General features: G+C 37.3%; 1 protein-coding gene and 1 pseudogene across 3 annotated transcripts; one reads left to right on the top strand and one right to left on the bottom strand.

Moving 5' to 3' along the window:
* Positions 1-30,819: 30,819 nt before the first annotated feature.
* LOC149827844 (GDP-fucose transporter 1 pseudogene) lies at positions 30,820-31,794 on the bottom strand (annotated as a pseudogene).
* A 24,198-nt stretch (positions 31,795-55,992) lies between these two features.
* LOC149827843 (inositol hexakisphosphate and diphosphoinositol-pentakisphosphate kinase VIP2-like) lies at positions 55,993-270,233 on the top strand. Of its 3 annotated transcripts, none has more exons than XM_090019685.1 (30): positions 55,993-56,879; positions 57,160-57,219; positions 77,552-77,598; positions 81,115-81,198; positions 102,039-102,102; positions 103,886-104,039; positions 129,241-129,311; positions 130,218-130,322; positions 151,211-151,303; positions 158,350-158,424; positions 163,480-163,565; positions 163,702-163,908; positions 164,003-164,102; positions 164,186-164,256; positions 177,692-177,773; positions 208,276-208,434; positions 208,524-208,566; positions 237,410-237,492; positions 248,910-248,972; positions 249,047-249,121; positions 249,901-250,026; positions 261,967-262,157; positions 262,373-262,417; positions 262,906-262,972; positions 264,887-264,958; positions 266,043-266,296; positions 266,369-266,426; positions 269,177-269,344; positions 269,702-269,776; positions 269,856-270,233. In XM_090019685.1, exons 1-30 carry the CDS (start codon positions 56,814-56,816, stop codon positions 270,117-270,119), a joined length of 3,108 nt encoding a protein of 1,035 aa, XP_089875811.1. In that variant the 5' UTR covers positions 55,993-56,813; the 3' UTR covers positions 270,120-270,233. The 3 variants fall into 3 exon arrangements, with proteins under 3 accessions (XP_089875811.1, XP_089875810.1, XP_089875812.1); XM_090019684.1 differs by having other exon boundaries at positions 261,967-262,208; XM_090019686.1 differs by lacking the exon at positions 158,350-158,424 and having other exon boundaries at positions 261,967-262,208.
* The last annotated feature ends 13,595 nt before the right edge of the window (positions 270,234-283,828 follow it).

The raw sequence follows: 283,828 nt of genomic DNA, 5'->3' as shown, positions 1-283,828 counted from the left end.
TGACTCCACTCAGCATCCATCTTTTGATCATGCAGCATGGGTGACTGCAACAGGTGAACCCAAAAAAGGGTCGTGTGTTCGGGTTTGGGAGTAATATGAACACCTCACCAGTCATTGCTTCCTCCAGTCACAGCTCACAGAGTTCTCCCGTCAGCATCAACTCCAAGCATCTGACTGACCCGCCTAATTCTTGGGATGGTGTACGTCAGCTCGTTAAGGACACAATGCGTGACTATTTATATGAAGTAATTTCCGACATTATTCGTAATGAGTTGTGTAGTTTTTTTCGGGATAGGAGAACTTTGTCTGCAGGTGTCTCTTAGGTATGAAAGTTTCATGTGATTTGTTGCATGTCGTTAGATTTCATGTTACTTTGATTGCCTTAACTTAGGTGCATTGCATATAATTTATTTCATTATATTTTGTTTATCAATACTAACCTTTATTTTCTCTTGTAGGTTATTGGAGATAATTAGCGTAGAGGAGCTGAAGGGGCAGATCAAGACAATGAAAAAGATGACGCACAGAATCTTGGCGATGATTAGATTCATGTGTTGAATTTGTTGTACCTTCTTGTTGTTTCAAAAATGTAAATGTTCACTTGTAAATAATTAGAACTTGGCAAAAATTATAATGGATCGATAAATTGTTTTAGTTGCTTTTTATATGTATTTTTTATGTGTACTTTGTTTTTTATACACAAGAAATATAAATTGTATCACGAGAATTTTTTCTCGATATTGATGTTTTAAACAAATTTTTTTAATTTTTTTTCTTGTTTGTGATGGATTAGCGACAAATATTTTCCGTTGCTATTTACTACCACCGTCCAATTTAGCGACGGATTAAGAACAAATATTAATCTGTCGCAAATGTGAATCGGCCAATGTTTTTGTGATGGATTTTAATTCGTCGCTAAGTCCGTCTTTATAATAGCGATGAAATTTAATCTGTCGCAAAACCAAAATCTTCGTATATTAACGACGACCTTGCAATGAATCATAGCATTCGCTAATTCATCATAAATTAGCAACAGAATTTGCGATAGATATTTTTCGTCGCTAATTAGCAATTATAATTTTGTGATGGAAGTTATCTGTCGCTAAGTCGATGCTAATCTGTCACTTAACTATTTAGCGACGGATTGGTGGTGGATTAGCGATGGATTGAGGTCATCGCTAATTCATAGAAATAGATCAAAATTGAATAGGATATATTTGGATTGGTGTTTTGGATCAAAATATTATATTTGGATCTCGCTGTCACTCCTCACATTTGGGGCATGAACACTGATTTTTCTTCATCAAAGAGAGAGAGAGATCACTAATAGATCAAGGGATAAGTAATTTGACTCATTAACATATCGCTCATGAATGTTTGGAATCCATATTACATAAGCTGAGAGAGAGAGAGAGGTGCGTATTGGCGCTACTGTGCAATTCTCCCTTTCTTAACCATGTTGTCGAGGCATGTATTATGAAGCCCTAAATAATCTTCTTTATAGAAGAAATATGAATCTAGTATTCCCTTTATGTTTGAGTTAATGGGGTTTTCACGGCTTGTGGAGTTGTTATCCATATCTCAACATCTTCTTAAGTATATTTGCATTTTAACTTTGGGGGTGATAGTGGCGATGTTCATTATTGATACAAATAGAAAATATTTGTTTTTTTATCTTGCATATGGATGTCATTCTAATGATTGGAGCTAGCATACCATGCAAAATTGCAACCAAGTAGGAGCAGTTATCAAAACAAGCTACTTAAGCTGGACTTGAACTTGACTTGACCAGACTTTATTTGCTCAGAATCCAAGTTCAATATAAAATTAAGCTTATTCAAGCAACACCAAGCTTGGCTTGGTTTGGCAGATAATGCTATACACACACACACACCAAAAAACTATTGTTAGAATTGATTTTTTTTTTTTGGAAACCTAGGGTTAGGTAGACCCCTACCAGTTACATAACATACCATTGGGTTTTGAACTTGCAACGTTGCAACAAATGGTGATGTGCACTAATAGCTTCTACCAAACAAGCGGAGCCCCCATTGATTGTTAGAATGGATGTTATGTAGTGTATACTAATAGAGCTCTCGTCGCAACACCATGTCATAATTTATGCTACACATGCTCTCATGCATTATCCATTTCTAACATGCTTTCATGTATGATATCAATTACAACATGTCTTATGCATGATTCTTCCACATGTGTTTCTATGCATGAACATGTCATAGATGATTTAATTTTTCAAGCTTAATATATGTCACATTATAATTCAACCCACAAACATGATACATGTTAGAACATATTCATGTTCTCACATATGATTCATTTATTTTAAGGCATACATTCAGAATTCATACTTTATATACATGATATGTTTTACCAAATTATCATTTCATACAAGTATTCACAGTAGATATGTCAATCATAATCAATCATGCAACATTCATTTCACACAATGTATTCTCAAACATGTACCTGCAGCAATGTTCTTTCATTGTCAAGCTTGTAGCGCACCTTATCTTCAATATTCTTCCATCCCCAAACAAGCCCCTTCCAAACCCAGGACCCTCTTGAAACTCGGTCTTGTTACACAAGCATCTGTTGGTATTTTAGTCAAATGCCCTCAAGGTGTTGAACCCCAAATGCACAGCAGAAAAGGGAAAGAGAAGGACAAGGCTACGTGAGGTAGAGTCTTATGTGCACTTGTAACACTCACTTGAACTCACTCACACTCACATGTGAAAAAGAGAAACACTTTATCAAAAAGGATAAGAAGAATTGAAATGCTCAACCCATGATACAAAATGGTTTATATAGACCTCATGAGACTAAGAAGATAGGGACGTCTCACTCCATTTTTAGAGCGAGGCACAACACCCCAAGAGACTTTCTTAAAAAACAAACGGCCAAGGCTATTTTTGGCTTAAAGGATAACCAGGATAGAGGCCCCATACTGATTTTACAAAGGTTGCTAACTTATCCAAAAATAGTAATGACACATGGAACTTATAAATTATTGTTTTAACAACTTTCCTTAATTTATAATTTTCAAAATGGATCTGAAATTTTCAAACTTATATATGCGAAATAGCATGGTAAACATGTCAACAACTTGGATATTGCTTGGGAAAAATTCAGGCAAAATTTCTTCTTTCTCAACCAATTCTATGATGAAATGGTGGCTAATCTCAATGTGCTTCGATCAGCTGTGAAAGACTGGATTTTTTGTCATTGCGATGGCAGACTTGCTATCACAATTGATGATGGTATGTCCGAGCTTTTGCTGCAAGTTCAAAAGAACTCTCCTTAGTCATACTACTTCACGTGATATACTCTGCAGAAGACAATGTAATAGTATTCTGATTCTTTTACGACCAAGAGATCACCTTCATTCTCAGGCAAAAAATATAACTTGAAGTGTTTTTCCTCTCAGCGGTCGATCCTAACCAATCACTATCAGTATAGCTAAGCAACTTAAAATTGTTCTCAACAACATACTTGATTCCAAAACTTTTTGTGCCTTGCAAATACTTTCAAATTCTTTTTACTGCTACAAGGTGGAGTTTGCTTGGTTCACTCATGTACCTGGATACATGGTTTACAGTATTTACGATGTCAGGTCTTGTATTGGTGAGAAAAATTAAAGACCCAACCAAGCTTCAATACATCGAGGCATCCACCTTTTTGGTACCATCATTTCTTGATAACTTCTCGTTTACCACCATTGGTGTGCTTATTAGTTTGCAATTCATCATATTGAATCTTTTCAACATATCTTTAAGATATTTTTCTTGAAAAATAAAAATCTCTCCTTTTTGTTTTACTTGGATTTTAAGAAAATATTTCATAATCCTCAGATCTGTCATCTCATATTCTTTTATCATGGCTTCTTTGAACTTAACAATCATTTTCACATTTGATTCAACATAAATCAAATCAACGTATAAGCACACAATAAAAAAACCATCCCCATCTCTTTTCACATAGACATGGTTCACTTAGACTTCTTTGAAACCCATTTTTTTGAAAATATTGATCTATTTTCATATTTCAAGCTCGTGGTGCTTGTTTTAAGTCATACAAAGCCTTTTTTAGCTTGTAATTTTTTTTCACTTTATTTCTTCTCAAATCCAAGAGGTTTTTCAACATAAACCTCTTCTTGAAGCTCTTCATTCAATAAAGTATATTTCACATCTAGTTGGTACACTAGAATTTTAAATTCAGCAGTAATATTTAGCACAACTCGAATTGTCTCCATTCTTATGACTGAGGCGAAGGTTTCATTGAAGTCTACTCCAAATTTTTGAGAGTAGCCATTTGCTACAAGCCAAGATTTGTGCTTTTAAATTGAGCCATCTCCATTATATTTTGTTTTGAAAAATCATTTTAGGCCAATAACATCTTTTCTTTTTTGCCTATCCACCAACTCCCATATATGATTATTCTCTATTGCAGAGATTTTCTCATTCATGGCACTTTTTTTAATTTTATAGTGGACCAGTTCTTCATAATTTTGTGGCTCACAGAAAAATAATGCAAAATCACGTGAATCATAGATGTATGCAAGAGATTTGACCTTTCGTGAATATGACTAAAATTTTGAATCACTTCTTTTGTTGCAGTTGGATCTTTCTTTCTTAGTTCCATTTACTTTCTTCATCAAAGATCATATATCTAGAGATCACAAACTTTTTTGTATTTGAGTTAAAGAGATGATAGGCTTTAAAAGTATCACTATAGCTAATAAATATGAACCTTTCACTTTTTTCGTCAAATTTTTCTGTATTTTAAGAAAGAATTTTGCTATAAGCAATGCAATAAAAAACTTTGAGATAGCTCACCTTTGGTTTGTGTTTATACCAAGTTTTATATGGAGTCTTTTTGTGAATGAATTTTGAGGGAGCTCTATTCAAGATATGCATCGCAGTGTTTACAGCTTCGGCCCAAAAACTATTGGGGAGAATCTTTCCTTTGAGCGTGTTTGTCATTTCAACAATAGTTTTATTTCAGTGCTCGACCACACCATTTTGCTTGGTGTTTTTGCCACAATTACATTTCTCTTGATGCCATGTTTTTTGCAAAAGTCCCAAAACTCATTGGATGTAAACTCTCCTCCACGATCCATCCTTAATCTCTTCATGTCGTAACTGTTTTCTTTTTCCACATAAGATTTTTTTCTTTGAAGACAAAAAATGCTTCCAACTTTTGTTGGAGGGAATAGACCCACATCATCCTACTGTAATCATCTATAAGTACAAAAAATATCTCTTTTCACTAGAAGACTCATTTTGCATTGCCCCACATATGTCTGCATGGACCAATTCGAGTGGACACTTTGCCTTCCAGGATGAGTCTGAGAATGAAAATCTATGGAATTTGCCATAAATGCATCATTTACATATTTTTTTTTCTTTATTGATATAGGGGAGCCCAACCACCATATTTTTCTTCTTTAACAATTTTAGGCTTTGTTAATTTAAATGGCCAAATCGTAAATACCAAAGATTTGATTCATTTAAAGTTTCAACTTTCATGACATATCCTTTACATGGAGACATAGTCAAAGGAAAGATTGTTTGTGTGCATTTTCACTTTGGCTATTATCCGTTGAATCTTTTTGTCAATTATAGTGCATTGGTCATTATTAAAATGAACTGAATATCCTTTTTGCATGAGTTGATCAACACTTAATAAATTTTGAGTTAAACTAGGGATATAAGAGACATTATGGATAACTTTATTCTGACATGATTTAATTTTGACAATTATGACTCCCTTTTCTTCAACATTTTGAAACTTGTCATCTCTCATTCTTACTTTAGAGGTGGCAATTTCATCAAGGTTGATGAAACACTTTCGATTTTCGATCATGTGGTTACTACACCCGCTATCCACATATATACCATACATCATGAGACTCTTGCTCAACATTCATGCAAGAGAACATTTGGCCTTTGTCTTCTTCATTTTTCATAAAGTTAGCGTCATTCTTTTCATGAAACCAACCATTTTTCTGGGAGTAGTTTGACACTCTGCATCTTGTGCATTTTAATCGACAATCCCTTAATTCATGACCAGGCTTTTTACACACATAGCAATTCTTTTCGAATCGTTGGTGGTTTTTAGGCCGATTAGAATAGCCTTTTTCTCGACAACGACCTTTAAATCTTGAAATTTTCTTCCTCTTGCAAAATGAGAATTTTTATTGGAGCATTCTTTTTCTTTATCGATATTGAGCTTTGATTGGAGTGCATGCTCAATATTTTGAGATTAAGACAAGAGAAGTTTTTGACTCTTTTATGGTCGTTGCAACATAGTCATATTTCATCGACAAGCTTCTTAGAATTTTTTCAATGATTTTTTTCTCCTCAATTTTGTCATCATAGCTTCTAATTTGATTCTAGCAACTCTTGAATTTTTTTTTGAAGGGATTCAATGTATTTCATTGATAGTTTATCAAAATCTCTCTATAATGCTTGAAGCTTGATGGAGATGATTTTTTCATAGCCTTGGAATTCAACCTTTAGAATATTTCAGGCTTCTTTTGATGTAGATGTATTCATAATACGGGAAAAGATTGAATTGCTTACCCTAAGTTGGATGTATAAAAGCGCCTTTGCGTTCTTCTTCTTGTTCTCCTTAAACTCTTTTTATTTTATTGGAGTCCATGATGCAAGAGATATCATCAGCTTTTTTGTTACCAATTTGTACGAGTTTCCAAAGCTCTTGTGAGGTGAATAGAGTCTTCATTTTAGGACTCCAAAAATCATAGCCTTCACCATCAAATACGGGAACTTGGAGTTGAGAGAGGTTGACAATGGGGTTGTTTGAGCTAGCTGTCATAGTTTTAGTGTGAGTGTTGTCTCCTTCGATAGTGGCTTAGATACCACTTGTTGGGTATTTTAGTTAAATGCAAGCAAGGTGCCGAACCCGAAATGCATAATGGAAAAGGGAAAGAGAAGGAGAAGGCTAGGTCAGGTAGAGTGTTAGGTGCACTCGTAACACTCCCTTGAACTCACTCACATATGCAAAAGAGAAATACTTTATTGAGAAGAATTGGAATGCGCAACCCAGTACAAAGGGGTTTATATAGACCTCATGAGATAGGGATGTCTCAGTCCATTTTTGGAGTGAGGCATAACACCTAGGAGACTTCCTTGAAAAACAAACAGCCAAGGCTAATTTTTGGCTTAAAAGATAGCCACAATAGAGGGGGCCCATGCTGATTTTACAAATATTGTCTTACCCAAAACGATAATGACGCATGGGACTTCCAAATTATTATTTTAATAGTATATGCCTTGAATGAACTCAGCCCATTGGGATCTTGAAGCGAAGCAGGTTATATGTTCCCCCCCGAAGACGATTATTAGCTACATTTTGTGTTCGGGAGTCCCAATGAGCACCACGTATGTAAGCATGTGCGGCTTGTATCCCTATGTTTGTCAGCATCACTTAGCGTCGGAGTCCGATGCAGTTGCAAAGACTGAAGTACCCTTTCTTCCATTAGTGCAAAAAAAATGACGATTCTAGAAAATGAGTGGTTGCAAAGACTTAAGTACCCCGAAGATGGTTATTTAAGACCCAGTCCCTACACTGCAGGATTATCCAAGAAAGGAATCCCCCTGGAGAAGGCCATGAACATCAACTCTCTCTCTCTCTCCCTTCTCTTTCTGCTTTTGTTCACATCCAGCAGACGATCCTACACTGCTTCATCAAGCACCGACTGACTTGCACACTGACTATAGCATGATTCAACATGATGAGTTGTGGAGCTTGATTCAGAGTTTTTGCGCTTATAGGAGGGTGGGCCGGGGGCTCCTCCAGACACAAGTGCCGCTGCGAGGTTAGCGGGCGGGGGTTTGGGGAGGCCTCCCCTGGCGGGGGGCTCGAGGGGCAGTGCCTCTCGGACCAAATTTTGTTTTGGGTCTTGTATAAATTTTTTATTTTCTTTCCCTCTTGTAACTATCCAAAAAGAGCAATAAAGTGTTTTGTTTAATCGTGGTGCTCATGTTTCCTTCGGTTGTTTCTTGCTTGAGGTTTTCGTAACACCCTTTCCCATGATTTTTCTGTTTTTTTTTTGCTATGCGATTTTCGTAAATCGCTACTCGATTTAGCGGTTTGTCATTTTTTTTTGTGCAATTTTCATAAATCGCTACTCTATTTAGCGATTTGCCATGTTTTTTGCTACATGATTTTCGTAAATCGCTACTCGATATAGCGATTTACAAAAATTGCATAGCGATTTACGAAAATTGCATAGCGATTTGCCATTTATTTATTTTTTTGCTACGCAATTTTCATAAATCGCTACTCGATTTTGCGATTTTCCATTTTTTTTGCGTGATGCGATTTTCATAAATCGTGATGCCGAACCCGCCCCCTTGAGCATGATCTTCGCCGTGATCAGGCTGTAGTTGTCAGCCAGCCCGATGGCAGTCTTGAGGTTCATGATGGGGAAGCTGGAGGTTGTACTCCGTTGTAGGTGTATTGGAGGAAGATTCCGTTGTAAGTTTCCCTCGAAGGCGGAGGAGGAGCCGCCGTAATTGGTTGCCCGCTGGACGAGAGCAGCATTCCGGCCACTACTAGCAGAAAGAGGATAACGATCACCATCGGATCGCTGGCCCTTTGCCTCCCTTGATTTTTTCTCTAGAGAGAGAGAGAGAGAGGGTTTTACAGTGTTTTACGGAGAAGGAAGAAGAAGAAGAAAATGACGACGAAAAGTTCAAACAGACATTTTTTGATGGCTCAGGTTCGTTTTGCCGGATCACCATCAAATCGCTGGCTCAGATTCGTTTCGTTGTTTAGATTTTAAAGAGTCAACATCATCCTCGACTTTCTGGATGGAGGACATGTTTGTCCTTTTTTTGAACCATTTGTTTCCCTTTTTTTGAATGGAGGACATTTTTGTCATTTTCTCAAACCGTCATTTTATGGCAAGAATAGCAAGAAAGGGTACTTAAGTCTTTGCAACCACACCAGACTCCGATGCTAAGTGATGCCGACATACACGGGAATACGAGCCCCATGTGCTTACATACGTGGCGCTCATTCGGACCCCGAACACGAGATGTGGGATTTAGTGCATCATCGGGAGAGAACTTACACCACCCTCTCATCTTGAAGAGATGAGTCGAAGGACTAAGTATGCCAACTCAACACATTGAGATCCACTCTCCCAAGCCCAACACCACCTTCATCTTTTATCTTACACATCTTACTCCACTTTACCCAATGAATACGATGTTGGACACCCATCCACACTATGCCATAGAAAGTTGCAATACAGATGCTCAATAATAGTTATGGCAGAAGATGAGAGTTTAAAAGCCAACAACGAATGCTGTGGTTGGCTAGAAATAATGTGTTTAAAGAAGCAAACCTTCTCAGCAAATGAGAGGGAACGAGCTTTCCAGCCATCAATGCAGTTTCACATCTTAAAAAGCAGGCTTTCACAGAGCTCGGAAGTGAGTTTCTCACTGAAAAGTGATAAGCCAAGATACTTGATCGGCAAATGCCCTTGGCTCCACCCTAAGCAGTCTCGCATGACTCAGAAAGCACATTAATGGAGATGAATGTAGACTTAGAAACATTAATTTTCATACATGTGATGCTTTCGTACTAAACCAAAGTGTCTTTAAAATGCATCAAAGATTCCTTATGCGTAGCTAAGAAAAAAAACTGCATCATCAACAAACACAAGGGATGTGGCTGGCGTCACATGTATATGAATCTTTGGAGCTCTAACACGTCCCGAATCAATGTCATGCTGAATCTTGTGACTGAAACCCTCCATGACAAGATGGAACAAGTATGGAGAAAGAGGATCCCTTAAGGAATACCAGGCTACTAAAGAATGTAGGATCAGGAGAACCACTAATAAGTATCGAGAATGAAGTTGATCTTATGCAAGTCATGATATGATCTATCCATATAGAGTGGAATCCCATAACATGCAAAGCTTTCTCAAGAAAATGTTAATCAATACAGTCATATGCTTTCTCCAAAGCCATCTTTAAGCAAACCTTAGGAACACTATGTCAAGACTGAATCTAACATCTCATGAACAAGCGTAATACTCTCATGGATACTTCTTTCATGTAGAAATGTCCCTTGGTTATTTGTAGTAATGCGAGCTAAAAAATTTCGACAAAAAAAGTTGGGGTTAGGCAGACCCCTACCAGTTATACAACCATATCATTTGGAGTTAGAACTTGTAACGTCCCAACACAATGAAGGAAACTAACTGCTCATATGATTAACCATGATATGGGTGATAAACTTGTAAAGAACATTGCAAAAGAGCAATGGTCCGAAAGTCTTTAAATCAAGTAGCACCACTCTTCTTAGGAATAAGAACTAGATTGGTAGCATTAATCTTCTCAAGGATCTTTCCTTTCCCAAAAAACTCTTGAATTGCTTTAGTGGTCTCCGGCCCCACGATATCTCAGTATGTATGACAAAAACAGGCTGGGAACCCAAACAGATCGGGCGCATTGTCACCATTAATTTGAAACACAACTACCTTTATCTTGTCAATTGAAACTGGACTTAGAAGGTATGCATTCTCTTCAATAGAAACAATTTGACCCTTTCGTTATCAAACATACACCCACTAGCCAATTCCTTTGAAATGAGATCATGATAAATTTATGAAAAAAATCAAGCCCTTAATTATACAGGCTTTAAAAAAAACCTGCTCATGTATTGAAAATGGTAAGTTCCAATAACCAGTTATTATAAAATCAAGCATGTAAAACACATTCATGCAGTTAGGTTTCAAAAGAAAATGAAAAAAAAATACTCCAAAATTTGCCAGTGGTGCAAACTATTTGTATTAATTTTTTTACAAATCCAACCCTACATACGTATTCAACGTGGTACATTTGCTATGAATCAACACTTGGGCTATGTTTTTTCCATGAAAAATATGATTTTTAAGGCTTTAATATTTAAGAACATTTTAAACTATTAATTTTTAATTCCTAAAAGAACTACTCACGTATAATAATCAAACAAACCAATAATCGATTCTTAATAAATCAAGCATATAAATCACATCTATACAATGAAATTTAAAAAAAAAAACTAAAAATCTCATTTGGTACCATAATTCTTGTGTATAGACTGTTTAGAAGAGGCTCTCACCCGAGGAAATGAAACTTTCAAGAACCTTTCTATACACACATCTTTGGCTCAAACCCAACAAATCTACACCCTTGTCTAGGCGTTTGGGTTTTGAACTCATAAAATAGGCTCAGCTGATCATGATGTACTCTATTTGTGGCTCGGCTGGTGATCAACTCACAGTGAGTTCATTCAAACTCATAAAATAGGCTTAATGAGCCGAACACGAACAGGCATTTGGCTTGGCTCAGCTCAGCTGGTATAGAATCAATAAGTAGCAATAAAGTATATTTGACATTACATATTTTAATATAGACTATATAATAAGTAGTTGAAGTGTTTGGTTGCAACCAACAGGTTCATTAATATTGCTAGCTCCTAACCTTGAAAGAATGATTGTTTATTTTCGTAAAAGCCCAGTTTGAGCGTGGCTCAACATAGTGTAGATTTCAAATTTTTATGGCTTTCAACGTTGAAACAATACTGTATCCTTTTTCTTAAAATGGGTTAGCTTGAACTCAGCTCATTTAGCTCAAGCTTGACTCTACCTGTCAAATGAGCCAATCTTGAGCACTCCAAGTTTTGTTGGTTCGTCTCATTTACCACCCCTAGCTAGCCCTACCCGTCCTACGTACATTGCATTAACTAGGCAATATTTGGATCAAAGTTCCTGTCCTTGGACAAGAACATCCGTCCATGCCAATGTCACTGTATTCAGATCCAATTACTGAATACAAATGTTTGGGTGAAAAAAACAATATGCCACCAAATTTGGAACCGTTTTTTTTCACTTGAGAAAATCATACTAGGCCTTGTTTGTCCTTTCGAACTTTGATCTCTATGAATGGAGTTTGACTCCAACATCTGTCCGACCCGTTGCCGTTTATTTAACTGGATTCTGTAGGCCCTTCCAGGTCCAATTAGCTAAATGGTTCAGATTTGGATTTGGTTTTCCAGATCTCAATCATGAAAATTCCAAATTCAATTGCCATGGAAAATCAACTCCATGCTAAACTGCATCCGGGAGCAAATAATTTGGCCCTGTGAAAGCTTTTACTGTTGAAACCGTGGTCTGGCCCTAAGAGAGTTAAATTAGTATAGATCCGAAAATGCAAGACCCCTAAACAAGTCAGATTGAATCGGAGCCTGATTCAATCCAAATTCACTTCAAATACGGCAAAAAACCGGCCTTTGTTTTAATATATAAAGTAAAAAAAAGTCGGCTTCCTACTGTTGTGCCTATCTCATGCCTAATAGCTAATTTATTTACACATTGTTATATGATATGCACCAGATATGATAAAAAACTTCCATGAAATGATTTTTCCATGTGGATAAAAGTTATCCACAAAAGCACGCGTAGCTTAGCTTTCTCAGTGATGAAATAAGTTATGAACGGGCGAGTTTGGCCAACGATTCAGGTGAATGGGCCGATACCGATTCTCAAGTGAATCCTTCTGAATCGGCCAAAAAAATAATTAAAAATATTACGTATCAATCAGAACATGACATGTGTTAAAACTATTAAAATAATATTAAAAATATAATTTAAGATATTTTTCACATTTATTAAAAATAGCCTATTCAGGTCAGTATCCTATCGATTTTCTGGCGATACAATATGTATCGGCCCATACACACCGATACTGATAACACTGGGTAAAACCCTAGGGAGGCTGTAGCAAACAAACCTAGTTGTGACTCAAAAAGGGGTTATCCATGCTTTCAACCTTTGAAAGGATGCCTAAAGATTTCGACAATCTTGCTTTTCGTATGAGTGCGGATCAGGTGACATGATGGCACAATTTTTTATGCCTTACGCACCTGATGGCCCTCCATCTTGGGGATAGGATTTTCGTATAGAACTGGTGGCCCCAACATCCGTTACAGTTAAATAAGATACCATACTGTTCAAACTATCAAATCTGTATCTCACCAAGTTGCTCCGGAAGGCATGCAGCATAGTAAGAAAACGGAAACAAGTTCTTTTCAAAAACATATACGATCTAGGTAGACGATAAAACCTGCCAGTGACCAGAAAATTAATGGGTTTTTTTTTCCTTATCCAACGAAAAGTTAAAAGGATTCTTTCTAGAATAGTACCCCATATAAGTTGCTCTCAAAGAATGAAATATAAAGGGCATGTTTGCAATGCCATGTGATTCTTGGATTTTCTTAAGATCTTGTGATTGTAAATCACAATCACAATATTTTCTCAAGGTTAGTGAAACATAAGAAAAATACAAGTCATTGTGACTGTTGATTTTGTGAAAGCTAGTCGCATAAAAAATCACAGCTTTTACTTTATCTGTTGTGATTGTTCATCCTCACATGTGACTCTGAAATGAGAACATAGCTGGTAAAACAGTGGATTACAATGTGATGTAATGTAGAACACTAACAAATGTGTCATGTTTGGTACTCAAAGTAGCTGTGCGTCCCATACCACAGGACAAGTGCCACTTCTTTTTTTGGGGGGATTTATAACCCGAAGAAATTGCACCCGGCACAAAGACCTGGCTCAGCTTGCCATATACCCAAAGTGACAAGCGTTTTTTTTCGGCAAAATCTCGTTTGTCAAAAACTCGTGCGAAATTGAAAATTTTTCATAAATCTCGTTTTTTTGGCAAAATCTTGGGAATAAAAAATAAATTAAAAAAAATAAAAATATTTTTTTAAGAAAATATTAATAAAAATGATTTAAAAATAAAAACACAGTTTTTTCATGATAAATAGCCGTTTAAAACGTAAATATAGTGTTTAATCATGGTATTTATGTTTTTTTCATAAATCTCACAATATTTTGAAAATCTCATGAGAAATTGCCGTTTTAAAGTTTCAGGCAGTTTCTCACGCATAAATCTCACGATAATTTGTTACAGAGGCCATACCTACGGTCGTTGGCTCAGCTTGCCATACCCACGGTTGTTGTGCCGGTAGCATAAAACTCCGAGGCTATGACCCCTGCCCCTAGGGCCTATGCTAAGCGTTGGCTTGCACAGAGAGGCAATGCTCATGGGAATCGAACATTGACATACTCCACTACGCCAACCCCCTTGAGGCAGCCTGGTGAAAAATGTCTTCACCCAAAGGCAATGCATTATGCCTGAGCCAAGCAAATGCAGTAAAGAAAATGAGATTTTTCTAATTGCTTGATTTGTGATCGTGTTAAGAATGTGTTACTGCATGTTTAAACATCAAGACTTGTTGGCAAGTTTTTGTTTTTTGTTTTGTTTTGTTTTTTAACAAGCCAAGACATCAGTAACAACAAAATACTCTTGGATAAAAAAAACTTACGAACATCATATTTGAAGAATTTCAATCACATGTTGCTAACCAATTAATTTAGCCAGTTCGCAAATCTTTTTTTGATGGATGGCACTTGTCACAATAAGAAGAATATATATATATATATATATATATATATATATATATATATATATATATATTATGAAAAGTTCCAAGAAACCTAAGTGATCAAGATTGTGATTTCAAAAATTAAATATATTAATTTGAAGTTGCAAACTAGCCATATTACTGCAAATACCAATAAATGCCCATGGGGGGTGATGGGATCAGCTAATCCCATTCCCATATAGTTATACGTGTTAAAAGGGGATTTTACGGATATGCGCTAAAAAGTAAGAAAATTTATAATCATTTCAAACATAGTGGTATGGGATGAGCAAGAGATTGTTGTAGTAGTCTAGATGCTTCCTCGTAGTGGTTATGTAGATCTGATCTATGCATCAATAAATGATCACCTTTTTAATATTTTTCTTCTTTTCAACCAAACATGGGCACTTCAAAGTTTTAGAGTTAGTCATTAAAAGTTTCACCTTATAGTTACATCGTCATAAATTGAATGATTAGTTTGAAAACAATTTAGTAGCATCAATAAAGAGGAAGTACACGTAGGTGTCAATATCAATAGTATGGCCCCAATGGAGTTAGGGTAGTTGGAGCGGGCCTCGGCTGTCATACAGGCAGAGGCAGTCGAGTTCCATTCCCGCAGGTGCTACCCCTTGCATAAGCCGAAGCCCAGCATAGGCCCTGGGGGCGAGGGTCCTGTCCACAGAGTTACTCCCTGGAGGGTCGATCTAAGATCTACATGCTACTGGAGTCCAGGTTCCTTCATGTAATAAATAAAAAAAATACCAATAATATGATCCTCCGTTATTCCTCAAAGACAAATACCAGTAAAATACATACACATATAGATCGAGTTTTTATTTTATTTAGATCCTCATGTCGTATTTTAGAATATACAATTCTAAATATGATAGCCCACGAGATTTACCTTGTCGGCTAGAGGGAACTGTGGTTTGTCACCTGGCATGGGATGACCATGGTTCGAAACTCATGGGGGGCATCCCTTGCCACAATGTTGAAGATGGGTGTACGCCCTGATGGGTAGGGGAAGCCTCAAGGTTTACCAACTGGAGGCCTGCTAATGCATGACCAGTGATTGGGAAGGGGGTTGGTTCCCTTTGCCTAGCCAAAATACATCTTTGCACTAATGCTAAGGCATCCCTTTGTACCAGGACCAAAACTACTACATTTTCTCTTAGTTTTTTAAGCATAATCCTAGAATTTATTGCTATTGTGAAGAAAGTTTCTTTCTAGAATTTTTATCAAGCATGTTTTTGGTATAGAAAATGAACAAAAATTACTCAGTAGTCAGTATCTTCCTAATTTAACAGCATTCATGTCCAGTGCTGCAGGTCACTCTATAAACTTTAATTTTTTAAGGTCAATTTGAATAGCAGAAATCAATAAAGTGACACTATCACAATTGTTAAAGTTTTTAGGACCCTAATCTTAAAACTTAAAACAATAAAAATAAAAATAAAAATAAAATAAGGTCTAAATGTTAGTAAATTAGTAAAAAATTGGGTGCCTGGATTGGGGTACTCATTTGGCCGGTTATCCTTGAGCCTTTGAGTATTTATTGTGCAAAACATTTACATATAAATTAGTCAGAATATTATGTGTGTTTAGTGTTCATTGTTATCGTATCATATTACAAATAGGAACACAAGGCTGAACAATTTTTTCATCACTTGTTCTCTGGTGAAATTACAGACGTAATTACTAATTTTAGAAAATAAGAAATTAGTACCCACCACATGCATAAAAAACATGTATAACTTCTCATATTATGTAAAGAATTTTATAGCCCATATGACATACATTTTTGGAAGGAAAAGCAATTCCCTGTTATCCCATATGACAACAGCCGGCAAGGGCTCCTCGCATCTGGTAGGGCCTACTTGTGAAATCACCACGTTGACGCTTTCAAACACATGGGCGGCGCCCCTTCTGCAAGGTCGAAGCTGGGTGTACTCCCGGGTGGGCAGATGGGACCTCAAGGGTTTTACCAACGGGAGGCCAGCCAATCTGAAGTCGGTGATTGGGGTTCTCTTGGATTATCCAAAAAAAAAAAAACTTGTCTCAATCAAGAAATCTTTAAATAAAAATTATGTCGACAATTAAATATGGTTAAATCCGTGATACCTTGATTATCCGAGTTTGGTAGATTGAATGCTCCCTAACTACCACCAACTAATTGATGGCTCTCAAGGTGATTGCATTTTTTTATGGGACGCCTGGAGATCACAAAGGAAGAGAAAAATTAAAGGATATTTATTAAAATAATCTCTCTCTCTCTCTCTCTCTCTCTCTCTCTCTCTCTCTCTCTCTCTCTATATATATATATATATATATATATATATATATATATATATATATATATATATATATATATATAGAGAGAGAGAGAGAGAGAGAGAGAGTATAGTTGGATGCAAAAAAATGTACATTTTTTCTGTTTTTAGCTGCTGTCAGAAACCATCGCTAAAGGTCAAATATTTAAAAAAAAATGTGACATGCTCGATTACAGGTATGTGTGTGAAAGGGAGACAGTTCAACCAAAGGAAGGCAAAAAAATCTACAACTGATGATAATGATGGAGTTCCTTCTTAACAACAGAGTTTTTCATCGACTTTACATATTGGATTTTTATCATTCATTTAATGAGCAACATATTTTGGATTATGATTTTTTGATGTTTAGATGTGTTTTTGAAAGTGCTAAAAATAAATGTCTCACATTAATTTGTATTGTAAAGTTTTAAATGAATTGTGAGCTGTCGATTTTTCATATTTCTAAAAACATGTCTATATATTGTAAAATCTTTGTGTAAAGCATATTTCTTACTAAATAAATCATAAAGAACAAATATATAAGGTCTGATCAATGATACGCTCAATCATTGGAGAATGGAAGCCGTTAGATTTTCGACCTTGCTTTGGTTGGATGGTTTTCCTCCCATAGATGTGTATGTGTGTGTGCGCGTGTCTGGTGTGAATGTGCATACAATATCAAACAACTGAATCGAGCAATTTCTTATTCTTCGTGTTATTTTAGTGAATCTAACCTTATAGTTGTGATTTACATGCACTACAAGAAAACTGTGGATCAGTGACGGTCGCAATCTTTCGCCAATCCCTCGATGTAGAGTTTAGCGACGGATAACTTTTATCGTAAATCTTTATTTGCTAATTAGCGATGAAACATATTTGTCGCTACTTTTGTTTGCTAACTTGCGATGAAGTAGTGAATGCTATGATTCATCGCAAGGTCGTCGTTAATATGCAGAGATTTGGTTTTGCGACAGATATGAATCTGTCGCTAATTCTATCGCTATTGTAGCGGCGAAATTGCGACAGATTAAAATCCATTGTACAACATCAGTCGAGTCAGTTTGTGATGGTTAAATATTCGTCCCTGATCCGTTGCTAAATTAGAGGTTGATACCAATTAGCGACGGATAAAATCTGTCGCTAATTCATCGCAAAAAATTTAAAAAATTGTTTAAAATATAAATAGCGAGAAAAAAAATTTCGTGATACAATTTATATATTCTGTGAATAAAAAACAAAGTACACATAAAAATACATATACAAAGCAACTACAAACAATTTATCGATCCACTATAATCTTCACCAATTCTAATTATTTATAAGTGAACATTTACAAAGAGTTTCTTTTGAAACAACAAGAAGGTACAACAAATTCAACACATGAATCTAATTATCGCCAAGATTTTGTACAACATATTCTTCATTGTCTCAATCTGCCCCTTCAGCTCCTCTACGCTGATTATCTTCAGCATCCTACAAGAGAAAAGAAAGGTTAGTATTGATAAATAAAATATAATAAAATAAATTATATGCAATGCACCTAAGCTAAGGTAATCAAAGTAACATGAGTGAATTACACATAGTCTAGCTAGCAATAAAGTGAAGGATATTAACAGAATTCAGATGTGTTTTAAGGCTGACAGAAAAATTTTTATAATGATTCAATCATGCAAATATATGTTCTAAGGTTGTCAAAAAACTCTTATAGTAATTCAATCATGCATATATGTGTTCTAAGGTAGTGAAAAAACTTTAATAGTGATGGAATCATGCTTATATGTGTTCTAATGTAGTACAAAAACTTTAATAGTGATGAAATCATACATATATGTGTTATAAGGCAGGCAAAAACTTTCATAGTGATGAAATCATGCTCATATGTGATAAAATCATGCATATACTAGCTTGAAATCTAACGACATGAAACAAATGACATGAAACTTTCATACCTGATAGGCACCTGCAGACAAAGTTCTCCTGTCATGAAAAAGGCAGAACAACTCATTATAGACAATGTCGAAAATTGTTTTATGTAAATAGTCATGCATTATGTCCTTAACAAGCTGGCGGACACCATCCCAAGAATTAGGTTGGTTAGTCAGATGCTTGGAGCTGATGCTGGCGGGAGAACTCTGAGAGTCGTGACTGGAGGAGGCAATGACTGGTGAGGTGTTCATATTACTTTCAAACCCAAACACATGATCATTTTTGGGTTCACCTGTTGTAGTCACCCATGTTGCAGGATCAAAAGTCGGATGCTGAGTGGAGTCATCGCTATATCGCTCTACCATCTGTTGCTTGTATGACTCCCACAAAGTAATGATTACAGTGTAGATTAATAATTGAGAATTATAATGTTTATGATAACTTGTATATTACAATATTTATTAATACAATAAATACATATTGTTGTCATTCTCGCCTTCTCTGGTACGAACTCTCTCATGGTCTTACGTTTATGTGTTTCAACAAACATATCCGTGTATGGCACAATGCCTTCTTTTTCTGCTTCCTGCGAAGTTAAATGATAAAAAAATTATTTAACAGGTATGCAACAATACTTATAAATTTGAGAATATATATTGATGAGTTACCATTTTCTTCAGATAGCTCCCAAAAGTCCTAGAACCACTTGTGTGTAGATGGGCATCAGGCATCTTCGCTCAGTTTTGTGCAACCTTAGCTGAGTGGTTTTGAAATTCATGCTCCGCCCACTTGTAGCACATTGCATCCCAAACATCTGACCTGATAGTAGGAGGGTTATGGCCCTTCCACTGCAGTGGATCATCTATCTCGCCAGATGCTTTTCTTGTTGCAGTCTTCATATTATGCAGCATGTCTGCAAATCAACTGACAGTCACCTTCTGCCACACCTTCCTCACATCCTATTCCTCCATCGTAGTCGCGAAGTGATTCGAAGCCTATAAATAATTTCAGAAAGTTAGTAGACACGACTATAACAAAAAAATAAATATGAAACACATTAACTATGAGAAACAATTATATACCATGAATGAGGACCACAATCTGTCCAACACCTCATTCGAGTACTCTTTCCATTAAGTGATCGGTCCTAGTAGATGTTGAACTAGTGAATACCTAATCTCTTGTATTACTTCTTGTGGCTTGAACCTTGCATTGCACATGAATTTGTACACATTAACTATCAATATACAATATTTATAAGATAAGTATAGGATAAGTGAAAATGAAATACTTACGGTCGATTATTGATATACACTATTTGAATGAGTCATCGTGTGTCAGACTGAGAAGACCTTGCATACGGTGTTGTCTCGAGACGTGTATGAATATCTGGTGTAGGTGGGTCATGTGCAGACGAAACATCATCTATAGAAAAATGAGTTAGAAATTCACACAATACGCATTTAAACTAATCAAGTATACAATTAGTTAAATGATATACCTATCAAAGCAGCCCATGAAGATGAAGGCTGAGACTGGATACCACTGGGTGCTCGATCACTGTGACATCCATGAACCATATTCTAACAAATAAAAAATATCATGGAATACATTCAAACATTGTAATACCTTCAAATCATTCAAATTATTGAAATACATTTCAATACATTCAAATCATTTACATCAAATATTGCAATACATTAAAACATAAGATACGACATCACTTGCTAATCATGGATAACTTATCCTTAACTTGCAATACAATTGGATCAGTTACACAACTCTATATCTTCATGGATACATAATCAAATCAAAAATAACTTCAAACAAGACATTCAAATATTACAATACATTCAAATCATTGCAATACATTCAAATCATAACTCTATACCTATCGAAGATACATAGTCAAATCGAAAATAACTTCATGCAATACATTCAAACATTGCAATACCTTCAAATCATTCAAATCATTGCAATATATTTCAATACATTCAAATCATTCACATCAAATATTGCAATACATTAAAACATAAGATATGACATCACTTGCTAATCATAGATAACTTATCCTTAATTTGCAATACAATTGGATCAGTTACATAACTCTATATCTTTATGAATATATAATCAAATCGAAAATAACTGCATGCAAGACATTCAAATATTGTAATACATTTAAATCATTACAATACATTCAAATCATAACTCTATACTTATCGAAGATACATAATCAAATCGAAAATAACTTCATGCAATACATTCAAACATTGCAATACATTTAAATCATTCAAGTCATTGCAATACATTTCAATATATTCAAATCATTCACATCAAATATTGCAATACATTAAAACTTAAGATATGACATCACTTGCTAATCATGGATAACTTATCCTTAACTTGCAATACAAGATATATTTCACTAGATGTATACATTCAAATCATTCGCATCAAATAAAGGTATGTATTACAAGATGTATTTCACTAGCTTGAGAATGTTTTCTCATCACCTATTTGACTTTCATATTCTTCTTCTTCCTCCTCTTCCTCTTTGTCATCTTCTTCTTCTTCTTCATTGGTCGCCCATTCACTTGGTATATCATTTGAATCACATTCTTTCATGAATGTGCCATCGAACAATGGAGATATGACATGCATACTATATGTGACATCGTGACCATAAGAGAAGTCATGCATATCATCTGATTGATAGTAATCACTCTTTCAGTTAACTTGTCTTTCTGTAACTGATCATACTCGGGGTATAGTTTAGACTTCACATTGCAAACTGTCCATCATTCATTTCTATCTGACTTTATTGTACTCGGATATGAAGTATAATAAACTTGTTGAGCTTGCAAGGCTAATATGAATGGTTCATATATTTCAAACATTGATTTATGATTCACCTCCACAATGCCTGAGGCTTTGTCGACTCTTGTTGTTGTGGGATCAAACCAATAACACTTGAATAAAGTTACCCTATTATTTATGCCTAAGTAAGTCAACTTTATTATTTCTTCTATAACACCATAGTAGTCATATTCATTTTCATCGTAGCTGCTACCCTTGACGCACATGTCACTATTCATTGTTGACTTGTTTATACCATAGTCTTTTATATAGAATTGATAAACATTTACGATGTACCCGTTTTAACATTACACAACTTTGGTCGGACCATTTTGTAAATCACATATTCCTTGATCTTTAACATCACCATCGCAGACCTACAAGCATAAACAATGACTGTAATCACGACCAATTAAGTAACTTATTGTTGTTTACACAGAAAGAATGTATGTCATTGTCCTTACCAACTCTTTTAATCATGCCACAAACTTATTTTCATATTTTTTTTTTGTACTTCTACATCAATGAGATGTGAAAGTTCTCTTTGTAACTCCAGATCAAATTGTCTACACTTAACAAATACTTATATTACCAAACCATGTACGCACGTATAGAACTTAGTGTTACATATTAAGTATACTTACTCGATGTATAGGTCGATCGCTAAGCAATTAAAAAGTTACCTCGATTTTTACTTTATCTAGTCTAAACATTGTCTCGATTTGTTTATTATTTTCCTTTTCCGCCTTTTATGAATCAGTCATTATGTAAATTGTGATAGGACGTATCGTTCACTTAGACAAAGCTCGTAAAGGCAAATCACAATAGGATATTCAAACAGATTTAGTGGGATGGGATGTATTCGATTGTTTGATGGGTTTTGGTGGGGGGGTGATTGGATTGGGATGGTTGTGAGACCCATTTAGCTCTCATTAAATCCAAACCCAATCTAAACTATTATATATAGAGAGAGAGAAATCTACATATATAACTTTTAATTAAATTTATTTTGTTATCAAATGAACCCAAATTGTATTTATTTAAGAGAATCCATTTGGAATTTAGATAGATCCAAAACTTTAAACCTAAACCCTAAACCCTAAATTCTAAAACTCTAAACCCGTAAAACCCAAAAACCTATAACCTAAACCCTAAAACATTAAGCCCTAAACCCTAAAATTCTAAAACCCTAAATCATACACCCTAAAACCTTAAACCCTAAACCATAAATTCTAAAACCGTAAACCCTAAACCCTACACCCTACACCCTAAAACCCTAAAACCCTAAACCATACACCCTAAACCCTAAACCCTAAAACCCTAAAACCCTAAACCCTAAATTCTAAAACCCTAAACCCTAAACCCTTAAATCCAAAAAACCTAAAACTCAATTTATATCATTAAAGTTACCTTGATTTATACTTTACTAAGTTTGTGGTTATACAAATATACCTCGATGGGTCAAACGGATTTACAATAAAGAATTATAACTGGTTGCAAGCCAATCGGTATCAAGCAAATCGCGATAGCACGTAGCCTTTATATGTACAACTCGTTTCAGCCTTTTATCAATGTTTATGTAAATCGTTTCAGCCTTTTATCAATCATTGTCTAAATCGTGATAGGAAGATAGCTTGTAAAAGCAAATCATAATTTTTACAGTACACAATGTTAAACGCTTGTTTAATTTTTATTTACGAAGGTCGATCATTACAATGATTTGTTCAGTGGCAATTGTGTGCTACACTTATTAAAATATATTTATACACTTATAGATTGTCACCTTAAAAAAAAAATTATAGAATTACAACAAAGAATTATAGAATCCCAACAAATAATTATCAGGACATCGATTTGTATTTATGAAGTTATCGCGACAACAATATAACTTTGTTTGTCTTTGTGTACGATATCGATATGTTTGTAAAACCCTAATATAGATCTGTGTAAAACCCTATTCTATGTAAAACCCTACCCGACCCGACCCAACCCGTTATCCAGGTATAAAACCCTAATCTATTTAACCTCTTTTCTACGACAATGCAACTTCTTCTTCTTCTTCTTCTTCTTCTTCTTCTTCTTCTTCTTCTTCTTCTTCTTTTTTCTCCCCCGCCTTCATCTTCTTCTTCTTCTCCTTCTTCTTCCTTGTATTTTTCTTTCTTCTTTGTTCTTCTGTGTTCCTTCTACCTATGCTTGATAGATGGGGTTTAACGCTGATAATGAAGTTGTTTTATGCCGTGAGGAAAGATTTGTATAATCTTCGATGATGATTATGTTGGTTATCTTCTGTGTATACATCAATATATTCATGACACATACGACTGAAGCGTATTTGTCGTGAAGTATATTGAAGCTTATGCATAATACAACAATGACAAATATGCTACAGTCGTGCAGTTCTATCTTTTTTGCCTCTAGAAACATATCAATGATGATGGGATCCCATACATTCTGCAGCTTCGTCAGCTCTGCCTCGAAGCTCTCTGCACTTTTCTCTAAAGTAGTGCACAATAGTTTTTTATATACTCCATCGTTCGCAAACCATACTTTGCAGCTGGAAAAATATATGCCTAATCTTCGATATACTTCATGACAAATATGCTACAGTTGTGCAAGCTTCATCTTCTCCACGTGTTGGTATCTCATACATTATGTAGCTTCGTCAGCTATGCATCGAATCTTTCTGCACTAGCAAGCTGGATTTCATGTACACCTAGATTGCATTCAAAGCACATCACTATTTGGAAGTGGGGGTGATGTAGATGATGATGTTTATTTTCTTTGATGATGATGGTCATGTATTGTATCTAAACCAAACCATTGGTCATGATGTATTATAACTAAATACTCATATTTTTTGTAATTGAATATGGTTGTGAATCACGTTGATTTGTAGTTGTAAAGTTATTGCGACAACAATATGACTATGTTTGTCTTTATGAACGAAATTGATTTGTATTTATGAAGTTACCTCGATTTGTATCGTTGAAGTTGCATTAATTAGTACTTAACTAAGTCTAAACATCATATTGATTTGTTTAGTGTTTTTCTTTTTTGCCTTTTATGAATTACTCATTGTATAAATCGTGATAGGACATATCGTTCACATAGATAGAGTTCGTAAAAGCAAATTACGCTAGGACAAATACTGTTATTCTATGAAACTTAAAAGATTTTGGTTGTAATTCAATTTGTATTTATCAAGTTACCTAGATTTATAGTTCACCAATAAACATCGTGTCGATTTGTTATACCAGATAGTGTCCCATAACAATTTACACAATGACATCTTAATCATTGAAGTTAACTCGATTTGTACTTTACTAAGTCTAAACATCATCTTGATTTGTGTATTGTTTTTCTTTTCTGCCTTTTATGTATCAGTCATTGTGTAAATCGCGATGGTACGTATCGTTCACTTAGACAAAGCTCATAAAGGAAAATCACAATAGGATATTCAAACGGTTTTGGTTTGATTGTTGGATGGGTTTAGGTGGGATGGCTATACAGATTGTGATATAACACCTTCTATAAAAACCAAATTACGAACTCTTATAGAACTGGTTGCAAGTCAATCGGTATCAAGCAAATCACGATAGCACATAGTCTTTATACGTATAATTCATTTCAGCCTTTTAGCAATTTTTATGTAAATCGCGATAGGAAGACAGCTTGTAAAAGCAAATCATAATTTGTGTAGTACACAATGCTAAACGCTTATTCGATTTTTTTTTATGAAAGCCGAACATTACAATGATTTGTTTAGTGGCACTTGTGTGTTACACTTATTAAAAAAAGATATATACATTTATAGAATGTCATGTTACAAAAAAGAATTATAAAATTACAATAAATAATTAATGGGATAAAAATATCAGATAATGTTTATTCAATGGCACTTGACGACTCAAATAGAATATGACATACAAATCGTCTATTTCTTTTCCTCGGTGGCCTCTTGGTTCCCTCAATCTTATTAAAACCATTGGTAATCATCTCTGCCAGTGTACCATAATGTGACCGCATTTGTCTCCCTAAATTCCTCAACTGCTTCTCTAACTCCTTATTCTTCCTCTCCAACATCTCTGACCTTGTAGCGGAGCTTACCTTCTTTTTTGTGAGTTGTGTTCACTCTTCATCGTCTACTGCAACTAAGAGAATAGTTGTTGTAGCCAAAGGTACACGATGAACATTTTTTTATGCTGGAAGACGACATGATGGGGGATAGGAGGGATGCATGGGTTTTCAACATTTCCACGTTGCTTCTTCTCAATCTCTAAATTTTGATGCATGGGTTCCTAATATTTTTTGAAATAGTTGGGGTCATATTGTCGTTCTTAATAATCATATGCTATGGCACAAACACTTCCTTTTTACCAGCTATCCAATTGTTCCCTGAAGCGTTTGTGCCAATTCACGTTCCTGGCCCCACCACCAGTCATCTTCTTTCTCACTTCCACAGACTGCTTTGGGGTAGACTGTCTCAAGCCAGCTTGTAGGAGAACTCGACTACCATGTTGCAACTCGGCTTCAGATTTGCTAAACATCCAAATATCGCAGCCAGACAGTCTCACAGCCTCAGCAACAACCTCTTGGTCCTTGTCCTCCCCATCTCCATATGGTCTCTACACAACATGTACATTGATGATTATGGTTTAGGTATAGACATAATTATGCATGTTAATGAATGTTAAATATTAAAATGATTTATAATAACGAATGTTAAATATATTACAATGATTGTTACTAATGAGAGCTTTATATTATAATGATTTACACTAATGAATGCTATATATTACAATGTTTCACAATAACGAATGCTAAAACGATAATACTTTGTACTAACGAAGATAAAATTCTGCAACGATCATTACTTAAGAATGCTAATGATTACAATGATTTATACTAATGAAAGTTAAATATTAAAGCGATAACGATTTGTACTAAGGAATGCAAAATCCTGGAACGATCATTACTTAAAAATGTTAAATATTAGAACGATTTGTACTAACGAAGACAAAATCCTGCAGCGATGATTACTTAAGAATGCTAAACATTTCAATGATTTATACTAATGAATGATAAATGCTTAAATGATTATAAACGATTTTAAACCATTTACCGCATTTAATTGCAGACCATCTAAAATGAACTTAGCATTATTCTCCTTGACATTTATTCTAGCCCATCGACTGATCTTTGGAAAATCACAAATCGTAGGGCCACACTGAGGATTGTGATCATCGCAAAATTTTTCCTCTCTTGTGGTTTCTCTCTCTTCCTTCTCTTTTCCTTTCCAGCCTCTATTTCCTCCTTTTTGAAGGGAGAAAATAAAAGACAGAAAAGAAGAGAGAAGAGAAAAGAAAAGAAGAGAAAGAGAAACTCTTTTGCAAAGTCTCACTTGACCTTAATTTTGAAAATGTTTAGAAAATTGCTCGCCTCCATTTTAAAATATTTGCGGGAAAATTGGGAGACGAGATTCGCTCGTCGGTACGAGGTTCGACCGTTCCTGGCGCCTTTACCAAAGGTAATCGAACCAAAGATCGAATTTATGCCTTTTTGCTTTGCTAAAAGATTATCTAAGAATTTATTCTAAGTCTAAATGCACAAAGAATCATGCTTGTGCAAAAGATGCATGCTCTTTTGAGAAGAATGATTTGAAAAAATTTCCAAATATTTCTGAGATAAACTTGATAATGGGGTGAAGAAATGATTCAATCTAACTTAGAACTTGAGATTTAAAGTTCTAAGTCTTTGAAATAATCAGACTTTTGGGAATATAAATCTGGATTTTAAAAAGAAGGTTTTGAAGTTGAGATAAAAAGCAAAGGAAATGAAGTTTCAAAGTCAGAATTTAGACTTTTGAATCTGGATTTAGAAGAGGAGATGAATTTTGGAATGGAATTGAATTCTATATTTGAAATTTGAGATTAAAATGAGATTTGAGATATCCAAATTTTGAAGATAGAATTGGTTTCAAGAAGGCCAGATGTGTTTTGAAAGTGGATTTTGGTTTCTGATTTGAAATCTGGCACCCTAAATGGATTTGGAACTGAAGTCTGAGATCCAAGATGAAGTTGAATTCTAGGATCCTAAATAGAATTGGATCTGAAGTCTGAGATCCAAAATGAAGTTGAATTTTAGAATCCTCAATGGGAATTGGATCTAAAATCCGAGATCCGAGATGAAGTTGGATTCTGGATCTTAAATGGAGTTGGATTCAAGATCTAAAATTCAAGATGAAATTGAGTTCCGACTTTGGATTTGGATTTTGAAAGTCCAAATGGGTCTTTTTGAAGATGAGTCTGGGTTTTGAAAACCCAGATTGAATTTGATTTTTAGGAAGGATCGAGTTTTTGAGATTTCAGAATCAATCTCAAGCTTTGATTTTGAATTTAGAAATAAGGAAACAAACTTGATTTGGTATTTGAAATCAGAAGATGAATCAGAAACTTCAAAGTTAAATTGAACTTTGAAGTTTGAATTTTGATTTGGAAATTGAAGTTTATTTGGTTTTGAATTGGAAGTTGAATTTTGAATATATAAAAGAATTTGAAATTTCAAAGTCAAATTGGACTTTGAAATTTGAATTTTGAATCTTGAAATGAGATAGAGTTTGAATTTGAATCTATAAATAAGGATTGATTTGAGAAGTGAAGAAGATATTTGAAAGAAATCACTTGGGTTTTGAAACAATTTTGAAAATATGATGCAATTCTATCCTAAATGATGAATGAATTTAAAGAATTTGAAATTGGATTTGAAAATCATATTTCATTCTTTAAATGAATGCAAATAGGATTGAATATATAATATATCCCTGACTATGGTCATTGAATATATTATATAATAATCATGTTTGAATTCAGGTGAAGAATAAAATATATTTTTGTGCTTTTATAGAGTTTGAAATGAAATTAACTCTCAATATATCCTGACTATGACCATTGATATATATTTTGAGTTAATTTTAAACTAAACTCTGATAAAAGTGAAAAATATTTAAAAAATATGATGATTTTTTAAAGGGAGATCCAATGTGGATCCAGTGTTATTCCATAAAAGAGAAAAATCCTAAGTTTTGTTCACATCCTGACTATGGCCATTGATGTAAATCATCAACTTAGGATTAATCACCTTGTATAAAATGGTGCACGTGCCATTCGTGTTCCCATTTGTGCATTTTTAGAAATAAAGGAAAATAATGAAACAAATGTTATTTACATGCTCATCCATTCTAATCTAAGATTGGAAATGTAGATTTCTCATTAATATCAAGTTATTACATCGATTAAAATGATAGAATCCTAATCTAAGAGATAAAATCGGCATTTCATACATCCCTGCAAAATAAGGTTTATATGGCAAAACACCAAGTATGGAGAGAAATTCAGATGTTATGATAGAACTAGAATGTATCTGATATTACCTGAGTGTCAATGAGAAAACATCAAAAGAAATGTATATATGATGCTTTATGATGATGAGAAGACATATATATATATATAGGTATTGGAGCACATGTGCAATGTACCATACTACCAAGAAAGTGGCTGCTATCACAATGAATAGTGTGTTGTGATAAAGGAAGTGCAAGTGAAGGCAGTGAGGTGCAGCAAGGTGAATGTGAATGTTGCAGGGAAGCTGGAGGGATGCTGACAGCAAGAAATATGATAATATGAAGGTAGTAAGTGAGTAAGGGTAGTGATACAGGGGAAAAGAGTGTATAGAGAACAACAAGTGGAGAAAGTGAAGGGGTTGAAGTGTTGTTGTAATGGGTGCTGAGATAAGTGCAATATGACTTATAACAAGTATACAAGTAATTGACTGGTCAATTCAGCATGTTGTGTTGAAATGGTGGTGAAAGATGATTGGTATAAGTGTGAAGATATGGTTTGGCTGTAAAAAAAAAAAAAAGGAGATGAGGGTGCTGAAGGTATACAAGGTACCTAGGTGCGTGGGGTGGAGCTTGTGCTGTTGTAGGTGGTGGCAGGTTAGTGAAGATGGAATGAATCGGGGTGATGGTTGAAATGGCAAGGTAGGGTGTGATGTTGGGAGGCAATCAAGGTTGTATAAATTACAGAATTTGCAAATGGTGTCACAGCTGTGTGTGGATAGTGTAGAGTAGTGTGGTGTTAGGCATAACTAAAGAGGGGAAATTTAGCAGATGGACTGGGGAAGTGTAGGGGCTATAGTAGGAAGGTATTGTGAAAACACAATTGGCACGAGGGATGGGTGTAGCAGTGAAATGAGTGACGTTACAGTGTATTGACAAAGTATATTCATACCGCTGCAAACGACACTGTAGCAATGGTTAGTGAGAGGTGTTATGGGAGTTGCCTGTGAGAGTGCAGCAATATGCATATGCATAGTGGTGTACAAGTGTTGAATAGCAAGTGTTATGACAGCTTTACATATGATGTTGTGCAGCAAAGTGTTGGATAGCAAGTGCTATGAAAGCTTTAAATGATGATACTATGCAACAAAGTGTATGATAGGTATAAGGTGCTAGTCATTGGTGGTGCACAGGGAGTGAAGCAGGAAGATGAATGGAGAGTGAATAGTCCTTTTTGCAGCAATAAAATATGACAAACAATGTGTGCTGGTAGGTGTTAATGATGAAAAAGCATGCTGCAGAGAATGACTGTAATATGTTGTGGCCAAGTGGCAGTGAAATGAAGATAGTTGAATGCCGAGGTGCACAGTTAATGCACATATGAGAGGTTAATACAGATATGAGAGGTGTTGGACTGATGGTTGCGATAGATTTTTATGTGTCAACACAAGACGACCATCAGGTTTGAGGGAGGGTATAATACCACCAGTTGGGAAAACAATGGCAGCACTCTTGCTGACTGAATCTGATACAGACTCAACTTCTTCAAAGCCTATTCTCTGAGATTGTGAATTATTACATAACTCTTCAGCCTTCATGGTCTGGAAAAGCTTAGAGATATAGCTACAAATTAAAAATCAAAATTGATTCAAACCTGCAGGAGAACTTACAATTTCACATTAGTAGATACATTATCAACTGCCCATTAAAGCAAATTTTTATCACTTAGGAAAATAAATAAATAAAGGAAGGGGGGAAAAGCACACTCAACTTTTTCCCAAGGTTGCAACCCAGAGTACCTATCCTTCTGACCTATCTTCTTCATCATTTGTTTCATCTTCACCGTGGTGGTCAGTCTCATCCTCTTTGTTTTGTGGTCGTGGCCGTTGTGTCCCGCTGCTGCGGAGGGACTCCAGTTATAGTCTGCTGGTAGAGAACTCCCCCTAGAAGAGTAAAGAGCAAGCATACCAATCCCAATGGGCTAGCGTACTCATCCCAGATCATAACATTAATAGCCACTGTAAAAAACTCATTGACGACACCAGTGACAGTAAATGCAGTGGCAGAGATTGCCTTCCTTGCTACAAGCCTGAAGAAACTGATCGCCAAGCCAAATATGCAGGATAATGAGACTAAAAAAAAATGCACCAGGCTTGCCCTAATGGCCAATCTTAATACCATAAATGGCAAAGAACACATCGGTATACTCTCCAGTTACGATCCCAAAACAGTGGTGCCATCATTAGCAACAACAAATTGTTATAGAAAACAAAGCCCCAAGTGTTCAACCCCAGATTTGTGACCATGTACTTGATGTACACCATCTCTGTGGTGATTGTAACCAGATAAGCAAATACCCATGAATATGCAGCGAGGGTGAAGGCCGAATTTATGGCAACATATCCAATTGCACCCACCAAGATGATCACCAAAGATGCAAAGGTAAATTTAGATGGTAAAGGCTGCCTCCTAAAGACAGTATCAGCAATGGTAACCAAGAGGGGCGTCAATGATCATAAGACAATGAACGTATCCACAGAGAAAGTTCGTGTTTGTGAAGGTTGCCAGGTAGAAAACGAGTGCAGCAGAGAGGAATTTCTTGGCAGTTTCAATTGAGACTGGGTCATGGTAAAGAAGCCCCAATTTCCCCAGAATCCAAACACCTAATACACATGTAAAATACTGAAGGATATTCATTAGTCCAGGGAATTTGAATTTTGTGATGGCATACTTGTTGATCACAGCAAGGAGGCTAGAGCGCAGAGCATAACCAACAACAAGACTACTTGTGGCACAATATTGCTTGGAAACCTCAAATTTTGATGGCACCATCGTCCAACTTTCTACCTTCAAAGTTATAATCACCAAACCCCAACTTCCAAGCCCTCAACCATTTCTGGGGTTGAATGCTTTCTCTCTCAATTTGGATGGGAAGAAACGATATATTATTCAAAGTTGGTTACTATCACCATTCTACAGATGAGAGCAGAACGAGGAAGAAGGCAGAATTGCGTTGAATTAAAAAGGACCAGAGGAGATACATAGGCCAACACTAGTTGATATGCAAGGTATATGACGACCCAATGATATATGTGATGCAATAGATTATCAGGATGAAGCAGAAACTCCAAATCCATGAATGATCAAAACAAAGCAGAAATTCAAGAATTAATAGGCGGGCAAAGCATAAATCGATCATCAGAAAGAAACTAAAAAAATAGATATGAAAGAGGAGTATAAATACGAAGGGAAATCAAAACAAGACAGACGAAAATTATAACCTACAGTATGACAACAAGAGGATCACATATATACAACCATTGAAATTACATAATCAAAAGAAGGGAAAACAGTAAAGTAAAAAAAAATGTCAGAATAAATGTATTCCGTTGATTTTGCACGCAGGTGGGTCGGTCCTTCTATATGCAGACCGATCCCACCCCTTTGCTTTATAAATAAAAAAAAGAACAACCAAGGAGAATGGAATTTTAACACAAAGAGATGTTACTAAAGAGAGACAAAGTTTTTATGAAGAATCAGGAAGAAAGGGGCAACCACTTACCTGTAACTGCAGGAGATTTGATCTCCTTAGCTCGATCAGAGAGGCTCTGAGAGAAGGAAGAGAAGATCAGGAGAAAAAGGGGAAGAAGAAAGCAAAGGACGAAGAGAATAGGATGACAGAAGAGGGTGGAGGGGTGAAACGCGGTGAAGGATGAAGAGAACCTGCGTGCCTTTTTAAAGATAAAAAGGAAAATTCTGGAAGGGAGGAGTTCGTGGAAGATGGACGTCTGGAGGAAAAAGGTGGCGATGGAGGGAGAGGAAGAGAGTTTGAGAGCGGAAGGGAGCCGTTACAGCTTTTCCCAATTTCCAAAAAGGGGCTCCATCAAAAGGATTTTTTCATAAAATAGTTTTTCAAATGAGGTTTTTAGCAAAACAAGTTTTAAAAAGGGGTTTAAACGGCATATTTTCTGATTTCTTGGATTTTTTGTTATTTTCTTTCAGCATTTTCCACATTTTTTGGTGTTTTTAAGATGAATCTCTGAAACTTACGAGAAAACAAAAGGATTTTTGAAATATTTTATAAATTTTGAAAATATTTACAAGAGAAGAGTTTTTCGAGAGTTTTAACGTTGTTCTTTGGAAAATCCTTCAAAAAATGGGTTAGAAATGAAAAATTGGGTCTGGCTTCAAACAAATTCGTGAAATGAGTGAAAATTTTTATCAAAATTGACCTGATTATTCAAAAGATAGACCCAGGGGGCAACAAGGGAAATTTTTAGGGTTTTTGGAAAATTTGGGGTGTTCACAAGGACGCAAGGCAACAATATGCTCCCACAACCAGGCCTACAAAATCAATATATTAGTAAGACTATAAACTTCAACGATCTTAGTCTACAACTACCAAATATATAATAAACAATTACCTGAACAAATGGCCAAAAATCTACGATTATTTTTGTACCATTACTCGCACGGTAAAGTTGATTGTACAAGTGTGTGAGCATAGCAGCACCCGATGCATAGTTCTGGACTTCATCTAAGTCTTCCAAGAACTGCAGCCACATGTAACTTATCATCGAACCAAACAAATCTGAAAATAAAGTAAGTTCAAAAAAATAAAGAAGAAAGTTGTGCAACTCTTGGTCACTCTTTCAGATGCAAATGTAGTGGACCGACCCTCCCATTTATTATAGAAAAATGAAACTTTTATCGATGTGAAATTGCTTCCACAAGAAATACATTGACCCCAGTCTTCCATCAACATTCCTAGAAGGGTCGTGCACTTGTTCCTTGCGTTATAGTTTGAATCCCATACTAGGACGGCACTTCCATGGCACTTAAAATTCGTAATCTGTGTCACATCTTCTAGGGTCATGGTGATCTCAAAATGATAAAACTGAAATGTGTTTGTCTTATTATTTCACTTATTGACCAGGTGGGTCATGGTGTTTTAGCATGTTTCAAAATAATGCTGGTACAAAAGGCCATCGAATTGCATATTTCATAATCGGTTTTTCTGATATTCACTCAGTTGTCCATACCACGACAGAACTACATGCCACTAACATCGCCCTCTGAGCTTTTCACCTGGTGCTTTATTTCTCTTCTGACCTTCCTGTAACACAAAATAGCATATTATTCGTATTAAATCAAAATTAGTCTCATATGTACTTCTATACATCATTGTACACAGTAATCGCTATACATAATAATACCTATAACAGTAAATTGTTCACAATAATCGCTATCACAATAATCGTTATACATAATAATACCTATCACAGTAAATCATTCACACTAATCATTATACATAGTAATCGTTATCACATTAATCGCTATACATAGTAAATGCTACCACAGTAATCGTTATACATAATAATACCTATCACAGTAAATCATGACAGACAAGAGCGATTTATATACCTTGGTCACACTTTTCTTCTCTTCATCTCCTCCATCCATCCTCTGCCTTTTTTGTTGCTCCATCATTCGCTCAACCTCCTCCCGCCGATGCCTTTCTTGTTCTCCATTCATTCTCTTCTCCTATGCCTTTTTTGTTGCTCTTTCACTTTGTCGCCTCCTTCCTCTGCTTTTTTACTTCTTCTTTCTTTCGCCTCCCTTCTCTACTTTTCAATTTCTTTCTTCATTTCCTTTTTTTTTTCTTCCTCCTGCTTTTTCCATTCTTATTCCTTCTCTTCCTTCTATTTTTTTCTTTCCTTTAACTTTTCTTCCTCCTCCTGCTTCTTTCTTTTTCTTTCTTTATCTTCCTCGTCCTCCTTCTTCCTTTGCCTTTCCTTCTCTTCCTCGTCCTCCTTCTCCTTCATTTGCCTTTCATTCTCTTCCTCGTCCTCCTCCTTTTTTTGCCTTTCCTTCTCTTCTGCATCCTCTTTCTCCTTATCCTTCATTTTCCTTTCCTTCTCTACCTTATCCTGATGCTTCTTCCTTTGTCTTTCCTCTTCCTTTGTCTTCATCATTTGTCTTTCCTTCTCTTCTTCCCCCTCCTTCTTCTTCTTCAATTGCCTTTCCTTCTCCTTCTCCTCCTTCTTATTCTTTCTTTGTTTTTCCCTCTCCTCCTCCTCCTCCTTCATTTGCCTTTTCTTTCTTTGCTTTTCATTCTCCTCCTTCTTCCTTTGCTTTTCATTCTCTTTGTCATCCTTCTTCATCTTTAGTTCTTCCTCATTCTTCTTTCTTTGCTCTTCAGCCTCAATATCTGATGAATAAAGCTCTGCATTATACAATTCTAATGCTTTGTCTCTGTCTTTATCATTCTCAATATTCATTATATTTTTGCACCTTTCATAACACTCTTATATATGAGATCGGCGGATAATTTCTTCAACAGTCATCCCATCGAACGATGGGGGCTTTCTTGTCTTACGAGCTTTACTCTTTGTTAACCTGCACAACACATAAATTTAACTGCATCATTATATGTTATAACCGCCTCTTCAAGTATATAATATTACAAATTATCCCATTCGTTAAACAATCACCAACATTACAAATCATCGCAATATTTGGCTTCATAAGTAAACATCGTTGTAAGATTTAGCAAACTTAAGTACAAATCGAGGTAACTTCATAAATGCACATCGCTACTGCTTTAAATGTATAAATCATTTTTGCTTCAAACTTATAACTTATTATAGAAATCGCAACCTTCATAAGTACATATTGTTGTAACATTTAAGCTTTATAAGTAAACATTGTTGTACGATTTAACAAACTTAAGTACAAATCATGGTAACTTCATTAAATTGGTACTGCTTGAAACGTATAAATCATTACTGCATCAAACGTATAAATCGCTACTGTATTAAATATATAAATCATTGTTGCATTCCAACGTACAAATCGTGTAAAAATTTAGCCTTCATAAGTGCATATCGTTGTAATGTTTGACCTTCATAAGAACAAATCGTGCTAACTATTTTTTGATGCCCAGAAGGTGGATAGGTACAAATCAATTTATTTTAATATGAAAATATGTGTTATTTAGCATGAATAGTACAACTAGTTGTAAGATTTAGCATTCAGATTTACAAATTGATTTGTTTACATAACTAAATCTTAAAAGAAACTCACGGAAATGCCATGTGTTTTGGTAATCCAACAGTGGAGGAGAAACACCCAGAATATAGATGCAATCGATGGTGGCAACAATGCTCTCACTGTGCAGACGACGACAAAGGGTGCTCTGACGGCAACAGACGATGGTAAATGGTGCATCATCAGATGGAGCTCTTGTTACAACAGATGGTGCAAACGTTTACTGCTTAGGGCAAAAAATGAAAGGTTTGGACTTTAAAGAGTTAACACACTATAAGAAAAATGTTAATTAACGACAAAAATTTGTGATGAAAATAATTCGTCGCAAATTTTCGACGAATTAACTAGAGAAAATTAGTCATCCCTAAAATTGAAATTAGTTGAAGCATTAGCAATAGAAAAAATCTGTCTCAAAATCCGTAGCTAATTAGCGATAGATTAACGACGAAAACATTCTGTCTCAAACTTCATCGCAATTGAGACGGAATATTTTCATCGCTACTTTTGGATATAAAATGGCCAACCAAGCTGCGAAATTCTCTCTCTCTCTAATTAACAAGCTTTCCATTGAGACAAGATGTTTGTCTGGTTGATCATGCTTTTACTTGGTTCGTTTGTGTTTTTTAATCCCATAAACTGTTTGAAACTGTTTAACTAGTACGCATACCATTTTTTTTCGAAAGGCAAGCTGGGGTTAGGCGGACCCCTACCAGAACAACAGCCACCCCATGTGGCAGAGGGATTCGATCCTGGGCCTTCAGCTTGACACATGACCCCGCTTACCACATGGGATACCACCTCCGTGGTAGTACGCATACATAATGTGCCTGGGCATTTCCACCAATTCTAAAAGAAATTCCCATACTTGTTCGGTATGTAGGTTCTTATTAAAAGCCTCCAGTATTTGTCCATCTTTTGAGGCTTTCTTTGGACAAGTATTGGTAGTCTTTTTAATACATTGGGTTGCTTATTTATTGTCAGCTGTCAAAACTTATATACAAGTTTCGTTCTGATAGTTCTTTGTAAGGAGCATTTCCCTTTTCATTGTGATAAAGTAAATTCTCATCAGAGTCAAGTTAGTTGTTCTGTCAATAACTTGAGATCTTTCAACCTTCAAGCCATTTTAGTTGTACATTTGTGAGTTGCTACTGTTTTATGGCTGGATGTCTAGTATCACAGTTGCCCTCAAGAAGAAAATAGATGTTATTGGTATCTTGTGCATTTTCGGAGTTCTGATCGGTTTATACCAATACATCATGCCCAGAGAAAATGTGAAGCATATCCCTTAAATTCAGGATCAAGTTTGAGCGGCATTGGACATTCTTGCTCATTTCTATTTTTTCAAATGCTTCCACCGTTCACACACAGCATGCTTTCGGTTATATGTGCGACACTTTATTTTCTTTTGATATTTCACTTCATGTTTGTGCAGGAATGATGGTTTTAAAAAAATCAAGTAAAAAAGTTAGGGCTTGCAGCAAGGAAATCTAAACTGAAAGTATGGGATTGCATTTACTGAAACTTTCATTTGTGTTATAAGTACAGGAAAAGATAGAATATAATGTCATTGAGACTTTGTAATTAATATCGATCTTTTGTACTAACAGCTCATGGTTAAATGGCCCAACTGAAAAATGAGCACATGCTTTTCCCTTGGTTAATTTGTTTCTGTTTGGAAGACTGAATTTCTATACCAGAAATTTGATTGCCTTATATTATGCCCATCACTTGTTATGTGTCATGTATACTTTCTCAAAAAAAATATCAAGGATTTTAAAAATACATGATCTTTTTTAAAAATTTCAAAACTAATATTGCTAGATTTGGCGACTATGGTTTCGATATATGTGGCATATCACTCTTTAGTAGTAAAATCTAGTTTGGGTTCTATGTAGAAAAAAATTCACACCTACTGCTTCTTTGCTCTTGCCATTGATGGTACGGTGAAGATCCTGTTATTTATGTTATTAATGGTATTTATGTTTTTTTTTGCATAAAAATAAGTCCTCACCCTGCTGGCATTTTCCAAAAAACATTTTGGAATAAAACTATTTGTTGCAATTTACCTATTCAAAATTAAATTTACTTATTTGTTGCTTATATGGTGATATAAAAATTGTTACTTGTTAATCGTCTTTATAGGATCCCTCCTCTAGCCAGGGCTCTCAGAGTTCTTCCGCCAACATCAACTCTCAGCGTCCGACTGATCCTGCTATTTCTTGGGATGGTGTCCGCCAGCTTCTTCAGGACACAATGCGTGACTTTTTATACGAAGTCATTATCAACCTTGTCCATAATGAGTTGTGCAACTTTTTTCGGGACAGGAGAACTTCGTTTGCCTTCAACATGAGCTTTGGTGCCTGTCAGGTATGTATAACGTTTATTTCAATACATATCTAAAGTTTCATGTCGTTAGATTTTAGTACGTATATGTCTATAATATTTCATTATGATTATATTAGTTGAATTTGACTATTCTTTAATATGTGAATTTTACTATACTTTAATATAGTAACTGTGCACATCACATAATTTGTGTTCAGTAATAGAATACTTACATCAAAGTTTAGGTTGGAGATTAAAAGTGTGCATCGGTCATGTTTGTTGGCCTCTGAATTTTATTAGTCATTCACTTTATTGCTAGTCTATGTGTCATTTAGTCATGCTACTTTGATTGCCTTAGATTAGGTGCATTGCATATAATTTATTTCATTATATTTTATTTATCAATACTAACATTTTGGTTCTCTTGTAGGATGCTGGAGATGATGCATAAAGGAGCTGATGGAGGCATGGATGGAGAGGCAGATCGAGACAATGAAGAGAATGATGCTCTGAATCTTGGCGAAGATTAGCTTCATATGTTGAATTTGTTTCATGTACTTGTTGTTTCAAACGAAACTCTTTGTATATATTCACTTATAACTAAATAGAACTTGACGAGGATTATACTGGGTTGTTAAATTTGTTTCACTTATAACTTGTGTTAAATTTGTTTCACCTACTTTGTATCTGTATTTTTATGTGTATTTTATTTTTTATACACAGCTTATATAAATTGTATAACGAAAAAAAAAATCTTGATATTTATATTTCAAACAAAATTGTTTTATTTTTTAAAAATTTTGCGACGGATTAGAGACGGATATTTATCTGTCTCAAAAACTGAATCAGTCGATGTTTTGCGATGAAATGTAATTCATCGTTAATCCGTTGCTAAATTGGCAACGGAATTTAGAGACAGATACACATTTGTCGTTAAATTTTCGTGATGGATTAGCGACGGATATGTATCTGTCGTAAAACCAAATCAGTGCTTATTTAGCGACGAACTCACGATGGATCATGGCATTCACTAATCCATTGCAAATTAGCAACAAAAGTAGCGACAAATCAGTTCTATCATCAATTAGCGACCAAGAAATTACGGCGAACGTTATCCATAGCTAAGTCGTCGTCAATCCGTCGCTAAACAGTTCAGCAACAGATTTGCGATGGATTAGCGTTGGATAGCGTCCGTCGCTAATCTGCAGAATTTTTGTAGTGACATCATCCTTCCTTTTCTGTATGGAGGATATTTTTGTCCTTTTCTAGAACCAGCGTTTTACTTTTCTAGATGAAGGATTTCGAACCGTCGTTTCACTTTTCTAAATGGAGGACATTTTTATTCTTTTCTCAAAGCATCGTTTCATGGCAGAAATGGTGGAAAAGGGTACGTAAGTCTTTACAACCGCACCGAACTCCGACGCTAAGTGATGCCAACACATACGGGGATATGAGCCTCACGTGCTTATATACGTGGCGCTCATTCAGACCCTCAAACACGGAACATTTGCTACAGTGCATCTTTGGGGAGAACATATCACCTGCTTCGGTAGATGTGTTCTACATGGCTAAATTGGTAAGGATCAACTCTTGGATTGTTTTTTTAGATAGAAAAATATATTTTTTGAGTTGAAATACTTACAGCCATCAATTTTTTGTTTGGCTGAAAAAACTTTATAACATATCTGGTGATCCAAGGGTCGCTCCTCACTAAACAAAACATGTAAATCACATTTATGTATCAGTTTTAGTTTGAACTCGTTGACACCATGTGTGCGTGTGGGCAGTGTTAACACCTTAGATTGCAAAAGGAGTGTTTTCACCTTGTGAACCGTGGCAGTTTATGAAGCATGCTGGTGAAATCGGCTAAGCATATTTTCTATGCATGCCCATACTTTCAAGTTTTATTTAAACATTCATGGGCTGACATCTCCATGCAAATTGAGGATCAGGGTGGATTCCGGAAATTGCAGATAGGCCCTTCCAGAATTCGGATGTCGGCAAAATGGATAAAAGGAGATTTTGGCTGATTTTGGCTTGGTGGCGAAAATGCGAGGAAGTGAACAATAGGTTGTTTAGAAATAAAGCTTCTTCCTCACATTCAGTCCTGTTAGCTATTCAAATGGATTAGTGATAGGAGAATTGGGCCTTCTTCTTTGTCATCACATAATCCCTCTACCAGCTGTTGTATTATTGGTTGGCAGATGTCTTGTTATCTGCCTAACTTTTTTCTTATATTAATGAATTTCTTTCTTCTTCCTGGAAAAAAAGTGTGTCCGCGGGCAAGCATGTATATATCCTGAAACTTATTTTTGACTAAAGCTGAAAATGACTTAAATGAGAAAAGCAAAAACATAGCCATCAACTAAAATTTATACAGAATTAGAAAAAAAAAATCACTACCACAAAACCAATTGGAGTCATTAAACTCGAAAACTGTCGAGAGTAGATCAGGTCCTCGGGACCTTGGACAGAAAACTGATGATTACTTACACCCACACACACACAATGTTAGACCAAAATGTCTTGAAAGAACTGGATAATCTCTAAGTGGTACAAAGTGTGTGCACTTTAGGAAGAATGTGATCTCTAATGAATGGAGTCTATGGTGGCAAACACAGCACAAGTGGGTGCATGGCTCAAAACCTTTTCCCCCAAAAAAGCACTGCACGTGGATAGATGTGGATAAGCACTCTACCAAGAGCAGGCAACGTGCCGTATGAGAGGCTGTACGTACTCTTTTCATGCCTTTGGGGCCGTATAGTCCCAAATAATTGTAGGTGCTTAGTGGTGGAGGGGACCTGCTTCGATGTAAAAGCGAAGCAATAAGATTTTTTTTTTAAGGCACCTCACTGAAGCGACGTGGGGCCTACGACCACCCTGCCTTATTTGGCCCACCTCTGATAGCTACACACCGGTGCGTGAGTAGAGTTTGATCCGGTGCTTTCATCTCAGCTATCTCACAATCACCCGTCTGGCCACATGGGCGTAATCAACAGAATTGAAAAACAAAATGTTTGATTGATGTGATTGTGACACCAAACAATGCATCTCCGAGACATGGACAATGACCATAATCACTGCTTGGACTAACTACAATGTTAATCAGCACGCATGCACACAATATCCTTTTAATGAAATTTAGTTGGTTAGCAACTTGCAGTTAGAAAGCTGCTTAGAAATAACAATTTGATAGTAATGCGTTCTTGACAAGACGCACATGCAAAGGAGCCATAAAAAAGCACAATATTTTACAAAAAAAGGAAAAGCAGTCGCTGGTTGTTAGGGTGCCTCCCCCCAAGATGGCCGTTGTAGTGCGTGTTTGGGGGTTCCAATGAGTGCCACGTAGATAAGCACATGGGGCTCGTATCCCCGTGTGTGTCGGCATCACCTAACGTCGGAGTTACAAAGACTTAAGTACACTTTACCGTCATTCTCGTCATGAAATGATGGTTCAAGAAAAGGACAAAAATGCCCTCCATCTAAAAAAGTGTACTGCCATTCTCTTCATGAAACGCCGATTCAAGAAAAAGATAAAAATGCCCTCCATCTAGAAAAGTGAAATGCCGGCTCGAGAAAAGGATAAAATTATCCTCAATTTAGAAAAGGGAAGATGATCTTAACTCTTCAAAAAGTTGAAATATTTCATTTTTGCCCTAAGCAGCAAACTCTACTAGAGCACCCTTTACCTTCATCTGTTGTCGCCAAAGCACCCTTTGTCATCGTCTGTTGCCGCCAGAGCATCCTTTGCCATCATCTGCCGCCGCCAGAGCATCCTTTGTCGTCATCTGCACAGTGGCAACATCGTTGCCGTCATCGGCTGCGTCTACCTTCTGGGTGCTTCTCCACCACTATCGGATTACCAAAACTCTTATTGTTTTGGTGAGTTTTGTGTAAGGTTTCATTATACAAACAATTTGATTTGTAAATCTGAATGCTAAATCTTACAACTGGTTTTACTATTTATGCTAAATAACACCTATTTTCGTACTAAAACAAATTGATTTGTACATATCCACCTTCTGGGCATCAAAAAACAGTTAGCACGATTTGTTCTTATGAAGGCTAAATTTCTACAACAATTTGTATGTTTGAAGCATGAATGATTTATACATTTAAATCAGTAGCGATTTGTACGTTCAATGCAGCAACAATTTATACGTTTGAAGCAGTAACGATTTAATGAAACTACCACGATTTATACTTAAGTTTGATAAATCGTACAACAATATTTATGCATGAAGCCCAAATGTTACTACGATATGTACTTATGAAGGTTGTGATTTATACAACGATTTGTAAGTTTGAAGCATCAACGATTTATATATTTAAAGCAGTAGCGATGTGTATTTATGAAGTTACCTCGATTTGTACTTAAGTTTACTAAATCTTACAACGATGTTCACTTATGAAGCCAAATATTGCGACGATTTGTAATATTGGTGATTTTTTAACGAATGGGATAGTTTGTATTATTATATACATGGAGAGGCGATTGTAACATATAATGATGCGGTTAAATTTATGTGTTGTGCAGGTTAGCAATGTCTAAAGCTCGTCAGACAAGAAATCCCCCGTTGTTCTATAGGATGACTATTAGAGAAATTATCCGTCAGTCTCATCTATATGAGCGTTATGAAAGGTACCAAAATATAATAAAGATTAAGAATGATAAAGATAGGGACAAAGCATTGGAATTGTATTATGCAGAGGATTATCCATTAGATAATGAGGCTGAAGAGCAAAAGAAGAATGAGGAAAAACTAAAGATGATGAAGAAGAAGAAGAAGGATGACAAAGAGAAGGAAAAGCAAAGGAAGAAGAAGGAGGAGAATGAAAAGCAAAGGCAAATGAAGGAGGAGGATGAGGAGGAGAGGAAAAGGCAGAGGAAGAAGGCAGAGGAGAGGGAAAGGCAAAAAAAGAATAAGGAGGAGGAGGGAGAAAGGCTATTGAAGAAAAAGGAGGAGGGAGAGAAGAAAAGGCAAATGATGAAGCAAGAATATTTTAAAAAGCAAAGGAAGATAAGGCAAATGAAGAAGGAGGCGGAAGAGAGGGAAAGGCAAAAAAAGAATAAGGAGGAGGAGAAGAGGAAAAGACAATTGAAGAAGAAGAAGGAGGAAGAGAAGGAAAGGCAAATAATGAAGATAAAAGAGGAAAGGCAAATGAAGAAGCATGAGGATGAGGAAGAGAAGGAAAGGCAAAGGAAGGAGAAGGAGGACGAGCAAGAGAAGAAAATGTAAAGAAAGTTGAAGGAGGATGAGGAAGATAAGGAAATTGAAAGAAAAAATCAGGAGAAGGAAGAGAAGTAGAGGGAAAGGAAGAAGCAGGAGAAGGAAGAGAAGTAAAGGAAAAGGAAGAAGCGGGAGGAGGAAGAGAAGGAAATGAAAAGGAAGGAAGAAATTGAAAAGCAGAAGAGGGAGGAAAATGAGCGAAGGAAGGAAGAAGTAGAAAAGCAGAGGGAGACAGTGGAGCAACAAGAAAGGTAGATGATGGAGGGAAGGGATGAAGAGGAGAAAAGTGTGACCAAGGCACATAAATCGATTATGTCTGTCATGATTTACTGTGATAGGTATTAGTGTGATAGTGATTACTATGTATAACAATTAATGTGATAGTGATTACTGTAAACGATTTACTGTGATAGGTATTATTATGTATAGCAATTACTGTGATAGCGATTACTATGTATAGTGATTACTGTGATAGCGATTACTGTGAATGATTTACTAGTATAAGTATGATTCTGTATAGCGATTACTATGTATAGCGATTATTGTGATAGCGTGTGTGCAATGATTATTATTTATAGCGATTGTTGTGTACAGTGACGTGTAAAAGTATAAATGAGACTAATTTACAATTGATACCAATAATATGTTATTTTGTGTTAGAGGGAGGTCAGAAGAGAAGTAGAGCATCAGCTGAAAAGCTCAGCGGGCGGTGTCAGTGGCATGTAGTTCTGTCATGGTATGGACAGCTGAGTGAATATCAAAAGGATCGATTACGAAATATGCACTTTGGCGGCCTTCTAGACTAGCATTTTTTTGAAATGTGCTGGAACACCATGACCCACCTGCTAAATAAGTGGAATCATTAGACGAACAAATTCCAATTTGATTCTTTTGAGATCACCATGACCCTAGAAGATGTGATGCAGATTACTGGCCTTAAGTGCCATGAAAGTGTTGTCTTATTATGGGATTCAAACTATAACGCAAGGAAAAAGTGCACGACCCTTCTAGGAATGTCGATGGACGACTGAAGTCAATGTATTTCTGGTGGAGGCAATTCTACATCGATGAAAGATTATTCTTTCAATAATAAATAGGAAGGTTGGTCAGCTACATGTGCATCTGAAAGAGCTGACCAAGACTTGCGCGCCTTCCTTCTTTATTTTTTTGGACTTACTTTATTTTCTGATTTGTCTGGTTCGAGGATAAGTTACCTGTACTTGTAGTTCTTGGAAGACTTAGATGAAATTGACAACTATGTATGGGGTGTTGCTATACTCGCATACTTGTACAGTCAACTTTACTGTGCGAGTAAGGGTACACAAACTGTTACAGGGTTTTGGCCATTTGTCCAGATAATTGTTTATTATATATTTTATAGTTGTATACTAAGATCGTTGAAGGTTATAGTCTTACTAATATATTAATTTTGTAGGGCTGGTTGTGGGAGCATATTATCGCCTTGCATCCTCAGTGTGGCCATGTGATTGTGGTTTTCTAAAGATCGGCCTGTGGAATAGAATAAATGTCAAGGAAGATAATGCCAAGTTCATTTTAGATAGTCTGTAATTAAAGGTAAATGGTTTAAAATCGTTTACAATCATTTCAGCGTTTATCATTCATTAGTATAAATCGTTGAAATGTTTAACATTCTTAAGTGATCATCGTTGCAGGATTTTGTATTCCTTAGTACAAATCGTTATCGCTTTAGCATTTAACTTTGAGTATTGTAAATCATTATAATCGTTTGCATTCTTAAGTAATGATCGTTGCAAAATTTTGTATTCCTTAGTACAAGTCGTTATCGCTTTAGCATTTAACTTTCAGTACTATAAATCGTTGTAATCGTTTGCATTCTTAAGTAATGATTATTGCAGAATTTTATATTCTTTAGTATAAATCATTATCGCTTTAGCATTTAACTTTCAGTACTGTAAATCGTAGTAATTGTTTGCATTCTTAAGTAATGATGGTTGCAAGATTTTGTATTCTTTAGTACGAATCGTTATCGCTTTAGCATTTATCTTTCAGTAGTGTAAATCGTTGTAATCGTTTGCATTCTAAAGTAATGATCATTGCACGATTTTGTATTCCTTAGTATAAATCGTTATCGCTTTAGCATTTAACTTTCAGTACTGTAAATTATTATAATCATTTGCATTCTTAAGTAATGATCATTGTAGGATTTTGTATTCTTTAGTACAAATCGTTAACCTTATCAATATCCGTTTAACGCAAAATGATATCTTGCTTATGACAGTGGTAAGCTTATCACCTGGTTGCAGTGAAAATGATATCTCTCAATCATTGGAAAGTTATGGAGAAGTGAACATTTGCACTAATGATGCACATGATAAGAAGGGTGCATACATTGAATTCACTCTTGACTTGAATGTTTCAGCAAAAGAAATGTGTATCGATAATAAGGTAGATGATCATGACGGTACACTTGATAAAAGTGCAAACACTGAGAATGTATATAATAATACACTTGACTCTGTTCCCGTAGAAGGAATGCAATTTACTAATGAGGAAGCTGCATATAAATTTTACAATGATTATGCCTTAAAACTTGGCTTCAGTGTTAGAAAGTATTCTTGGTCAAAAAATGCACAGGGTGTCATGGTGAGAAAGACATATGTTTGTTATAAAGAAGGTTGGAAGAAGTCAAGTGAAAATCCAACAAGGGGCAAGCCAGATTCATGATATGGATGTCCAGCGAGAATGGTGTTAAGAAGACTTCCGAATGAGAAATATGTAGTTCACACTTTAATCAGTGATCATAACCATGATTTAGCAGCTTCATTTATGACTCTTATGTTAGAGTCACATTGCAAAGTAACTGAAGCGCATGTTGCAATTGCTGAAATAACTAATAGTGCTGACATTGCACCAAGGAAGACATATAATTTATGCGCTCACATAGATGGTGGTCGCGAGAATGTGCCATTCACACCTATGGATCTAAGAAACCACTTGAGAAAGAAGAGGACAGATAACATGAAGAATAAAGAAATATGTTCTTTGGTTGATTACTTACAGAAGAAATCAAGCATTGACCCCGGTTTCTTTAGTGCAATGCAACTAGATGAAGATGGATATGATGTGAATATGTTTTGGGCAGATTCAAAGTCAAGAATTGATTATGAATGCTTCAATGATGTAGTTTTTTATACGACAATGAAGATTAATATTGAACAATGGCCTCCCCAAGTATATAATATTACAAATTATCTCATTCGTTAAATAATCACTAACATTATAAATCGTCACAATATTTGGCTTCATAAGTAAACATCATTGTAAGATTTAGCAAACTTAAGTACAAATCGAGGTAACTTAATAAATACACATCGCTACTGCTTTAAATGTATAAATCATTGTTGCTTTAAACTTATAAATCGTTGTAGAAATCGCAACCTTCATAAGTACATATCGTTGTAACGTTTGGGCTTTATACATAAATATTGTTGTACGATTTATCAAACTTAAGTATAATTTGTGATAATTTCATTAAATCGTTACTGCTTCAAACGTATAAATCATTGTTGCTTCAGAAGAACAAATCATGCTAATTGTTTTTCGATGCCTAAAAGGTGGATAGGTACAAATCGATTTGTTTCAGTATGAAAATAAGTGTTATTTAGCATGAATAGTAAAACCAGTTGTAAGATTTAGTATTCAGATTTACAAATCGATTTGTTTGCATAACGAAACCTTACATGAAACTCACTGAAACGATACAAGTTTTGGTAATTTGATACTGAAGGAGAAACACCCTGAAGGTAGATGCAACTGATGGTGGCAACGATGCTGCCACTACGCAGACTATGGAAAAAGTTGCTCAGACGGTAGTAGACGACGGTAAAAGTTGCTCCAACGACAGCAGGCGATGGCAAAGGGTGCTCTGATGACAGCAGACGACGGCAAAGGGTGCTCTGGTGGAAACAGACGACGACAAAGAGAGCTCTTGTTACAACAGATGGTGCAAAAGTTTATTGCTTAGGGTGAAAACATAACGTTTGAACTTTGAAGAGTTAACATTATCTTCAACTTTCTGGATGAAGGACATTTTTGTCCTTTTCCCCAACCATCGTTTCCCTTTTTTGGATGGAGGGCATTTTTGTCCTTTTCTTGAACCATCGTTTCATGGCAAGAATAGCAGGAAAGGGTACTTAAGTCTTTGCAACTGCACCAGACTCCGATGCTAAGTGATGCCAACACACATAGGGATACGAGCCCCACGTGCTTATATATGTGGCGCTCATTCGGACCCCCAAACACGCATTGTAGCAAACAATGTGTCTTCGCGGGGGGGGGGAGCATATAACCTGCTAATTTGCTAATTCATATCTCACTGACGGAGATGTGTATGGGCCCGAGTCTCATAATTCCCAAGCGAGACTTGCAGTTCCTTAGGGCACGTTTGAAAGCAGAAAAATAATATGAAAAGTTTAAGTAGAAAAACAATTGAAACTTTCCCATTTATTCCAAACGAGAGAAAAATTCTGAAAAGAAAAGTTTTTCTAAAAGCTCAAATTTTTGATAAGAAAAATTCCTCCACCCCAAATTTTTTCTTTTTGCATTATGGCAACCCCTCACCAATAAAGTATCCCACTCCATCAGCTGCCACTTCGTTGCCTTTCTCCATCTTCATCTTTTCAACTCTCTCTCTCTCTCTATGTTGCAGTAACAGTAAGTTATTTTGCTGCTGCTTATCTTAGGTTCTGGAGTTACACGTTCCATGTTTGAAAACTGCCCTTTATCTTCTTCTGTTGGCCCCTCTTCTCCTTGAATTGTTCCAAGTCGATCAATAATGATTTGTAGGTTGAGCTTATGGAGACCATCATTGAATCTTTGCTATCATTCATGATGGATTGATAGAACTTCTGAGCATGTTGCTTCCCACCAATTAGGACGATGGAAAAGGAAGGGGTTGCTGCCCACCAATTGTTTGTGGATATGTCTCAAGAAACATTTTGAGTTTTAACAAATGGGTACATAATATTATCACGTTTAACATATTTTTCCAACTTGATTTTCTCATGTGACACAAATGAAAGAAATTTTTTCATATATAGAATTTTCATATGAAACTTGATATGTAATTTTTTTCCCTATAAGATTGTTTCTCACTTCTAAACATGCCCTAAGTGAGATTTGTGGTGGTATAACTGACAGATTATGACCTTATCTACTGCAGGTGCATCCAACGAGTCCAGTTCCAACTTGGTGTCTTTTGTCATGAAACCAACTCTATATTTTCAAGGTACTCTTCAGTGTTGTGCATTAGTCAAAGTTGGCCAACATTGATATCAATAGGTATGGTTAATGCTGATGAGGTTTATGAGCTTATTGAGTCGGCTCCCAAATTTAAGTTGTGTTAATATACCTAGGTCCATGCTTCATATAGATTGTTAGATGGTTAAAACCATAGCCTAGAACGTTAAGACTATTGCCATTCAGCGGCATATTCTAGTGTCACTAAAGACCATAAAACCACAATTGTTGTGTCCCTAAAGATATTATAGCGCAATCTTTACTGTCACTAAAGAGCTCATAGTGGCAACCATTATTGCCACTATTGATCTTCGGTATTGGCAGGGGGGAGGTGGAGATGCATAGAGATCTAGTGGCATATATCAAACGAGGCATCATCTAGTGTTAGGAGCTGAATACTTGCTAGTGTACGGCCCTTTAGGAGGAGGCATGGGCCCATTTAAAAGTGTGTGTGTGGCAGCCAGTGGTTGGGCTGCACACTTAACAAAAGTGTTCAGCCCAAACATTCAATCTGCTCTGATTGGTGGTATATTAAAAAAAAAAATCAGCCAGCGCTGCAAACGGCCACTGCATATGCAGCGGCATTTAGTGGAACAGCTAGGCAATTGCTGTCTTTAGCAGCACTTTCGACTGTGCTAAAGACCTTTTTTCTAACTTTTTTTATGTGTTAATTGTCATGGTCCATGGAATGGCCTAGGAAGATGCCTATATATTTCTTGTTAGTTCCCTATAATGCTGGCTTCCCCCTTTGGATAATATCATAAGACAGACTCAAAACGAACCCTATCTAAAAGAGGTCATCCTTGCCTCTAGCTCATGAGAGAGGGTGTTGTGTGTTCTCCCCCGAAGATGCACGATTTTCTACAGTGCGTGTTTGGGGGTCTGAATGAGCGCCACATATATAAGCACGTGGGGCTCGTATCCCCATGTGTGTCGGCATCACTTAGCATCAGAGTCTCGTGCGGTTGCAAAGACTTAAGTACCCTTTTCCCATCATTCTTGCCATGAAACGACAGTTCGAGAAAAGGACAAAAATGTCCTCCATCTAGAAAAGGGAGTTCTGATCTTAAGTCTTCAAAAAGTCCAAACGTTCCATTTTTGCCCTAAGCAGTAAACTCATATGCTGTCAGTGGATCACCCTTTGACGATGCACCATCTGCTCTAACAGGAGCTCCCTTTGATGATGCACCTTTTACTATCGTCTGTTGTCGTCGAAGCACCCTTTGTTGTCGTTTGCTGCCACCGAAGCACCCTTTGTCATCGTCTTCAGTCCAGGTTCCCGCCTTGGTTTTTAGCTTGTGTTACAACACATTGTCGCATTCTCGTTCGTGTCTTGTGTTACAAAACATCCCCGAGTTCGTTCTTACCTCATGGAGATAACTATAAATAGATCGACTGGTTCGATCATTGGTGCTCGTCATAGGGGCATTTGTCTGCCATCTCTTTTTATAGTGTTCTCTTCTTCATTTTTGTTAGGCAGTATGGAAAGAAGCACCGACACACAAACATTCCAAGAAGTGCCATTAAGGCATCGTGAGTACCTTTCTATGTCAACATGCTATTGTTGAAGAACGTATGTCATCGTGAGTGTCATTAAGGCGTTGTTTTGTTATTGCAGGTGGATGTATTTTTGACTGTTGGAAAATTAAAGATATTTGTAGGGTTGCGGGACCTGTTGACAAGAATGCTTTTTACAGAAGCGAGGAAGGGCCTCTACCCCATCCGGTATCGTCCATTCACTCAATATATGCAATGTAACGCAAATCGCGGTTATAGTAACATAATATCGATTTGTGAGATATTTTATTGTTTGCTAATATCGACTTGTAAGCTATTATGCTGAATTTTTGTATCAATTTGTAATATATTATGCAATATGTATATCATTTGTAAGATATTATGTGTTTTGTAGTGTCGATTTGTAATCCATTATGCTGAATTGTCGTATCGATTTATAATATATTATGTGATATGTATATCGATTTATAAGATATTATGTGTCTTCTAGTATCCATTTGTAAGATATTTGTAGTATGATTTAAAAACGTGTGTGTGCGGAAATACATTGTTGCGCGCTTGCGGTGACAATTTGCATATTCAAATCGCTGCTAATTTTAGCGATTTCTATTGAAATCGCTTCACAACATCGTACATATAATTAAATCACTCTCACATAAATCGCTATCATCAACACATATACGTTAAATTGTTTCTTTTATTGGCATGGTAAATAACAACTCGATGCATAGTAAAAGCAAATACTATGATTCATTCAATCATTTCTTTGACTTGCTTAACTAATTTGTATCCATTGTTATATGCATCTTGAGTAAATCGCAGTAAACGTATGCGCTAGCTAACGCAAATTGATATCTTGCTTATGACAGTGGTGAGCTTATCATGTGGTTGCAGTGAAGATGATGTATCTCAATCAGTGAAAAGTTATGAAGAAGTGAACATTTGTACTAATGACGCACCTGAAGAAGTAAATATGTGCACTAATAATGCACATGATAAGAAGGGTGCAGACATTGGATTCACTCTTGACTTAAATCTTCCAGCACAAGGAATGCAATTCGATAATGAGGTAGACGATCATGACACTACACTTGATAAAGGTGCAGACACTGAGAATGTACATGATAGTACACTTGACTCTGTTCTCATAGAAGGAATGCAGTTTAATAATGAGGAAGCTTGTGAACACCCCAATTTTTTCAAAAGATTCAAAAATTTCCTTTTTGACCCTGGTCCCATCTTCTGAATAAATGGGTCAACTTCTAATCAAATTCCATTTCATTTCTCGGATTCACTGGTTGAAGATCCGAAATCCAAATTCAATCTCTATATTTGACCCAATTTTGGATCCAAATCTGATATCCAAATTCAATTTCGAGCCGGATCTTCTATTTTTCAAAAATTCAAAAAATTCAATTCTTTGTATTTTCTCAGATATTTTATCTGAATCCCGTCTTAATCCAAGATCCAAACTCTATATTTTCTCAAAATATCGGATCCAGACCCATTTCTGAAACCCAATTTCTAAAATTTAACCATGTATTTTCGCAAAACCTTGTTTTGTAAAAACCCCAATTTTCAAAACAAATATTTTATAAAAACTTCTAAAAACCTCGTTTGGATCTTGTCTTTCAAAAATCCTCGTATTTCCTTCATATATTTTCAGTTTTTTCCTTCACAAATATTAAAAAAAAGAGAGAAAAGAAAGCCAGAAACTAGCCTAAACCCCTATTTTGAAAAAAACTTATAAATGACAATCACCATTTTGAAAAATTTAAAAATTTGAGGGACCTATTTTGAAAAGCCTCTAACGGCCTTCTGTTATAAAAATAAGCCGAAGGGTCCTCTCCTCCCCCATTGCCTTCACCCCACCATTGTTTCTTCGTCTGATCGTCTTCACCCCTCCACCCTTCTGGCATCCGGATCCATCGTCTCTTCACCTCCCCACCAAGCTTCACGCATTCCCTTCTTCCTCCTTCTTCTTCTCCCCATTCCTTTTCTTCTTCTTTCTCTTCTCTTATTCCCTGGTCTTTTTCCCAAATTAGTGGAAGAAGGTCTATCCTGAAGCATCAGCCACGGTAAGTGCTCATTTCTTCTTTCCGTTATTTCTGATTTTCTTTGAATTTTCTTGATTCGTCGCCCCATTAAAGCACCCTTGGTAGCATCGTGTTGTTTATAGCAACATCAATCTACCTACGTGCAATATCAATGGAATTCTCAGATTCCAACATTTTTTCTCTATTTTGTTTGTAATTTATTTCAAATTTCTTCAGATTATATAAGTTTAAACATCTATTTATGTTATTTAGATGTAACCCTCCTTTGTAGTTTGTCACCGATCCCTCATCTATTCCATACACACACTGCACATTCGAATTTTGCATCGTAGTGGCATGTCCCTCTGTGCGGTGATCCAAGGCTTTCCTCTGAATTCATGGCTCAGTGAATCAAATCGGCTATGCATTAAGCAGAGGTCGACTTGCCGTGAGTCTGATAGCAGAGATCAACTGGCCTTTAAATATATATTACACCGGCATGTGGTTGTATTAATTTTCCATCACCATATGCATCTACAATTCTTGTGCCATGATGTCTCGCTAGACTCTCACTGATGTGCACTATCTGTGTTCCATGATATCTCTTCAATGTGTCATCACTTTTTATATCATCTGTTCATTTCACAAGAATTTTCCTATTTACGACATGGTGTTTGTGTATTTCCAGAGTTTGCATCATTAGGCAACAAGCATCTGAAGATCCTGGCATTTCTTTACATTCATTCCAACAGTGTATGCATTATTGTTCTTTACATTCCTGTTTTAAATTCATGTGTTTCCCTGGGTCCATATTTAAGTAGTTGTATCTCTTTTATGATCTTGCAGAGTGATTCCTAAACATGTGATTTCTTCCTAAATATGTAACTTCTTCCTAAATATATGCAGAGTTCCTCCTATATATGCGATTTTCTCTTAAATATATAAGGAGTTCCTCTTATATATGCATTTCCCCCCTAAACATGCAATTTTCTCTTCAATACATGTGGTTTTCTAGGTTTAATAGGATGTTCACACTTATAATTATGTAAACTTACGACTATATGCAAACTTAGTCAAATATTTACGAAGTTTCGAGGTTTGAGTTTAACGGGATGTTCACACTTATTTTTTTTGTGGAGTTTCACATTTTATGCAGACTTCCTCATCCTTACCTATAGTTTATGAGGACTTCCTCATTTTATGCGAACTTCCTTATCCTTGCCTATATTGAATAATATATATTTTAGATGATGTTTCTCCCCAATCGCAAATCAGATCAAGCTGATTTTATGAGGACTTCCTAATTTTGCTATTTTTCTAGATTTTCAACGTAGGTGGACAAAAAATATCATAGACTAGAAAGAAAAGGCACAACCACATTTATTATACTCTTGTTTTAGTAAGATTGTTAGGGTTATATCTCAACACCCATTCTTCATTTTCAAGCGAATCAGGTATCGTTGAAAGGTATTTCTGGCTAGTTTTTTTATTTTTATGTTTCTTCAGAATAATTTATTTTATAGGTCGAAACATCCTTTGAAGATAGATTGTTTTGTTATTCTAATCTGCAGAGTATGTTTCTATTCTAGTTTTGAAACGAAAAAATTGTAACACCTATAAATTTTGTTTTAACTTTTAAATTCAAGCAAAATTTAAGTTTGGGTTAAAATTAAGTTAAATTCAAGCCAAATTCAAGAGTTTAAATTGAACTAGAACTCTAGTTAGGTCCGTTATGAGCTGTAGATCTTGTAGGAGATCAGATTTGGTGATTTCGATTATGGGTTGGTTTAAAAAAATATAATTTTCAAAATTGACCGACCTCTATTTTGGGTTTTTCAACTTAGATAACATTCATAATTTGGTTGTTTAAATTGATTGAACTGTATTTTGGATCCAACCCAATTAGGTTGGATATAATCCATAATATTTGGATCAATTTAGGAATGGATTGGATTGGATATAACTCATGATATTTTAGTTAATATCTCATTGGATTGGACCTATAGGGTCAGACACTCTGAACAACGTTATTATTGTTTTGACAATAATTTTGGTCGATCAATGGCTCATCTATTAAATCAAAATCAACCTTGACGTTTCTAATTTTAAGAGCATCAAAATCGACTATCTACATACATAAATTGGTGTTAATTCAAGCATTTTATCATCGATCGAAGTCCATGTCTAATTATATGTCAAAAATTAACATTTTAGGGCATCAACTAAATTTTCTTGCAGATCCGTGTTTGTACCATTAAATTTAAGGCCACCACGATGATCTATGTTTCAAGGGCTATCGAATTGACTATTTAAATGTTAAAATTTTATTGAATCTTTGGGTATGCAAGCTTTTGAAAGGCTAACATGTTACTCGAGCCTAAGCCAAGGTAAAAAGTTTCCACATTTTTTCTCTAGCTTAATTAATTTCAAAATCTAATGAGGTAAGACTCATAATTTATTTTTTTATTTTACTAATAAAGGATATTAATATATATTAACTTCTTATAATAGAAGTGAGACTCTTGCCTAAACTCATTTATAAATAAAGGTTCCCATGAGGTGGATTAACAATGTTAGTTCTCTCTCCGTCTCCCTATTGAAATGCATTTTTTCTTTCTTATTATTACATCTTCTTCTTCCTTCCAACCTTTTGAGGTAGTCTAGACCTCCATTAGAGACTTGCAACTATCTTGGTGAAGGTTTAAACCGGTCCGGAGCGAGGTGCGAGTGGAAGAAAAAATGACAATATCTTTGCAAAAATGCATTTTCGACAGAAAATTTCTACTTTCATGGTATTCAATTTCAGGATGCATTAACATGCCCTCTTTTTTGTCAAGATCTTGGATCTATATATAATCTATGCCTATAACATCTATAACTATTGGATCTACATGAAAAAGATTTTTGAAAACCCAAAACGGTATTTTGGTGAATCAGTTTTTAGAAAAACGTTTTTAAAGAAAACTAATTTAAGAAAAGCTAAATCAATTTTTGTAGAATAATTCTTTTATTTGATTCAGATTGTTGTCAGCATGTAAATGAATTATATCATGTTAGAAAAGCAAATATTGATGTTATCATATCAATAATAATATGGAATATCATATTTTAATTGATTCAATCATGTGATTTACGTTAAAATATGAATTAAAGATTAGATTGATGTCGTTTTATGATTTACTAAGGAGATTTATGAATTTTAATGATGGTCTGCTAAATATTGTTGTGTATTTACTATATTTATGTTAGAACATCATCTGTGATACTGAATCATGTTTTTATGCCACATTTAGCTTATAATTTATGTTTACATCAAAGTTATGATAAGCATGGATTGCCGTTTTCATTTGTGACCCAACCCGTTTTTGAAATAAATCTATTTATCATATAATACAGATCAGAAAAATATAAATAAAAATACCAGATGTGACCCGACCCGACTAGTTGTTTCGGTTAGCTCTATTCATTATATTTTACAAGCGGCACAACTTGTAAAGCAAAAGATAAGAGGGTTATTATTTCAAATCAACCTCAGCCACATTTTTTATCGACGCGTTGAATCGAAATCGACTCTCGCACGCTTGGTCAGCTTTTGCGGCAGGTGAAAAGAAAAGAAAAAACCCAAACAAAGAAAAAGGAGAGAACCGAAGAGAAAAAGAAAAGGTGAGGGTTCTCGGATCAAACAGTATCGCCCGCCGATTCGGAATCCCGCAAAGCCGCGGGAGAGAAGCCCACAACACCTTACCTACAAGGGGTCCCCAAACCCCCAACCCGCGCATCCTCCCTTCTCTTTCCCTTTAAAAAACAGGCGAAAAGCCCAACAACAGAAGGAGAAAAAGAAGAAGAAGGCCAGCAAGCAACAAGTCTTCTCTCTGCAACTGAAAAAAACAATGCGAAAGGAAGAAGAAAAGTCTAAGGAAAAGGAAACAAAGTTGCTTCCTGTTTCGGTTCTCGTTATCTCTTTTGCTTTTTTTTCTTTGTTTTGTGGAGTTTGAAGACCTCAGATTTTCTCTCGGGGGTCGTTTGAACGTCGGTTAGAGGGAGATAGAGAGAGAGAAGTGACGTGGAGGTCGTCGCGTGCTTGAAGCGGTGGTCACGTGGAGAGGGAGCCAAAAGAAAAGGAAGCCGTCTGATTCCGACGGAAAAGAAGCGAAGCGAGATCCTTCCTTTTCTCCTTTTTTTTCATTTCCGTGCGGAAAAGGAGGAAAGCGCCAAAGAAGAAGGAGAAGGAAACAGTTAATTCAGATTCTTATAGCTTAAAAGAGAAGAAGAAAAAGAAGCGATTCAGATTCTTCTACATTAGAGAGAAGGAGAAAGAGATTCGGATTCTTATCGCTTAAAGGACGAGGAGAAGAAGAATAAGAAGGAGAAGAAGCGATTCAGATTCTTCTGCGTTAAGAGAGAAGAAGAGATGGCGTCACAGGGTGGCGTCCTCCCGTCGAAGATAAAGATCGGAGTGTGCGTCATGGAAAAGAAGGTGAAATGCGGTCTCGGATTTCGTTCTCTTTCTAAAAATATTTTCTTTTGTTTTTACCGCTCTTTTTGTTTGTAAGATTTCTTTAACACGTTCTTTTTTACTTATTGTATTTGTTGAATATAGTTATTTAGAATTTTAGATTTGCTATGCATATCCTAATCTTTTTCTGTTTGTCAGTTGTGTTCGGTGAATCTGTTTTTGTTGTGATCTCTGTTCTTCAATCGTCACATGCCTTGTTATGTTAACTTTTTTCCTTCTTTAAATTTTGAATTATCAAAAGGTGCTTTCGGCTCCCATGCATCAAATTTTGGAGAGGTTGGAGGCATTCGGCGAATTTGAGGTATCCAGATGTTTATCTGTTTGCTTTCTTTCTTTTATTTTGAATTTTGGTTTGAGAATTCTCTTAGCAAAAAAGAAAAGGGCACAATTTTGCAGAATAATTTCAGAAATGCGGACATTGTTGAGAATTTGGACACGATTTGGCAACAATATGATGAAGTTTATTATCATCATCATCGTACTCATTGTCATTGATAATGTTGCCACCATTGCTGCTAGTAGTGCTACTAATTAGTCTACATCATCATCATCATCATCATCGTCATCATCATGTATATTAACGTACTATTCGTTGTGGTGTTGCAAGTCATATGAGAATGAAAATGTTAATGAACGAAGTGAGATGGGAAAGAAACTTGTGTAAATTAATTGGAACTAAAATAGTGAGAAAAACATTGGCAATTATATGATATGGACTAAGAACTATTATATTAAACTTGCCATATATTGAAAGTAGGTAGTATATTGAATTTTTCATGGTTTTAAATTTGTGCCAATTTATCACAGAAATTGAAAATATTGTCAATATTTGTGACACAAACAATGATATTTTTTTGAAACTGTTGAAATAAACAGATTTCATTGCAAGGAAATTGCGGAGGAGAGTTGACTAGTGTGAATTTAAGTCGTAAGAACCAAAAACTAATCACTTCAAGTTATTGGCTAAACATGTCATGTTCCATATTGAAGGATGCTTGATGTTCATTCTCTAGACTGGTGTTAAAATGGAAGGATTCTTATCTAGATCTCTCTCTCTCTCTCTATATATATACATATATATATATATATATATATATATATATATATATATATATATATATATATGTGTGTGTGTGTGTGTGTGTGTGGAAAAGCCGTAACACCGGGTGGTCTTAACATCAAACGACATCGGACGCGTTTTGGTGCGCATTAGCGGCAGTCATGACTGCCACTAATGTGTTGGGCAGAAAAATGGGAATTAGTGGCGGTCGCGACCGCCACTAATTCCTGTTTTAACTTGATTTTTTTTCCACTGCTGATCCCCATGCGATCATAGGCAGATAATCGTCCGATAACAGTGGATGATTTGCTGGTCCACTGTTACGGGCTTCACTATATATATCTATGTCACATGGGTGCGGGTGCGGCACTTTCAAAAAACTTGGGTGCGGGATGCGGCAAAAATATAAAAAATCACATATATATATATATATATATATATATATATATATATATATATATAAAGTCCAAAAGTTGGACATAAATGACCCTGGGTGTGTTGAACGCACCCAGGGTCAGGTTGACTACACCGGGTGCCGCACCTGCATCGCGTCGATGCGGGTGCGACACCTAGTTGGCCGAGTCCTTGTGACATATATATATATATATATATATATATATATATATATATATATATATATAGAGAGAGAGAGAGAGAGAGAGAGAGAGAGAGAGAGAGAGAGAGAGAGAGACGCTCCTCTAACAATCGAGTTTTTCATTGATCGGACTTTACATATTGGCTTTTTAACATTTACTTAGTGACATGTTTTAGATTATGAATTTTCAATATTTAGATACGGTTTTGGAAGCGTTAAAAATCAATGGCTCACAATACTTTGTATTGTAAAGTTTTAAATGTATTGTGAGCCATCAAATTTTCACGTTTCAAAAAATATATCTAGATGTCATAAAGCCTGTGTAAAGCATATTTTTACTAAATAAATTATAAAAAATAAATATATAATGTCCGATCAATGAAACACTCAAACATTAGAGAAGGGGAGCCATTTGATCGTTATCGGTTGTAGATTTTGGACCTTCCAATGGTTGGACGGTCCCCTTCCCTAATTGGTTGTAGATTTTGGACCTTCCTTTCAGACTAATCTAATGCCAAAATAGTGCAAGTCAAGGAGTGGTTTGTTTCAAGTCCAATCAGGTCCAAAATTGTTATAGTGAAGTGCATTCTTGAGTCTAAACATTCTATGGCCAGTTACAAGTTGTGATAATACCGAATATGGGTATAGGACATCACACCCTTTGAGATGGTATTGTTTTCGTCCTGGTATCACAATGATCGAAAAAAACAGAGTATATAGGGCTGCCTATACCCTCCTGTGTATAAAATCAACTCCTATATATATAGAGAGAGTCACTACAATATGAGAACTAGAAATATGGGCATTTCCAACACTTTTTTTGTAAATCCAACCATGTGGATGTGCTTGACATGGTGAATTTGCAGAATCAACCATTTGATTGTGTATTTTCGGTGAAAAAAATGCATTTTTTGAATGCTGGAATATTTATGAAAATTATGAGCCATTAATTCTAAAGCCTTAACAAAATCTCGTTTATGCATCAAGATCGGATGATTCAAGAGTAAAAAATCATAATTTTTAATATTTTTTTTTTCAAAAATTTCAAAAAAATATAAAGAATTAATAAAAAATAGAAGAAATCTAAAAAATCATAACACATCAAACAATGGTAAATTGCACAAAATACAACCATAAAATGACATATGAAGCATTTATGTCTCTATGAGCTGCATAAGACATCATCAAACATCAACTAATATAGATAATATTGCATGCATATATCACAAAAACAATGCAAAATATTAAATATCTTGCAATTAAGAATATGCCACAAGACTCATACTTTTATATTACATAAACAAAAACAAAATAACCAAGTTTATGAAGACTCAAGTGTTAAATAACCAATCTTTTTCTTGTCTTTTTTATCTCAGACCATGAGTAATTGCTGACATTACCATTTCACGGTATCCGACAAATCTTTTGACATGCAGGGGGCAACATTGTGATGTGTCCTGGCTAAATGATGCTTCAACCGAGAAATACCACCCGAAACAATATGATGGCAACAGTTGCACTCGATTTTCAATCGGTTTTCACTCACTACTTGAGTGCCCCGATGCCATGCTGGATCATTTGATGCCATCTTCCTCAGAAAAAATTCAATGCGAAGCAAAGATTACGGATTTGTTACCTTAGCCCAATCCCTTGAGTTATAAAAGGATGAAAATGCACTCTTACGTGAGAAATTCAAAAAATTCCTCTCCCTTGTGCATAAATCGGCCCTCAAATCGCCTTCACACCTCTTAGAGTTCATGGGTTCTCCTTTAAAGGCCTCTACACCTAAGTCACATAGACTCGGCTAGGGAGGTGACGCACCCGAGTCGACACGCCCTGACACGGGTGCGGCTTAAGACTCGGCCTGGACTCGGTCAACGCCGAGTCGGACTCAGTCAACGCCGAGTTCGTCCACATTTTGGACTCAGTCAACTTTGACCGAGTCCAAAAATGTCTATTTGTAGGGTGAAAAAACTAAAAATTTGATTTTTTCTATATTTTTTATTTAAAAAAAATATATAAAAAGAGACTGTGCTGTGCACAGTCACAGTGCACAGTGGACAGTGCTGTGTTGCAGTCACAGACTATGACTGTGCACAATTACAGACAAAGTCACAGACTGGGCTGTGCACTTTTTAAAAAATAAATAAAAATAAAATAATATATATATATATATATATAGTTGAGTCCCCGTGTCCAAAAAATTTAAAATTGTGCCGCACCCGTGTCCAAAAAATTTAAAATTTTGCCGCACCCGTGTCGCTCCCACACCCATGTGACATAGCTCTACACAAATGAGAGAATCGACCCTAGGGGTGTCTTTAAAACCCAAAATTAAAAAAGTTGAGTTTTGAGCCTTTTAAAGTGCCCTAGATATGTATCGTACGATACACCCTTTATCATAAGATACGGTATGATACAGGGTTATATCGTACGATACAACCAATACAATACAATACGTTACGATACTTACAATGCTTGACAGTATTTTTCAAGTGCACATGGTAGATCTTTCTGCTCACGCTGGGTATAAGCATGTATGTTATTAGTTGGTCTCTCATTAGAATCATGAACTTTATGAGACGAGTCTAACAAATGTTCAAGTTCCTCATGATGTTCGCTGTTAGTGTCATTGACTAAAGAGTTATCACACACAATATCATGTTCTTCATTAACATGTTCCTTTCCATAATCATTTGTTTCATATGAACCATATTCATCTTTAGGTAAAAGATCAAACAAGAAAGAGTAGTCTACTTCCTCTTTAACACATACACAAATATTTTAGACTCGCTAGAGAGCCATTTGCATTACAACATCACTACTTAATTAGCAATGCATCAACCATTGTTGGTTTTTCCATTGAATCATTTTCTAAACTAAGAAGATAATGCATAGTAAAAATAGGGACAAAAGATTTCGTGATGGCAACAGTTTCACAGACTAACATGTGCAAATGGATACACCAATTATTTGAACTGTCCCTGAGAGAAAATCTAGAGAGCACAAGATTCATGAGAGATAAAAAAATCCTCTGGTTATATTTGTCTACAAATCAATGGGTCCTACACATCTCCACAAAAAAAATAACGAAGAAAGCATAATTTTTGTAAAGCACAATATTCTAAAGCATTTACAAAGCCTATAACAATAAAAAGTAATAGAAGAAAACTACAACAAATAAGAATTGAACATAACAGAAAATCAAACAACTAATCCATTGCCCATAATAGAAAATTGATAGCACATATATTGTCATTGTGTCAAACCAAAAAACTGCACTGTCATCAAGTCAAACCTATATTTTTCTTGAGCTCTTCAACCTAGGGCAACATTATAACATACTTTTTTCAAAAATAATTAAAGGGGAGGCACATCCATAGTGCACAAACTAGAGACATGTTCAAAGAGTTCGATGAACTAGATAAATATTGCCATTAGTTCTTAACATTTCAAATTGCTAACAACCTTTGTGAGAACGAAAATTTTAGCTACAAAAAAAGATCTGTGCAAAAAATAAAATGAAACAAAAGGGAACAAGGAAACTTACCAGCAGGATGCAACAAAGCTATGTAAGAGGACAAGGAACTGCGAAGGCATACAACCAACCCACTATAGGTCAAAACTGCATGTCATTCATTCAATATTAAATAAGAATTAACCATAATCCAATAGCTCGACATACAAAAAGCATAATGCAAGACAATGTTGAAAACAATGAAACTAGACTAAACTAAAATTTTCTACATAACTTTTACTATTTCTGAAAATACCCCTGAAATTTACAAAATTAGAGCATGAAATGATGGAAACTTCACATTTGCATTCTATATGAATTCACGGTAACACCACTCAATTTTCTTTTTGTATCAAGACATCAAGAGATGGAATTAAATACTATGACTCCCCACAGCCCAAGGATCAGCTGCAATGTCATTGCACAAAGTTATCAAACCACTTGAATGAAACATGTTCAATTCAGAATGTGGACCCCACAAAGGTTGACTGGTTCTTGGGTTGAATCAGACAGGTGTCATCCAAGGAGATGGAGTGGCAAATTTTCTTGTGCAATCACGTTACCAGATCTAATGCTCAGGCAGTCGGCTGTTAAATGTGGAAGGAATCAATAACTGCAGTAGTGCCGATGAGCGGCCAACTGAAGTTCATGAAAAGGAGGTTTGGAAGGGGTACCGTTGTGGTTACCTCAAATTGGGAGAATGAAGATGAATCAAGCCAAAAGTCTGAGGAAGATGAACCAACTTCTCAGTGATCTTGAGGACTTTGATCATGATAGTTTAAAGGAGATTTGGCTTGACCTATTTAATTCACATGATCCACGGAGGGAACTAGTCCACCCTATTAACGAAAAATAAGGGCCTAACCTAGGTTGATCAGGTGCACTATGTTGCCCCAATACTGTGCGCTTGCTTGGAAACTGAACCACTTCATCATGTGCTTGCAAACTTGAGAAGTTGCTGCCTGAGAAAGTTTTTAATAGTTGAGAGATTTGATGCTTGCTTACCTGAGAAAGTGGGTAAGAGGTTTGACCCCATGATTGGCTTTCTCAAAGTGTTGAACCTAAAAGGCTAAAAGCCAGACCACCATTTTCTTCCAGCCAATTTACAAAGTCAGATGTACTTGGGAAATTAACAGAAGGCAATAGGAGATATTAGGTGCAAGATACGTGTTGCAGCAATGTTTTGTTGGATCTGGTTTTCCAAACACAAAAAGGCAATCATTCATTTCCATAAATATTACATAATTCTTGCACATGCATGATACTACAAACATGTTTTGAGTGTATACTTAAGATATATCAACTGTCCTTCAATGGCAGACATATATGTTTGTCAAGTCAATCATTAGATCATGGGTTCAATGGCTCGAAAGCCACAACAAAAAAGCTCTACATAAACATTGTGGAAGTCTGAATTCCTTATGTTCCTGCACATTGGTAGCGGCACCCATACAGGTTGCTCTTGATTCTGATTATGGACAGTCATATAAATTTCTTTTTATTTTTTTACAAGTAATGAAATGCAATGAAGTGCCAAATTGTACATCGGTTGAGAAAAGAAAATGTCATGATATACACCTTGCATTACATAATGAAACAGATAAAATTGACTTAAGAAAATACATATTGTTGCTTCACTCTAACTGGAAATAATTGCCAAAGGTATTGTGAACCAAAAACAGCATGAAAGGAAACCACCAAAAAATTGATATCGGTAGAACAAACAACATGAAAAGAAGAACCAAACAAGATCAAAACCATATAATATCTATAAACAACAACGTATCAAGAAAAAATGATGAAGAGGAAGAAAGAATGGCAGATTTTGGTCCAATGAACTGAGTGAATCAAAGCCTTGAACTCCACCCAATCACATGTAACATGAAAAACCCTAACGCCATTGTCTGGAACAATGCTTTTTTGGAAAAATCAGCAATGAATATAGGTACTAAAATGTTAGTTTTGCAACCTCCAGTCCGTCCCACGTTGAAGCTGCAAAACAGAGAGAGGTAAAGGAAGGGAGAGAGAGGTTTGGGAAAAACCGATACCCTGCTGTACATGGGTCGGCTGCAGTGTATTACTTTATATTAACATGAGATTACAAACAAAATTAGGGTACTAGAATACCCTTTTTACAATAATCAATATTACACAATGCCATTAATGAGGAATTGGGTGTCACGGGTCTGGATCTTCAGATCTATGACCCGTAACCAGACTTCTTTTCACCCTCCCTCAAGTTGTGCATGATCTTGAATCATGAACAACTTGCCTTTTAACGTCCAAAATCTGTCTTTAGTCAATCCTTTTGTAAATATATCCGCCACTTGATCTGTAGTTCTAACAAATTCAGGCTCAATCTCTTTCTCTTCTACCTTTTGTCTCACAAAATGCTGGTCTATTTCAATATGCTTGGCACGACTGTGATGAATTGGATTAAAAGACATACTAATGGCACTCTGGTTGTCACATAAAAGAAGTGAACGAGATATCGATTCTCCTACTTCTGTCAGTAGATGTCTAACCCAAGTAGCCTCAGCAGTGGCGGCTGCCATTGACCTGTATTCAGCCTTTGTACTGGATCTGGCAACAACCTTTTGTTTCTTACTACTCCAAGAAACCAAATTCATCCCAATAAATACACAATAGCCGGATACTGATATGCGTTCATCTGGATCTCCCGCCCAGTCCGCATCAGAATAAATAGTGATCTCATGTGCACTTTGCCCATTTGTATTTCGTTTATATATGAGACCATCCCCAACCGTTCCCTTGAGATATCGTAGTATCCGTTTAACTGCTTCCATATGCCCTTCACATGGGGCATGCATAAACTGAGAAACTTGATTCACCGAGTATACTATATCAGGGCGAGTAAAAGTGAGGTATTGTAACATACCCACTATGCTACGGTACTGTGTGGGATTATCAAATGGATCTCCATCTTGAGAGCTAAGCCTTTGATGAAGAACGGTAGGAGTGCTTAAGGGCTTGCAGTCTTTCATACCCGCTTTATTGAGAACATCAATAGTATACTTATGTTGAGTGAGAGTCATTTCTTCAGAGGAACTGTCAACTTTAACTCCAAGAAAGTACCGTAGTTTGCCAAGGTCCTTCATTTTGAACCTCTGATTCAAGAGATGTTTGACTTCTTCAATGTGATCATTGGAACTGCCAGTAATGATGATATCATCCACATATATCAACAACAGAGTAGTTGTGTCTTGGTCCTTAAATATAAATAAGGAGTGGTCAAGAAGAGATTTCTTAAAACCATATTTTTGTATTTCAAGAGAAAAGCTATCAAACCAAGATCGAGATGCCTGCTTCAATCCATATATCGCCCTTTTTAGTCTGCAGACATATTTTGTAGGATTACCTTCTGCGTAACCCGTGGGTTGTTCCATGTAAACTTCCTCTCTCAAATCTCCATGAAGAAAGGCATTCTTCACATCAAGTTGGGTAATAAAATAAAATGGTCCATTGGTGTTCAACGGCTAAAGAAAGTATGACTCGGATTGTCCCCATCCTCACCACTGGACTAAAGGTTTCATCATAGTCCTGTCGTTGCTCCTATGTAAAACCTTTGGCCACAAGTCTCGCCTTGTATCGCTCTATAGTCCCATCTGGTTTGTACTTTATTTTGTACATCCATTTCAAGCCAACAACATTTTTGTCAGGTGGTCTTGATACGACATCCTACGTACCGCATTCATGTAGAGCTTCCATCTCCTCATTCATAGCTTCAATCCATCTTCTGGAATTTGATGCTTGAGAAAACGTTGTGGGTTCATCTTCTTTATTCAAGGCTGTTAGAAAGAGTTGAAAATCTAATGAGAAATTTTCATAACTGACCCACCTTTCAATTGGATGGCGAGGACGTGTGGATCTTCTAGTATCAACAATGTTGGATGTTGAGGATGTGTCCATGTCTGAATCAACTATAGTGGGTGACTCTCTTTCTCGTCGAGTATATACAAAACCTCTATATCTTCCTGGATTCAAGGTTGAGTCTGTATTTTCATGATCAATCATCCCATCAGTAGACACAGGTATCTTATCCTTTTGAGTGCAATTTGAGCAAGCATCACTAGCTCCTGTGAGAAGTTTATAGTTCAACCAAGGATAGTAAGTCTGAACTTCATGTTTTGATTCTGAAGAACTATTACATTGACAATCAAAATTCAATTCATCAAAGATGACATTTCTTGATATTTTGATGCGCTTGCTCACCGGATCGTAGCATCTGTACCCTTTATAGTCATCGGCATAACCCACAAACCTGCACTTCAAAGCCTTGTCCTGAAACTTATGTCTCTTTGAACTGTCAACATGAACATAGCATAAACAGCCAAACACATGCAAATCATAGTAGTTGGGGTGAATACCAAAAAGCGACAAGTAAGGAGACTTGTTTTCCAAAATAGTCATGGGCAATCGATTTATCACATGAACTGCAGAATGAAAAGCCTCTGTCCATAAAGTGATCGGAAGATTACTATCATGCATCATGCTCATCGCACTCTCAACAATATGGCGATGCTTTCTTTCAGCAATCCCATTCTGCTGAGGTGTGTGCGGGCAAGACACCTTTTTCCTTATCCCATTACTTTGAAGAAAGTTAGTAAAGTCAATGGAAGAGAATTCACCTCCTCCGTCACATTGGAAACTTAGGATGTTTTCAGAAAATTGGTTTCTGACAAAGGAATGGAAGTTACGGAACAACTTGAAAGTCTCAGATTTATGTTTCATGAAAAATATCCAGGAATAGCGAGAATAACTGTCAACAAATAAAAGATAGTATCTAGTTCCAGACATAGAAGCAACTGGAGCAGGCCCCCAAACATCAGAACAAATAGTCTCAAAAGGTCTTGAAGCTCTTTTATTGATAGAATGAAATGGTAAAACATGACTCTTACATAATAGACAACTAGAACATTTGTTGTCATTTACATTTATTCCTAAACTTGACTTGGGAATGAGGTTACTTGAAACAAGCTTCTCAATGAAATTATTACTGCAGTGACCTAGACGACCATGCCAAAGGTTTGGCTTATTGATTTCAGAGACACTAAAAACGCAGGTAGGATTTTCAGAAGAAGACAATGATGATTGGAGCTTCAAATTTGGGTCTGCAGAGCGAATATGTGTTGAAGGATCTTCTTGAAAAACATACATATTGCCTTGCCGTTTCCCTCTAGCGAACGTCTCCTTTGTGCAGAGATCCTTAACAAGAACAGAAGAGGGAGTAAATTCAACTGAGGCTTTGATATCATCAACAAGTTTAGAAACTGAAACAATGTTTTTCTTGATATTAGGAGCATAAAGAACATTTGAAAGATTGATGGAAGATTCAGGTAAGGGTATGATGGAGTTTCCAATATGTGAAACAGAGTGGTGTGATCCATCTCCAGTAACTATACTACTTCTACCAATGTAAGGAACAAGTTTTAGGAGCTTACCTGCATCTCCAGTAACATGAGTCGCTGCGCCAGAATCTACGTACCAAGTGCCTTGTTCATTCTGTTTCAGATTCAATTCTGCTAAGGCTGACAATAACAACTCCTTTACTTCTCCGCTGGTCCTTGTATTGTCTGTGCTTCTTTTTGCTTCAGTTTGTGTTGATTTTCCTTTATTTAGGGGATTGAACCAGCAGTTAGCTTTGATATGCCTCCTTTTATTACACAGAAAGCAAGTAGGAATTGACCTTTGTCTTTGTGGGTTGGTATATGAGTTGGGGGTAGGCAATAATCCACGACCTCCATGACCACTTCTACCTTGTGCTCCTTTTCCCTTGATATCATAGTTTCCTCGTCCTCGTGCATAAGTAACCCCTGTAGCAAGAACTTCTTGTGCCCCAGTATGCATAGATGATTCTTCAGAAAATCCCTTTAGATTCATCTCATATTGTAACAATTTTGCACGCAGATCTTTAAAATTGGGCAGCTCAGGTAAACATAACAGAGAAGTGACAATCATATGATAGTCGTGTCCCAATCCACTGAGGGTTTGTTGTACCAAATCTTTGTCAGAAACTGTACTTCCAACAACTGCTAACTGATCTGTGATGACCTTCATTTTGTTCAAATATTCCATGATGGTCATGGACTCCTTTCTTAACATTTGAAATTCTCTTTTAAGAAACATAATCCTGGCCTGAGAAACCTGTGAGTATGTCTGAACAAGTCTGTTCCAAAGTTGCATGGCAGTGCAGTCATCTGGAATGGCTACAAGAACCTCTTGTGAGAGTGTTGATGTAATATAAGCAACAAGCGCTTGGTCTCTTTTCATCCAAGCCACAAATTCAGGATTTCTAACATATACAGTAGTAGATTCCCCTTTGCTGTCCCTTTCTTCTTGTGATATGAACTCAGGAGGAACTGGAATGGATCCATCCAGATGTCCAGAAAGATCCTGACTCCTAATAAAAGGTATGATTTGCCTCTTCCAAGTCAAGAAATTTCCATTATTTAATTTTTCAGACACAAGTTGGCTGAGGAAACTTGAAGAAAGAACTGACTGGTTAGGAAGAGAATTCATGTTTCACAGAATGAAGAATGTATTCAGCACAATCTACTTACACCTGCAGTTCTGTAATTTTTCCTTTTTTTTTTTTTTGTAAGAACTAATTCAGATTGCTGATACGGAACAGAAATTTAAAGACAATCAGATTTCTGATTTGTATATGAAATGGAATGTCGGATATGAAAATCCCAAAAAAAATGTGCATATGTATTCCTAATGTCGGCTTGTTAATGGCTGAATGAGGGAATCTGGGCTGAAGCACTCAAGAGATAAAAACAAACAGTGGCGAAACCAAGGTTCGACCACCACCAACGTAGGAGAAAACGAAACTGTAGAAAGAAAAATTGAGAAAAGAAGCGGATGAATCCAAAGTTGGCTGGATGAGAAAAGAGGGGGAGTCGTGATTCCCAGAAACCGAAAAGGAAATCTCAGTTGTCTGGATCAGTCGTGAACCCAAGAAGAGACGAGAAACAGGCTGAGACTGACTGGGTCAGTCGTGATTCCAGAAAGAAATAGGGAATAGGTGTAGGATCTGCTGAGACTGATTGGGTCAGTCGTGAATCCAAAAAGAAAGGAAAACAGGAACAACCGTACTTTTTTTTTTGATTGATTTTCAGACTTTGGAAGAGGAAATAGAGGAGAAGAGGATCTTCAGACGTGTCTTTTTGAATCGATCCCAGTTTCAGCTGAAGCGTGGCTCTGATACCATGTTAGTTTTGCAACCTCCAGTCCGTCTCACGTTGGAGCTGCAAAACAGAGAGAGGTAAAGGAAGGGAGAGAGAGGTTTGGGAAAAACCGATACCCTGCTGTACATGGGTCGTCTGCAGTGTATTACTTTATATTAACATGAGATTACAAACAAAATTAGGGTACTAGAATACCCTTTTTACAATAATCAATATTACACAATGCCATTAATGAGGAATTGGGTGTCACGGGTCTGGATCTTCAGATCCATGACCCGTAACCAGACTTCTTTTCATAAAAAACTTCAATAAATAAGGAAAATCAAAAGATGAAACAAAATCAAATATGGGGAACATGATGCATTTCACATTCTAGATCTTAGGGTTCAGACAAAATCCAATAACTACGGAAAAACAGAAGATCAAAAAGAGATATATAACTGTGAAACAGGGATAAACAAGTATGGGATAGTGATTTCCATTCCTATACTACTTTTTAGTGTCTTCACTTACCTGAGAATAGGCTTCCTCATAGACTGTAGTTGTTTGCCTGAGAGAGGAAGAGGAGGAGAAGGAAGAGGGAGGAGAGGAGAGGATGAGCAGGAGAAGGAAGAGGAGGAGAGGAAGGGACAATCGAAGCGGGGGGGGGGGGGGGGGGGACGAGAGAGGGAGGGAGGGAGGATGGTATCAGGAGGGAACTCTCAATATCTTGATGGATTGAGAATTAGGATTCCCACATAAGGAGGTGAGAATTCCCTTTCTTACAAGAAATATGGCATCCAAACAAGAAACCTCTATGAAATCTCATTACTGAGAATCACATTAATCCAAACAGAGCCTAAGTGCACTTGGGGAGAAATTTGATATCATGGAAGATAAAAACAAAAAACTATTGCTGGGTCCATTATTCAGGCTGAGTATAGAGCTTTAGCTGGAATAGTGGCTGAAATTTAATTCGTAAAAAGTTTCATGATGGTGATGAATATAAAGGCAAATAAATGTGCTATTTTCTAATAATAAAAGTGCTATACTGCTCGCCACCAATCCTCTACTACATGATTCATGAGAATGGACACTGGAGAAGTAAAGACTAAATTTGTCCCTTCATATCATCAAGTGGAAAATATATTTACTAAAGGATTATCAAGGGAGCAACATATTTTATTGAAAGATAAGTTATACATGTTTGAGTTGGATCATGGATGTACATCTGGAGAGGGAGTTTTACAAGGTTGCTTGGCTACTCATAAGGGTGTTTTTAAGATAGGTTTTGTGTTAGTACTAGCTTGATTCTAATTCTTTCTTTATTGTCTGTGTTTTAGGGTTGTCATTTATGGTGGCGTATGTAATGAAGTATGCAAAATTACAAAAAAAGGTGCATAAGCACATACACAAGTCCAAGAAAGGACAATTCAAGCACAAAAGTGCTTAGAAAGACTTCAAAGAGTCTAGAACAATAACACAAAAATAAAAGAATATAACCTTGTTGAATAGAAATGCTTAAGCAAGGCATTGGATTACTAGAGACGGGCTCAACATCTATTTATACAAAAATGAGAGCATGGGAATCTATTGGGGCACTTCCAATAGAGTCGTTGGGAGCTCCCCAACGACCACATTTGTGATCGTTGGGAGCTCCCAACAACTCTGTGGTCTTTTGACCATAGAGCCCATGCTCTTTGCACAAAAAGACTTAAACAAAAAAAAAATAAAATAAATAAAAAAACTGTTCCTAGTGAACGATAATATTACATGAGAGTAAATAACCAAAATGCCCTTATAGGGCAATACAAACTATATATATATATATATATATATATATATATATATATATATATATATATATATATATATATATATATATATATATATATATATATACAACAACAACAACAACTACGCCTTCATCCCAAAACAATTGGGGTCAGCGATATGAACCAAAAAAGAAATTCATTTTGGGTCTTCCACATGAATCCTTTTCCTCCAATCATTTCTATCCAACGCATGTCCTCGGTGAGGTTCAAAGCATTCATATCCTTTCCTATCATCTCCATCCAAGTCTTCCTAGGCCTACCCCGACCTCTTTTAACTAATATATTTTCCCATTTCTCCAACCTTCTAACTGGAGCATTATTAGGCCTTCGCCGAATATGTCCAAACCACCGTAAACGATTCTCTCGCATCTTATTTTCAATGGGTGCAACACCTACCTTCTTACGTATCTCTTCGTTCCGAATCTTATCTTTTATTGTATTTCCACACATCCATCTAAGCATCCGCATCTCAGCTACACTCATTTTTTGAATATGATGTCTCTTGGCAGCCCAACATTCCGTACCATATAGTAAAGCGGGTCTAATAGTCGTCCTATAAAACTTTCCCTTCAACCGCAATGGCATTCTACGATCGCACAGCACTCCAGTAGCACTTTTCCATTTCAACCACCCAACCTTTATCCTATGATTTACATCTCCATCAATTTCTCCATACTTTTGAATGATGGATCCCAAATATTTGAAATAATCATTCACCGGTATATCTTGCTCACCAAGCTTCACTACACTCCCATCACTACTTCGTTGCTTACTAAACCGACATTCCATATATTCAGTCTTACTCGTACTCAACTTAAAACCTCTAGCTTCCAATGTCTGTCTCCATAATTCTAACTTAGCATTAACCCCAGCTCTAGACTCATCAATCAAAACAATATCATCAGCAAACAACATACACCACGGTACATTTTCTTGAATTGATCTCGTAAGCTCATCCATCACTATCGCAAATAGGAAAGGGCTTAAAGCAGATCCTTGATGTAACCCAACCGTTATCGGGAAATTGGTTGTCACCCTTCCACAAGTGCGGACATTGGTTACTACTCCTTCATATATATCTTTAATTATACTAATGTACTTGAGAGAAACACCTTTCTTCATCATTGTCCACCAGAGAACGTCCCTAGGTACTCTATCGTATGCCTTCTCTAAATCAATAAAAACCATATGCAAATCTTTGTTCCTCTCTCTATATCTTTCAATAAGTTGTCTAAGAAGATGTATAGCTTCCATAGTTGATCTTCCAGGCATAAAACCAAATTGATTCTCCGATATCATGACAACCTTCCTCAACCTAGACTCAATCATCCTCTCCCAAAGTTTCATAGTATGACTCATGAGTTTTATACCACGATAGTTTGTGCAATCTTGTATATCACCCTTATTCTTATATAAAGGCACCAAAGTACTCTTCCTCCACTCATTAGGCATCTTATTTGTTCGCCAAATCAAGTTAAAAAGATTTGTCAACCATTCTAAACCTTTCTCTCCCAAGCATTTCCAAGACTCGATAGGTATACCATCTGGGCCCACTGCCCTTCTTGATTTCATTTTCTTCAAAGCCTCTGCAATTTCTTTCTTTTGAATCTTGCGCATGAAGTCACGATTTATCTCATGAAAAGGAATGGAGAAGTCTCCAAGATCTTGAGCATGACTATCATTAAATAGCTTATCAAAATAATCTTTCCATCTCTCCTTAATCTCCTCATCTTTGACTAAAACCCTTTGCGTTTCATATTTGATACATTTAACCATACCCAAATCCTTCGATTTCCTATCTCTCATCTTTGCAGGCCTATAAATATCCTTCTCGCCTTCTTTGGTATCCAACTTGTCATAAACCTCCTTATATACCTTAGCCCTCGCGTTTCGAACAACTTTTTTAGCTTCCTTCTTTGCTATCATATACTTCTCCAAATTCTCATTATCACGACTCTTAGATTTCTATAACACTCTCTTTTAACCTTAATAGCTAATTTGACATCCTCGTTCCACCATGATGTATCCTTACCTAGTGGTGCACCGCCTTTAGACTCACCCAATACCTCCTTAGCTACTTTTCTCATACCACCCGCTATCTTATTCCACATTGATTCTGAATCCTCCTCGAGACACCAATCAACTTCCTTAACTACCTGCTCTACAAACATTCCTTGTTTAGCTCCTTTCAGTGCCCACCACTTAATTCTAGGATCTATCCTATGTCTATCCCTTTTGCGGCATTGTCTAATTCTAAGATCTAAAATTAAGACTCTATGTTGTGTAGCTACACTTTCTCCTGGTATAACCTTACAATCGATGCAACAACCCCTATCTCTCTTTCTAAGTAGGAAAAAATCTATCTGACTCGTATTAACCCCACTCCGTAAGTTTGCTAAGACGAAACAAGAAACGAGGCACAACCAGAGCTTTGGTGAAAAAATCTTCAAGTTGATATTCTGATGTGACATGCGATAACTCAATAGTTCATTTCAAGAATTCATCACAAACATAGTGGCAGTCCATCTCAATATATTTAGTACCCTCATGGAAGGTGTGGTTGTTGGCAATGTAAAGTGCGCTTTTATTATCGCAATACATCTTTGAAGGTTTGGATATGCCAATTCCCTTATATCTGAGAAGATTTTGTAGGCATACAATATCCATGGTTATTGTAACGCTCCAAAATCCCGAACTTGTAAAGTTTTAGGAAAAATTTGAAGCTTTGCAATCAATCATTTTTCTGATAGCTCAACGCAAAATAGTGTTTTAAAGAACAAGTCAACGGACCTTGGGCGCATTACATGCGAACATTTTTTTACGCAATGGATTTGTATATCCATACAAGCATTGAAACCATATAGATTCAAAACAAGGTTTTTGATAATTAAAGTTTACACAAAAGAGGAATTTCAAAAGAAACTCTTATACAAAATTACAAAACGTACTCAAGAGCGAAACGACAGAGAAAGAGTGAGATCTTTATATCATCACGTCATCACGCCATCGCCTGCCACATCAACCTAATCATCACCCTATCCTGCCATCACTTGCCGTACTGACCTAATCATCACCCCTACCCATGAAACTGAGTCAGATCGATAAAAATCTGGTAGGTGCATAGATATAACAATTTAGAATAAGACTAACACATGTGTAGTTCCATTCACGATATGCAATTTAACATTAGTAAAATGAACATGATAACATTGTTTTAAAATTAACTGTCCTGAGGGTACGCACATGAGAAACGTAGGAACAACTGAGACTGCCCAGGGGTTTGTTATTATATGTATTTTGATACTTCAGACAACTAGCTGAATCCGCTCCTAAGGGGACGACCTATGACCGATAGAGAAGGGATGCATCCATACTTCTGTAGAAGTCATTGAGACCTACCACCTAGGATAATTTTTGGTATCCCGGTCCCCTAATTCCAATGAATGGGAACACCGAGTCTTTTAGTTAAAAGCACACACACACACACACACACACATATATATATATATATATATATATATATATATATATATCTTAGAAGTGTTCTGCCATTGTCCTCGTATGGAACTTTCCCCTACCTCGAAAATGGTCTTGTTGACGATTCCGAGCGTAGGTTTTAAGGGCTCGTGCCTTGGTGCGCGTGCCTCGTCTGTTGTGCCGATGGGGGTGCACAAAAAGGTATTTTATCATGCTGCAAAGTAAACGATGGAATCTTTTTACGTTATTGGAAAAAAAAGAAATGCTTGCGTCATAGGGGTCGAACCTAAACTTGGTTCGAGCCGAGCTCATGCCAAAAGTGAACCGAGTTGGGCTTGGTACAAGCCGAGCTTGCTCGGCTATGTCTGTTCAACCGAAGGCGGGAAAGAGGAGGAGGCAGGAGGGGCGTTAATCAGAGATGAGGAGGAGGCAGGGGGCATCGCCCCTGCTTGCTAATCAAGAAGAGGAGGAAGCAAGGGGTGTCTCCCCTGCCTGCTAACCAAAGAAGAGGAGGAGGCAGGGGGCGTTGCCCTTGCCTGTTGGCCGAGAAGAGGAGGAGACGGTAGGAGGGCCGGTGCCCTCTTGCCGGCGCCACACAGGGAGAATAGAGAGAGGGTGAGGCAGGAGGGTCGGCGCCACACAGGGAGAACAGAGAGAGGGTGAGGCAGGAGGGCTTGCACCCTCTTGCCGGCGCCACACTAGGAGAAGAGAGAGGAGAGGAGAGGAGAGGAGAGGAGAGGAGAGAAGAGAGTACCTGGGGCTGGGAGAGAAGGGGAGACACAAGAGGATCTCGACAGAGGGGGTCGGCCTTCGGCTGAGTGGGAGAGATGCACACGGGAGAGGGAAGCTCGGGGTTGGGGAGAGAGATGCGCAGGGGAGAGGGAGAATCGGGGGGAGAGAAAGAGCAGGGGGGGGGGTCGGGAGTGTCGAAGGGTGGGAACGACGACACAAGTTTTTTTTGCATTTCCTTCTCAAGGAAAACCCCTCTGCGGGGGTGTTTAAATAAGTCACCGGGGGGGGGGGGGGTATTGGACCTAGATCTGGTTGGATCCAACCTGTATCCAAACAATTTTTTTTTTGAAAAACCCGGATCTTACACCATCTGCCACATTTGTGACCGTTGGGAGCTCCCAACGACTCTATGGTCTTTTGACCATAGCACCCATACTCTTTACACAAAAAGACTTAAACAAAAAATAAAATAAAACAAATGGAAAACTGTTCCTAGTGAACAGTACTATTACATGAGAGTAAATTACCAAAATGTCCTTGAAGGGCAATACAAATTACAATATATATATATATATAACCACATATATAACCTATTTTAACAGCATACCCTTGTAAGCAACATATAAATAATAATTATTGGAGATATGTAGTCAAAGCGCTGGTCAGCAGTTCGGTGGTAGGCCCCTAAAAGGCCTAGCCATGCCTAGGTGGGACTAATCGGCCTATTCTGGACCAAAAAAGGGAAGAATAATTACATAAAAATAAAAATATAATAAATTTTTGAAATCATAATGCACTTGTATGTACACAAAAATCATAGAGTAAAACAGTAAATCATGTATATACAGTGACACAAAATCATAAAGCACATTGACACACACATGTGTGTGTGAATAAAGCATATATACACATAATATATTTGTAAAAAACATATATACATATATGTAAAAAAAGGAGAAAAAGAAATGAGGCAGCAGGAAAAATAGAAGAACAAAGGAAAAGGAAAAAAAAGAAAAGAAAAACAAAAAATAGGACCCTACTGCCTGGGAGCTTGGGCTGAGGCGGTAGAGCCTCAACTATTTTGACTAGGTGCCTAGTCAGTACCTTCGACTATATAAGTTGGAGATGCATCCTGTCATCTCAAAAACTGGTTATAAGCTAACTGTGATAATTTCCCTCTCTGCTTCTCCCCTCTAATGTCATTTTTGGTCATGTGGATTGTTTTACATGAATTATTTGGATATTTAAGTGCTCTCGTTTGTTGAATTTTTTGCCCTTATTCTATAAAAAAAATCTCCTCTGGTTAGTGGCTGTCTAAGTGGACAGTGGACATGAATGTTTGAATTTTTTTCTTTAATGCTGCTCTTTATCTATATCTGCAATGTGTTGAGAAATCACTGAGAAAGCTAATTGATCTGTAATGCTGCATTTCAGTTGAGTTAGTGCTGGGTATTAGATATCATTTATTCATGTGATATTTGGTCCATTCCCTGATAAAGTGCTATGTAAGATTGATATATGGGACAAGGGAGTTACCTGTGTGAAACTGAACTGCAAACGTTGTAATTTCTCTTCTGTTCCTAGAGAGAATCTAGTTGTCTACAGATGTGTGTGATTCGATAAATATCAGTGGTAACCTTGAAAGGAAGACAATAAGCAAATAAAGGGGAAAAACCTAGTAACAGTATAACAATGGGTGCTAGGATTGAAAGGAGCAATCTTGTAAAAGTGTTAAAGACTATTATTCTATGTTCTTTTGCTCTATCAATTGAGTATATTTTACTTGAAGCTAATTGGAGATGCTAAAAAGGGATCTAAGCATCTATCTGGACTCCAGTATATGAATTTCTGTTCCATTTTGCATTTTGAGCTCTTCGGCATCAGTCCAGCATTCCTTCTTTGTGAAGCCTTAATACAGGAATGTTGGAGACATTTATCTATAGACCATGTCAGTTAGTTTTGTGTGTGTGTGTGTGTTTGTGAGATGGAGTTTTAGTCACAACTGGTGTGTCAGTTAAATCAGCTGTTTGGGCTCCTTGTAGTTAGGGAAAAAGTTGGGATTGGGGAAAAGGCTCCAGGCCTAAATTTTTTTAAAGTGATGCATTTTTCCACATATCTTTAGAATACAGACCCAGATCCTGTTGCCTTTGTTTTTCAAGATGAGAATGCCATTTTTCTGCATTACGATATGCTTTAACAGTAACTTTTTGTTTTTCTTGCGATGCAGATAATGATCTTTGGTGACAGAATTATTCTTGAACAACCGGTGGAAAGGTTCATGTTTCTGTTCTTCTTTCTAGTAAATCACAATGTTTTTAATCCCTTATTTTATCACCTGAAAAGGCTAAAAATGGTGTGTTATAAGAAAGATTATGCACATACGTATAGAAAATTTTCTAACATATTAATTTTAGTAAAGAAAACATCTCCTAAATCTCTTATTTTTTAACTCTGCAATGTTGTGAAATAAGGTGTCTAGGTACACATGCATATAAATGCAAATATGATCATATGCACATATATATATATATATATATACATATACCTATGTAAGTATGCATATGCTTGTGCTTGTGCTTGTGCTTGTGTGCGGGTGTGTGTTCACACACACAAATGCCACTTTGCAATAAAAAGATACCTCTATATATCAAGATATTACATTTATGAGAAATTCACATGCACTTCATCCCACTTCTTGGATCATTAGCAGTAGTCATTTTCATTTCCAATATTGTGAAGATGAAACTTGAAAATATAGTCCTTTTTAAGAAAACAAGAAGTTTGCAGTAAAATAGAAGGATAAATATCTTTTTGAAGCCTAAAAATAGCCAAGGATGAACCATAAGGGGCATAGACTTGGTATGTGCATTTTGGATTCATTAAGAAAATGAGTAAACTAGGATTAATTCTTATTTGCAATAATGATCATTATAATAAATGCGATGTGTGCATTCAAGCAAAGTTTAAAAAAAACCTTTTCATGGAGTGAAAAGAAGTTCTAAAATTCTTGAACTCATACATAGTGATGTTTGTGATTTGAAAAACACTTCCAATTCATGGGGGTAATAAAAGATGTATCTGTGTTGCCAGCAGAAGCCGCCTGGGGCTACACTTCAATTGATCAAAAAAATTGTATTTCATAAATTTTGTTGACGATTTCTCCAAATTTGCTTATGTTTATGAAAAGCAAAGATGAGTCCTTTGAAAAATTCAAGATTTTTAAAGTTGAATTTGAGAATTTTCGCAACAAAATTACTTCAGAAAAAAAAGTAAAGTAATGACAACATAAACTATCACCATACTATCTAAAAAACAAAAACAATTTCATCATGAAATGTATAAAGGATGTGAAAGTGCAGCTGGTCTACGCGAAGATGGTATTGATATGATCTACAGATAAACAATGCCTATAATTTGCTGCCACAACATTGGAAAATGAGATCCACTAATCATTGATAATGATCTCTGCTGGTTACTTTTGGGCGTCTGTTTTTTCTGATTTCTACCTAACATCATTAATGCATTAAATAAAAAAAAAGGAAATTTCACTTTTATACCATGATGACAACATAGAAACTGCAAATGCACCTATTTGAAGCTGACTGTCCATATATTAGTAATTTTTATTTGTGCCAATCTCTAATTGTTTTCATTGACACTTATTTTCCCCCATTCTTTCATGCACTTTGCTTTTGCCTTAGCTTACTGCCAGTTTCGCCTGCTGCATCCATATCGAGCAATTTAGGATTGACGGTGGTTCTATTGATCATGACTTTTGTGATCTTTTGCCTCCTCATAATACTGTTTCAAGGTTCATTGTAATGATTAGGCATGAAATTTGGGCAACTTCTTAATTCAGTAATTAACCGGCACTACTTTCTGAAGTGGCTTGTTATGGCTCTATAAAAGTCTACACAATATCTGATGGATATTGATGCAAGGTGTTTTCCATCTGGAAATAGGGTTTCAAATTCGGTTTGAATGGGATCCATTTTATAATGAGTTTGGATCAGATATAGGATCCATTTTGTAATTAAGTCTGGCTCATGGATCTAATTTTGTAATTTGTTGGGTATGTATATGATAGTTAGGGACGGAATGGAATCCAGATTTCTACTTCGACCTAGGAGGACATGTCATGGGAGAGCTTACCCTGGTCATTCTAGCCGACTTGTCCCCTTATACTCTCTCTCTCTCTCTCACACACACACACATACACATGGCTAGTCAAGTAGCTGGCTAAGGCCTCCGACCACTGAAATGGCACTAGCCAAGCGTCACCCTTCATTTCCTTGTCATCTTAAGCAGCATGCATCATGCTCAGGCCTGCTGAAATGCTACATGCCATGTCTGGCCGTTTGTGTTACCCTTTGGGAGCATAAACAATAGCATGCACACTCGAGTGGGCTGAAACGATTGTCACCAATCTTTGTTGCAACCAATTTGGGCTATAACCCAACCTTATCTGTTGTGAGCCTTGTAGTGTACAACTGACTTGATACTCCCCGAGTGCTATCATAGGGTCGTGTGGACTGGGTTTTAATCAAAAACGAAAAATTACACATATAATCAGGTGTGACCCTCTATTGTGGCTCGTTCGACGTTCCAGCCTTGAAACCTATTCTATTCAAGTAGCTGGCGTACCTATGAAGAGGGGCTCCTAACATACGTGAGGATATAGATCTGGTCTTTGTACTGCAATCTTGTGCAATTTGAGTAGCTGTTGTGAGCCTTGTAGCATACAACTGACTTGATACTCCACGAGTGCTATCATAGGGTCATGTGGACCAGGTTGTAATAAAAAAATGAGTAATTACACCTATAATCTGCTGTGGCTTGTCCCAGCCACCCATGCTATCGAGTAGCTGGCATACCTAGGAAGAGGGGCTGCTAAGACGTGAGGATATAGATCTGATCTTTGTACTGCAATCTTGTGTAATGTTCTTTCTTGTTCTTTGGCTTATTCACGGTTATTGAGTCTACCTGCTGGTTTTTCTTGAGGACCGCTTGAAGTTCTTAGAGTTACACTTGTTCAGTTACTACTTTGGGTACTATCAAAGTGTTCTGCAAGAGTCCGTATTGAAGAACTGGATTTATTGTTTATTGTGTTTTCATCTTTTTATTTGGATATTCCACCTGATTTGATGTCTAGTATGCTGCTTGTTGCAATTAAGGTATGCAATTTTTTCTTCAAAGAAATTGGTACGGTTATGGCCTTTTAAATTCATGGCAGAAGCATAGATGTTTACTAAAAAAACATTTATTTCATGCATTACATGTGGTAACCATCCAGGAAACATTTGAAATGCTTGAATTTGTGTCAGTTGACTGTAAGATCTTTGATTGAATGTGCAGTTTTGCCAATTTTTTTATTGAAAAATTATTAGAGCATGAGAAAGTTTAACTTGTGTAATGATGTTGAAATACTATACCATTGTTTAATGGAATAAGTGTAATCCACGTGAGACTGCATTAAGAAAGCATGCAATTTCCATCAGAACATCATTCATTTTGACATGTGTGTAATTTCAACTAGCAACCAACCATTCTTTAACTCATTTATGCATGCCCTTCTGGCTAAATCATTTATGGTGCCTGCTGAAGCATTGGTCAAGTAAAACTTTTTTTGATGGCAAGAGAATACATTTTCAATGTTAGAGATGTTACTTCTTTTGTTTGTTATTTAGGTTAATTACCACTCCTGGGTATCTTCTTAAGTAGCTTTATGGTTACCATTTTACAAGAACTTTTGGGCTGACTATTTTCATTACTTCCTATTTCATTTCCTAGGTGGCCGATTTGTGATTGTTTGATTGCTTTCTACTCTTCTGGATATCCTCTAAAGAAGGCTGAAGCATATGCTGCATTACGAAAGTGAGTTTGTTAACCAATACTTGGCATTTCTATTGTCATGGTATTTGTGCATTTTCATATTCCATGTCTCTTTAATTATAATATGTATAATTTACCTATTTGTATGCACAAATGTCATATGGGTTTTGAGTGATTCAAGTTTGATAAACATGACCTTATGATGGAATATGTAGGTCATGTGTGTTTTGAGTGATTCATGTTTTATAGACATCGCACTATGATGTATATGTGATTTTAGTCTTATGGGTACCTATGCCTATGTAATGAACTATGTCACCGGGATTCGGCCAGCAGGGTGCCGCACCTGCATCGACGCGACTCGACGCGGGTATGGTCAACCCGATTCGACGCGGGTACGGTCAACCCGACCTTGGGTGTGTTGACCACACCCAGGGTCATTTGTGTCCAATTTTTTTATTAAAAAAAATGTGTGCAATTTTTTTGTGCGGGACCCGCACGGGGGGGAGCCCTCGGACCCCACTTTCTGCAAGGGCAAAAACTCTGAATCAGACTCCACAACTCATCAACTCGACCCCTCCCCTGCACAAATTATATATATATATATATATATATATATATATATATATATATATATATATATATATATATATATATATATATATATATATATATATATATGTTTTTTTTTTATTGCCGCACCCCCGCACCCAAGTTTTTTGAAAGTGCTGTACCCCCGCACCCACACCCATGTGACATAGGTAATGAAGTAGTCTACAATAGGAAAGAAAACAAATGCCACTTATGAGCAAGAATACAAGAGCAACAAAGCACTCACAACCTAAGTCACGCAGACTCGGCTAAAAGGTCGACGCACCCGCGTCAACCGTACCCGACACGGGTGCAGCTTCGGACACGGGGCAGACACGGTCAACAAAGTGTCGGACGCGGTCAACGCACCGGGGTCAAGTCCGTCCACATTTTGGACTTGGTCAACTTTGATCGAGTCTATTTTTGTCTATTTTTAGGGCAAAAGACGTATAAAAACAAAAAAAAAATCGATTTTCGATCGTCTTCCTCCTTCTTTATGTGTTATATTTTGGTAAGTTTGTGTTGTTACTTCAATAAAATTACTTTTTTATTTTTGCTTTAAAATTTATAATCTTATTATTGTTATATATATATATCTGTGTCCCCGTGTCCAAAATTTTTGAAATTGCTCCACACCCGTGTCGCACCCGTACCCGCACCCATGTGACATAGCTCACAAGTGCACACACTCTAATATCATGTATTTTCAAACTTAGTTAAATTCATGATTTTCGAAAATTTGGCTAAGTATAGAAGAAAAATTGGTAAAACCTCGATTTTAAACCGATGCTTTGGAATCTGGGCTTGGCCCAAGTCTCGTTGGCGAGGCCTAAATGAATCACTTAAAACGTAAGAAAAAGTTTTATTTTTTGACTTTGAAATTCAAGCGAAATTCGGGTTATTTTTGGGCAAAATCTGGAATTCATATTCAGGTTATATATCGTTGAATGCGTCTCAGAATTTTGAGCGTAACGTTATTTTATTTTTCTTGATCCGGGCTACGGTTGGCCCGAAAATCGCATTTTTTTGAAAAAGGAGCAGTTTGTCGGTTCAGATTCAGATCGGAGCGGATCTAATGGATTTGTTCCAAATTAATATGGATTTGGACCCCATCCAAGACTCATATTAATATGGATTTGATCCAGCCTAACACCCATTTGAATTTTTGAGATGGATTTGGATCTTGGATCCGGATCCAGGTCCAAATCCAAATCCACACCCAACGATTTTTTCCAACTTTAAAATTCATTGGAGACCTTTAAATTGGAGCTAATTAATGTTAAGTAGCCTACCAAGTTAATTTAGTAATTTTTGGAAGCTTTTGAAAATTTATTAAATAAATAAATAAATAAATAATTAATCGATTTTGAAAATTTAATTTGACAATTGTTTAGGACTCTAAGTAAATCCCTTAAACCCATAAAAAATCACTTTAGAAGTGTTCTGATTTAATAATATAATTTTTGGAAGCTTTTAGGCATTTATTTATTTATAAATAATAATTAAGTAATTAATTAATTCCAAGATTTATTTTTTTAGAGTGTTTAGGACTCTTAGTAGAGCCCTTAAACACACGTAGAAGGATCTAAGAAGGTTTAAGAATTATAGAGTTCCAAATGAAGTAAAAATTTGAAAAGTCAACTTAAGAGTCCAAAATTTTCGGAAAATCCAAGAGAGAAGAGAGTTCCAGCTGGGGCTGCACTCTATTCTCCAGCCCATCTAGAGCTCTATAAATAGAAAAAAAAAGAGAAGAAAGAGAAAAAGAGAAAAATAAAATAAAAATAAGAAAAGAGGAAGAAAAGAAAAAAGAGAGAAAGAAAGAAAGAGAGAGAAAGAGGGAAAGGGAGAGGAAGAAGGAGGAAGAAGAGGAGGAGTTTGGGCCATCTCCAACCATCTACCCACGTTTTTCAACTTTCACCATCGTTTTTTTCAATTTTTTATTCATGGTATGGGTTTTTTCTCTTGAATCAAGTGAGAAATTGATATAGATTGGATGTCCATGCAATATTTTGATGGAAATTTATGAAAAAGTGTTTTTATAATGTTTTTTCAAAGATACATGGAGGATGATCCATGGATCTTCCTCCATGTGTGTATTCTTGATTATTTTCACCTTTTCAATGAAACAAAATTCTGTCCATGCCAAAACAAAGTTTTTATTTAAGGTAGAAGTGTTTATTTAGAGTGCTCTTTGATGTGTATCGATTTCCATAGATGGATCATGTTATGGACTGATTAGATGCATATAAATATATGTTGAAACAATGTTGTGTGCATGTAATTTTCAGTAAAAGTATGTATAATGGTGTTGTTATTAAGAAATCTGAATATGCATGCATTCTTGAATGAGCATTGACATGCGAGCCTGATGTTCATGATATATTTCTGAACATGTATATGTTTTGAATTGTTTTGTGAGTATACGTGAATACGATCATGTGTAAACATGTATATTTGAGTTATGAATCTTGTATATGCATGTATGTACAAATCTGCATATGGTTACACTATGTTTTCATTCGTCAAAACATGCATGGTTTTAAAAAATAAAAAAAATGGGAGTTTCTAATAAATTGTTTTTTTTGAAAAAAAATATAAAAAGGGGTGAATGCATGTTCACTGCTGGCCTGTTTTTACAAAAGAACAAGATTATATATATGCATATAAAGATGGAACACTTCGTGTTTCCGTAAATTTGGAATTTGAGATTTCATATGCATATAAATTTCCAGATTTTGTTTTGATACATGCTATGAATGAGGGATTACCTTGTGTTTGAATTTATGTGACATGCTTAAGAATTATGTGATTTGAATGTTGTTTCAAGTACATATATGTACATGATCTCATATGTATTTCGCATGTATATAGATACATAAATGGTTCACTTGTTCCAAATTGAGAGGATTCATGTATGAAAGCATGTATGTGAATGGTTGTATTAAAACACATGCACCTGAATAATGCACGCATGCATATGAATGCTTTATTTATTACATGCACATTGTTATTCGACATATATGAGTGTGCATTTTAAAAGCATGTTGACATCATTGTATTTATAGCATGATTGTTTCGTTTTTTGCATATGATACATCGATGATCAATGGATCATCGCAGGCCCGGCGAGCCCTGAGCTTGGATTGCTCATTTACTTGTTTTTATGCATCGCAAAAATCACACCTAACATTTTTTCTCTATATTGCACTGATCTGCATTTTTTCAGGGGCTGGAGTTTGGTGACGAGCCTAGCATTTGGAAATACGAAATTGTGATATTAATTTGGCATGCATTGAAAAAACATATGATATGTAATGAATGCATTGGCATGTTCTTAATGATTTTTGCATATGAATACATGGATGATCAAAGTGGATCATCATGGGCTGTGAAATGCCTTGAGACGGTGTGCTCCTTACTTTGCTTGTTTATGCATTGCAAAGATCATATTTGATGTTGTGGTTTTAATTACACTGTTCTATTGTTGCCCCACGGGTGGTAGACCGTGATTTGCGAGCTTATGTTTGTATATTGATTTGCAAATTTATGGAATTGATTTTAATAACAAGATAAGAAAAATAACATTGTAATTAACGATCCCTTGATGTTCCTTTTACAAAAAGGTAGTCTTGGACTTAGCTGTTTGGGGACCGTGAGGATACAAAAACTCCGTGTGCGTTGTTGTTGCCCCTGAACTCGATATTGAGGTTTTTCTCCTGACCACGGTTTAGGGAGAATCCGCTACTTTGCTTGTGAGTGATGTGTAGACACAACTGTTGTTTTGGTATACCAAGAAAGTGACACTTATGGATGGGTGGTCCTTGGTGTTCCCGACATTAGATGGGTAGTCTAATGTTGCGAAGACTGTTTTGCTCGAGGGCTAAGTTTGAAACCCAGTAATAAAATACAAATTGTGTGCTAAGCTACCTTAGGAACCTAACTTATGTGCATTTAATAGGGGCATGCATATGGAAAAGAAAACTTGACTAAAGATAATAATGTGTTTGTACATGTGCATTGAAATCATGCATATTCCTGCTATGCACTAGATCATGCATATTTACTTGTTCTCTTAATTATGATATATTGATGAATGCATGATGTTTCTTCCCTACTGCATGTTAAATGTTTATATTGCTTAACTTATGGTCCCTGTTGTTTATTAAATTGTCTCTCTTGCTTAACAATTGTTTCTTATTGTATAAATGATTAATTGAATTATGAAATTATCATAATTGCACCACTCTAAATTATTGTATGAATTTTATCCGTATTCTTTATGCTTATTTGTTTCATTAGAGGAATTCATACGCAGAATTCCTTGGATTATGATACCCTATTTTTGATATTTTTCGCAGCCTCAGATGACCAGTTTGCCGACTTGCTCATGAGAGGAGCTACGAAGGGACCACACGACTGCTTGACAGACTTCTATGGACAACGTGACTCTTTCTTTTTATTTCCTTTTATGCACTCTGATGTTCTTAATTGATTTTCTAATGACTATTATTTCTTAATTAATAAAGTGGATTCAGTTTGGGTTTGGATGGGAAGATGGGGTGTAAGATCTCTTGTGGTGTGTTGAGTTATCCAGTTGTGAGTTAAACTATAAAGGCCTCATGTTTCTGGGAAGTCTTCCGCAATTGATTTTAAGAAAAAAAATCCGCACTTTTTCTTGGGTATGAGTTGGGATCATTATACACTCACAATGTAAACATAATATTTTTATTAGCTTGAAAATGCATCAAGAAAAATGCATAACTAGTTTAGGGAGATCCCATTGTATGCGTAAGAGAGACCAAAGACTAGACTACTCTAACAGCTAGTATGACTAGCCGTTATATATATATGTGTAGGTATATCTACGTGTATATACACATATTTCCATAGTAGAATGTACTTAGGGTATGGATGTGTTTTTTTTATGTATTTGAATTAGCTAGTATGACTAGCCGTTAGACTAGTCAACCCTAGCTAATTGAAATACATAAAAAAATACATCCATACCTTAGGTACATTCTACTATGGAAATATGTGTGTATATATATATATATATATATATATATATATATATATATCTTTTCTCGTCCTACCCCATTAGGCCCCATAGTTTGAAATGTTTTATGATAGATTTGAACCGTTAGATGTATTTAGCATGCTCGATTTAGTGGGAATCGACTCTTGGATCATATTTTTTCAACAAAAAAAAGTATTTTTATGATCCGGGAAAAATTGATGCCTTCATAGCCATTTATTTTGGATCATCGGAAAATCCTGTATACAGGTAAGATTTGTAAAAGTGTCTTCAACAAAACACTATTATCAAGACACTAAGTCTTTGATGAATGAAGTGTGCACAAAGGCACAATAAGAACTCTTAGAACACTTGTGCACAAAGGCACCACCCACAATGACTCACAAATGAACAAAGGCATAAAAGAATATAGAAAACTTTATTAATCAAATAATGGCTTTGACTCAAAGCCTTGGACAATACAAGAGAGAGTGCTCTTATTTATAGGGCATTGAATAGCATTTAGGGGGCCTTGGAGGGGCTCCACATGCAGTCGTTGGAGCCCCTCCAACGGTCATAAATGTGACCGTTTGAGGGGCCCAACGACTATATGTGGGCCTAAACATATTAAAAAAAATTAACATGCGTAAAATAAAGCAAAAGACTAAAAAGCCCCTATGGCTGATATATATATAAGTAGATAGATACATGTACATTTATATGAAATATATATGTATATGTATATCTTTTTATATATATAAAATATATATGAAGAATTACAATGATTATGAATTATATTTTAACAAGATTCTGGTGATCCAAAAGCCGGTTTCCACTAAACAAAACCTATAGATCACATCTATGGTTATAGATGTGAGAAAAAATACCAAAAACAACTATTTTTGAATGGGCCTAACAGGGAAAAGCGAGAAAACGGGGTAGAACGAGCACATTACTCTCTCTCTCTCTATATATATTTAACACTTCCTCTCAAACTTACGATGTCACCATTGAAAATTTAACAAGGAGATAATGCAATCTAGGTGAAGGAAGAGCCTTGGTAAAGAAATCTGCCAATTAATGTTTTAAATTCACATAAGGTAGAGAAATAGTCTTCTTCAAGAACTCTTCACGAACAGAATGACAATCCATCTCTCTATATTTTGTTCTCTTATGAAATATATGAGTGCCTGCTAAATAGAAAGCACTCATGTTGTCATAACACAATTTAGATGACTCCATTAAATGAACTCCCATGTCTTCTAATAGTTATCCAAACTACACAAGCTCTGAAGTGGTAGTTCCCATAGCTCGATATTTTGCTTCAGTTAACGACAATAACACCTTTTGCTGCTTTTGGCATTTCTACGAAACCAAGAGGTGACACACAAAAAACAATGGTTAAGTGACAATTATTTGGGTCCCCTCCCCAATCAAGATCAATATTTGCTATTAAATTCATATATGATATTAAATTCAAAGGAGAGGTGAATGATAATAAAAGTCCTTTGTTGATAGAATTCTTGATGTATCTCACTATACACAACACTCCACCCATATAAACAAATGTAGGTGAATGTTGGAAGTGACTTAGTGTATCCAATGGTTTTCCATCATAACTCCTTATCTTAGAATTTATCATTTCTGGAGTTTCCACAACTTTGTCATATGTGATTCTAGACCTTAGAGTGATATTTGCAGCAAACTTAGTTTGAGACAACATATAACCACGTTCAGAATAAGCTACCCTAATACCCAAAAAATAAATCAAATAACCCATCAATCATATCAAAATTCTATCTACTGCCTTCTTGTCTTCTCCTGTGATTATCATACGTCCTCATACAAAAGGATAATAACATTTCCTGCACTAAAATTCTTAACAAACAAAGAAGTGCCAATAAAGCAGGGTTTAAATCTAAGTTTAATCATTGAACTACTAAGTCTATCATACCAAACTTTTGGAATCTGTTTTAAATCATATAATGATTTATGAAAATGAAAAATCTTACCTTTGGGAATATCTAAACCTGGTGGGGCATCCATGTAAATCTCTTCATTTAGATTTCCATTTGGAAACACATTTTTTGACATCCATTTGATAAATTGGTAAGTTTTTAATTGAAGCTATGGCTATTAAGGTTCGAACAATAGTCATACAAGTTACAAGTACAAAGGTTTTCTTATATTCTATTTCATATTCTTAAGAGTATCCCTTAGCTAGTAGTCTAGCTTTATATCTCTTTAAAGTTTCATCCTATTGGTAAGCCTTGCATTTCCTATGTCTTAGTCTTTTCTAAAACTTCTAATTCAGTTTTCATGGCTTCTATCCGTTCTGAATATTCCTTAGCTTGAAGGTAAGTGCTAGACTCTATGTAAGAGTGTATCAAGGCAAAACAAACTCTTTATGTTGATGAGAAGGATTCATAGGAGACAAATTTCTCAGGTAGCTTGGTAATCCTTGTTAAAAATGTATATATATATATACATTGTATATATGTATATGCATTATGTATATATGTATGTATTCTTTATATATATAGATATATTACAATATAACTAGAGTATAACTAGGTTTTTTATTTTTTTAGCATCTTTTGGACTAGTCAACAAAAAGTTGACTGGTCAAAAGAGACGTTGGGATAGGCCCAACGACTCGAAATAGAGCCATTGGACATGCTTTAACGTCTCTCCGAAGGCTCCCCTTTGTGTATATAAATAGGAGATGGCTCCCTTTCTAATGTATGCTTCTTGCATTGTTCTATAATCAATAAAATATTATTTTTATTTTGTTGTGTTTAACCACCTTGGGTGAATTTGGTGTGTGAGCCTATTTTTGTGGCTTGTGTAGGGTGGTGCTTTGGTGGAACTGTTTTAGTGTCCACTTTGTTGATTTGGTGAACATTTTTGGGAAACCTTGTTTCCTTTCATGACACTAGAGCTTAGAGATCAAGTTTTTTTGGTGCATTGGGAAGCGTGTCACTTAAGATTTGAAAGAGTTAAAGCCTCTTTTGCAAAATTCATTTAAGTGCTTGTGAGATTGTCATGCTCACTTTGTGGAAGGAGTGTTCGTGCTGTTCATTGGAGGTGCTCTCTTGGTGGTATAGTGCTTCCGTGTTGATGCTCTTTATTGAAGGTGATTTCTTGGTGGTGGAGTGCTCGTGCTATTCTTTGTTTTTCTCTCTCTCCTCTCTGTCTTTTATTCTCTTTTAGCCCTTATAAACATAGATGACAATGATAATGTCATTATAAGACCCATCAAGCTCAATGACATAAACTATGTAACATGGGCTTCAATCATGAAGCACCCCATATTTGGGAAAGGGTTGTCGGGATTAGTGGATAGGTCCAATTCCGAACCCAAACTAATTTTTACTAAGATTGAAGGAGAAAAAGAAGTACCTCTTACGGAGGTGGAAAAAATCAATGCTATGGTCACTTATGAGAAAAAATGGAAAGAATAGAGAATGGGGCATACCAAGATTATGTCTTGGCTCATTAGTAGTGTTGACATAAAAAAGTGCTCGAGTTTAGCTAAATTTGAACATGCAAATAAAGCATGAGACTAGTTTATTCTCTTAAAAATATTGCACACGAGCCATTTGCATGACAAAGTACATACTATGACCATAGAAAATAAAAGTATTAGGGAATACTTCAGTGAGTTGTCTGACCTTTGGAATGAGTTGGCTCTTCTTGAGCCTAGATGACATTGTCCCTAATATATAGAACTCTGCCAAAGACAAAATGATGCAGAAAACTTCTATCAATTCATCAATGGTCTAAATCGGAGTTTGAGTCTACTAAATCGCCTCTTCTTCATAGAGGGAAAGTCTCCTCTATTGAAGAGCTAAGTATGAAGAAAAAATAAACTAAACAAGAAGACATCTAAAGATGATAATGACTCGGTCCTTGTCGTTTCTAGGTCGAGAAACTATGTTCATGCTTACAAATCACCACATTATGGGAGACCAAACAACAATCACTATGGAAAACATGGCAATAAGTTTGAGAAAAAAAATTATTTGCTATTATTGCCGTGAGTCAGGACATGTCAAGACGTATTGTCCTAAATTAAAGAAACCCTATGAGAAGAAGGTAGCCTCAATTACACAAGAGTCAACTAAGCTCAAAACTACATAAGAATTATCTGTTGGAAGCATGTCCTTAACTCAACTTGTAGAAGCTCTTCAACCTCTACTCAAAGGAGCTTGAGCTAAGGTTCCTTCTGTTGGCTTTTCTAACCCTTGTAAATGTCTTTGGCCTCTTTGACTTATGTGCCTCATTTCATATGACACCAAATGATGATATTTTATCCGAATGTCATAACTCAAGCGAGTCAAATGTTTTTGTTGCTGATGGGACATCTCTTGTGTAACGACTCCAAACTAACTTTTGAAAAAATGCAGATTTTTTTTTTAAAACATTTGCATAAAACCTCCCAAGGACCAGGGGCGCATTATAGATTTAATATATCCATTCCATCAACCATTCCAAACATAGAGTCAATTTAAAAACAATAAATTGAACTTCATTTATTTAATCAATAAGTCAAGAAATTCAAAATAAAAAAATGGACTCCATCCAATCTTGCACACGTCAGAACCCAAGCCACCAAGCCATAAAGCCTCGAGTCTTCCAGTCAGTCAGTCTTACTCATCACTGAGCCTCTGTGCCTGAAAAATATTTTCAGAAAACAGGTAAGAACCGAAGTCCTATTACGAGTTCCTCTAAAAATCCAACAATAAGAAAATAGCATAAATTAATAACTTAACATTCAACCATTCAACAATATCATGCTAAATCAAATATTTAGGAATGGATGAAACTAATGCTGAACAGTAAAATATGCATGAATCAATGCGTATGCATGAATAACTTCTGAAGTTATTTATTAGATTTGCTTTTGCATGCATGTTCCTATTAAATGCACACAAATTTAATTTTCACTTTTCCTTACAACCCGTGGATACTAAAAAACGGGTAAAATTCTCGAGGTTCAAGGTAGTTCACAGTTATAGCTTAACACACAATTTCTATTTTAATTACTAGATTTCACACTTGTTTTCTGATCGATATCAAGAATCCTCATCATCTATCAGAACATTAGGAATCCTCACCTAATTCTGGGACATCAATGAAAATCCACAAACATTGGCGCAACTTTCTTGATATACCAATAACTACAGCTGAGTCAACAACACTACCCCTAGGCAAAGTAGTTGAAAGCTTTCTAAAAACGTGGCTGAGAACATGAACATCACATCAAGTTCTTGGGGACAACAAGTGCACATGGAGTTTTAATATCCTTACGGTTTCCATGACCATCATCCAAAATTCTCACACTATAAAAGGGACATCAAGGAAGGGCATTATTGCATTGTTTGGTCTCTTTCATTGTCTTAATCAATTAAAAGTTCTTTACATAAGAACAATTATGCAAATTCACATGCAATAACAAATTCGGGCCCTTGCCCAAAAATTCAACAATGTAATTAATTTTGAAAAACAAATAATTTTCAGAAATCATTTTGCAATGTATAAACAATTTCAGTAACACATGAGCAACACATGCTCCTACCCCACATAGGCCCAACAATGGTTCACATGCAACCACTAATCAATCTCACACTTAATTCATGTCATTGTGAACATAAATCACAAACAGGCATACAAACATATGTTCACAATGCACAATCATCAGTGCATATTTATGGCAAATGAATGAATGCAATCCTTTCAAATTTATCACATTAGCCAAAAAACTTGACTTTTAGAATTGATCAGTTTCAACAATTATTCATCTCAGATTTAGATGAATATACAAAACCAAATCAAACTTTACAATATCAATAGAAATCTGATTTCGCATTATGGAAATTCACATGACCGAATTTATACATGACTCGACTAAAATAGGAAAGTTAAACATAACATGCATAATTGCTTCATTGGATAAAGAATCATGCATCAAAAAGATTTTTTTACATGTATTATTTGCAACATTATATATGCATATATAAGTATATATATATACTGGCTGACGTATAACAAGTTGTATTTTATTACTGGGTTCCAAATTTATCCCTTGATCGAAATAGCCTTCGGAACATTAGACCTCAACATCTAATATCGGAGACACCAGGGACCCTTCATATCCACAAGTGCCACTTTCTTGGTATACCAAAACAATAACTTTGTCTATACACTACCCCCCGGTCAAGTGACGAACTCTCTCTAAAACCGTGACCTCGAGAAAGAACCTCATTTTAGGTTAAGGGAAAATCAATAATACACATGGAGTTTTTGTATTTTCGCGGTCCCCTCAACACCGAATCTATAAGAATCACATTCTAACGATGGGATATCTCAGAACATATATTACATTGTTCTTTTATTTTTATTTGATTATTATTAGCCAATTCTTTAAGTTGCAAGTCAACATGCAAACAAAGGCACCAACTCGCATATTCTCTTGCGAAAACCATCACGGGACCACCGCCCACGGAAAAACATAGAACAATGCAATACAGTGCAACCATATTAATGTGATTTTTGCGATGCATGAAAAATAAATAAAAGAAGGAGCAACCAAAGCTCGAGGCCCACCAGGCCTACGATGATTCATTTTGACCATCGATGCATCATATAAAAAAATTTTAAGGAACATGCCAATGCATTTTTTTCATAACACGTCTTTCAATACACAATCATAAATGCCAATTTAGAGATGTGCATGAAATAATATTATTTATATGCATAAGCATGAACTCACACTCACATTAAATGCATGCTTCCACCCAATGCACATAATACACATCAAATGCATGTTTGCTTCAACTCTCCGGATTGAAAACACACCTTGTAATTGCAACATTATATATGCATATATGCATAACAACGCTTGTACATGATCAACAACATGCTGGCTGCATGTTGTTGTCATGACACGTGCGAACAGCCACATGCGTGTGTTGTTACAACATAAACAACACTTATACATGACTTGCAACATCTTGCCAGCATGTTGCTGTCAGGACACATGTGCGAACAACCTCATGTGTGTGCTTTTACAAGCGTAAACAACACTTGCGTGGATTGTTACATGTATAAGCAACACTAGTATGGTCAGCCCAAAACACAGCCATGGCTAAAGATGCAGAAACATATGTTTTTATACATCAAGACATCATAAACATAAACAACATATATGCTTGAAATTTACGGACATAATTAGAGATGCAAAAACATCTATTTAAGCATCAAAAAATCAAAATACATGAAATATGCATGCAAAAAATTTCAGACAAGTTCATGGATGCAAAAATATAGATTTAAACATCAAGGCCATAAAAAATACATGGAATATGCATGCAGAAAATTTCAGACATGTTCATGGATGCAAAAAATGGATTTAAGCATCAAGAACTATGTCACATGGGTGCGGGTGCGGCACTTTCAAAAAACTTGGGTGCGAGGCTGCGACAAAATATATATATATATATATATATATATATATATATATATATATATATATATATATATATATATATATATATATATATATATATATATATATATATATATATATATATATTTATTTATGCAGGGGAGGGGTCGAGCTGATGAGTTGTGGAGCTTGATTCAGAGTTTTTGCCCTTGCAGAAAGGAGGGTCCGGGGGCTCCCCCGATGCGGGTCCCGCTGTTTTAATTATCTTTTTATTTTTATTTTTTTGTTTAAATCCTATCATGTGGAATATTCCACACTAGGGGGGACACCTCCTTCTAGAAAATCAAGTGGGGTAGAGTTCTATCCCAGGTACAACTCTACCTCATCATTTCTCTTTAAATTCATGTTTTTAAAGTTTTAAATTCATATTGGTTTTGAAAAAAACAATATGGATGGATCTAAATCTATATCCAATTCCAATTGGATCTTAACCCAGATTGGGTACTAGTTAATATGGATCCTAGACTGGGTCCAGATCTATATTAACATCAGTCCAATGGAGTGGGTCGAGTCCGATCCAAACCGAAAAAGACCAAAAAAAGAGGTTGATCAATTTAGAAAAATGCATTTTTTGAACCAACCAATATTTGATTTTGATAAAATAGATCTCCTACGAGATCTACATTCCAAAACGGATCTAACTATGGTCTTAGATATGTTTGGCTCATGAATTTTGCTTGAATTTAACCTGATTTTAATTATCTTTTTATTTTTATTTTTTTGTTTAAATCCTATCATGTGGAATATTCCACACTAGGGGGGACACCTCCTTCTAGAAAATCAAGTGGGGTAGAGTTCTATCCCAGGTACAACTCTACCTCATCATTTCTCTTTAAATTCATGTTTTTAAAGTTTTAAATTCATATTGGTTTTGAAAAAAACAATATGGATGGATCTAAATCTATATCCAATTCCAATTGGATCTTAACCCAGATTGGGTACTAGTTAATATGGATCCTAGACTGGGTCCAGATCTATATTAACATCAGTCCAATGGAGTGGGTCGAGTCCGATCCAAACCGAAAAAGACCAAAAAAAGAGGTCGATCAATTTAGAAAAATGCATTTTTTGAACCAACTGATATCTGATTTTGATAAAATAGATCTCCTACGAGATCTACATTCCAAAACGGATCTAACTATGGTCTTAGATATGTTTGGCTCATGAATTTTGCTTGAATTTATCCTGATTTTAATCCGAATTTCGCTTGAATTTAAAGGTTAAAAACAAATAAATTTGCAGATTTTTCTTAACATATATAGATCTTGTCGGTGGGCTCTGGGCCATGTCCAGACCTAGGTTGACGTTAGCCCATATTTAAATATTTTTCATAAAATTTGTCATACTAAATATAAATATTTAATTAAATTTTATTTTTGGGCTTAAAAATTATGGAAAATTAGTGTGTTTTTAGGTGAATCGTTAATATCATGGAAAAGCAAGAAGCAACAAATGATTGCTTTATCTACTACTAAGACAAAATATCGTGCAATGGCTCAAGTGACTGCAAAAATCATTTGATTGAGATGGTTATTGCAGGACATGGGAGTGAACATGGGCATGTCTACTACTTTGCTTTGTGACAATTAGAGTGCTATCCATATCGCTAAAAATCCAGGATTTCATGAGAGGACTAAGCACATTGAGATAGATTGTCACTTTACTCGTTAGTATATCTACTTTGCTTTGTGACAATCGCCAATTTTTTTTTTGAGATAAAATAAAAAATGACTGCAATTATTAATAAAAATCTATTTCATATGGACAAATCAAACTATTTGCTGCAGTCAGGGCTGGGCTAGGACTGGGCTACAAAAATAGATAAAAATCTATTTCATATGGAATCAGGGCTGGGCTAGGACTGGGCTTTTAAAGAAAAAACAGCCCCCCCCCCCCCAGCTACGCCTCTTACTGTAGGATGAATCAACTTTGCATTCATTTATGGTTTTCGTCAAACTCAACACCATGCATGACTATAAATATACTTTGTAATGGACTAATTAATTGTTTTTTCTTTAGCATTATCTAATTTCTTTAAGTATAAGCTCTATTTAGGCATCACATGGAGTCTAAATGAAAGTTCATGTCTATCTATAAGTTCCTTCCCTGCTGCACTGTGGTTTGCTGCATTATCAGTGATAGAGTGAACCACATCAGAAGATGTAACTTCTTGAACAATTTCATCAAAAACTGCAAAAAGGATTTTTAAAGACTTGGACAAAAAAATCTACTGGTTTTGAAAATACAATTCTCTTTGAATGACATATAAGAAAATTTATTAAGGTGCATTGTTATTTGTCCAACCATTTACCATTATGCAGCACCTTGTATCCTTTTGAGAATGCCTAATTTGTTCATAATAATTTCTTGTTTCCTTCACATTTGCATGAATAAGTTTCCTTATCAAGTTATGATGACTGCATTTTGTTGCTAGATCCAAGATTAGTTATAACACCCATTATTCCTTCTAAATAAATGAATCAGTAGCATCTACCAACCACCATATTCACTTATTCAACTGTGCGTCTAGCAGTTGTAACAGAATGAACTTTTAGTTGTGCCCTAAGGTTGTTCTTGGAGGAAATATGTTCTTAGTATTTACTTTCGATGCTCTTATTCTTGTTCATTATATCACAACTTCTGATCTATATTCCTTTTCCTTTATCTTTAGAACTAGCAACTTTTTGATCCCATGGCATGGAGTGTGGCATTAGACTATGCTTTCATCATCGATGTCCATGTTATCACTTTGCCATGGTTGTTGATAACCAATTTTGGAATCTGTTATTGTTTTTTCTTGGTTAAATCACTAATTGTTTTTACGACTTTCAGGAGGAATCTTAAAGTGCAAAGGACAAACATGGTTCCTTAATAATTCTTTATCTGAGATACCTCTTCGTAATAATCTTTTTGAAAACTCACTTTCTGTTTGCAACTCTTCTTCTTACTTAACCTGTCTTTCATTGTCATGTTAGACCAAATGGAACTCATAAAATGACAGCTAGGATAAAAATGACATTACTTGGTCATCTTAAGAAATGTGAACAGAAGTCTCGTTTTTTTTATGTCAGTGATCAGCTTCTATATTGAAACCACCAGCATTTAACTAAAACCGTCAACTAGGAAAGGACAGTGAACAAGAATGGATGGCCACATGCGCTTCCTGAGTGGACCAAACATATTCTTGTGAATGTGCGGCTATGTCACAGGGATTTGGCCAACTAGGTGCTGCACCCGCATCGATGCGACGCGGGTGCGACACCCGGTGCGATCAACCCGACCCTGTGTGTGGTCAACACACCCAAGGTCAATTTTGTCCAACTTTCCTACAACAACAACAACAACAACAACAACTACGCCTTCATCCCAAAACAAATGGGGTCGGCGATATGAACCAAAAAAGAAAATCATTCTGGGTCTTCCACATGAATCCTTCTCCTCCAATCATTTCTATCCAATGCCATGTCCTCGGTGAGGTTCAAAGCATTCATATCCTTTCCTATCATCTCCATCCAAGTCTTCTTAGGCCTACCCCGACCTCTTTTAACTAATATATTTTCTCATTTCTCCATCCTTCTAACTGGAGCATCATTAGGTCTTCGCCGAATATGTCCAAACCACCGTAAACGATTCTCTCATCTTATTTTCAATGGATGCAACGCCTACCTTCTTACGTATCTTCTCGTTCTGAATCTTATCTTTTATTGTATTTCCACACATCCATCTAAGCATACACATCTCAGCTACACTCATTTTTTGAATATGATGTCTCTTGGCAACCCAACATTCCGTACCATATAGTAAAGCGGGCCTAATTGTCGTCCTATAAAACTTTCCCTTCAACCGCAATGACATTCTACGATCGCACAACACTCCAGTTGTACTTTTCCATTTCATCCACCCAACCTTTATCCTATGATTTACATCTCCAGCAATTTCTCCATACTTTTGAATGATAGATCCCAAATATTTGAATCAATCATCCACCGGTATTTCTTGCTCACCAAGCTTCACTACACTCCCATCACTACTTCGTTGCTTACTAAACCGACATTTCATATATTATGTCTTACTCTTACTCAACTTAAAACCTCTTGCTTCCAATGTCTGTCTCCATAATTCTAACTTAGCATTAACCCCAGCTCTAGACTCATCAATCAAAACAATATCATCAGCAAACAACATACACCATGGCACATTTTCTTGAATTGATCTCGTAAGCTCATCCATCGCCATAACAAATAGGAAAGGGCTTAATGTAGATCTTTGACGTAACCCAACCGTTATAGGAAAATTGGTTGTCACCCCTCCACACGTGCGGACATTGGTTACTACTCCTTCGTACATATCTTTAATTATACTAATGTACTTGAGAGAAACACCTTTCTTCATCATTGTCCACCAGATAACGTCCCTAGGTACTCTATCGTATGCCTTCTCCAAATCAATAAAAACCATATGCAAATCTTTGTTCCTCTCTCTATTTCTCTCAATAAGTTGTCTAAGAAAATGTATAGCTTCCATAGTTGATCTTCCAGGCATAAAACCAAATTGATTCTCCGATATCATGACAACCTTCCTCAACCTAGACTCAATCACCCTCTCCCAAAGTTTCATAGTATGACTCATGAGTTTTATACCACGATAGTTTGTGCAATCTTGTATATCACCCTTATTCTTATATAGAGGCACCAAAGTACTCTTCCTCCACTCATTAGGCATCTTATTTGTCCGCCAAATCTTATTAAAAAGATTTGTCAACCATTCTAAATCTTTCTCTCGCAAGCATTTCCAAGCCTCGATAGGTATACCATCTAGGCCAACTACCCTTCTTGATTTCATTTTCTTCAAAGCCTCTGCAATTTCTTTCTTTTGAATCTTGCATATGAAGTCACAATTCATCTCATGAAAAGGAATGGACATGTCTCCAAGATCCTGACCATGACTTCCATTAAATAGCTTATCAAAATAATTTTTTCATCTCTCCTTAATCTCCTCATCTTTGACTAAAACCCTTTGCGTTTCATCTTTGATACATCTAATCATACGCTTATCCCTCAATTTCCTATCTCTCATCTTTGCAAGCCTATAAATATCCTTCTCGCTCTCTTTGATATCCAACTTGTCATAAACCTCCTTATATACTTTATCCCTTGCGCTTCGAAATACTTTTTTAGCTCCCTTCTTTGCTATCATATACTTTTCCAAATTCTCATTATCACGTCTCTTACTTAGATTTCTATAACACTCTATTTTAACCTTAATAGCTAATTTGACATCCTCGTTCCACCATGATGTATCCTTACCTAGTGGTGCACCGCCTTTATACTCACTCAATATCTCCTTAACCACCTTTCTGATGCCACCCGCTATCTTATTCCATATTGATTCTGAATCCTCCTTGAGACACCAATCAGCTTCCTTAACTACATGCTCTACAAACATTCCTTGTTTAGCTCCTTTCAGTGCCCACCACTTAATTCTAGGATCTATCCTATGTCTACCCCTTTTGCGGCATTTTGTAATTCTAAGATCTAAAATTAAGACTCTATGTTGTGTAGCTATACTTTCTCCCGGTATAACCTTATAGTCGATGCAACAACCCCTATCTCTCTTTCTAAGTAGAAAAAAATCTATCTGACTCGTATTAACCCCACTTTTAAATGTTACTAGGTTAGACTCCCTTTTCCTAAACCAAGTGTTTGCTAAGATCATATCATAGGACAAACCAAAATCTAAAATCCTTTCTCCACTTTCGTTTCTTTCTCCTATACCATAGCATCCATGGATACTCTCAAATCCATCCCTGCTAATGCTTACATGTCCATTAAGGTCACCGCCGATGAAAAGCTTTTCTCCATAAGATATCCCTTGTACTACTCCATCTAAATCTTTCCAAAATTGACGCTTAATGGAATCATCTAAACCTACTTGAGGTGCATAAACATTAATAATATTAATAATATCCGTACCTAATACTAATTTAATAAGTAAAATCCTATCACCCTTCCTACGAACCTCAACTATATTATCTATAAAATCATGACTAATAACAATCCCTACTCCATTCCTATTCCTATTTATTCCTTTATACCAAATCTTATATCCCCAAGGTTCTATCACTTTTGCTTTCTCACCTACCCATTTGGTCTCTTGTAGACATAAAATGTCAATCTTTCTCATACACATAACATCTACTAACTCTACAAACTTACCAGTTAAAGACCCTATGTTCCAAGTGGCTAACCTAATTTTATGGTCTTGAACTATCTTCTTTACCCCCACCCGTCCAACAAAGTGAGGGAACCCTTGCCTATTTGACACCACACCCGGGCGCCGGTGTGACGCGTTGCTTCTGGGCGACGACCTAGCAACCCTTGCCCATTTATCGCTGCCTCCGGGCCTATAGAGTACAACACGTCGCTCAGTAGGGAACGCCCCAACGAAATTCTCATATTGGTTCATATTCATAGGGTATGACTAAGTTTTTATGCTGGCTGTCACTGGCCTACCACAACCCTCCTCCTTTATCCGGGTTTGGGACTGGCAGTGTATAACTAAACAGTTATACACAGGCGGAGTTTTTGTCTAACTTTCCTACTTAAAAAAAAAACATTTCGGATGAAATGGACTGAGGAGTGGAGGATTAGGACAAATTTTTTTGCCCTAATCCTCCCGACCTCTCCTCCTGAAGCCGCCACCGCCGCCGACCTCTCCTCCTGAAGCCGGCGAAGGGTATCCTCAGGTACGTACATCTCTCTCTCGTTCCATCTCTCTGTTTCTATCTCTCTCTGACTCTCCTTGTTCCTCTCTCTCACTGCTCTGTCTCTTTTCTCTCTGTCTCTCACTCTCACTCTCTCACCGACCCCTTCGTCCTATGTTCAACTCCCACCGAGTATGCAGGTGCTTTTCATTGGTGGGCTTCGTAAGGACTTGGGTGTCGATGACCTCACCCGGAGATTACCTGCTTTGGTTCGTCATAAAAAAATATTTCTCAACCCTGATAAAACCATCCTTCACGCAATTAGACATCGATCACGAGATGGAATGATGCATTGATGTTTTGCTTGACACTTTGATGATTTCTCGAATTTGTTCTTTCAAAGAAAGAAAAGATTTCTCGAATTTGTGGGTTTGGGAGATAACTGTTAAAACTTATATATATATATATATATATATATATATATATATATATATATATATATATATATATTTTCCCTCCCACACCCCCGCATCCCCACACCCAAGTTTTTTTAAAGTGCCGCATCCCCGCATCCGCACCCGCACCTGTACCCATGTGACATAGATGTGCGGGCATGGGCTTGGTTGTGGGTTTGCTTGCTTGTGTGTGTTGTGGATGTGTTTTGTGTGAGAATCATGTGCATGTGTGTTTGGTGTCATGTCTGTGAGCATGTGACCCTTAGGTGGAAGGATGCCTATCCATTGGTTGTGTAGATATTGTTGTAAATGGGCCATTGTTACCTATAATAATCTACGCATTGTTTTAATAAAACTGTAATTAATATAGATATTCATTTGTTATCTATTTGTGGAGGTCATACATATGAGATAATTTGTATGGTTCTGATTTTGCTCATTCATGTTTTGGTCAAGTTAAAGAATCTTGCTTATTTTTGGTGTGCAAAAGATATATCTTGTAAATAGGCACTTTTCATGTGAATATATTGGACAGATACAACTGGTTTATGATACGAAGTTTACAAGATTTACATGATTTATCTCATTTATTTGTTCTTTTTTATATAGGCCATTTCTTGTGAATGAACTGGGGCAGCAACACCTGCTTCATGATAGAAGGAAAGTTTATGAGGTATGTACTTTATCCAACCAGAATTCCTTTTTGGGTTGTTATATTTTTATTACGTCTTGAATTCTATTTTGTTTGGAGGCCCTTTATATGCCAAGGGTCTTCATGAAGGTCTTTCTACCTATTAAGAGTAGGATCAACGCAATCCTCTCTCTTTCTTTTTTAGTTTTTTGAAAAGATAATGTGAAATTATTTAATGCAGAAAGAAAAACAAAAAAGTTGTGAAACATGACTTGAAATACACATGTTGCCTTAGGGAAGATTTCCTTTGACAAAAATGTCGTTTTGAACTATCACTCATCTCCTCCACTATTTCCACATTTCCCTTCCCCACTTTTTATATATCCCAAGCAACATAAACTAATGTAAGAACCTAATGTGTAACATTCTCATTGCTTTTACCCTGATTCTTGGAACAGTGGATCTGAATTTTAGGTTGCATAAGCTTGCATTGTTATAGAACATTGAGCTCAAAACCAGCCTTGAGCTTATCCCGTCTAGCTTACATGCTTGGCTTGTTTTTAATTTTGGGCCTCATCTGGAGCTCGAGCTGTGATTCAGGCTCAAGTTTATAGTGGTGCATAATGGATTGGAGCATCACTATGTGAGAGCATTTTTGGACCTTTGGGTCACTCTAGCTCGGTTTCTTGGCTTCTATATTTCCCAAATTGAGAATCATGTTCTCAGTGACATGAAATACTTTTATGGGTTTTCTATATATCTCAATAAATGTGAACATATGGCCATGCTAAAAATATCCTTGTAATTGTTAGTAAAACATTAAATAACTATAAAGACTATGTATATGTATGTGTGTATTGCTATGGTCAATTGTGTTGCTATCGACCTAACATTTCACATAATTTTTAGTATTTAGTTTTCTTTGGCAAATCTGACACTGTAGATGTGATGTACTTTGTCCGTTTAGTGGGATTGATTTTTAATCACCGGTTTCATCACACAAGCAGATTTTTTCAGTGATTCAAAAATCAATGACGTTATACTTCAAAATTTCTCAATTTAGTAAAGCATAGTGACAAATGCAAAAGAACTCACTAAAGAAAATTTTGATGTGGCTTTGAGAGTACTAGTCGGTCAGTTTTACCATTTCAGGGTTTGTGGTTGAACTAGAAATCTCCTACTTGTTAATGACGACCTGCTAGTTTGTGTAGATTGTATTAGTACAGGTTTGCTGGTCCAGTCAACTAGGCACAAATTAATTGAACCAGTTTACCACCTCAGGTATTGTGGTTGAGCTAAAAATGTCCTACTTGTTAAACAAGATGGGATCTATGCAGGTGAATGTGGGTGAATGTGATGTGCTTGTTTTGGTTCTATGGGCCTCTACTGCTTTTCATTTTCTGCCTGTGTAAAGTTCTGCATTGACTTTTATTTTGTAATAGTTTGTGTTTGAGGGTTCTCTTGAATAGAAAATTCTTTGCTTTTAAAAGTTTTGTAGACAACATTCATTCAGTTCTGTTGTTTATCATTTTAGCAAACAACATGCACTAACTAGTGAAAGCTGATTCACAAAGTTCAATGTCCTCTAGAAGTTATTCTTCTACTACTGGATCAAGTATCAATTCTAGCTATTTTATCCTTTCTATCCCAAGTATATATGACATCTTGTTTCAGAACTCTTTTTTCAATTCAAAATGAGTTTGAGATCTATTATGATTGAGTAGTCTACACTTTGTTATGTTATTCTATAATTTATCTCAGATCATATTGATGCTTTCTTTATATAGTAAATGTTGTGAGCTAATTATTTGTATTTCATTGTTAGCGGCTCGAAGTATTTGGAATTCCTGTTCCAAATTATGCTCTTGTAAATAGGGAATTTCCTTATCAAGAGCTTGATTGCTTTGTTGAGCAAGACGACTTTGTCGAGGTTCATGGGAAACGCTTTTGGAAGCCATTTGTGGAGAAACCTATAGATGGTGAGGATAATCCTTATGAACTAGTCAGATGATCTATTGCAAACATCTATCAAATGCTTTTCACATTTAATCTTGGTATTAATATAAAAGTTACTTTCTATGATTTTTAACAATCAACAAATTAAAGTATGCTTCTTCAATGACAATGGATCTTGCCTTTTGTCTTTTGCATTCCTTGAAATGTACTTTTGCTATATGAAATGATATTCTGGGCTTTTTTTTTTTAATAACGGAAAATTTATTCATAGGACTTAGAAAAGGTGACGGGATATCACTCTAGTGCAGATAAAGAATATGTAACAGCTTGAATCATAACTATTAATTATGAAGGATCCATACTAGGCCATTTCAGTGTTACTGGAAGCTTCTTAGGTAGGTAGGAAACGTGCTTCACGGAAACTCACTTCGGAAGCGCAATACTCGTTGCTTTCGAAACTTGATGGGATCTCGATTCTCTCACGTTTCTCCTATGCTTCCCATAAGCTTCATTCATGTTTCTTACGTGCTTATATTTCCTCTCAACACTTTTCATGTTTTTATTTTGCTTCATCTCATGCTTCTTACTCACTTCCCATGTGTTTTCTCTAGATATGTAACCATCATTTTTAGATTTTTGACAAAAGTATAATTCTTACACGAAAAAGTCATGAAATTTAAGAATAGTTATTTTTATTCGGTTCCCATTCAATTTCCGTTTTACTGAAAACTTTAATTTAGTTTGGCCTAGATGTTGGCCTGTTTTACAAGATGTACCTTGTAAAGTGAAGATGGAGTTGGTTGGCTCTTGCCAAGCTTTCTAATTTGGTTGGGACTTGTTAGATTTACTTGTGATTAATTCCTGTCTCAAATTTAATCCTATGGGATCATCATTTTGTCTCTTGCAGTTTAGAAACCATAATTCTGGTGCAATCATCAATGACTTTTTTGACTTTTTGAAATGGACTAATTTTATTTAAATTTGATAATAAGTTAATAACAATGTTGACAACCATGAGGAATCTGCTTTAAGCATACTTCATTAACTTGATAACTGTGCAATTTTTTGGATTTAAAACTTAAAAGTGATTTTAATGGGTGATCATGTGCAAGAATCAACTTACTTGTGGCTTGCTTGCCTTTATGATTCTTTCAAATTTTGATTTGGATTGTAATTGCTGGAACTCATTATATGTTTTTGTTTTGGTCAGCCTCCGTAGCACTACCCAAGGGCCCTTACTCTAGGGTCTGTTGGGATTTGACCGTTAGATCAATGGTTAGTGTATTTTCTTGAAGGAAAGGAATATAGCTAAGAAAAGGAATAGTGAGAAAAATTAAAAATATATGTAATAGTGGTAGTGTTGGGATTTATGTAACACAAACACGTCACTTAGTATTGTAAGAATACAAGCGAAAAGTGAAAAATACAAATGCACAAGTACAAATACAAGTCCACTAAGGGACAACACAAGACACCAAGGCACTACACAAGCACAAAGTGCAAATACAAGCTTTAAAGAGCCAAGAGAGAGCACAACAAGATTAAAAAAAAACTATTATTGAAGGCCAAATGTTAGAACATGCATTGGAAAATGCAAGAGGAGTGACTTTAAATAAGCACTCCAAGATAAAGGGGCTGGTCCAACTAACCGTTGGACCAACAACTATAATTATAGCCGTTGGGATTGGCAGTCCAATGACTATATTACAAAAAAAATATAAAAAAAAGGAAAACAAAAAAACATGTCAGTCCCTAGAGGGTTAACACCTATTACATGAAAAATGATTGAAATACCCCTAATGAGTATTTCAGATTACACAACACAGAAAATAGAAATATATATACAAAAATGCATATAATTTAGCACTTCCCCTCAAACTTACGGTGTGATCACCAAAAGTTTGCTAAGAAGAGAAAAACTGAGGTGAGGGCAAAGCCTTAGTGAAGAAATCCACCCATTGACATTCCGAACTCACATAAAGTAATTCAATAGTTCACAAAAATTTCTCTCAGATATAGTGGCAGTCCATCTCTATATGTTTGGTTCGTTCATGGATGGTGTGATTGCTTGCAATATAGATAACACTCATATTGTCACAACATATCTTCAAACAACTAGAGATGACTAAGCCCCTATTTTTGAGAAGACTCCTCAACGGGTTGATCTCCATAGTTGTTATTGCGAAGACTCAATATTCAACTTCAATGGATGATAGAGAAACCTTCTACTGCTTCTTACACCTCCAAGAAATAAGAAAGTTCCCTTAAAACACAAAACCAGTAGTTAAGACTATCATTAGGATTGCTTCCCAAATCTGTATCAATATATGCAATTAAATCTAAGAAAGAAGAGGAGGATTAAAATAACCCTTTGTTTATAGAATTATTGATATATTTTGACAATTCACATAACAACATTCATATGCACAATAGTATAACAAAATGAGAGCCTTCAAAATCATAAATGTCCACCGATACAAATCTCAAATGGACATACACTAAAGTGGGCTTCAAAAAGCACACTCACAATACCCACAATAGCGATACACAAAAGAACAATCTCAAATAATAAATAATATTTTATTCAACTCAAATATGCTTGTAAAAGCATTACAAGAATGAGGGGATTCATCCCCTTTATACACACAACAAAGAGGGCCAAAATGGGCTCAAAAGAGAGCCCATTGTAGCTGTTGGAGCTAGTCCAATGACTAGATTTCTAGCCGTTGGACTAGCCCCAACTACTAGTGCACTCATGGTTGATTAAGTCCCAAATAAGGGAAAAAGAAGAAAAAAATAAGTAAAGAAAATATAAAATGTATACAATAATATAATATATACACACATGTATATATATATATATGTATATATGTATACAAATACATACACATGTTGAGACATGTGTATGTATATAAATATATAATACATATACATTATATTTACATTTTAACATTCTCCCTCAAACTTACGGTATAACAACTGAAAGTTTGCCTAGAAGGAAGTGAAATCTAGGAACAAGGAGAGGTTTGGTGAAGAAGTTAGCCAATTGATATTCTGATAAAACAAACAACAGATCAATGTTTCCTTGTAGGTATTCTTTTCGTACATAGTGACATTCCATCTCGATATGTTTGGTGTGCTCATAAAACGTATGGTTGCTGACAATGTAAATTGCACTTTTGTTGTCACAACACATTTTTGAAGCTCCTGCTATTTGAATGCCCATATCTGCTAATTATTGTCTTAGTCAGACTGCTTTCATAGTGGTAATAGCCATGACTTGGTACTTAGCTTTTGTAGATGACAAAGGGACTTTTTGTTATTTCTTATATCTCCATGAGATTAGAGGTTCACCTAAAAACATTAAAAAACCCTTGGTTGAGTGCTGGTTGTTAGGATCACTTCCATGAGAATGAAGATGATAAGAAGATGCATCTAGAAATGAAAGTTTTGATATATCTAATAATTCTTAAAATAGTTCTCATATTGTAACAACCCCAACTCATCTCCGTTGAAAATTGAATTTCTGTTTTTTAAAACAATTGCAAAAACAACCCTAGAGACCCTGGACTTTTATAGTCATAACACATCCACAACCACAAGGGAGCTTACGCTACCATTTTCCAAACCAAAATGACTTTACTCATTAATTTATAGTCTAAGAGCAATAACAATGAATATCAAATAAAACTAAATGGAGCCACTCTGTCTCAAAGTGAAATGTCCAGTAGTCCTGTGGTCCCCGTAGCTTGCACTAGAGTATGTCTCATCACTCATTAGAGGCTGTGAAAAATATGAGAAATACGGTGTCAGAATCATAAATCCTGCGTATAAATTTCTCTAATGAATCAAATAAGCAAGAAGGGCCTAAATCAAATTCATGCAACATTTATAGAAGAAATATAACAACTATCTCGTACTTCAAATAACCATTCATGCATTTTAAGAATAGGAATCATGCAACATAATATATCACAAGTAAGAAAGCAGTAAAGATTCATGATCTAATGAAGAATAGTAATGATGCATAGATTCAATGCACATGCATGAATAACTTATTAAGTTATTAACAAAGTTTTTTTCTTTTGTATGCATGTTCCTATTAAATGCACACAATTTTAGTTTCACTTTCATTAAAACTCGCGGATACTAAAAAACGGGCACAACAAATTGTCGAATTCAAGTTAGGTTCCTAATTGTAGCTTAGTACACAATTTATATTTTATTACTGGGTTCCACACTTGGCCCTTGACTGATATTAGGAATCAATACCATCCATTTGAACATTAAAAATTAACATATAATGTCGGGATACTAGGAAAATCAACATTCTCTAATGCTACTTTCTTGATATACCAATAACAACAGCTGTGTCTACACACCACTACCAGACAAAGTAGCAGAATCTCCGTAAAACCGTGGTCGGGAGGTGAACCACCTAGTTGAGTTCAGTAGCATAAATGCACACAGAGTTTTGGTATCCTCACGGTTTCCCAAAACCGCAGTCCATGATTTTCACACTAAAGAAGCGATATCTAGAAACCACAGTCCATGATTTTCACACTAAAGAAGCGATATCTAGAGAAAACATTAATTATATTGTTTTTTTTATCTTTTTATCAAAAGAATGATTTATTTCACAATACTCGTTTTGCAAATCAACATGCAAAACACAACATTCGTTTCGCAATTCAGCATGGGACCTCAGTCCGTTACAACATGAAACAGTGCAATTAATTTAAAATTTAATAAACATTAAATTGATTTTTGTGATACATAAAAACTAAACATGGAGCAACACTTGTTCGTGGCCCACATGATATACAGTAGTCCACTTTTGACCACCGATGCATCTAATGCAAAATTCACAATGAACATGCCACTTATGCAATCACTAAACATGCTCTCAAATACACATTGTTACACACCAAATAAGAATTTACAAAAATAACAAATTTCACATGCATATGATCACATGATTGTAGAGGTGCATCTTTCTTTTCATTATTCATCTCATGCTCAATATGCAAAAATGCGTGTGATCATGCTAGTAAAACAACTATGTAACTTTCAAGATTCTCATTTTTCTTGCATGCATATGTATGTAAATATTTTATATGTCATAATCATGGATAATCGCAATTCGTTTTGCCATTTTAGCAAGCTCGGGGTACAACACATACCCATCGAGTCCCAAACCATCCTGCCCGTACTCAGGACAACATTGGTAGTCACATACCACCATTCCAACGCTCATATAAAGTCATGCATAATAGTCCATTCATAAACATGCGTAATCTAGTCGTTTAACATGCATGAAGCCCGAACATTTATCATATGTAAATCTAAAACTAAACATGAGCAATTTACATACCTAATCTGAACTTAGCTATGAGCATTTAACAAATATGAATCTGGATACAAACATGTCTACATCATGAGCATTAATTCTATACATACATATAAACATGTAAATTCGGAATATGTATATGAACATATAGATCTAATTATTCATCTAAATCTGATCATATTTGTAAATCTGCAATTGCAATTATAATTATGTATAATTCTGCACACGTGTGAATCTGGTCTTGTACAAAAGCATGCAAATCTAGACATTAGCATGCAAATATATTTCTTTTTGAAACTGCCCCGAGTTGTACCAGTTTTACTCTTTTTAAATAATCCTGAATCTGGCCAGAAAATCGCTGCCCAGATTGCTTTTTATTTTCTGTTTAGTCTGCCCAGAAATTTTGTTTATCAGTTTACCATACTGTTTATTATATATACATATATATTTATGGTTTTGGTGAATCTGCCCTTTAACAGGTTGTAAGCCTGCCCAGAAATTTTTAAGATCTGCCCAGATGCTACTCTTTATTTTTTTTTGACAGGCATGGGTTTTGATCTTGCAACATCCCAACACCTGGTGACGTGCACTACTAGCTCCCAGCCAACAAGCAGAGCCCCCACCAGTTTATATATATATATATATATATATATATATACACTATGTCACATGGGTGCGGGTGCGGGGGTGCGGCACTTTCAAAAACCTTGGGTGCGGGGGTGCGGCAGGGGCAAAAATGTAAAAAAAATAAAATAAATATATATATATATATATATATATATATATACATACATATATATAAAAGGGGTGCGGGGTTCCCCAGCACGGGTCCCATTGCGCGGTTGGCGGGGGTCCAGTTTTTTTTACTGGTGTTTGTTTGAAGACTGTTGTTGTTACCCACGTTCTGCTTGTTGTGTACTTTGGCGCAACTGGACAAAATTGATGAACCTAAGGGATTGGCAATCTGATCGACGCAGCCTGCTGCGTTCTGCTGACTGTCATGATTCAATCATGTCTAAAACTCCCTAGTCTTTATAGAAAAAAATATAAGCAAAAGGTTTGATGTGGTTTTTTTGGAGTGAGAGTTTTCACAAGGCCTACGACTCCACTGCCACGTCACTGCTTGGGGTTCTTCAAATTTCATTGCATATACAGTTTCACACAGATCTCTGTCTGGATGACAGCTAAAAGAAATTTATTGGATTTGACATGCAGAAAAAGAGAGGTAGGCCTCGTCCCATTACCTCCCATATTCCCCATCCCATCTTCAAAATTAATTAAAATAGAACCAAGGTGTGATAAATTAGTAGAGGAGAAAAGTGAATACTAATAGCCACCAAGGCTACCACCATCATTATCATTTATTATGGAGAGAGAAAATCCTTGACAAAGAAAGATCCGGATGGATGAAGGATAAATCCAAAAAATGGGTTTGGGTACAAAATCCCAAAGCTCTCTCATCAGAGAAAAGATAAGAGAGGGTGAGACAGTGGGTGATGGGGTCGTGGCGCTGTGAGGTGCCTCCCATGGAGGAGACGGTGCAGGCGTTGATCGACACACTGGTGTCCCCTCTTCTCCCTAGGCGTTCCTCTTCCAAAACTCCTTCCAAATCCCTCCAGCAGTCCGTCGGGAAGCAGGTTCCATCTCTATCTCTCTCTGCTTCCTGATTTTTCCCTCTTTCTTGCTTTTTGTTTGAAACCAAAAGTTGGTGCCCGTGAAACGTTCATTTTTTTTGTGATTTTTCCTGGGGACAAATGCATCTTTTTTGGTGAACTTGTTTTTTTTTCTGGGTTCGCATTACGCCCCCCTCAGAACATGTTTTTTTTAAAATGGACACAAATGACCCTGGGTGCGGGCAACACACCCAGGGTCGGGTTGACCGCACCAGGTGCCGCACTCGCACGTGCACTCGCTTCGCGTCGCGTCGCGTCGACGCGGGTGCGGCACCCGGTTTGCCGAGTCCCTGTGGCATATATATATATATATATATATATATATATATATATATATATATATATATATATATATATATATATATATATATTGACAGGGACCCAGCCCCAGCCGAACCAGTCGGTTGGGACTGGACAGTTGCTGTTCCGTCCCAGCAGACTGTGTCAGCTGGGACCGGACAGCAATTGTCCTGTCCCCTAATTTTTTTTTATAATGTAAAAATTTTCCTTTCTTTTAGATCTGCCCAGATTTTTTTTAAGGACAATCCAATGGAAGTTAAAACCAACCAGTAGATCTGGACCGGATCTGCACCCAAAAGGATATCGGCAGATCTGTCCATGTTCATATCCCAACAGATCTGTCCATGTTCATATCCCAACAGATCTGTCCAGATCTGTTCGTCGGTACTGCTGGACAGATCTGTCCCTATGTACTGTTGGACAGGTCTGTCCAGACTTGTCCATCTGTACATATAGCAGATCCGATCTGTAAAGACATGTATATAGTATTCTTCGTCCTTTTTCGATGCATGTACAGAAAAAAAAATACTGTCACACCTATCACCTTGGTAAATGAAATCCCAAACTCCTACATATTCGGTGCATAGGAAGAATCGACCACCAGGTGTGCTCATCGGCATCTCTTTATATATATATATATCTATATATATATATATACATTAAGCCATATACGCATATATAAATTCGAAGCCATGAAGTTCTACAAGTATATAAACATATATACTCATAAAAATCAGGTTTCCCTCTTCTTTTCTACCAAAACATAACATGAGTTTGACTTAAGCCGTTCCTCCCATTCAAACCATTAGAAGAATCTGTACCTTAGTTGGAATTTGCAAAGGGTTGGAGGAATCATCGGAGGGCCGGAGAAGAAGGTAGACTCTTCTTCTTTTCCTCGTTTCTCTCTCTTTTTTCCTCTTTTTCTTTCTTTCTTCCTTTTATTTTGAACCATTTATGATAGATGCCCTAGGGGGTGATCCCCCCCCCTCCCCGCTTCTAGGGCCTTCTAAAGGGGGCTGGAGAGAAGACTTCCCATATGGGAGTCCTTCTCTACCCTTCTTTCCATTTTTTTTGACTTTTCTACTTCTTTTCTTTTCTCTTTTTTTTAACAACTCAACTCTTTTTAAGGTTACTAATGGGCTCTTCTAGAGAACCTAAATAGTTAGCTACTTCTGAAATTCATAATTTATTTATCTTCATAGTAAAATAATTAATTAATAATTACCCAGAAATTTTCAGAGGGTACCTTATCTCTCTGAGAGTCTTTTTAACATTAAATAATTTTAATTTAAACTTTTTTTCTGATTTTAAAACTTTAATTTCATTGGATTTGGATTTTGGATCTAGATCTGGATCCAAGATTCAAGATCCAAATCCAAAATCCATTTGGATTTTAAGATGGATTGGATTCTACTTAATATGGGTCTTGGACCGAGTCCAGATGCATATTAATTTGCACCATATGGATTGGATACAATTCGATCCAAATCCGGCCCCGGCCCATCGAGGCGGGCCTTTCTTGAAAAATTATGATTTTTGGGCCAACCGTAGCCCGAATTCGAAAAAGTAAAATACTGATGAACTCAAAATTTCGAGGCGTATCAAACAGTATATAATTTGCATTTCACCTCCGAAATTTGCTCGAATTTAAAGGTTGAAAATAAAACTTTTTATCACCCTTTAATTGGCTCATTTAGGTTTTGTTGATGATGTGGCAACGGGTACCAGAGGAGGTGGCCGACGAGGTCGGGAAGATGGAGGGGGGCGTCGAGGGCCAGAGAGAAAGAAAGGGTTCAGGGTCGTCGGGGGTGTCTAGCGGACATAGGGAGGAAGAGGGCGACAGAGAGAGGGAGACAGGGGTTGATGTTGCCGACGGTGGTTCCAGCGAGCTGCGGGCCAAACGAGAGAAGAGACGGCGAAGGCGAAGGTTCGCCGACGATTGCACAAAAGAGGAAGAAGACGCGAGGCAGAGAGGAGAGAGAAAAGGGGCGAGGGTTTTTCCCTTCGCCTCTCAGCCTGCTTCTTTTAAAAGACATAGGCGAACAATCTAGAACCCGAGTCGGGCTCGGATCTGGGTCCGATACCGCAAACCAACATCGGCACGTGTCCGACATGTGCTCAGCACATGTCCGAGTCATTTTTTTGTTGGGTTTTACACTATGAGTTGTGCTTTGTTAAAATTCATAAATCTGATATTCAGTCGCACGAAGAGAGAGAGCAAATGAGAAAGAGAGAACATGCTGTTGAATAAAGCCAAGATTCATCACATTGAATCGGCTCACCAGACTTCATATTATATATTTGTTTAATACAAAGATTAGGGTACCAAAATACCTTTTTACAATAGGTTTAAATTACAACCCATGTAAAACCCGCGTTTTCAAAAAAAAAAAAAAAAAATCATACCCGGGCCGGGTCGGGTCCGGGCCCGACCCGAGCCCATCGCCGTTAGGGTTTTTTAAAAAAAACCCGACACAGGAGGTCTTCCTCCTATGCGCCGCACCCCCCCATCGCGCCTTCGGCCCGATAGGGAAACCCATTGGGGTTTCCCCTTTTGTCGCCCCTCGAGCTCTTTAAGAGCATTGCGGGAGGGGGGGATCGATGCCCCGCCCCCCTTCTCGTTCCCTGTAGGCGGCAACCTCGATCGACGCCTCCTCCTTTCCTGCGCACGCCGCCGACCGCCAGCCACCTCACCTCCTCTCCTTCCAGGTACGCCCTCTGCAGCTCCCTTTTCACCTCCTCCCTCTTCTCTTCCTCACCCCCTCTCCGTCACCTCGCCGGGAGGCCGACAGGCGGCTCACAGCCCCTGCCGCGGCCTCCCACCTTCCCTGTGCCCATCGGGGGCCCGACAGGTGGCCTATGGGGCCCCTGTCGTCCCCTCTTCCCTCTGGGGGTGCGCCGGAGTGCCGGCAGGGGACCAATGGCCCCTGCGACACCCCCTCACCCCTATGGGTGATAGGGAAACCGACGGGAGGTCGGTTGCCCTCCCTGTCACCCCCGCCCCGGTCTCTCTTTTTCTGGCAGGGGTCAGTCCCCCTGCCACCCCTAGATCACCTGTAGGCAGGGGCAATGCCCCTGCCGCTTCATGTTTCCCGACAGGCAGGGGCTCGCCCTGCTGCCTCTGGGGTTTTGGCGCGCAGGGGTAGTGCCCCTGCCACCTTCCTATCTCGGCTGGCACGGGCAATGCCCCTGTCGCCCTTTGTTTTGTTGGGCTGGCAGGGACTCACCCCCTGCCGCCTCTTGGCTTCTGGGAGGGCAGGGGATAACCCCCCTGCTGCCCCTTGATTCTCTGCACGCAGGGGCTTGTCCCCCTGTCACCCCCCCGTCCCGAGCTCTCTCCCTCTCTCTGTCGGCAGGGGCTGACCCCTGCCTCCTTGTTGCTATCGGCAGGGGCTAGCCCTGCCGTCTCGTGGCTGTCGACAGGGGCTGCCTCCCCTGCCGCATCGATGCTGCCGGCAGGGGCTGGTCCCTTGTCGTCTCGTGTTGTCGGCAGGGGCTGCCCCCCCTGCCGTTTCGTGGCTGTCGGCAGGGGCTCAGCCCCTGCCGCTTCGCTGCTGTCGGCAGGGGTAGGCCCCCTGCCGCCTCGTTGCTGTCGGCAGGGGCTGACCCACTGCCGCCTCACTGTTTTTGACAGTGGCTCATTCCCTGTCGCCCCGTTGTCGTCAGTGCCGCCTTCGCCTAATTCTACCCTTGCCCCGTTGCACCATTAATTATATTAACATAATTGAATATTTAACACTTGCATATTTACGCAACAGGTCCCGATCGTGCTCCGCTGCTCAACCCTCGTATTATCCTCACGCGTAGGCGTACGCAGCTGCACGACATCCCAATGTAGGGTAAAGTCGCACAAAGGGCAATTGATGAACCTAATTAAGTTAAAATAATTAAGATGTCCATGCTGGATATACTTAAATTTATATTGCTTTTGCATTGCATATTTTCTTGTCTGCATAATTATGAGTTCGAGTACGGTTGTACTCTTCGAGTATTAATTTGCGTATTTGCTTATGTGGTTGAAGGTGGTTTCGTACTTTTTGCAATACTCATGCCCTTAATTGCTTGCATATATACTTACCTGTACGTTCCTATGGGTCGATGTACAATTTCATTCTTCGATCATTATTTTGCATAGTTGCTTATGAGTTGAGGTGTGGTTTCGTATTTCTTGAAATACATATGCCCTTGTTTGCTTGCATACATTTTTGCCTGCACGTTTCCTTTGAGTGAGGTACGACTTCGTGTCTCGTGTATTACTTATGACCTTATGTGTTTGCCTATCTAACTGGTCAAGGTATGGTTTTGGTACCTCGTGTGTTACTTATGTGCGTTTCGCTCGATGTGCGGCATTGTAAGTCGAGAGTTGCTTGTTGTCAGGTTATAACCTGCATATGCTCATATTTATGGTAAATATGTATTTTCATAAACGTAGTCTTGTGCCTATCCTGATATCACTTGTTTTCAAAACACTAGAAGTTGTGTTTGTGCGTTGTAGTTCTTTAAAAGCGAGTTTCCTTCTGTCAACCCAGTGCTCTTCAAATTGCACAGCTTTTGCAAAGTTAAGTTTTAGGTCTTGCAGGATTGCGAAGTCATATTTGGCCCCTCCCAAGTCCACACACTTGGGAGAAATGTTTTATAACCTTGATTGAAGTTGCGGCTCATTTTGAATAACCCCGATCAGGGGCATGAGCATGTGAATGAGTGGGGTTCTGTTGAAGGACCCATTCTTTTTTTTATCAATCTAGTGTCACATGTCGATACTAAGATAAATTTTGGATGCAAGATTGATAGTGTTGTGCCTTGCGTGAATGACTTAATGTGGCATTATGGCTTTTAAGGATGAATCGTGCCAAATGAGCACTCCTATTTCTTTGAATTGTTATGAAGTTGTGTGTTGGGTATTCCTTTTGAGAAGCCCACAGACCTCCCCGGTTCAGTATAGCGTACTTTTAGACATGCATAACATGTTAAGTACTTTGTTGATCAGACGAGAGATCCGAGATGACCTTGCATCATATGAAAAATGTCGTTGAAGTGAATTCAAGACTTATCTTGCTAGGCTGTGTTGTATTCATTCTTTTGCAGATAATATCTATTGGGATTTCTTTTGTGGAACCATATCCCTTTCATCGTAGTCGTACTTATGACATGTACGACCGTACTTTTTGACAAGTACGTCTTCTTACGTTGCGATGATTGGATGAGTAGGTTGTGGCAACCTCGATGAGCGCAAATCACAAAATGTTGTGATCACCTAAATAAGTGATGTTTTCGCCTTCACCGACAAGATACTCGAGTGGGTCGAAAGACCAGAGTATGTAGAATGGGTCTTCAGTTAACTACCCCTGATGTACTCATTCGAATCGCTGACTCCTGTCAGGAGAGAGGACAGGAAGGTACAAAACTTCGATGGACACACCATTAATGGCAGTTACGAGCAAAAGACTCGGCTTCCCCAGTCATCGGAGTTAGGGGAATGAGACTACCATAATTATCCTAGGTGGTAGCTCTCCATGTTTGTGATGCATCTATTGTTTATGCTGCTTTGGGGATTTCTCTCTTGGTCACCGACCGTCCCCTTAGGTGCGGACTCAGCTATCCGGGTTATCATAAAATACATAGCATAATAAATCCCCGGATCAGTCTAGGCTGTTTCTAGAGTCGTGCCTTGTGCGTACCTGCTTGGCCAGTTAATATCGAAACATAATTTAAATCTGATCACACAATGTGTTTAATCATGCATGTGTGAAAGTTATAGTGTACAACAAGTTCAATACTTATGGAATTGTGTGTGTGGTTGATGAAGCATTGTATTTTGCTAGTTAACTTTCTTGTGCAGTGCTTTGCTTGTAATAGTTAGCCTACTTGTGCCAATAAAATGCTTGTAATAATTTTAGCATTGTGCTCATGATCGTTGCTCTGTGAATCTGTTGAAATTAAATTGCTATATAATTGCCTATCTACTTGACATATTAAATTATTCTGCTTAATTATGTTCAATATTGTCCTGTCTGTGCACCTACCAGTTTTTAGTGAAACTGACCCATTTTATGGGCAGGTTTTGGATAGGTAATACAGTCTGCGATGACACAATGGCGTAATGAGGTCAAGATAGAGCTTTTTCCCTGACGTTTCGCTCCTGAGGACATGTTGGTAAATTTGGTATAAAGTGTGTTTCAAAATTTCTCTTTTATTAAACCGTGAGTTAATAAAACTGTTTTAGTAAGCTTCTTCTTGGTTTCAACAAACGAATTCTCAATTATTGAAACTCTGTTTCTAAACCATTTGATTTCAATGGTTGTGCAGGATTTGACAAAAGGAAAGTTTACGCTGTAATGTGCTCAAGATCCATTGACTTGTGGTTTTAAAAATATCATTTTCCGCTGAAGTATTATTTAAACTCTGATTATTGTATGATTTCAAAGCTTTCTTTTTTGGTTCATATCGCTGACCCCAATTGTTTTGGGATGAAGGCGTAGTTGTTGTTGTTGTTCAAAGCTTTCTAAACTTTTCTAAAAAGTTACAAGTCCTGGATTTTTGGGGCGTTACAACCCAGCCATTAATGAATATGCTACATGGTTGTGTGTAATGAGCATGGATTGGATATGGATTCCAGATCCAGACCCAAAATATGAGAAACAACTTCTTTTCACCCTCCCTCAAGTTGTACATGGTTTTGAACCATGAACAACTTGCCTTTTAACATCCATAATCTGTCCTTGGTCAGTCCCTTCGTAAACAAATCAACAACTTGATCGGTAGTCTGGACAAACTCAGGTTCAATCTCCTTCTCCTCAACCTTTTGTCTTACAAAGTGTTGATCTATTTCAATATGCTTGGCACAATTGTGATAAATGTGATTAAATGACATGTTGATGGCGCTTTGATTGTCACATAGGAGAAGAGCTCGGGAGACCGATTCTCTTACTTTTGTCAACAAGTGCCTAATCCATGTTGCCTCGGTTGTAGCAGCTGCTATTGATCTATATTCAACTTTTGTGCTCGACCTGGCATTGGCTTTTTGTTTCCTACTACTATAGGAAACAAGGTTCATACCAATGAAAACACAATAGCCTCAGATGAACCTGCGTTCATCAGGATCTCCTGCCCGGGCTGCATCCGTGTAAACAACAAGTTCATGTGCATGCTGTCTATTCATCCTTTTCCTATACAAAAGACTATCTTTGATAGTTCTCTTCAAATACCGAAGAATACGCTTGACAACTTCCATATGCCCAACACGCATCTCATGCATAAACTGAGACACTTGATTAACTGAGTAAACAATATCAGGTTGAGTGAAAGTGAGATATTGCAGCATCCCTACTACGTTGCGATATCCTGGAGGATCCTCATACAACTCTCCATCTTGGAAACTAAGTTTCTGATAAAGAATACTTAATGTTCCTAAAGGTTTGCAATATTTCATACTTGCCTTGCTGAGAACATCATTAGTATACTTATGTTGGGTGAGAGTCATTCCTTCAATAGTCCTATCGACTTCAACTCCAAGGAAATATCGCAGTTTACCAAAGTCCATCTTAAATCTGTGATTCAGGAGCTCTTTGACTTGCTCAATATGAGCATTAGAGTTACCAGTAATGACAATGTCATCTACATATATCAATAATAGGGTAACTACGTCTTAGCATTTGAATATAAATAAAGAGTGGTCAAGAAGAGATCGACTAAAACCATATTTTTGCACTTCAAGAGAGAAACTGTTAACCAAGAGCGAGACACCTCTTGAAACTATAAATAGCTCTCTTTAACCCACACACGTATTCCTTAGAGTCTCCTGTATATCCAGTGGGCTGCTCCATGTACACTTCTTCTTTCAGATCCCCTTGAAGCAATGCATTTTTGACATAAAGTTGATTAAGCGTTCAATGATGCTCAATAGCTAATGATAATATAATTCTTATGGTGCCCATTTTCACAACCGGATTGAAGGTCTCATCATAGTCCTATCCTTGCTCTTGTGTGAAACCTTTGCAACTAGTCTCACCTTGTATCGTTCAATGGTGCCATCTGTTTTGTACTTTATTTTATACACCTACTTAGACCCAACTACATTTCTATCACGTGGTCTGAGAACAATATCCCAAGTACCATATTTATGAAGAGCCTTCATTTCTTCATTCATGGCTTCAATCCAGCTTTTGGAATTTACGGCTTGATAAAATGTTATGGGTTGATCTTCCTTACTCAAAGAAGTTAAAAATAGTTGGAAGTCCATCAAGAAATTCTCATAACTGACCCATCTTTCAATCGGATGTCGAGAGCGAGTAGATCTTCTGAGATCAAGAGTTTGAGGAGAATTTATCTTCTGGGTAAAAGTGGGGGAACCTCCTTTTCTTGTCGAGAGTAAATGATGCCTTTATACCTTTTGGGTGCCAAGAATGGTTCAAATACTGTCTTGAGTAGTCTGTTCGGCATCTGACATGGTTTCCCTATTCCTGTGAATACATTCTGAAGGAAAAACATTATCGAAGCTAGAAAAAAGTTTAGAACTCTACCAAGGGTGATAAATCTCAACTTCAGAAGAGGTGTTAGCATGATAATCAAAGTTTAATTCATTAAAAACAATATTTTTCGATATTTTGATGCGCTTACTCACAGGATCATAGCATTTGTATCCTTTATAATCATCTGCATAACCCACAAATCTGCACTTCAAGGCCTTGTCTTGAAACTTATGCCACATTGAATTGTCAACATGAACATAATATATACAACCAAACACATGCAGATCATGATAATTTGGATGAACTCTGTACAAAGAAAACTAGGGTGATTTATTTTCCAAAATAGTCATGGGCAATCGGTTTATCACATAAACAACCGAATGGAAAGCTTTTGCCAAAAAGTAACTGGAAGATTACTGTCATGCATCATGCTCATTGCACTCTCGACAATATGACGATGCTTCCGTTCAGCAATCCCATTTTGTTGAGCTGTATGAAGACAAGACACCCACCTACTTATTCCATTAGTTTGGAGGAAATTAATAAAGTTATTTGAAGAGAATTCACCCCTTCCATTACATTGGAAACAAAAAATATTTCCAGAGAAATGATTCTTCACAAGGGAATGAAATTTCTGAAATAATTTAAAGGTCTCATATTTGCATTTCATAAAGAAGATCCATGTGTAACGAAAATAACTATCAACAAATATAAGATAATATCTTATTCCATACATAGAGGGAACTGGAGCAGGACCTTAGACATCAGAACAAATAATCTCAAAAGGTCTTGAAGCTCTTTTATTAATAAAATGAAAGGGTAGAACATGACTATTACACACAAGACAACTAGAACATTTTTTATCATCGACACTTAATCCTAGACTTGACTTGAGAATAAGACTTTTTGAGACAAGCTTTTTAATAAAACAACTACAGTAGTGACCCTGACGACCATGAAAAAGATTTGGCTCAATACATTCAGAAACATTAAAGACACTCTTAAGAAGCACTGAAGAGGACGATGAGGTGAGTTTCAATGTGGGATCAACAGGGTGAACACGAGTAGAAGGATCCTCTTGGAAGAAATACATATTGCCCTGTCGTTTTCTTTTAGCGAACGTTTTTCTCGTGCGAAGGTCCTTGACACAAACAAAAAAAGGAGTAAACTCAAGCTTATAAACAAAAACAATATTTTTCTTAATATTAGGAGCATGAATGACATTCAAGAGACAAAGAGGATTTTGACATAGGAATAACAGAGCTTTCAATATGAGAAATGGAGTGGTGAGATTCATCCCCAGTGACAATACTATTTCTACCAACATAAGAACTAGTGTTAGGAGCTTACCAGCATCACCAGTAACATGAGTTGCTGCCCCGAAATCAACATACCAAGTACCCTGATAATTCTGTTTTAGGTTTAATTCAGCTAAGGCAGACAATAACAACTTTTTTACTTTTCCACTAGCCTTTGAATTATCTGTCCCCTTCCTTGCCTTTGTTGGCAGAGATTTTCCTCTATTTTGAAGATTAAACCCACAGTTGGCCTTGATATGTCTCATTTTGTTGCATAGAAAACATGTGTGAATTGTCCTTTGCTTCTGCAAATTATGAGGTATGTTGGGTGTAGGCAATATTCCACGACCTCCTTGTCCATTCCTTCCTTGACCTTCCTTTCCTTGAAAAGCATAACTTCCACGTCCTCGCCCATAAGCAACCCATGTGGCAAGCACATCTTGTGCTCCAACGTGAACATGAGTCTCTTTAGAAAATCCCTTCAAGGTCATCTCATATTGAAAAAGCTTGGCACACAGATCTTCAAATGTAGGTAAATCTGGTAAAAACAATAAGGAAGTAACAATCATGTGATAACCCATTAGTATTTCCTGTTTCTGCTTTTATATAAAAAAAATCCTTAAAAATATGGGTTAAAATTTCGGGGCATTACAAATGGTATCAGAGCCTGGGAATAATAAATCAAGATCATGGTCATGCCACACCCTGCAAGAGCTTTGTGAGTATAAATCTTTCAACTGTTATAATGATTGCATTATATTTTCTTGTATAAAACTTGTGTATAAGAGTAATGTAGACCTATTAAATTGTTTCGATATTCTGTGTAACTCCGTGTAATGTTGAAATTGTATTAGATGTGTATTTCTATATGTCTAAACGACACTCCCAAGGTAGCAATTGTATTAGAGGGTTAGAATTTATCTATTGACCTAATCCTACTTGATATGACTGAATTCGATGTAATAGTGAGGCTAAATAAGTTATTTAAACATTATGCGAATGTCCTCTATAGCCAAGGAAAAGTACACTTGGACCGACTCGGATTGCCGTAGGTTGAGTTTAGCCTCTCCAGACCTATGACGAAGACTAAAGTTGTATATGTACTAAGAATCCAGAAGTACTCCAATTTTTGTTTTCATGTAAGCACCTACAAGTAATTTCGAGGACGAAATTCTTTTTAGGGGGAAAGGATGTAATAACTCGAAAATTTAGAGGTTTTGGGCCTAGGATCCATAACCCAGATCCAAAAGAAATAGAAAAAAACAAGATATTAAAAAAAATATATAGTTACTAAATAAATAAATTTACTAAACCTAATTAAATAAATAAAAAAGGTGTATTTTGGGTCGAATCCACTGTTGGACCCGAATGGATCCAACTGTGGATCCGATAGTTCACAGGCGACCCAAAATCCACGTTAGAGTGGATTCGGTACCACGGGTCACGGGGTTTAGACCCGGACCCGACCCTCTTTTAATTAAGCCCCGAATGCAAGAATCGTTCTTGCGCACGCCGGCGGGAACTCCGTCGTCAGCAAGCCTCCCGACCACCTGCTGTAAGCCATCGACGTCGACGACCCTTTTTCTTGCAACACCGACAACCTCACTGCTCCCGATCTTGATCGTCACGGCAGCACCCTCGGAGTTCGGCCGAGCATTTCTCGCACAACCAGCGTCAACCACATCATTCTCCTCTTCCAATCGCCGGAGCAGGTAGGGTTTCTGTACTTTTTCTTTCAGGTCGATCATGGTCTCGCGTGAGGTGTGGGTTGTCCGAAAACCCCAAATGGGACGGTTTGCAGGGAGGGGTATCGTTCGAGCTCTGCAAATCTGTTAACTGTGATTGATGATATTGCAAAAACTTGGACTTGTCAGAAAAATGATACTTGAGATTCTTCTTGTACACGAATCCAGATTGAACTTGATTTGCTACCTAATAAAATGGAATTTGTACTAGTTGGTCCTCAAGGAATCTTTCGGAAAAAATGGATTTCTCTTGAACGGTTGCCTCATAGATCCAGTTTCTTGTAGGATTCTGATAGCTTTTCTTGTTGAGTATCGCATGAATTCGGGTGGGATGTGGGGGTTTTGACATTAAAAGAATGTAGATTTTCCTGTTTTCCCCTTCTCTTGTAGGTATTTTGATGGTCGAGCATGGGGCTTGGGGTCTTTCCGATGGGGTTCTTGGCTATTGGACTACTCTAGATCTGATGAATACTTTATTCTTTCAAAAAATTTGTTTTGTATTTTCTTAGAATTTTTTTTCGTTATATTGAAATGCATTCCATGATATGTTCTGTTTCACCTTATTATCTGATTAGTTTTCTGTTTGGGAAAATATAATGGACTCACATTTGGAATGCTCATGTCCCGACATGTTTGGGGTATGCTTCCGTGGTTACATTACCACGTATTTCTGAATGGATTGTTTGGGCTTTGGTTATCCATGCTTGTGTAAGGTTGTCCCTAATTAAGGCACATTTGTTTTGAGAGCCCAAGGTGGTTGTTACACTTTGACCACACATCCTTATATTCGTTCTTTTTGGACAACGGAATGTGTCTGTTGGAATTTTTGACAAACCGAGCATCTTTGGTTAATATATTGCGCTGTATATGTAGCCTGATTGATGGTTTACAGTTGTTTTAAGTCTAAGGTTAATTCAGGAAAATTAGATTAAATCATTGAGTTGGAAATAAAACTGCAGTAACTATTGTTGTATCAAGTGTTATTAATCTGGGTTCTGCAACATTGCTTATTCACATGCATGCTATTGGAAACATTTTATTCCATCTATGTATAACATGATGTATTGAGTTGTTTATAGTTACCTGGGCTTTGAAATCTTAAACTTGACTTTCTTAAACAGGAAAACTTCTCAATGTTCCTAAATAGGAAAGATTATTTCTAAAACTCACATGTAATGCAAGTTGATCTCATACACAAAGTATCACATACATAATGCCCCAAACATAAAAACAATGTAAACATATGGTTTATATGATGATCTGTTGACAGTTAAATACGTGAGTAATATGTTATTTTATGGATGGTATCAAATCTGAATTCCTATTATTTTGTTGACGATGATTAAATTTGATTATATGATATCTTGTGTTCTGTCATCAAACTGATTTGTTTTAGGTTGACTAATATCCAAGATAACTATATGTCATCTTATTGACTATATCAAATCTGTTTCAATGTTGAATTAATAACTGATATTAAATTTGAATACATATCTTTTCGTTACCTATTATCATGCTTGATTTCAAGTTATTCTATTGCCTATTGTTAGACTTTAGTTCTAAGTTAATTTATTTTCCATCATCAGTATTGACTTCAAGTAGTTATGTTGACTGTGACTGGTTTACATGAAATACCATGTGCTTAAACTGCTTTTGTCAGAAAATGTATTATTTGAATTGCTTGAATGCAGTATGTTAGTTGTGTTTGAGGAGTGAGATTGTTATATTGGTTCCAAACATGATGGTGCATTTAGTGACATATGGATAGGTGTTACCTAATGGGCAATATAAATGGTTTACCCGATGCGGGTATTTAGGCTATTAGCCTGTGTGCTATGACAATAAAAGTGATGGAAACGTAATTGTAATTGTTGCATGCCCGACTGGTTTAAAGGTACCGGGGTCTTGGTGCTTGACGGTTTAAAGGTACCGAAGCATTCAGGATAATAATTATAAAACTGATGAGAAACTTAAATTTAAATTTTGTGGCCTGACTGGTTTAAAGGTACCGGGCTTGTGTGCCTGACTGGTTTAAAGGCACCGAAGCACTCTGAGTGGGTTTATGCAAACAATATGAAAAATGATTGGGTTGGTTTATACACCTTGGTAAAATGACTAAGGTTGGGAATCTACTACTATGGTAGTAGAAGGTTTAGGAAAATGCCCCTATACCCTGGGAAGTTAATTAGATGAAAAGATTAATCCACTCAGTTCTTGGGCTTACCTTGGAGAGGGTAGGTGGTACAAAATTCTGGGGACATGTATTTTGGTTTCGAGCGTAAAGCGACTCGTTAGTCCCAGTCCTCGGAGTTGGGAGACCCGGACTACCAATATGTCCTAGGTGGTAGCTTTTTGTTCTTCTGCAGAAGTTAGGGATGCATCCTGTTTTGGTTTTTGCCTTTGGGAGGTTCTCTCGGTCACTGACCGCTCCCTTGGGATTTCAGTCTCAGTTAGAATGTTCGGCTTAATAAAACAACCTTGAATAATATACCCCCGAACGTTCTCTTCTGTGATGGTTGCCTCGGCCCGTGTGTAGCCGCAGGATAAGATAAAATAATCACTATTTAGAACAATTAGGTATCACAGTGAGTGGAGTTATTAAAGAGACATTTGCATATTCTTTCAGCATGCTTTATATTCTGAATTTGTAATGAACTGAAATCCTGAAATGTGCAGATACGAGATGATTGAACTATTACATGAAAGTTATGCATGTTATTGTTATTGCTGTTGCATAACATACCTCACTTGCTTATTAATGTTGCATACTATGCTTTACCTGCTCAGTTATTGTTGTTGTATAACTGCTCACATGCTTAGGTATATGATTGTTGATTTCTATTGCATAATCTGTTTACTTGTTTAGATATATGTTGAAAATCACCTTTGACACTCACATCACATGCTAGATTCATGATATACCTGCATTAAGAGTTACAGATTTCCTACTTAGACAGTTGTAGTCTAATTCCTATAATTTTACTATTTTCAGGTGAATAATAGCATTTACGAGCGACTGCAGGATGAGGCATCATATCGAGATTTTGGATTTACTGTTCCAGGGGTCGCTTAGGTTTATTGTAATTTAATTGTTTATATCATTTAAACTCTAACATTAATTTTCATTGATAATGAAATGAAATAAATGTTTTGGGTCTTCTCTCCAGTGTAATGTTCCGAAATGCTTAACCGTATAGTATTTCTTGTTTCCGCTATTATATATATAAAAAAATCCTTAAAAATGTGGGTTAAAATTTCGGGGCTTTACAAATTCAGCTAAGGCAGACAATAACAACTCTTTTACTTCTCCACTAGCCTTTGAATTATCTGTCCCCTTCCTTGCCTTTGTTGGCAAAGATTTTCCTCTATTTTGAAGATTAAACCCACAGTTGGCCTTGATATGTCTCATTTTGTTGCATAGAAAACATGTGTGAATTGTCCTTTGCCTCTGCAAATTATGAGGTATGTTGGGTGTAGATAATATTCCACGTCCTCCTTGTCCATTCCTTCCTTGACCTCCCTTTCCTCGAAAAGCATAATTTCCACGTCCTCGCCCATAAGCAACCCATGTGGCAAGCACATCTTGTGCTCCAATGTGAACATGAGCCTCTGCAAATTATGAGGTATGTTGGCCCTCTCAAAGTTTGCTGCACCATATCTTTGTCACTTACTGCACAACCCACGATGGCTAGTTGATCTGTGATAGTCTTTATTTTGTTCAAGTATTCCATGATAGTCATGGAGTCCTTTTTCAACATTTGAAATTCCTTCTTTAAAAACATTATCTTGGTCAGAGAAACATGTGAATATGTCTGAACGAGTCTGTCCCATAACTACATAGCCGAACAATCATCTAGAATTTCCACAAGCACCTCTTGTGACAATGTAGAAGTAATATATGCAACCAACACCTGCTCTTGTTTCATCCAAGTTACGTACTCTGGATTTCTGACATGTGTAACAAAAGATTCTCCCTTTCTATTCTTATGTTCATGTAATATGAATTCTGGAGGAATTGGAATATGTCCAGAAAGATCCTGACTTCTTATGAACGAGATAATCTGCCTCTTCTAGGTTAAGAAATTAGAGTTGTTTAGTTTTTCAAACACAAGTTGGCTAAGAAAACTCGAGGAGAGGTCAGATTGGGAAGAAAACAAATCCATAATCCAAAGGGAGAGAAAGCCGAAATTCAAGATTGATTGAAAAGAAAAGGAGGACAAATTTCAGTCACAAACAAAATCTGTTGGATGCAAAACAGGGATTTAATTTCAAATAAAGTCTGCTGCCTTTCTGCCCTTTTTTTTGTTGTACGATCGGTAAATTAAAGGCAGTGAACTAGACTTCGCTGTAAGATCTGATCTGAACAATTTTCACTCAGCACGTCACTTTAGATAAGACGTTGCGTTTTGCTGAATCACAATGAAAAGAAAAATCAGCAAAGAAGAAGCTGATCAGGAAGATAAAGAAAGGAAATTTAAGAGAAAACAAGAAGCTCACGTGACCTTCTTTTGATTTGGAATCACGCCTGGATCAAGATCTGATTTGACGTGATCCTTTTTTTTTCTTTTTTATAAAGAAATCACGTTTAGATCTGGAAGAGACCAAAGAAGAAAAAGAAGGATATTGAGAAAGACAATAAGGGGAACATAAATGACAAAGCGATTAGGTTTAAACTGTATAAAGCAACCCAAAGAAATAACACAACTGAGAAAAGGGGCAAAGTCGCGATTTCAAGAAAATAGTGTGAACAATCTGGGATTTACAGATAGCCTTACCCAGATCTGATTTGGAATCAAAGGAAAAATGAAAGAAAGATTTGAAAAGGACGATAAGAGGAAAAAGAAGAAGAGATGAAACAAAAGAAAATAAAATATCTTAGGAAGAGACAAAAATCTCGATTTTGATAATCATACGAAAGTCGCGATCTCCAGATCTGCTGCTCTAATACCATGCTAGAATTCATAGATCTGATATTCAGTCACACGAAGACAGAGAGAGAGAATGAGGAGAGAACACACTGTTGAAGAAAGCCAAGATTCATCACGTTGAATCTGCTCACTAGACTTCATATTATATATTGGTTTAATACAAAGATTAGGGTACCAAAATACCCTTTTACAACTAGTTTAATTTACAACCCAGCCATTAATGAATATGCTACATGGCTGTGTGTAATGAGCATGGATTGGATCTGGATCCCAGATCTAGACCCAAAATATGAGAAACAACTTCTTTTCATGCTTCACATATAGAACCACTCACATACCCCCACAACTTTTTGCCTTTGATATGATATTCATGGCGCCAGCCCACATCAAGTAATTGGAGTTGTTTAGCTTGAATACGACCACCACAATGAATTCTTTTTCGCCCATCTTGATTTGAGGGAAACTAGGCTTGTGATGATCCTCCTTTAGCAATCACGAAGAGCCTTCGACTCTGATACCATTTAAGAAAACAAGAAGAAAGTGAAAAATACAAGTGCACAAGCACAAATACAAGTCCACTAAGGGATAACACAAGGCACCAAGGCATTACACAAGCACAAAGTGCAAATACTAACTTCAAAGAGCCAAGAGAGAGCACAACATGATTAAAAAAAATGACTATTATTGAAGGCCAAATGCTTAGAACAGGCATTGAAAAATACAAGAGAGGGAGTGCCTTTAAATAGGCACTCCAAGGTACAAAGGGCTGGTCCAACTAGCTGTTGGACAAGCTCCAACAGCTATGTTGGGATTGGTCCAACAGCTATATTACAAAAAAAAAAAAGGAAAACAGAAAAATAAGGAAACAAAAAAAATAAGTCAGTCCCTAGAGGACTTAACAGGTATGCGTGTCCCCATGTTGACATGAAATGACATGCTGGGACACCATTCTACCATGACACTTTATAGACAATCAAGTCAATGTTGGACATGGTTAACTCTGCATCCCTTAACTTCATTTCTTTTTGTGATCTTGATTTTCCCTTTATAGTTAATTGTGTGATTGTTTTAAAATTTACCATTGATTATATTACATTTCAATTTTCATGTTGGATTTGTTATTTAAGGTGTGTTTGAGAGTCTTAAATCTGAGATTCAAGGGTCTAAGGTGGTGTGTGTCACACTGATGAGGCTTCTCAAATGCTGGTTCTCATATACACAATCTGAGATCCCTCATATAAATGGAGTGAGTTCTCACATCATGAATCTGAGAACCAATCGGGCGGGAGGGCATGGTTCTCAGGTCCCTTTGGATTTGGGATCCAAGCATTTGAAATGCAGCCTTAATTCTATTAGTATGTTATATAGAAATATTCTCACTACAATGTTAAGGTGTCAATTGCATTTTTGTCTTCCCATTGTGATTATGCTTTGATGCTCTTCATTTTTGGATTTGGTTTAGGGGATGATCACAGTATAATGATATACTATCCCAGTTCTGCAGGTGGAGGAATGAAAGTGTTATTTCGTAAGGTATTCTTGTACTCTAGTTCTAGTATATTAGCTTAATATTTGGACACTGAAGCACAACTCGATGCCTTTCTTCTATTATGGATAATCATTGAAGTTTGCAAATGAAATTTGTTGATGCTTTTGAAGTGATCATTTAAACTAAAACACCTACATCAGCTAGAGGGGATCTTTTTTTCCACTTTTTGTAGGTTCGTATTGACTTTGTTGGTCTTTTCGTTATGGCATGCCGAATGAGTGAGCAGTATGAAATACAATTTTATCACCAGTAATAGTGGACTGTCTAAAAAGAAAAGGTGTTTTCACCAGAAATTTTTGGAAATTTGAGAAAAAAAGAAAAGAAATTGATTTGAAAGAATGGGAAGGTGTGGCCTTCACCTTGATTGATTGAGTACTCAACCAGAAACCACTTATCTGCTAAAATCTGTGTAATTTACCTTTTAAGGGACTTCTTGGCTTCAACAAATTTGCCTTTGAACAGATTCTGTCAATTCTTGAAGCACAAGTCTGACTTGGGTTCAGGAAAAAAATTCAAGTTTTTTTTTCCCCATTTCCAGTATACTTGATTTTGGGGTTGCTAACTGCCCAAGTAATTTTGTATGCGAGGGATGTCATGTATTTTGTTGGTATTTGGTATGTCATGTTTTGTTACTTGGGATAAGTTCCTTGCATTTTCTTATGTGGAAGACAAGTATACCCTTATTGAAACATTTGTAACATGCTAAACATTTGATGTCATGTTCCTCTTTGATTGGTTATTGCTCTTTTGTTCCTCTTCCATTCCATGCATATGCAAAAAGGTGATATGGAGGTTATGTTCTATTTTGTAAGGTACTTGTAGGTTGCTATTTGCATTTGCTCAATTACATTATGTTGCATTGGTACCTAACTCTCGATTCCACACTTTAGGTTGGAAATAGATCAAGTGAGTTTCATCCTGAAGTTAGAAGAGTAAGGCGTGAAGGTTCATACATATATGAGGAATTCATGCCAACGGGTGGAACAGATGTGAAGGTTGTGCACATAAGCTTATATGTCTGTGTTTATAGCATGTGTTTTTTTTTTTGTCTTTTAAAGGTAATGATATTATCCACGTGATCATAACTAAGAGTGCTCTTGTGTGAAGCACTTTGTTGCTGTTGATGTGTACTTTTTCTGTCTATGTTTTTCTTTTTGATGCCCACGAAAGAATGGAATGGAATAAGCGTGGTATTGCAGAAAATTACATCAATATATTGTTTGACATGATAAAATCAAATAAAAAAGAACTTGAATAAAGGTTTTCCATGTTAATTGAATGCTAAAGTTTGTGGGTGTTGCTTTATAATGCTTTTCAAATAATAATAATTATCACATCATACACACATCTTATACCTGTTATCCAAAATGTATATTTCTTGAGCCACGACCTTATTTGGTGCTTAATAAAATTGCAATTTTTTGCATTACGTTTCTAGTATGAACTTCTTCAGTTGCTTTTATCCCTTAGGTGTTGTGACATTGTGCACTACCATAGTGTTTTATTGTGCTCTATGTCCATCGATACTCCATTTAGCATGTGCCTCATGTCAACATGACACAACACCAGACTCAACACTAGTGATGGCCTTAACACTTCATAGATGCAGTCAAACCTGTGTTGGACATGGTCAGCAGACTCAGCACTGTCTTTAACTTCATCCATTCCTTATTGGCTTGGCTAGTCTATGCTCTTTCATTTAAAATTTGTTATTAATTATATTAAATTTCACTTTTCAACTTAAAGTCAATGTGTTTCTATGTCACACGGACTCTTCTAACAGGGCACCACACCCGCGTTGGACCCGCACCCAGGCGGGTGCGACACTTGGACACAACTTCCTTTGTGTTAGGTGAAGTCAACCACACTGAGGTCCATTTCTATCCAAAAGTAGATTCAGTTAACCCTAATCAAGTCAATTTTTATCTATATTATATATATATAAATACATAAATGCACACAAATACACATAGTGTTAACTTAAAACTGTTAAAAATTATATATATATATATACATGTCCTCCCCGCACCCCCGCACCCAAGTTTTTTTAAAGTGCCGCATCGCTGCATCCGCTCCCGCACCCGCACCCGCACCTATGTGACATAGATGTGTTTATTCAATAATGATTTGGAATTGTTATTCAAGGATATGCAATGCTGATGCTTTGCTACTTTAGGTTAAGAATGTTGAATGTACATACATATGCATTATATCGGGTGAAATTTACAAAAACACAGGTATAATGTTTTTGGGAAAATGGAGATTAAGATAGATGAGCTAGATCAAAATTATTGGGGTGTGTAAGAGGTGCAATTTTTTTTCCTTATGATGGAGCTGAGGGGATCAAAATTATTCAGGATTTGTGGGCATTTTAATCATGTGGAAGTGAAAATGGGAAGAATGATGGCTGCAAGTTAGGATATTTTTAGTTTCAATTCTGTTGGATAAGGACATCACTTTAATGCTTTTGGCTATGGTGTATGGTCTTATTTGTTTTTTTTTATGTTCACAAGTGAGTGTGTGATGACTTTGTCAAAACTAAAGGAGTTGAGGGGTACTGGAGTTTTTCCTGCTGAGGGAGTAGGCAAATTCTAGGTTTTGAAAGGATGGTTGGACAATAGGTATGAGTCTGAGGATGTTTTGTAGAGGCAGAAGGATGAGCACATGGTCATTCTTGTGTGAAGAGTCTTTGTACCATATTACTCACTTGAAATGGTGATAAAAATATGATGGAAGGAAGTTGGAGGGCTCATGGTTGCATGGTTGAGGATGTTGAAAGAGGTTTGGATTTTAGTATACAGGCTATTTTATATCGAGAAGTTTTTTCATGTTCAGAACTCAGTAGTAGTCTGAATGTGGTATCCTTAACGTTTTAGGGTGTGGTCCCATTATAGAAATGACCTATGGGAGAATTTCTGGGGAATGTGACAACATTAGTGGTGATGAAATGTTCAAATCATCTTTCATCATTAGTGATTTAATCAAAGCTTGGGATACTGTTGGGCTGGCAATAGGTAAGAGCTGTTAAAATATTGTATATATATAACTATATATATGTTAATATATATTATCTTCATGTCGATATACATGTATATGTATTTATATATATATATACATGTAAGAATACACTTATAATAGGTTTTGCCCTCCAGAGGCATTTTGGTCTTTTTGTAATAGGTTCTGTCCATTAGGGACAGATTTATTATTTTATTTCTTTAATTTTCTGTATTTTTTTTACTTTTGACATGGACATCATGGTCTTTTGACCCATATAGCCGTTGGGACCTCCCAACAACTAGAACAGGCTCTGAGTCTAAACCAGAGTTACCGGAAGCTTCTTAGATAGGTGGGAAGCTCGCTTCCCGGAAACTTGCTTTGGAAGCACGATACTCCTCGCTTTCGAAACTTGATGAGAACCTCGATTCCCCCACACTTCTCCTATGCTTTCCACATGTTTCATTTATTCTTATTATACGTTCTGTTACTCAACTTTTCATGCTTTTTATGTGTTTTCTCTAACTCTTCTCACTTACTTCCATGTGCTTTCACTAAATTGGTACTTGGTAGTCATCATTTTTAGATTTTGTTAAAAAATTAATTCTTACACTAAAAAATCATGAAATTTAATATTAGTCACTTTTATTTTAGTTTTTATTTGTGTTTTATTTTGATTCTCATTCAATTCTTATATTTCTTTTTTTTTTTATTTCTCGCTTGTCGCTTCCTATATATTTTAAAATGCGTCGCTTCTCGCTTCCCGTATTGTTTCCCGCTTCTGCTTCCTAGTCTGGCAACCTTGGTCTAAACCCCTTTTGCCCTCTCTAATGTAATGCTTCTCTAAGCATTTTATGTGTGGAATACAAAATATATATTTTTATATTTTCTCTCTTGCGAGTTGTTCTTTTTTGTGAGAGTGTACTTGGCCCATAAGTGGCCTTTTCATATTTGTGATCTCTTGTAGCCCTTATTGACATTCTTTTGTATTCTTCTTGATTCATCACATGGTATCAGAGCTGTAACACTCGTGACTTATATATATATATATATATATATATATATATATATAGAGAGAGAGAGAGAGAGAGAGAGAGAGAGAGAGAGAGAGAGAGAGAGAGAGAGAGAGAGAGAGAGAGAGAGAGAGAGAGAGATTTTCTTTCTTTTTATTTTTTTGATTCTTTTTCCTTAGAGAGAGAGAGAGAGAGAGAGAGAGAGAGAGAGAGAGAGATTTTCTTTCTTTTTATTTTTTTGATTCTTTTTCCTTTTTCCTTTTTATTGGATTGCATTGGGGTCCCAACTAAGAGTCGTTGGGCCCCTCAACGGTCATTAATATCACCGTTGGGGGCTCCCAACAACTCTTAGTGGGAGCCCCCAATGGCCTCCCCTTTAGTTGTATAAATAGGGGTGTTCACCCCTTTGTAAGATAGGCATTTCCAAGCCCTTATGCTCAATAACATTCTCTTTTTTTAAGCCCTTTGTTGGCTTTTTGTATTTGTCCCTTGTGGACTTGTTCGTTGTGATTGCACTTGTGATTGTCCTTTATAGGACATTGCGTATGCTTTAACATTCTATCTTTTTCCGCATACTTCATTACAGAGGGTAGTACCTTCTTGCCCTCTCTTCTTTTGACTGCAGCAAGAGGGCAATGCCCTCCTGTCCCCTCTTTTGATAGACGCAGGAGGGCAGCGACACAATTTACTTAACTGATGTACGATTTCGTACATCATGCGCTGCTTACACAATTTATTTAGCCGATGTATGGTTGCGTACATCGTGCATCGTTTACGCAGTTTATTTAGCTCGATGTGTGGTTTCACATGTCGAGTCTTGCTTATGTCATTTACATTGCCGTCGCATTGTAATGTGCTTAGGCTTATGTTTTGATATATATATATATATATATATATATATAACATTATAAGGTATGCAATTTTGCGTACTCCTGCTTACCTTGCATTACACTTGCTTTTAAAGACGCAGATTTGCGCATGCTCGCCAAGTCTTTAAAAAAATAGGGAATTTCATGCAAGATTCCAATGTTTATAATATTCGTTGTTTCAAAAAGTAAAAATGAATATCGGACGGTTGCTTATTCGCAACTAAGTTTTACCCTCAACCCTGCATAGCCCTAAGAGGTACTTACAGTCTTTTATTTTGATATCCAAAAATGACTCGAATATCCCCGATCTAGAGCACGGGATGTTGAGATTTTCTAAACAAAGTTGGGGTTTCTTTATGAGAAACCAATACTCCTTTCATTGTAGCGATACTATCAGACATGTGCGGCATGTTAGTGCTACGATGATTGGATAAGAGATTTATGGTAACCTCGTGGTCTGCAAATACACAATGATGAAAAGGAAATCACATAAATGGTGATCATCGCCTTCACAAGTAATATGCTCGATTTGGTTTGAAAGACAAAAGCATGCAGAGTGGGTCGTCACTTAAAATAGAACCTGACGTACCCATTCGTCTCTTGGTTCCGTCAAGAGAGAGGATGGGATGATACAAAAACTCCGATGGACAGGTTGTTAAGAACTACGCTCCTCGAATAGCAATTGACTCGGTGTCCCCGGTCATCAGAGTTAAGGGATGAGGTTACAAAAAATTATCTTAGGTGGTAGTTTCCATGGACTTCTGCAGAAGTTGAATGCATCCTTTGCCACGAATGTCTCTGGGGAATTATCTCCTGGTCATTGGTCGTCCCCTTTAGAACGTTCTCAGCTAGTTGTCCGGGGTATCAAAATGCATAGAATATTAAACCCCTAGGCAATCTCAGTTGTTTCTACGTTCTCTCCTGTGCGTACACTCAGGACAGTTTAATATCGAAACAAGATTATCATGCTCATTTTACTTATTCTGAACTGCACATCACGAAAGCAACAACGCATATGTAAGTCTTGTTCTGAATTGTTATATCTATGTACCTACCAGATTTTTATCAATCTGACCTATTTCATGGATACACGTGATGGTTAGGTCAATACGTCAAGCGATGGTATAATGACGTGAGAATATCAAGATAAGACTCTTTTCCTGACGTTTCAATTATGATGACATCTTTTGTAATTTGGTATAAAAGTTTATTTGAAATTCTACTTTTCGTATAAACATTAAAACCTCGTTTTGAATTTATTTGGTTTCAATGAATGTATGGAGTTATAAATCTGTTGTAACACCATTTTCCGTTGAACTGCTATTTTAAAACTTTGATAAAGGAAGGATTACATGCCTTTCAAAATTTTTCTAAAAAGTTACAAGTCCGGGATTTTGGGGGCGTTACAAGAGCTATCAATATTAAGATCTATGTGAAGCTTGTTCGTTTGGATGCGAGATCGTGGAACGTGTGATCATGGACTCATGCTGCCCTAAAGAACCTTGCTTCCATTCTCTTGTTCTCTCTCTATCTCTATCTCATCTCTTCTCTTGTATTCATAGAGGATGAACGAGAAGTCATCGTTTTCATTCCTGTGAGACTCAATGACACCATGTGATATGGGCATCCATAGTGAAGTATAAATTTTGTGAAAAGGGTCTATAGGGTTTGGTTGATGGCTTCGAGAAAGAACCAAGGCTCGTTCTTACCAAGAACAAAAATAACAAGGAAATGTCGCTTCAAGGAGATGATATAAATAAAGCCGTTACGACTATGAAAGAAGATGAAAAGAGTGGGAGATGGGTCATTCCAAAATCATGAGATGAAGTGTCGACATAAAAATGTGTTCAAGTTTAGCAAAAATTGAGTTTGCTAGTGATATTTGGAAGTATTTCCAAAACATGTATTCTCTAAAAGATTCAACTCATATATGTAACTAGGGGTGAACACGAGCCGGGATCGAGCTGAGCTCAAGCTCAAAAAGCTTGGCTCGACTCAAGCCGAGCTTGAAAACCTATGTACGAACTCGGCCCTTTAGTACAAGCTTGAGCCTGGCTTGGCTCGAGCCGCATTAAATTACATTAAAAAAAGAATTCAGTTGCTTGGAGGGCGAAATTTGATCTCAGGTCCTCACACATGCACACAAAGAAGTTAACCACTTGGCTAAGGGAAATTTATGTGTTTATTTTCTAACAAAAATGATACATATCCTAAAAGTGGTCCCCATATGACACTATTAATCGAGCTTAATCAAGCTTGAATGCCTGATCATGCTCAGTTCGTTTATTTACTCGGAGGAGTCCGAGTCGGGTTTAGACGAGTCGAGCTCGAGCCGAGCTTGAGCTAGCTCGGCTCGTTGTGCAGCTCTATATGTAAGCTCCAAAAGAAAGTGAGGACTATGACCCAAGGAGAGATGAGCACGAGATAATATTACAATATTCTCTCTCTTCTTTGGGATGAGTTGGCTCTTCTAGAGCTTAAGTGACATTTCTCCATAGACATAGAACTCTGTGAGAAACAAATAAAGAAAATACTTCTATCATTTTGTAAATTGGGTTTAGACCCAAGTTTGAAGGGCTAAAATCGACTCCTTCATAGGGGAGGTGTTACTTCTATAGTTGAAACTCTTGAAGAACTCACTATGGAAGAGAATAGATTGAAAAATCCTCTATAAAAGATGAAGAATTTGTGCTTGCTATGTCAAGGCTTGAAAATCACACAAGAATCTAAGCTTCCACATTTCAGAAGAAACTCAAATGACTATGATTTAAAAAAGATCATATGTCACTTTTGTAATGAACCGAGCTATATCAAGCCTTTTTGTCCAAAAAAGAAAAAAAAAGATAGAAGAGAAGAAAAGAGAGTGGCCTCTACGGGGCCATTATTTGAGAGAGGTGGTGTAAATGAAGGCTCCAAAAATGTTGGAAACATGTTGCCTGATCAACTCATGGATGCTCTACAACCACTACTCAAAGGTCAATCTTCTTCCTTTTCGGTATGGTCGTCTCTATATGCGTGGATCTCGGTAAGACTTCTTAGATCTTTGATTCCGGTGCCTCCTTCCACATGACTTCTAATGAGTTTGTACTTTCTGAATGTCACATTAACACCAATGAATCTTATGTGTCAACCGCCAATAAAACATCTTTAAAAATCCAAAGTTTTGGTACTTTAATTTTTTTTTCCTAAAAATAGCCAAAATTTTTTTGTCCCAAACATTAGGGTAGTACCTAAACTAAATCTATCCAAAAAAGTTTTGGGCCAAAGCTGCCTTAACCACAATCTACTTAATTAATAGAATGCTTTCAACCACTCTGGAAAATATTTTCCATTTTAAAAAATTGTTTAAAATTCCTCCCGACTATAAACGATTAAAATTTTTTTGTTGTAAATGTTTTGTCTTTTCTAATAAAAAAGACAAGCTTCTCGCAAAAGCCATTCCTTATATTTTCTTGGGTTATACCAAAAAGCAAAAATGATATAGGTGTTATGATATTGAAAATGACAAACTTTATGTTTCAAGAAATGCGAATTTTCTTGAAAAGGAAAATGAATTTGAAAAACTTGAGACTAAGAAATCATTTTTATTTGATTTAATTAAAATGTATGATAGTATATTGTTGAGCATGATGATGATATTATTGGTATGAATGATAGAAATGTTATTAAAAATGTGCACGAGTGACAATGATGACACTCATGATGCACATGAAGTTGATGCTTCTATTGATATAGTTGAACGTCAAAATGAAATACATGTCTATTGTCATCGGACTCAAGAGCATCCTCCATGTTCAATGGAGAGATATTCCCAAGGTCAAGACATAGATCAACCTAGTGTTATGAGAATATCTAAGGCACCTAGTAAGTTCGTATACTATGAATCGTTTGAACCCAATTATATAGCGTGTCTAATGGCCATTCACTCCTATGTAGAATCCTCTTCATATAATTATGTTAAAAATCATCAAGAATGGATTAATGCCATGAATAATGCCATGAATAATTAATTAAAAGATCTAGAAAAGACAAAAACATAGAAAATTCAAATTTTACCTAAAGAAATAAAACTATAGGATGTAGGTGGGTCTACAAAGTTAAAGCCGAAAGTGATGGAATACTTGAGCGATATAAAACTGAACTTGTAGCTAAAGGATATAGTTAAGAGTACGAAATCAACTACGAAGAAACATTTGCTCCCGTTGCTCGTATGACTACTATTAGAACTCTTATTTCTATAGCTTCAATTAAAAAATGACCTATTTTTCAAATGAACATTAAAAATATTTTTTTAAATGGAAACCTTGATGAGAAAGTTTATATGGAACCACCTCCAAGTTTAGAGTTGGTAAATGGCAGAGTTCTTCGATTGCAAAAAGCTTTATATGGCCTAAAATAAGCTTCTACGACTTGGTATAATAGATTCAATAATGTGATGGTTCAACTAGGTTTTATATCCTATTATATTGACACTGCATTGTTTGTTAAGAATTCTGATACAGGGATAATTATTTTGTTACTCTACGTGGATGACATGAATGTCACATGAGGTGATAAGCATGGAGCTAGTCATATCAAAGATGTTTTCAAGTCCAACTTTTATATGACATATCTTGGTTTTTTACATTACTTTCTTGGTATTAAAGTTGCATATTCATCTTGTGGTTATGTTTTGTCTCAGACTAACTATGTTGTCGAGATAATAGAATGATCTGGGGCTTTCTGATGAAAAAAGAGTTGATACAACCGAGATCATCAACGTTAAGATGAAGAAAGATGATAAAGAAGCTCTGAAGAATCCAACTCCATATAGGCAAATGATTGGAACACTATCTTATTTCTCTATTACTCGCCCTGATATTTTTATGCTATTTTTTCGGTTAGTCAGTTTTAGCATGCCCCTATTACAATACATATGAGTGTTGTAATGAGAAATATTAGATATATTAAAAATACTATAAAATATCATTTATTTCTTTCATCGTCTTTTCCATTAAAAGTTATCATATATTCTGACTTTGATTGGGGTGAAGATGTGAATGATAGACGCTCAACCACATGTTTTTGTGTATTTATAGATGATTTTGATTTCGTGGAGATGCAAGAAACAATAGAAGATGTTTCTTTCTTTCATAGAAGCAAAGTACCTTGTTGTAAGACTCGAGATTTAAAATATATATATATATATATATATATATATATATATATATATATATATATATATATATATATATATATATATATATATATATATATTATATCAGATCCAGTTTGGATCCAACCCGGATCCGGTTCATAGCCCACACTGGGCGTGGGCTATTTAAACCCTCGCAGGGGGGTTTCTCTTTACAAAAAAAGGAGAAACCCTCCTGCGCCCTCGCTCTCCCTCCTTGTCGCTCGAGCTCCCCCCCTTCGCTCACCCCTCTCCTTCCACCTCACGCTCGCCGGAGGCGCCACCGCCCAAGTACGCGCCGCCTCTCCCCACTCTCTTTCTCCTCCCTGTTAACCCAACAAAGGAGAGGCGTTGTCGCTCCCTGCTCTCTCTTTCTCTGTTAGCTTAGCAGAGGAGGGGTTCTGCCCCTCCCTGCCTCCTCTTCCCCCTTTTCAGCAAAGGAGTGGTGTCGCCCCTCCCCGCTCTCTCTCTTTCTCGGTTAGCTTAGCAGATGAGGGGTGCCGCCCCTCCCTGCTCCCTCTTTATCCTTTTAGCAGAGAAGGGTGTCACCCCTCCCTGCTCCTCTCTCTCGTCTCTCTGTTTAACCCAACAGAGGGGCGCCACCCCTCCCTCCTCTTGTTTCCCGTTTCTCTGTTGGCAGGCAGGTAGGGGCGACGCCCCTCGTGTCCCCTCCTTTTCTCTGTTGGCACACAGGGGCGACACCCCTCTTGCCCCTCCTCTCCTCTGTTAGTAGGCAGGGGCGTAGGCCCCTCTTGCTCGCCTCCTTTTTAAGGCACGGTAGGAGGGTGCCGGCCCTCCTGCCCTCTCTTTTCTCTCTTTTGACAGCAGCAGGGGGGTGTCAACCCTCCTGCTCTCTCGTCGGTGGTCAGCATGAGGGTGTCGACCCTCCTGCCCTCTCCCACCCCTTTTACCGCATGCCCACCTGCCCTCTTTAGTTCCCCTGTTTGCCTCAGCTGCAGCAGGATGTTGTAGCTAAGGCATGACAGCGAGTTGGGCTCGGTTTGAACTGAGCCCAACCCGGTTCTCTCAATTGGAGGACCGCGCCTAAGCTCGGTCACGTCCAGGTTAGGGGTTAGGCTAGGCTCGACTTAACCGCTGAGCACACCTTCATCCCCACTCAGTTAAATGAGCCCCGACAGGGCTAGCCCCTATCGCACCTCTTGTACTAAGCTCGGCTCAGTCCGGTTGGCTCGAACTGTGTTCGGGTTCGATCCCTACGGCACGAGTATCAGTATCATCAACGAGTGTCTTTTTCGTGAGAAGGTCCTTGACACGTACAAAAGGAGTAAATTCGACAGAAGAATTAGTATCATCAACAAGTTTGGAGACAAAAACAATGTTTTTGACAATACTGAGAGAATGATAGACATTAGATAAATTCAATGAAGAATTAGGAAGTAGAAGATCAACATTTCTAGTGTGAGATATAGAATGAAGAGTACCATATTCAGTTTTAATATGAAATTTTCCATGGTAAGGAATGGGCTTCAAAATCTTACCGACATCACCTGTTACATGTGCCGCAGCCCCGAAATCAATGTACCAAGTTCCTTGTTCATTCTGCTTGAAACTTATCTCTGAAAGAGCAGATATCAAAAGATTCTTCATATTATCCTTTTTATCGTCTTTCGAGTCTTCTCCTATTCTTCCTCTTTGAAAGGATCCTGCACCATTAGATTTTTCTTTGTTCTGTGGGTTGTGCTAGCAATTGGCTTTAATGTGCCCCCTTTTATTGCAATGAAAACATGTTGGTATAGTCCTGGATCTCTGGTTGTCTGAGAATGAGTTGAGTGGCATATTGGGCGTCTAAGAATGAGTTGAGTGGCATATTGGGCGTGGGCAACAACCCAGGACCTCCTTGACTGTTTCTTCCTTGATCGTGACCATCTCAAATACCTTCACATCCACTTCCTGACATCATCCCGATAACGAGTACATCATGATGACTGGAGTTGATGGCCATCTCCTCTCCCCTAATGGTAATTTTGTACTGTAGTAATTTCGCACGAAGATCTTCAAAACTTGGCAACGAAGGAAGGCATAGGAGGTGACTAGCATGTGATAATTGGAGCAAAGTACATTCAGTGCCTGTTGAACTTTTTCTTTGTCAGGAATTTCACAACCCACCATGGCCAGTTGATAGGTGAAAATCTTGACCTTGTTCATGTAATCTGTAACTGACAAGTTCTCTTTCTTTAAGAGCTGGAATTCTCTCTTTAAATGTAGGATTCTGGCCTCTGAAATCTGAGAATATGTTTGTGCCAACCTCTGCCATAACTCCATAGCCGAGCATTCATCGGGAATGCCGACCAATACCTCTTGAGAAAGTATAGATGTGATATAAGCAACTACTGCTTGATCTTTTCTCCTCCATGTCCCAAATTCTGAATTACGAATCAATTTGTTGAAAACCTCCCCTTTGTCATCTCGCTCTTCATGCATCACAAGCTCTGGAGGTGCATGAATTGTCTCGTTGAGGTGTCCGGAGAGATCCAAACTTCTGATAAAGGGCAAAATTTGCCTCTTCCAGGTCAAGTAATTCAAATTGTTCAATTTTTCAGAGATGAGTTGACCAAGGAAACTTAATGGTAGAGAAGGGGAATCCATGACGAAAGAATACGAAGAAAGATGAATAAGGAAAACATCGAGTGCAAGAGCAGCAATACAGGGCAACAACCAGTGCAGTAGTAATAGAAATTTCAACGCAGCAGGAATTCCAACAATCAAAATTCGTCTCCTTTTTTTTTTTTTAGAGAGACAGGTTAGCCGCAAATGATCGAATACACCCAACTGTTCTGGTGCTGCCTAGTATTCAGCGGAGCCTAATCAAGATAGTGGTCTATTTTTCTATTTTTTTTTCTTTTTTTATATTTTAAACTAAAATTGCTGTTGACGTCAATGTCGACAACTAGCAGAAGAATACGTCAATGTCGACAACTAGCAGAAGAAAGGGGTCTTAGTTATCAGACCTGATCTATTCCAAGAATATCAACAAGGACTGATTTAAAGATAACGTAACTGGGAAAACAACGAATCAGATTCGTATTGGAAGAAGGGGAATAGTCGAAACCGAGAAGAAAAGACGCAGATCTGAAATTGATTTCAGATGTGTCGATATCTAAATGGTAAGTGAATCGCAGATCTGAAATCAGTTTCAGATTTGTAGATATCTAAAGGAGAAATGAATGATTAGAAAAAGGGAAGAGATGATTAGAAACAAAGGAATAAAGATTAGGATTGGGGTTAAGGGGGTCGAAACCGAGAAGACAAGACGCAGATCTGAAATTGATTTCAGATCTGTCGATATCTAAATGAGAAGTGAATCGCAGATCTGAAATCAGTTTCAAATATGTCAATATCTAAAGGAGAAATGAATGATTGGATAAGGGAAGAGATGATTAGAAACAAAGGAAAGAAAGAGAATCACTCTAACCTAGAGTTCGAAGTTCAATCTCTGCAGACACGCTTTCCGTGATCAACTTCACGTCTTGGGTAGATGTCAGATGAAGTCCCGCTCTGATACCATGTAAGATTTGCCTCTTGGAGTATACACTGATGCAGAAGAAGAGAAAGATGGTGAGAAAGAAGGGGACACCTGCAATAAATGGTCTGATCTCCCACAGAGAGATCGTGCCCTATATTTCATTTATTTACATATGTGTTACAGACTGGATCGGGTCTGGATATTACATAACCTTTCATCAATTCCTGACCCAAATAGAAATATAAGACGTTATACAAATTCTGGTATTCGGGTCCAGATCCAAACCCGTAACCCGAAAACACAAACAGTTTCAATAGATAGACCTCATAGACTTCTGCAGAAGTTGGATGCATCCCTTGCCACGAATGCATCTTGGGAATTCTCTCTCAGTCACTGGCCGTACCCTTTGGAACAGACTTAGCTAGCTGACCGGAGTATCAAAATATAGAGAATAACAAACCGCCGAGCAGTCTCGGTTGTTTTTACGTTTCTCCTGTGCGTACCCTCAGGACAACTAATATCGAAGCAAAGTTATCATGTTCATTTTATTTATGTTAAAATTATTTTTCATGAATGAATCAATGCTTGTGTTAGTCTTGTTTTGAATTTGTATATCTATGCACCTACCAGGTTTTCATCAATCTGACCTTTTTCATGGGTACATGTGATGATTAGGTCGGAACGTTAAGATCCTACCATTTTTCTGGCATTTTGTTCCTGAAACACGTCCTTTGTGTAAAATTTTGGATAGGGGTTTTCTCGAGAAATTCTGCTTTTGTATAAACTCTAAATTATAAAAAAACCTCATTTTGAATCTATATGATTTCAATGATTGTATGGAGATTTAAATCCATTGCGTAAAGGAAGGTTTGCCTGTAATGCGCCCAAGGTCCGTCGACTTATTATTTCAAATACCATTTTCCGCTAAACTGCTATTTTAAAACTCTATGAAAGGAAGGATTTCAAGGTTTTCAAAATTTTCTTAAAAAAGTTACAAGTTCGGGATTTTGGGGTGTTACACTTGTAATGGCGGCTACAACTTCCGAATTAATATGGTTGAGACAATTGTTAGAAGACTTAGGATTCCACATAACAAAACCCTCAAAATTGTGTTGCAACAATAAAAGCGTAGCATACATAACAAACAATCATAGATTTTATGAAAGAACTAAGCATATTGAAATGGATTGCCACTATGTTGGTGTAAAATTTTTGAAGAAGACCACCATGTTGTAATATGTATCATCTGAGTATCAACTGGCGGACTTTTTCACCAAAGCACTTTCATCGCCAAAATTTCACTCTAATATATATTATATTCTGTTCTATATATATGTGAATATATATATATATATATATATATATTTTATATATTTTATTTTATATGTAAACTGGGATATTTCAGTCATTTCCTTTTATATTAAGGGTCAGCCCATTAGGGGCTGACCTATGTCACAGAGATTCGGCTAGAAGGGTGCCACACCCGCGTCGATGCGACTCGACGCGGGTGCGGTCAACTCGACCCTAGGTGCGTTGACCGCACCCAGAGTCATTTCGGTCCATTTTTTTGGATTTTTTTAGAATAAATTTTTTTTGCCCTATGAAAAGGGAGGGGGTGTTGCGCAGCCGCTGGAGTGTTGGGGTAACCAACCCCCACTCCCCACGATCCCCCACGACCCCCATCTCCCTTCTGTTTCGCTCCTCTCACACACTCTTCTAAACCCCCCATCCTCTTCCTCTCTCATTCGTTACCTGTCTTTCTCACTCGTTATCTTCCTTCCCCTACTTCTCTCACTCTCGTTTTCCTTTCTTTCTCGCACCATTTGGTGAAAAGGCACACGACTCACATGATCACGATGGCGAGGGGACTCCTTTGGATTCACGGTAGCCGAAAGAGGGAATCAGAAAGAAATCGGGAATCCACGATTCACAGGTAGGGTTTGCTACGATTGTTGTGGGTGTATTTTGTTTCAAGTTTGCAATGGGTTGTAACACACTCCAAATATAAAGGATTTTGAAAGAAAAAAAGAGGGGTTTTAATGGCTGCCGAAAACCCCAAATCAGCAGATTTAGGGGTTTCGGTTGCTTTGAACCCAAAATCAAAAGAGGAGTTTTAAGGGCTGTCGTAAACCCCAAATCGGCAGATTTGGGGATTTCGGCTGCTATGGACCCAAAAAAAACCCTCGAAGATTGAAATCACGGACTCAGTACTGGCAACAAAACGTTTTTTTTTCTTCTTGTATGAAATCCATGAATAGAAATCTGCGATTTAGTTATCCTAAATTAAAATTGAAAAAATGTTTGCGATTTGCCTCAACTAATCGGTGTTCTCTTTTGTATCTCAAAGTATAGTTGTGTATGACTGCGGGTTTGCATTTTTATCCATGGTCGAAAATCTGTCTGCAACACTTGCATTACAGCAAAGGATATGTTTTATTAGTTGTTCTCACTTAGTTCGTATCCCATCATAACTGTGTAATGAATGGTGTTTGTACATTTGGATGCAAGTAGGAGTTATATTGGTCGAGATAGTATGAGATTTTATGCTACCTAAAATGTGATGAACATGAAATGTCGAGGAGTTATCTTTTTAAGTATTAAAACATATGTTGTGATTTGCAATATCGATTGTAACTGATCACACCCCTAATTATTAGAAGGGAAATCTATGCGTGTTTATGGATATTCTATAACATAGGGAATTTGTAGGTATTTTTGGCCCACGTGGGTCCAGGGGTGTTGCATATTTAATCCCTGTACAACTTATTTTCTTAGATACACTATGGTACTGTGCTATGCTTTACTGGATATTGTTTTTTCGAGATGATTATACCGTGATGGTAACATTCACACCAGAAATCGTGAAATATGTTGTTTGTTCATGTACATTTTTTTTATAGAAAACTATAGTTCTAATTAAATTTGAACATATTGAGTAGTGGATTATATATATATATATATATATATATATATATATATATATATATATATATATATATATTTGTTTTACATTTTTGCCCCTGCCACACCCCTGCACCCGGGTTTTTTGGAAGTGCCGAATCCCCGCACCCGCAGCCGCACCCATGTGACATAGGGGCTGACTTTATATTTTTTGTTTTATTCTTCTTTTTTGTTTTTATATATTTTTTTATGGTTGTGACTATTGGGGACAACCCAACTAGCTGTTAGGCTAGTCCCAACAGTCATATTTATGATGGTTGGGGGCTAGCCCAACCTCTAGGTTGGGTGCCCTCTTTGCTCTCCTTTGTTTGTTATAAATAGGGATTTTCCCTATTGTGTACCCTATGCTTTTCTAAGCATTTTGTTAATAAGAACTCTTTTGTATTTTGTACTTGTGACTCTCTCTTTGAGTTGTTAGTCTGTATTTCCATTATCAGAGTAAATTTGGTCCATAAGTGACCACTTTCTTTTTGTATGCCATTGTAGCCTTTGAGTCACTCTTTTGAGTTTTTGTTGGTATCATTACAGTCCCAATGACTGTATGTATATTTTATATAGATGCCCTCAACTCTAAACTAATTTACTAAGTTGCAAAATAAAATACAAAAGATTATTGTGCCGCTAATGGGCACAACCTATTATAATAATGTGAAAAGACTAAAATACCCCTAATGACTATTACCTATTAGAATGATAAATAAGTATATATACATTATATATATTACTTATTATATGTATATATGTGATATATCCATATATATATAAATATAAGTACCAAGTCATATATATACAATATCTTAACACCCCCCTCAAACTCACGATGCCATAACCGGGAGTTTTCCAAGGAGAAATTGAAATCTTGGTGACGAAAGCACTTTGGTAAAGAAGTCCTCCAGTTAATAGTCGAATGATACATATTGCAATGTAATGGTCTTCTTCAAAAATTCTTGTCAAACATAATGACAATCCATTTCGATGTATATGGTTCACTCATGAAATGCGTGACTGCCTGTGATGTGAACTGTGCTTTTTATGTCACAAAATAATCTTGAAGGTTCTACTGTGTGAACTCCCAAGTCTTCTAACAATTATTATAAGTACACCAACTCAGAAGTACTAGTTATCATTTGCTTAATACTCTAGTTACGTGGAAGATAGAGACACCTATTATTTTTTGTATTTTTACGAAATTAAGGAATCACCCACAAAGACACAAAAACCTGTAGTTGAGCAACGATTATTCACATCTCTACCTCAATCAGAGTTTGAATATGCACCGACTTCTGATGGGGAAGAAGATAACAAAAATAAACCATGATTATCTAATAATCCTCATTACAATACTCATATGTATTGTATAGTAGGCGTATGCTTGAATGTACTAGAAGAGTGAATGGCATGAGCAATATCAGACTGAGTAATAGAAAGGTAAGTTAGAGTTCCAATCATTTGTCTGTATGGAGTTGGTTCCTTCAAAGTTTCTCCATCATTTTTCATCTTGGTATTGATGACCTCAGGAATATCAACTCATTTTTTCATCAGAAATCCTTGGTTGTTTTATTATCTTCACTGTGTACTTAGTCTGTGTTAAAAAAATAGTCACGAGCTGAATATGCAACTTCAATACCAAGAAAATAACGTAAATAACGAAGATTTATCATATCAAAGTTAGCTTTGAGAACATCTTTGATATGACTAATTCTCTGCTTATCAGAGGCTATGATAATCATGTCATCCACGTAGAGAAGTAAGATTATTATACCTGCATTAGAAGATTTAACAAACAATACAACGTCAGTATATCAAGATTCAAAACCTAGTTGAGTTATCACACTACTGAATCGATAATTCCAAGCCTTAAGAGTTTGCTTTAGACCATACAAAGCCTTTTGCAAGCAAAGGACTTTTCCATGTGCCAACCCTAATCTTGGGGGAGGTTTCTTATTAAGATTATCATTAAAAAATATATTTTTAACATCCATTTGATAGATGGGTCATTTTTTTATCGATGCAGAGGCAGACTACCGTGCCATAACAACTACTTCTGAATTGGTATGGTTGAGGTCATTGTTAGAAGACTTGGGAGTTTATATCGCAAAACCCTCAAGATTGTGTTGTGACAATAAGTGCACAATATACATAGCGGGCAATCATACATTGCATGAAAGAACCAAGCACATTGAAATGGATTGCCTCTACGTTCGAGAAGAATTTTTAAAGAAGACCATCACATTGCAATACGTGCCATCTATTTATCAACTACTGTGCCATGACAACAACTTCTTCTGAATTGGTATGGTTGAGGCCATTGTTAGAAGACTTGGGAGTTTATGTTACAGAACCCTCAAGATTGTGTTGTGACAATAAGTGCACAATATACATAACGAACAATCATACATTGCATGAAAGAACCAAACACATTGAAATGGATTGCCACTATGTTCGAGATTTTTTTTTTAAGAAGACCATCACATTGCAATACGTGCCATTTATTTATCAACTAGCGGACTTCTTCACCAAAGCGTTTTCGTCACCCAAATTTCATTTTCTCCTTGGCAAACTCTTGATTGTTGCACCATGAGTTTGAGGGGGGAAGGGTGTTAAAATATTGTATAATATATATATATATATAACTATATATATGTAAATATATATTATCTTCATGTCGATATACATGTATATTTATTTATATATACATATACATATACGAATACACTTGTAATATGTTTTGCCCTCTAGTGGCATTTTGGCCTTTTTGTAATAGGTTCTGTCCATTAGGGGAAGGTTTATTGTTTTTATTTCTTTTGTTTTCTTCATTTTTTTTTACTTTTGATATGGGCATCATGGTCTTTTGACCCATATAGCCGTTGGGAGCTCCCAATGGATAGAACGGGCTCTCTAAACCCCTTGTCGTTGGTGTATTTAAGGGACCTCTTGTCCCTCTCTAATGTAATGCTTCTCTAAGCATTTTATGTGTGAAATACAAAATACAATTTTTTATATTTTCTCTCTTGTGAGTTCTTTGTGAGATTATATTTAGCCCATAAGTGGCCTCTTCGCATTTGTGATCTCTTGTAGCCGTTATTGGCATTCTTTTGTATTCCTCTTGATTCATTACAAGAGCTAACTATGTGGAAAAAGCGTTGGTTGGCACCTAGTCAGTGGACCTTTAAAAGGCCTAGTCGCAGATTAAGCTGATTAATCAGTCTAGTTGGAACCCTGAAACAATATTAAAAGAACATAAAATGCTAATAAATTTTGAAAAATAATAGAAACACAAATTCAACACAATTTATTAAGCTAAACAACTGAAACTAAAAAAAGAAACATAATTCATGAATGTAACTAAACAATTAAAACTTAATTTCCTAATATCCTAATTTCCTGTGCATGAGTCAGATGATAATATGAATCTCTATATAAAAATAAATGAATCACTTAAAATACTACATAAAAAATGAATGATCATAGAATTACACTATCAGTTTTCCCAAAATTTTATATGACAAAAAATTACTTTATCAGTTTATCACAGGAAACAGACATATATACATAATTATATATAATCAGTTTATCACATAAATATATACTAGAAAACAAAATTATATATCACAGGAAAATATAAAAAACAATATTTTGTATATAGGGTTATTTACAAAACAATACCCAGTTTTTTCCTAAAATTTCAGATTCATGCCTAAAAAATCTTGTTACTCAAAAGTGTAACTAATTTTATCTTTTGTATCTGAATGCATACTCAGCATAAATGTCTCACCATTAAGTATGGTTTGCAGTTAACAACATCTGAACTATACCAAGTCTACCCTCATGGGTTGAGTATCCAAACCATTAGACTGCATTCCTACCCATGAAAATCATCTTCCAACCTGGCCTGCTTATTACTTTGATCAAATCTGGTTCGACCCAAATAATACTTGGCTGCATTTTTACTCCCATACGTAGAATTGAGTTGATGTTGACAGACCTATACTAAGGTGCATTCATACGGCTGGTCACTTGGTCAGGTTTGGAAAATCCGGGTTAGAGGTTCAGTTGTGCTCGATTTTAGAAGTCTTTTGAATAAAAAAATTTCATCATCCGACTTGCATTGGATTTTTAGTGGATTTTCTAAGGATTTCTGGATGTCTAGTTTATGGCCACTTTTGTGAAATCTCTTCATCCTGATCTTGTTGATAGGTCTTGATGACCCCAAAAAAAACAATCTATTTGGGTCATTTTTTACTATAGAGCCTGCTGAGACCAGATTTGGAGTGGTTTTTTACTATAGAGCCTGCTGAGACCAGGTTTGGAAAATCCGGGTTAGGGGTTCAGTAGTGCTCGATTTTAGAAGCCTTTTGAATAAAAAATTTTCATCATCTGACTTGCATTGGATTTTTAGTGGATTTTCTAAGGATTTCTGGATGTCTAGTATATGACCACTTTTGTGAAATCTCTTCATCCTGATCTTGTTGATAGGTCTTGATGACCCGAAAAAAACAATCTATTTGGGTCATTTTTTACTATAGAGCCTGCTGAGACCAGATTTGGAGTGGTTTCTTGAGTCCTTGTTGAGACTTGTTTGAAAGATCTGTATAGGATTGCTGTTAATTGCTATTTATATTTTCAACATTGATTCCTTTTAAATACATTCTTTCTTTCTTTTTTAGTGAGGAAAATTTTAAATACGTTGTTTCAATGCTTATGAACATATTGGTCATTTGTTCTGAAGATATCCAGATGATCGATGCCAATGTTTAGTTCACTGTGAAGTTTATACGTGTTCCTAATCCTTTCCCTTCCCTCATTCTACCTCATCTTTTTGGGTTGTATTTTCCTTCCAGCCAGTGAAATACGTATCATGTTGGTCGTGTGCTCATTTTTCAGCTTCTGCTTGCTATGCTGAAATTTTCTTTCCATTAGTTTGTGTTAATGAATATTCTTATGAATATGGCTTACTCCATTATTACTTTTCTTTCAATTGACTTTCTCCTGAAGTTGACTCTTTGATAAGTTAGTATGTTTACTCTTGCATTGTGTTGAACAAGAGCTCCTTTTGTGCTGACATTTATCTGAATTACACAAAGCAACAGCAGCCAATTGTGTCAAAGAATTGATTTATCTTGTTTTTTCTTATTTTTATTTTGACTAGTGAATAGATTGAGATATATAAAAATGTTTTTTTCGAATGTGTTCCATATAAATTCTTTCATGTGAAGAGATTCTACTGTATACTTGATTTACCTTTTTAAGCGTCCATGTATGTGGGGTGATATTATCTGCTAATTACTATATTGTTGCCTCTTCATTCCTGGGATTATTTATCCTTTACTTCTCTACTTTTGAAGCCTTTATATATGTGGCACTACTGAGTTTATGTTATTTTTTACAGGTGTATACTGTTGGCCCAGAATATGCCCATGCTGAGGCAAGAAAGTCTCCAGTTGTTGATGGTGTTGTTATGAGAAATCCTGATGGCAAAGAAGTAAGCTGTAGATTAAAACTTTTTTTTTCTATTACTTTTATGGTGATAGTTGAGTAACTAATGTTTAAGGAGCCACCTTATTTTTTTCCCAGCTCCTTTTATTCTAAGGCATGCTGAACAAGCGAAATATCATAAAAAAACCAAGAAAGCAAGAGAAGATAACATATTGGGAACTGACGCATTTTACAAATTACAAATTGTACATTTGATATGAACCATGACTTTGAATAATTTGGAAGCTGTTGAACAATTTTTGCATTACATGGAGACTGATCAAACTACTAATTACTGCAAGGGTTTTGGTTGCTTGTTATGTTCACGTGGATTGCAGTTTGATAAATGAATTTGATGAAAAATATATGGTGTGTATGCTTACTGGTTATTCTGATGAAAGGGTGTTTTCATTTGAAGGCACATAACATGTTACCAAGGAAGAAAGCTTTGGTAGTTATGAATCAACTAGACCTTGTTTTTTAGCTAGCACAATAGAAGCACAGAAAAACTGCAGTCGTTGATTCTCAAAATGTAGTGGAGGAACAATCTTTGTCAAGGAAGACAGGGAATCAGCCTGCTGATTCACGTCCCAGGAATCAGCCTGCTGATTCAGGCCCTATAGCAAGGTGTATCATCACAAACTTAAATTTCAATATCTTCTCAAAGATGAAATGATAAAACTACGATGGGTTATGACAAGAATCAGTCTTTAAAGAAGTTTCACCTCTAAAGTTGATTCCTTTGCTGAATAATACATCTTAGTGCATGCATCAACAAAAATTCTGCTTTCACAAAAGGTGCACAATGGATCGTTACGAGCTACATAAGGCACACAAGGGAAGAAAAAATGTTGATTAGGGTTTCTAATTACAATGATGCATTATTACAATGGTAGACTCCTTTTTACATCATAATGAAACACAAAAATGAGAATGAATTGCCCTTCCACAAGGCTCCATACAACTAGAAACAAAAATGTGAAAGGATAAAAATGACCCTATACAAAATCAATGACAAGAATGGCCGCAGTTGATATATACACAATATATGCTGTAATATGTAATGTACAAAATAATATACACTGTATTTTTCAGATTCTCCCTCATACATGAAATGATGAAACGGGAATATCATCGTGAGTTTGGAAATGGGGGTCAGAACTGTGATGTAGGTTGACTCTTTGCGACAAAGTTTGTGTTTTGATATATAGATCTTTCATAGGGAAAATAAATGTTGTCCCAAATATGCCTATTACACATCTTAATATGTTTAGTACGCTCATGAAACTCTGGATTTTGGAAAATATAAATAACAATGCTTTCTAGCTTAACATCGATGTCCTCAAGAAGCCAATGAATACAAACAAGTTTCATCTTAGTTTGTGGTACTGATTTACACTATGTTTATGTGGTAGTTGTTTCTTGCTTTTCCAAGCAATTAAGGAGTCACCAGGAAAATGCAGGATCCAGTGGTAGAGCATCGATCTTGAGTTGATCCTCTAAAGTGCTAAACTCAAAGCTTATGTGGAGGTGATGCATAGTGATCAAGAGAACATCAAGGCATAGTGCACAATATCATCAACATAAAGACAGTTTTTAAGATTATTGCCATAAGAACTGATCATGGAGTGACTACATGTACTAGGTGAAATGAAATGGTCTTGCACGGATGCACTTGAATCTCTCAAAGAAGTGTCTAAAAGACACTTTAGACAAAACCCATAAAAGGGTATAAATGGAAGAACATAAAAATAATAACAAACTTTATTTATGAGCAAAAAAGCTTAATAAGCATTGAGTAAAATACAAGAGGGGATGCACCCCTATATATACAAAAGGAGAGGAGAGAGGGGAGAGCTCATTTGAGCTCTCCCAAAAGAGTCGTTGGACTCTAGTCCAACGACTCTTATTATAGCTGTTGGACTAGAGTCCAACGGCGGAGTTTGTATCTAAAATATAAAATAAAAATAGAAAAAAGAAAGAAAAGGAAAAAATATATAATAATAATATGGTAATATTATTATTATATATATGTGTTACAACCAATGTTATTAAAAACGCGCCTCAAGGCGCAAAAAGCGTGCCTCGTCTCAAGGCGAGGGGCTTTTTGCCTTGAGGTGCACTTATAAAGCGCAAAAGGCTCGAGGCGTGCGCCTCATACGCCTTGAGGCGCACGCCTCAAGCCAAGGCGTATACGCTTCTAATTTTTTGGTCAAATGAGGGTCAAAGCCCCCATTTGACCAGAAATTAGGGGTTTTCACACAATTTTAAAAAGGTATTTTCATGCTCCTCCTTCGCCTGCTCGATCTCCAGCTCGCGCTTCCCTCTCCTCTCCTGCTCGTGCTTCCCTCTCCTCACCTACCCACGTCGCCACTACTGCCACCACTGAGCCGGCTCGCTCTCCCTCTCTCGGAGGTCAGGTGTGCTCTTTCCCCCCTCTCTCTCAATCGTTGATGCTCTTCCCCCCTTTCAACGAGTGTCTGCGAAAATCAGCAACTCTGCAACTGTTGTGCTGTTAGCGTGCTATCACTGGCATGTCTAGTGCAGTGTCCAATCTCCTTTAGATGAGTGTGGATGCTTTTAGCAGGTCCAGCCCACGCGTGACTTCTTGTAGGCCATTCGTTGCAACATTTGATGAATTTTGCAGCCCACACGTGACCTCTACTTTCTATGGTAGAGGTCAACCTGATGCCATTCATCCATGCGATGAACAACATCCCATATAGTGTCTGTTGAAAAACCTTAGCTGATTTCTTGTTTCCTGATTTGTTTTTATATTGTTGAAATGAATGTCGTTTGCATTTCATTTATAATGAATGATTTTTATTAGCATGTGCAAACAATAAATTGCTGTATTGTTCTACTTTCTGTTCCCTTGCTGTATTTGTATTAGCATTTTATTTTCATTGGATGTTCCCTTGTTGAAAAAAAAAATTGTTCATTGGATGATCCCTTGTTGCATTGAATTATATTGTGCTATGTCTTTATCCTCTTTCCTCCTTATACAGTATAATCTAAATGGTCTTTAAGATTTAGAATATTTGTTTGGACATTGATATCAACGTTTGGATGTTATTTATTGTTTGACTGAAAATCATTCTAAGGTGTTGTCAAATGACCTGAATTTTCTTCATAGATCACAATATTAATGACATGATATACTTTTAATATTGATTTTGACTTATCAGATTTTAATATTGATTTTTGCATAGATGCAATGTTCTCAATAGATGTTTTTTTAGCTCTGTTTTTTTTTTTTCTGCAAATGCGGCAAGAGATCATTTTAATTGAAGAGAATTTTGGTTTCTAATGTTTACATTTTCTAATTATGACATGGTATTGTTAATGCTAAGATGCATTTAGTTGTTAATGTTAATTTTTTATTTAATGAATGCCCATGTTTTATTTTTTAGATATTTAGATAGATTGTTGCATTAATGTTACTTTTACATGTTAATCTCATATTTTTTCAGTATTTATTTACATGTTAATCTCATATTTTTTCAGTATTTACTTGAGATTTATTATTTCTTGTTGGTTGTTGCTTCATCAATAAAGAATTTTTTATTTATTTATAACTTTAGATATTTTTTATAGTTTTTTTAAGTTAAATTTTTTTTAGGCTTACGCTTTATGCCTCGAGGCTTACGCCTCGCCTCAGATTTTGGTGGAGCGCCTCGCTACGCCTCAACGCTTTTCACAACACTGGTTACAACTTTTATTTTTAACACTCCCCCTCAAACTTATGTTAAAATATGTTGTACATATATATATTTATATATATAGATCACGACACATACACATATATATATTAATTATATATATGTCTATGTGTCTATCTACATATATAAATATATATATATTTATATCTTTTGTAAATAGACCCATATAAGGGTAAAACAGTCTTTTTACTTCTTATCGCATATTGTATTTTTTCTCCTTTTCTTTTATTTCCTTTTTTTTTCTTTCTTTTTTATTTTCTTTATTCTTTTCCTTTTCCACCTTGGAATGGGCCCCACCTAGGGGGACGTTGGAGCATCCAACGGTCATATTTATGACCGTTGGAAGGGCTCCAACGTCCCTCTAGGAGCCCTTCCAAGGCCTCCTCTTTTGTCTATAAATAAAGGGGTTTCTCCCCATTGTAAAGCATGCTTCTTTGAAGCCTTTTGAGTGGAATATATATTTTTCCTCTTCTTTTGGGTGCCTTACCACTTTAAGTGGTTGTGTTGTTCTTTTGCCCATTAGTGGCTATTTGTGTATGTGCGTGCTCTCTTGTTTTGCTCTTGGAGACTTCATCCGGCACTTCATTACAACTTACGGTACAATGAGCGAAAGTTTGTCTAAGAGAAAGTGAAATCTAGGAGCTGCGAGAGGCTTGGTAAAGAAGTTTGCTAACTGATATTCCGATGCAACATATGACAGATCAATGGTTCCATATAAGAATTCTTCTCTGACATAGTGACAATCCATCTCAATGTGTTTGGTGCGCTCATGAAAAGTTTGGTTGCTTGCAATGTAGATCGTGCTTTTATTGTCACAACACATTGTTGAGGCTTGCATTGCTTCAACTGCCATATCAGCAAGCAGTCGTCTGAGCCAAACAACTTCTATTGTGGTAGTCGTCATGGCTCTATATTCAGCTTCAATGAAAGAAAAAGAAACTTTCTGCTGCTTCTTGCACTTCTATGATATTAGGGATTCACCTAAAAACACACAGAAACCAGTGATTGAGTGCCTATTGTTAGGATCACCTCCCCAATCACTATCAGTATAAGCAGTTAAATTGGTAAAAGTGTTCCATATTGAGTTGTTTTTGGCGAAGCTCGATATCCTCGGCACAATGCCATTTTGGCTCTAAAAGAGCCAATGCTTCTCAAAGTTCGGACAACTCATTGTAATATTCATGAATAGATTTGTCACTTTAAGTCATTGCCTGAACTTTCTCTTGAAGATTGCACACATGTGCAATATCTTTAAGGGAATACATGTTTTTAAGGTATTCCCATGTTCAAACTTAGTGAGGCTAGAGTATTTTTTAATGTCTACGCTATTTATAAGCCATGACATAATTTTTGCATGCCCCATCCTCCACTCTTTCCATTTCTTTTCATATAATGCTAAAGCCTTGGTCTTCTCCTCTTCCGTTAAAGGAACCTCTTTGTCACCCTCTTTCTTGGTGAGAGATAGTTTAGGTTCCGAATCGGAGCCAACAACTATTCTCCATAAATTTTTTCCCCAAATGTGGTGCTTCTTAATGGAAGCCCATATCACATAATTGGTGTCGTTTAATTTCATGGGTATGATGGTGATTTTATCATTGTCATCCATCTTATACAAGGTCATGAAGTAAGTAGATCAAAGAGAGAAGAGAAAGAAGAGAAAATACAATACAATGTTGATGCACAAGTCCTCTTCAAGCAAATCCTCTTGTAGCCAATAAAGAAGTGATAAAACACTCTTAGCCAAGAACAAGGTGATAACACACCTTTGTAAATGAAGCACAAAAATCGAGGCGAAAGCTTTTCAAGATCTAGAAAATTTCGTAGCTTTGATTCCATGAAATAAAATGGTGGTCTTCCACGGATGCACTTGAATCTCTCAAAGAAGTGTCTAAAAGACACTTTAGACAAAACCCATAAAAGGGTATAAATGGAAGAACATAAAAATAATAACAAACTTTATTTATGAGCAAAAAAGCTTAATAAGCATTGAGTAAAATACAAGAGGGGATGCACCCCTATATATACAAAAGGAGAGGAGAGAGGGGAGAGCTCATTTGAGCTCTCCCAAAAGAGTCGTTGGAGTCCAACGGCTCTTATGTTAGCCGTTGGACTAGAGTCCAACAGCTAGACATCTAGTCAAGTTCTGACCAGAACTTGACTAGAGTTTGTATCTAGTTCAACATGAACTAGATACAATAAAATATAAAATAAAAATAGAAAAAATAAAGAAAAGAAAAAAGACATATATATATAATAATATGGGAATATTATATATATATATGTTATAGTTTTTATTTTTAACACTAGGTAGGTAATATCTTGCTTCAAAATAGTTAAATATGTCAAACTTCTTATCAACTGACGAAATTACTAAGTAGTTTCCTCATCAGCTGGCCGAAGCTTACAATTGGCCTGAATGGGTATATTACGGTATCACCATTCTTTGCACCAAGAGAGAAGCATACCTGTAAAAGTGGTTTCTTAACCTAAAAACAAATGACAATCCATACACATAAGTAATTGTTTCTGTTTAACAGTATGCCCAAGTACTGTTCCACTTCACAATACCTGAAGGTCATAGTCACTGTTTGTGTCGCAAAGAGCATTTATCAAACCAGATCAATTCAAATGGATGAAAGGGTCCACAAGTTGTATCACATTGTGTAGACTATTGATCAGGTGACTTTTCAAGAATTTCTGCAATGCTTAGGAACACTAAAATTATCATAAAGTATGATTAAAGAAAAATATGATGTTGGACTAAATTGACTCACAAAGGGCTTGATTCAGTTCCAAAACCTCTTAAACCCTTCATGAGACGAATGGGCTTCATCCAACATATGCTTAAAGTTTCAAAATACTGTAAGACGTAAGAAAAAGAAAAAAATAAAAGGTGAAAATACTGCAGCCCACATGGAAGAGTTTCTACAAATGAAGCACAAGAATTTTTTTATGAAATGACAAGCCATTGGTGGTATTATTTACAGCGCATTCCAAAAGATTGAGTGAATGTTACAGATATGAACTTCAGCAGCTAAGTCAACATATTTAATTTTGATGAAAATAAAAAAACACTTCCCGTATACGTCAGTTTGTGAATTGCAGGTTTAGTCTATGCTTCACACACATATCATTTATGTTGTTCAAATTCTCGTTGATGCAAAAATTAATTTAAAGCTCATGAAACTTAAGTGAAATTTCCTGTTTTATTTACTTTTCGACTTTATTATATGTGTTCTACATCTTTGCTACTTTTTTTTTATTTTTTGCTTGTGGTATGCAACATTTACTCTCAGTGTAGGTTTCCTTGAATGGTTTATGGTTCTTGCAGGTTAGGTATCCTGTGCTGTTGACTCCTTCAGAGAAACAAATGGCAAGAGATGTATGTATAGCATTTAGGCAAGCGGTAGGTTTTTAAAACTTTACTTGTTGACTATGGGTGATCTATCCCTCTTGCCTATGTCACATGTATACGGCTGTGGATACAGGGATATGACCAGTTTTATGAAGCTTTCAATATAACTTGTATGTAAACTTTAAACAGATGCAAAATGACAGTCAAAATGGAGCATATATGGGACGGTCACACACATACATATAGATATGTATGCATTTGTATAATATAGGGCTAATATTTATTACAAAGTTGTAGGTACAAACACCTCTTTATCTCCTTGGTGCATGTTGCTTTTGATCTGATCGGACCTCATGGATGGATTTAACACTTACAAAATAGTGAGAGTCGGCTTTGGATCATGTTTTATCCTTAGTTGTCAAAGGCACTAGGCAGAGCCTAGGCGGTGAACCCATAAAAAGACTAGGTGGGGCCTAGGCGGTACCCTAAATAAAAAAACAAAAAAACATACAAAATACGTAAACAAACTGCTAAAATTAATAACAAACATGTATACAACTTAAAATCAATCAACAATAAGTAATAGACAAATAATATGTCGAACATTGTAAAGTGTAAATTCTGTGTGTGTGGACCATGGGTGCATGTGAACTTATGAAGTGTAAATTCTGAAAAAAAAAACAATAAAACAGATCATATGAACTACGCACAGTCACACAGATATATAACTTGGAAAAATAACTCACAAAGAAAAAAAATATAATTCAGAAATATCAATGAAAAATACAACACAGAAATATAACTGACAAACAGTATATAAACAGATTATATATACAAAAAATGATCATACTGTACGAATAATTTGACCCAATTCCGTAAAAACCCTACAATTTTTTATATTTCTCCTGATGTCCAAAATCACAAATATCTGACATCGTTAGGATCCTTATACCCTTCACAACTGTGAATTTATGCCTTATTGCGATAAAATTGTATCACCTTCGGTTAAATCCAGAATCGTAGATTTTTTATGTGAAAACTCAGACCTCACGAACTCACATAAATTTATTTGCGATTTTTTGGTGAAACTGAAACCACAAAAATTGCAAATATGCTACTCTTTCACATATATATCAACATTTTGCATAAAAGAATTTGCGAAATTCCACTTAAACTGAAACCACTAAAATCCTTATGTTTTGCATAAATCATACTTTTCACATATAATTTGTAATTGCGCATAAACATATTTGTGAAAATCCTGCTATTTCACAAAAAATCCTTCTGTTGTGCAAATGAATTGGTTATTTGTGTTTTTAGTTGTTTAAGCGGTTACGTGAAACAATAGGATTGTTGCAAAACTGTCCGATTTGTGTAAATCAATAGGATTTTCGCAAATATTTTCTTGTGAATTAATATGCAAAAAAGTATGATATATGCAATTTTAGTAGTTTCAGTTTAAGTGACATGTTTAAGGGAATTTATATAGTATTTGAGATTTTAGTGGTTTCAGTTTTTTAAATAGATTTTCGCATATAACCAAGGTTTTAAAACTCGCCGAGTCAACTCGTTGACTCGGGCGAGTTCTGGGATGTTTGAAATTTGATTTTTGAGTTTCAAATTACAGTTTCGAAATATATAAGTACATATATTTTAACAAGGGTTACCCCCATATTTTGTATAAAAAAGAAAGTAAAAATCATTTAAAGATAAAGAATCATTTAAATCCATAGAATAAAATCGCCATGCTGTTCCAACTACTGTTTACCTGTGCTATCAACTTATTCTAGCAAAATATTTTAAAGAAATGATTCTCACTATATATGGAGGGTCAAATGTGCCTATAGGAAGTCACATTTAGGTTTCATCATCCATTTGTTATGTGAACAAGCATTGTACAGATTCAAATATTAGTAGTCTTTTTATAGTTGTGCCATTAATATATTTCCTGCATAGTTTTCATACATGAGAAAATTGCTTATTTATGTTGATATTGGGCATTCTGTAAACTTTCAATATGCACATATATCCCTATTTTACATTTATGGATTTGTTAGAGAGGGAATTGAAACTTTTAAAACAAGCTAGCATATATGATTGTCCATTTTAGGAACTTTAGGTAGTAGCAGACTGAACTCATGGTGACCATATCCTCTAATTCAAGTCATGAATTAGTCAAAGTGGTTGTATAGATATCAAATTCAAGCAAACCTCTATAGCTCTTTGCAGTTGTTTTTATATTCTTACAGACATTTGGAGACTATATGTTTACTGAAAAAGATTGTTTGCGACAAATTATATATTGTTTTTCTTTTAAAATCAAAAGTTAACAAAACCCGGTCCGAGTCACCGAGTTGACCCGCCGAGTCACGAGTTAATAAAGAACGAGTCGAGTTCTGAGTCATGGGTTTTAAAACCTTGCATATAACAACTCAAATAACAGTGAATGTAAGCAAATAAACATTCAAATCATTTAAACATTTAATTAATTTGAAAACATATAAACATATAAACAATGACGTTATATACAAATCATTTATCAGTGCTTTAAATCAATGACATTATATACAATTCAATGACAAAAACATGACTTTATATAAAAATTCATTCATAAATGACATTATGTACAAATCAAAATGGGTAATCAATGTGTTACAATGTTGATCTTCGCATATATAAAAAAACAAAAGACAATCAAGTGAATTTCTACAGTTGAGGATATTGTGATTGCCGTGATTGTAGCTTCTCGATGACCTTATTTGTGTTTTCCAGAAGGCCAGCTTGAGTACGCATCATATCCTCTTGAGTACATACCATATTCTTTAGCATGTAGATTTCTTCAAGTGCAAAAGCCAACTATCCCTCCGATCCACTTACGGTCTTTCAGTGCTTTTCTCCAACTTTTTTCTCCCCGCTGAAGGGCCCTCTTTGCTGTTATACTCGTTTGCTATTTTATTTTAGCCCTAAACCAAAACCTGTTTCCCTGTACTGTCAAGCCGCTATTCGCAGTCTGGGTTATTTTATCAGAATCATATCTCCCTAACCGAAGATGATTTTCCAGATTTGTGAAAAGGGATTTTTTCACTGTTATATCTAATTTATCCCTGAAAATTTTGATAATTTTTCATGACTATTTGCTATTTTATTTTGATCTGAAACTGTGACAGGTACATAATACCCTTCTCTGCAGCCTATTTTCACTTGTTTATTTAACATCTTTTTCTTAGGCATTCATTAAATTTATTTTTTGATGGCAGATTGTCTTTAGGGTTGTTAGAGGTCTTCATGACAATTTTTAGAAATTTAGAAGGTTATTTGATATTTTATTTTACTGTTTTTCAAAAACCAGTTTCCTGCAAAACCCTGTTCTGCAGAAATACGAGCAAATTCGATCCTTTCGTTTATATTCTCGTTTTCACAAATAGTTTTTTATGATTTTAAAGTCTGATTCTATTCTTGATTGTGTCAGGGTGCTCTCCACCCAATTTGGTGTTAATTTACATATGTTTAGTTTTTAGATTAAGCATATTTTAAAAATCGTTTTAAAATACCCTAGCATTTAAGACTAATTTGGTAATTAGTCTAAGCTTTTAGGGGTATTTTGGTCCTTTTACCTTCAATTCCGAAATTCTATTTTCTGAAATATGTTTAGTTTTATAGTCCATTAAATCATGCATCATCATTTAGTTTATTTAGGAGTTTTGTTTTATGAATGCATGGGGCAAAGGCTTATTTCAGGACATCCTTCAATTTCTGGATATTGTTGGATAAATCCGAAAAGACTACATATTTCTACTAACATGTTTGCTAATTTTGCAGGAAAGTTTAAGATTTTATTTTTCCCTTTCTTTCTTTATTTTATTATGCAATTTTTTAATTATAAACTGTAATCAAAGATAAAAAATAGTGAAAATTTACTTTATGCATAGCTTAGGATTGCATTTTCATATAGATTACTTTATTATTAATTGTTATGGTTCGTCATGCATATGTACATTTTAATTCTACAATGGTGATTCGCGTATGGCACATGCACTCTCTTCTAAGAATTTAATAAATTTGTATTTGTGGCTATAGTCAGAATACAAATGAAATTCAAGTTTATTAATTTCTTTTAAGTTACAAAATGCCTAAACACTTAGGCTATTTTTCAAAAATCATTGCGTATTTTCGAATGTTTTCGAAATATTTTCTAAAACTCTTCCTTTAGAATTCAATAAGACGTATTTAAAATATATTTGTGGCCAGTCATGAATATGTGGCGAATTCATCTTTATTGAATTGCACAAAAACTCCCTTTCATCAAAAGAATTTTATAGAACAAAGGCATTCATCAATGATTTTTCTCAAATTTTTCAAAAAAAGGTATTTCAAAATTGCATCCATGCATCATTTAGACTTAGGCTGCATCATGCATGAGCCCAAAAGGCCACACGCTCAATCATTTGATCCTTTTTAGAAATTCAATTTCAGAATATCCCAAAATATTCTTTTTCAAAGTATTTTCAACAATTTTAGGCATGTATCATGTTGTTTTAGAGTAAATTCTTTTTCCAAAATCATATCATATGTGTGTTTGATTCTTTCTGCATTCTAGGATTTAGAATAATCTCTTAGGCATTTGAATAAAATAAGGCATATCTTTCAATCCTTGGTTTGATTACCCCTGGTTGAGGCGCCAAGAACGGTTGAACCTCATATCGACAGGCAAGAACCCTCTCTCATGTTTTCCCACATTTTTTCAAAATGGAGGCGAGTTTTCTAAACGCTTTTTCAAAAGGTTAATGCAAAGTGAAAATTTTGTATATAAACACACTCCCCATTTATCCCTCTCATTTTTCCATGTGTGTGTGTTCATAGTCTACTAGTCTGCTTGTCTCTGTGGGCGCGTCATGCATGTGTGTGTGTGCGCGTCAAAATTAATCAGCCACAATGACATACCCTGAGTTAAGAAAGAATGACCTTTGCTTCTACTTCCAGATGTTTTCTCTCTTCATTTTCATGTTATATGTAAATGTACTGTTGTGGTGAACATCATTTGTTTGATTCTGTTGTGCTACTTCCTTGATTTTCTGGATATTAATGTTTATGAATATATATAAACAGGTCTGTGGTTTCGACTTGTTACGATGTGAAGGGAAGTCGTATGTTTGTGATGTCAATGGTTGGAGCTTTGTGAAGAACTCACACAAGTAATTTCTTCATTTGTGTCTGTCCATGCTTCATTTATTCTTCTAATTCATTTTCAAGTCATTAATTACTATAAAATAGGCGAAGACTTTTTTTAAGTGTATATTAACATTCCATTGGAGTTACTTGTTTATTTAGGTATTATGATGATGCTGCTTGTGTCTTGAGAAAAATGTTTTTGGATGCAAAGGCACCCCATCTCTCCTCAACGATTCCACCAACTCTCCCATGGAAGGTTAATGAACCTGTTCAGCCATCCGAGGGGTTAACAAGGCAGGGCAGCGGTATCATTGGCACGTTTGGGCAGTCTGAGGAGTTGCGTTGTGTCATAGCTGTTATTCGTCAGTGAGTTTGATACTCTCTCTTTCTCTCTCTCCCGCTCTTTCTTTCTCTCTCTATCTCTCTCTTTGTTATTCATGTACAATATTGAATGTCTCAGTGGTGATCGAACCCCTAAACAGAAGGTTAAGCTGAAGGTTACAGAAGAAAAACTTCTGAACTTATTGTCAAAATACAATGGTGGTAGGCCTCGGGCTGAGGTAAATTATTTTTATTTGATTTTGAAACTTTATACATATTAATTCTTGTTCTGCTGATTTGATTTTCCTTATTTTGGCTTCAGACAAAGCTGAAGAGTGCTGTCCAGTTGCAAGATCTGTTGGATGCAACCCGAATGCTGGTTCCACGTGGCAGGCATGATTTTTCAATGTTTTGACCCATTTGATGACATTTATTCTTTATCACTTGTTAATGTTAGTTGCATGATGATATTGTAGTGTCAATTTTCTCTGCTGGGAAATGGATACCTAGGGTTATTTTGCTAAAAAGTATTCAGTCTTTCTGGTCCAATCAATGAAATCTTGGAAAACTGTGACCTGTCAACATATTTTTGGTGCACAAAGTCTCTAATCCAGGATCTTCTGCTGCATGGATTTCTTGGGAAACAAGTTAAACGAAAATTGTTATCATATCCTGTTTAAGTCTTGCTAATGGATTGAGGGGGTTGCTTGTTTATTTTTCAATAAATGCAGTGAAGAGTATCAATTAGTTGCACATCATTTGAAATTTCATTTGTATGCATTTTGCAATGCTGACAAAAGGTATTTAATATGATGTCAATCATGTGAAACCTCACATGAAGCCCGGCTTTGTGTAAAAATGGTCTACTAAAGCTCATTGAATGTTTAGAGTAGTGGTAAGTGATATAACTTGAAGATGTGACTTTAAGATTTTAGCTGACAATATAAGACTTGATAGAGGTTGAAACTGCAATGGACTCTCTCTCTCTATATATATATATATACACACATAAAGGCATACATATTTATGTGTGCACGTATGCGTGTGTGTTAGGTGAGGGGGGTGGGGTGGGGTATGTCAAAGCATGAACAAAAAAGTGCACAAAGAAGATGAGCGGAAGCACAAGAAAACTTCATTAATTTGAAAATGAATTACAACAAAACAAAGTCTCTTCTTTCTTAATAACTTATCTAAATATGGACTAAAATGAACATCTTACTTTGACTCTAGAACGATATTGCAAAGTACAAGAATGCCCTTATAAAGAATGAAAATGCACATGAAGTGTATTACCCAACATTACTGATACATGGTATTGCATTTCTCAACACTGCCCCTTAAACTTGATATAATGGTAAAGGCTGTAGTGAAATATGAACAACACAACTAAGTGCTTCTTATGGGAAGAGAGAAAACGTAAAAACTATATAGGCTTTATTGAGAGACAACTTGAGAACAAGCATAACAAACAAGACGGGATTCATCCCCTATTTATACACAAAAGAGCCATTGGGAGTGCTCCCAATGGCTACAAATATAGTCGTTGGGAGCACTCCCAACAACTCTATTTCAAGGGCATTATAAGGTCTATGATGCCCTTGATAAAAAGAATAAAATACATAAAAAAGAAGAAAACCCTAAACTTCCCTAATGTGTAGTGCCCCAAAATCCCGAACTTATAACTTTTTAGGAAAAATTTGAAAACCTTGTAATCATTCATTTTTCAGAGTTTAAAAATAGCAGTTGAGCGAAAAATAGTATTTGAAATAATAAGTCAATAGACCTTGGGCGCATTACAAGCGAACATTCCTTTATACAACAGATTTGTAACTCCATCCGTTCGTTGACACCAAATATATTCAAAACGTGGTTTTAAAGTTTATACAAAAAGTGAAATTTCAAAAAAAAACTTATACCAAATTACAAAAAATGTCCTCACGAGCGAAACGTCAGGGAAAGAGTCTCATCTTGATATCATCACGTCATCGCTTGCCGTATCGACCTAATCATCACTTGTACCTATGAAACGGGTCAGACTTATAAAAATTTGGTGGGTGCGTACATATCAAAATTCAGAACAAGACTAATATATGTGTTGTTCCTTCTGTGACGTGTAATTTAGAATAAGTAAAATGAGTATGCTAACCTTGTTTCGATATTAAACTGTCCTGAGGGTACGCACATGAGAGAACGTAGAAACAACTGAGACTGCCTGGGGGTTTGTTATTTTATGTATTTTGATACCCCAGACAACTAGCTGAGTTTGTTCCTAAGGCGACAACCAGTGACTGAGAGAGAATTCCCCAGAGACATTCGTGACAAGGGATGCATCCGAGTTCTGCAAAAGTTCATGGGATCTACCACCTAGGATAATTTTTTTTAGTCTCGTCCCCTAACTCCGATGACCATGGATACCTAGTCAATTGCTACTCAAGGAACATAATTGTTAACAATCTGTCCATCAGAGTTTTTGTATCATCTCATCCTCTCTCTTGATGGAACTAAAGATATAAATGAGTATGTTAGGTTCTATTTTAACTGACGACCCATTATACGTACTCTGGTCTTTCAAACCAACTCGTGCATCTTGTCTGTGAAGGTGATTATCACAATTGATGTGATTTTCTTTTCATAATTGTGCATTTGCACGCTACGAGATTACCATAAACCTCTCATCCAATCATCATAGTACTAACATGTGCATGTCGGATAGTACCGTTACGATGAGAGCGGTATCAGTTTATCAGAAAGAAACCCCAACATTATTTAGAAATTCCAAAGTCATGTGCTTTAGGCCAGGGATATCTGAGTCATTTCGAATATTGAAACAAAGGATCGTACGTACCACATAGGGCTACGCAGTCGAAGCCCTTTTGTTACACAGGGTTGAGCGAAAGACTTGGTTGCGAATATGCAAATGCTAAATATTCATTTTTTATTTTTGAAACGAATATTACATGTTTTGGAATCTCTCATGTGAAATCCCTTTTCTTTAAAGACCTGGCGAGCATATGCAAATTTGGGTCTCTAAATGCAAGCGTAATGCAAAGTAGGCAGGAGTACGCAAAACTGCATACCTTACAAAGTTATATATATGTATATATATAATACATATACACCAAAGCATAAGCCTATGCACATTACAACAAGGCGGCAATATAAATGACATAAAGCCAGATTCGATGTGCAAAACCACACATCGAGCTAAATAAACTTCGTAAGTGATGCACGATGTACGAAACTGTATATCGGCTAAGTAAATTGCGTAAGCAGTAGCTTGTGCACGTAACAACGCAGCGGCAAAGTAAATGACATAAAGCAAGACTCGATTTTTGAAACCACACATTGATCTAAATAAACTGCGTATGTGATGCACAATGTACAAAATCGTACATCAGCTAAATAAATTGCATAAGCAGTGTACGATATACGAAATTGTACATCGGCTAAGTAAATTTCGTAAGCAGTGCACGATGTACGAAATCGTACATCGGTTAAGTAAATTGTGTAAGTATTAGCCTGTACACGTAACAACGCAGCGACAAAGTAAATAACAAACTTTAAATAGATAAGAATACACAAAACTGTGTCCTTGAGTTAAAAGCATATATATATATATATATATATATATATATATATATATATATATATATATATATATATATATAAGTTAGAAGTATTCTATCATTTGTCTTCGTATGCAACTTTTTCCTACCTCGGAGATGGTCAGACTCAGACGATTCTGAGTGTAGGTTTTCAACGGTTCGTGCCTTGGTGCGCATGCCGCATCCGTCGAGCCGATAGGGTGCGCTAAATGATATTTTATTGTGCCGCAAAAGAAACAATGTAGCCATTTTAATTTAATGAGTAACCAACGTTTGCGTCGCAGGGGTCGAACCTGAACCTAGTTCGAGCCGACCGGACCCAGTACCAAAAAGATGGATTGCGCCAAACTCAACTCGGCTGAGTCAAGTAAGAGGCTACCCAATGCTGCCCCTTGACCAAGCTGGGCTCATGCCAAGGGTGAACTGAGCTGGGCTCAGTGCTAGTTGGGCTCAGCTCGGCTGCGCCTGACTAGCAGAAGGCGGGGACCGAGCTGGGCTCGATAATGATCGAGCTCAACTCGGTCGGCCTACCTAGCATGGCTGGGCAGGCTACAACCGAGCAGGCTCGGTTCCTGGGCAAGAGGGGAAACAAAGGGGATGGGGTGGGCTCGGCGGTCAGGCCGAGCCTGGCTTGCCCGCTTTCGGGTTGCCGGAAAAATGCAGAGACGAGAGAGAGGACAGGGGGCTCAACCTGGTAGTCGAGCTAGGACTGGCCCCTAACCTAGACGGGACCGAGCCTGGGCTTGGTCCTTCAGTTGAGAGAACCGAGCTGGGCTCAATTCAAACCGAGCCGAACTCGTTATTGTGCCTCAGCTGCAGCAAGATGCTACATCTGTCACTAAGGAAAACAGGGGTCTGCCAAGGGCAGGGGTGGAAGAAAGGTCGGTGGGGCTGCCGGGTGTGAGCTTGGCTCAAGCGAAGCCCCAACTCCTGCTGTGAGCTCGAGGCAAGGGATAAAAAGAGCAGAGAGCGGGGTGCTCGACACCCTCCCTCCTGGCAATCCAGAGCCACCACTAGTGGTGGCTCGTCCGTCGACAACAAAAAGGGAAGAGAGGGAGAGGAGAGGGTGATCGACACCCTCCCTCGTGGCAAGCCAGAGTCACCAGAAAGGGTGGCTTGGCTCTGGTTTGCCAGCAAAAAATTGGGAAGGAGAGACTTACCGAGAGTCAGGGAACTTTGGCGGGGGTTCGGCAAGCAAGGAGAGGGAGACGACTCGTCTGCGTCGACGTGCAAAAGAGGGAGACGAGGGGAGAGTCAAGAGAGAGAGAGGGGGTTTCCGTTTCAGCAGAGAGAGAGAGAGAGAGAGAGAGAGAGAGAGAAAGAGACGGGAGGGTAGCTCCGATGAAGTGTGTGGGCGAGAGGGTTGGGGGTCGGTTTCCACTGGCGTGAGGGGATTTTGGGTTTGCGCAGGGGAGGAGTCATGGGGAGGGAGGCTTCAATTGTAAAAAGAAACCCACTCCTGTGGGGGGTTTAAGTAGAATACAGGGGGAGGGGAAGTGGACCCGAATCCGGGTTGGATCCGGTCGGATCCAATCGGATCCAACTTGGATCCAAAACAACAATTTTTTTTTTGAAAAGTGTGTCTTACATAATGAACAAAACAAAATAGTTTTACTTATTATATCAATATATATATCAATATATATATATATATATATATATATATACTTTAACACTCCCTCTCAAACTTACTGTGTAATCACTAAAAGCTTGTCGAGCAACAAGTGAAACCGAGTTGAGGGAAGAGCTTTTGTAAAGAAGGCCAACTAAAATTCCGATGCTACATATGGAAGGATGATGGGCTTCTTCGGGTACTCTTCACGAACATAGTGGCAATCCATATTAATATGTTTGGTGCGTTCATGAAACATGTGATTCTATGACACTTTTATTATCACAACATTACCTTGAGGGCGATTGCGCATGCATCCTCATGTCTTCCAATAATCTTCTCAACCACACAATTTCAGTTGTTGTGGTGGTAATGACCCAATATTTAGCTTCAATTGATGATAATGACACATTCTGCTGCTTCTTGCATTTTTAGGACACCAACGAGTCACCTACAAAGACACAAAAACATGTATTTGTGCATTTATCATTAGGATCTTCTCCTCAGTCAGAGTCAGTATAAGCAATTAATTCAAGTGGGGAGAATGGAGACAAAACAATTCTTTTAGAAACAAAATTTTGTAGATGTCTAATGATACGCATAACGACACTCATGTGGACTGTGGTAGGGGAATGTTGAAATTGATTGGTTGTATAGACATGCAGGCCTAGTCATAGTCAAATATATGAGAGTCCCAATCATTTGACGGTAAGGAGTAGGGTCATCTAGAGGCATGGTATCATCTATCTTCATTTTTGCATTTATCACTTCAGAAGTGTCCACTATTTTCTCATATGTAATTCCAAACTTGTCTATGATGTTAGAAGCAAACTTAGATTATGTTAGAAAATAGCCACGAGCAAAATATGCAACCTTAATCCTTAAGAAATATCTAAGAAAACCTAAATTAGGTATTTAAAAGCTTTGTTTTAAAACATTCTTAATAAAACCAACTCCCTATTTGTCTCCTCCGGTGATGATCATGTCGTCAACGTAGATATGAAGAATAACAATACCTGCATCAAATCTCTTAATAAACATACCAGTGTCAGTATAATAAGATGCAAAATAAAACCTAATTTAACCATAACAAAACTAAAACGATCATATTAGGCTTTAGGCGCTTGTTTCAAACCATAAAGAGCTTTCCTTAAGTGATGCGTTTTTTTCAACAATAACCTCATATCCGGGTGGTGGATCCATATAAACTTTTTATTTCCATTCACCATTGAGGAAGACATTCCTGACATCTATTTGATAAATAGGCCAACCTCTAATGGCAGCTACAACTATAAGGGTTTTAACAGAAGTAATCCTAGCTACTGGAGCAAGCGTTTCATCATAATCTATTCTTTACTATTGAAAATATCCTTTCACCACTAATATAACTTTGTGTGTCTCTAAAGTTCCATCACTCTTGGTTTTAATTTTAAATACCAATCTACAGCCTATCGCCTTCTTTCCATGAGAACGATGTTGTCACAGTTGTTCCTATCAAGTTTGTTGAAAACAACTATAACATATTGGCCACGACAGTGAAAAAGATCTTAATAGGCAAGGATTTGTCACAATATGTTGATGGTTCTGCTCCGGAACCTCAACATATTCAGACAAAAATCATAATAGGAGAAGATGGAGAATTAAGAAAACAACACTCAAGGGAAATGAGAGAAAAAACTTTGTTGGATTACAAGAAAGCCTATAAAGAATGGGAGGTGGGCCATGATAAGGTTCTATCCCTTTTCATGGGTAGCATGCATGAAGAACCATGCTCCAACATACTTGAGTTTGAGAGGGCGGATGAAGCATAGGGGGTTTGTCATACAAACTTATATCCAAAAGAATGCTGCTCACAAATGACTTAAGAGAATAGATTCATAATTGTAAACAATGTAACAAGTCCATTAGAGAGTATTATAGCACTCTCAAAAGGCCTTGGGATCAAATGGCCAAATTAGAGCCAATTTGGGATACTCCAATCGATGCTTTCCAAAGGAAAAAGTGAATTCTTGAGAAACTCTTTCAATTTATGAGAGGCCTTAGACCTGAATATGAACAAGTTCAGGTGAATATCATTCATGGGGATAAATCTCTTCCGTTACTTGAGGTATTGACCGAATTTTGTATGTAGGAAACTAGGTTAAGATCTATGTCTGAATCCAAAGACCCTAAAGTTAATGTGTTGGCTGTATCTATACTCGGAGCTAACACCTATACTTACAAGCCTCCTTATTTTTTCAAGCATTATTTCGGAAACCTTGCAATGATGATGGGAGGAAGAAGATCATATGTCACAATTATGGAGAAGCGGGGCACATCAAGCCCTATTGCCCAAAATTCATAGAGAAAAAAGGGTGGCGTTCGAAGAGTGAAACCAATAGAGATTCTAAATCCATTGAATCCATGATCTTGACTAAACTCGTGGAAGCCCTACAACTATTCATCAAAAGCTCATTGTCCTCCGTTTCAAGAGCTACAGTTTCTACATCATCTCTCAATAACGTTTCTTGGCTTTTATATTTCGGAACATCCTATCATATAACCCTGAATGAGTCTTTATTTTCCGATTGTGACACTAATCTAGTTTAACAAAAACACATGTTTTTACCGCCGATGGGTTCTCTCTTGATATAAAAGGCGTTTAGAATAAAAAAAAAATTCAAACTTTTTTATTCCCAAAATTAGATTTGTTCCAAAACATAACTTGGACCTACTTTTCATATCTCAAATTGTCAACCATGGGTGGTATCTCCTTCTCATCAAATCAATGTTGGGTGCAAGATCTCTAGTTAGGGAAGCAGATTGAAGAAGGTCATAGAGAAAGAGATCTCTACTATATGGATCGATTAGTTCTTTCAAAAGAAACATTTTGTTGCAATCTACAGAATGTGGACATTTTTTTGTGGCATCAAAGGCTAGGAATCCTTGCACATCTAAATTATCTTGTATACCATACAAAAAAAAATTGTAATGAAGAATTTTATTGTACCTATTGCATTGTTGACAAAATGAAAGCTCTTTCATTTTCAAAAAGGACCTTTTGATCATCTAAACCCTTTGAATTAATGTACTCGGATGTATGTGGTCCTGCTCTCGTTGTTTCAAAGGGTGGTTATGTTTATTATGTGATATTTGTGGATGACTATTCTAGATTCACTTGGATTTATTTTCTTCAGCACAAACATAAAGTTTTTTTAATATTCAAAATCTTTCATGATCTTATAAAAAATCAATTTAAAATCAGCATATCTATCTTTCACTCTGATTCAGGGAGAGAATTTATGTCAAGAGATTTCAAATAATATCTTGAAACAAATGAGATTTTAGATTAAATGTCTTGTGCCTACACACCTCAACAAAATGGTTTGGTCGAAAGAAAAAATTAGGCACATAGTTGAAACTGTTAAGTTATAATATAAGTATATATATTTAATTATATATACTTATATATATGTTTCTATATATACATATAAAAAATATATATATATATATATATATTATATTGTTGTAATAGGTAATACCAATTAGGGGTATTTTAGTTATTTCACTGTTATGTAATAGGTTGTGCCCATTAGGGGCACATTTGTCTTATATATTCTCTTTATTTTTCCTTTTTTATTTTTATTATGGGTATTTTAGACTTGCCATATATAGTCGTTGGGAGCTCCAAATGGCTCTATAAGCCCACAAGTGTATATATAAAGGGGTATTCCCCCTTGGTTGGGTTATGCTTTCTCAAGCACCCTCTCAATAAAGTTTATATTTTTACTTTTGTTTTAGCCCTCAAGTGGCTTGTGTCCGTGTATTTATGTATTGACCCATAAGTGGTCCATATTTGGTTATGTTCTTGTACTTTTTGTAAGCCCAAAAGAGGCACCTACTTGTATAATTTTTCCATTTTCATTACAGAAACCATTAGGTCTCTCCTAATCTCAAAACATGTTCCAAAAAAATTTTGGGCCGAAGCTTCTCTAATCGCCGTATACCTTATAAATAGAGTCCCTTCTACCATACTTCAAACGTTTCTCCTTTTGAAAAACTTTTTAAAATCTCTCCCTATTATTTTAGACTAAGAACCTTCAGATGTAAATGCTCTCTTCTTACCAACAAAAATGCCAAACTTTTTTCAAGAGCCATACCTTGTGTATTTCTTAGGTATGGAGAAAACAAAAAAGGATTATGATGCTATGATTTTGAAAAAGAAAAACTTTATGTCTCTAGAAGTGTTTATTTTGTGGAAAAAGAAAGTTTTTTTGTCAAAATATGCCTAAGAAAAATATTGAATATTCATTCTTGTTAGATTTGTTGCCTAAGAACAATGATGATTGCATGGTTAGTGATATTGTTAATAAAGAACCCCAACTCAATATCTAGGATGGTTAAAATCTTGATCAAACTAAGCCCATGGTAATCCAATATAGTAGACGTGGAAATGATAGACAACCTAGTGCCTTAAAAAATTATTCCAATGTGGCCTTCACCATGAAGAACTTGTTTTTAAAGGTACCAAAATCTGTGTTGTCAATCCTTTTGTAAATAAATTTTTTGCTTCTAACTCTCTATTTTCAATCTTTTGCTTGATAAAATGCAGATGAATCTCAGTATGTTTCTTCTACCATGCTGAATCAGATTCAATGATATTTTAATGGCACTTTGATTGTTATAAAACAACACAGTCTTTGGCAATCTTCCTCTCAATTCTGACAACAAAAATCTCATCCATTTAAGTTCTGACCATGAAGGAATTGAAAAAAGTGTTCCTTCTCAATTCGCTCTCTTCTAATTTCAATATCTTTGGGAGCCACCCATTTAGGCTCAAGAAGTGTTAATTCATCCCAAAGAGGGGACAAAATGCTAATAATTCCGAACACACATGTCCCCTTGCATAATGGATCTAATTTTGTCATGACAAAAATATTGTCTAGCAAGATCCTTTTGGGTATACATACCCTTAAGGAAGAATCAAGCTTCATTGGCTCTTCTAAATTTAGAAATGTTGGCACATATTTTTATGTCACCATTGTTCATAAACCATGCCAAAATTTTGGCATGGTTACTTTCCCAATCCCGTACCTTTATTTGATGTTCATTGAGCTTTTTCAACACCTCCTTCAACTTTGGTTTGCTTTAACGATGGTTCAAGAGAGGTTCCCATCACAAGACTCCAAAGTTTCTTCCCTCTAAGATGATTTTCTATGTCCGATGCCCACGTCAAGTAGTTGAATCCATTAAGTTTGAGGGAGAGCTCCACTCTTGATTCATGCTCCATGATGAAAAAAAAAAGATAAAGATAAAGAAAGTGATAGCACTTTTGTCACGATCTTCAATCACCATAAGAAATACTTCTAAGATCAAGAGAACCCAATGGGCTCTGATACCATGTATTGAAGAATTACAAATAACAAAGTGCAAATCACATACAAGTCAAATAATGAACAATTACAAAGAAGATAGACAAGCACTCAAGTGCACACATAAAAGTCCACTAAGGGACAATGCCAATGGCTAACAAAAAGTGAATATTATTGAATAGTTAATGTAAAAGGAATAAGCTACATGTGGGGGTTACTCCCCTATTTATATACAAATGGAGAGAGGGAGACCATTGCGAGCTCCCCTTTCATATAGTCGTTGGGGAGCTCCCAATGGTCATATTTATGACCGTTGGGCCCCGAACGACTCCATGAAGTGGGGCCCCAATGCAAATAAAGGTAAAAAAAAGGAAAGAAACAAAATAATTGTTTCTAATGAACAACTATTATTATATGTAAAAAGACAAAAATGGCCCTATCAGGCAATTTATTATAATATAGGTTTATATATATATATATATTTTAACAGTAACTACTGCCATTGCTCTATACTCCGCTTCAGTTCTCGATCTAGCAACTGTGCTTCGCTTTTTGTTGCTCTATGATATTAAATTCCTCCCAATATCTACTAGCTTAGAAACATAAATCAAGTTCTTTTTTGTGTTAGAAACATATAAGGTATTCGACAATGATAGAGATAGGAATGAAAACATAGCCAACATGTGAAATGGGATGTCAAGTTTCATCACCAGTAACAACATTGCTATTACCATGATATGGAATTCATTCAAAAAACTTACCCACATCACCACTAATGTGATTGACTGTTCCAAAGTCTGTGTACGACACCCCTTGCTCCTTCTACTTCAGATTCTGACCCGTAAGTGCAGTAAGTAGGCGATTCTTGTCTAGTGTAACAACATTTGAACTCTTTGCCTCACTCTATTGCCCTTTTTGTTGTTCCTAGTCATTATTATCTCTCTTAGTTTGAACCATATTCACCTTTAAATTGTATCTAGGTTAATCTTTGTACCAACAGTTTGCTTTTATATGACCAGGCTTTTTACATGTATGCACGTAAGGACTCCCCATCCTCGATTTTTAGTAAAAGGATGAGTGTTCAGAGTAGTGTGTAAACCCCTACCCCCACCATTGTTTCTGCTATGACCTATGCTTCCTCGATAACCATGTCTCCCACCTATTACAATAATAGAAAAAATATGTATAGATATTTATATGTATATATATTTACTAATCCTAATATATACAATTTAACACTCCCCCTCAAACTTATGGTATAATCATCGAAAGTTTAATATATACAATTTAACACTTCCCCTCAAACTTACGGTATAATCACCGAAAGTTTGATCAAACCTATTATCAAGGGTTTGAGACAACTTGAATGCTATGTCACATGGACTCTTCTAACAGGGCACCACACCCGCGTCGCACCCGCACCCAGGCGGGTGCGACACTTGGACATAACTTCCTTTGTGTTAGGTGAAGTCAACCACACTGAGGTCCATTTCTATCCAAAAGTAGATTCAGTTGACCCTAATCAAGTCCATTTTTATCTATATTATACATATAAATACATAAATGCACACACATACACGTAGTGTTAACTTAAAACTGTTAAAAATTATATATATATACCCTCCCCGCAGCCCCGTACCCAAGTTTTTTTAAAGTGCCGCATCGCTGCACCCGTACCCGCACCTATGTGACATAGCTTGAATGTTTGTATTCCTATCAACACTTTCTTCCACTGGGAATGACACCAAAAATGAAAAATCAACCATGCTTTCCTTCTCATCCTTGAGCTGAGAAAAATAGGTATATGCTCAACAAAGATTACTTCTCATCATGATGCGTGATATTTGATTATGCATTATATGACCAAGAAAGAATTCAAGCACTCCTCCACATAGAGGGAAAATGGCTGAGAAAAAAATGGTCTTAAGTTTAGGCACTCATAAGTATAAAAAGATATGAAGCTCAATTGTCGTGTTAATTGTTATATCCAAATGCTATCTATGGATTTTTAAGAAACATTTGCTTTAGTTGCCAAACTCAGATTCAGTTTACTTCTGCTTCCACCTTAAGTCTTCGGCCCTTGTTGTGCCCATGTCATAGCTCAATCATGCCTCAATCTTCAATTCATAGAGACCATAGTCACCATACCATACTACAACATACATTGATTGTTTGTGTTAATGGTGCTGGCTGAATTATGTAATTGAAAATAAAAGAATAAGATCACATCATGATGCTCCCATGTTTATGGGGTTAATGGTGACTATTGTAATGAAGTAGGTCCCGAGTGCACAAAGCCTTACAAGGCCACAAACACAAGCACAAGCTCAAGCCACCATGGGCACAAGACCATAAGCCACTGAGGGCACTCAGAAAATCACAAGGGTCACAGAGAATTTAATATAATTACTTTTATTAATCCACAAAATGCATAAAATATGCATATATTTACGAGGGATTAACCCCATATACATATAGCCCCCAAGTAGCTAGCTGTTAGACTAGCCTAACGGCTAGCTGCACCAACAGCTAGTGAGACTAGCTAAAAGACAAAAAAAACATAAGGCAAAAGGAAATGCAAAATTACAAAAGGCAATAAATACAAAAGACAAAAAGAAAGAGGCAAAAGTCAAAAGTAATCACAAGTAGATAAGACAAAAAACACAAAAGACAAAGGACTTCTAATATATATATATAGGGTAATACGTCTGTGCTAAATGAGACATGCTATTTGATTTCCGTTTTATTTTGCAATTCCAACCTGATAGATGTCTTCAACATGATTGATTTACTAGAAATCAACACTTGGTCATGCATTTTGGATGGAAAAAATGGTATTTGGAGCCTAAAAAGTTTATGAAAATTGTAGGCTGTTGATTTTTGAAACCTGATAAAAACCTATCTGTGCATCGTTGTCAAATGCTCCAAGAACTGATTCCTATAAAAACAAGCATATAAATCACATCTGTATGGTCAGAACTTAGAAAAAACCCCAAAAATCTAATAGAATATTTCATTTAGCACCATGCCCATTTAGCACGGATGTATTATATATATATATATATATTAGCAACTATAACATTAGGATTCCAAAAAATTACATTTAGAAAGGCTATTAAACTCGTGGTTTAAGACTTCAACTAAAAGCATGCTATTATCTGTCACAATCTTTCTTGCAATTTGATTAACAGTTCCTCCTTTACTGAGATTTCTTTAAAAAGACATGCTTGAGACACATATTTACTGTTGCATATATTCAGATCTGGCAGGGAAAGTGATAGTGATGCAGAGGACCTTGAGCATGCAGAAAAGCTTCGCCAAGTTAAAGCAGTTCTCGAGGAGGTTTACTGTTGCATTCTTGTAGATTTTCCATGTTAGAGCAGACATTTATAGTGCATATCTGTGATGTTTCTGGTGCTTTGCCAAGTTATAAAGTTTCATATGAGAAATGGATTATAATATTCATTCTCGTGTTGAAGTACATAATTTTTAGCTGTTTGAAATCCTTTTTATTTATCATAATGCGGGAGTTGTATGACATCAGGTGTGAAACATTATGCAAATTCATTCACAGTATAGTATTAATGAGACTTTGCTTTAGTATTTTGAGCCAGGCAGATGTTAGTAAATGTGTCATGTTTTTTCAAACAATTATGTGATTGATGGGTTCTCTTGAAGGAAATTATTCATTAATAGTTTGTGCGTCCACCATGTGCCTTTCTTAGACATTGTCTTATGAAATTTATATATTTCGTATCCCAAGGAATAAAAATTTCAGAAAACATGGGTTTTTGTTTGTCAATATAATCATATTGCTGTGGGGCCTTAAAACCTTAAAGTTCTGTTGAAACAATTCTACTATTGTTTGCTGTTACTGATATTGTATGGTATCTAGTTTTTAATACTTGGATAGTAGTGTTAAAATGTATGTATATAATGTATACATATATATATTATATATGTACATGTATCTATTGTAAGAAGGAACGCTCGTTATTCAGCACAGACCTGTCATCGGCAGAGAGGGGGGAGAGAGAGAGAGAAAGAGAGAGAAGTTCCAGAGGAAAGGGGGGGGCAGTCAATCGTGACTGCCCTCTCATTCTATTAATATAATTAATGTATAAACTAGGGTACGAAAATACCCCTTAATAGAGTGTTAATATACATTCTACACGAATTGGGTCTGGACCCGATCCATTATATAAATGGATCGGGTCAGACTTATACAAATGATGTCTTCTTTTCAGCCTCCCTCAAGTTGTGCATGGTGTTGGATCATGAACAACTTGTTCTTCAGAAACCAAAATCTATCCTTTGTCAAGCCTTTAGTGAGGATGTCAGCAACCTGTTCTTCAGTTGGCATATACATAGGCTCAATCTCCTTGTCTTCAACCTTTTTCCTAATAAAATGTTGATCTATTTCAATGTGCTTTGCTCGACTATGGTAGATGGGATTGAATGACATGTTGATGGCACTTTGATTGTCACACAACAACAGTGATCGAGCAATCGGTTCTCCCATTTCTGTCAGGAGATGTCTAATCCATGTGCCCTCGGCCGTGGCAGTGGCCATCGATCTGTATTCAGCCTCAGTGCTTGATCTAGCAACCGCCTTTTGTTTTCTACTACTCCAGGATACCAAGTTTGGCCCAATGAAGCTGCAATAACCGGATACTGATCGTCGTTCGTCTGGATCACCCGCCCAATCAGCATCAGCATAAGTGACGATCTCATGACCCTCATGGCCCCCGCCTGGATCTAATTCTCTTTTCTTGTATACCAACCCATCACCAACTGTACCCTTCAGGTAGCGAAGTATACGTTTGACTGCCTCCATATGTGACATACGAGGTTCATGCATAAACTGGGATACTTGATTAACCGAATATACTATGTCCGGTCTAGTAAAAGTCAGGTATTGCAACATGCCAACTAAGCTGCGATACTTAGTGGGATCTCCATATATATCCCCTTCCTGTGAACTCAATTTCTGATGAATGACACTTGGAGTTGTTAATGGCTTACAATCTGTCATGCCTGCTCTGCCGAGAATGTCCAACGTATATTTGTGTTGAGTAAGGATAAGGGTATCATTTCTGTTATCAACTTCTACTCCAAGGAAATATCGCAGCTCTCCCAAATCTTTCATCTTAAATCTCTGATTTAATAACTTCTTCACCTGCTCAATGTGACTTTTACAGTTCCCTGTGATGATGATGTCATCTACATATATCAACAGAAGAGTAGTGACTCCTTGTTCATTGTGAATAAATAATGAGTGATCCAAAAGAGACCGAGAGAATCCATGCCGTTGTATTTCTAGAGAAAAACTGTCGAACCAGGAACAAGAAGCTTGTTTCAAACCATAGAGTGCTTTCTTTAACTTGCATACATATTTTTTTGCGTCTCGTTCTGCATATCCAGTGGGTTGTTCCATGTAGACCTCTTCTTTTAAATCCCCGTGCAGAAAAGCATTTTTTACATCCAGCTGGCTCAATGTCCATCCATGTTTAATGGATAGACTCAACACAATGCGAATGGTTCCCATTTTAACCACAGGACTAAAGGTTTCATCAAAGTCTTGGCCTTCCTCTTGTGTGAATCCCTTGGCTACAAGTCGAGCCTTGTACCTTTCGATGCTCCCGTCTGGTTTATACTTTATTTTGTACACCCATTTTGACCCAACAACATTTCTGTTCAGTGGTCTAGGTACAATCTCCCATGTCCCACATTCATGTAAGGCCTCCATTTCTTCATTCATTGCTTCTACCCATCTTCTAGAGCTCGCAGCTTGATAGAACATGAGAGGCTCTTCCTCTTTACTTATGGATGTCAAGAATAACTGAAAATCCAATGAAAATTTTTTATAACTTACCCATGAGTCATACTATGAAACTTTGGGAGAGGGTGATTGAGTCTAGGTTGAGGAAGGTTGTCATGATATCGGAGAATCAATTTGGTTTTATGCCTGGAAGATCAACTATGGAAGCTATACATCTTCTTAGACAACTTATTGAAAGATATAGAGAGAGGAACAAAGATTTGCATATGGTTTTTATTGATTTAGAGAAGGCATACGATAGATTACCTAGGGACGTTCTCTGGTGGACAATGATGAAGAAAGGTGTTTCTCTCAAGTACATTAGTATAATTAAAGATATGTATGAAGGAGTAGTAACCCATGTCCGCACTTGTGGAGGGGTGACAACCAATTTTCCGATAACGGTTGGGTTACATCAAGGATCTGCTTTAAGCCCTTTCCTATTTGCGATAGTGATGGATGAGCTTACGAGATCAATTCAAGAAAATGTACCGTGGTGTATGTTGTTTGCTGATGATATTGTTTTGATTTATGAGTCTAGAGCTGGGGTTAATGCTAAGTTAGAATTATGGAGACAGACATTGGAAGCTAGAGGTTTTAAGTTGAGTAAGAGTAAGACTGAATATATGGAATGTCGGTTTAGTAAGCAACGAAGTAGTGATGGGAGTGTAGTGAAGCTTGGTGAGCAAGATATACCGGTGAATGATTATTTCAAATATTTGGGATCCATCATTCAAAAGTATGGAGAAATTGATGGAGATGTAAATCATAGGATAAAGGTTGGGTGGATGAAATGGAAAAGTGCTACTGGAGTGCTGTGCGATCGTAGAATGCCATTGCGGTTGAAGGGAAAGTTTTATAGGACGACTATTAGACCCGCTTTACTATATGGTACGGAATGTTGGGCTGCCAAGAGACATCATATTCAAAAAATGAGTGTAGCTGAGATGCGGATGCTTAGATGGATGTGTGGAAATACAATAAAAGATAAGATTCGGAACGAAGAGATACGTAAGAAGGTAGGTGTTGCACCCATTGAAAATAAGATGCGAGAGAATCGTTTACGGTGGTTTGGACATATTCGGCGAAGGCCTAATGATGCTCCAGTTAGAAGGTTGGAGAAATGGGAAAATATATTAGTTAAAAGAGGTCGGGGTAGGCCTAGGAAGACTTGGATGGAGATGATAGGAAAGGATATGAATGCTTTGAACCTCACCGAGGACATGGCGTTGGATAGAAATGATTGGAGGAAAAGGATTCATGTGGAAGACCCAAAATGAATTTCTTTTTTGGTTCATATCGCTGACCCCAATTGTTTTGGGATGAAGGCGTAGTTGTTGTTGTTGTTGTTGTACCCACCTGTCAAGTGGATGTCGAATTTGTGAGGATCTTCTGATATCCATTTGCTGCGAAGCGGATGATCCAGATGGATCTGTATTCGTACAAGAAATGAATGAGGGCTCTTTCTCTCGTCGGGTGTACACAATACCCTTATACCTTGTTGGCTCCAAGTCATATGTAACAGTCTCCTCCGTTTGAGTCTCATTGGCTGAATTCTCATGTGGTTCCTTCTGACTGCAATTTTCTGGACAGTCTACTTTACCATTGGCGAAGAGTTCTGAATTTAACCATGGGTAGTATACCTCAATGCTGGAGCTTGAGTTATCAGTATCCACCATAGTTGAATTAGTATCCTGATCATCAAAGTTCATTTCATCGAAAATTACATTCCTTGATATTTTGACACGCTTACTCAGGGGATCATAACACCTGTACCCTTTGTAATCTTCTGCATATCCTACAAACCTGCATTTTAAGGCCTTATCTTGGAACTTGTGCCTGAGTGAGCTGTCAATGTGAACATAGCAAATAGACCCAAACACACGTAATTCATGGTAATCAGATTGTATGCCAAAAAGAGAGAAGTATGGTGACTTATTTTCTAAGATACTCATGGGCAATCGATTTATCACATGAACTGTGGAGTGGAAGGCCTCAGTCCATAATGATACAGGGAGATTGCTCTCGTGCATCATGCTCATTGCAGTCTCAACAATATGTCGATGCTTCATCTCAGCAATCCCATTTTGTTGAGGTGTATGAGGGCAAAACACTCTTCTCTTTATCCCATTATGTTAAAGGAAATTAACAAAGTCACTCGAGGAGAATTCACCTCTTCCACCACACTGGAAATTAAGAATGTTGGTAGAGAAATGATTTTGAACAAAAGAGTGAAATTTCTATAACAATCCAAAGACTTCTGATTTGTGCTTCATAAAAAATATCCAAGTATAACGTGAGTAACTATCAATGAAAATAAGATAGTATTTACTGCCAGAAAAAGAAGTAATTGGAGCAGGACCCCAGACATCTGAACAAATGACTTCAAATGGCCTTGAAGCTCTTTTATTAATAGAAGCAAAAGGTAAAACATGACTCTTACATAAATGACAACTAGAACACTTTGTATCAACGACTTCTGAACTCAAACTGGACTTAGGAATAAGATTATTCAAGACAAGTTTTTCAATGAAATGGCGACCACAATGACCAAGACGACTATGCCAAAGTCTTGGCTTATTACTTTCAGAAATAGTAAATATAAAATCAGAATCTAAAACTTGACGTTGGTGAGGCTTCAAGGATGAATAGTTGGAATGAATGGAGGAAGGATCTTCTTGAAAGATGTACATGTTGCCCCATCGTTTTCCTTCAGCGAATGTCTTCCTCGTGCGAAGATCCTTGACATAAACAGAAGAGAGAGTAAATTCAACTGAAACATTAGCATCATCAACAAGTTTTGAGACAGAAACAATGTTCTTTTGAATATTAGGTGCATGGATGACACTTGGAAGTTTAAGAGAGGACTTTAACATGTGTATAATGGCATTTCCAGTATGTGAGATTGTATGATGGGATCCATCTCCTGTGACTATGCTATTCTTTCCAACATAAGGAGTAAGAGTCAAGAGTTTACCTACATCACTCGTAACATGAGTAGCTGCTTCGGAGTCGACATACCAAATTCCTTTGTCATTTTGCTTCATATTCAATCCTGCCAAGGCTGCCAACAACAACTCTTTTACTTCTCCATCCTTCCTAGCCTCTGCTTGTGGTGCTTTCCCTTTGTTTTGAGGATTAAACCAGCAATTTGCTTTAATGTGCCCTTTCTTGTTGCATAGGAAGCAGGTGGGAATAGGTCTTTGTCCCTGCATATTGGGTGTTGGAAGTATGCCACGACCTCCATAGTTATTTCTTCCTTGACCTCCTTTTCCTCGAAAAGAACTTCCTCGTCCTCGACCATAACTCATTCCCATAGCCAGCACATCTTGTGTTCCTGAATTCCTATGAGAGTCTTCAGAAGATCCTTTCAGAGTCATCTCATATTGCAATAATTTCGCACGAAGATCTTCAAACTTTGGAAGTTCTGGTAAACATAGTAAGGTTGTCGTCATGACATGGTAGTCTGGCCCCAATCCACTCAAGGTTTGTTGTACTTTATCTTTTTCACTGACAAGACACCCAACAACGGCCAACTGATCTGTGATGCCTTTCATTTTATTCAGGTATTCCATAATGGACATGGAATCTTTCTTCAGCATTTGAAACTCTCGCTTAAGAAACATAATCCTTGTCTCAGAAATTTGAGAATATGTTTGAACTAATGTATCCCATAGCTCTTTTGCCGAACAATCATCAGGAAGAGCAATAAGGACCTCCTGTGAGAGAGTGGAAGTGATGTATGCCACTAGCGATTGATCCCTCTTCATCCAAGCAACATATTCTGGATTCTTGTGAAGAACAGATTGTTCTCCTTTATCGTCGGCTTTTTCTTGCGAAAGGAATTCTGGAGGTGGTGGAATCGATCCATCCAGATGACCAGAGAGGTCCTGACTCTTTATAAATGGGATGATCTGTCTTTTCCAGGTTAAGAAGTTGCAGTTATTCAGTTTTTCAGAGACTAGTTGGCTGAGAAAACTTGAGGACAGACATGAATTCCCATGAGTAAAATCCATTTGATGAATATGTTTGAACTGACACTTATGTATGAAAAACAAAACACTGCTCAGCTAATATATGTAGATGATGACAGAGCACTCGACCAGTGAGAATACTCGGTTGACAGATGACAGAAATATTTTCAGATGAGAGAAAACAGATGTCAACAGAGAGAGCAACAATGATTAGCAGGGGATATTCAGCAGACACTTCTTTTTCAGAACCAACGAAAACAGAAAACAACAGGGATTAACAAAAGAAAATCACAGATTAACAGAAAAGGAAACTCTGTTTCACAGAGCCAACAGATGTAGAATCACAAAAAAAAGAGGATCGAGTTTCACAGAAATAGAATCACAAAGGGAAAGAAAACAACAGGAATTAACAAAAGAAAATCACAAATTAACAGAAAAGGAAACAGATGTAGAATCACAAAAAAGAGGATCGAGTTTCACAGAAATAGAATCACAAAGGGAAAAAGAATCACAAGAGGAAAGAGGGAACCTGTTATCGTAAGGCTGTGCCTTACGTTCCCAGATTCACGCTGATGGACAGCGAGTTTTTTTTACAAGAGGAAAGAGGGAACCTGTTATCGTGAAACCGAGATCAACCAGCCTCGTTTAGATCAGGAAAGAGGGAATCTGGATGGACAGAGAATGAGCCCACGAAGATCCACGCACTTGTGCTGTTTCCAGATTCACGCTGTGCCTTACGAACTTGTGCCTTACGTTCCCAGAGGAAAGAGGGAACATGTGCTGCCTGGATGGACAGAGAACGAGCCCATGCATACCCACGCACCTGTGCTGCCTGGATGGACAAAGAACGAGCCCACGCAGATCCACGCACCTGTGCTGTTTCCAGATTCACGCTGTGCCTTACGAACTTGTGCCTTACGTTCCCAGATTCACGCTGATGGACAGAAAACAAGACAGCCCACGCAGATCCACGCACCTGTACTCTGATACCATGTAAGAAGGAACGCTCGTTATTCAACACAGACCTATCATCGGCAGAGAGAGGGGAGAGAGAGAGAGAGAGAGAGAGAGAGAGAGAGAGAGAGAGAGAAAGAGAGAGAAGTTCCAGAGGAAAGGGGGGGGGGCAGTCAATCGTGACTGCCCTCTCATTCTATTAATATAATTAATGTATAAACTAGGGTACGAAAATACCCCTTAATAGAGTGTTAATATACATTCTACACGAATTGGGTCTGAACCCGATCCATTATATAAATGGATCGGGTCAGACTTATACAAATGATGTCTTCTTTTCATCTATATGTATACATGTGTAAGTATATGTATTTGTATACTTCTCAAAAAGAAATTTGTATATATGTATGTATTGTATATAATACCTTTTTGTAAAGTTTGTTTTTTGTATTGGTAAACTCAAGGTTGACTAGCCATTGGAGCTAGTCCAACCGCTACATGTGGCTCTCTTGGCTTGTATATAAAGGTGTGAATCACCTCTTTGAACGTGTGCTACTTTGGCATACTTATGAGATTAATAAAATAATTTTTTTTTTGTATTGAGCTCTCATTTGTGTGTGCCCTTTGTGGCTTTTGCGAGTGTGCCCATAGTGGCCCCTTTGTGCTTGTCCATTTTGGCTTGTGGTGGCCATTTTGTTTGCGCTTGAGAGGCTCTTATCTCTTTACATGGTTTCATAGCCATAGTGCTCTTAAACATTGGTGATTGACAACCTTGTGCTTGTTGGCTAGACTCCTTGTTAAGGTGCTCGTGGATCGCTCTTCAAAGTGTTCATGGTGACTCAAGTGGACGTGCTCATTCTCTATATCTCTCTCTCCTTCTCACCTCTTCTCGCTCTCTCTCTCTTCTCTTCTCCTTTGTAATAATGGAAGATAAGAATAATATCACCATCATTCCCATCAAACTTAATGATACTAACTATGTAATATGGGTTTCAATCATAAAGCACCATATTTGAGGCAAGGGTTTGTGGGAATTAGTGAATGGATCCGATCCAGAGCCTAAACTTACCCTCACCAAAGTGGAGAATAGGAAGAAAGTTGCTCTTTTAAAGGATGAGAGGACTAAAGCCATATCTGACTATGAGAAAAAATGGAAAGAGCGGAGAATAGGACATGCAAAAAGTATGTCTTGGCTTATCAATAGCTTAGACATCAAGAAATGTTCTAGCGGTGCAAAATTTGAATATGCTAACAATACATTGGATTACCTGAAAAATATGTGTTCCCTTAAAGATATTGTACATGTGTGCAATTTACAATATAATATTAGAACTATGACCCAAGGGGATATGAGTATTAGAGAATATTATAATGCTCTATCCAAACTATGGGAGTGAGTTGGCTCTTCTTCAACTAAAGTGGCATTGTCCTTTAGACATTGAGCTTCAACAAAAGCAAATAGATATGCAGCATTTTTACCAATTTATAAATGGATTAACACATGAGTTAGAAGTCAGCAAGTTGGCTATTCTCCATAGAGGAAAGATTTCCTCTATTGTTGATAATATCGAAGAACTAAGTATGGAGGAGAATAGGTTGAAGAAACACTCACTCAATATTGAAGACAAATATGTCTTGGCCGTATCTAGTCCGAGAACCACTACTCGCACATATAGGCCACCTTACTTTGGGAGACAAGGTAACGAGTATGACAACAAAAGGAAAATCATTTGTCACCATTTTCATGAATCGGAACACATTAAAACTTTGTGTTGTAAGTTAAGAAAAAGGAAGGAAAAGAAGGTGGGTTTGGTTGGTCTACATCAATAAACTAAGGACATTAGCAACTCTCAAGATTCATCCGTTCGAGCTATGTCCTTATCACAATTGGTGGAAGCGCTTCAACCTTTCTTTAGAGGATCATCTCCTTCAACTGGAGTCGTGGTCTCATCTAGGTCCAATCTTGTGAAGTCTCCTTGGCTTCTTGTTTTCGGTGCATCATTTCATATGACCCCAATTTTGATATTCTATCCTAATGTCATACTAACACAAATGTGCCAAATATTTTCATTGCTAATGGTACATCTCTTGAAATCAAAAGAATAAGAAATTTTGAAAAAACTTTTCAAAACTTAAAAAAAAAATTTAATTTCAAAAATTAGATATATTCTCAAATTGAATTTAAACCTCTTATTTGTCTCTCAAATATCAGACCATGGCTGTAATGCCTCATTCTCATCAAATGGTCGTTGGGTGCAAGGTCTTCAGTTAGGGAAGATGGTTGAGGAAGGCCATAGAGAACGAAGCCTCTATGACATGGATTTTTTAGAAATATCGAAGAATACATTTTATTGTAATGTCCAAAAATTAGATTTAGACTTATGACATAGAATATTAGGACTTCCGAATGTATCTAAAATTCCATATTTTTCAAGCTTGAAAAAAAATTGTAACATTGACAATTTTATTTGTATTGATTATATTCTTGGAAAAATGAATAAATTACCATTTCATGAAAGAACTTTTGTTTCTACTAGACTACTTGAGTTAGTTCATTCGAATGTTTGGGGTCCGACACCAATCACCTCAAAAGGTGGATATGCATATTATGTGAAATTTGTGGATGACTTTACTCGATGTACTCATATCGACTTCATTAGACATAAGTATGAAGTTTTTTTGCATTTTCAAAATTTCTATAACATAGTCAAAAATAGATTTAATAATGACATTTCTATATTTCACACTAATTCAAGGGAGAGTTTTTGTCAAACTAATTTAACGATTATCTCAATTTATATGGCATTATACATCAAAGATCTCGCCCACACACCACAACAAAATGGTTTAGCTGAAAGAAAACATAGGCACATTGTGGAAACCATAAAAACTTTACTTATTGTCAGTCATGTACCCAAGGTTTTTTGGGAAAAAGCCGTTTTAACCATTGTGTACCTTATAAATAGAATATCATCTTCATCATTATAAAATATCTCTCCTGTTGAAAAACTTCTTAAACTCACTCCCGATAATTCCAGATTAAGAGTTTTTAGAGGCAAGTCTTTTATCTTAACCAACAGAAATGACAAGCTTTCTCCTAGGGTTATTCTTTGTGTTTTCTTTCGATATGTTGACAACCAAAAAGGTTATAGGTGTTATGATTCGAAAAATGAAAAATTATATGTTTCAAGAAATGTGTCCTTTTTGAAAAAAGAAAATTTCTTTGATTGTGAAACATCTAAGTAACTGAATATTCCTTTCTACTTGATTTTGTTTCAAATCATGATATTGATAATTGTGATTGTGAGTTTGATCTTGAGAACGTTGATGAATCAAGGGATGAAGTGCCTTTTAAAGACCAATCCAAGCCCAACCTCATGGTGATAACCTATTTGCAATACTTTAATCGTAGGGTTAAAAACCTCCATGTGCACTTGAAAATTATTCAAAGATTGGAAGTGAAAATGATATGATATCTAGGGGATCCTCTAGAATATCAAAGCCCCAAGAAAAATTTGTGTCCTACAATTCTTTTTCATCCAAATATATGGCATGTATTGCATTAATTCACTTCTATGTAGAACCCTCGTCCTATGCCCAAGCCAAAGAAAACTCCAAATGGGTTAACGCCATGAAAGTAGAATTAGATACATTAGAAAATGCCAAAACTTGGATTATTCAAAACCTCTCATAGGGAAAAAAACCTATAGGATGTAGGTGGGTGTGCAAGGTAAGAACCAAAAGTGATGGAACCCTTGAGAGGTACAAGGTTAGATTAGTTGTCAAAGGGTACTCACAGGAATATAAGATAGATTATGAAGAAACGTTTGCCCCTGTTCCTCAAATGACCATTGTTAATACCTTTGCATCTATTAGGAACTAGCGCGTATACCAAATGGATGTTAAAAATGTTTTTTTTAATGGGAATCTTGTTGAAGAAGTGCACATGGAGGTGCCACCTAGTATGAACATTCTTGAAGGAAGGCTCTTTACTTAAATAAGGCACTTTGTGGCTTGAAACAAGCACCAAAAGCTTGTATGATAGGCTTAGTTTATTTGACTAACACTACTTTGTTTGTTAAGGAAATTGATTCAGGTATTGTCATTGTACTCCTAGATATGGATGATATGATTATCACTGGGGAAAATAAATAAAGAGTTGAAAATATTAAAAAAATCTTAAAATTAATTTTGAAATGACTAATTTGAGTTTTTTAAGATATTTCTAAGGATTGAGGTTGCTTATTCCCCTGGAGGGTATCTACTCTCTCAGTCTAAATTTGCTTTTGATATTATTTTTAGGTCTGGAATCATGGATGATAAGAGGGTTGATACTCCAGAGGTTACTAATGTCAAAATAAAAATTGATGATGGAGAGCCCCTTGAAGATCCAACACCCTATCAACAATTGATTGGAGCACTCTCCTTTCTGTCAATTACTAGACCAAACATAACTCATGTTGTCCATATAACTAGTCAATTTCAGCATGCTCCTACATATGTTCACATGAGAGCAGTTTTGCGAATCATTAGATATATTAAAACATTTATTTCTAGAGGCATTGTTATGCCTTTTTCGTCTGTATTGAATTTAATTGCTTATACTAATGCAGACTGGGGAGATGATCCCAACCTATGTCACATGGGTGCGGGTGTGGGTGCGACACTTTAAAAAAACTTGGGTGCAGGGGTGCGGCAAAATATATATATATATATATAAAGTCCAAAAGTTGGACATAAATGACCCTGGGTGCGTTGACCGCATCGGGTGCGAGTGCGACGCGGGTGCAACACCTAGTTGGAGAGTCCCTGTGACATAGATCCCAACAATAGACACTCGAACACGGGTTTTTATATTTTTCTAGGTGAATCTATGATCTCATTGAGGTGCAAGAAGCCACAAAAGGTCTTCCTTTCGTCAAGAGAAGCTGAATAGCAAGCCATGACCACTATTATGATGAAGGTGGTATGGCTGATAAGACTGTTGGCTGACATGGGAATTCACATAAAAGGAGCTTCGAAGATGTGTTGTGACAATAAGAGTAATATCTACTGTAATGAAATCAATGTTTGCACAGACACAAAAGCCTCTAATGGGCAAAATACAATAAGTTACAAAGGGCTAACACAAACCACTCTCAAAGAGCAAGAGAGCACAATAATATATATATATATATATATATATATATATATATATATATATATATATATATATATATACTTGAGCAAGCACACATAGAAAGGGGCAAAATGACCCTTTAAATAGGCTACAAGAGGACACTAAGAGTCGTCGGGGAGCTCCCTATGGCTCTAATGGCCATTTACATTAATACCCTTACACAAAAATATAAAGACAAAAAAGGAAAATAGAAAAAGGCAAGGTTGCCCCTAATGGACAACACCTATTACATGAGTGAAAAGACAAAAATACCCCTAGAGGTTATTACCTATTACATTAATATGTATACATGTGTATACATAGGTATATATATGTATGTATGTTAGGGATAAATTCCTAATATAAGTTATATTGAAGTTTCCTCTGTTATGCTGCATATTTTTCTCTTAAAAATGAGATGAAGTTTGCAAGTAATAGTTTGATAATTTTATCAAAAAACTGTGTTGTGTAATCTTGCGATGATTATCAAGCTCGAGGGAAAAAGGCATCCGTAGACACAAAAAACCAGTATGAAGAGAGAAAGACAGAGGGAGAGGAGAGGCAGGTGTGAATAGAAGCAAATTTGGAAAGACTCCAAAATGGGGTTAGGTCCTTGGTAATTATATAATATTTATTTAGGGTCTGTTTTTAATTGGAATCTTTTTACAATATATTTCAGTTATGCTACCTAAAGGTGGCATCAACATTATAGTGTATTTTACAATACTGCCACCCATAAGTGGGACTAATAATTGTCTATATTTTACAAGCTTTTTTATAGACATGCCACTAATCACGTAGATCATTGGATTCAATTGCTCCTGAAATAACTTCATTATGGCATTTGATTAAGTTACCAGATCAATTTAGAAGTGGATCATTGTAAGGCCCCAAAATTTCAAACTTGCGAACCTTTTAGAAAACAAACAAGAGACTAGAAAAAATCTCTTTCCTTCAGAGTTTGTTTATGAAATCAGCGGAAGACTATTCTTTTATTAAATTCAGAAAGGCGAGCTGATAATTTTGGGCACGTTAGCTAAAAGAACCAAAACGCACAATCCATGTTACTTGCAAAATACTTGGAAAAGCCACTTTCATTTAAGAAGTTCCCCAAATAGTACAAAATTTGGATATCCCAAGGAAAATCCGTTACAAAACCCAAAAACGTCCAGGACGCGAGCTAAGAGCAGGAAGAAGAAGTCTTGAAGTCATCTTGCAATCGCGCCATCGCCCGTGATGTACCTAATCATCATCTGTACCTATAGAATGAGTTAGTTTCGTGAAAAACTAGTAAGTGCACAAGAGAGACTACAGGAAACTGAATTAAGTACATTTAATTCAGCATGTTAAGCAGTTTAAAGCAGATAAGCAGTGCAAAACAGGTAAACAGTTCAAGCAAGTAAGCAGTGTAACTGTCAAAATATAACATGACGATTCATTTGATCGTAAGTTGTGAACTACCACGCAACCAGCAAGTCTCATGACTGTGATCATTGCAAAATTTTTCCTCTTTATTCTCTTTTTTCCTTCTCTTTTTCCTTTCTAACCTCTATTCCCTTTTTGAAGGAGAATAAAAAGATAGAAAAAGAAGAGAGAAAAGAAAAGAAAGAAAAGAAAAGAAAGAGAAGAAAGAAAAGAGAGGAGTCCTTTTACAAAGGTTTCACTTGACCTTAATTTTGAAAAAGATTTTGAAATTTACTCTTCTCCGTTTTTAAAATTTGCGAAAAAATGGAGAGACGAGGTTCGCTTGTCGGTACGAGATTCAACCATTCCTGGCGCCTTTACCAAGGGTAATCGAACCAAGGATCGAATTTATGCCTTTTACTTTGCCTAAATATTGTCTAAGAATTTATTCTAAGTCTAAGAATGCACAAAGAATCATGCTTGTGCAATGCAAATGTAGAAATATATGCTTTTGAGAAGAATAATTTAGAAATTTCGGGGTTTTCCAAATGATTTTGAAATAATTTTGAGAATATGGTGAAGAAATGATTTTTTAAAGTTGAAGATTGACTTGGAAAAGTTAGATTTTGAATCTAACTTAAGACTTGAAATAGACTTGGAAGATTTGAAATTCTAAGTCTTGGAATAGTCAAAGATTTGAAAAATAGCTCTTGGATTTGAAGAGGATTTTGGAACTTGAGATAGAATTTTTGGAAGAAAATGAAGTCTCGGAGTCAAAATGGACTTTGAATTTGAATGGATCGATTCTGAAAAAGAAATTCTTAATTTCAGAACCTGAAACAGGAATTGAATTGATTTCAGACTCAGAGAACAGGTTTGAAGAATGGTTTTGGAAATAGGAATTGAAATTGGAATCTTGAGATCTGGATGAATTATAAAAAAAATGGAATTGAAAATCAATGTGAGATTGGGAAGTGAAATTGAGTTTGGAATTAAATTGGAAAATGAGATTGGATTTGAAATCTAGAATCCTAGATGGAATTGGATCCAAAATCTAGAATCCAAGATGAAATTTGGACTTAAAATTTGGAACCCTAGATGGAATTGGATCCGAAATCTGGAATCCAAGATGGAATTGGATTTTAAATCTGGAATCCATTATGGAATTGGAAGATGGATCTAGATTCTGGGAACCCAGATAGAATTTGGATTTGGATTTGAGAAATCCAGATAAAACTTGAAGATGGATTTGAACTTAGGAAAATTCAAATTTTGAGATTCAGAATCAATCTCAAAACCTTTATTTTAGATAAATGAATTGAATTGAGAATCAAGATTCAATATTTAGATAGAACTTTGGAGATTTTGAATAAAAACTTGATTTTAAACTTGAATTTTGAAATCAGAAGATGAATATGGAAATTCTAAAGTGTAAATTGAACTTTGAAATTCAATCTGGAATATTGAATTGAATTTGGAATTGAATCCTGAAAAATGAATTTGGAATTTCAAAGTTGAACTGAACTTTGAAATTTGATTTGAATTTGGAAATTGAATTTTGAATTTAGAGATGAATTTGAAATTTCAAAGTTAAATTGAACTTTGAAATTGGGATATTGAATTTTGAAAAATAAGATAGAATTGAGAATAGAAAAGTGAATTTGAATAAGAATTGAAGATTGATTTGAGAAATAAGAAGATATTTGAAGAATTATCTCAAAATCACTTGGATTTTGAAGAAAACTTGAAATACTTTGAAAAAATGATGTAATTCTACCCTAAATGATGAATGAATTAAAGAATTTTGAAAATTGGATATGGAAAAGCATATTTCATTCTTTAAATGAGTTGAAATAAGATTGAAGATATAATATATTTCTGACTATGATCATAAAATGTATTAAAAAATAATCTATATTTAAATTCAGATGAAAAATAAAACATATTTTGTTGCCTTTATAGAGTTTGAAATGAATTTAACTCTCAATATATCCTGACTATGGCCATTGATATATATTTTAAGTTAATTTCAAGTTAAACTCTGATAAAGGAAGAAAATTCAGAAAATATGATGATTTTTGGAAAGGGACCCAGTGTGGATCCAATGTTATTCCATAAAAAATAAAAATCCTAAGCATTGTCCAGTGTGGATCCAATGTTATTCCATAAAAAAATAAAAATCCTAAGCATTGTCAACTGTAAATGAATGCACAGGACCGATACTACAGTCATAAGATTAGGAACATAATCAGACAAATCAAAATACTGGTTGGAAGGATCAGATGGTAACTGCACCACAGATCCAGCGTAGATGCTACATTTCATGACCAACTGCTCTGATTTCGCAACACCCTGCTAAATCTGAAGATGCTAAACGAGGCTATCTTGGATATGATCAAATGAACATGAATTTTAACTACCAACGTTATGTGCTGTTATCATCAGACAATTGTTGTAGAGTTAACATTAACAAAGGAAGAGGGATGAAACCCATGAGGATGTCACAGATAAACATAGCCATATTCGATCAAGATTAGAAAATACAGGGATCTAGAGGCAATATGGTAACGACAGTTTAAATCAAAAGAGTGGGTGAAAATGAACAAAACATGATCGATGGGTCAATTAGATGTAATCCAAAATAGAGAACATGAAACTGGAAGCTGAAATATAACAGGTAAATAAATGAAGCCAGATAATGGAATGCTTTAACAAACACGCAGGGACAATGGCCATATGCCGATGACGAAAACAAAACTTCAAAAATCTAAAGAAAACATCGATGGAGTGCGAAAATGACATGTCAACAAGAATGCAGCGAAAATGACAACCATGAGTCGAGCATTATAACAGCCAAAAACCAAATATATATATATATATATATATATAATCACTATTAACGGGAAAATAAACCCAATAAAAAAAATGCAGACTGATCTATCATAACGTAACCAAAATTCCTATGTAAGTTAGGATGACAGAACGAAATCAGAAATCGACTTGACCATGAATTAGAAGGCAATGCAAACAACAGAATAAACAAAAAAGAAAGGAAAATAAAATCAATAGAAAAAGTGTTGGAATGAGGTCATTCCGTTGATATTGCATGTCCATAGACCAAATTTTGCTATATGCAAATCGGGATTATGGAGGATGCGTTAACGGGGTAAAGTAAGAAAGAAAAATCCAAAGGAAGTATATATGTAAAAAGAAGGAAAACAGAAAACAACATAGAGGAGGGGAAACAAATTTTTGCAATGGATCAAAGGGGAAGGAGTTACTTACCTGTAACCGCAGATGCTTCGTGGTCGACTTCCTTCGGTCAGATGAAAGAAAACCCAGGAAATAAGAGGAAGAAGAAGAGGAAAGGGGGGAGGAGAAATGAAGAAGAAGGATCGTAAAGAAGAACGTGCGGGGGTGAAGAGGCGATCAGAAGGGTGGAGAGGTGAAGGCGATGAAAATGATTGTCTCCCCTGTGCTTTGTTAAATAAGGGAAGGCCGTTAGAAATATCTCAGAACGGGTCCTTCGTGGTTTTCAAAAAAATTCAAAAGCGGCTCTTTTACAAGGTTTTCTTCAAAAAAAGGGGTTTAGTTATGAAATTTTTTCAAAAAGGGGGTCTAAGTCATGAAGATTTTTCAAAAAGCTTTTTCTAAAATTTCTGAAAGTCTAAGACACAAGGAAAACACGAGGGCTTTTAGAGAATGGGATCCAAATGAGGTCTTTTTGAAAGATTTTTGTAAAACATTTATTTTGAAATATTTAAGATTTTCTAAAATGAGGCTTTTGGGAAAAATACTTGGTTAATTTTGGAAATAAGATTCCAGAATGGATCTGGGTCCGGGAATTTTGATAAAACATTAGAATTCGGATTTTAAATTGAGATTGAACCCTGAATTGAGAAAAACCTCTGAGAAAATATAGAGAAATTGATTTTTTGAAGAATAAGAGATCCGAGATCAGAATTTGATCCGGATATCCGTTTTGGATCTAGAATTGGGTCAGATATAAAAATTGAGTATGGATTCCAGTGAATCCGAGAAATGAATGAAATTTTGGTTTAAAGATTGACCCGATTTATTTAGAAGATGGAGCGAGGGGCAAAAAGGATTTTTTTTGGATTTTTTGGAAAATTTGGGGTGTTCACAATGACCCATCAACCAGTGTGAACAGACTTATGTTTCGATGTTACTGGCTTGCGGGTACACGCAGGCAAAACGTAGAAACAACTGAGACATGTTCGGGCGTTTGTTATTCTATGTATTTTCAATAACCCGAATAGCTAGTTGAGTCCGCTCCTAAGGGGACGGCTTTAGCCGAAAGAGGGTTCTCCAAATGCAGGTAAGTGGAAACGGATGCATCAAACTTCTGCAGAAGTCCATGGGATCTACCACCTAGGATAATGTTTGGTAGTCCCTTCCCCTAAGTCCAATGACTAGTGAGGCTGGATCTTTGCCCGTGGGGTGGTTGTTAACAACCTGTCCATTGGAGTTTTGTACCGCTCTGTCCTCTCCTTTGACAGACAACAAGAAGCGAATGGGTGCGTTAGGTGTTGCTTAACTAACGACCCATTCTATGCGGTGGTCTTTCAACCACTCGAGCATCTAGCTTGTGAAGGCGATCCGTCACCATATATGTGATTACAACATTGTGTATTTAGCACTATTCGAGGTTGCGCGACCGTCTCATCCGATCATCGCAATAGTAGCGTGTTGTGCACGACTACAAGTACTCTAGGATGAAAATGGTATAGCTCCTAAATAGGAGACTCATCAAAAGTGTTTCACAAAGATGTAATGTTTCTCAAACTTTACTTTTGACATTCTTTATCTTTTGAAACAGCCAACAACTTGTGCCAACATTTGGCATGCAATTTTCTAGAATCTCATCCGCTATCGGGGTATCTACATGCCTCGTATGACTCGATTATGGCCTCGATAGACGGGATACAGGTTTCTCAACAGAACCCCCCTAAGAAGCTTTCTCAAGCCCCAATTCGGGGTTACCCGAGATATGTCGAATAGACGAACAAAACCAGCCAATCACATCCTTCCAAATACTTCGATTTGGGCAGTTTGATGCTTTTGTGTAGCTCCCTAAACTCTCAAGTCTACTTTGCAGGACTGCTCACTCGAAAAGCCAGGATCCCTCTCCTTAGACGAAGATGTATCGCTAGCTCCCGACTCAACTCTTGTCGCAAGAGGGAGAGTGGTAAATGCCTCTTGCATCCTCTACGATGATGCCTTTACAACGCAAGCAATGAGTGAAAACCTGAGCGTCATCTGCAATGGCAAGGCAGTAACAAAACATTTGCAAAAACAAGAGCCTGGGCGCAAAGCACGACGGCAAAGGAAAGACATGACAGAAAGTAAAGGACAAGGATCGCGAAACCGCATCCTTGAGTTAAATACGTACTTGTATATATATATATATATTTATTCATTTATTTATTTATTTATTTAATTGTCCTTGTTAGTTAATTGAACTCAATTCAGTTGTCCAAGTCCTCCGTGCAATCTTCCCCTACCTTGGGGAGTTGCAAGCTTGCTAGCGCCTGCGGGTGTAAACGATTGACGGCTCGGGTTACGAAGCGCGAGCGTGATCCGTCGTACGATCTGCAAAAACGACAGTCTTAGCAAGCTAACACCAAAAATAGAAGATCAGGGGCATTGCCGTTGTCTTGACGTGAAGGAAGCAAAGGCAAGGGCATCATGCCCTTGCGCACCTGCTATCAGTGCAAGAAGTAGGGGCAGGGGCTGCGAGCCCCTACTGACCCGCTGTCAGCAATTTACGAGGAGGCAGGGGGTTGCACCCTTGCCCTCAGAAAGCGAGGGCAGGCAGGGTTGCGCCCCTGTCTGACAAAGTAGAAGAGTGGCAGGGGGCTTGGCCCCTGCCTATCGAACGTGCAAAGAGGCAGGAGCTTGGCCCCTGCCTGATGAAATGTGAACAGGCATGGGGCAAAGCCCTCGCCTGATGCCAGGGAAGAGCGAGGCGAGGGGGCTTGCCCCTGCCTGCCGAAAAAACAGGGAGGGGACTCGACCCCTCCCCTGAACAACGAGGGTGCAGGGAGGGGGCTCGACCCCTCCCCTGACCAAAAGAGGAAACAGGGAGGGGCTCGACCCTCCCTTGCCGTCAAAGGGAGCAAGGAGGGGCTCGACCCCCTCCCGTGCCGTAACAGGAAGCAGGGAGGGAGACTCGGCCCCTCCCCTGCCGTAATAGGGAGCAGGGAGGGGGCTTGGCCCCTTTCTCTGCCTACAAGGTTGCAGGGAGGGGGCTCAGCCCCTCCCCCGCAACCAGACTGCACCGGGAGGGGGCTCGGCCCCTCCCTTACCAAACACAGTGCAGGGAGGGGCTCAACCCTTCCCTCGCTAAAAGGAGTCGCAGGGAGGGGGGTTTTGCCCCTCCCCAGCGATTTAGGGCAGCAGGGAGGCGGCTCGGCTCCCTCCCTGCGCAACAGAGTGGTGAGGGAGAAAGAGAGGGGAGAAGATGCGGAAAGAAAAGGAGGAGGGCGAGGGTACGTACCTGGAGGTCGTCGGAGGGAGTCACTGGTGGCGATGGGTCGTCGGCGAGCAGAAACGAGGAGAGTGGGAGAGGCGGTCGAGAGCAGAGTTACCGGAAGCGCCTAGCTAAAAGGGGAAGCGCGCTTCCCCGAAGCGCGCTTCGGAAGCGCGGAACGTCGCGCTTCCGAAGCGTGGGGGGAAGCGTCCCCCTTTTTTGGGAAGCGCGTCCCCCTTTTTTGGGGGACGCGTTTCCCTTTAATGGGGGACGCGCTTCCCTTTAATGGGAAGCGCGCTTCCCCCTCGCTTCCCCCACGCTTCCCCTGTTTTTTTCAATTTTTTTGTATTTTTTATTTTTTATTTTTATTTTTTTCGCTTCCCCCTCGCTTCCGAGACGCTTCCTATGTCGCTTCCGAGACGCTTCCTAGGTCGCTTCCGAGACACTTCCCGAATCGCTCCTAAGTGGTCCCCCGCTTCCCCGCTTCCTAAAATTTTGAAAGTGCCTCGCTTCTCGCTCCCGCTTCCCGCTCCCGCTTCCTCAACTGGCAACCATGGTCGAGAGAGAGAGAGAGAGAGAGAGAGAGAGAGAGAGAGAGAGAGAGAGAGAGAGAGAGAGAGAGAGAGAGAGAGAGAGAGAAAGACGAGAGAGCAGAGGGGAAAGGGGGGTTTCGAGAACCTCCCCCCTTTGCCTCGCTGTCTTTAAAAGACTGCGAGGGAGGCGGTGCCCCCATTGGGTCCGGGTCGATTCTGGATCAGACCTGAATCCAAGGTAATTTTTTGTTTTTGAGTTTTACAATCATACCATAAGGGAGACTAATAGTTGTCTATATTTTACAAAGTATTTTACACACATTCCGCTAATCACATAGATTCTTGGCTGCAATTGTTGCTGAAATAACTTGGTTATGGTATTTAGGTTACCAGATCAAGATAGAGATGGATCAAATATAGGGATAGAGCTACGCTTTGTAAGAGAAAAGATTGATTATCAAGAAGTATAAGCAAGAATTTGGATCCTAACATTCATGCTGTTTGTTCTGTGCAGGTGTTTTTGTCACTCTCAAAAGGTAGATAATATATCTTCAATGTAATGGGCCATCTCACTTGTTGCAAATTTGATAAACAGTCTTGTTTCCTTTCCTCCTTTCCTCTCTCTTTTAATGCTAATTTACAAAACATCATCTCTGTTTTATTTCTGTGGATAGATTATGCACTTGAAATAAATGTATGATAGATAGCCACAAATATGCATGGAAGAGATTGTGATATGTGATCAAGTGCTTGAGGATTACGCAGATCCCAAATTGTGCATGATCTAGGATAAGTGGCCTTCTGTATTTGTTTAATTCCATTGCCACTTGAGGATCCATGATGAGTCGCTCATATTCATGAATAACTAAAGTCTTTTGCAATATGTGCCAAGCATTGAACTGGGGCCATTGCCATAGGTTACAATCAGCATAATATGCGCATCAAGTGCTGAAATTGGATACTTCCCACTTGCTGTCATTGTGGCACTTGGGCTCTATAATGAATCTGGCAGCTTGGATCAAAAGCCCTAATAAATTATTTTATTGGGCTGATGATAGTGATGGATGCCAACGAAAAGTTGCTAATGTATTTTATCCAATACCAATGACATTATAAACATGTGTGATGAGTGCAACAAAAGTCATTACCATTGAACTGCTTGCAAAAGCAGTGAGAAATGTTGATCTCTGTGTTGCGATTAATAATGGCGACCCATCGGAGTTTTTGTATCATCTCATCCTCTCTCTTGACGGAACCAAAGATACGAATGAGTATGTTAGGTTCTATTTTAACTGACGACCCATTATACGTACTCTGGTCTTTCAAACCAACTCGTCCATCTTGTCTGTGAAGGTGATTATCACCATTGATGTGATTTTCTTTTCATAATTGTGCATTTGCACGCTACGAGGTTACCATAAACCTCTCATCCAATCATCATAGTACTAACATGCCGTGCATGTCGGATAGTACCGTTACGATGAGAGCGGTATCAGTTTATCAGAAAGAAACCCCAACATTATTTAGAAATTCCAAAGTCATGTGCTTTAGGCCAGGGATATCTGAGTCATTTCGGATATTGAAACAAAGGACCGTACGTACCACATAGGGCTACGCAGTCGAAGCCCTTTTGTTACACAGGGTTGAGCGAAAAACTTGGTTGCGAATATGCAAATGCTAAATATTCATTTTTTATTTTTGAAACAACGAATATTACATGTTTTGGAATCTCTCATGTGAAATCCCTTTTCTTTAAAGACCTGGCGAGCATATGCAAATTTGGGTCTCTAAATGCAAGCGTAATGCAAAGTAAGCAGGAGTACGCAAAACTGCATACCTTACACAGTTATATATATGTATACATATAATACTTATTGTTGCGGAAGAAATGAAGGCACCGAACCCTAGGTAGAGAGAGATAGAGGGAAAGAGAGAGAGAGAGACGAGAGAGAGAGAGAGAGACGGCTGCAAGTAATAGAACTTCTTAATTGTTATTAGGGCTTCTCTCTATATTAAATAGAGAGAGGCTGAAAAGAGTAGTTACATTTAAGCCTACTATAAAATCAAAAATTCAAATAGCCTCTAATATATAAAACGACTTAACTTAAAACCACCTATTTACTTAAAACCACCTATTCTCAACACTCCCCCTCAAGCTGGAGCATAGATATCAATCATGCTCAGCTTGTCACAACATTTTGAGAAATTTGGTCTAGCAAGAGGTTTTGTAAACATATCTGCAACTTGGTCTTCAGACTTTAGGTATTTGGTAGTGATATGACCAGCTTGAACCATATCTCTTACATAGTGGCAATCAACCTCAATGTGCTTTGTTCTCTCATGAAATACAGGATTGTTCGCTATATATGTTGCCGCTTTATTATCACACATCATGGTCATGGGAGAAGAAACTTTCACCTGAAGATCATTAAGAATAGTACGAACCCATATCAATTCAGCAGCTGTTTGGGCCATAGCCCGATATTCAGATTCTGCACTTGACCTAGAAACAACATTTTGTTTCTTACTTTTCCAAGAGATCAAGTTGTCTCCCAAAAACACACAGAAACCAGTGGTAGATTTTCTATCCACTACGGATCCTGCATAGTCAGCATCAGAATAGGCCACTATCTCTAGATTTCCACTTTTTCTGAACAATAACCCCTTTCCAGGAGAAGATTTTAGGTATCTGAGAATCATAATAGATGCATTCCAGTGTACCTCAGTTGGTTTGTCCATAAACTGACTAACTTTGCTTACAGCTAAAGCAATATCCAGCCTAGTCACAGTTACATACAGTAGCTTCCCTACTAGGGAACGATAGTCCTTGCTATCAACCAGTTTTGACCCTTCTTCAAACAACTGAACTTTATGGTCCATGGGAATATTTGTTGGTTTAGCTCCCAACATTCCTGTTTCCTTTAATAAGTCAAGAACATACTTCCGTTGAGACAAAACCATCCCTTCACGGCTCCTGGCCACTTCTATACCCAGAAAATACCTGAGTGAACCAAGATCTTTTGTAACAAAGTGTTTTTGAAGATGAGCCTTTGTGGCTTCAATAACTTTCACATCATTTCCTGTAAGAATGATGTCATCCACATATACCACCATAACAACTATGCCAGAGCTAGTTTTCTTTATAAAAAGTGTATGATCTGCTGCTGATCTATTAAAGCCAAAACGTGACATCACTTCAAACAATTTTTGAAACCATGCACGAGGACTTTGTTTCAGGCCATAAATCGCCTTTCTCAATCTACACACCTTCTGACACTCCCCCTCAACCTCGAATCCTGGAGGTTGTTGCATGTAAACGGTCTCAGATAGATCCCCATATAGAAATGCATTTTTCACATCTAACTGGTACAAGCTCCAACCATGCTGAATAGCTACTGAGAGAACAAGACGGATGGTACCCATCCGTGCAACAGGAGAAAAAGTTTCAAAGAAGTCAATTCCATATGTCTGAGTATACTCTTTTGCGACTAATCTGGCCTTGTACCTTTCAATAGAACCATCAGCTTTGTACTTTATTGTATATACCCATTTACATCCAACAATGTCAGCACCTGCTGGGGAATCGACTAGATCCCAGGTATGCTGAGGTACTAAAGCTGTCATTTCTTCTTGCATAGCCTGCTTCCAGCGAGTATCAAGTTCGGCCTGTTGATAGTTCAGAGGAATAGTTTCAGCAGATAAGGCTGAAATAAAAGACTTCATCTGATGTCCAATTCTGGCATGGGAGACAAAATGAGATATGGGATATAAGGTACATTGTCTTGTCCCCTTTCGTAGAGCAATAGGCCTGTTATCATCATCCTGAAGATCACGATTGTCAGTAGAACTTACCTCAGGAGAAGAAGAAGATGAAGGCTCTTGCGGAAGTGGAGCTCTACGCACATATACCAATGGAGGATTATTAAATCTGGAGGAGGATAAAGTTTGGTTCGGTAATGAGGGCATAGATTCCAAAGGAAAAGGAGGTATAGGTAATGGAAAAGACTCAGCTGGATCAACCTGCAGCGGGGAACCGGAAATAGAGTAATATGGAGAGGATTCCAGGAAAGATACATCTGCACTAACATACTCTCGGCGAGAAATGGGATCATAACATCGATAGCCCTTTTGATTTTTGGGATAACCGATAAATATACATTTTGTAGCTTGAGCAGCTAATTTATCACGGTCAGGGCCAAGTTTGTGTACAAAACAAACACATCCAAATATTTTTGGTGATAAGGAAAAAAGTGGAGCATTTGGTTTTAGGATATGTAATGGAATGTGATCACCCACAGAAGACGAAGGCATGCGGTTGATCAGATAGCAAGCAGTGGTAATCGCATCACCCCAATATAACGCAGGAACATTGGATTGAATCATAATGGTCCTGGTAACATCAAGTAGGTGCCGATGTTTTCGCTCAGCCACCCCATTTTGTTGAGATGAATAGGTACAGGAAGTTTGGGGTTGGATGCCATGATCTTGGTAAAATTGTAACAGACCTTTTGATTTAAACTCGAGAGCATTATCAGTGCGAACAATCTTGACAATAGAGTCAAACTGAGTTCTTATTTCAAGAATTAGGGATTTAATAATACTTGGAACTTCAGATCGGTCTTTTATTAAAAAAACCCATGGCAACTTAGAGAAATCATCAACAATAACAAGATAATAACGACACTGAGTCCTAGTAGGAATCTTACTAGGACCCCATACATCTGCATGAAGAAGTTCAAAAACTTTATTACTAGACTGACTCTGACTGGAAGGGAACGAACTTCGATGATGCTTGCCCAATTGACATGCTTCACACTGAAGCGATGTGGTGGAAGGAATCTGAGGAAAGACCGACCGAAGCTTTGACAATGAGGGATGACCAAGACGACGATGCCACTGAATAGGACTGAATGACTGTTCCACTGCAGCATGAACAGTACCCATTGGATGATGTAGGTAGTAAATTCTATGTTCTTCATAGCCTCCACCAATCTTCTTCCCCGTCAGCAAATCCTGAAAATGACAACCCATTGGATCAAATATTACTCTACAGTTTTGTTCTTTTATAAGGCAACTAACAGAGAGTAAACTTTGAGGAAATTTTGGAGCATGAAGAGCATTTTTCAACTGTAATGAGGAGGATATAGAAATATTTCCCTGACCAACAACCGGGGAGGAGCTCCCATCGGCTAAGGAGACTCCAAGCTGTATTATAGTAAATCAATCCATCTGCAATATGGGGTTCGACACTATTCATGATCCATGACATAACTATGTCATTATCTTCATCCCAAGTAACAGATTTTCCCAATTTTTCAGTGGGTCCATCTTCCAACAAAATATGTTTTCGACGATGGCCAGATACCGACATCATAAACATTCTGGACCATCTGACATAGTTGGTTTCATTCAATCTTACAGAAGACCCGTACGCAAAAGGATTGGCAAATGCTTTATATTCTCCAATATGTTCCAATTTGGAATCACATTTTGAAGTTTCAGCCATACTAAAAAAAATATACTTTTGTTTCAGCAGGGACAGATTTCAATAACTTGTGTTCCACTCACACAACAACCCAGCAGCTGTTAAAAAAAAAAAAACAAGCCATCGACAACAAGGTACATCAGGCCACAAGAAGAGTATTTTCCCAGTACAGCAGGGAGTCAAGCCTGCAATTTCTGCTACAGTAGTGGACAGCAGCCCACACACATGAATATTGAACAGTTGCACACACATATGAGTCAATCACGCATCAGCCAGAACCGACGACCAGCATCTATTCTCCACACAGACTCCCTCGACAACAACACAACTGATAATTTTCATCACAGTAGATAAAACCAACTTGTTGTTTCCACTGATCACGACAGCAAAAAAAATAAAGATAGATGTTGTAGTCACGCCAGCAGTGCAATCACGACAGTAAATAGATTAACGACAGCCTGAAGAATCACAGCAATCACGACAACCATGACAATCACGACAGCATGCTGTAAATCACGACTGCTAACAAACAAGAAGTTCATTTCTTCAAAGGACAACCAACCATACGAAGGTAATCAAATCACGATAGGGGGCACGATAGCCATACGAAGGTAAACAATGTTATCAGCTGCTAAATCCAAAAAAAAATCAGCAGATCTCGATCAAGAGAAGGGGGTTACTGCTGCCAGACCTGAAGATCACTCCCACGTTGGTCATTAGATCTGATAACAGATCTGGGCCAGATCTGTCATCAGATCTAAAAAAAATAAATCCACACCTGGTTCGAGATCATTGCAGCAGATCACGCTCCTGATGTAGGTCACGCTCCTGGTGTAGATCACGCTCCTAGGATCGTAGGCTCTGATACCATGTTGTGGAAGAAATGAAGGCACCGAACCCTAGGTAGAGAGAGAGAGAGAGAGAGACGGCTTCAAGTAATAGAACTTCTTAATCGTTGTTAGGACTTCTCTCTATATTAAATAGAGAGAGGCTGAAAAGAGTAGTTACATTTAAGCCTACTATAAAATCAAAAATTCAAATAGCCTCTAATATATAAAACGACTTAACTTAAAACCACCTATTTACTTAAAACCACCTATTCTCAACACATATATATCAAAGCATAAGCCTATGCACTTTACAGCGAGGCGACAATATAAATGACATAAAGCTAGACTCAGTGTGCAAAACCATACATCGAGCTAAATAAACTTTGTAAGCGATGCATGATGTACGAAACAATACATCGGCTATGTAAATTGTGTAAGCAGTAGCCTGTGCACTTAACTACGCGACAACAAAGTAAGTGACATAAAGCAAGACTCGATCTGCGAAACCATACATCGAGCTAAATAAACTACGTAAGCGATGCACAATATACTAAACCGTACATTGGCTAAATAAATTGCGTAAGCAGTGCACGATGAACGAAACCGTACGTCGGTTAAGTAAATTGTGTAAGCAGTGCACGATGTACGAAACCATACATCGGCTAATTAAATTGCGTAAGCAGTGCATGATGTACGAAACCATACATCGGCTAAGTAAATTGCATAAGCAGTAACCTGTGCACGTAACAGCGCGGTGACAATGTAAATGACAAATTTTAAATGGATAAGAATACGCAAAACTACGTCCTTGAGTTAAAAGCATATATATATATATATACATATAATTTAGAAGTATTTTGTCATTTGTCCTTGTATGCAACTTTTCCCTACCTCTGAGATGGTCGAACTCGTTGGCGATTCTGAGTGTAAGTTTTTAAAGGCTTGTGCCTTGGTAAGCGTGTTGCGTCCGTTGTGCCGATGTGGTGCGCTAAAAGATATTTTATCGTACTGCAAAAGAAACGATGCAACTATTTTAATTTAACAAAGTAAGCAACATTTGTGTTGCAGGAGTCGAACCTCAACCCAGTTTGAGCCTACTGGATCGAGCTGGGTTCATTTGGAATAATGAGCCGAGCTTGGCTCGGTTTTTGGGGAAAATCGAGATGATCTCAATAAAGATGAGCCAAGTCAAGCTCGATTTTGAGAAATCCGAGCTTTGACTCGGTTTATGTGTAATGCAAATCACGACTAAATGGGCTTAGTCAAACCGAGTCAGAAATAGAACCAAAGGGGGCCAAATGATCGAGCCGAATCGGTCTCAGCAAGCACAAGGGCCAAACCCGGGGCCTCCGATCAAGCCGAGCTCGGCATAATCGAGCCAGACTCGGTAAAATCTAAGGGTCTAACCATGGTTGCCAGTCGAGGAAGCAATACGGGAAGCGAGGCACTTTCAAAAATTTAGGAAGCGGGAAGCGTGGGACTACTTAGAAGCGACCTAGGAAGCGAGGGGGAAGCAAAAAAAGAAAACAAAACAAAAAATAAAATAAAATGGAAAAAGAGGGAAGCGAGGGGGAAACACGCTTCCCATAAAAGGGAAGTGCGCTTCCCCACGTGTTTCGGAAGTGCGACGTTTCACACTTCTGAAGCCCGTATCGAGGAAGCACGCTTCCCCTACTATAGGGGTGCTTCCAGTAACTCTGGGTCTAACCAAACTAGAGGGTCAAACCGACTCAGATATCAAACCGAATTGGGCTCAATCTCTCCAAAAACAAGCCGAGCTCGGGCCCAACTTGAGACCTTGGGTGTGCCCGGGCTCTAGTATGCTCGACTGAGTCGAGCTCGACCCAGCCCACCCGAGCTGGCGGCTAAAAAGGGTAGGTGGGCACGACACAGTGGAGCCCGACCCGGCCAACTAGAAATCCAACAGGGCTCAGCCAGTGGACTCGTCGACCACATCGAGCCCGAACAAGCCCACAACGGGACTAGGCTGAAGGCGGGGACCGAGCTGGGCTCGATAATGACAGAGTTCAAATTTGTCGGGCCTATCCAGCATGGTTGGCCAGTGGCCAGCCCACGGCTAGGCAGGCCACAGTCGAGCCAGGCTCGAATACTGGGCAAGAGGGGGAAACAAAGGGGAGGGAGGTGGCCCTGTCAGGACTGCCTTTGGCTGAAGGGGAAGCACAAAAATAGGGGTGCATTTGGGCAGTCCGACGGGTGGCCCGGTGGAGCAGCGCCATCCTCCTTGTCGGTAGCAGTGAGAGACGAGAGAGGGCAGGAGCAGAGTAGGAGGTGAAGGGCGCTGGCCCTCCATCCCCAACAGGGAAGAGGAAGGACACAGAGCGACAAGAGGCGGTGGTTCTGCCTCCTGTCCAGCAAAAACAGAAGAATAAAGAAGGAAGGGGAGGAGTGGGTGGCAACTTCAGCCGCCCCACCTGGTCGGCACCCAACTGTCACAGCAGCAGCCAGTGGTTGCTGCTGTCATCTAAGAAAGCAAAGGAAGAAGAGGGAAAGACAGAGAGAAAGATGAGAGAAAGAGGGAGAGAGAGCGAGAGTGGCGCATACCTGAGGGAGGTGGAACCTCCGGCAAGCGAGAGGGGGGTCGGGTCGATTTCTGCCGGTGTGAGTAGTGGCCCCGACGAAGGTCCGACGATCAAAGAGAGGGAGACAGAAGGGTGGTTGGCCTGTTTTTTTGTGAGGGAAGGAGACAGGGCATTGGGGTTTTGTAGAGGAGGGTCTGAGGTTGAAGGTTTGCGTTAAAAAGAAACCCCCTCTTCGGGGGTTTAAATAAAATACGGGGGGGGGGGGGGGGGGATCCGGTCGGATCCAACTTGGATCCGAAACAACAATTTTTTTTTTTTTTTGAAAATTGTGGGTCTTACAAATTGTCGTTGCTTTCTTCCATGTGTAACCATCAAGAGGCACTTCATATGAGAAGCGATTGCATAGGCTTAAGAATATAAGAACGATGTTAGGTTTGGTACATTAGTGCTTTGGTCCATTTTGTGTTGTTTCACGAACCATGTCCATGTATTTTTTTGGTCTCTTCTTTTTTTCATTTATATCTGCAAGAAGCATCATGGGAACAATCATGTTTCAACCAAATTGATTTTTTTTGCTATAATTGTGTAGGAAGTATTCTAGGAGAGCAGAGAAAAGCTGCCAACCATTACTGTTTCTTCATTATTTTTGTAGGGTGGCCATTTTTCTGGTATCTATAGAAAAGTTCAACTAAAGCCTTTAAAGTGGACAAAAGTTGCAAAAGCAACTGGCGAAGGTGAGGAAGAGCTCCCAATTGAGGCACTAATGGTTTTGAAATATGGCGGTGTTTTGACACATGCAGGTAGAAAGCAGGTTGGTTGCAACTTTTGCATTCATTAATTGAAATAATTTTTGTCGCTTTTTGAGTCATACCTGCTAAGTTTCTCATGCAATTTTTTCAGGCTGAAGAACTAGGACGATATTTCAGGAACAATATATATCCAGGTTTGCTCACATTTTTGGAAATTTTCTTCTTTTTCCATATGTGCTGGTAACTGTACTGGAACTTGCTTTTTCTATTGCTTTCATGAACTATTTAGGCCCACTCATTCTGACGGTAAGCTCGTGATTTTGAGCCTGTCATTGAAAATCTGTTCATTCAGTTCCTTTTATTTTTATTACAGGCTTTTGGCCTGATCTATTTTCTGTTTTCCACACTGTTGTCATTATAGGGCATTTATTTCTTTTGGTATACAAAAGAACTATTTGTTTCTTTTTCTTTCATGGATCCCTTGTGTGAATTAGTCATCTGATTCTGTAACTAAAGGCACATTGGATACTATATTGTTGCTTTAGTTCACAGCATATGTAATTATATCTGGATGTATTTGTAGTTTGTACATGTGTGCATGTATGCAAGTATTTGTCTATTTTCTTTACTTATTTATTTAGTTCATTCTATATTTGCACATATAGATTTATTTTGTTTATAGAAGTTAATTGCATGCATGTGCATCTGTGTGACTGACATACTGTCTCCAGCCTGGGGAAATTCTTATTTGCTTACAAAACAAATTTGAAGCTTCACTCTTGTGGTAGAATCTTTACGCGATTGATATTTTTTTACTTTTATGGAAAATGTGATTACTAGATCCAGGCAGTCACTGGAAAACTGATTTTTGCTAACTTACAATAGGTTTTCATGTAATACATGCCAGATATATTCATTCCGCTTTTTGAAAGATCAACTGCTGACTGCTTGATACTGTTGTTACAAATTAAAATTAAATCAATAAAATAAAATATTTTCTTGTATTCTATGGAGTGGTCTTTTATTGGAACATTAGATTGAGTAAATGAGAACAGTTTTTCTTTTTTATGTATTTATGTTGTAGTTGAAAATGATGTAAGGGTGACAGTGAAGGAAACCTATTTGCTCCTTTGGTAAAAGTTTGCCTTGTCTCTTATCATATGAGAAAATGATGCAGGGGCACTTTTAGATGGTTACTTGTGGAGTCTGGTATTACACCGTGCTACATTTCTTTGATAATTCAAAGCTAAATTAAGGTTCTGGGATTAGTAATTGGAATATTCTTAATACTCATCTCCGTGCTTGCTGGGTGATATAATTTGATTTGCATTCATATATTATGAAATCCAGCTTTATTGCATAGTCTACTATCATCTCTGATCATCTTGAATGAGTTTGGCTTTAGGAAGGCCTTCCACTCTAATTTAGTTAGCATAGAAAATCAGTTTGAGGTTGTATATTGCAGAAATAGCAAGGGCTTTTAGATATATTGTGATTGTTCTTCATCTAGCACTGCCTAAACTCATCTTAGATCAATCTCTTTGCTTGTTTTAGTATCAAGGTGTCTTAGTTCTATCTGTTTGCTAGTTTTGATATCACAAGGTGTTTCAAGTTTTCATTTTACTTTTTCAATCTTTTTGACTAAATATCGTTTGTCATAATAGCTTTTATGAGTTTGTGTGTCATTCCCAGGGTGCAGTCCTTCAATTGCATTGATGTCTCTTCACTGTTTTGGTAATCTCATGTTGGTATTCTTGCTGGAAATATCCTTGTGAACTGTGAAATCATACTTGCAAATAGTTAGTATTATCAGTAGGGGTAATGACAAGATTATCTTGCTCTGTTAATCACTTTGAATCTATTCAGATTTTGACTTTTTCTCCTGTCTAATTTGTGAATCAATGGGACAATAGAACAATTTTCCTCTCTTATGTTCAGCACCTCTTCGAATTCTCAGTTCATACTGTTCTTGGTGACATTGTCCTTCTATCTTGCTGTTTGAACTTTGAACAGTAGACTGCAGACCATGCACACCAAGCATATTGCGATTAGTTTCAAGCTCGTTTTAGGTTTTAGTGCATTATTTGTGGTGAAAGTTGAAACCAACAAAAATTCAAAAGAGTGCCTCAAAGGCTACAAAAACAAAGTGGCCACTTATGGACCAAAAGCACTCACAAAGAGAGACACAAGTAAAAATATAAAAGAATTATCATAAACAAAATGCTTAGAAAAGCATTAAATACAAATTAGAGAAGATCCCTATTTATAAGCAACAAAGGAGAGCAAAGGGGGCAGCCTGACTAGAGGTTGGGCTAGCCCCCAACGGTCATAAATATGACCGTTGTGACTAGCCCAACGTCTAGTTGGGCTGTCCCCAACAGTCACAGCAATAAAAAAATATAAAAAAGAAAAAAAGAAAAATAAAACATAAAATATAAAGTCATCCTCTAATGGGCTGACCCCTATTACAAAAGTAAATTATTGAAATACCCCTGATGGATATTTCAATTTACATACAAAATAATATATATATATATACATACAATATCTTTAACACCCCCCTCAAACTCACGATGCAACAATTGAAAGTTTGTGAAGGAGGGTGAAATCTGGGCAACAAAAGCGCTTTGGTGAAGAAGTCTGTCAATTGATACTCATATGGCACATATGACAACGTGATGGTCTCTAGAAATACTTCATGAACGTAGTAGCAATCCATTTGAATGTGCTTGGTTCTTTTATGGAAGGTATGATTGCCCACTATGTATACGGTGCTATTGTTGTCACCACACAGTCTTCAGGGTTCTGCTGCGTGAACTCCCAAATCTTCTAACAATTGTTTCAACCATACTAATTCGGAAGCAGTTGTCGCCAATATACGGTACTTTGTTTTGTGAAAGAAAGAGACATTTTTCGTTGTTTCTTGCATCTCTATGAAATTAGTCACCTACAAATATACAAAAATCAGTGGTTGAGCGTCTATCGTTCATATCACCCCAATCAGAGTCAGAATATGCAATAACTTGTAATAAGGAAGAAGATGAAAGAAATAAACCATAATTTATAGTGTTTTTAATATATCTAATAGTTCTCATTATAGCACTCATGTGCACTGTAGTAGGGGCATGCTGAAATTCGTTAACTGAATAAATAGCAATAGCAATATCAGGATGAGTAATAGAGAGATAAGATAGGGCTCCAGTCATTTGTCTGTATAGAGTTGGGTCCTTCAGAGGTTCCCCATCATCTTTCTTCATCTTAGCATTAATGACCTTTGGGTTTTCAACTCTTTCTATTATCTCGGTAGCATACTTAATCTGAGACAAAAAAATAACCACGAGGTGAATATGCAATTTCAATACTAAGAAAGTAACACAAAAAACAAAGATTTGTCATATCAAAGTTGGACTTGATAACATTTTTTATATGACTAACTCCCTGCTTATCACCTCTTGTGATAATCTTGCCATCTACATTGAGCAACAAAATAACTATTCCTACATCATAAGACTTAACGAATAATGCAGTATCAGTATAACATGATTTAAAACCTAGTTGAACCATCACAATATTGAATCAATCATACCAAGCCTTTGTTAAAGCATATGTAATAATACCATAATACCCGATAGGGGTATTATGGTCATTTCACAAAGTACCCCATAGGGGTACTTATTTTGTTTCTCGTATTTCACTATTTTTTATTTTTATTTTTATTTTTACTTTTTGTATTTTTTGGATACCGAAAAGGGGCCCCACAATGGAGTCGTTGGGGCCCCCAACGGTCACATATGTGACCGTTGGGGGCTCCCAACGACTCTATTGGGAGCCCCTTTGGTCTCCTCTTCTTATAAATAGGGGGAACCCCCCATGTATGTTTTATTGCTCTTGAGAGCTCCTCTTCAATAATAGTGATATTATTTTTCATGTGTGTAGCCTTTTTATAAGGCCCCTTGTATATCCCTTAGTGGATTTTCTCTCTTGTGCTTGTTGCATTTGTCCGTGTGGGACATAGTGAATGCTTTAGCATTCTTGGTTTCTTCCGCTTATTTCATTACATGGTATCAGAGCCATAAGATCTTCTAAAGGTAAAATCTTGTCTCTCTCTACTTCCTTTCTTTCTCACATCTTCCTTGTGTAGCAATGGAAGTCAAGATCGATCTATCATTCAAACTCAATGGAAAAAATTACATGATGTGGGCATCCGCAATGGAGAATAATCTCAAAGGCAAGAAGCTATGGGGTTATGTAATGGGAACCGTTCCGGAACCCCAACTTAAGCTCACAAAGATGGAAGGAGATCAAGAGAAAGCACTTGAAGGTGATGCTCGTCTCAAGGCCATTGAAGATTATAATCATCAAATGGAAGATTGGGAGAGCAACCATGCAAAAATCCTTGCATGGTTTATGAATAATGTCGAACTTAAGGTATGTGCAAATATTGCAAAATTCCGCCGGGCAAATGAAGCTTGGTTTTTTATGAAGGGTATGTTTACCCAAAAGGATCTTGCAAGAGCTTATTTCTTGCAAGAAAAAGTAAGAACCACAAAACAAGGCGACATGAGCATACAAGATTACTATAGTGCTCTAAATCCTTTGTGGGATGAATTGGCTCTTTTAGAGCCTAAATGGGTATCTATGGAGGATGTGGTTCTAAGACAAAAACAAATGGAACAAGATAGATTGTTTCAATTTTTATTTGGGCTTCGTCCCGAATTTGAACAAGTGAGATCCTCACTTCTCCATAGATCCACGTTTCCTCCCTTAGAAGAAGCTATTGCCGAGATTACTCAAGAAGAGACTAGGCATAGCATGGGTAAAAGCATAGAGGAAGTTCTTGCCGTATCTAAACCCGGCAATCATGTTAAAACATACAAACCACCTCATTTTGGTAAGCAAGGGAGTGGTGGAAGAAAAATGATTATATGTCACCATTGTTATGAGCCGGGACATATTAAACCCGTTTGCCCAAAGCTAAATGGGGCATTCAAGCCAAAGGTGGCTTCCGTTGAAGAATCCACCACCAAAGAAGATGACGGCAAGAACGGGGATCTCAAAGACACTCTTGGACAAATCTCCTTGGCTCTTCAACAAATCTTAAAGGTCACTTCTTCCACCTCCGGTGCCGCCATTGCCTCATCATCACCTCCCGGTACGTACTCTTGGATTTTAGATTCCGGAGCTTCTTTTCACATGACCCCTCATGAAAATGCATTAACCAATGTGCACACCAATTCAAAAATGTCTTGTGTCTCTACGGCCGATAGAACTTTTCTCAAAATAAATGGTGTTGGAACTCTTGATTCTAAAAATGTTCAAAATTTCCTTGTTCCAAAAGTTAGAATAGTTCCAAAATTAAATCTTAACCTCTTTTCCGTTTCTCAAATAGCCGACCATGGATGTGAAATATCTTTCTCATCCCAAGGGTGCTTTGTGCAGGATCTCCGGTCCGGGAAGCAGATTGGGCAAGGCCATAGGAAGGGAGACCTTTATTTTATGGATAATTTAATGCTTCCAAATACCTCATTTTGTACTTATGTCCAAGACAAAAATATTGTAACTTGGCATAAAAGGCTTGGACATCCAAGTTACTCTAAAATGTATCTTTTTCCTTTTGGACACAAGTTTTGTAAAGAAAAAGATATCAATTGCAAAGATTGCATTTTTGGCAAAATGAAGTCTACTTTTTTTCCTATTAGATCCTTTGTGACAACAAGACCTTTTGAATTGGTGCATTCCGATGTTTGGAGGCCATCTCCGGTTCTATCTAAAGGTGGTTATTCATATTATGTTACTTTTATTGATGATTATACTAGATATGTATGGATTTATTTTCTTAACTTTAAATCGGAAGTTTTTAACTTCTTTAAAGAATTCCATGCAAAAATTCAAAATCAATTTCAAAGTCAAATATCCATTCTTAGATCCGATTCGGGTGGAGAATACTTATCAAATGATTTTCAAGCATATCTAAAACAACATGGCATTTGTCATCAAAAATCTTGCCCAAGAACTCCTCAACAAAACGGTCTAGCGGAAAGAAAACATAGGCATATTTTGGAAACCACTAGATCCTTACTCATTTCTAAAAATATTCCTAAAAATTTTTGGGCCGAAGCCGTGTTAACCTCCACCTATTTAATCAATAGGATGCCATCTTCAAAATTGAATAATATCTCTCCTTATGAAAAACTTTTTAATATGACACCCGACTACAATCGTCTTCGGATTTTTGGGTGTAAATGCTTTGTTCTTTTACATAAAAGAGATAAATTGTCACCTAAAGCAATAGAATGTGTATTTTTAGGATATGGTGAAAATCAAAAAGGCTATAGATGCTTTGATCATAAAAACAATAAGTTATTTGTCTCCAAAGATGTAACCTTTTTAGAAGATGAAAATGGATTTGACATATTGGAAAAATCAAATGAAATTGATTATATGTTTATCAATGATCTTTTAGAAGATTCAAATGATGACTCTTTGAGTCATCCGGAAATTTTAGAAAATACTCATGATTCTCATGATGATGATGTATCACCAACTAATGGTGACAATCTCCAAGTATACACTCGGCGTGAGGAAGCCCAACCTATTAGTGCTTTAGAAAAATTCTTGCGGCTTAATGAACCCCTAGAAGAAACCTCCCTTAGGCGTTCTTCTAGAGAATCAATTCCACCTAATAGGTTTGTCTCATATGAAACTCTTTCACCTAAATATAGAGCTTGTCTAATAGCCTTGCATTCTTACTATGAACCCTCCCATTATAATCAAGTAAAAAGTATACCTCATTGGGTTGAAGCAATGAAAGTTGAACTAGATGCTTTAAATAAAGCTAAAACTTGGGAAATAGTTCACCTTCCTCCAAATAAGAAAGCTATAGGATGTCGATGGGTCTACAAAGTCAAAACAAAAAGTGATGGTTCCCTAGAGCGCTATAAAGCTAGATTAGTTGCTAAGGGATACTCACAAGAATATGGCATCGATTATGAGGAGACTTTTGCTCCCGTGGCTCGCATGACAAGCGTTAGAACTTTAATTGCGGTAGCATCATCTAAGAAATGGCCTATATTCCAATTAGATGTTAAAAATGCCTTTCTTAATGGTCAGTTGAATGAAGAAGTATATATGGATCCTCCGCCGGGAATCAGTGTTAACCAAGGTCAAACCCTTCGGTTATTAAAAGCCTTATATGGTCTTAAACAAGCCCCTAAGGCTTGGTATGATAGATTTAGTGCTATCATGTTACAATTGGGATTTCGCTCATGTTATACTGACACTGCTCTTTTTGTTAAAAATGCAGGTAATAGTATCATCATCCTTCTGCTTTATGTTGATGATATGATCATCACTGGCAATGATGAAAGCGGTATTCTTAAAGTTAAAAATATGTTAAAACATAATTTTGATATGTCTGATCTGGGTTTTCTCAGGTACTTTCTTGGCATAGAAGTTGCATACTCTCCTCGAGGGTATATACTGTCACAGATGAAGCTTGCTGCAGACATATGCTCCAAATCTGGGATTTCAGATGATAAAAAGGTGGAGACTCCCGAGGTTATCAATGCTAAACTACGACTGGAGGATGGAGTTCTGCTGGAAGATCCTACCCCCTACAGGCAACTCATAGGCTCCCTCACCTATCTGACTATCACCAGGCCCGATATTGCTCATGTTGTGCACTCTGCAAGCCAATTTCAGCATGCTCCTACATCTGTGCATATGAGTGCTGTGCTTCGGATCATTCGATATATTAAAAATACTTTGACTAAAGGGCTATTCCTATCCTCAATCTCTTCCTTAGATTTACTAGCTTATACTGATGCTGACTGGGGAGGAAACCCAAATGATCGAATCTCAACTACTGGCTTTTGTGTATTCCTAGGAGATTCGCTAATTGCTTGGAGGTGCAAGAAACAGCAGAAAGTCTCATTGTCTTCTACTGAAGCAGAATACAGGGCTATGGCAACCACTACAATGGAGCTGGTGTGGCTTCGAAGTCTTCTTCAAGATATGGGAGTCGAAATTACCGGGGCTTCGAAGCTTTGTTGCGACAACAAAAGTGCTATCTACATTGCCAGCAACCACACTTTCCATGAGAGGACGAAACATATTGAAATGGATTGTCATTATGTACGTGATGAATATCTTCGTGGGACAGTAACACTGCCATATGTCACTTCAGAATATCAACTTGCTGATTTCTTCACCAAAGCCCTGCCTGCTCCTCGCTTCTTGTTCCTCCTTGGCAAACTTTCGGTCATTCCCCCGTAAAGTTTGAGGGGGGGTGTTAAAGCATATGTAATAATACCATAATACCCGATAGGGGTATTATGGTCATTTCACAAAGTACCCCATAGGGGTACTTATTTTGTTTCTCGTATTTCACTATTTTTTATTTTTATTTTTATTTTTATTTTTGTATTTTTTGGATACCGAAAAGGGGCCCCACAATGGAGTCGTTGGGGCCCCCAACGGTCACATATGTGACCGTTGGGGGCTCCCAACGACTCTATTGGGAGCCCCTTTGGTCTCCTCTTCTTATAAATAGGGGGGACCCCCCATGTATGTTTTATTGCTCTTGAGAGCTCCTCTTCAATAATAGTGATATTATTTTTCATGTGTGTAGCCTTTTTATAAGGCCCTTTGTATATCCCTTAGTGGATTTTCTCTCTTGTGCTTGTTGCATTTGTCCGTGTGGGACATAGTGAATGCTTTAGCATTCTTGGTTTCTTCCGCTTATTTCATTACAGCCTTAGGGGCTTGTTTTAGGCCATACAAGGATTTTCGCAAGCAAACTCTTCCATATGCCAACTCTAAACTTGAAGGTGGTTCTATATAAACTTTCTCATTAAGGCTATCATTTAAAAAGACATTTTTAACATCCATCTTAAAAATAAGTCATTTTTTAATTGAAGCTATAGAGATAAGGGTTCTAACAGTAGTCTTATAATCAACGGGAGTGAATGTCTTACACCACCTACATCTTATAGTTTTCGTTCATTTGGGTAAAGTTTGAATTTCTCAAGTTTTTTGCCTTTTTTATAGCTTTGCTCATGACACTTGTAACGCCCCAAAATTTCAACTTGTAATTACAAAAATATTTAGCGAAATCCTTTTCTTTTGAAATACAAAGTTTTTAATTCAGAATTTAGCGGATGCATATTTTCTTTTAAAAGGACAAGTTCACACTTCTGGGCGCGTTAGCACAAAAATCCAGAAAAAGGTTTGTAGCAAAAGCAGTTATTGAACAAAAACTAACTTTACTGATAAAAATTCTGTTTGTACAAAGTTAGGGGCCTCCCCCCCTTATAGCAAAAGTAAAAAGCCAAAACAAGCAGCTAGGATGCCAAAGAAAAGAGTGAGGCCTCAATCTATGTTGCATCGCGCCATCGGCTGTCAGGGGAACCTACTCGTCACCTGCACTCATAAAATGAGTCGGTTTCATAAAAAACTAGTATGTGCGTGAAAAGACAAGAAAGAACAACAATTAATATAAAGCATGCTCAGAACTATATAAGCAGATATTGATTTCACAGGCGAAGAGCAAGTAACTACACATAAACAGTTATAACAGAGTTACCATGCAAGTCATTAACTATCACAAGTAGTAAGGAAGAGTAGGTAACTAAGCTCAAAAGCAACCAACTATCGAAACATCACTAAAGTGCAAATCTAACTGAAATGTGAGCAGGTTATATTTTGTTTTGATTATTAGCTGGCCATGTGGTTATGCACAAGGCACGAAACGTAGAAACAACCAAGATCGATTGGGGGGTCTATTATGCTATGTGTTTTATGATACCCCATATGACTGACTGAGTCTGCTCCTAAGAGGATGGCTAGTGACCAAGAGAGTAAATCCCTAAAAGCATAAAAGGGCATATGGATGCATCCAACTTCTGCAGAAGTGTCAAGCGACTACCACCTAGGATAATTATGGTAGTCCATTTTCCCCTAACTCCGATGACTGAGGAAAACCAAGTCATTGCCCGAAATAGCCATTAATGGTCTGTCCATCGGAGTTTTTGTACCATCCATCCTCTCTCTTGATGAACCATTTCGAACGGGCAGGATGGGGGTTTCTTAACCGTCTCCTCGTTCTACATGCTCTGGTCTATTAAACCCACTTGAGCGAAGGCGCATAATTACCATTTTGTGAATTTCAACAATTGTGCCCTATTGCACACCATGAGATGTGTCAACCTCTCATGCTACTCATCGTAGTACCACACAACGTCACTGCCAAAGGACGCGACTATGATGGTAGGCAGAGGTTACCCAAAGGCACCCAAAACAAGTCCAATCATGTGAGCATTCTCGAGAAGATCCGAAGTCTCCATAGGACACATTTTCTCGAGATCAGAGCATCGGTACCCGATTTCGCATCTTATCGAAAAGAGTGAACCTTGATACGTCTGCACTCGCACCTTGCAAAGTTTTACCTTGCAAGCCATCATAAGAGGCAAAACTTTGTATCATGTGCGGCCAAACCCAAAAGTAGCCAACGCAAAGGCGAAATAGCAATATACAACGAAGGCAAGTAAAGCAGTAAATAAAAACAGGTGCAAAGCAGAAAGTAAAAGCCATGGCGCATAAAGCGCAGGGCAACCGAAAGGAATGTACCGAAATTAAAAGCAGAAAGTAAAAGTCACAGCGCATAAAGCGCGGGGCAACTAAAAGGAAAGTACCGAAATTAAAAACAGAAGTAAAAGCCATGTTGCATAAAGTGCGGGGTAACAAAAAGGAAAGTACTGAAATTAAAAGCAGAAGTAAAAGCCATGGCGCATAAAGCGCAGGGCAACAGAAAGGAAAAGTACAGAAAGAGTAAAGACAAAATTTAAAAGCTTGGGCACATAAAGCGCGACGGCGACAGAAAAGTAAAGTGCAAAAAAAAGTAAAGAGAACAAGGATCGCGAAACCGCGTCCTTGACTTAAAAGACATGCATATATATTTTTATACGTATACATATATTACGGTCATTTGCTTTTAATTATCTTTTCTTTAATTTTTTTTCATTTAAGGTCCTCTCACGCAACTTTCCCCTACCTTGGGGGGTTGCGGGTTCTCGTACGCTAGTGAGAGTAAGTGCGTATGGGCTCAAGCCACGGGGCTCGAGCAAGCTCTGTTGTGCAACTTGTAAGCGCAACAATGTTAGTATACCATGCATGAAAAGGAAAAAGGGTCCGGTGGAGCCCCACAGTGGGCTTAGACCGGGCCCTGGATCAAAAGAGGCCAAGCTAGACAAGGAGGCTTAGCCTCCTGCCTGACGATAGCAGAGGCAGGGAGTCCTACTCCCTGCCTGCCGAAGTAACAGAGGTAGGGGCCATGCCCTGTGCTTGACAAGAGGTGGCAGGGAGCTCTTTGCCTGCCGAAATAACAGAGGCAAGAGGCCATGCCTCCTGCCTGACAAGAAGAAAAATGGAGGCAGGGGGGGCTGCCTGGCAAAAATGGAACAACGATAGAGGCAGGGGGCGAATCCCCCTGTTGGTTGGAGAAGAGCAAAGGCAGGGGGCGAAGACTCTCCTCCCCCCCCCCTTTCTGACAAAAGATACAGCGGCAGGGGCTCTGCCCCCTGCTGAAAAGAAACAACGGCAGGGGGCGAAGCCCCCCTATTGGCCGAACAAAAAGAAAGGCAGTCAGCTCCGCCCCCTTGCTGAAAAGAACCAACGGCAGCGGCGAAGCCCTCTGCCGACCGGACGAAAAGGCAGGCACGGGGTAGAGCCCCCTCTTGCCGAAAAGAAACAACGACAGGAGGCTCTGCCCTCTGCCGGACGGACAAAAAGGGAAGCAGGGGGCGGAGCCCCCTGCCGACCGGACAAAAAGGGAAAATGGCGAAGGAGAGGAAGGGAAAAAAGAAAAAGACAACAGGAGAGGGAAGGGCTTACCTGGGAACCTCCGACGTCGGGGTTCCGGCGAGGTGGTGCCGGTAGAGGCGATGGAGGTCGGCGGTGACAGCTCCGGCGTCACCGGAATATGCGGAAGAAAAGGGAGAAAGTATCAGGGTTTCGGGCAGCCAGAGGGTACAGGGAGGGAGAGAGTGGGGGTTTTCCGACGGGAGGTCACCGACGATCGGTGGTCGTCGGTGGTCAGGGTCGCCGGCGGAATACGGGGGGCGAGAGACGAAGAGGCAGAGAGGAGAGTGTGGCAAGGGGTTTTTTCCCTCGCCCGCTTGAGCTTGCGTCTTTTAAAGACGTAGGCTCTCGAACTTTCAAGAAGCTAGGTTCGGGTTGAGCTCGGATCCGGGTCCGACACGATGGACCAACATCGGAACGTGTGACTCAATTTTGTTTTTTATCATATTTTATTGCACTAATCCATTCTTGGTGATTTTGATCCTCATTATATGAAGAGGGATCTATATAGGAGTGAACTATGTCACATGGGTGCGGGTGCGGGGATTCGGCACTTCCAAAAAACCTGGGTGCAGGGGTGCGGCAGGGGGAAAATTGTAAAAAAAAAAATATATATATATATATATATATATATATATATATATATATATATAAGTGGGGTCCGGGGGTTCCCTCCGGCGTGGGTCCCGCTGTGCGGTCAGCGGGCAGGGGTCCAGGCAGATTCATCAAAAGAAAAACCATACTCAAACTCGATAAAAACTCAGGCCATACCGGATAAACTACTATTTTTTATCATATTTACATTGAGAAATTGCGAGTTTTAATCGAAACACAAGTCGGGTTTGGGTTTGACATAAAATTTCACAAACTATACTGGGATTAATCGAATCTTCGGGTCTGAACCCGAATCTTAATCAGGTCTTCTTATTTATCACCATACCTGACCTTATAAGGCTTGGTACGGGTCGGGTCCGGGTAAACCCGACCTGTTGATACCCCTAATCTTGACACTCAAAAGCTTCAAACAGTGTGCAGAATAAATGAATAAGATAAGAAAGCTAAATCGACACCTTCGTCTTTTAATAATTCAACCCTCGGCACACTTTTCGGGTTCATCGCATACACGCTGCAGGACAGGCCTAGACTGATAGGAAACAGTAGACGCCTCTCTCTCTCTCTCTCTCTCTCTCTCTCTCTCTCTCTCTCTCTCTCTCTCTCTCTCTCTCTCTGCCCATTTCGTCTGTGCGTTCAGAAGAAAAATCAAGTTAACAGAGGGAGCAGATGTTAAATGGAGGCTCCTCAAAGCCATCATGAGCAGCAACAACACCCGCAATGGAAATCCCACATCGAAGAAGACCATAGCTTTCTGCCCCCTGCAAAAGCCCCTCGACTCGCATCGCAACGAGATGCGGTTTGCCTCTCTGCAGGTATTTCTTCTTCCCTTCTACCTACTTAACAATAACAAAGAAGGATAAGAAACACATCACTCGTTGGTCCATAACTTTTCTTCATCCTTTTTGTGTTTTTGTTCCGGTATTTTTTTTTTTAAAAAAGAAACCCAAAAAAAATGAACCAAAATGACCCTAGGTGCGGTCAACGCACCCAGGGTCGGGTTGACCGCACCCGGTGCCGCACCCGCGTCGAGTCGCGTCGACGCGGGTGCCGCACCCGGTGCCGCACCCGCGTCGAGTCGCGTCGACGCGGGTGCGGCACCCTGCTAGCCGAATCCCTGTGACATAGGGAGTGAATGACCTTAGATAAACCCTATAATTGGGTTCAAATGATTCATAAGATACAAATCTACTAGGTGCCTTAGACATTCTCATAGATCTTCTACCACTAGGTTGCACTATATCTTGACCTTGGGAATATCTCTCTAACGCACATGGAGGATGCTCTTGAGTTCGACGAGAATAGACATGTTTCATTTTGAGGTTCAACTATATCAATAGAAGTATCATTTTCATGTGCATCATGAGTATCAGCATTGTCACTCTCATGCACATCTTGAATAACATTACTATCATTCATATCAACAATATCATTATCATGTTTGTACCACGAAATGGCACAGATCCCAATGCACTCCATAATGAACACCAAGAATCGAAACATAATACATTTGGACAAAAACATAAGAACTAAAATGAAACACAATAGAATGTGAATGAATAACTTCATTAAAAGAGAACATTAAAAATACAAAGAAAAATACATTTTAATGCTCACTATAATACACTCAAAGAACACAAAAAAAACCTAAAACTACCCATCATTCTTTCAACCCACACACACACACAATATTTATAGAAAGAAAAGAGAAGAGTGAGAAAAAGGGAAAAAGAGGAGCCCTTCTACCCATTGGAGAGGGTCCAACGACTAAAATTCTAGTTGCTGGACTAGCCTCCAACAGGTAGTCTTAGTCAACCTAGGTTGACTAAGATAATATATAATATATATACATATGCATATTTATATATACATAAAATAGGATATTCATCTTAACAGTTCATCAATATTATCGTCATGCATTTTAATTAAATTTAACAAGAATAAGTAACACGATTTCTTAGACTCAATCTTTTCAAAAAAATTTTTTTTTCAAGAAACGTCACATTTCTTGAAACATAAAGTTTGTCCTTTTCAATATCATAACACCTATATCCTTTTTGGTTTTCGGCATTACCTAATAAAACACAAGGGATCGCTTTCGCAGAAAGCTTATCACTTTTGTTAGAAAGGAGAAAACATTTACAACCAAAGATTCTTAATCGTTTATAGTCAGAAGGCATTTTAAACAATTTAAATAGACCTTCGTAAGGGCAACTTCAGCCCAAATCCTTTTGAGAACTTTTTTTAATATGAGAAAAATCGTAGTGGTTTCAATGATGTGCCAATGCTTTCTTTCGGCTAACCCATTTTGTTGTGGTGTATATGGAAAATATTTTTAATGAATAATCCCTTGTTGATCAAGGTATTTTTTGAAATCATTTGATAAAAATTCTTTCAGAATCGTATCTAAATATTTTAATAGAGGCTTTAAATTAATTTTTGATATATTTATGAAATTTTAATATGATATCTAAATATGAAATATTTTAATAGAGGCTTGAAATTTTTGATATACACTGCCGGTCCCAAGCCCGGATAAAGGAGGAGGGTTGCGGTAGGCCTGTGACAGCCAGCATAAAAACTTAGTCATACCCTATGAATATGAACCAATATGAGAATTTCGTTGGGGCGTTCCCTACTGAGCGACGCGTTGTACTCTATAGGCCCGGAGGCAGTGATAAATGGGCAAGGGTTGCTAGGTCGTCGCCCGGAAGCGACGCGGCACACCGGCGCCCGGGTGTGGTGTCAAATAGGCAAGGGTTCCCTCACTTTGTTGGACGGGTGGGGGTAAAAAAGTTAGTCCAAGACCATAAAATTAGGTTAGCCACTTGGAACATAGGGTCTTTAACTGGTAAGTTGGTAGAGTTAGTAGATGTTATGTGTAGGAGAAAGATTGATATTTTATGTCTACAAGAGACCAAATGGGTAGGTGAGAAAGCAAAAGTGATAGAACCTTGGGGATATAAGATTTGGTATACAGGAATAAATAGGAATAGGAATGGAGTAGGAATTGTTATGAGTCGTGAGATTATAGATAATGTAGTTGAGGTCCGTAGGAAGGGTGATAGGATTTTACTTATTAAATTAGTATTAGGTAAAAATATTATTAATGTTATTAGTGTTTATGCACCTCAAGTAGGTTTAGATGATTCCACTAAGCGTCAATTTTGGGAAGATTTAGATGGAGTAGTACAAGGGATATCTTATGGAGAAAGGCTTTTCATCGGCGGTGACCTTAATGGGCATGTAGGCATTAGTAGGGATGGATTTGAGAGTATCCATGGAGGCTATGGTATAGGAGAAAGAAACGATAGTGGAGAAAGGATTTTAGATTTTGGTTTGTCCTATGATATGATCTTAGCAAACACTTGGTTTAGGAAGAGGGAGTCTCACCTAGTAACATTTAAAAGTGGGGTTAATACGAGTCAGATAAATTTTTTCCTACTTAGAAAGAGAGATAGGGGTTGTTGCATCGATTGTAAGGTTATACCTGGAGAAAGTGTAGCTACACAACATAGAGTCTTAATTTTAGATCTTAGAATTAGACAATGCCGCAAAAGGGATAGACAGGATAGATTCTAGAATTAAGTGGTGGGCACTGAAAGGAGCTAAACAAGGAATGTTTGTAGAGTGGGTAGTTAAGGAAGTTGATTGGTGTCTCGAGGAGGATTCAGAATCTATGTGGAATAAGATAGCGGGTGGCATGAGAAAGGTGGCTAAGGAGGTATTGGGTGAGTCTAAAGGCGGTGCACCGCTAGGTAAAGATACATCGTGGTGGAACGAGGATGTCAAATTAGCTATTAAGGTTAAAAGAGAGTGTTATAGAAATCTAAGTAAAAGTCGTGATAATGAGAATTTTGAGAAGTATATGATAGCAAAGAAGGAAGCTAAAAAACTAGTTCGAAACGCGAGGGATAAGGTATATAAGGAGGTTTATGACAAGTTGGATATCAAAGAGGGTGAGAAGGATATTTATAGGATTACAAAAATGAGAGATAGAAAATCGAGGGATCTGGGTATGGTTAGATGTATCAAAGATGAAACGCAAAGGGTTTTAGTCAAAGATGAGGATATTAAGGAGAGATGGAAAGATTATTTTGATAAGCTATTTAATGAAAGTCATGCTCAGGATCTTGGAGACTTTTCCATTCTTTTTCATGAGATGAATCGTGACTTCATGCGCAAGATTCAAAAGAAAGAAATTGCAGAGGCTTTGAAGAAAATGAAATCAAGAAGGGCAGTTGGCCCAGATGGTATACCTATCGAGGCTTGGAAATGCTTGGGAGAGAAAGGTTTAGAATGGTTGACAAATCTTTTTAACAAGATTTGGCGGACAAATAAGATGCCTAATGAGTGGAGGAAGAGTACTTTGGTGCCTCTATATAAGAATAAGGGTGATATACAAGATTGCACAAACTATCGTGGTATAAAACTCATAAGTCATACAATGAAACTTTGGGAGAGGGTGATTGAGTCTAGGTTGAGGAAGGTTGTCATGATATCGGAGAATCAATTTGGTTTTATGCCTGGAAGATCTACTTTGGAAGCTAGACATCTTCTTAGACAACTTATTGAGAGAAATAGAGAGAGGAACAAAGATTTGCATATGGTTTTTATTGATTTGGAGAAGGCTTACGATAGAGTACCTAGGGACGTTCTCTGGTGGAGAATGATAAAGAAAGGTGTTTCTCTCAAGTACATTAGTATAATTAAAGATATGTATGAAGGAGTAGTAACCAATGTCCGCACTTGTGGAGGGGTGACAACCAATTTTCCTATAACGGTTGGCTTACATCAAGGATCTGCTTTAAGCCCTTTCCTATTTGCTATAGTGATGGATGAGCTTACGAGATCAATTCAAGAAAATGTGCCGTAGTGTATGTTGTTTGTTGATGATATTGTTTTGATTGATGAGTCTAGAGCTGGGGTTAATGCTAAGTTAGAATTATGGAGACATATATTGGAAGCAAGAGGTTTTAAGTTGAGTAAGAGTAAGACAGAATATATGGAATGTCGGTTTAGTAAGCAACGAAGTAGTGATGGGAGTGTAGTGAAGCTTGGTGAGCAAGAAATACCGGTGGATGATTGTTTCAAATATTTGGGATCTATCATTCAAAAGTATGGAGAAATTGATGGAGATGTAAATCATAGGATAAAGGTTGGGTGGATGAAATGGAAAAGTGCAACTGGAGTGTTGTGCGATCGTAGAATGCCATTGCGATTGAAGGGAAAGTTTTATAGGACAACTATCAGGCCAGCTTTACTATATGGTACGGAATGTTGGGCTGCAAAGAGACATCATATTCAAAAAATGAGTGTAGCTGAGATGCGTATGCTTAGATGAATGTGTGGAAATACAATAAAAGATAAGATTCAGAACGAGGAGATACGTAAGAAGGTAGGCGTTGCACCCATTGAAAATAAGATGAGAGAGAATCGTTTACGGTGGTTTGGACATATTCGGCGGAGGCCTAATGATGCTCCAGTTAGAAGGATGGAGAAATGGGAAAATATATTAGTTAAAAGAGGTCGGGGTAGGCCTAGGAAGACATGGATGGAGGTGATAGGAAAGGATATGAATGCTTTGAACCTCACCGAGGACATGGCATTGGATAGAAATGAATGGAGGAGAAGGATTCATGTGGAAGACCCAGAATGATTTTCTTTGTTGGTTCATACCGCCGACCCCAATTGTTTTGGGATGAAGGCGTAGTAGTTGTTGTTGTTGTTGTTATGAAATTTTTGAAAACAATCAAATACTTTGGATTTGAGTCTAAGAAAATAAATTCATGTGTACCTACTATAGTCATCCACAAATATAACATAATAAGTTACTCTTCATTTAGACATAATCAGTTCCGGCCCCCGTACATCCAAATGTATTAACTCAAATGGTTCTTTAGAAACAAAAAGACTAGGTCCAAAACGTAAAGATTTTATTTTTTCTGAGAATACAATCTTCACAAACCTATTCTTTTTTCATTATAATTTTCATGAAAATGAAACAACTACAATGTTGACGTGCTTGGATGTCCTAATCTCCTGTGCCAATTTTCAATGTCCTTTTTGACAAAATTAAAAAATGCATGATTGAAAAGTTCTAAGTTGTCCATATAATAGAGGTATCATCTTCTATGGCCTCGCCCAATCGGCTTCTCGAACCAAAGATCCTGCAGCAAGCAACCACTAGATGAAATAGTGACCCTACATCCATGCTCAGTAATTTGATAAACAAATAAGAGATTTAGATTTAGTTTAGGTACTACTATAATGTTTGTAACATAAAAACTTTGGCTATTTTTAGAAGAATTTTTTAAAGTACCAAAACTTTGAATTTTTAAAGATGTTCCATCGACGGTTGAAACATTAAAATCATTGGGGTTAATGTGACATTCAGATAATACAAACTCATTAGGAGTTCTATGAAAAAAACATTGGAATCAAGAATCTAAGAAGTCTTATTGGGGTCCACACATGTAAAGATGGCCGCATCGGAAGAAGAAGTTTGACCTTTGAATAGTGGTTGGAGAGCTTTCATAAGTTGATCAAGAGACATGTTTCCAACACTTTTGAAGCCTTCATTTACACCACCTTTGTCGAATGATGACCCCATAGAGGCCACTCTCATTTCTTCTCTTTCCCTTATTGGGCAAAAGTGTTTGATGTGACCCAGTTCATTACAAAAATGACATGATTTTCTTTTTAGAATCATAGTCATTTGATTTTTTTGTGAAATATGGAGGCATGTATACTCTTGTGTAATTTTTGGACATTAACATAGCAAGCACTGATTCTTCATCTTTGGTAGATGAGGGTTTCTTTAATCTAATCTCTTTCATAGTTAGTTATTTTGGAGTTTAAACTTTCAACTATGGAAGGAACACCTCCTCTATAAAGGAGAGTCAATTGGGTCTCCTTAAACTTGGGTCTAAGCCCATTTACATGATAGAAGTGCTCTATTTTGATTTCTTTTTCACTGAGTTCTATGTCTATGGGACAATGTCACTTAAGGCTCTAGAAGAGCTAACTCATCCCAAAAAAGAGAAAGCGCATTCTAATATTCTCTTATGCCCATGTCTCCTTGGGTCATGGTCCTCTCTTTTGGAGGTTAAATATGTAACGTCCGCAAATTTTCTGGGTTGTTCAGAAATGATATGGGATTATTCTCGATACTTTTATGAGAAACTCATTGACCATGATTGGATCGATGAACTTTTGGTTGTTTGCAAGGTTTCATCGCTTAGACAACACCAGACACTCCCTGTCAACATCCTCATCTCTCTTCTTCCCTATTTAAACCCCCTACAAGGATATTTTTGAGCCCCTTTCTCACCGACTCCCGCTCCCTCTACATCCTCTTCTTCACCACCTCGTGTCTCTCTCCCTCTTTGAACTCTCATGCTCCTCATCTCTCTGATCTCTCTCTCCTCTCTTCTATCTCACCTCCCGGCGAGCCACGCCGGCCTCCACAGGTGCACTCTCTCTCTTTGTCTCTGTTACCGGCAGGCGGCGCCACCTCTCCAGCCTCCATAGGTGAGCTCTTTCTCTCTCTCTCTTTGTTTTCCGGTGGCTGCCCATGGCAGCCACTGCAACGACAGCAGGGAGCAATCGTTGTTGGCCACTGCCGCTGGCAATGGCCTAGCTAGGGGGTTGGGGGAGGGCAGAGCCCTTCCCTCCTTTTGATTTTAGGTATTTTTTTGGCCACCCCAACGGTGGTTGCCGGTCTTCTTGAACCCGAGCCAGGCTTGGGTTTCGTCCTCTCTCTTGCACCACCAGAGGCAAGCAGGGGCCTTCGGCCTTGCTCCGCCCCTCTTCCTCTTTCCACATTGGTCTGGCTGCCAGCTTCATCCGCTTTCCCCTGCTCTTTTGGCTGGATGACATGTGTCGTCCATGCCTGTCCCTATCCCCTGAGCCGACCTATTGAGCTGAGTTCGATTTGAACCAAGCTCAGCTAGGTTACTTGAGTAGGATGATCGAGCCCAGGCTCGGTCCTGTCTCTATTGGGGGCCTGACCCAGATCAATTTGACTGTCGAGTCCTCTTCCCCCATCCCCTTTGTTGAGCTCAAACAAAGCTCGACTATCACCGAGCTCAGCCCGATTCGGTCCAGTACCCCGACTGGCTCAGGTGCGCCAAGTTTGACTCGGCTTCACCGAGTCAGCTCGGTCGGTCCTGCTTGCCCTCCTCTTGGCTTGCCTAGCCGAGCAAAACAAGGCAATAAAGAGTTCGTTTGGATCGGTAAGGAACCGAGTTGACAAGGTTTGACCGAGCCGGGCTTAGTGCCACACAAAAATAAAAATGGATCGAGCTCAGTTCGGCCTTTGTTGAACACAGCATGGCTGAGCCGAGTAAGAGGCAGCCTGAAGCAGCCTCTTGATCAAGTAGGGCTCAGTTTAGGAAAACCAAGTTGGGCACGAGCCAAGGGTGAACAGAGCTGGGCTCGGTGCTAGCCATGTCGGCTTAACTTTTTGTACTGAGCCCGGCTCGATCCTGTCGGCTCGAACTGGGTTCGGGTTCGACCCTTGCGACACAATCGTCGCCTCTTCCACTAATATAAGATTTTAACATTTGTTCTTTACACAGCGATAAAATCCTTTTAGCGCTCCACATCGGCATAATGGACACGACACACTTACCGAGGCAGGAGCGTTTAAGAACCTAGGCTCGAAATTGTTAGAGATTTGGACCCTCTCTGAGGTAGGAAAAAGTTGCATACGATGATGACGGTGGAACATTTCTAATATATATGTATTATATATATATATATATATATATATATATATATATATATATATATATATATATACATTTTTAACTCAAGGACGCAATTTTGCGTATTCTTGTCCCATTTAAATTATGTTATTTATTTTGTGATCGCACTGTTATATGCACAAGCTCCTGCTTTATACAATTTGTTTAGCCCGATGTTCAGTTTCATACACCGGGCCCTACTTACGCAATTTACTTATCTCGATTCGTAGTTTCACATGCCGGGTCCTTCTCTATGCTATTTATTTTGTCATCGTGTTGTTATGTGCACAGGCTCCTTTTTCAATATATATGAATCCTATATACTTATATAATTATTCAGAGTACACGTTTTTGCGTACTCTTGCTCTATTTTAATTTTGCACGCATTTATTTTGAGTATGCAGTTTTGTGTATTCCTACCTACTTTAAATTAGGCCGGTATTTATTTAAAGACACAGATTTGTGCATCCCTGCTTTAACTCAATTTCAAAAGAATCTTCATGAGAGGTTTCAAGTCCGCATGCCCCAATGTCTCATAAAATAAAACAAGTGTTTTACGTTCGCATGTTCCTGATATTCAGCGTACACATGCACCTACTATCCTACGAGCAAAATAAGGCTCTCATGCATCAAGGTTGTTGCATATGTTCTTATCGGACAATTCCCAAGTTTTGTAGTATTCTTCAAAACACTTTTCCAACCTGGTTCGAACTTTAAAATAAATTCGGATTGGTATCTCAGGCATTAACAATTGAGTCTTATCTTTGAACCAATATAACGAAAAGACTTTGACTACGTAGACTTCAGTCGTACATACGTCAGGTCCTTTTCTGTATCTAGAATGACTTTGATATGCGTCCAGTCTAAGGTATGAGAAATCGATATTTCTAGTGTTATAATTGGTCTTCATTATGAGAAAACAATATCATTATCATTGTTATAGTACTATCAGACTTGCACAACATGCTCATACAACGATGAATGGATTAGAGGTTTATGACAAACCTAGTTATGCGATAATGCACCATATTATAAAAAAATCACATAAACAGACATAATCGCCTTCACAGATGAGATGCTCGATTTGGTTTAAAAGATCAAAGCATAATGAATGGGTTGTCAGATAAAATAAGACGTAATATACCTATTCATTTTTTGGTTCTATCAAGAGAGAGGATAGAAGGTACAAACTTCGATGGACAATGTTGTTAATAACTATGCTCATCGAGTGACAATGGCTCGGTTTCTCCAGTCATCGGAGTTAGGGGACTGAGCTACCAATTATTATCCTAGGCGGTAGATCCTATAAATTCTGCAGAAGTTTGAATGCATCCCCCGTTTACAAGTGGCCTGTAGAGAATTCTCTCTTGGTCATTATACCATTCCCTTTGGAGCAGATTCAGCTAGTCATCCGGGGTATCAAAATACATGGAATAATGAACCCCCGAATGATCACAGTTGCTTCTATGTTTTGTCCTGTGAGTACCCACAAGTCGTTAATTATCAAAACAAGATTTTGATGTTTACCCTACTTTTCTTGAATTCGAATATTGTGAAATCTGTTAATTCATATGTTTTATGGGATACAGGTGACGAATAGATGGATGCTGCAGGCGATCACGCGATGACACAATGATATAAAGAATCCACTTTCTCTGTTGTGCGCTTCTGAGCACGTTTTGTAATTTTGTATAAACTCTTTCTAAAATCTCATTTTCAATCTTCATAGTTTTGAATAGATCTATGAGAATGTGGACCCAAATCCAAGACATTTATAGACCCAATTTGTTGGATGAAAATTTTGCATGTAATCCGCCTAAGGTTCGCCGACTTGTTCTTTTTAAACATTGTTTCTGTTGAACTATCACCTTTAACTCTGGAAAAGGATTGGTGGTTAAAATTTTAATTTTTTCCTAAAATTTACTAGTTCAAGATTTTGGGGCATTACGACATACATGGGGCAATATCTCTTAGAGAATACATATCTTTGTGATACTTTCAAGCATCACTAGTAAAATCAAATTTTGCCAAACTAGAACACTTTTTATGTTAACACTATTAATGTGTCAGCGTATGATTTTAGAATGACCCATCTTCCAATTTTATCATTTCTTTTCGTAGTCGGCAACAACTTTATTCATATCATTTTCTTGAAGTGTTCCTTGCCATTTTTATTCTTAGTAAGTACGCGCTTTGGTTCTTTCTCAAAGCCATCTACGAAACCCCATGGGCCATTTTCCCAAATTTTATGTTTCACTATGAATGCCCATGTCACATTGTTAGTCTCATCGAGTCTCACAAGCATGGAAGCGATGACTTCTCGTTCGTCCTCCATAAATACAAGAGAAAAATGAGATAGAGAATGGAAGAAAAGTTATTTTGGACACCATGAGCCCACGATCTTGCGTCCATACGAACAAGCTTCGCAAGGATCTCAATACCGATGGCTCTGATACCCTGTAATGAAACCAACAGAAACTCAAAAGAGTGACACTCTTTGTGAGTTGTTAGTGTGTATCTCTATTGTGAGAGAACTTTTGGTCCAATAACCACTTTGTTTTTGTACCCCATTGTACCACAAGTAAAAATATAAAAGAGTTCTCATTAACAAAATGCTTAGAAAAGCATTAGATATATAATAGGGAAGATCCCTATTTATAAGCAACGAAGGAGAGCAAATTGGGGTTGGGCTAGCCTCCAACAGTCATAAATATGACCATTGGGACTAGCCCAACGTCTAGTTGGGCTGTCCCCAACAGTCACAGCAATAAAAATATATAAAAATAAAGAAAAAAGAAAAATAAAACAGAAAATATAAAGTCAGCCCCTAATGGGCTGACCCCTATTACAAAAGAAAATGACTGAAGTACCCCTTATAGGTATTTCAGTTTACATACGGAATAAAATATATATATTCACTTATATAGAGAGATATATATATAAATATATATGTTGGATATATACAATATTTTAACATTATTGAAATGGTGATTGGAATAACTTTTGTGTAAGAGTTGATTACTTTTGCGGCTGAGGATGCGATTCTGATTACAGTCTTCTTTTCTTTATTTGTGGTTGTTGCGCTGGGATCTGTGATAAATGAATTGATTTGATCCGATTTTCAAGAGAAAAAGAAAAACTTTAGTATCTGAACCATATATATTTGCAATCTTGTAAGTTATTGCTATTGGTGACATTTCAGTCTCATGTGATAGGCATCTTGATCAACCTGGCATGTTTAACCTAATCTAATCTCCACTAACCAATGATTCAAACATCCACTAATTCATAGCATGATCCTTCTTGAGGTTGTGCTATGAATATCTGGATTTTTGGTAATACATATTTTAGATCTCCAGAACTAGATTTGATTATTAGCCTCAGGTCTTGCATTAGTTGATTGTTTCTTACATGTTGCCTGGCTATTAGTTTCTTACACATCTTCTCTTGTGTCTTTTAAGATTTACTAGAAATGTGCTGCACCAGACCCCAAAGGAAATGATTTTGTGTTGCCACAGAGAGAGTGTGTAATGCCCCCAAAATTTTAACCTTAATTATTGTTCAAATATTGAAATTTTGAGACCAATTTTTTTTTATAAGTATAAATAAATCAGATCTTATAATGCAGAAATGATTTTTAAAAACGGTTAAGACTTTGGGCGGGGTTACACTAAAGATAACAATCAAATCAAAATGTACGCGATATACACATTTCAAACCACGTACAATATAAGACTGAAATATGAAGAGTTTTAATTTCATTTCAAATCAGAGTATAAAAACAATACTTCAGTTTTTACATGATCACTTACTTAAAACGAAAATATCATGAATACCAAGATCACAAGGTAAGAGTGGACCCTCGTGGATGCAACTCGACCAGCCCTTCGCTCCAACTACTCATCATACTTTACCTGCATTACTTGTACCCCATAAAACGGGGTCAGACTCGCTAAAGTCTAGTAAAGCAACTCGAACTCAAACTTAAAAAAAACATATCAAGCATTTAAAGGTAAAGACATGATATATTATGCATCCATCGTCAAGTGATAGACAAGAGAACAACGTCCTATGAGTCATTTATTTCGAGCATTCGAACATAAAACATTTCATCACTTAATATTTTATTCAACCTTAACTTACAAAATAAAGCATAATCTATATGCATCTAAGACATTCAAATCATTGCATCATTTTCATATGCATTCATAATTTTTATAAACAATAAGTCAAATCACATTTAACTATTCCAACGTGAAACACATGCACATACCTTATAAGTAATTTAGTTAGATATTCATGATACACATCAATCATGATACATAGGTGTGATATATTTACTCAGACAATTATAATGCAATCATTTGTAATGAAACTATGTAGGTGTGATGTATCATTCACCTAATAAATCAAAACTAGTCATTTGTAGGCGTTATGTCATTCACCTATACGCTAACATAAGCGTTACAATCATAATCTCATATCAAGATCTAAAATCAATAAGGATCTGATTATCACATCTCAGTTCAATATATAATCATGCTATAACAGAAAAGTCAAATCTCATAACTGGCTATTTCAATTAACTCAGAAGATCGAATTCATCGTAACATTTCATTTATTCGTAATAAAGATTTACAAAATCCACACCGGATCACCTGGTCTGAGAAATGTACAACCTCACAAGGAGTTACCGCCCTAGACGGATGGTATGTCTGGTCTTGGATAATGCACTTGCTCACAGGAATATACCGTCTTCGCAGGCTACCTGCTCTTGGACAATGCACTTCCTCACAAAGACTTACCGCTCTAGCCGGATTACCTGATCTAGTCATGCATACCTTCACAGAGAATCCTTTGAGAACAGTTCCTCAACGGGTACCGTATCCAGTGAAAACTATTGTGATACATGCATCAATACAATTGACCACTCTCAAGGTCGATAGCCACCAACACGGCACAAGCATGTATACAATCAAAGCATCACATCATACATCACTTCATATGGCATTAAAATTATAAAATCACACATTTAACCAATAAGGCTTTATAAACCAAAGTTCACTATTGAACTTAAACATTTATCGCATGCATTCATAATTTTATATCATATGACATTTAAATCATATCATACAGAAGCATGTTATCATACGCATCATATCATCGCCACAACGAATATTGCACTTTGTAAATTGAACTTCGAAGCATGCGTAAACAAAACATGAGTTTTATGCATGCATACGTTAGCATGCACATTTCATAATACGAAGCAACTAAACCTCAACATACATAACTCCTATGTAGTTCGAGATTTGCACACGCGATAAAAGTCATATGCATTTTTCACCATATGAATCGATATATCACCTTAGATATAATTGTATAAGGATAGGTCAAAATCATTGACCATCCCACCGTACATCATACGCATATATTTCTCAAGCAAACAAGATATACAAGTTCAAAACAATTTATAACATTCACATGCATTCTTCTATACAAGAATAAATGAGTTCATCATATGACAAAACAATATATATAACATTCACAATATGCATTTAACATGGCTTACACACATTAATAGTAATATGTGTACCATGTATCAAATTCATACAAACACACAAAGCTACATAGTATGTAAAAACCAAAGTATGATGGCACATGTTGCGTATATATTGTACATTCATAAGTGCACGGGCATTTAAACCCACACACAGGTGTACCTGCAACAAACCAGAGTTACCGAAAGCGCCCTTATAGTAGGGGAAGCGTGGTTCCCTGATACGCGCTTCGGAAGTGCGAAACGTCGTGCTTCCGAAACGCGTGGGAAAGCGTCCCCTTTTTTTGGGAAGTGTGCTTCCCTTTTATGAGAAGCGTGTTTCCCTTTTATGGGAAACGTGCTTCCCATTTATGGGAAGCGTGCTTCCCCCTCTCTTCTCTCGTTTTCCATTTTATTTTTTATTTTTTATTTTTTATTTTTATTTTTACTTTTTTTTCTTTTTTCGCTTCCTAGGTCGCTTTCGGTTCGCTTCCTAGGTCACTTTCGAGACGGTTCGTGATTAGCTTCTAAGTAGTCCCATGCTTCCCGCTTCCTAAATTTTTGAAAGTGCCTCGCTTCCTATATCGCTTCCCACTCCAACTTCCTCTTTTGACAACCATGCAACAAACACACTTCATATTCCACTAACTACAATCTTGACAAGCATAATCTCCGAACTACAATCACAAGAGTCTTAGATATCTATAACTAAGTGAAGTGTGAGCATAACTTGTATTTGCAATTCATTTAAATATTCAATGCAACGACATCATGCTTACACAATTAGTGCCTAAACATGCTCTCTACAAGTTCAGTTAAGGTATCTTAGCTTGATAATGTGAAGAACAATGAATCGAAACTTAAAAGATCGAAGAGTTTCGAAGTCCGAAAAGGCCGCTGCCCAAGCAATACAATGAACCCTTCGTGTGCGATCGAAAATGCCAAAAACTCAAAAAAATGTCAATTATAACAAGATTAGCCAAAAATGGCAAATTACCCTATAAACCATTACCAAGAGCCACATACATAACACACAAATACACTCCAATAATTTACAAACTCCATCAAAAATATATTTAAATATAATATATATATAGTGATTTATAGTCCAAAATAGTTCTATAAATACAAATTATGCCCTGATTGGCTTGAATGAACAAATGAACATGTAATATATCAATAGATGAAATTCAAAAGCTAGAAACACATTTCTAATTTGAAGATAAAAAAAATGAGTTCTTTATTTATTAATAATCCTTAAAAATTACGGGTTTTACAGAGAGAGAGAGAGAGAGATGTCTTCTCTTGCATCTTTTAAGATTTATTGATATTGTTTTTCAGCTGACCAAGTAATGATGACATCACTTTTGTGCTTTGTGTCACATTACTTTTTTTTTCTGAGGATCATATGAAGATAAAACATAATTTCTGTAAGACGGCCATCAGGTTTAATCCAATCTCAGATGATCCTATCATTAACTTGTCTTGATCAACTGAATCTGGGAAACTCACCTCATTGTGCTTGAAACAGTAGTGGAATCATATGGCAACTGGCTTTCCCTAAGCCAAGCTCTAGAGGTTGTTAAGAATGATGCCCTTCTCTCCGATACTGTATTAGCAGTGAATGGATGAAGCATATTTGTTGTGTATTCATTATTTCCTTAAGTATGTATTACAAATAATGAGGGGTGCAGACCTAAACTCAGAGAAGTCCACTGTAGGTGAACTAAAATACAGATAACATTAGAGCTAAAGTAGAAACAAGGACAAAAATAGACTTGAATATGCATACCATGATCATGATTGTTGTTTTTCTTTTCATAGATTGTAGGTGATGACTATATTGGTGAAATGATGAGACGGTGGCTTATATTGCTGCTGGTGATTGTGGTCTATGTATTGCTCAGGTAGAAGATTACGTGTTCTCATGTTGGTTATAATGTTGACGGTAGTATATTTTTGTCACACATGGTAATTTTATCCTGGTCCTAGTCTGTACCATTGATATAATTGGATCAGGATAATAACATGATATGATGATCATAGTGATGCCAATGCATGAGGGATTGTGAACATATCTCTTTTTAGATAAAAATATTCTTGACAATAGAAGCATACTGGTGTGTGATATTAGTTATTAGTTGTGTTAGCAGTTCTTATGGCAGCAGTTATCATGGTGATCATGATGACTGTATTGAATGAAAGTATATGAAACTAGTGACATGCTGTACCTTTTGTCTTTCCTTTGCTTTTTTGATCTGATGAAAGATCCTTTTTCAGGTGAAGGAACAGGTCTGCTTCGGCTTCACAGTACATATCGTCATGACCTGAAAATTTATAGCTCCGATGAGGGCCGTGTCCAGGTGGGCTATTGTTGTCCTTGATGTGATTGTTGTGCTTTTCGTTAGTGATGCAGGAGCGGAACCGAATACCCGGGGTCCATAAGGGTCCATTTGGATCCATTTTATGTTTTGGATTTTGTTTGGATATTAGGTCCAAGTGATGAACCCATATCTAATTAGGAAGTTAATCTTGATAAGAACTTACCGTAATTAGAATTTATCAATTAGATAGATTGTTTTGATTGTGATTGGAGATTATTATCTATAAAAAGATAAGAAATCTTATTGTTAATTCAGGGTTGAGATTGAAATTCAGGATTGTTATTCTTCCAGCTTATTTTCATTATTTCTTGTTAAAATTAATTTCTTGCAATTTTCCATTATTTCCTGCCTTCTTCTAGATAATCTCATAGTTGGTTAGATTTTTTTAAATAAACTCGATTTACATCAGTTGGTATCAAAGCTTAGGTTCGCTCGCCTCGTTCATCGTCGTAAAGCGAAGCTCAAGGGAGGATCCTATCAGAGTAAAGGGACCGTTTGCCTCGATTTGTTTGTTCAATGATTTGAGGACGGTCTCGCCAGATTTTTAAAAAAAAATCATCAAGAAATTCCAACTCGAGGAGCTTTCTCGGAGAGTGCTCTTGATCAGCGAATGATTTATGACTCTCCAACAGATTCCTCATACAGGTAACACCCAACATCAACATTCGGCCAGATTTCTTGCGACTCCACATGGTCATCCACTCTCTACCTACATCAATGCACAATGGCTACCTACTACCATTATGATCCACCTTGTTTTGTGATAGAGTGGCCTATTCAAGAAGTCGTAGTAGCGCTGGATCAAACCTTGGTCGTCAACGTTGAAGTCCAAAAGAGTCGGCGGTGGATTGCATCTCACCATTAGGCCTCTTTCCTCACAACCAAACATTTGGGACACTGGGGGCCTTCCCGTCTTCCAAATCTAGGACACTGGGCGCATGACCCTTTTCCACCATCAATGATCTGGCATGGATGGTGAGAGAGGGAGGGTTTCCAAACCCGAGCCACGACTCCCCTCCGATGGAAACAGGGGTGCCGCCGACCAGGATTTGACCGGTGACTTGTCGTCAGCCAGGCCCAACCGGAGATTCTCTCACTTGTCGATGGTAGATCCCCCACCGGCCGCTGGTTCACCGGTGGTGGTGGGTGGTCCTCCTTGGAATAATCCTAAAGCCTCCTTGTTCCTTTTTTTCGTGGGAGGGAGGGAAGTAAGTCAAACTGATTCAGTTTTGAACCGGTTTGATCTCATGAACCTCCTATCTGTCAGTCTCCTAAAATCGGTTCATACATCCAAAACCGTTCCCAACCTCAAATAACTCCCTTAACCATGGATCCAATCCAAATTCGATCTTTGTCCATCCAAATCCATTCCCTTTACACCTGGATCTAGCCCAAAAGCCTATAAACCTAAACCCAACCCTCGATTCACGGCAAGCCACAGGCCCTAGAATCCAAACATCGACAAAGAATTATAGGGCAATGGGTCAAATATTGGTTTCATGTTGAGTATGGTGGAGTCTGATGCTCCAAAGTTCACAGGTCAAGATGATCCAAGTGCATTCTTGGATTGGATTTATGCAATGGAGTGTCCGTTTGAACATCACCCGATTCTAGAACACCAAAAAGTCCTCTTAGCAACTATCGCATTTCGGGATATAGCAAGGCTATGGTGGATGGGTGTGGAACTTAGTCGTAAATGCAAAGGACTAGAAGGAATGCCAACTTGGATCAAATTGAAGAAGTTGATGCTTGCCAAGTTCGTAGAAGATCCAATTTATGCCTTTGACCCAGAAAACACCAAAACCCAGTTAGATAAGACCACAATAGAGCTTATCCCAAGTTAATCTCCATTAATACCTATCCAAAAGCCTACATCAAAACCCTTTTTAGTGCCTCTTCAAACCTTAGATCTAATTAAAAAGGATTTGAATCCAAAATCTCTTAATGCACCCAAACTTTATTTTACTGGATCTCATAGGATTTGGAGAAGTATATGATAGCAAAGAAGGAAGCTAAAAAAGTAGTTTGAAACGCGAGGGATAAGGTATATAAGGAGGTTTATGACAAGTTGGATACCAAAGAGGGCGAGAAGGATATTTATAGGCTTGCAAAGATGAGAGATAGAAAATCGAGGGATGGGTATGGTTAGATGTATCAAAGATGAAACACAAAGGGTTTTACTCAAAGATGAGGAGCTTAAGGAGAGATGAAAAAATTATTTTGATAAGCTATTTAATGGAAGTCATGGTCAGGATCTTCGAGACTTGTCCATTCCTTTTCATGAGATGAATCGTGACTTCATACGCAAGATTCAAAAGAAAGAAATTGCAGAGGCTTTGAAGAAAATGAAATCAACAAGGGTAGTTGGCCTAGATGGTATACCTATCGAGGCTTGGAAATGCTTGGGAGAGAAAGATTTAGAATGGTTGACAAATCTTTTTAACAAGATTTGGCGGACAAATAAGATGCCTAATGAGTGGAGGAAGAGTACTTTGGTGCCTCTATATAAGAATAAGGGTGATATACAAGATTGCACAAACTATCGTGGTATAAAACTCATGAGTCATACAATGAAACTTTGGGAGAGGGTGATTAAGTCTAGGTTGAGGAAGGTTGTCATGATATCAGAGAATCAATTTGGTTTTATGCCTGGAAGATCAACTATGGAAGCTATACATTTTCTTAGACAACTTATTAAGAGAAATAGAGAGAGGAACAAAGATTTGCATATGGTTTTTATTGATTTGGAGAAGGCATACGATAGAGTACCTAGGGACGTTATCTGGTGGACAATGATGAAGAAAGGTGTTTCTCTCAAGTACATTAGTATAATTAAGGATATGTATGGAGTAGTAACCAATGTCCGCACTTGTGGAGGGGTGACAACCAATTTTCCTATAACGGTTGGCTTACATCAAGGATCTGCTTTAAGCCCTTTCCTATTTGCTATAGTGATGGATGAGCTTACGAGATCAATTCAAGAAAATGTGTCATGGTATATGTTGTTTGCTGATGATATTGTTTTGATTGATGAGTCTAGAGCTGGGGTTAATGCTAAGTTAGAATTATGGAGACAGACATTGGAAGCAAGAGGTTTTAAGTTGAGTAAGAGTAAGACAAAATATATGGAATGTCGGTTTAGTAAGCAACGAAGTAGTGATGGGAGTGTAGTGAAGCTTGGTGAGCGAGAAATACCGGTGGATGATTGTTTCAAATATTTGGGATCTATCATTCAAAAGTATGGAGAAATTGATGGAGATGTAAATCATAGAATAAAGCTTGGGTGGATGAAATAGAAAAGTGCAACTGGAGTGTTGTGCGATCGTAGAATGCCATTGCGGTTGAAGGGAAAGTTTTATAGGATGACTATTAGGCCCGCTTTACTATATGGTACGGAATGTTGGGCTGCCAAGAGACATCATATTCAAAAAATGAGTGTAGTTGAGATGTGTATGCTTAGATGGATGTGTGGAAATACAATAAAAGATAAGATTCGGAACGAGGAGATACGTAAGAAGGTAGGCATTGCACCCATTGAAAATAAGATGACAGAGAATCGTTTACGGTGGTTTGGACATATTTGGCGAAGGCCTAATGATGCTCCAGTTAGAAGGATGGAGAAATGGGAAAATATTTTAGTTAAAAGAGGTCGGGGTAGGCCTAGGAAGACTTGGATGGAGATGATAGGAAAGGATATGAATGCTTTGAACCTCACCGAGGACATGGCATTGGATAGAAATGAATGGAGGAGAAGGATTCATGTGGAAGACCCAGAATGATTTTCTTTGTTGGTTCATATCGCCGACCCCAATTGTTTTGGGATGAAGGCGTAGTTGTTGTTGTTGTTGTTATTGTCATTGAACCCACCTTAGGTCCCCAAGATCCAACCCAAAGTAAACTTTTGGATAGCGACATGGTTTCATATTGTGGGTCCATAACCCATAGGGTGGAATGAAATTGGAAAAAGCGCAAGAGGGATTCGGACTTGAGGGCAAGTCTTCTTCAATCCGGAGAGGATGATACAGGAACAAAGCAAAATACCTGGGGTCTATTTGGATCTATTTTATGTTTTGGATTTTATTGGATGTTAGGTCCAAGTGATGGACCCATATCTAATTAGGAAGTTAATCTTGATAAGAACTTACCTTAATTAGAGTTTATTAATTATGTAGTTTGTTTCTATTGTGATTGTTAAGATTGTACTAGATCCAGGTTTGGATTCTCGATTAGGGTTGTATCATTCATGTATTCCTTCCATTGTAAAGGGGCATTATTGCAAAAAAACCACACTAATATAAAAAGGAAAAGATGCCACCCTAGAAGGGTAAGACGTCAAATTCAGTTTTCAGAATCTCTCTTTCCTCTTTTCTTTCTTGTCGGTGTGCTTGTGCAGGACACAACTTCCAGCAGCATATTTCACATGGTGTCAGAGACTTGAAGAGGTAAGTTCCATCGATCTTTGCTGCATCTTCTTTATCTTCTTACCATCTCCTGAATCTCATCCTTTATCCCTTTTGTTATTCCTTTTCAAAATCTTCCAAATCTGATCAAAATCTCACAGATCTCTACAAATCTGATCAAAGTCTTCCATATCTGATCAAAATCTCACAGTTCTCTACAGATCTGATCAATACCTTTTCCAAAAAAAAAAATAGATCATACAAATCTCTTTTATTTCGAGTGGTATTAAAAAAATATATACATATTTTTCATATCTGATTTGATGATACATCACGTCAGATCAGTTTTCCAATCACATCAGACCAGATCTGACGCAATCCTTTATTCATGTGTTATCTTCAATTTACGTTACTTTTTTTAATCTATTCTCTTTCTCAAGCCATCAGATTATGTACATATTATGTTCGATCTGCAGTGACTGACTGATTGTGTTTGTTCTCTGTTCCCAAAAAAACAAAAAATAGAACAGATATTGTTTATATCAGTTTGTTACATCTGAACTTTTGCTTTCAATATTTGTCTTGATATTCTCATTGCTCCTTTCCTCTTTTTTTTTTGTCATATCCTGATGGCCGTGATTGACACATCTTTCCTTAGTCATTTAGTTACCAAAAAAACTCTATTCTGACAATTTCATCACTTGGAAGAAACAAATCATTTCTTTCCTTTGCAGCCATGATTTGATGAGACATCTCGATGGGTTGATTCCTATGCCACTAAAATTTGTTTCCCAAACGAGTTCAGTACAAGAAGAAAATGTAGGGAAAGTCTCAAAAACTGAAATTAAAAATCCAAAGTTCATTGCATGGCAAAAGAGTGACCAGTCAGCAGTGGCTTTTATTACAACCACGCTCTCCCATGAGGTTCTTTTACATATTCCATCAGGAGTCCCAGTGAAAGCATTATGGGATATACTGCATTAGTGGTATGAAGAGATTTTCACTCCCAAGGTATGTCAGCTGAAAGCAGAGTTTGCTGATTTGAAAATGGGTGATTCTCATCTTGTGGAGTGCCTAAACATGATCAATTCTCTTGTTGATCAGCTTGCTGCCATAGGTTCCCTTTTGTCAAACGAAGATATATGCATGAAAATGGTTAGACGGCTTGGATCGGAATATATGTTTGTGACGGTTTGCACCATCCCTATGCCTCGCCCTCCTTTTGATAAATTGAGAGTTATGTTATTGGAACATGAAGCAATGTTCAACATATCTTTTGAGACTCAAATGGATGAGGTAAATCTTGAAGTCTTAGTTGCAGAATGAAACTTTAACTCTTCCCGAGGAAGAGGACGTAGCCGTGGGAACAACTTTGGTAGATGTGGGACAAGTATTGTAAAACCCATAATTTTTATGGATTATTAATAAATAAAGAACTCATTTTTTTATCTCCAAATTAGAAATGTGTTTCTAGCTTTTGAATTTCATTTATTTATTTATTACAAATTCATTTGTTCATTCAAGCCAATCAGGGTATAATTTGCATTTGTAAAACTATTTTGGGCTATAAATCATTATTTATATATATATATATATATATATTATATTTAAATATATTTTTGATGGAGTTTGTAAATTAATTGGAGTGTATTTGTGTGTTATTTGGCTCTTGGTAATGATTTATAGGGTAATTTGCTATGTTTGGCTAATCTTGTTATAGTTGGCATTTTTTTTAGTTTTTGGCATTTTTTTGAGTTTTTGGCATTTGCGATCGCACACAAAGGGTTCGTTGTATTGCTTGGGTAGCAGTTTTTGCGGACTTCGAAACTCCTCGATCTTTTGAGTTTCGATTCATTTTTCTTCACATTATTAAGGTAAGAAACCTTAACTGAACTTATAGAGAGCATGTTTAGGCACTAGTTGTGTAAGCATGATGTTGCACTGAATATCTAAATGAATTGCAAATACAAGTTATGCTCACATACTTCACTTAATTGTAGATATCTAGGACTCTTGTGAATGTAGTTCGGAGATCATGCTTGTCATGATTGTAGTTAGCGGAATATGGCGTGTGTTTGTTGTAGGTACACCTGTGTGTGGGTTTGAATGTTTGTGCACTTATGAATGTATAATATGTACGCAATGTGTGTCATCATACTTTGGTTTGCGCATACTATGTTGCTTTGTGTGTTTGTATGAATTTGATACATGGTGCACATATAACTACTATGGATATGTATAAGTCGTGTTCTATGCATACTATGAATGTTATATATATTGTCTTGTCATATGATGGACTCATTTATTCTTGTATAGAAGAAAGCATGTGAATGTTATAAATTGTTTTAAACGTGTATGTCTTGTTTGCTTGAGAAATATATGTGTATGATGTACGGTAGGATGATCAATGAGATTTTGACCAATCCTTACACAATTATATCTAAGGTGATATATCGATTCATGTGGTGAAAAAATGCATATGACTTTTATCGTGTGTGCAAATCTTGAACTACGTAGGAGTTATGTATGTTGAGGTTTAGTTGCTTCGTATTATGAAATGTGCATGTTCACGTATGCATGCATAGAACTTATGTTTTGTTTACGCATGCTTTGAGGTTCAATTTACGAAGGGCAATGTTCTTTGTGGCGATGATATGATGCGTAGGATAATATGCTTATGTATGATATGATTTAAATGTCACGTGAAATAAAATTATGAATGCATGCGATAAATGTTTAAGTTCAATAGTGAACTTTGGTTCATGAAGCCTTATTGGTTAAATGTGTGATTTTATAATTTTAATGCCATATAAAGTGATGTATGGTGTGATGCTTTGATTGTATACATGCTTATGCCTGTGTTGATGGCTATCGACCCTGAGAGTGGTCAATTGTATTGTTGCATGTATCACAATAGTTTTCACTGGATATGGTACCCGTTGTGGAATTATTTCCAAAGGATTCTCTATGAGGGTTTGCATGACCAGATCAGGTAATCCAGCAAGAGCGGTAAGTCTCTGTGAGGAAGTGCATTGTCTAAGAGCGGGTAGCCCGCGAAGACAGTATATTAGTGTGAGGTTGTGAATATGCATTCTTCATCATCAGCAATGCCTTCTACTGCTACGTCTCAGGGCTGGTTCTTGGATTCAGGAGCAGCATATCACGTTATTGGAGATTCAGGTACTCTCTCTTGTGTTGAGCCTTATCGTGGTAGAGGGAGTGTGATCACGGGAGATAAAAAGCATCACCACATCACTCACGTAGGGATTGTTGTCATTCTTACTAATAGAAGAACCCTTTCTTTGTCTAATACCTTGTTCCCAATATTCAAAAAAATCTTATCTTTGTTTCTCAACTTTGTCGTGATACTAATTCTTGTGTCTACTTTTCTCATTCTTTTGTTTCTGCGAAGGGAATTCGCACAAATAAGATGTTCGTTGAGGAAAGAAGGTGCGAGAATTTATGTCCTTAATGAAGCTTTGAAGCCCATGTTACCACTAGCTAGTCATTCGTTGTTCATGCCATTATCAAGTACAGAAGTTCACAAAGATGTCGATGTTTGTCACCGTAGATTAGGCCATTGCAATTCTAGTTTCCTTGATCTTTTATGTAATAAAAGATTGATTGATGTCAAAAAGAAAAATTCAGTTTCTTCAGCTTCTTTTGTTAGTTATCGTATCTGTAAGAGTCATGAACTTCCTTTTTTAGGTCGAATAAAGGAGTGTTATTTCTATTTTAGCTTATACATTCTAATGTTTGAGGGCCTTTCTTTGTTGTATCTTTGTTTAAATCCAAGTATTATGTAATTTTTGTGGATGATTTCACTCGTTTCACTTGGATATATTTCTTAAAATTCAAGGATCAAGTTTTTTTTGTTTTTCATAGATTCAAGTCATATGTCAAAACTCAGTTTTCTCGAAAAATCTTAGCCCCACGTAGTGATGGTGGTGGTGAATACATATCAAATAAATTCACTCGATTCTTTCATGATAATGAACTCCAGCGTGAGTTGAGTTATCACAGAACTTCTCAACAAAATGGTGTTGTTGAACACAAACACCAGTATATTGTGGAGACAACCCTGACCATGATGTATGATGCTAATCTCAAGACAGGTTTATGGTTAGAGACATTTCATACGGCAGTTTATTTGATTAATAGAATGCCTCTGTCCAACCTAAGTGCTGAATCTTCCTACTTTCTGCTACACGAATGCATCCTAATTACTCTTGGTTAGAGACATATGGATGTCGTTACTTTGTTCATATTGATGGCACATTGAGCGATAAATTGTCTCCTAGGGCAATCATGTGTCAGTTTATCGAATATGATGATGAATACATGGGGTACAGATGCTTTGATCATGATAAAAATAAAATTATTGTTTCTTGCCATATTGTTTTTCAAGAACACGTGAGCAGAAACAGATCATTGTCTTCTAACAACATTTCGCTGCAGTCCTTATGGCCATCCACGCATAAAATACAACATGCAGCCCATAACGCAACTGCAGGTGAATCAACGTGCAAAGCAGGTCTGCCATTAACTCATGCGGTTCAGCCAGCCACACAGCCATCTTTTCCTTTCTTACAGTAGGTATACAATATAAGACACACATTGCAGCCTACTACCCTGCATAGAGAATCAGTCAATCAATCAACTTCTCCTGCTAATCCGATTATTGAGCAAGTTCCCTATGACTCTGAATATGTTCCAGCATTATCTTCTCCTTGTCCTACACATGTTGACCCACTCCCAATCCTGCAACAAAGTGTCTCTACATGCATGTCCAGCAGAATCTGACATCCTCCTGACAGATGGGTTAGTTACGAAGCCTTTTCCTTGGACTTTCGGGTTTATGCTACAACACTCGATACTATTCAAGAGTCGAGATATTTTGTTGAAGTCATTCAAAACCCACGATGCATAGATGCTATGAATGAAGAACTTGGAGCTCTTCATGAATGTGGTACGTGGGATGTTGTCTCTAGGCCTACAGATAAGAATGTTGTTGGATGTCGTTGGGTGTATAAAATCAAACGAAAGTCAGAGGTCAGCATTGAACGATTCAAAGCAAGGTTGGTAGCCAAAGGCTATACTCAGGAACATGGGTTAGATTTTGATGAAACATTCAGCCCAGTAGTTCGCATGGGTACCATTCAAATCATTTTATCTCTAGCTATCTCCAATGGGTGTGACCTCTTCCAACTAGATGTCAAAAACGCTCTTCTCCATGGTGATTTGTATGAAGAGGTGGATATGGAGCAGCCACCTGGATATCCTGAGGGAGACACACACCTCACTGTGCTCAAGTTAAAGAAAGCTATATATAGACTTAAACAAGTATTGCGGGCCTGATTTGATACATTCAACGTTGTTCGCTCTCTTGGATTTGAGCAAAGTCATTGTGACTACTCTTTGTTTGTCCACTGCAACAAATTAGATCTCACTATTGTTTTAGTTTATGTGGACGATATAATCATTGCGGGTAGTAATGGAGCCAAGATTGCACAACTGAAATCTATGCTCCATAGTCGATTTCACATGAAAGATTTGGGTCTTCTTCGGGTTTTTTTGGGAGTGCAGGTTGACCATCAACCAGATCGTCTTGTCTTATCACAACACAGTATGCTCGAGACATACTTCAATGTAGTGGTATGTTGGAATGCAAGCCCGTAAACACTCGTATGGCTGTACATACTGAACTGGACAATCTATCCTCTGATGATGAAGATTTTTCTGAACCAGAAAAATATTGTAGCATTGTTGGAGCCTTGCAATACTTGACTTTGACTCAACCAGAATTGGTTTTTTGGTGAATCAGGTTGCACAATTTATACGTAAGCCCCAGGTGAAACATATGGAGGCCGTAAAGAGAATTCCCCGATACATCAAAGGTACTCTCTCATATGGTCTTATATATGACAAACCTGATTCAATAAGCTCCCAAGTATCCATTAAGATCATTTCATATTCAAATGCTAACTGGGCTCATGATCCGATTACAAGAAGATCAATCACTGATTATGGAGTCTATCTAGGTTCTCATCTTATATCTTGGGCCAGTCGCAAGCTGAAGACTGTCGCTCGTTCATGTACTGAAGCAAAATATCGAGCCATGGCTGCAGTCACTGCATAAGTTGCATGGATCAAACATATTTTATTCAGTTTGCATCAACATATTTTCAATTCGTTATTAGATTGTGATAATCTTAGTGCAATTGCTATCTCCACAAATCTGGTACAACATAGCAAAATAAAACATGTGGAGATAGACCAGCACTTTGTCAGAGAGAAGGTTGGGGCAAAAGAAATCCAGCCTGTTTTCATCAGAGGGGAAGACCACGTAGTTGATCTTTTTACTAAGGCCCTTATTGAACATCGTCATTGGTATTTCAAGTCCAAACTATCCATGGTCCTTAACCATGCATAGTTTGAGGGGGCGTATTAAGATTGTACTAGATCCAGGTTTGGATTCGGGTCCAGATCCAAACCCGATTATGGTTGTATCATTCATGTATTCCTTCCCTTGTAAACGGGCATTACGGTAAAAACCTCACACTAATATAAAAAGGAAAAGATGCCACCCTAGAAGGGTAAGACGCCAATTCAGTTTTCAGATTCTCTCTTTCCTCCTCTTTTCTTTCTTGTCCGTTTGCTTGTGCCGGACACAACTTCCAGCAGCATATTTCACAGTGATTGGGGATTCTTATCTATAAAAGGATGATAAATCTTTTTGTTAATTCAGGGTTGAGGTTGAAATTCAGAATTGTTATTTTCCCAGCTTATTTTCATTATTTCCTGTTTCAATTAATTTCTTGCAACTTTCTGTTACTTCCTGCTTTCTTCTAGATAATCTCATAGTTGGTTAGATTTTCTTGTAAATCCGGTGACAGGTTTGGAACAATTAGTTCCTGATGTTTGATTAGTTGTTGTTAGTAGTTCTGCCCTAGTTACTGAAAGGCCACGTTATGCCTTTGGTATTTGTTGTTCCAGATGTCTGCTGCAGCATTTGCTAAAGGGCTTCTTGACTTGGAAGGGCAACTAACTCCAATTCTGGTACAAATACTGCTTTGTTTTTTCAAGTCTTGCAATGGCGGCATGCATTTTTGTATGACACATCTTTCTTGTAGGTATCACTTGTTAGTAAGGATTCTTCTATGTTGGATGGACTTGATAATGCCAGCATTGAAATGGAAGAGGCAAAGGTCAGCAGACAGTATTTTTTCTTGCTCTGCTATATTGGTAGCCATGTAAAGGGCAAAAATCTGGGAAGCTTGGTTGTGTTAAAATTTGCCTACGGATTCCTGTTATATACTTTGTAAAGCTTGGTCATGTCACTCTCCTGATTTTGTGTCCAGCACCATGTTCAGCTTTTTCACTTTTTTGCCCAAGCTCTTGTACATTAGTGAACAAATATTCACTGTCCAGCCTGATAAACTAATTCATACATTTGTTATTTCTCTTTTTTAATTTGATATTTTGCTTGTAGAGGATTAAAATAATTGTTGTGTCCTCTGGATGTTATAAGCATCAGATTGAGAACCATTTGTCCTAGTTTTTAAGTTTTATCCCTGATTGTACTTGATGTTTCAATATATTTAATCTTACTCCTGAACATACCAGATTCCTTACTTACTGTCGATAGAAACTTCTTTTGATAAAGCAAATTTTTGTAGTTTAGGTCCTGCCCACTGGAGAGCAACAAGGACTATCATTAATGCATGTTCCATTGACAGCTATGTGGTTGTTGACATTGACTAATCTTCTTGTTAGAAAATTATAGAGATAAATAGGCCTTACTAGATAATAGTACAGGTAAATTGCTGAAGATGTTTCCTTCTAGCTATTTAACAGGTCTTAATCTTAGTGTTCCTTAGATCTTGCATCCATTCACTTCTGTACCTTAGATCTTGCTTCTTTCTTGCTTCCTTTTCTCGATGTTTAGAATGTTCATCATGCTAAGTTTCACTGGCACTTGTTTCAGGCTAGATTGCATGAAATCATAACCTGTCAAAAGAAAGGAACCAATGAGAATGGAAATGCTGAAGTTCCTTGGATGCTTGATGGTGCTGGGCTTCCTCCAAATGCTTCTGAGCTCCTCCCAAAAGTGGTAATGTTGGTTTAAGTTAAATCTTGATATTTCTTAGTGAGGCATCTTTGTGTTGCTACCCTTTTTGTGCATTGTACCTTAAGTGTTAAAGGTACCTTACTTCATCTGCTTATGTTGTGTTACATATAATGGTAGGTCTCAGCCAAAAGGATGTATGTCATACTTTTACAATGCTAATAGGTATTCGAGTTTTTCTCGAGTATCAAGGCCACTGATGTTAAAAGATGCTTGTCAAAAATATATTGCTATCTTTTTGTAAAAGGATGTATATCATATTTTTACATTGCTAAGCAGGTACTTATCCTTCTCACAAATATAAAATTGCCATCTTTTTGTAAAATGACAAAAAGGTGCTTGTTTTGTATTTAATTCTTTTAATGTCAGGAATGTAAAACCCGCGCTAAAAACAAAAATGTGTCGGACTAATTTCAATATACCTTTAAATTAGTCAGGTCAAAAAAATTGATTGTGTGTATGTTAAACTCATAAGTTGGGTGCACTTGTAGCACCCCATGGGTCTAATCCAACCCTAGGCCCAATTCTGGGCCAATTCCAGGTGTATGCACGTAGTTGAGCCTTACAACACCAAATTTCCATGCCACACACCCACACTTGTCTGGTTTTATAACCAAAATGGTTTTCAAGTTCGAGTAAGCTTCTTGCAATTTGCAGATGCATACCCACGTATATATCCCACTATATGGAAGAAAACATGCGCAACAACATTACCTATGCATGTAACTACTAAAAACTCTGATGGACAAGTTATTAATAACTATGTTCCTCGAGTAGCAATGACTTGGTGTCCCCGATCATCGGAGTTAGGGGACTGGGCTACCAAATATTATCCTAGGTGGTAGATCCCAATGACTTCTGCAGAAGATCAGATGCATACCCCGGTAACAAGTGGCCTTTGAAGAATTGTCTCTCGGTCATTAGATGGTTTCATTGAGAGCGGACTCAACTAGTTGTCTGAGGTATTAAAAGACATGGAATAATAAACCCTCGGACAGTCTCAGTTATTTCTATGTTTTATCATGTGCGTACCCATAGGTCAGTAATTATCGAAATAAGTTTACCATGCTCACTTTTAATTATTCTAAAACTACACGTGAAATAACGGATATGTTAGTCTTGTTCTGACTTTTGATATTTATGCACCTACCAGGCTTTCATAAGTCTGACCCATTTTATGGGATACAGGTGATGATTAGGTTGATGCAAGAGGCGATGACGTGATGATATCAAGAACTCACTCTCTCTCTCTGTTGTTTACGTTTTGTAATTTTGTATAAGGGTTTCTTTTGTAATACCGCATTTTGTGTAAACTTTAATTATCAAAAACCTTATTTTGAATCTATGTGGTTTCAATGTTTGTATGAAGATACAAATCCATTGTGTAAAGGAAGGGTCGCTTATAATGCACTCAAGGTCCGTTGACTTGTTCTTTCAAATACTAGTTTTGGTTGAACTACCATTTTAAACTCTGAAAAAGGATTGATTGCAAAGCTTCAAATCTTTCTTAAAAAGTTTACATGGACAGAATTTTGGGGCGTTACATGTAATCAGTCAACCATGTTCAAGCATGTTATTGATGCATGCAGATCGTGTCTGCATGGTTAATCTATGTAATTAACTAACAACACACACATATATATATATATATATGTGATTGAAAACAGGAATACACATAAATCGGTAATACATCAATACATTGAGGTATCCCCTTTTCGCAACAGCCACTATATATATATTCGGTTTTCAATATCAGCCGTGCTTAACTCCCATGGGTATATGTAACCGCATACACAGGCCTATTATAGGGATGTATGCTGGTGCATCTTGGCACCTTTCATGCACTCTATTTCTATAGGTCCCTACCTCGATTCAGATTGGAGGCACCCACTGTTTGTTGATACTCGCAGGTAGGTCGATCTCCTCCTGGTCCGGTTGCAGTCTGTCAGCAGTAACAGCCCCTTCAACAGCCAATCCTTCAATTGAGTCTCTCCCAACTGTGTAGGAGGAACAGAATAGAGGAGACAAGGAAGAGAAAGAAGAAAACAAGTGAGAGATGGTCTAGAGAGAGAGAGAGAAATGGAATCAAGAGTGGGAGAAAGAGATAAGGCGTGTGAGAGGGAGGAGAGATAAAATGGAAATGCGGGGTCAGTTATGATGATAAGCAGAAGGGGAGGGCGTGAAAGAGGTTCCACAAAAATAGGGGTTTTCTTTCCTATTTTTCAGCCCATGTAGTCCCCTACTAAATAGGCTTCCGTTCCTTCTTTTTTTTGTATTTAAAAAGGGCATGTCTCCAAAATCATATGGAGAGATACCATAACTACTTAAAACTCCTTTTTTCTTAACCTACATACCTTTTTACTTTTAATCTTTCCCCCTTAGTAAATTTTCCTTTCTTTTACATTAAGATTTACCTTACTCCTTTACCACTCTTCTTTAAATCCTATTTGTTACCTTTATATATATATTTATATTTATATTTATATTTATATTTATATATATTAAGTAGGTGGGTGGTGCCCCACCCTACTTTGGTTATTATTCCATCATGGGTAATTGGATCCACTCTACGAGGTTCCATGATCTATTTAGATTTTTGGATTTGTATTGGGTCTATCTGGATCCATGCAAAGATCTAGATTTCTCGGGACCCAAAATTAGAGATCTAAATCTCGAGGTCCAAATTAGATTATTAGGGATCCAATATCAGAGATCCAAATAAGATACCAAGGATCCAATATCAGAAATTCAAATAAGATATTAGGGATCCAATATCAAAGATCTGAATAAATTATCAAGGATCCAATATTAGAGATCCAAATAACATGTCATGGATCCAATATCAAAGATCCGAGTAAGATATCAAGGATCCAATATCAAAGATCCAAATAAGATATCAGGGATCCAATATCAAAAATCCAAATAAGATATCAAGTATCCAATATCAGAGATCCAAATAAGATATCAAACATCCAATATCAAAGATTCAAATAAGATATCAAAGATCCAATATGAAATATCCAAATAAGATATCAGGGATCCAATATTAAAGATCCAAATAAGATATCAGAGATTCAAATAAGATATCAGGGATCCAATATCAAAGATCCAAATAAGATATCAAGGATCCAATATCAGAGATCCCAATAAGATATCAAGGTTCCAAATCCCATTCAAAAATAAAAATACACACATATAACATTCATGCCATATTAAAAATCACAGGCGTTACAACTTACCTACATCATCCATTCCTTCGGGACCTCAACCCAACATTGTTCAACAAGGGCATCCTCCATCAATGACGAGTTCATATCGTGACATTGATGCCTTGAGCATGTCTCTCAGCGAAGTTGGTTTGCACCAGAATCTTACAGGCAATCCCATACAGGGCACACTTGAGACAAATACTTGGAATGTCGGTCAAACTTTTTCAACCTGGGCAGCTTCGTCGAGCTCACAATCTCCTTCTCATAACAGTTGGTTGGTCGACTCAAGAGGTGCACATCACGTGATTGGTGATTCTGGTAAAATCTCTAATATTATGCCTTATTGTGGTAATGATAGTGTTGTCACGGGAAATGGAAAACATCACCCTATCACACAAATAGGAACCGTCATTGTTTCTACTAGTCCCGGGATCCTTAATCTCTCCAATACCTTTCTTGTTCCAAATATTCATTGTAATCTTATGTTTGTTTCCCAGTTAATAGACCAAACTAAATCTCATGTTATCTTTTTTCCTCTTTCTATTTTTGTGAAGGTATCTCGTATGAAGGAAACCCTCGTTGAATGTGAAAGAGTTGGGAATCTTTATGTCTTGAACGAAACTCGTAGAGGTTCTAACTGTGATTCATTTGTCCTTGTTTCTAAAGTTGAAAGTGTCAATAAGGAAGTCCAACTGTGACATCACAGACTTGACATTGCAATTCTATTTTTATTCAGATTCTATGTAATAAAGGCTTTATCTTTTTGCGTGATAAGAATCCAAAAGTGTCTTTTTTGTGTTCCAAGTGTCGTCTTTGTAAGAGTCATGAACTCCCTTTTATAGTTGCCAATAAAAGAGCTTTGTTTCCTTTTGAATTAGTTATGAGAATCAGCTCCCGTTCTCTCAATGTCAAAATCCAAATTTTATGTTATTTTTGTGGATGACTTCACCAAATATACTTGGATTTATTTTTTGAAGCACAAAGGTGAAGTTTTTCAAGTGTTTCAAAGGTTTAAATCCTATGTCGAAACTCAATTCTCTCAAAAAATCCTTCATTTCCATAGTGATAGTGGCAGTGAATATATCTACTTGGCTTTCACTAACTATTAACACGAAAACGACATATTGCATGAGATGTCTTGCCTGAAAACCTCCCAACAAAATGGGGTGGCAGAGAGGAAGCATCGTCACATAGTTGATACATCACTCACTATGTTGATGGATTCCAATGTTAGAAGAGATCTTTGGACTAAGGCATTTCATACAGTAGTTTACTGTATAAATCGCATCCCCTTGTCTAATTTAGAGGGTGAGAGTTCATTCTCACTAGTTCATGGGAAAAGTCCAAATTATTCTCTTATGAGAGCTTTTGGGAGTAGATGTTTTGTACATATAGATGAATCATTATGGAATAAGCTATCTCCTAAAGCCCAGGAATGTTAGTTTGTAGGATATGATGATGAATTTTTGGGATACACATGTTTTAATCCCATTTCTCAAAAGCTGGTGATATCAAGGCATGTTTTTCATGAAAATGACTATATGCCTAGTCAAAATGCTGTCAATCATCTACAGGAACCAGATTTGCAATCCTTTTGGCCAAGTATTGCAGCCCCACCTACAGCTCCAATAGTAGAGGATACGTCTAGTTCGGAAGCTACTAACAAATCCAAATCAGCTAATGAACCATCTGCAGAATTTGACAAACCTTCAAATCAGGCTGACAGTCATATTCAGTCAAATCAGGCTGAACATAACCTGCAGTCCACAACAGACATTTCTCTCTCAGCACCAGGTTCGTGTATAGTTGTTCAAGAAGACATTTCAGTTGAACACATGACCGCACACCCTCCATCAAGAACTTCAACCAGAGTTCGGCATCCTCCACAACGATGGGTTTCTTATGAGACTTTTACAACAGATTTTCAGATTTTTGTAGCAAATCTCATCCAAGAAAAAGAGCCCAGATCATATCATGAGGCTTGTCAAAATCCACGATATATGGGGGCCATGAATGAAGAGATTTCAGCCTTACATGAGTGTAAGACTTGGGATGTTGTTTCGAGACCTTCAAATAAGAACATTGTTGGGTGTCAGTGGGTGTTTAAAGTTAAATACAAGAGTAATGGAAGCATAGAACGTTACCAAGCACGATTAGTAGCAAAAGGGTACACACAGGAGCATGGCCTTGATTTTGATGTGATTTTCAGTCCTATGGTACACATGGGCACTATTCATGTTGTTCTTTTTCTTGTTGTTTCTTATGGATGGGATCTTGGTCAGCTAAACGTAAAAAATGTCTTTCTACATGGAGTGCTCCATGAAGAAGTTTACATGGAGCACCCACCTGGATATGCAAAAGGAGATCCTCAGACCATTGTGTGCCTAAACTAAAGAAAGCTCTTTATGGACTAAAGCAAGCCTCACGAGCATGGTTTGAAACTTTGAGTAATGTCCCATGTAATCTTGGGTTTGTTCGTAGTCAATGTGACTACTCCTTGTTCCTTCATCATAACAAGCACCATCTCACTATATATGACATTGTCATCAATGGCGCGAACACCCTTTGGATGAAACAACTCAAGCAACTTCTCTAACTCCAAATTTCATATGAAGGACTCAGGCAATCTCAGATACTTTTCGGGAGTTGAAATTGACAGGACACATGAGTTCATGACTCATACAACATAATTATGCTCTTGATATCCTTAATCGTTTTGGTATGTTAGAGTGCAAACCTATATCTACACCGGTAGCAGTCAACACTAAACTAACTATGAGGGAGGCCGATGATGTACTTCTTGATACACTACATGATTTTCGCAACTTAGTTGGGGCACCACAATGTTTGACCTTCACCCGTCCAGATTTGGTTTTTGCATTAAACCAAGTTTCACAATTTATGCATGAGCCTCAAAAAAGTCATATGGAAGCAGCCAAAAGAATTCCGAGGTACATTAAGGGAAAATATCAAATGGATTAGTATATACACAACATCCCAATAAGACCACAGGTCTTTCCCTTGTAATTCAAGTATACTTGGATGCTGATTGGGCAAGCGATCCTGTGACTAGACGGTCAGTGATAAGGTATGGAGTTTTTCTTGTTGGTCATCTTGTCTCTTGGGCAAGTCGCAAGCAATGGACTGTGGCTCGGTCTAGTACAGAGGCAAAATATAGCGCAATGGCAGTTGTTATTGCAGAAGTCTTGTAAATATGTCACCTTCTCTCTTCCTTAGACCAGTCTGTCTCTCGATCTTTACTATTTTGTGTCAATAGAAATGCCATTGCTATTGCATCCAACCCAATCCAACATGGCAAGATGAAGCATGTAGAGCTGGATCAACATTTTATACGTGAAAAGGTTAAAAGCAAAGAGATTCAACCTCTCTTTATTAAAGGGGATGAACAGGCTGATGATTTATTTACCAATGTAACGCCCCAAAATTTCAAACTTGCGAACCTTTCAGAAAACAGGCAAGAGACTAGAAGAAAATCTCTTTCCTTTTAGAGTTTGTTTATGTAATCAACGGAAGATAATTCTTTTGTTGAATTTAGAAAGGCAAGCTGACAACTTTGGGCACGTTAGCTAAAAGAACAAAAAAATACAAAATTCGGATATCCAAAGGAAAATCCGTGACAAAACCCAAAAACGTCCTGGACGCGAGCTAAGAGCAGGAAAAAGGAAATCTTGAAGTCATCTTGCATCGCGCCATTGCCCGTGGTGTACTTAATCATCACCTGTACCCATAGAATGGGTTAGTTTCGCAAAAAACTTGTAGGTGCACAAGAGAGACTACAGGAAACTGAATTAAGAGTATAGGTAAGTAGTTCAAAGCAAGTAAGCAGTTCAAAACTCGATTGAACAAAACGTATGTGTGATTAAACTTTTGTCTTCGCAAGAGTTTATACATAGTCATAAAAAGGGTTTACCAGAAGACTATAAGAATGTTATCTTCTACTTGATTCGACACGGATGAAGAGACACAATGAGACATTGCTCTAGCTTGTTTTCGTTTTGTGAATGGGGTCTCTGTATTTAATCATTATCAGGTTATCGTTTGTCGCTCTCACTATTTCTAACAAACTCTTTGTCCTGAACAACCTTAATTTATTCTCATCTCCCAAGGCCCTTCGCGGCCAACTGTCACTTGTTATGACTGGCTTAAGGCGTCATACTTTCTCAGAAAAACCCACCCTTCCATTGAAAGTCCAAAACATGATCTAAAATCAATAAAGATCTGATTCTCACATCTGGGTTCAGCATATAATCATGCTAAAACAGAAAGCCAAATCTATAGATTCATAAGTGGCTATTTCAATCAATCTCAGAAGATCATCACAGCTCACCATAACTTTTTATGGAAATCAGAAATCACAAGTTCCACGTCGGATCACCTGGTCTGAGAAATGTTTGACCTCACAAGGAATTACCGCCCTAGATGGTATACCTGGTCTTGGACAATACACTTTCTCACAGGAGTTCACCATTTTTGCGGCTACTCGCTCTTGGACAGTGTACTTCCTCACAGAGATTCAACCGCTCTAGCCGGATTACCAGATCTTGGTCATACATACCCTCACATAAAATCCTTTGAGAGTTATCAACAAATGTCATTCAATGAAAATTATTGTGATACATGCATCAACACAAATGACCGCTCTTTGGGTCGATAGACACTATTATAATTAACAAGATCAGCGCCGGATCACCTGGTTTGGAAAATGTACAACCTCACAAGGAATTACCGCCCTAGATGGTATACCTGGGTCTTGGACAATACACTTCCTCACAGGAGTTCACCGTCTTTGCGGCTACCTGCTCTTGGAAATATCCTCACAGAGAATCTACCACTTTAGCTGGGTCACCTGATCTTGATCATATACACCCTTGCAGATAATCCTTTGGAGATCAGGTCCTCAACAGATACCATACTCAGTGATACATGCATCAATACAATCGATTGCTCCGAACAATTGACCGCTCTTGGGGTCAGTAGCCACCAATATGGGCACAAGCATGTATACCAGCAATATGCATTGTATCACTTCGCATGGTAAATCAAATCATATAGGATTCAAGTTATATGTGCAAATATTCAGATCATTGCATTATCATATGCATTCACAATTCTTATCTCAATGCACATCTCATTTGACTTTTCTAGCGTGTAACTTACGCACATATCTTCAAGATATTTTAATCAAATATTCATGATACTTATCAATCATGTTATACAAGTATGATATATTCACACAAACAATCATAATGCAATCTTCTGCAATACAACAATGTAGGTGTGATGTGTCATTTACCTGCATAAGCATCATAATCATAAGAATCTTGGAGACACCAAAGTCATACGTAATTTCATCGATAAGCTTTTACTTGACAAAAATTACGTATCCAAAACACACGAAAGTCTTATGACCCATCAACCAGTGTGAACAGACTTATGTTTCGATATTACTGATCTGCGGGTACGCGCAGACGAATCATAGAAACAACTGAGACTAGTTCGAGCGTCTGTTATTCTATGTATTTTCAATAACCCGAATAGCTAGTTGAGTCTGCTCCTAAGGGGACGGCTTTAGCCGAGAGAGGATTCCCCAAAGGCAGGTACTTGGCAATGGATGCATCCAAATTTGTAGAAGTTCATGGGATCTACCACCTAGGATAATGTCTGGTAGTCCCTTCCCCTAACTCCAATGACTTGGGAGGTCGGATCTTTGCTCGTGGGGTGGTTGTTAACAACCTGTCTATTAGAGTGTGTACCGCTCTGTCCTCTCCCTTGACAGACTATATGAAGCGAATGAGTGTGTCATGGGTAAATTAATTGATGACTCATTTTATATGCTCTGGCCTTTTGACCAAATGAGCATCTTACCTGTGAAGGTGATCCCATTTTTATGCGTTTACAGCATTGTGCATTTAGCACTGTTAGAGGTCGCACAACCGTCTCATCCGATCATCGCAGTACTAGCGTGTAGTGCACGACTACAAGTACTCTAGGATGAAAGGGGTATAGTTTCTCAATAGGAGCCTCAACAAAAGTGTTTCACAAAGATGTAATGTTTCTCAAACTTTACTTTTGACATTTTTTATCTTTTGAAATAACCAACAGCTTGTGTCAACATTTGGCATACGATTTTTTAGAATCTCATCCGCTATCGTGGTATCTACATGTCTCGCATGACTCGATATCAGCCTCGATGAACGGGATACGGGTTTCTCAACAGAACTCCCGCTAAGAAGTTCGCTCAAGCCCTAATTCGAGGTTACCTGAGATATGTGGAATAGATGAACAAAACCAGTCAATCGCATCCTCCCAAATACTTTGATTTGGGCAGTCTTTGATACTTTTGCGCAGCTTCCTAAACTCTCAAGTCTACTTTGCAGGACTGCTCACGCGAAAATCCAGGATCCCTGCTAGGGATCCCTCTCCTTAGACAAGAATGTATCGTTAAGCTCCCGACTCAACTCTTGTCGCAAGAGGGAGAGTTGTAAATGCCTCTTGCATCCTCCACGAGGATGCCTTTTATAGCACATGCAATGAGCGAAAAACTAAGTGTCATCTGCAATGGCAAGGCAGTAGCGAAACATTTGCAAAAGCAAGAGCCTGGGTGCAAAGCGCGATGACAAAGAAAAGATATGACAGAAAGTAAAGGACAAGGATCGCGAAACTGCGTCCTTGAGTTAAATGCGTACTCGTATAAATATATATATATATATGCATATATATTTATTTAATTGTCCTTTTTAGTTAATTGAACTCAATTCAATTATCCAAGTCCTCCGTGCAATCTTCTCCTACCTTGGGGAGTTGCGAGATTGCTGGCATCTGCAGGTGTAAACGATTAACTAGTCAAGTCGCGGGGCGCGAGCCGGATCTGTTGTACGAGTTGCAAAAGCAAGACGTCAACATGCTATCTCAATCAGAAAGGTAGAGACGACAGGGGCGTTGTTGTTGTCCTGACGTGAAAGAAGCAGAGGCGGGGGCATCGTGCCCCTGCGAACCTGCTAAACGCGAAAAAAGCAGGGGCAGGGGCCGTGAACCCCTGCTGTCAACAAACAACGATGAGGCAGGGGATTGCACACCTGCCTGTCGATGGTTCATACAGAGGCAGGGGTTGCGCCCCTGCCTTCCGAAAACGAGAGTAGGCAAGGGTTGTGCCCCTGCCTGACAAGGTGGAAGAGAGGCAAGGGTAAAGCCCCTTCCTAACAAAAACAAGGGAGGCAGGGAGCTTCACCCCTGCCTGCCGAAGGAGCAAGGAGGCAGGGGCGAGGCCCCTGCCCGACGACCAAAAAGAGGGAGGCCAGGCGACTTCACCCCTACCTGCCGAAATTAGCGGAGGCAGGGGCGACGCCCCTGCCTACTAGAAGGAGAAGGCGCAGGGAGGGGGCTCGGCCCCTCCCCCGCCAAACTGAGGGTGCAGGGAGGGGCTCGACCCCTCCCCTGCAAAACAAGTGCACAGGGAGGGGATTGGCCCCATCTCTGTCAAAGGGTACGCAGGGAAGGGGGTCAGCCCCTCCCTTGCATACAAAGGGTACAGGGAGGGGGCTCCGCCTCTTCCCTGTCGCTGGAAGGTGCAGGGAGGGTCGCAGCCCTTCCCCTGAACAACGAGGGTGCAGTGAGGGGCTCGACCCCCCCACCTTCCTCCCCTGCTGTAAAGGAAGCAGGGAGGCGCTCGACCCCTCCCCTGTTGTTCGAGGTACCGAGGAACAGGGAGGGGGCTCAACCCTCCCTATGGAAAATGGAAGCAAAGGCAAGGGGCGGCCTGTCAAAGGAGTAGCAAAGAGAGAGAGAGAGAGGTAGGGGAAGGCACGTAGTTGGAGGTCGGCGGCGGCATTGGCATACGAGCAAGAGAGAAATAGAGAGGGGAAAGAGGCGGTGGTGAGGTTGTCGGAAGAAGCTCGTCGGAGAGGAGCTTGCTGGAGGAAGGGTCGCCGGCATGCGTGTGTCGCCGTAGGCCGCTGCTCGGCAAAAGCAAGGAGAGTGGGAGAGGCGGTCGGGGGAGAGAGAGAGAGACGAGAGAGCGAGAGGGGAAAGGAGTTTCTATTTGAAACCCCTCCCCTGCCTCGCTGTCTTTAGAAGGCGCGAGGGAGGCGGTGGCCTCAGATCGGGTTCAGATCCGACCCGAATCCAAGTTTTTTTTTCCTCGGGTTTTACAACCAAGCTGCTAACATGTGTTAGACGTTGGTTTCTTAAGGGCAAACTGTCCATGGTTCTCACAAGAGACCCATGTTCAGTTTGAGGGGGCGTGTTAAGAATATGTTATGTGTTGTAAGGGCATTTATGTCTTTCTTGCTATACATTATCTTTTCTCTTATTGTACACAAAAGATATATATGTGTGTGTGTGTGGGGGGGGGGACTGAAAGATAAGACCCTTGTTCCTTTCTCCCATATTGTTTCTTTTTCTCTTTTCTCTCACATTGTGTGACTGCCGGAAAGTATCTCCACATCATTTCTGTCAATAATATCTAAGGGCCTTTCCTTTGAATGTGAATTGTGAAACTTGCATTCTCATACAGACTTGCTACTTCTCCCTTCATTTTTGTACATTGTAAGAATTATACTCTGTCATTGTTATTTAATTTCAGGAAATAATCTTCTATTTACTGTCATCTTAAGTTCGACATGTTCAAATTTCTAGATTTAACTTTCTGTTCGAGTGATAGGATATTATGATCTTATTGCTATAATATTTCATTTAGGTCAAACTGACAAAAAAGATTACTGCTCAAGTGAAACTCCTTGCCAAAGATGAGGATGAAAAACTTGCACAGACAGGATCCTATGACGTGCTTCCGCAATATGACCAAGCCAAGGCCCTTGGGACAACAAACATTGATGTTGGCCGCATTGCCGCTGGATTCCCTTGTGGTAGCGAGGGCTTTCTCTTGATGTATGCTCGTTGGAAGAAGCTTGAAAGGGATCTTTATAATGAACGAAAAGTGTATGCATTTATCATCAGAAAAAAACTGTACCATAGGGATTTTCCTGTGAAGCTTTATAATACATTTTTCTATGGACATTTTTTCCTTTTCTTGTATAATGCATTTCATTCATCTTTGATTTCTTGTTTAGTTATGTCAGTTTCTCTAACTTGAGTATCTGCAGGCGATTTGATATCACACAAATTCCTGATGTTTATGATTCGTGCAAGTAAGATAAATTTGTGCATTTATTTCCTTTTTTCTCTAGGTCATTCATTCTATCTGAATGGTTTGGTTTCAATTCTGGCAACTTTTTTCCATTCCATCAATAGTTTTTTGCTTAGGGAATCAAATGAGAATGCTTGAGCAAATGATTCCCAATTGGAACAGGAATCTTTTTTTGGTACTTTACAAAATTACATGAACACAGTTGAAGCTTGTTGTATTCAATGCAACTGCTTCAAATGTTTTCCTTTCTTTCATTCTCTTTTTTTATGTCATTAGAAAAATTTTCTTGATTCTTTCTTACTTGAACGTCATTTTTTCAGAAGTCAACTACAATACATGCTTATGAAAAGGGAAAAAAGAAAACATGGGGGATAAAAAGTTTCTGTTTAATTCCATCAATTCTCCAATGTTTTGTCTCTCTACGGTTTTTAATGGCATTCTATCTCATTGTTTAGTATATCATAATAACTTTTGCTTTCTGATCCACAGATATGATCTGCTTCATAATGCACATCTTAATCTTGATGGCTTGGATGAGCTTTTTCAGGTTTCCCAGGTGATTTCCATCATCACTTTATTGATCTTCTTTTGTGATTTTTTCTGTACCCGTCAATGTAATCCGTTCTATTTGAAAATTGCAATATGCTATAAAGAGTTTTTCCTATCTATGGTTTGTTGCTTATGTGTTTTTGCACATGCCTTTGTGTTCATTTTTGAAGTTGAGAAGTAGAACTAACTGGGTTGAATAATATTGGTGAAAGACACTTATTTTAAGATGGAATTCCTAAGATATGTCAGAACACATGGAATGTAGCATTAATATTCTCCATATGATTTCAATATTCACTTTGCCAAACCTTCTAAGAGACTGAAGAAGAAGACAACAAGAGTATGGAGTTGAAAGAAAAACATGGAATGCACATTAAGATCAGTTACTGCAGAACTAAGAAAGAAGTGGCTTTCCATTAACCATTGCAAATTTAACTTCCAATCTAGTGGGCATAATGGCTTATCCTCTCTCAGTATCATTACTTTGTACTTTGTAGCCATACATGTATGGTATACTTACTTTGTCAAGGAAGTCATTTGCAGGGTAATTGTGTTTCTTCTAGCCAAAGAGAATATATTAGAAGTATGAGATCATTTCAAAAAATCATCCTAGTCATTCTGGAATCATGTCGTTCAACATTTCTTTAGATTCATGTTGTCTGCAAAGGGTGAGGGAGTGGCATGATCATGATATGAAGACAAGCAAACACATGAACTTATGGTGCTTTAAACTTGTCTTGTTTTCTGTTCAGTTGCATATCTCATATCAAGTTCTAGAAGCATGAGAATATAAGTGCCTCCAAAGGCAAGATAAACATGAACCAAATGAGTAGCATCAATAACAACAGTATATATGCGTATCTAATGGATTTCCATTATAGAAAATATGGTTAACCTCATGATGATACAAAAACAGTGGTTCCTTCAACTAATATTTAGATTCGAAGGTCAACATATGAGCCATAGGAGAAAAGGCAAATTCTAATCCATACTGCCTTTGATTGCAAAGTTCCATCAGAACTCTTCATTTTTCACACCAAATGGCACTCAATGACAGGTTCTTTTGTGAGCAACACAGTATCAGTAATCATTCTGTAGTTTCTGAAGCTCTTCTGCCACAGTGTTGCACCACTTTTTTGGTTCATGGACTTCTGTTTTGAGTGATTTGCCCATCAAGGTAAGGGTCCATGGCAAAACAAAAGTATTTTGTATTTTGATGGAAGGTTTAGAAACAAAATTGCAAAAACAGTTTACGTAGCATATAATTTATTTATGAAATGAACTTCATCTAGGTGTCAAACTGGCACTTGGGAAACCAACCTTGAATGGTTGAACTTGTTTACCAAAATAAGAAAAGAAATATCTAGGTTTTGGCAACTGTCTATCTGGGAGTTGCCTGCAGACGTGATGGAAGATAAACTATTGAAAGCAGTTGAAACTGACTAATCAAGGAAGACTCACTTTGATCTTGAATACTGAATACTTGTAAACATTAGAGAATGTTACACTTGACCCCGGCTTCTCCCGTCTCCCTGCACCTCGTCGGAGCTCGCCATAAAATGTTATGTTTGATCATAAAATATTACATTAGAGAATGTTACGTTTGATCATAAAATTCTAATGCTAGCTGTTTAGGTTAGTTCTATTGGTTTGTGGTTGGACTTCTCTGTTCACCTCCTGCATATGGCTCTGCCCAACATGGTTTTTATATAGTAACTTCATGTTCGTATGTTCCATCTTACTCATTTGACCTCTTCGAGCAGGATCATTTTACTGTATTTTATGTGCTTGTACATATATGAACTTTTTCTTTTTGGACATCTCTTTCAAGTTATAAGTTCACCCTTAATATGCATGCGGTATTGAACCTTTTCAGTATTGCTATTAAAAGATGCTGATGCGAACTTTTACCTTGTTTCAGTTGCTAGCAGATGGTGTTATCCCTAATGAGTATGGTATCAACCCAAGTCAGAAGCTTAAAATCGGATCTAAGGTACATGATCATGAACAACTCACCTTTTAGAAACAAACTGTCTCTCTTTAGGAATGAAGTCTCATGCATGCAGGGATGGTACCAACTAGTAAGTACCATGTTGTCTACAGGGAAATCGTAGTTGCATGTGTGTTCATCATAGTTTTTATAACTAGGGTGGTGCTTTATATCTGGTTGTTTCAACATAAAAACTCAATCTTAAGTATCATGAAATTTATGTGAATTGTGGTTGTTTTTGAAAATCTGTTTAAATCAAAGTGTCACGATCTAGTTCTTTGCTAAAGCTTATAGTGGAGTCACATCTGTAGGTTCTGATCCATAGAGAATATCAATGGGTTTTATTGAATGGTATTATCATTAATGTCAAATATATAAGGAAAATGACTGCATGACTACTAAGTTCAGATCGCTGAAAATTTGTGATATTATGTTGCCACCTGTAATGTGTAGTATTGCATTCTGGAAGTCATCTTGTGTTAATTCATTGACTGCTCCTAGGACCATACACGTGGCTGGTTGATGATGTCCTGTCTTTACCTATTGACATGCACACACATGCACTTGCATGCACACACACATATATATATATATATATATATATATATATATATATATATATATATATATATATATATATATATATATATATATATATATATATATATATATATATATATATATATATATACATTCTATAAAACCCAGTCAAAAAATCAATTTCAGATCCAACGCGCACGTGCACGCGGCGCATGCACACGTGCATGCGGTGCTTGCGCACACACACATGCACACACACACACACCCGCACGACACACACGTGCATACGCACGCGTGCGCACACGCACACACACGCGTATACACACACACACGCGCGCGCACACGTACGCGCATGTGCACAGTTCTTATTTGTAGTTAGCTATGTGCATACTAGTCTTGCTCTTTCTTTTGTTCATAATGCAGAAATTAATTGATGAGCAAAATCTGATTGTTATTGCTATTTACTTGGATCTGATTTTCACCCTTTATGTTATTTACTTTCCTCGGACGATGTTGTGGCTTCTCATTGATACTTTTGCTGCTGCAGATTGCCCGCAGATTATTGGGAAAGATTTTGATTGACCTTAGAAATACTCGGGAAGAAGCCATTAGTGTTGCTGATTCAAAAAGCGATCTTGAGCAAACATTGAATGGTTTTAGGAGTATAACGGAAGAACTTGAGGCGGTTTCGCGATGTCAACTTAAAATTGATGATACTAGGCGACTAAGTTCAACAAGTGAGAAGTCCTTGGATCAAGATGATGATGACGACAAAGAAACACAATATCGATTGGATCCAAAGTATGTGCCCATATCCTTTTTCTTGGGTTTGTTTGTCTGGTATGTCCTTCATGTATAGATCTCTTTTTTCAGGTATGCAAATGTGAAGACACCTGAGAGACATGTTCGTACTAGACTGTATTTTACATCGGTATGTTCATCTGTTCTGATTGCTTTCTTTGTTCATGTCAATATGTTGTTACAATATCGGTGAAAATTATCCTGCTTATGCTAATTATTTGTTTCATATATATTATTAGTCTAGCTTGTCCTAGCATTTGTTTCTACCATTGTAATTGGATGGTTCGTCAAATGCAATGTTAAACTCGAGTTGGTTTTAATATCTTAGCATATGGACCCGAGTTCAAAGACCACTTCAAGCTGCTCCTTCCTTTACGATATTAACAATACATAAATAAATTATTCATTATTGTGTTTCCCAATTTTATTGTAAGCTAGCTTTGTGAAACTTCTTCATAAGATCCACATTAGATGGTTATCTCTAATTATTAACCATATATTTCCATGATCTTTCCACAATGAGCTTTGACAAACTATTTCAGTTTCTGCAATTTTCCACAATAAACTCCTTTGCTGGAAATATTTGGGTTTGAATGGAAACCAGGGTGTTATTATCTTGCAGGATGATATCAAGGGAATCCACTATGTTACATAAACAACAGTTTTCCCTTATAGTTCCATCACTTTCATTAATAGATGGTTATGTAGTTACACGGTCATGTTATAGTTCTATCCTTGTATTTTAGCATTTGGTTTCTAATTCTCATCCTGTGGAAAATTGGGGTGTTCGTTTCATTGTTTTCTGCTCCTATTCTAGCCTGCTCGTTATTTTCTGCCATGAGGATGTTTAACAAGATGCAACCTTCAGCTTGTTAAAATGTAACATATATATTTATAATAATAATAATAATAATAATATATATTATTATATATAATATTTGATTTTATTATTTTCCTTTTCTTTATTTCTTCTTTTTAGTATCTAGTTCATTTTGAACTAGATTAATAAACTAGTCAAGTTCCTTGTTGAAACTTGACCAAGTTATAGTCCAACGGCTATAATTAGAGTTATGAGCTCTCCCTCCTCTCTTCCATTCTTTATAAATAGGGGTGATCCCATTCAACAATTGTACCAATGCTTCTTAAGCATTTTTGTGATAAATAAAGATCTATTTATTTTATTTGTGTTCTTCCATTTATACCCTTTTATGGGTTTTGTTTGAAGTGTCTTTAATAGACATTCTTTTGAGAGATTTGTGCGCTTTGTGAAAGACCACTATTTCATTACATGGTATCAGAGCCGTGGAGATCCTAAACCTTGAAGAACTTCCGCCTTGTTTTCCATGCCTCTTTTGTAAAAGGTGTTTCATCACCTTGTTCGTGACTCAAGAAGGTTCTTTTGAAAAAAGGAGGCAATGCATGATGTACGGAACCATACATCAGCCAAATAAATTGCATAAGCAGTGCGCGATGTACGAAACTGTATATCGACCAAATAAATTGCGTAAGCAGTGCACGATGTACGAAACCGTATATCGGCCAAATAAATTGTGTAAGCAGTAGCCTGTATACATAACAGCGTGGCGGCAAAGTAAATGACATGATTTTAAATTGACAAGAATACGCAAAACTGCGTCTTTGAGTTAAAAGCATATATATATATACATATATATATATATAAAGTATTTCGCCATTTGCTTTCTTATGCAACTTTCTCCTACCTCGAAGATGGTTGAACTCACTGACAATTTCGAGTGTAAGTTTTTAAAGGCTTGTGCCTTGGTAAGCATGTCTTGTTTGTTGTGTCGATGTGGTGCGCTAAAAGGTATTTTATCGTGTTGCATTAGAACAATGCAACAAACTTAATTTAACAACAATAAGCAATGTTTGTGTCGCAAGGGTCGAAACCGGACCCAGTTTGATCCGACCAGACCGAGTCGGCCTCAGTGAAAATTAAATCGAAGAACCGAGCTTCGCTCGGTGTTGGCAGACCGGATCAGGCTTGGTAAAAACTGAACTTGACTCGGTTCATGGGAAAACTAGGTGGGCTCGGTCTCCCCTTTTCTAAAACAAGTGGTCATGTGAGCTCGGCCTCACCTCGGTTCTAGTCGAACTCGAGAAAATAGCAATAGTAGTTGCTGCTGCTCGAGCACAGCAGTGGGTTGAGGAGGGTGCCATGGCGATGGAGGCACCATTGTGGATCCTCCGCTACATCCACCCCCCACCCCACCCCCCCACACACACACACACACGCGACATCAATGGTGGCAAGGTGCCATGATCCCAACCCCTGCTCGGGCCGGCCTGTTACGCCCCCAAAATCATAGACTTTTAACCTTTTAGAAAAAATTTAAAAGTCTTCTAATCATTCCTTTATTAGAGTTTGATATATATATATATATATATATATCAAACCATAAGCCTATGCACATTTCAACGCGACGGCAATGTAAATGACATAAAGCCAGGTTCGATGTGTGAAACCACACTTCGAGTTAAATAAATTCGTAAGCCATGCACGATGTATGAAACCATACATCAAATAAATAAATTGCATAAGCAATGCATGATGTACGAAACCGTACATTGGCTAAGTAAATTGCGTAAGCAGTAGCCTGTGCACATAATAGAGTGTAATTTTATTGATTGTATATGGAAATATTCCTCCTAGGTGAGCATGTTATCATTCAATACCCATAATTTTCTTGGAAATATCTTTTTATATGTTTTTATGTTCATGTTTGTAGCTTCAGTTCTCAATATGCTTTATTTGCATTTTATAGTCATTTTCTCAACCATGCTTGAGTTGGTTAAATTCATTTTTAGCATATGCTAAATAAATATATGATTTTGATTGAATGAAATGGTTATTAATTACAGGAATCCCACATACACTCTTTGATGAATGTCCTCCGCTACTGTAACATGGATGATTCACTGCAAGGGGAGGCCAGTCTTGTTTGTGATAGCGCATTAGAACGATTATATAGAACAAAGGAGCTTGATTACATGAGTTACATAGTTCTTAGGATGTTTGAAAATACCGAGGTATGCATCTTGGTGCATCTCTCTCTCTCTCTCTCTCTCTCTCTCTCTCTCTCTCTCTCTCTCTCTCTCTCTCTCTCTCTCTCTCTCTGGCTTTATTAAACTTATCATCCCTCTTTCTCTGATGCTCAGCCCTCAAAAAGTTATATTTTTTCTGTAAATATCCAGTTACCCCTTGAATTGTTTCCTTTTAGATATTTTAGTATGAGACACTTATTGTTCATTGTACTTTCAGTTGCTCTGTTTTTCCCAAGAAACTTGATTGGCGTTGAGACTTGGATGTATTGGTTATGGTGAAATTATAGTGAATGTTTTGATTGAATTTGGATCTTTTCTCATTATTTATTTTATCTAATGCAGGTACCTCTAGAAGATCCAAAGAGATTTCGAATTGAAATGACATTTAGCCGTGGTGCTGACTTAAGTCCATTGGAGGTAGTAGAAATACTCTATGAGACCATGCATCATAACTCTTGCTCTGATATTGACCATTCCTCTTTATACATTTCTGCAGTACAATGATGAGGTCGCCTCATCTCTGCATCAAGAGCACACGCTGCCAATAATGGGACCAGAGAGGTTGCAGGAAGTAGGATCTTATCTCACTCTGGACAGGCTGGAGAAGATGCTTCGTCCATTTGCCATGCCTGCCGAAGACTTCCCACCTCCTGCCGCACCTCAAGCTTTCACTGGCTACTTCTCCAGGACCGGTGGTGTTTTCGAGCGCCTTGCGAGTTTATGGCCATTTCACAAGCAGGCAAATGCTACTGCAAAGTAAAAGTTACTGTCGTTTCATTTTCTGCAATTGCAGAATGATATTGGTCGTCATTTTTTAAAAAAATTGGTAATGAACATCATAATTTTTTTTTTTTTCAAATAAGTTGTTCTCTAATTGAAGCCATGCATGAGGATGGAAGCAATTAGCATTTTTGGTGCATGCTGCTATTTTATAGTTCAACGGGGCTGATCTGAGGTTATGTTGGGGAGGTGGTATTTTTGACGAATTATTGGAGGGAATTCAAGGGAGCTGAGGGAAATCGCGTTGTTTGAGAGTACCTTGTTGGAATTTCGAAAATGGACCAGAATCCTTTCATGGGAAGAATTTGGCAATTGTCTCCTCTCTGTGAAAGAATCCAAGGATTTAGAAAGAATTAGCTGATGTGGTTTCCTTTCCTGTTTTTTCAAATTTCTCTAATTCTTTTGTCTCAAACAACCTGATGTAGTAATTTCAAACCTTGATTCCCCATGACTACTCTGATTGCTTCAGGTTCCTCTACGGTTCCTACTTCCTAAACAGTCTCATTAGGACCTAACACCACTTATAGCCATTTCAGCCAAGAGAGTTGCTAGCCATACTGGGCCTGAAGTTACTCAACAGGTTGGGTGTCGAAGCCATTTGGGTAAAACCCCCAATGCTACCATATCAGTGTACTAAAATGTTAAGTGAAGTTGTTAAGTGAAGTTTGGATTGTTTTGACATTGTTTGCCCCCTAAGCAGATGCCATATGTTGTCCAACGTCGCGTCTTATGTTCTGGCACTGTTGACTGGATCACATTTCTTTGGCTGCTAGATTTTATCTGATCTTTGTTGTTCGATATTTTTGTTTTTGCTTGCTATTGAAATAACTTTTGAAGGTTTTAGCCCAAAGAGTCGTTCCTTTTTCCACCAAGCATTTGTTCTCTGTGTTTGGCTATATGATTACCGAATAGATGGTTTTCAATACAAGACACAAAATGCTGTATAGCTGCTACGCTTCGAGAAGCTCTAGCATGACCCTTATTTAATTGTCTTTTATTATTTTGATACCGACTTGCAAGTCAAGGGCTACATGGATTTATGCTCCTTTTTAAGTTTCCTAATAGAATCAGAGTGACTAGCACCTACCATGATTCCCTATTAGAGTGCGGACACAAGGTAGCAAATAAACAAAAGAAATTTCAGCAAGTGGGTTGTTTGCCCACTATGAGAGAGAGAGAGAGAGAGAGCATCCAAGGGACCTTGACCTTAAGTACACAAGTCCCACTGAAAGCGAAATGTAAAAGGAGCAACCGTGAAGTTCAAATCCCAATGGTGTGGTTGTATAACTGGTAGGGGTCTGATTAACCCCAGCATTCTCTGTCAAAAAAAGGAGCAAATGGAAACAGGATGCATGAGTGAGAGATTATAAAGGGAAAAAGAGAGAAATTCAAGCTGACATTTAAGCTCACTTCCTCTCCCTAGTAAGCAGGCTAAACATTAGGCAACGAGGCAGCTAACAGAGCCTCAGATCCCATGTTTCAGCTTCCTCATCCTCACCCTTTCCCTCTTCCCCACTCTCATCCAGTATTTGATGGTGGTTCCCTCCGGAAGATGCACAAGTAATTGGGAAAGATGTTTGCTGCGCTTAACTGGACTCTCAACCAGGATTGCTTCCACCTGTTCGGCGTCATCAACTGCAATCCAAACACCAGCAAGGTGATGGAATTCAGGCACTTTGGCAGTGATTTCAATGGCAAAATTCCATAAGCCATTAGGCAAGCGGACCAATATACAGATTCTTAGTATCCACATGATGCCAAGTCTTCATGGAGGAATCCCACCATCCTTCGCCAACCTCACCAACCTCTGGTATCTCTCCATAACCTGGACCAACGTGTCCGGGCCCAGACCAAGCTGGCTCAATCTACTGACCTGAGTTACTTGGATCTATCCTTCAACCAATTCACTGGTTCTATCCCTCCAACTCTAGCAGATCTTCTGAAGATGGAAAGACTACGGTTGGACTGGCTGATTGGGCATATACCAGAGTCATTCGGCTGGTTTGAGGCACCATGCTGCAGCTCTTCCTCTCTCACAGCAGGCTCTCTGGTGCCATACCAAAGTCTCTCGTCCGCTTAATCTCAACATGAACCAGCTCGTTGGCAACCCATCTTATCTCTTGAACAACAAATCCAAGTCATTGAGTGTGATAATTCTGTCCTGGAATTTCTTCGATTTTGATCTGAAACTCATGGCTTTCCCTTTGGACTTGCGGGTCTTGGATCTTTCGCACAACATGATACATGGTAGCATCCCCATGAAAATTTCAGGTCTGGTGAGCTTGCAGCAGTTCAATGTCAGCTACAATAAGCTATGAGGGAGGATCCCCCAAGGTGGGCCCATGCAGCAATTTCATACCTCATCCTACATGCATGAGAGGGTGTTACCTCTTCTCGCCCGAAGACAAATTCGCGTGTTCCAGTGTGTACGGAGGAATATCTTGGGACCCATGATCATTCATATGCCAATGTTACCAATGATGACTTTATAATAAAATAACATATAAAAAAGGTAGATATAAGTTTGACAAAAATGTCCTGTAGCTATTTACGAAAATACACTTCAGACTCAATGAAACGAACCTGAAGTGCTCTCTCTTTCTTCACCGTTTGAACTTTTTTTGGTCATCTTCTTTTTCTTCTTCGTGAAACACTGTAAAACCTCTCTCTCTCTCTCTCTCTCTCTCTCTCTCTCTCTCTCTCTCTCTCTCTCTCTCTCTCTCTAGAGAAGAAATTAAGGGAGGCAAAGAGCCAACGATCTGATGGTGATCATCGTCCTCTTCCTGCTAGCAGTGGTCGGAATGCTGCCATCGTCCAGCGAGCAACCGACTGCGGCGGCCCCTCTGCCGCCTTCAAGGGACACCTACAATGAAATCTTTCTCCAGTACGGCTTCCAAGTGAGCGAACTGGTGCGTCTACCCCTTCGTCGGCAATACTTCCGATCAGGGCTATGCCTTTCAGGCCACCCTGATGCTGCTCAACACGGGCGTTCGCACCCTCCAGTCCTGGCGGGCATTCGTCAGGTTCTGGCACCGCGAGGTTTTCATCTCAACCTCTGACGTTGTGCTCTCTGATAGGACCCACCTCCCCGCCAACGACGGGAATGGCACGTCCATCTCCGGCTTCCTCATCACGAACCTCAAGACTGCCATCGAAACGGCTGGCGACTACAGCCTAATCACGGCGAAGATCGTGCTTAAGAGGACGGAGTTCGTCATCGTGATTTATGATTTACACACAGTAGCGATTTACGAAAATCACGTAGCGAAAAAAAAAATGGCAAATCGCTATATTTTGAAGCGATTTACAAAAATTGCATAGCAAAAAAAATGGCAAATCGCTAAATGGAGTAGCGATTTATGAAAATCGCGTAGCAAAAAAAAATGCAAATCGCTACGCAATGTTCATAAATCGCTATATCGAGTAGCAATTTACGAAAATCACGTAGCAAAAAAAAACCCGCAAATCACTACGCGATGTTCGTAAATCGCTATATCGAGTAGCGATTTATGAAAATCGTGTAGCGAAAAAAATCGCAAATCGCTACGCAGTGTTCATAAATCACTATATCGAGTAGCGATTTACGAAAATCGTGTAGCGAAAAAAAATCACAAATCATTACTCGATGTTTGTAAATCGCTAAATCAAACAAAACACAACAATGCCACATGGATTTACGTGGAAAAAACTCCCCTCAAATCCGAGAGGGAGTAAAAAAAATATGGCCGCCCAGAAGAAAAACTTTATTGCTCTTTTTCGACAGTTACAAGAGGAAAAGTATTTATACAATGCAAGGGCTACAACCCTAAACCTAAACAAGTCGGGTCTGATCCATAAGAAACCGAGTCTCAAACATGCTGACCATGCAACAGAACCCATGCCAGGGGAAACCCCCGAACCCCTTTCCTGTAAGGGCAAAAACTCTAAATCAGGCTCTATAACTCATCAAGTTGAACCATGCTACAATCAGTGTGCAGGTCAGTCGGTGCTTGATGGAGCAGTGTAGGATCGTCTGTTGGATGTGCAAAGAGGCAGAAAGAGAAGGGAGAGAGAGAGAGAGAGAAGGTTGATGTTTATGGCCTTCTTCAGGGGGATTCCTTTCTCAGATAATTTTGCACTGCATGGACTGGGTCTTAAATAACCATCTCCGGGGTACTTAAGTTTTTGCAACCGCTACTTTTCTAGAATTGTCGTTTTATGGCACCAATGGCGAAAAGGGTACTTAAGTCTTTGCAACTGCACCGGACTCCGACGCTAACTGATGCTGACAAACACGAGGATACGAGCCGCACGTGCTTACATACGTGGTGCTCATTCGAACCCGCGAAGACAAATTCGCGTCTTCGGGGGGGGCATATAACCCGCTTCGTACATGCACTATCAATGCCTATGTGGGCCACCATTGAAGAAAAGAAAAACCGTGTGGCCAATTTTTTAACTTTATAAAAAAAAACTTAGTTAAGAAAATAAGCAACCATTGAAGAAAAGAAAAACCAAATGATAGGAGAATATTTCTTGAATTTGCTTTTATTGCACGTATGGTGAAGTCTCATGAGATTTGGACTCATGCAAATGAGGGACTGAACTCATTGGCATTGAAAAATGAGTGGTGAGAAATGGACTTCCCGTTGCCTTTACAAATGAGTTTCTTTTTTTCCTGAGGAAACGAGAGTTACTTTCTCATTTGTCTGAGAATCAGAATCACATGGAGCTTCATGTGATTATGTTTTATAAGACTCCAAATCAATTGGAGTCACATGTGATTTGATTTGGACTCAGCAACCCAATAGTTCTTCACACAAAAATACATTTCCAACACATATACAATGATGGTTGAGCTTTCACGCAATTGTAATTTTTAGCCTTTCTTTTTTTTTTGTCCCTCAACGCTAAGCACAACTCTCAAGATTAATGACATGAATGACCCTTTATATACTCTTCGTAGATATTTTATACGAAAAATTATTGTATTGTCCTTGCAAAATGGCACACTTTCCGAAATTCCTACTAATTTAACGAAATCTCCTGCATGTCTAAATTTTGATTCTCAACTTTTTATAATATTTTTGGCCCTTCGCAAATATAGCACAACATTTGCAACTCATTGTTGGGAATGTTCCCAAAATGTGTGAACCTCCTTTTACTAAAAAAATGCATAAGGAACACATTGTGGAGGACCTCCACAAATATAGCACAACATTCGCAACTCATTGTTGTGAATCATCTCGAAAATATGCAAACCTCCTTTTACTAAAAAAATGCATAAGGGATACTGGCAGGAGGACCTCCACAAATATAGCATGACGCTTGCAACTCATTATTTCGAATGTCCTCAAAATATACGAACTTCCTTTTACCAAAAAAAAAGAACGTATAAGGGGAACAAGCAGGAGGACATTGGCAACTCATAGTTGTGAAGGTCTCCAAAATGTATGAACCTCCTTTTACTTAAATCGCATAAGGGAGACGGGTGTGTGAAGACATTTGCAACTCATAGTTGCGAAGACCCTCAAAATTTTTGAACCTCCATTTACTAAAATCGCATAAGGGGCACATGTAGGAGGATGTTCGTAAATGTGTGTGGATATTTGCATGCGGAGGATAAGACAATCATAAATGCAAGAGTATTTAGTTAAAGGAGGTTCACACATTTTTGGGACCTTGGCAACTATGAGTTGTGAAGGTCCCCAAAATGTGTGAACCTCCTTTTTACTAAAATAGCATAAGAGGCACAAGCACGAGGACGTTTGCAAATGTGAGGGCATTCACATGTGAAGATCAAGACATTCGCAAATGTTTGAGTATTTAGTTATAGGTGGTTCGCACATTTTTGGGACATTTGCAACTCATAGTTGTGAAGGTCCCTAAAATGTGTGAACCTCCTTTTACTAAAATCGCATAAAGGGTACAGGCAGGAGAATGTTCGCAAATGTGTGAAGACATTCGCATGCAAAAGTCATAACATTCGTAAATGTGGCAGTATTTAGTTAAAGGAGGTTCACACATTTTGGTGACCTTTGCAACTCATAGTTGTGAAGGTCCCTAAAATGTGTAAACCTCCTTTTACTAAAATAGCATAAGTGACACAAGTACGAGGGCAGTCGCAAATTTGTGAGGACATTCACAAATGTTGGAATATTTAGTTAAAGAAGGTTTACACATTTTGTGAACATTCACAACAATGAGTTGTGAACGTTGTGCTATATTTCTGGAGGTTCTTGATGTCTATTTTTGAGAAAATGATTTTTGAAAATATTTTTATATGAAAAGTAATATGAAAACCAGACACCAAATATAAAACTGGTTCTCACAAGTGGTAGAGACCGGGTAGAACTCGAGGAATGGGAAATACTTTGTATTCAAACAAGCAATTAACTATTCTTTATTGCTAAAATAAAAAAGTATGAGAAAAATAATACTTAACTATTACATCAAATGTTTACCCTATGCAGAGGGTTTAAAATGATTTTATTACAAACCCAAAAATTGAATTAAATTCCTAAATTCTAAAAGAAAAGCAAAAAATGTGTCTTCTACACTTGTGCCTCGTGTCGCGTGTCGAACGTGTGCCACCATGTATCTCGCTTGCTTGCCTTCGATCCATGCTTTCCTGCGAAACTCAAACACACAAAGCAGAAAGACGAAACAAATAGTACTACATTAAAAAAATGTAAAATACTTTACAAAGATGCGAAATGAAAGAATGCGAAGTGCAAATAAAATGTTGTAAAGTGCAATGACGTAAAAATCTAAAAAATATAAAATGCCTAAAATGCAATGCTAAAATAAAACTAAATGCAACATATAAAATAAAACTAACATGCAATGTTTGAAATGCGAAATGTGAAATGAACTACCGTGAAAATGAACATGAATATTGCCATGAAAACGAAAGTGACATTCAATACCGTGAAATGCAAAGTGAGACAAATGTGAATTTTTCAATCAAAATAATTGTCGTGAATGTATCAAATGACATGTAATTTAACTCAACCGTGAAAAATATCAAGTGACATATCAAATGACATTCAATATCGGGCCCCTGCAGCCGTGAAATTGCAGTTCACGGTGACTCTGAAGTAAAACAGAGAACCTCGAAGGAGCAAGCAATTCGGCACAGCAAAGGGGAAAATCCGGCGAGAGGAACCACCGGCGAAAGAGAGGTTGAGAGAAAGAAGAGGAGGAAAGAGAGGGCAAGAAAACTGGTGGAGAGAGGTTGGGAAGAAGAAGGAAGAAGGTTTGGCAATGGAGGACAACCCCTCTCAACCCATACATGGGTTATTTAAAGAGAGGGGATTTCCAAAAACACTCCACTTATTTTCTACAATTCCTAAAAAAGACTTAAAACGAAAATGTTTTTTAAAAACTCTAAAAACCTACGCTAACTACTGAAACTTCCTAAAAACTCTAATGCTGATTATTTTTTTCTAATCTAACTACTTAAAATCTAAATCCTAAAGAGAATATCTCTAACTAATTCCTAAACGACCTAAATCACCAATTTTAACTCGCAATTTATGTTTTTTTTTTATTTTTACCTTTTTCGGGCATTTTCTTGATACTAACGATAAATGTAGGAATTTAGTGTGATTATTCATCAGATCATGCATGATAAAATGCTAAAATAAATGCATGATCAGTTCTCCTGTGTGTGCCCCTTATGTGTCTTTTTTAGTAAAAGGTTTGCACATTTTGGGACGTGCCATATTTGCAAAGGGGAAAAGTTATCTTAAAAAAGTCAAGAATCAAAATTTTGGGCATGCGAGGGATTTTGTCAAACGAAAAATGATCATATTATACTTGAAATTGACATTTTTTTTAAATGTCCTTCAATTTTTTAAATTTTTCCCATGCCCAAATTCATAAATGCTCAACTTTTTTAGGACCTTTTTACCCTTTGCATGATCGAACCTCCTAAGGTTCACACGATATATAGGTACGTTGTCCCAATCTTGCAAACTCTCACTAAAAAATATATTTGCATTATGATTTTACAGGCCTCACGAAGTTCACATAACCAAATTTGTGAACTTCCTGAAACTGAAATATGTGTACATTTACAAATATCGTACTAAATTCACATATATAAACAATACTTGTGACCTACCGTGCAAATTTTCTTTAAGTAATTAATCTTCAAGAATGTTTGTAAATGTGTGACGACATTCGCATATTAACGTTTGTGAATGTCATCGACCTTCGCACTCTGATCAATCTCTGCAAATAAAGTACTACCTTCACATATATAGTACAACATTTGTGAGCTATCATGCAAGTCTCCTTTAAGTAAATGATCATCAAAAAGGTCTGCAAATGTGTGGCAACATTCGCGTATAATTTTTGCGAATGTCATCGACCTTCGCACTCTTATATGAAGATCGCAAATATGGTGTTACTTTCAAACATAATGTATGACATTTGCGAAGAGTAATTGTGAATCTTTCTAGATGAAATTATTTTCAATGAGATCTACAAATATGTGCTAACATGCCCAAATTTTATTATGCAAATTTTCGTATATTCGTGTGCTTGTTGAATCATATATAAAATATGTGAACTTCCTTTAATAAAAAAAGAACATATAAAGGAAACGTGCATGAAGCATTGGCAACTTATAGTGATAAATGGACACTAAATAGCAAATGATTTAAATATAGAAAAAAATGGAGATGCTATTGAACATGTAAAGATAAGTTAAAAACCATGCAATTCTTCTACAAAATAACTGACCCATGCCAATGTTTTAGTTATTTATTGATTTATTTCATTGTTTCAAAAGATAATTGATTAATCCATTAAAGATGTGCTTACCAAAAAAACTCATTGTTGATGATTCTAAAAAAGTAGCGAATGAAGTGTCATCGCCGATGAAGTGTCACCAATCGCTACAAATAGTTGCCAAAAAGTTACGAGAAAACTTTGTGAGGGAAAGAATATTGGAGACCATAAAAAAAACTTTAGTTTATGCAACACTTTTATATTGACGATCGTCACATTTAATGCTTGTACGAACATTCGCAAAAACTAGAGAAATTTGCAGGCAATTCATTCCTTAAATTTGTGAATGTTCGAGAACTCCATAAATGAGTCAAAACTTTCGCATATACATAGAAAATTCGCAATGACAAAATGTGAAGGCTGAGGACATTCTAAAAAATTATATGTGAATATCGCCACATATTTATGGACTTCTTTGAGGATGATTTACTTATAGGAGATTCACATGGTAGCTCACAAATATCGTATTATATATGCGAAGGTAGTACCTTTTCCATAGATTGACTAGAGTGTGAAGGTTAAGGATATTTGCAAATATTAATGAATATCGCCACATATTTGCGAAGGTAATACCCTATTTGCAGAGATCAACCAGAGTGTGAAGGTTAAGGACATTCACGAACATTAATATGTGAATATCACCTCACATTTATGGATCTCCTTGGTGATTAATTACTTAAAAGGCGTTCACACGGTAGCTCGTGAATGTCATCTATATATGCAAATTTTGTATGGCATTTTCGAAGGTACTCAGATTTCAGTTACATGAGGTTCGCAAATTTGGCTATACAAACTTCATGAGGTCAGCAAAATTATCATGCAAATGTACTTTTAGTGAAAAGTTGAGAGATCAAGACAATGTACCTATATATCACGCGAACCTCAAGAGGTTGGCTCTGCGAAGGGTAAAAATATCCTAAAAATTCAGTTATTTACAAATTTGGACATGAGGCGGATTTCGAAAATTGTGAGGCATTTTAAAAAATGTGTCAGTTTCATGGTATAAATCATTTTTCGTTCATCAAATTGGTAGGCATTTCAGAAAGCACGCCATTTTGCAAGGACAACGTGGTTATTTTTTGTATTTTTTTGTTACGGCCAATAATGTGAATGGCTACGTACCAGGTACCCGCTACATGCATGACTCACCTAATTACTGAATTGACTTTACATGACCTACTACTTTCTTGTGATCGATGCATTTCCATTACATCAGCATTTGGTTCCCACTACATACCCCATCAAACAATTATCATGCTACTTATATATAATTGCATATACTGAAGTTATCCTTGAATTTTCTACAATTGACAATATATCCAATTATATGGCAATATTGGTGTTTGACTTTGACCAAGAACCTAAGAACGCACTACCTCACCATGTATACTTTGCTCGATGTGTTTGTGAAACAAATACATGAACTTTGGTTTGTATCTAGCAAATAGAATAAAATTCTGGCCAAAATTAATCCTTCATTATTGTTCACTTGCATGTAATCACAATGAAAATTTGAAGTTGAATTTTCAATATGAAAATCATTCTTATAAATCATAGCAGCTTAAATTCGCACATTTTGGGGACATTCGAAATAATGTCATGGCAGCTACTTCATCCACATGAAGGCAGTCTGGCATTATAAAAAAAAGGCAAAGAATCGAATAGATATGAAAGTGAGAAATGGTGTATTTTGCTCATCTTTTTTAATTATAATTTAAGAGAAATTATCGAATAGAGTCGAAGGTTTAAAAATTCAGTGATAGGAAAATGATCATATTTAAAGTCTAGCAAAAACTACCTGAAATTTTATGGTATTTTCATAATATATTAAAGATGATGACATTCTCAAATTATTGTGATCTATTGTCAGTGATATCATTTAACCAAAGAACTAGAAAAGCTTAACAATATCATGAATATATTGCATGTGCACGCATACTCACTCACCCACGCCAACATGCATATGTAGTATGTATGGGTATGGAGGGTATGACACGTTAATTGCAAAAAATGTTCGTACGGCTGTAGTTAAATACAAAAGGGATAGTTGAGTGCCTCTTATGGGTTTTACAAACACATAAAAGTGTGTATATACACAAACCACTTATGGGTCAAATACAATCACACAATTTGTAACGACCCCAAATTGACCCTCAAAAAAATGCAGAATTGTTTTTTAAATGAATAAATAATTTTAAAATATTGCGAAAAGATATCTCAGGGATCCGGAGCAAATTACAGATTTTATATCCACAAACCAACATACATTTCAAATATAAATTCATTCAAACCATAAAATTAAATTGAATGTAATTTAACTGAGTAATCCAATTTCAAATTCAATAGATTTCTCAAAAATAAAAAACTTTTATAACTGTCAGAAGTTGGTCCACCAAATCATAAATTATCGCTTCTTGCAACAAGCCAGTTCCACCATCACTAAGTTTCAATACCTGAAAAAGGTTTTTAAAAATGAAGTGAAAACCAAAGTTCTCGTATAAGACCCTTATAAATCTAAAAGAAAGGAAAAAAACATGCATTAAATCAAACATATGTTTAAGAAAGCCTTAACAAATCATTAACACTTAAAACATGCTTGTAATATAAACCAGTTTAATTAAGGCAACAAAAAACCACATGCTTCATAAACATTTAGGGATGTATAAACCAATGCAACTTTCATGAATAACTTTTTAATTTAATTATCCAGTATTGTTTTTGAATGCATGTCTCCGCTTAATGCAACACATTTAATTTTCATCTTACATAAAACTCACGGATATTAAAAATTGGTTAAATCTCAAGGTTCAAGGTAGTTCCCAGTTATATGTTATCACACAATTGTATTTTATAAACTTGGTCTCACACAAGTCCCTCCACCAATGTCGAGAATCATCACCCTAAATCGAAACATTAGGAATCATCACGTAATGCGAGACGACAAGGGCATCATCACACTTCAACACCACTTTTCTTGGTATATCAATAACTACAGTTGAATCAAATAACACCTTAAGGCAAAGTGGTGAAAGTTTCTACAACCGTGGCTAGAAACACGAATCACTCATCAAGTTCTTAAGAAAAATAATGCGCACAGCGTTCAGTATCCTCATAGTCTCCCATGACTGCCATCGAAGAATCCCACCATTTCAGAGGACAAATAAGAAAGAATAATTTATTACATTTGTTGGTCTCTTATACCATTCTTAATTACTTAAGGGTTCTTCACACAAGAACAATTATATAAATCAACATGCATTATCTAATTGGACCTTTACCCTCATAAATTTTAATAGCATAACACTTATGCTATTTCTAATTTAGCTCAAAAGAATTATAAAACAATATAGCAATGTATTCAAAACTTCTTATTTCAAGAACAACACACAAACATTTGGCATCCAAAGGCCCACCAGTGGATCATAACCACTATACAATTTAATATACTTAAATATCATTGCAAATTAAGTGAACACCAAACTCACATGAACAAAAAGATACCAACTTGTATTCAATCAAAAACCAGGTTTTGAAATCAGATAGAAATTCAAGTCTTTATGATTGAATGCAAACTTAAATTACGTTTTAAGCAAGGTTTTAAGTACCTGTAAATCAAGATCTTAAGTCTTGAACTATGTGTATTTATGATTAAAGACTTACTCAACTTAATCCTAATATCAAACTGCAGATTTAAGACTAACCAAAGCAAATCAGATTTAACAGAATCAAATGAAACAGATTTAATCAAACTAGATAAATTCAGATTCCCTTAAATCTGATTACAACTCAGATTTGATGTACAAAATCCAGTTTTTGCTCAAGCTGAAATAGGATTTGAATTTACATTTGATCTAAAAAAACAGATTTCAATAATTAACCCAAGATCCAGGTTTATTTGTATTCAAATCCAACTGATATGTTTATTAAAACACAGATTTGTGAAAATAACTCCTGCTAGTCCAAATCCCCAAGTTTAACCGAATCATGCTATAAGAGAAAAAAAAGAAAAGACAGGAAAAAAGAAAAATGTCGAACCTCAAATCTATGGTTATTAGTAACTAAACTCTACTGACATCAAAGAGATTCTGTGCTAATCGTTGAGCACAACAGAACCATCACTACTTTCAAGGCATGATCAATCCAAAATCCATGCATGCGTGAACATCAAAACGAGAACTGTGCATGTGTCCCCAATAAAGATCGATACATGTTAAAGAAAGAAAATCAGAATCTAAAACCCCAAACCAGCCTGTATAACTATTCCCTGTTATGGACGTGATAGTTCAGAACACGCCCATTAAATAGCAGGCTTTATTCCACGGGAATCCAATTCAGGAAAAACGCAGATTACATTAAGCCCAATAAATCTCATCCAAACAAAAATAATCACAGCACATTTCCTTCGTATTATTACTACAAGAAATTTAGATTTTTGGGCCATCAAAACCTAATCAGAGAATCGATACTAGAATCAGCAGAGAAAGTCAAGGTTTGATAAAATCAAAAATTTGTGCATAGAAACACAGATTTGATTTTTCTCAAACTCATGCTGGATTTAATCTTAGGATAAATACCTTACCTATTGAATCATAAGAGGAAAGACGTACCTTGTTCTACTGTGGAATCATCTGCGATGAAGATGAAGAAGACGATGATAGAAAAGAAGAGGTGGGCACACTGCACACTGCCCTCTCTCTCTCTCTCAAAACACATCAACACGCTGATGTGTTTTGAGAGAAGCTCACGTTCCTCCTTATATAAATAAGAGGAGTCCTCTTTAGAAGAAAGAACTCTTAAACAGGCGACCTCCTTTATAAGAAAGAACGTCCACTTTTAAACTCTTTTCCAAAATATATATATATATATATATATATATATATATATATATATAAAATATCTTAACTCAAAAAC

This window comes from Nuphar pumila, chromosome 10, assembly GCF_984573655.1.
Source record: "Nuphar pumila chromosome 10, dmNupPumi1.hap1.1, whole genome shotgun sequence".
NCBI lineage: Eukaryota > Viridiplantae > Streptophyta > Magnoliopsida > Nymphaeales > Nymphaeaceae > Nuphar > Nuphar pumila.
Note: the sequence above shows the minus strand (reverse complement) of the source record. Positions and strands in the feature narration are given on the sequence as shown.

Coding starts and splice junctions, on each gene's coding strand:
- LOC149827843 (XM_090019684.1), top strand. CDS start 56,814: ATGGCGTCACAGGGTGGCGTCCTCCCGTCGAAGATAAAGATCGGAGTG. Junction 208,567..237,409: donor CAGGAACAATATATATCCAG/GTTTGCTCACAT, acceptor ATCCTTTTTCAG/GTGAAGGAACAGGTCTGCTT. Junction 262,209..262,372: donor CTTTATAATGAACGAAAAGT/GTATGCATTTAT, acceptor GAGTATCTGCAG/GCGATTTGATATCACACAAA.